Source organism: Balaenoptera musculus, chromosome 21 (assembly GCF_009873245.2).
Source record: "Balaenoptera musculus isolate JJ_BM4_2016_0621 chromosome 21, mBalMus1.pri.v3, whole genome shotgun sequence".
NCBI lineage: Eukaryota > Metazoa > Chordata > Mammalia > Artiodactyla > Balaenopteridae > Balaenoptera > Balaenoptera musculus.
Window position 1 is genome coordinate 33,514,031 of NC_045805.1, and position 240,343 is coordinate 33,754,373.

At 51.9% G+C, this 240,343-nt stretch overlaps 2 protein-coding genes and 1 long non-coding RNA gene across 13 annotated transcripts; 1 reads left to right on the forward strand and 2 right to left on the reverse strand.

Moving 5' to 3' along the window:
- Nucleotides 1-3,497: 3,497 nt before the first annotated feature.
- NKX6-3 (NK6 homeobox 3) lies at nt 3,498-7,376 on the reverse strand. The gene is made up of 3 exons (XM_036838638.1): nt 6,995-7,376; nt 5,010-5,179; nt 3,498-3,719 (listed from the first exon to the last, which is right to left on the reverse strand). The coding sequence occupies exons 1-3, from the start codon at nt 7,374-7,376 to the stop codon at nt 3,498-3,500; spliced, it is 774 nt and encodes a 257-aa protein (XP_036694533.1).
- Nucleotides 7,377-11,894: 4,518 nt separating this feature from the next.
- ANK1 (ankyrin 1) lies at nt 11,895-220,689 on the reverse strand. Of its 10 annotated transcripts, none has more exons than XM_036838538.1 (44): nt 220,390-220,683; nt 102,871-102,972; nt 82,875-82,973; nt 78,805-78,903; nt 78,165-78,263; nt 76,994-77,179; nt 75,833-75,931; nt 75,360-75,458; nt 74,986-75,084; nt 72,568-72,765; nt 71,052-71,150; nt 70,524-70,622; nt 69,935-70,033; nt 68,383-68,580; nt 67,738-67,836; nt 66,967-67,065; nt 62,985-63,182; nt 60,501-60,599; nt 58,582-58,680; nt 58,264-58,362; nt 57,160-57,252; nt 56,631-56,703; nt 55,859-55,882; nt 54,907-55,003; nt 53,648-53,726; nt 51,548-51,645; nt 51,242-51,466; nt 50,141-50,295; nt 49,618-49,829; nt 48,928-49,132; nt 48,543-48,639; nt 48,101-48,332; nt 46,208-46,333; nt 45,962-46,081; nt 44,861-44,939; nt 44,535-44,609; nt 42,794-42,925; nt 41,362-41,508; nt 27,037-27,595; nt 23,819-24,077; nt 19,744-19,827; nt 18,644-18,784; nt 18,275-18,412; nt 11,895-12,324 (listed from the first exon to the last, which is right to left on the reverse strand). In XM_036838538.1, the coding sequence occupies exons 1-43, from the start codon at nt 220,513-220,515 to the stop codon at nt 18,311-18,313; spliced, it is 5,808 nt and encodes a 1,935-aa protein (XP_036694433.1). In that variant the 5' UTR covers nt 220,516-220,683; the 3' UTR covers nt 11,895-12,324; nt 18,275-18,310. The 10 variants fall into 10 exon arrangements, 9 of the variants coding, with proteins under 9 accessions (XP_036694433.1, XP_036694432.1, XP_036694434.1 ...); XM_036838537.1 differs by having other exon boundaries at nt 18,719-18,784; nt 220,390-220,559; XM_036838539.1 differs by lacking the exon at nt 18,275-18,412 and having other exon boundaries at nt 18,719-18,784; nt 220,390-220,689.
- On the forward strand, nt 109,580-114,670 carry LOC118887779. Of its 2 annotated transcripts, none has more exons than XR_005018154.1 (3): nt 109,580-109,677; nt 113,721-113,835; nt 113,924-114,622. It is a non-coding gene; the product is annotated as an uncharacterized LOC118887779 (long non-coding RNA). The 2 variants fall into 2 exon arrangements; XR_005018153.1 differs by lacking the exon at nt 109,580-109,677 and adding an exon at nt 109,829-110,021 and having other exon boundaries at nt 113,924-114,670.
- Nucleotides 220,690-240,343: the final 19,654 nt, after the last annotated feature.

Here is a 240,343-nt window from a genome sequence, read left to right on the forward strand (position 1 = left end):
GAAATAACATAGCAGATACTGTTGGGTGTCTGTATATGCCACGCACGCTCGTGAGTTCTGATCTTACAGAGACCGTGCGAGGTATGTATAATTACTCCCATCTTACAGATGAGTAAACTGAGGCTCAGAGGTTAAGTCACTCGCCCAGTGACACAGAGAGAGGTGGCGCCAGTGTTCGAGCCCAACTCTAACCAAACCCAGTCCCCTCTGCCATGCTCAGGCAAAGACTCGGGCTGGCTGGTATCTAGGCTCAAATCCTGGGGGTGGCTGAGAAGGAGGAGGGATTGCCAGCAGTGCGATTTCAGTCCCCAGTCTTTTGATTGTTGCCATCGGGATATGGCCATTTGGAACCTGCTAAGACACTGTCATCCCTAGCTTCAGCCCCGCCCTGCTCGGGACACGTCAGATCTTTCCTACACTGGAAGCCGCAAGCGGGAGGGCTGTGGACGGGGCAGAATCTTGCCTGCCTTGGGAGCCTCCTGGGCTGCTGGCAGGGCAGGACTCGGTCGCTCTCGGGAGCCCAGGGCTGAGCGTCTTTCTCTTTGTTCATCCCTGAAAAGTTTCTCCTGTGGTCAGAGGGAAGTTGCCAGAAACATGAATATTCTTAAAGTTGTGTAGTTTTGTTTAACTCAGCATATACAAGAAGGCCCTTTGTGACCTGGAATGGAGAAGGAGAAGGGAGGTGCTATGGCTTATGATTTCTTTATGATGGATGAAGTGAAATAGTCCTGAGTTCCTCCCAGCTACACACACACACACACACAACACACGAGTGTGCACGCATCCGCAGAGGGCAAAACTTATCCCAAATTACCCTCGGGCATCTGGGCCATTCACCTTTGGCTCTTCTCCTCCTTCAAACTGGGAATCTGGTCCCTTGATGAGGCCTGAGCAGTGCCTCTTCCTCGCTTGGCCCCGTACTTGGGAGCAGGGGTGAGGGAGGGGGACTCCAGGAAGGCTGGAGTCCTTGACCCAGAGGTTCCAGTGGCAGGTGTCCCAGAACTTGGACATTGGAGGAGGTTTTGTTTAGCTCAGCAAATGTTTCCTCGGCGGAAAAAATTTTCCCTCCACTTGATATAATACTGACCCCAAAAAATGGGAATCAGACATGCAAGAATTATAGCTATAATAGAGTGTTAGGATTGTAATACACTTACGAAGAAGGCAAACGAGCCCAGTTTTCTTGTTCCTGGCTTCTCCCCACACCTGCCTCATGACTTTGCACCTGCATTATGTTGAAAGCCTCCTCTGGCCAGCAGGTCCCAGACTCTCCTCAAAGTGCTCAGGAAATCCTGGGCCCCGCCTGGCTCGCAGAGTTCTTCTTCTCTGTGGCTGTACCCGGAGGGTCCTTGGGTCCTCTCAGGTGGCCGTCCGGCCTGCTGCAGCTCAGGACCCCCGTGTCAGCTTGTGGCCAGGAGCACACAGGGCAGGTGCTTGCTTATTATTTCCTTCCCACCTTACGTGGAGAGAGACCGAGTGTGGGCCTCGCTGTGGAATAGGGATCACAGCTCAAAAGCATCCTACATCTTCTTGTTATGGCCCTCCATCCTCTGGGTCCAGTGGGGTTATGATGAAGGCTTGGTGCCTCCGTTTCCAAGAGGCCCCGAGCTGGGGTCTCCCTCCCACCCTCTTTCCCGCTCCAGGCGGACTCCACCAGCCCAATTCTCCCACCCTTTGGGGCCCAAGGGACCACAGAAGGACTTGCTGGGACAGCAGAGGGGGCAGGCTGCTCACAGCTTGGAGGCCTTGCTGGAGCTGGCGTCGATGGTTACAGCTGGAAGGTCCTGAGAGCACAGCTCATCCCAGCCTCTGGTTTTACAGGAGAGGCCTGTAAAAGGCGCTGCCCCTCGCGGTAGACGTGAGGGCCTGGGCGTCAGCTCCGGTGGCCTCATCCCACTTCTGGAACTTGGTGTAGGTACCTTCTGGGCCTGTGTTCTCTCATCCATGCAAGAGGGACAATCCCTCCTCCCGGGTTTCTGGTGGGGTCACGTGACATAGTCGGGCCTTCCACGTGGGAAGAGTTAGTAGGTGTTCAGTCGTTGTCATTGCTGCTCTTCTCTGCCCCGGGATCTTTTCCTTACGGTACCGAATTCCCCACAGATAATTTCCCCCACGAGGCTGTGAGCGCCTACAGGTCAAGGACCCCGCTGAACGCCTCTGGGTTTCTGTACTATGGCGCTGCCTGGCGCATACCACCGAGACTTGAGACTGACCGATGCCTGCAGGTTTCCTGATTCCCAGAGCCCTGTCCCCTGTGGGCAGAGACGCTGCCCTCCGGAGGGCCCCCCCGGCAGCTGGCACGCGTGGGACCCCACAGACAGTTTTTCGGAAACACATGAGCCATGGGGAGGTTTCTGGGACTTTTATTTTTACCCTTTATTTTTTAAAAGCCAGTGAAGATGGGCAACCGCTTGGTGCCTTTTGTGCTGCATTCCTCTAGGGCCACCCCACTCACCCACCCCCGCCTGCTGCAGCCCGTCCTTCCCACCGGCTGGGCAGCGCCCTCCGCAGCACCAGCTCCAAGGCCAGGCTGCAGGGCGCCCCAGGGAAGGGAGGCTCGTGGGTTCCATGTGAGCCCCTCCTGCCAGGTCCTCTCCTCTCCTGCGGGGGTACCGCGTTGGAGGAACAGGGTGTTCTGAGGTCCCTTCCTGCCCCGAGTCCCTCCCCGGCGGGAGGCTCCCTTCTCTCTGGGGGGTCCTGTCCTTGCACCGGCAGGTACCGAGGGGAGCCCAGGTGGGAGGCTCTGGGGTGCAGCATGGATGCCAGCGTTTCTCACCTTCTCTCTGCTTCTTCCCCCAGTGGGCACTTCTAATCTCTTCCCGTCCTGGGTTGGGGGATCCCCTCTGAGGGCAGAGTGGAGAAGGGATCACAGGAGGACAGCTCCCCCCAGGGGCACGATCCTTGAGTTGGGGTGTCAGGGGTATTCCTTCTTTGCTGGGACCCATTTCCCCTCCCTGGGGTGGGTTTCCTCCCACCTGGGTTAGGTTTTGGGCTCTGGCCCCTCAAGTGGGGTCCTTCCTGTGCCAGGGTCTGAGGAGGGTCCCTGGACATGCCAGCTCTCCTTCTGCAGTCAGCCCACAGGGAGACCCTTGCCGGAGCCAACGGTTTCCCTGGGGGAAGACTCCCCCCTCGCAGCTATCACGGTGGCGTGTCTGGGACCCCACGGCCAGTGTCCTGGCCGCAGAGCCCGATCGCTTTTCATCTACCTGTGTACTTAGAATCTGCAGAGCTGGCAGGGCCAGGCCTGGGCCCACAGAGGTGCAAGACGGCGGAAGGGGTGCCCGGCCTCAGGACAAGTTCACGTCTCCCCCTTTGCCCCCTCTTCCCTTAGGAGACTGGCCTCCTCCCCCCCTCTTCTCCTCCATCTCCTGCTCCTCCCATTCCTCCTCGTCTCCCTCCATCGTCCATCCTCCCTCTCCTTCCTCCCCCCTCCCCCCTCCTCCTCCGCAGCCCCCGTTAGCCTTTTGGGAACCGCGGGGACGCGGAGGCCGGCGGGGTCAGCCGTGCGCGCCCAGGCTGAGCACCGAGAAGGCGGCGCGGTGCTTGCGGAGCAGCAGCCGGATCTTCTCGTCGTCCGAGTCGGGGTCCAGCGGCTTGTTGTACTCGTCGTCATCATTCTCCGAGGCCGCGCGGTCCCCGCCCGAGGCCCGGGGCGTGGAGGACGAGGGTTCCAGGGCACTCTTCTTCCGCCACTTGGTCCTCCGGTTCTGGAACCACACCTGGGAGGAGAAGGGCCCTGAGGATCACGCTGGCGTGCGGCGCACACAGGGCCCCTTTGGGGAGGGCGGCTCCACTGGGTGGCAATTATCCCCCCAACCTCATCTTTATCGTAAAATAAATGGTTCAGCAATGGACTAGGCAGTCATAGTCACACTACTTTTTTTTTTTGAGGGGGGCAATAAAATAAAAATAAATGTGAGTGCAGCAGCCCTTTCGTCTTAGCTGTAACCCTCCCTGCGGTGTATCTGCCTCTCCTTTGCCATCTGGGTACTTGGGTGGAAGGGGCTGACATGCTTTTAACCTCACAGACCTTCACTGAGCTTCATGAATCATTGCCCCCCAACTGTGAAAATAACACACGCTCATTACTGGAGACAGGAGCGTGCAGAAAGGACCCAAAGAAGCGGAGTGATACGGAAAGGCCTTCCTCTTAGACTCGGCGCTTCCTCTCCTTCGGAGTTAACATTGGGCGGAGGGAGCTGCCCGGGTGGGTGGCCGGCTGGAGGTGCAGGGCCCTGAGGGAGCCCAGGCCCGGGTCCCCAGCTGCCCTTGTGCTTCCTTCTCCCCTGAAGCCCGTCGCCTTATCACAGTGCCGGGTAGTTACAGCATAGCCCAGAGCTGGCTTCTTGGGTGCCCACCCCAGAGCCCCTCAGGGAACAGTGAGCCTCAGAGTTGCCAGAGGTCCCCCTGGGAGCCTGAGGGGACAGAAGCTGCCTTACCCGCCGAGTTCAGGCCCGAGGTGTGCAGTTTGAGAGAGAGCCTTGCCCCGAGCTGAGCAAAGAGACTCAGACTTCACGGGCAGGCGTGGGGAGGAGTTATCTTCACTTTCGAGTTTGGTGAACCAAGGCGGGCTTGTTTGCCTGGCTAACGGAACAAGCCTGAAGCCAGTTCTGATCCGGCCCAGCGGCTGCCATCAGCTCTTGAAACTTTTAGCCTCGACCGTGCAGAGGAGGGGAAGGCATGAGGTTAGAACCCTATAATCCAGGGTACTCACTTAGCAGCCGGTGACCTGGAGCAAGAGGCTCAGCTGAGATTGTTTCTTCTCCTGTAAGATGGGTAATAAGGCCCACCGCCAGGTTGCTGTGAGGTTTAAATGGGCTGCTACAAATAAGGCTCTCAGAATAGGGCTCAGGAGATGACAGCCATTTGGCGTTAGGGTCATATTACCATCTCCAGGGTTAGGTGGGCAGGCGGTGCCCAAACACCAGGACGGCCTCCCACTGAGCTGCATTTGCCAGCTGAGGCTCCTCGCTGCCAGGCAGACACCTTCTTGTCCCTCACACACTCACCTTGACCTGCGACTCGGTCATCCCCAGCGAGTATGCCAGCCGCGCCCTCTCGGGACCCGCCAAGTACTTGGTCTGCTCGAAGGTCTTCTCCAGGGCAAAGATCTGGTGCCCCGTGAAGGTGGGCCGGGTGTGCTTTTTCTTGTGGATGCTGTCGCTCAGGGGGTCCGGGGCTGGTGGGAGGAAGGAAGTGTGCGGTTCGCGGGGTTGGGGGGTGCCAGCCCTGCCCCGCCTCTCCCACAGGGTGAGCGCCCGTACGGAGAAGCCGCTGAGGTTGCAGGGGCACGGTGGCACCTCTCACCCAAGCAGCATACCTCTGCCGTGTCTGGGTGGGCGGGGACCCCGAGGGCGCCTGCCCCAGGTTTCAGCTAATTAGGGCCAGAGGATGCTTAGAACTGGGTCTCCTTGTGTAACGCCCTCCCTACGCAGTGATGCAGCCGCACCCCGAAGGGCGGGAGGAGTTTCCTCTGGGTCTCAGGGACGTTCTTGCAGGTCACCGAGAAACGGATTTAGCACCTTCCACCAACCGTCAGCGTCCCAGGGGCCCGGGAGTTCCTCCACTTCCTTGCTCTTGAGATCCCATTTTCCAGGTTTCTGGGAAACCAGAACCCTAAGCTCCAAGTTACTGCTCTCCCCTGTCACCAGGCCTGGGAGTCATGTGGCTTCAACCCCATGGAGAGTCCGGACGCGGAGCCTCAAGAACTGACCCCTGCCCCGCCAGGGCAGCCTCTCAGGAGCTCGGCGGGGGGGTGGGCGGGGGGCGGATGGGGACCAGGGGAAGCAGAATGCCCACGTGCAGGGCCTCGTGCAGTGCAGCTGACCCTCACATCCCATGTCCTCACTTTACAGGTGAGGAAGCCGAGGCACAGAAAGGAGGCGAGACCTTCTGAGAGGCTGTCACCCTCAGTCCCCTCCCCTTGTGTTAATCCAGCCACTGACTCAGATACTTCCCTGTGTGTATACGTGCATTCGGGGTTGAAGAGCAGGGGTGTGGAAATGGGGTGCGTGTGGGTAGGGAGGCATGGAAGGGAGAGACAGGGATAGCTCAGGCCTAAAGCACCCGCAAACCAGGTTATAGCATAGCTTCCAAGAGATGAGGTCTCGGCCCCCTGTGGGACTCGCCGTGTTTCAGGCTGACGAGGGGTGTGAGGGTCCCGAGCAGCACAGCGGGCGGAAGGCAGGTGTGCTTTGGGCTTTCCTGGGCCGCCCCAAGCCCCTGTGCCAGTGCAGGAGCCCCCAGGTGGGACAGAAGTGGAGGTCCCTCTGCCCCTGCCTGATCCGGGCCCAGGGGTGGTTCCTGCAGCCACTGTCACTCCCCCTGCCTCCCGGCTGACGCTCCCCTGCCTGTGCACGACCTGCCACCTCCTCCAGGCCTGACTGGCATCCTGGGGGCCCCGGACCAACTCTCTGAAAACCACAGTTTGGGGATGGGTGGGTGAGGTCCCCCGACAGCGAGGGCCCAGTGGGGCTGGACTCAGCAGCTGCTCCCAGAGGCTGGGTGGTACGGGTGCTGCTGTTGACATAAACCCCGAGGAGGGAAGCAGGCCCCCTTGATTGCAGCGGGACCGAGGTGGGTTCAGGGTACATTCTGTGTCCCTGAGTGCTGCCGGCGCACGCGCGGGGGGCTCTTTGGGAAGGTGATGCAGTGGCAGATTCTCACTGGGGACGGCATTTGCCTGCTTGGACGAAGTGGTGACACGGGCTCTGGGCGGGAGAAGGAAGGTGAGCAGGACCGTACACAGGATGGGGTTGAGCCGTGTGGTCTCCCGGGACCCCAGCTTCCCCAGGAGGGCCACTGGTGACGAGTGAGGGCGGGGGTCAAGACGCCCATCCGAGCGAAGCCGGGGTGGGAGGGGGAGGGGAGAAGCCCGTGCTGCACCAGGTGGAGGGCCGGACCCTGGGGTCTGCCCCAGGCTGTCGGATGGTGGCCGAGGACCCCTGTGAGCGTCCGTTCCCGTCCCCCGTCCCCCCCTCCTCCCCATACTCACTGTTGCCGCATGGCCGCCCGCCTCGCCAGTCCTGGCCCGTGTCCGCCCAGCAGTTCCGGGTCCGGGTGGGGTACTCGTTCCCTGCCTTGGAGAAATTCCCCACCTGGGGACCGTAGTAGACCCCCTGGGAGCCGAGCCCACCGAAGCCGGCCACGTGGGGGTAGCCGGAGAGCAGGCAGCTGTTCGGCGCGGCCACGGGCCTGCTGAGGATGTCCGAGATGCCATGTGGGGTCCCGGCGGGCGGCTGGGGCCCCAGCCCCTGGGGGCTGAGCTTGTAGAAGGCATTCTGCACAGAGTACTGGCACACAGGGGCCTTCATCTCCGAGAACTGAGCCAGCGGCGCGTTGTTCAGCAGGAACGGGCCCTGCAGGTTGGACTCCATGGCCCCCCAAAGGGCCAAGGGGAGGTGGGAAGCCCAAATCCAGGCCCCTAGAGCCCCCGAGCTGCGGCCCAGATTCTCATGGCAGCTCTGGAGGGTCAAAGCTGCCAGAGCCCCAGGCCGCCCTCCCACCCAGGCACCCGGCCCAGCCCTTGCCCGGGGCCGGGACCACGTCAGCCGCGGGAAGTCAGGTGCTCCCAGGGCAGGTGCGAGCCCTCCCAGTGCCCCTGCCCTCTGTCCCTGCCCGGCCTGGGGAGAGGTGGCTCCCCCCACCTCAGCTCAGGCCCCTTCTCTGCCTCAGAGTCTGGGGACCCTCCATGAGAAGTTTCAAGTTCAGAGAAGCAACATTTCCCTGATAAAGATGGGGCCCATTAGAATACAGACCCGAGACTGGCTGAGCTGCTCGAGCCGCGTCGCCATTGGTGGAAACCCTCACGGGCCTCACATTGGCTTTTCCTAGACAAATTGCACTTTGAAAGATTGACTGTAAAATCAGCCAGCGTGAGTGTGTGTGTGTGTGTGTGTGCATGCGCGCGTCAGAGAGAGAGAGAGAGAGAGATAGGGGGGTGGGGAGAGAGAGAGAGGGGGAGAAAGAAAAGAGAGGGTGCTCTGGAACCTATGTTCATTCTCAGAGGGTCCACCAGCTCCTGGTCCCCCAAGTGAGCATCTAGGAAAAAGCGCCCTGGGGGGCCCCTGGGGCAGCTGGAGGGCACAGTTCCTCCAGCTGCCCCCCCTGCGGGCTCAGGGGATGCTGTCCTGAGGTGTCCAGGCCCCTTCCTGTGCACATGCCCAAGCCTCTGGGGGAGTGTGCGGTCTGGACACAGATGCTTCGCTTCCCTCCTCCCTGCTGGGACGGGTAAGTGGGGAGGCTGGACTTTGGGGCCTGAGAGCCTGGGGGTGGGAATCTGCCAGGCAGCCTGGGGCAGGGGGTGGGAGTGGGGCATCTCTGGGAGTGCTGGCTGTGGGTCCTTCCTGGCTCTGCCTCTGCCTCTGGGCAACCTTCCCTGATCCCCCTGTCCTCCCTTCCTCCTCCTCCAAGGACTCATTTGTGCCTCTGTCATGTTCTGCCTGGCTGGGCACCTGGGATGGAAACCTTTGATGGCTGAGATGGCCGTTGATTCAGTGGCGGTGCCTGTGCCGGGCTCTTGGTTGGCGCTCAGTAAATATTTGACGGATGAGACTAGGTTGAATCGCCGAGCACCCATATGCCTTTCTTTTCCTAATGAATTTTTACAACATACAAGGCTCTACTGGGGTCTCTCTCCTGTTTTACCAACAGGGAAAATGCGGTAAATAACTTTGGTCATTTCTGCACGGAACAGCATCCTTTCCTGCAGTTTTAAAAAAAATGGCAATCAGCATGTCGCTGGTCTGGACATGCAAAATGACAGGAAATACAGTGGCTGCCTGACAGATGGACTTCTGTCCCTCCTCTGCCTGGCAGTCCCAAAGCCATTTCTGACCAGCCCATGGTCGCCCTTTGGCAGGTGGAGACAAGCCTGCTTCTGGGTTTCCTGCAGGAGGCCAAGGGCCCAGGCTGCGGGGAGGCTCCCCTCTCACAGAGAGCCGGCTCTCCCCATGCTGCTGTTATCTGCTCGGGCTGGAATTGGCCATGACCCTGTAGCGTAGATGACGTAGGTTAACACAAGAAAGACCTCACCAAGGCTGTGGACCTTGTTTTTCTGGAAATTTGGATTAAAAATGAGAAAAGTTCTTATCGGTCTGAATTGGCTGTGCTCCAGAGCTGCCCATCACAACCATTTGGGAAACTGAACTCCAGTTCCCAGTGTTGCTGCAGGAATCACCTAGGAAGTTGTGATTCTGAGCCTGTGCTTTACAAAACCCTCTGGGCGAGGCCGGTGCACAGCCATGGCTGGTTCCTTGGCCTGGATGTCTTTTCTGATGCTGAGAGAGAAACTTCACAATCAGAGTGAGTGCGGGGAGTGCTCCTAGGACCCTGTGACTGTGATTTGGCCATCCCCCGACCCCCACCAATGATGGGAACTTGTGAGGAGGAAAATCTGCAGTAAATAACTTGATTCTTATTTATCGCCAAGCTTGACAAAGGCATTTGTGTTCAGGACTCCCAGGATGACAAACTGAAGAGACTTTTGCAATCGCTTAATCCCTTCGCCCATTTGACAGATGAGGAAACTGAGGCCAGCTTGGTGACCAGCCTTGCAGGAAATGTTAGGAACTAGTTAGGAACAGCGCGATTTTCTTGGAAGTTCTTGAACTCTGAGTGGCATTGCCTGCAGGGGCTAGATGCCTTCACAGGGAGCACTGGGGGGGAGGGTCCCCCTTGGTGTATGCCCACTGTGGGCTCAGCCACGTACCCTGGTGTTTGTGGCGCGCCCGCCTCCCAACACCTTGGACTTGCCCCCATCACATGGTCCTCAGGTGGGACAGAAATCTGCTCTACCATCTGCGGGGTGGGGAGTGCCTCTCCTAGAGTGGGTGGTCCTGATTAAGGGGATGTCCAGGTTTCCAGAGAAGGTGGGCGCCTCCCTGGGGCGCAGGCCTTCCTGCAGACTGATCACCCCCAGACTCCCCCAGCGCCCCCTCTCCACACTCCCCAAAGATGCGCCGGGAAGGAGAGATGGAGGCCGGGGCCGTGAGTCGAGTTCTTTATTAATTTTGACATTTGTTCAGCTGGTGTAGGGAGAATGGTCTGTACATCAGAGTGGAGTGGGGTGCGCGGTGGGAAGTCCCTCCCAAGAACAGAGCGTGTGAGAGTCAAGAAAAGAATCATTTTCATAACAATTTAAAAAATCAAGGTGATTCCAAAACTTCTAAACAGCGTCTAAGGTGCAGATTGCAGCATTCTCTAGGCATTGTGTGGCGACCCCAAACGTCTCCCCTACAGCTCCTACTAGCAGCGGACGCAGCATGCCGCCGGGGGCCGGGGGCCGGCGGGCCAAGCAGCCAAGCCAGACAGAGCGAGGAGCCAAAGCGCAACCGGGGCCTGGGCCGCGGCCCTACAGGAGCTACTGGGTCGGGGGCGGCGGCGCCCGGGGGAGGCGGCGGCAGATCGCGGCGGGAGGCGGCCCTGCGCCTGTCTTCCTCGGCCTTCACTGAGTCCGGCCGGCCACGGCGGGGCGGAGGGACCGGCCGGCGGGGATGCTCTGCGCGCGGCCCCCGCAGGGGCTGGGTCTGGGGCTCGCGGACCGACGCGCGCCCTCGGGCTCCCACTCCCCGCCCGCCCCTCGGGGAGCCCGGCCAGCCCCGCCCGGACCCACCGGAACACTTGTGCGCCGGGGCCAGCCGGGGCCTCAGGGGCTCTGACACCGAGGGAGCTTCTGTGCTACTTGGAAGGTTCGGATGTGTTCTGAGGACATCTCGGCAGAGAGGCAGGGAGGAAGGTGACCGGACATCCCCACACAGTGGCCCTTGGGCGGGCGAGAAGAGCCTGCAGTCTCTCTCCTGGCCCGGAGGGCGCCGCGCGGGGCGGGCGCGTTGTGCTGATTCGGGCCTCCCTCTGCCGGGGGCTCTGGTGTAACTTAAGGCTCTTCCCCGATGGCACCGAGGCGAGGAACAGCCGGCCGCCGTCTCCGTCCTGCCCTGACGGGGCCCTGGCACAGGAGGGTCTCCTTCCAGGCTGGGGCCTCCTGGTGGTCAGCCATTTCTCCCCCTGCGCTGCCTCTCCAGGGGGTTCGGGGTGGGGCGTTGGTCAGATGGGGGCACTGAGGCTGCCCAGCCCAGGCCGCCCATCCCGCGGCTGCCTGGACTTAGAGCACCAAGTTCGCTCTGGGAGACCTCGGGGTGGCGGCTGACCTAAGAACGGGCAGGTGCAATCCCTAGCCCTACTCCCTTCTTTCCTCTTTCACTGAAAGACAGGCTGTAGCTCCTTCTCCCGCAGCCTGGAGAAGTCCTCAGGAGCTGAGCTATTAGTGCTTTGTACATACTGCTAAAGTGTTTCTATTGGTTTGCATAGTATTTATTGTTTTTCATATACACAAGGCTGATTACTGTACAGTTGACACTTTGAACACGGACTATGATATAAGTGCTTGAAGATATAGAAAACCTCTTCTCTATTGAACATGCTGGTGCAATCCTGGGACAGCCACCGGCCTTCCCCCAGCTGAGAGTGAAGACCCTTTCGGATGGGCACTGGCTCCCTCGGAGCCCTACAGCTAAGCCTGGGGGTCCTCGCCTCAGAGTCTTAAGTCCCTAACACGAGGAACCCCGAATGCACTCTGAAGGTAATGATTTTCCATTGGAAGATGATTAAAACTGAAACTGGCAGAGAGAGCGACAACATAAAAAAAATTCCAGTTTATCCACAGGAGAGTCTATACAACTCTGGATGTCACAGTAAAATCTGTGTGTATACTGAGCAGAGGGGAGAGGGGTGTGTGTGTGTGTATGCATGTGTGTGTCCTGATGCCATGTAGAGCGTTCTGGAAGGTTCCGTCCACGGGGGAGTGGCAGGGCTGGTCACACATGGAGCGTGGAGGTGTGGGGAAGGCTGGCGGATGAGGGTAAGGGATTAAGGTGTGGAACTGATTTCATGTCTAGTTTTCTTTTTCCTTTCCAGGAAGCTCACATGGATTTCTTACAGATGAGGTTGAAAAAAAAGTACCCTGTAACAAGTCGAAATTGAAATGATTTTAAAAAATATCTCATCCCAGCCACAAAAGAGCCCTTGTTTGCTGTTGCGTTCGGTGCTCTCCTGCGCTTGTTTTACGTCCCCCCTCTCTCTCCCCCCTCTTGCTGTTTCCGTCCAGACTCCCGAAAGAGATCCACCGTCGCTAGAGGCAGGATAGAGGACTGTAGGTCATGCGTCTACAGTCGGTCGTTCATGCGAACAGGTGACTAAAGGACGTCCCTTACAGAGGTCATGCCGTAAGCCTCCAGGGACGTGTGCGCGGCTTCCGGGGCCTCGGTCCAGCTCTCGGGTGCGTGGCGGAGTGTGTGGAGTTCAAGGGTTGGGTGTCGAGGTGTGATCCTGAGGGACACACAGAGAGGAGTCACTTAGAATTTAGAAGCGCAACTCCCAGCCAAAACCCACTGTCCGGAGTTTTGTGCTGGCGGCTCGGGCAGGGGTGAGTCAGGAAAAGCAGCCTCCCCAAGCCAGGCAGGAGCTGAAAGGCGCTGAGCTCGGCCCGGACCTTCCTGAAACACCAGCCATCCTTATCGCACTGCCCGACGCAGAGGCTGCCACTAGCTCCATGCCCATCGATGAGCTCCCCGGGAGACCCTCCTGTGGGGTACTCTGTGCCCGCACGGTCACCTGGGGAGAGGTCCCCATGTACCCAGCACCTAGGAGAGGGGCCATGTGCTCGAGCCCAGAAAGGGCCAGGCTAGGTGGTGGCAGCACCCTGGCTTGTTTGGTTTGGTTCAGCCAACATGCATTGATGTCTCCTGTGTGCCAGCCTGGGGACCCGGGGACGGAGCAGACATGGCCTCGGGAGCTCATGGCCTCAAGGGACCTCAGCGCCTCTTCGGCTCTGGTCCACACCCCTTACTGTCGGGGCCTCGGGCTCCTCTCCCCATGCCCTTTGGATGGACAACCTCTCTTGGGGCAAAGAGATCTTTGAAAAACAGATGGCTTCTCCCCAGGGGACTATGTATGTTAGGCTGGAAGACAGCAGCTTTGCCAGAGTGAAGTTCAACTCTGCAGCCTGGGAATCACAGCGACACGGGGCTCCTGCCACCCCGTGGGGCCTGCTCTTCCAGCCTGGGGGGACAACTCCATCTCCAAGACCAGCCACCCAGGGTTCTGTCTGCAGGGACTTAACATTAAGAGGAGCTGACAGTCTCCTGGGTGGGGTGGGAAGTGACACAGAAAGGTGGAAGCTCACTTGAGGCACAGCTGTCCCCGGACAGGGAGCTTGTCGTGGCTGCTACAGGTGCCGGGGCTGGGGAGGAGGCTGGAGGTGATCAAGGGGAACTCAACCCTGAGTGGTTCCCCAGGGATGGAGGGTGGGGCTAAGCTCCTCCCCAGAGCGAAAGGCCGGGCCTTCTACTGCCATGGCCTGAGCGAGCTGTTGCCCTGGAGGGGACTCTCCCATCACTGCCAGCCAAGCCTCCTCCTCCAAGTCCAAACCCGCACGCCCGCCGCTGCCTGCCTTTGTCCTCGGCTCCCCCGTCAAGGACACCATCCGGTCTCCACTTGGCTGAGGTTCTGCCCACCACCCTTCAGACCTCTCCTCCACAAGGCCTTCCTGAAGACTTCAGCTTCCCCTTATCTGTCCTCTCCTGTTGCTGCCTTACATGCAGAGTAATCTCAGAGTGCAGTTAAGAGTATGAACTCTGAAGCCGGTCTGCCTGCGTTCATATCCTGTCTCTGCCAATTTCCTGCTGTGTGGCCTCGGTCAAATTACTTACACTCTCTGGGACTCAGTTTCCTCTGCTGTAAGACGAGGGCAGTAGCAGGATGTACCTCGTTTGATTGTTGTGATGTTGGAGAGCTAACGACCTAGGAAGCGCTCAGGACACTGAGCAGTATTGGATGCCGCCGTGCTTGGGCTCCAGAAATGCCCTGTCCTGTCTGTCCTCTCTCGTCTGCTTACTTCCCTGGCTAGAGTATAAACACTCTGAGGGCACGAGCAAAGCCCTTACCCTTTCTACCAGTCCCAGAGCGCCTACCCCAGCGCTAAATAAGCACGCCTCACATAGGAGATGTTATGAAAGCTTGAGCCTGGGGGAGACAGGCTACCATCTCCCTCCCACTCTTCTGCCCGGACACAGAGCAGAGGAGAAAGTTCAAGGCTGAGAGATCATTCTAGCGTAACCATTCTTCCTATCTCTGGGTGAGCTGAGGCTCCAGGAGGCGCAGGGACGGGCCCGGCGGGAGCATCGGGGCAGCAGCAGGGGTGGGAATAAAGTGCGTCTCTATTAGACTCTAATAGAGCCACAATCTCCAGCTGCGTCCAGTACTCTTGCCACCGCCCTGGGTGCCCCTGGACACGGTCTCACGCTATAAACACTTAGAAAATAGCCTCCTGCCGCTTCTAGTGGCTGTGCCGGTCGGGCTTTTTTCCTCGTGTCATCTCTCTGTGCTGTGCCACCTGCCCCCTCCCCCACCAGCGTCTGCGGCTCTCGCCTCTCTCCTCTCTCCTGCAGCCCCAGACTCTGATACACCTGCCGGGGCTGGCGAGTGAGGGTGGACTGTCGCTTAAAAGAGCAAAGTAAAACACGACCCCTGGCCTCCTTGCCTCCTCCTATTGAGATTACTAATAGACTAATTTTCAAGTTTACTAAAATACTCTATTTAGTCAGAGCCAACACAGGTCTTGCAACCACAGTGCCTAAATGGAAAGTGTCTCTTAAAAAGCAAAACAAGAAAACAACAAGAGCCGTCTCATGGCTGGTGCCACCCAGCGCCCGGCCGGGTGCCTCTAATCCAAGGACACAGGCTGCCTGCTGCCCGCTGTCCTCTGGCAGCGCTGACACCCTGGTTCTTGGACCTACGTACTTGGGCACAGAGCAAAACCCACCAGCTGCTACTGTCTGCTGCACACCATCAGGCTTGACTCCACAGCTATTTTCTAACTGCTTAAGTACAACCAGAAAGCACCCCTCACCCACACACGGGGCCTCCTGCAAAATCCTTTCCAAGGTTGGGCGTGACTGCAGGGGAATCGGAACAGGCGCCTAGGATTGGGGTGTTCGGCCCTTTGGGGCGTTCCAGGGCTTTGAACACTGTCGCCATCACTCATCTCTGCTCACCCTTTAGGTGTAAATCCTACAACTGTGCCACGGCACCTCCGGGAGGTTTGGGAAGGAAAACCAGAATTGGTCCTGATAACCCACTCTTCGATCTGCATCAAAATCACTCGAGCTTGCGGCCAAATCCTGAGTTCCAGAATTGTCATTCGGTAGGTGTGGGTCAGGGGCCAGGAGTCGGCATCCTAAGCAGACTCTCGGGTGACTGTGATGTGGATGGCACTTTGAGAACTGGTGGATTAGGACTTGACAATTCAGAAAGCCTCTCACGAACAGAAACCCATCGATCGCCGTACAAAGGGAATATCGGCGTTATTGCCACTTTACAGCTGGGGCGCCTGAGGCTTGGAGAGGTCAACTGACCCGCCCCGGGTCACGCTACACGTAAGACCTGCAACTGGTTGAGCGCCAGAATACACCGTTCTCCTTACTCCTCACAGCCAACCTCACAGTTACCCTGGTTATTTTCAAGCCTTTTTACACCAGTGTGACACACAGAGGGACTAATTTCATCCTCCCTCGAGGAGAGGGAAGCTTAGGGAGTGAAACAACATGTAAGGTAACCTGGAAACTGGAGGAGCCAGGCCTGGACCCTGGGCCCCAACCCACTTTCACTCTCTCTGAAACAGTCAATTCCCCTTGTTCACAGGAGGCATGTTCTCTCAGGTCGCCAGGAGCCCTGAATTAACCAATACTGGGACCACTGCTCCCGAGGAAAGTACAGTGCAGGGTTCCTGCCAGCCTCTGGTCACAACAGTTTTGTCAACCAATGAACACACAACCTTGTGTGTCTCTCTTTAAAGACAACATATTTCATGTACAATTGACCCTTGAACAATGTGGGTTTGAATTGCACGGGTCCACTTATACATTGGTTTTTCCCAATAAATACAGTATCTGCATTTTCATTTTACAGATCTTTAAATGAACTAAGTGTGGGGAAAAGTTTGTATTGGATTACAGATCACAACACGTAGAAATAAAAGAACTAGAGTTTGAGCCCAGGATTCTATCCAAGCTGTTTCAGCTTCCCACCCCGGGGGTGAGTCATTCATCAATTCCTTCACTTTTGAGGCAGAGAGAGCAGTGCTGGGATTTTCAACTGCCTAGGGGTTGGCGCCCCTAACCCCCGAGTTGTTCAAGGGTCAACTGTATACCGTTGCTTTAGTAACACTGAACTCATGTCCGACAGAGCTATAACTCGTGCCTGAACGAAGCTCCTCTCAACACGGACTTCCCACGCACGGCCCATCACAGCCCTGCTGCTCTTAGGAACACTAGACAGCAGGGCCATTTCAAACAGCGAAATCACCAACAAACAGCACAAAAATGCAAAAAAAAAACACCCCGTGACACTGAATAGACCGCAAAAAGGGCAATTGTTCAGAGTGTGAACTGAAACGGGGACAGAGAGAAGGGCTCCTTGTTTGACCTCAGCTGGGAACAGGCACGCAGGGCATTCGGTGCTTCACCACTGGGTGCGCGTCCCTGCAAGGCCACGGGCGGGAAGTGCTGGGGGTGCTGCGTTTGGGGTTGCAATAAACTGTAGCTAGTAGGCGAATTCGCACGTTTGCAGTCATTCGGAATCCGTCAACGCTGGGGACCGTGCATGCTTGCGAGTGGCAGGCAGTACGTACGGAGGACCAGAGAGCCCTCAGCGGTCTTTGTCTTGCTCGGAGGGTAGAGCATGGCAGGCCGTCCCCCGGGCTGTCCCTCCCGAACACTGGCTTCCGCACCGCTGTCCCCACTGCACGCTCCCCCGGCCTCTTCCTGGCGGAGGCCCCGGCCCTGTGCTGCAGCCCGGATGCCCTGCTCTGCGTCCCTGACACCCACGCCCGGTGGTCTGGAGCCACATTCCCTGGGGGGGGTTCAGCCACTTTGCAGATCACCTACAGAAACATTTTTTGCAAAATGTCTAGGCTCCTCCCTTCCCCTCGCCTGGCTTCTGGGCTGCCTCTCTCCTGTTCGGGAACGTCAGCAGAACCTGAGCCAAACAGAAGCTGGAATTTAAAGCTTCTGTCTCTGCCCTAAGAAGAATAAGGCCCAAGAGTGTACTTTTCACTCCACTCTCCGGATTTTCGAATTACTTGCACCTTTGGACTATTTCCAGGACTGATCACAGCTGATGTCCTAAACCAGCAGCCCGGCGGACCCCTGGCAGTGCGGGGGTTAACACTGTGACCTCCTTAAGCTGCTGAGAAGTCACGTCTAATTTTATCCTATAACTGGATCGGCCAGACCTTTTTCTTTTGCCCAAGTGCTGAGGGAAGCCCCGAGTCAGCACTTCTGGGGGCTCGGGAGGCGGCGGCCCTGCTTTTTGCCGAATGCGGAAGGGGAGGCTGCTGGCCGCGGGCCCAGAGCCAGGCCCTGGGGGTGTAGGTGACAACAACCCGGTGCCAGCGGGAGCTGGGGCCACGTGCTTCCTGCTTCCGGCCGACTCCCACCCCGACGCGCCCGGTACTGAGCTGGCCCGAGCTGGGCACAGCGAAGGGCCTCGGGGCAGCTCAGTACAGGACCCCTCAGGGAGGACGGAGGTCCGAGCTGGCCCCGAAGCCCCCAGCACTGCTCAGCCCGCTGGAGAGCCTTTGCCGCGTCTTCTCGGCCTCCCTCCCTCCCTCACTGCACATCACGCCCCTGCCCCCCAGCCATCAGTGCTCCCACAGCCTCCTGTTAACTTCGCCTCTTCCTAGAAAGCAAGGGCGCGACATGCTTCAGGAAATACCAAGGAGGATGGGAGCCTTGGGTTCAAGGTTCAAGGCACAGCTGGGCTCCAGGCCTCTCCCTGTTCAGCTCTTCCTGGCCACGTGCACGGAAACAGCACAGCCTAGCAGACCCCACTGCACCCTCCGGGGCCCCGCCCCTCCTCCTCCAGACCCCCTTGCTGGGCTTCCAGGATAACGTTCCTACTGAGATGTACCGAGTGCTTCGCACTCATGGAAGAACTTTTTCAAATCTGTATGTTTGCGCTTGCCGAGGAGCAGGTCAGCAGACGCTGCTGTTTTCTCTCGGAGGCAATGGAGCTCAGAGGCGCCGTTAGCAGGTGGGAGTCTGTGCTTGGAGCCCACAGCAGTGCCTGGTCCTCCCGTGTCATGCTGGGCAGCGGGGAGGGGCTGGGAGGGGAGGGAGTTCCAGGAGGAGGCGGGTAGGGGTGCGCAAGTCCACAGCCTCTCAGCGGGGCGTCGTGGGGGACCAGGCCATGCAGAGAAGATGGAGAACGACGGCATTACCTCCAAAGAGGCCATTCCACAGGGAGGGGCTCGAGATCACTGTTTCCCCCTTTTGAGGCTGGCCCGCTTCACTATCTGAGCCCCCTTCCTGCCCTCTATCAGGTCCGGCTGCAGGCTACTGTACCCTCTCAGCTCCACCTGGAGACAGCAGTGCAGACACAAGGCAGGACAGATCACACACAGAGATGGCAAGAGAACACAGGCGCCCCTACGGAGGTGGTGGGAACAGTGCCACCAGGGGCAGGAGGCTCGAGGGGGAGCAGAGAAGTGAGAGGTGAACCCCAAGGGGGCTGGTGCAGAGGGCAGCAGAAGTCACGGGCCGGCCCCTCGGAAGAGCGAGGGCCTGGGAGGCTGCAGCTCGGGCAGTACCTTGGTGTGAGTCATAAAGTAATCAATATCGGCCTCCATCTCACTAGGGTCCTCCAGGGGCCCCTCAGAAATCACCTCCTCGTGCTCCTGGGTGTCATCGGCTCCGGATGGGTCGATGTGGAGGACAACTTTGCGAATGACCTGCAGCAGAGAGGGAGGGGAGAAGGGGCTGGGGAAGCCGGCCAGACAGAGCTTGGAAAGAGCAGGTCGCGGAACGAGGCAGGGGGTCAGAAGCAGCCTTTGTCCCCAGGTGCCCTTCCCTGCGCGGCCAAGATCAGGGACGGCCTCTCACCCCCCATCGGGTGGGGAGTTCGCACTGGGCAGCCTCAGAGGGGCTGGAATTTGCGGGGGGTTCTTAGCGAGGCTCATGGATGATCAGGGTCTCACCAGCCCCCCCCCCCCCCACCGCTCCCCGACTTCTATCTCTAGCCCAGGGCGGTCCATCCTGCCTCCTGGTGTGCTGGAAGTTTACGCCCTCTGTCTTCCCCTTAGGACTGTGAGCCCCTGAAGGGCAGGGCGTTCCTGTCCCTTGGGTCCACCTGTTCCCTATTCACGCATCCAAATATTCCAAGGACGGTCTGCTCTGCACCTACTGCGTGCGAGCAGTGGGAGGTGAGAACGCAAACAAGCACGAAGCTCCCCGTGCAGGAGGGAAGACGGAGTCCTGCTCTGACCTAGCATGAGCCCCGGAGCAACACAGGTCTGCCTTCTGCCTACACCTAGCACCGTGCCCAGCACCTGTTAGGCACAATCACGTCTCCTGGTGTAAACCTACTGCCAACCCCATGCATTCCCACGTCCTTTTATCTCAGGGGGCCCACAGGGACCCCCGTACTGCTGTCGTACAGCTGTTTTCAGGGCCAGGCATCACAGGACTAGGTTTGGGGTGTTCCACGGGGCCCGGTCCTTCTGGAACCCAGTAGGAGGAGCTGAATTCAGGCTGAATCAGGCCAAGTGGCTGTAAGGAATGTCACGTCTGGACTGCGGCAGGTGTCTACCCCTCTGTTAGGGCAGCAGCCAGAAGCTGGGGGCGAGTCCACCGCCTTTTCAAGCTTCTAGCCCGCCTGCCTCTGCCCAGCTCCGGGGGACTCTGCACCCACCTTCTTGGTGACGACGTTGCCCTGCTCATCTGTGAAATGCTCCTCTGTCACCTGCTCCCCTGGAATATCCTGAAGCTCATCCCCCTGGAATTAGAGGAAGGGAGAAAACTCGAGATTGATAAGCGGGCATTTGGGAATAAGGACAGAGGATGAAGAAATAAAGTAGCGCCAGCAGTAGCCACAGTCCCACGAGTCCCCACCCTGGCAGGAAACTGCAACTCGGCCGCCAAACCGGGCTGTGCGTGACGGGCACCCCGGGGGGTCCTGGGCCCGAGGACCGGAGGGAGCCCTGGGCTCCCAGGAGCGCTGCCACAGCAGCGGGGGTGGGCAAAACAGGGGTGATTATGCGGGCTTTACGGAGAGGGAGGGAGGCCCCCGATTTCTACTCCAACGGCACTTGACAGGGAAGAACCCCCTGCCCCAGACGCCTTCGCCCCGAGGGTGACTTGCTGCCTCACTGAGCTGGCTGGGGACAGAAGCAGGAGGGGGCCGGCTTCCCAAGTCCCAGAGCTGAGCCTTCTCTGCCGTGTCGGGGAGTCGGGGGTGGGCCGGGCAGTGAGTGCCGCCCAGCTCTGGCCCCGCACGTTCCACCCGAGGCCCGCCTGGCCTTCTCTTCCAGCAGGCGTCCTACACATCCCAGCGCGGCGTCCGCAGCCCCGGCCTGCCCCCTCCTGGGTTACCTTCAGGAGGACCCGGCGCCGGACCACCCTGGTGGAGATGGTCTCGTCGTCGTCGCTCAGGCCCTCGTTCTCCCCCAGCTCCTTGTCCAGCTCCTGGTGGACGTGCTTCAGCACAAAGCACAGGGAGCCCCGGACGATGTGCATCACGTTCTGGCAGCTGACCAGGAAGAAGCCCAGCAGCACCAGGGTGACCAGGAGCTGGGTGATGAAGGCCCACATCCTCACCTCCTCACCAGTCTGGCCCTCCAGGGCCTGCGCAGCCAGGGGGCCACCAGGCAGGGGTCCAGCCTCTCATTCTCCTCTGGGACTCCGGAGGCCCCCTGGGACACCCTCCATTTTCTCCCCACGAGGGAGGCTGCGGGGCCCCTAGTGGAACTGCCGCCAGAGTGCCCTCCTGCTGAGAGCCCAGCTCTGCCCTCGGCCTGGGTGACGTCAGGCTCCAGTAATTTTAGCTCCCAAGCCAGCTGCCGGGCTGTCCGGCGGGGCTAGAAGGAAGCAGGCAGGTGTGCGTGTCCTGGGCGCTGGAGGCGCGTGTTAAAAGTCACCGGTTGCGACACCAGCCCTGAGAGCTTGCAGGGGCCGGTGGCCCTGTGACAGCTAGAGGCAGCTCTGTCCAGGAAAACTGCCCCATTCGGACTTGGGAAAGTAAGATGTCTGCAGAACGTGGCTACTTGTGTGTGTCCCTGGGCTGCTACTGCCATGATCAGAATGATATCCCGCTCGCTCATGGCATGGGGCCGGCTAACACCCTGGAGGGTGCAGGGTTTGTTTCAAAAATAGCCCCGGGTGAGTGACTTGCTCAGGCCCAGCCCTGGGAGTGCAGGCGTCCAGGGAGGGCCCTGGGAGCCCGTGCAACTCCATTAGCCCCTCTGGCCTCGGTCCCCGCTTACGCGGCACAGCAACCCCAAATGCAAGCGTGTCACTGGTGTGTCTATTTAAGGCCTGTCCTTAAAGGCTCTTCCCAGGCTGGGCTGTCAACACCAGGGCAGGAACCATGCGCATTAAACTCGCCTTTGCAGAGCTGAGTCCCTAATGCAGCCCAGCAGCTGCGGCTGAAAGGAATTCCCCTCTCGGGATCAGGCCGTTCCTCTCTGGGCTGCAGCCGGCGTGGCAGAAAGAGCCAGGATCTGGACCCGGCACACTGACCCTGCGGCTTCCCGCTGTGGGGCTCAGGGAAGCGGGGCGCCTTCTCTGGGCCTCGGTTTCCCCGGCGGTCAAACAGGGGCGGCGGGTTCAGGAGCTCTCCTCCCGTTCTGAGAGTGCCGGGAGGTCGCACGGTTTGTGAGCCCACCGCTAGGGGTGGTGACAGCAAACACCCCACGCAGCCCGCTGCCCAGGAGGGGCTCTGTGTGCGTTTCACACACTAACTCGGTTACGCCTGCAGCACCCCGCATCGCGTCTCTGATTTTCCCATCTCACACAAAGGAAACGGAGGCACAGAGAGCTTGATAACTTGCTATGTGAAAGAGTAAGGAAACGAGGGTCAGATTTCCAGCTCCGACTCCGGCACAATCCTACCTCATCTCCACAAGAGAGCACCTGGGACACAGAAGCCACACGTGCAAAGGGGCACGAGAGCCCTGGGTCTGAGCCCCGCCTAGGAGTTCAAGGTCAGATGCTGCCCACGGGGGCCGCAGAGAGGGACTGGCTGCCTTGCAGGTTCAGGCCCCCCGTTATACCCCACTCCCCGACCCTGTGTTTTTTGAGACTCACTGGAAATACTAGCAAATAGGCGCTTTGCAAACTGTCACCTTAAACAGGGCTCATCATCATCCCCTGGAGCCCCGGCAGATGATTAGGAAACAGCTCACCTACCCTCCCATCCGCCCTAGACAGGAAGGTGCCGGCTCACTGGGACTGGGGATCAGGAGGTCCCAGACTCCCTGGGCCTGACGTCGGCCTTCTGGGCCTCAGTTTCCTCATCTGTAAATGAGGCAGTTCGGCCAAATGACCTAGAGGGTTTCTCTCGTGGTCCCCCGGGGTGGTCCTGCTTCCTCTCCAGGCCTCCACTCACCAAAGCCAACTGCAGAGACGCTCCTTCCCCAGGACTCCGGGGGTGGGGCACAGGCCCGGAGGCGGGCCATCTGTGCTCTGGGACAAGCGCTCGACACTGGGAGCAGCAGCAGAGGGGCCCGCAGAACAGCCCCACGGCCAAGAACACACGGGGTGGCCTGGGGTTAAAAAATGGGTGCAGCTGCCCAGCCGTCGGTGGTGCGGACTCGGCAGGGACGCCTTCTAAATACTACCCTGTTTAATTCCTGGCAGCACTTGGCAGCCAGCAGCCCAGGTCATTGTGGAGCCCGCCTGGTCCTGGGGTCCTCAGAGGTGCCTTCGAGGCTCGGGCTCGGAAAGGAGCGAGGGGAGGGGAGGAGAGGGCAACGGAGGGGAGGGAGGATGAGGAACCAATGCTGACCGAAGAGAAGAAACCAGGGAGGCGAGGAGCACATTGTTACGCACGTGTTAAAACCACACGTGCACAGAGCAGCGACGCGAACTTTACAAAAACGCGCGAATTAAAAAGACACATTCAAAAAAAAAAGACACATTCGTAAGATGTCTGGGATTAACGTCAAGATAACGTGGGGGGACCCCTCGGGGGTGGGGGGCGATGAAACCAGGGGGGCCGCCAGCAGGCAGTGGCAGCGCCTGGGCGCTGGGTGTGCGCAAAGGTGACAGACTGTTCTGTCTGGTTTGGTATCTATTTGCAATTTTTCATAATAAAACTGTTTCCAAAACCACATTAAAATGATGTCTATGGGAACGGGGAGTGAAGATAAAAGCAAATAAATAAACTAAATAAGTAGGGAGGACTGAAGGGAGGCCGGGAGGGCGGATGGTGCAGGCAGCCGGAGCCTGTGCTGGGATTGCGCCCTCGGTCCCAGCCTGTTCCACCCGGGGAGCCCACCCGCACAGGCAAGGAGTCCCCAGTGAACCCTGGCGACAATCGTTTCTCTACCTCGTTTACACGAGGGAACCCGGGGCGGGGAGAGTGGCTGGTCCTCGGCCCTACAGACACGATGGGACCTGAATTAGCCTGGCCTCCAGGTCTCTGGTGCTAAGCCCTTCTTCCTAAACCACAACGGAAAAAGAAAGCAAACAAAACTATGGCTTTGGCGCCAGCCCTGCAAAGCCGACCTCTGACCCTGTGACGTTGGGCATCTGGAGGGCAGTGGAGGGGAGATGCCTGGAAGTCTCTGGAGCTCCATCAAGCTGAGCCCCTCCCCTCCCTCTCAGGGATCAAGGAGGCAGACATGTGGAAAGAGAAAAAGAGAAGCCACTGCCACAATTTTTAAAGCCGGAAAACATGCCCGGCTAGGGGCCTGAGCAAGTGAGCAGCTGCCCCAGGCCCGGCCCTCTGGCTGGAGCATTAGTGGCGGCTCCCCGGGGGCGCTCACCTTTACCTGGCGGGAGAAGGTGCTGACAGCCTCCTGCATCCACTCCCTGGGGCCCTGTGGTCTCCGGTCCCTGTCGGCCTCGGGCTGCTCCGTATGTGCGCGCTCCGGTGCAGAGCCCAGGACCTCCTCATGCTCCCAAGACCTGCTGATGGTCCTCTGGAAGGAGTGTGGGCCTTGCGGGGCCTCCTCCCCCCAGGAGCCTCGTGTGGCCTCTTGCAGATAGGAGACGATGGAGTCTTCTGCATCCCAGTCCTGCAGTCTGGGGCCCAGGAAGAGACCGAGGACACCAGTCACCCCCAGTCTCCGCTCTCAGAGACCCTCCCCCTCCAGAGCCCTGGCCCATCCAGGACGGATCCTGTACTGCCCACTGGAGGTCGGGAGAGCGTGAGCTATCGCACAGCGACTGCCCTGTCCAGAGGGGCCCGCGTGGGCCATCCTTGCTATCCCGGTGGAGAGGGCCACGGACACCAGTGGCGCCGGGCCCCGCCCTGTGAATGGACGGCTCCACGCTCTGGGCTCCCGAGGCACGTGGCTCACGGTCCGGTCATCGGGGTCCCCACACCCGTCATCCCACCCACCACCCTCCAGCCCCTCAGGTCACTCCCACCGCACGGTCCTCACGCCTGGGCTCAGCTGGCAAAATGATCACCCCTCCCCCTTGAAGCAGGCTCTTCCACGGCCTCCGGGACACATTTGCCTGCTTTTCCCTCCCTCTCTGGCCGTTCCTTCTCAGCATCCTTTGCGGGATCCTCCTAATTTCCCTGGCTTCTGACCCTGGAAGGCCCCAGACTCAGTTCTTCTCTGTCTACGCCCACGTTCTCCGCAAGCTCATTCAACCCGTGGCCTTAATCCCAGATGTGAGTCCCCAGCAACTCTTCCTTGAACTGCAGGTGTGCGTGTCCAACTGCCTCCTCGACGTCTGTCCTTGGGGTTTCTGATGGGCATCGCATGGGCAGCCCGGCCAAGTCCACACTTAGGGTCTTCTCCCCGGACCTGTTCCAGCCGTCCTCCCACTGCAGATGGCAACCTCGTCCCTCCAGGTGTCAGGTCAAGGACACGCGTGTTGTCTTGGACGTCCCTCTTTCTCTCACACTCTGCATCTTATTTGCCAGGAAACCTTTTTGGTTCAACTTTCAAAAACACACCCTGAACACGACCACTCCTGGCCACCAAACTGCCACCATCTTGGTCCACGTCACCATCGACTCTTGCTTCCAGCTCATCTTCCTGCCTCTACCCTTGGCTGTGGCCGTGGCCAGATCACCTCGCTCCTCTGCTCAAAACCCTCCAATGGTTCTCCATCCCACCCAGGAAATGCCAATCTTTCCAGGACCCCAAGGCCTGACATGTCCGGCCCCATCACTTCCCTGACCTCATCTCCCGTGATCACCCTGCTCTAGGCACAGGCACCTTCTCGCCGCCCCTCAAATGTGCGGGTCGCACTCTGCTCCGAGGCCTCTGCCCTGGCTGGGCCTTCTGCTGGCTCCGCTCAGGCGTTCACATCATTCATCACCTGAATTCCTTTATGTCTTTCCTGTGAGTCACTCTCAGGTGTCCCTGCCCGCCCCGTCTATGATTTCAACCACCCCCTTCCCTGCTTTATTCTTCTGTTTAGCACTTAGCATTAATTAGCATCTCTCTTTTAATTACTTTTAATTCCATTTACTTTATCTGCTTTTATTGTCAGTTTCCCCACTAGAACATAAACGTCTTGCAGGTAGAGACTATCTGCTTTGCTCAATGCCACACCCAGGCTCCGAGGCACTTCATGCAGGGGCCTGGCACACAGTAGGCATTCAATACACACTGTTGAGTGAGTGAATGAAATTCATCTGTCCCCACGGGAGGGCTGACCCAGGTCACAGAGCCATCCTGTAACGTTCCGAGGCCTGGCCCCCAGGCCTCTGGTCCCTGTCTAGGGACCCTGCTGTCACAGTGGTGCAGTGGGCGGCACACAGGGGCATCCAATCAGTGCTTGTTGAGTGAACGGCACTCGCCAGTGGTTGGAAGGTCGGATTTCACTTTGAATCCTCACAGCTCAGTGTGCCCAATTTTCCCGACGCGTCGAAGGATTCGTTTGGGACACTGAATGAATCCTTGCTGTCTTGTCTCCTAAGCGACTTTGCTTTCCCTCCTGCTGGGGGATGCGGGCCACACTGCGTGGAGCCTGGGGAAGGGCCGTCTGCCCGGGCTTCTGGGAGGAGGATGCGGGTGGGAAGAGGAAATGAGAATAGATTTCCCACGGCCTGGCCGGATCTGAGCTCCCTGGGTGGCCACAGCCTTCTGGGAGCACAGGAACTATCTCCTTGCTTTAGGGAAATTCAGGCAGCAAAGCAACACGGAGGAAAGGGCCTTTGCCACTCCCTTCCTGTGCCAGCCCCAGAGGCCAAGGCCATACCTGTCACTGTCTGTCTCTCTCGCTCCACGCCCCCCCTCTGCAGTCAGCCCAGCGCTGGAGTGTGGCCCACGTCCACTGCATGCACGTGGCCTGGGGACTCTGTGTCCCAGAGGGGCATCAGGCCATCTGCCTGCACTGCCAACGGGCATCCTGCTGCTGGACCTGTCATCACAGGCCTTCTCATCGCAGGAAGTGTGGTAAGGCGCTACCCAGGAGAATAACCATCTTCAACAGCTGAAGCTCCGTCCTGCCCCTGATAAGCCTGCCGGCCTCACTCCTTCAAAAGGGTGTAAGTAGAAAGGGCAGCCTTATCAGCTCTGTCACACGCAGGCTGTGTGACTGCACACATAGTTTCCCTGGGCCCTGGTGCTTCTAGGTTTCCAAATATGGTTTGATTTCAGCAATCAACACACAACAGCGACGGGGGCCCAGAGCACCCAGCTCAGCTGTACTTCAGGGACGTGGCTTCTTCCAGCCTTACAATCTCTCTCCCAAGGATGCTCTCCCCTCTCCCAACACCCTCAGCCTCTCTCCTGCTGGTTGAAAGATGGGGTTGGCGAGGTGGGGGGCGGGGTGTGGGTCTCGGGGAGGGACTGGCCTTTGCAGACAGCTCCACTCTCACAAGACAGAGGCCTGAGCACGGGCTGGGTGGCTTCAGAGGCGAGCTGGCGCCTTACTGAATTTATTTGCTCCAGTGTGTTTAGAACACAGGGTCGGGGGACAGCGGCGTCCGAGTTCCCTCTGGACTCGCTGCCAGGCACAGTATCCCCCGGAAGCCCAGGACGGTGAAAAGCATCCCGCACGGCGGCCCAGCCCTTACCTGTCCTGGCTGGAGTCCATCACCCGACTCACGGTGTGGGATTCTGTGATGTGGGCTTGTACCCTCTGCTGGCCTGAAACAAGAGACACTTCATTCCCTGAGCCCTGCCCTGCACCTGTCGAGTCCTCCTGCCTCTCATGACCTGGCAGCTTCTCTTCTGACCTCTGACCTTCCTCCTGGTCAAGCAAATCGATAAGGCCATTTGTGGCATCTGAATCCACTGTGTCGTCCTCCACGAGGTCCAGAGAGCCCAGCGTGGGGCCCTGGGGTCCCTCGGAGAGCGCCCCCTCCAGCTTCCACTCGTGGCCAGTGGCGTCCGAGTCCTCGGCCTTGCTGCACTCCAGAGAGGAGTCCTCAGCAGTGACCAACGAGGGCGTGAGGCCCGCGGACCACACCTGCATGTCAGACATCTCCAGCATGGCGTCATGCTCCGTGCCCGCCAAGGGGATGGCGTCTAGGACGGCCACCTCGTTCCAGTACTGGTCTGCGCGCAGCGGAGAGGGGAGCGCATAGTGCAGGGAGGCGGGGGACAGCAGCTCGTCCTGCAGCGAGGAGTAACCTGGATGGGCAGACAGAGGGCGACATGCTCCAGCTGCGACCTTCCATCACTCGCGCTCACGTGCAGGTCACGCGCGCACAGGCACGGCCACTGACGCGCATGCGCATTCCGGCGGTGCGGGCCTTCCCAAGCCTTGTGGCTTCTGCCCAGGCACCCGGGCAAGAGAACAAGGCTCTGGGGGCTGAGGAAGAGGGGGTAGCCAGGGGTGAGGGCGGGGAGGGGGCTCCTTTGCTGGACGCAAAGAGAAGAGGTTGGAATGCTTTCTCTTCCAGTCCAGAGCGGGGATCAAGACGTCTTGATCCAGAGGCTGGAGCTCGAGCCGTCCGCAGTCAGGTGAAAGCGCCACTGCTCAGCGGCCGCGCGGAAGGCAGGGCTGCTCTCGCTTTGCACCAGCGTCCCTTGGGCACAGCCCCTGGGGGCTCTGTTAGGAATGCACCTCCAAGGGAGGGGGCAGCCCCGGAGCCAGGGTCGGTGACCGAGCCCTGGGGGGGGGGGCTGGCGAGCACACCGAGCACCCACAGACCTCGGCGCGGTGGTCCAACGGGAAACCGCTAGGTTTGGGATGAAGTCACTTATCCGCAAGCGGGGTATGGGTTCCAGGAACCGTGAATGAGCCAAAGTGGCACAAGGGAGGGTCCTCAGGGCTCACAGCAGGAGGCCAGGTCAGAGGGCGCACGAGGTCCCAGGCATAATGCTGTTTCCTCAGAACTCTGCCTGCCGATCCCGCCAGGTCAGCTGTGACCCGGGGGAAGGGAGCCAGTGGGCCCAGGCCCCTACCGCGCAGCCGTGTGGTCAGCAAAGCCTGTTCCCAAGCCTGCTCCCTGGGGACGGGCTCGGACACAAAGTCCCTGATAGTCTCCTGGTTGGGTCTGGCGTGCAGACCAGGATGCTGAGGGGGCAGCAGGTTTAAGTGTGGGATCAGTGTGCGTGCTATGGACGGGGTTCCCTTGGGTGGTGCCTCTGCTCTCCTCCAGCTTGGGGGGGGGGGCGGTCCCTGCAGCAGGGGAAGAGGGCCTCTGCCTCCCCTTCGGAGCAGGTGCCAGTCTGAGGGGGGCCTAGAAGGCAAGATTCTCCACTTGGCCCAGCCTGTCTGGGGACCCGGGAGCAGGTGTGTGCCCACAACCTCTGAAGATCCAGCAGAGCCGAAGGGGACCCTGGGCATGGGTAGGGCTGCCCCTGCAGGGTCTCTAGGGACCTTCCTGCCACGTCCCAAGAGGCCCCTAACCCAGTGTCCGCAATCTTCATCCTGCCATTCAGCCCTCACTGCTCCCCACCCCTGTGTCCGGCTTAACCTCTCTCCTGGCTAGACGGGCCCTCCTCACTCCCAGCTGGGCCTCAGCTCCTGTCCTCCAGCTTCTCTGCTTCTGACAGAACTCAGCTGTCCTCCTTCGCTCACTTCTTCAACCAGAAAATATTAACTGAGGTCTGCTTCCATGCCAGGTACCATACATGCTAAAGGGTTGGGGATTATAAACACACGCAGACACACACACACACACAGACATACACACACACACACGACAGTTTCTCTTTGTCCTCTTTCTTTCACGATGTTTTCCCAACGACTCCAGCTCACCTTGGACTCCCCCATCTTTGAGCCCGTCCTGGTTCGCATGACTCTCAACTCCAAGAACAGGGAACCTGTCTATGCTGTCCCAGTGCAGAGCTTTCAGATGTGACGGGGACACAGGAGCCAGAACCGATGACCTAGCCCATATGCAGTGAAACCGAAATTGCTAACGATTACAGGTGTTCAAGGTGCCGGCAACCAGGCCACGTGCTTGACATTCATTCTCCCTTGTAATCCTTCCGGAGAGTTTTCCTCCTGACTGATCTCTACAAGTCTACGTGGTTCCAGATTCCAAACTTAGGAGAACGAGAAACAGACCATGGTGGGGGGGGAGGGGGGGTTGGCTGGGGGTAGGGCTGTGCAGTGACAGGGACAAAGGGACCCCTCCAGCTCTGGCCAAACTAGGAGGGACAAAGAGGAGGAGGGTGGTGGGGGAAATGGGTGGGTCAGATCTTCCCACGACAGTAACACCAAGTCACTGCACGTGAAACTGTGACCTAACTCGGAAACCAGGGCAAAGGCCTTCCAACCCTCTACAGAAATCTCTCCAGATATCTGCGAGCAGAACATTTAATAATCACATAATTTTTTTTCTTCTTGAAAGCATTATTCTATTATTACCATTACTAATTGAGCTCTCTTTCATATGACGTATATCCAACATGTTATTTTTAATTGTCACGACAACATTGTTCCTGCTTTATAGATTAGGAAACTAGAGATTTAGCAACTTGCTTAAGGAACACAGTGAGAGTGGTCCTTTCACTAGATTTTGCCATTAATATATTTTAAAGATAGCTTCATGGAGGTATAGTTGGCATACAATAAATCCACATATTTAAAGTAGATAATCTGATCATTTCTGATACAAGGAAACACCCATGAAACCATCACCACAGTGAAGAGAGGGCCATTCATCATCCCTGAAAGGTTTCCTCAGGATTCTTTGTAATCCTTCATTCTGACACCCCACTCCCAGGTAACCACTAATCTGCTTTCTGTCACCATACATTAGTTGCATTTGCCAGAATTTTATATAAATGGAACTATACAGTGTGGAATCATTTTTGTCTGTTTTTTTTTTTTGACTCAGCCTAATTTCATCCATGTTGTTGCATATATTGATAATTCATCCATTGTTATTGCTGAATGTCTAGATCACACTGTAGGTATATGTTTAACTTTTTAAGAAACAACCAAAGTTTTTTCCAAAGTGATTGTCCCATTTACATCCCCACGAGCAGCGCATGGGCTCCCAGTTCCTCCACATCCTCCTCAACACTTGGTATGTTTTTCGTTTTTTTTGTTTTTTATTCTAGCTCTTCTTATAGATGTGTAGCGTTATCTACTTATAGTTTTAATTTGTATTTCTCTGATGACTAATGATGCTGAGCATCTTTTTGTGTGCTTATTTGCTATTTGTCTATCTTCTGGGTTAAGTTCAAATCTTTTGCTCACTCTAAAACTTGGGTTGTTTTCTTATTATTGAGTTTTGAGAGCTCTTTATGTATTGTGGATACAAGTCCTATATCAGATGACTATTTGCCAATACTTTCTCCCTATCAGTAGCTTGTTCTTTTTTTTCTTCATTTTTTTAAACAGTGCATTTTAAAGTGTAGAAGTTTTAAATTTTGATGAAGTCCAAATTATCCATTTGTTCTTTTATGGGTTGTACTTTTGGTGTTGCACCTAAGAAATATTTGCCTTATCCAAGATCTCTAAGGTTTTCTCTTATGTTTAACCAAGAATTTTTATAGTCACAGGTTTTACATTTAATCTATGATCCATTCTGAGGTAATTTTTCTATGTGATGTAAGGTGTGAATCCCAGTTCATTTCTGCATATGAATATCCAAGTGTTCCAGCACCCATGCTGTAAAGATTATCCACTGAATTGCCTTTGAACCTTTGCTGAAGATGAGTTGTTCCTATATGTGTGGTTTTATTATTTCTGGATTCTATTGTGTTCCACTGACCTATCTGTCTTTATGGCAATACCACACCGTATTGATCACTGTAGCTTTGTAATAAATTTTGAAGTCAGTGTAAGTCCTCCAACTTTGTTCTTTTTCAAAGCTGTTTTGGATGTTCTAGGTCTTTTCCATATGAATTTTAGAACTACTTTGTCACTTTCCACAGGAAAGCCTACTGGGATTTTGACTGGGGTTGCATCAAATATATAGATTGTTTCAGGGAGAACTGACAAAGTATCGAGTCTTCTGACCCATGAACAGGGGTGTATCTCTACATTTATTTAGGTCTTTTAAAATTCCTCTGGGCAACGTTTTGTAGTTTTCAATGTGTGTCTTTCACATCTTTTATCAGATTCAGCTCCAAGTGTTTCAGTTTTTTTCAATGCTATCATAAAGGGTATTCTTTTTTCAATTTCAATTTCCACTTGTTCATTCCTAGTATATAGAGTTCAATTGATTTTTTTTATGTACTGAAATTGTATCCTGCAACCTTACCAAACTCATTTGTTAGATTCCATTGGATTTTTGTCTATATCATGTTGTCTGTGAACAAAGACAGTTTACTTCTTCCTCTCCAATCTGGCTGCCTTTTATTTCTCTTACTTGCCTTATTGTACCGGCAGCACCTTTAGGACAAGGTTGAACAGAAGCCGGGGGAGCAGACATCACTGGCTTGTTACTGCACTTAGAGGGAAAGCACTCAGTCTTTCACCATTAAGTGTAATGCTAGCTTCAGGTCTTTTCTCCAATTTGGGGGACAGCAATTTGCCCTAAGTCCTCACTTCTCTTACAGACCCTGGAAGAGTTACTGATTTTCCAAACCGTGTAGCTTTTTACTTGTTGTTACCGTGGAGTGGTGACAGCCAAGCTCCTTACATGCAGAACCAGATGCTGATTTATTTTAGAATATTCAACCATTTTGCATTCCTTGGATAAACCCCACTTGGTCATGATGCACTATCCTTTTATATAGTGTTGGATTTGATTTGCTAAAATTTAGTTTAGATTTTTTTGCATAAATGTTCATGAAGGATATTGGTCTGTAGTTTTCCTGTAATGGCTTTCTTTTTTTTGACCAAAAATGTAATGCTGGCCTCATAGAATGAGTTGGGAAGCATTATGTCCTTTACAATTTTCTTAATGAGTTATTTCTTCCTTAAATGTCTGGTAGCATTCACCACTTAAGTCCTCTAGGCTTGGAGTTTTCTTGGTGGGAATATTGGTTTTTTAAAAAATTTATTTTATTGAAGTATAGTTGATTTACAATGTAGTGTTAATTTCTACTGTACAGCAAAGCGATTCAGTTATACATAAATATACATTCTTTTTCATAGTTTTTTTCTATCATGGTTTATCACAGGATATTGAATATAGTTCCCTGTGCTATACAGTAGGACCTTGTTGTTTATCCATTCTATACATAATAGTTTGCATCTACTAATCCCAGCCTCCCATCCACCCTTCCCCCACCCTCCCTCCCCCTTGGCAACCACAAGTTTGTTCTCTATGTCTGTGAATCTGTTTGTTTCATAGATACGTTCATTTGTGTCATATTTTAGATTCCACATATAAGTCATATCATATGGTATTTGTCTTTCTCTTTCTTTTTTAATAAATTTATTTAGTTATTTATTTATTGGCTGCATTGGGTCTTCGTTGCTGTGCGCGGGCTTTCTCTAGTTGCGGTCAGTGGGGGCTACTCTCCGTTGCCGTACGCGGGCTTCTCATTGCAGTGGCTTCTCTTGTTGCAGAGCACGGGCTCTAGGCGCCTGGGCTTCAGTAGTTGTGGTGCGCGGACTCAGTAGTTGTGGCTCGCGGGCTCTAGAGCGCAGTCTCAGTAGTTGTGGTGCATGGGCTTCGTTGCTCCACGGCATGTGGGATCTTCCCGGACCAGGGCTCGAACCCGTGTCCCCTGCATTGGCAGGTGGATTCTTAACCAATGTGCCACCAAGGAAGCCCCCTGTCTTTCTCTTTCTGACTTACTTCACTTAGTATGATAATCTCTAGGTCCATCCATGTTGCTGCAAATGGCATTATTTCATTTTTTTATGGCTGAGTAATATTCTATTGTATATATGTACCACATCTTCCTTATCCATTCATCTGTCAATGCACACTTAGGTTGCTTCCATGTCTTGGCTATTGTGAATAGTGCTGCAATGAACATTGGGGTGCATGTATCTTTTCGAATTATAGTTTTCTTCAGATATATGCCCAGGAGTGGGGTTGCAGGATCATATGGCAACTCTGTTTTTAGTTTTTTGAGGAACCTCCATACTGTTTTCCATAGTGGCTGCATCAATTTACATTTTGGTGGGAATGTTTTAAATTATATATTTAATTTCTTTCATATATTCAGAGTGTTCATTTCTTCCTACATGAGCTTTGATAGTTTGTGTTTTCCAAAGAATTTGTCAGTTTCACTTATGCTTTCAAATTTGTTGGAATAACATTGTCATAATATTCTCTTATTATCCTTTTGCTACCTATAGAGTCTTTAGTGATGTTGCCTCTCTCAGTCTGGCTGTATGCTTATCAATTTATTGATCATTTCAAAGAACCAGCTTTTGGTTTTATTGATTTTCCCTAGTGTTTTCTGGTTTCAACTTCATTGATTTCCACTCTGATCTTTATTATCTCCCTTCTGCTTACTTTGGGTTTAATTTGCTCTTCTTTTTCAAATATCTTAAGATATTATAAAGCTGAGGTCACTGACTTGAGAACTGTTCTCTTTTTTAATGTGGACATTTTAGTGCTATAAATTTCTCCCTAATACTGCTTTACTGGCATACCATACATTTTGATATCCTGATTCAAAATACTTTCTAATTTCCCTTTTGCTCTCTTCTTTGACCCATGGGTTATTTAGAAGTGTATGATTTAGTTTCCATATGTTTGAGATTTCCCATGTAGCTTTCAGTTATTGACTTGTAATTTAATTTCACTGTGGTCAGAGAACATACTTTGAATGACTTGAATTCTTTTATATTTATTGAGACTTTATAGTCTACAACATGGTCTATATTGGTTTGTTCTAGGTGCAATTGCAAAGAATGTGTATTCTGTTGTTATTGGGTGGAATGTTCTACACATTCCAATCCCTAATGTCAATTGGGTCAAGATGAATGACAGTGTTGTCAAATCTTCTATATGGTTACTCATTTTTCTACTTGCTCTATCAATTATCAAGATGGGGTATTGAAATCTCCCACTGTAACTGTGGTTTTGTCTATTTCTCATTGCCCTTTTCTGTTTTTGTTTCATGTATTTATAGCTATATTACTGGTGCATAAACATTTAAAGATTGTGATGCCCTCTTGATTAACTACTTATTATTATGAAATTATTTTCTTTATCCCTGGTAATATTCTTTGTTCTGAAATCTACTTGTCTGATATTAATATAGCCACTTCAGTTTTCTTTTGATTAGTATTAGCAGTTTATATTTACTCATCTTTTTACTTTTAAGGAATTTGTGTTTTTATATTCAAAAGGCATTACTTATAGGCAGTATATATTTGAAATTTACCTTTATATCCAGTCTGACTATCTCTGCCTTTTTTTCTTTAATTAATTAATTAATTAATTTTGGCTGCATTTGGCTCTTCATTGCTGTGCTCAGGCTTTCTCTAGTTGCAGTGAGCAGGGGCTACTCTTCGTTGCTTTGCGCGGGCTTCTCATCGCGGTGGCTTCTCTTGCTGTGGCGCGTGGGCTCTAGGTGCACGGGCTTCAGTAGTTGTGGCACACGGGCTCAGTTGTTGTGGTTCATGGGCTTAGTTGCTCCGTGGCATATGGGATCTTCCCGGACCACAGATCGAACCCGTGTCCCCTGCACTGGCAGGAGGATTCTTAACCACTGTGCCACCAGGGAAGTCCCTATCTCTGCCTTTTAATGTGGGTTACTTAGGTTATTTACATTTAATGAGATTATTAATATGGTTAGGTTTAAACCTGTCATTTGCTAATTTCTACTTTCGTCCCATCTGTTTTCTTTTTCCTCTTTTGGATTAATTGAAATTTTCCATTTTATCTATTTTGATTGCTTATTAGCTATAATTCTTTGATTATTTTAGTAGTTGCTTTAGGGCTTTTAGTATACATCTTTAAACTATCACAGTCTACTTTTAAGTGATGTTATATAACGCTTGGCATATTGTATAAGAACCTTACAATAATATACTTCCATATTTCTCTCTCAAATTTTTTGACTTTTGTACCATTGTTGTAATATATTTTACTTTTATACATGTTATAAACCCAACATTATATTGTTATTTTTGTTATCTTTTAAAGAGATTTAAATAACAAGAAAATTATGTATTTATTTTTATAGTTAACATTTTTGGCAGTTCATTCCTTCACGTAGATCCGTGTTTCTGTATGGTATCGTTTTTCTTTGGCCTGAAGGATTTTGTTTTTAAACTTTGCTTGTAGCAGGCACCTCCTGGTGATGATTTTCAGGTTTTGTGTGTATGGGAAAGTCTTTATTTGCCTTCGTTTTTGGAAGTTAGTTTTGCTGGGTATAGAAGTCTACATTACTTTAGAGATGTGATTCTTTCAAGATGTGTTCTACTTTAAAGATATTGTTCCACTGTCTTACTTCCATTGTTCCTATGAGAAATCTTATGTAATCCTTATCTTTATCCCCTTGTATATAACGGGTCTTGCTTTTTTCCTTTGGCTACTTTTAAACCTTTCTCTATCACGGGTTCTGACCAATTTGTTTAAAATGTGCCTTGGCATAGTAGCTTCCATGTTTCATGTGGTTAACTGAACTTCTTGGATCTGTGTATTTACAGTTTTTATCAAACTGGAAAATTCTGGGCCATTAACTCTTCAAATACGTTTTCAGCCCCCTTCTCTGCTGGAAACTCTAATTTCACAAATATTAGGTCACTTGATTTCCCCACAGTTCACTGATGCTTTTTTTTTTCTTCCTGTGTTTCATTTTGGAGTTTCTATTGCTATCTTGCCAAGTTCCCTTCTTCTTCTGTAATGTCTAATCCCATTCAGTGTACTTCATTCATCCTATACCTTACAGTTTCATCTCTAGGAGATTGGTTTGGGTCTTTAAAAAATATCTTCCAGGGCTTCCCTGGTGGCACAGTGGTTAAGAATCCGCCTGCCAATGCAGGGGACACGGGTTCGAGCCCTGGTCCGGGAAGATCCCATATGCCATGGAGCAACTAAGCCCGTGCACCACAACTACTGAGCCTGCACTCTAGAGCCCGTGAGCCACAACTACTGAGCCCACGTGTCACAACTACTGAAGCCCGCGTGCCTAGACCCCGTGCTCCACATCAAGAGAAGCCACCACAATAAGCCTGCGCACTGCAACAAAGGGTAGCCCCTGCTTGCCGCAACTAGAGAAAGCCCGCACGCAGCAACGAAGACCCAACGCAGTCCAAACAACAAAAAAAATCTTCCAAGTCTCTACTTGACTTTTTTTTTTTTGACTTTTTAAACATCTGAAATAGTTATAACTGTTTTACCATTCTTGTCTGCTAATTCTAATATCTGCGTCAGTTTCAGTTGATTGATTTTTCTCCTTATTATGGGTTATGTTTCCCTGCCTCTTTGTATGTATGTCTGGTAATCTTTAATTGGATGTTGTGACTTTTATCTAGTTGGGCGCTGGGTATTTTTGTATTCCTATAACAATTCTTGAACTTTGTTCTGTTATGTAGTTGAGTTCCTTGGAAACAGTTCGATCCTTCTGAGTTTTTCTTTCAAGGTTTATTAGGTGGGAGCATTGATCAATCTAGGGCTAATCACTCTCCATTTTTGAGACAGGACCATTCTGTGTTCCCTATGCAGTTTCTGTGAACGATCAGTCTGACTGTTGGGAATAGATGATTAATATTCAACCAAAACTTGCGGGGGACCTTCTGAAGGTCTCCAGAGCTCTCTCTCTGTGCAGCTGTCTCTCTAGGGAACTCTAGCTGCCCTGGTCTCCTTGGACTCCCAGCGACTTCTCCTTAACCAGGGAGTCTTCTTGGATTTCTCTTCCTTCTGCCATGACTTAGAAACTCTTTCGAGGCAGTGATCTAGGCAACTGTAGGGTTCGCTTCATTTATTTTCCATGTCTCATAGATCACTGTCCTTTGCTGCCTGATGTCCAATGTCTCGAAAACTGTTGTTTCATATAATTTGTCCATTTTTTGCTTGTTTCAAGCAGGAGCGTATATTCAGTCCCTGTTGCCTCATCTTGGCCAGAAGTGGAATGCATCTCAGACAGCCCCTCAGATACGGCCGGATAAACATTTTCACTCCTGGGAATCTCAGTAAGACTTGATAAAGGCTGGGAGAGGGTAACTCTGCTGGTCACAGAACACCCGAGGCTCATTCTTGGTGACTGTTCCACCTTGAAACTTCCTGGGGTTCATGAGAATGGAATTTCACCCAAGCAAAAATGTGTCCATGAAGAGAACTTCTGCAACCCTCCCCCAGGACTTCTTTCTCCCTTGTGTTTTGTCCTGGAGGCCCTCCCCCGGTCGCAGTGTTTAGGGGCTATGCCCCCCTGCTCCCTCTCAGTCTCCAGAAGACCCCCGCTGACCCCACTCTCACCCCCGCAAGTGTGGATCTGGGGCTGTAGGTGTCCATACTCAGTGGAGCGGGGATTACTACTGATAGGGGCCATGCTCGGCGAGGACCATCTCACACGGTCTGGGGTGGACCACAGCACAGGAAGGTTTGCTGAGTCCCCTGGGTTGAGCTCCAGAAGTGCCTGTCTCTCTGGCAGTCTCACGTGGCCCTGCCATACCTGGGTCACCAGCCCATCCCTCAGTCTAGAGCTCTCCCCTCTGGGGTTGCCTTTTGGGGAAATCAGGTAACAGGCAACCAGACACACAGCTTTGGAGCAGAGCCGTCCAGCAGTGGCCCGCCCCCCAGCCTCCCCTCATCTGGGCTGTCACACTGGGTCTCTGTTAACCTAGGCCTAACGCTGCCCCCACTAGTTTGATGTCAGCAGCAAACCAGACAAGGGTGGACAGACAACCCTAACTCAGGCAGGAGCTGCACTTCACTAGCTGTGTTCACTAAGAGTCCGTAGAAATGAGACATATTGTATTTCCAAGTAGACATTATGTCCAACTCATCAAACCAAATGGAGTTTACCAAACAGGATGTGAGATGTCCATTTTTTCCTTTCACATGAGAAATCTGTTTTATTTTTAGGAACATGCTTTTTTTTCGCTCCACGGGCAATTTTTTTTTTCACGTTTATTCCAAGGGCCTGGGGTAGTTCCCTCCTGTGCAAGAGAAGCAAACTGGCTTTTTGACTTAAAGCCCCTTCTACTCTGGCCAGTCCAGGCAAACACAGCAAGAAGAGCCGCGAAGGAAAGACAAGAGACCTCAGCTTCCTATCTTCCTGACACCACAGAGCAACCAATCCCTGCCCTGAGTGCCCACAGGGAGGCTGAGACGAGCAGAGAACGAGGTAGAGCACAGAGGAGGCCAGGTACCGCCATGGCCATCGGTGCAGAGGCCTGGGCTGGCCCAGGACAGAGAGCCAGAGGAAGCACAGGAGGCTGCTGTCCCCCTTTCCTTCCACCTCCGATCCCTCCTGCTCCTTCTCTCCGGGCCAGAAGGGCACCCAGATGTGGGATGGTCTTCCTGGGACTGGAAAGAAGGCAGGAAAGATACACAGAAGCCAGCTCTGGTGCCCAGAAAGGCAGGATGGACCAAGCGGGCGTCTGTTTCTGAGTGTCTGCTCCGGCCTGGGGGAGCGTGCACACAGGGCACATGGCCTGCGTTTGCCGGGACACCTGCTGGACGAGGGGGTTCAGGAGGGCTGACAGGCGACAGAGCAGCCAGGAAGCACAGAAGCATTCAGAGTGTGACGTCTGCAACCAAAGCAGGGGAGGATCCCTTGTAAACTTGTTCCATCTTGTGACCCCTCTGCTCCAAACCTACAGCGGCTCTCCATCACCCTCCCAGTAAAACCAGTGTCCTCAGGATGGCCTGGAGGAGCCGCCCTCCTGCTGCCCCTGCCCTTTCTTCCTCCCCTCTGGCCCCTCACTGTTCTGTGGATGCACCAAGCACGCCCGTTCAGGGCCACTGCCCGGGATGCTTGTCTTGGTGCTCTCTCCCGAGTTTACACACCCACTCCCTCCTCTCCCTCCAGCCTTTGTTCAGATGCTACCCACTCCCACCCCACTATTTAATCCCCCAAGCCCAGCACTCTGATCCCCCTTGCTTGAGTCTGTTTTTTTCCACCATCTACTTGCTAGCACATTATACAATTCACTTACATACTATATTTTTGTTTGCCTCTCTACACAAAAGGTAAGCTCCATGAAGGCAGAGTTTGGGACTTTTCTTTCTTTTTTTTTTTTTTTTTTTTTGTCTGTTTGAGAACTGACTTATCTGCCCTGCTTAGAACAGCCCCTGGCATGTGGCAGGTGTTCAGAAAATATTTGCCAAATAAGCTGACCAACTGCACAGCCTTTCCACAGTCACGGAGCACAGGACCCAGCCCCACGGGGGTTCGAACTCTGCTCAGGCGTTAGATGAGAGTCTCCAGGCCCAACTGGAATCCTGAGGCCAGTGGAGACATTCATGAACACCTGGGTCCCTAACTGCCCTTTTAAACAGTTTTTTTTATTGTGATAAGAACACTTGACATGGGATCTATCCTCTTGACAGATTTTTAATTGTTGTAACTGCCTTGTTTATACTCATGTAATTTTATGGGCCTAGTGTCCATAGAATTGGGGCACAAAACCCCCAAAACTTGAGTTGACTTGATTGAAACAGCTCTGGGGATGTTAAGAAACCCAACCAAGTCACCAGTTATCACGTAAAAAAGGGAGAAGTGTTTTGTCACTTGATTTCCCCCAGTTTGCAGCACTCAGCCCCCTTCCCTCGGTCCTCGTGAAAGGGAGTTGGTCACTTAGCAGTCCCTGCTGTGTCCAGCTAGTCCCCCAAGAGCGGGGAGAGGGCCAGCCTGGGAGCCCTCAATGCTGGGTCTGAGGGCCAAGCCTCCTCCATGGGAACAGCCCCGAGGGCACACAGGCCCCAGCAGGCAGAGAGGACGCCCCAGCGTCAGGCCGGGGGCCCTTGGTGACATGCATCAGTGGAGGCTGAGGGCCCCTGAACACCTGGCCCAGGTGAGACAGTGGAGACAGGCAGTGGGGGAGAGAGCAGACTTGCAGGCCAGGTGAGGTCAGAGGCAGAAGAGAAAGGCCACAGGACGCGGTCAACAGATGAGCCCTGTGCCCAGGGGCCCTGGATGGCATGTTTCAGGAGACACAGGATGTGGGAGAGTCACCCGTGTCAGGGACGCGGCATCCCCCTGGGCAGGGCCCCTGTCCCCACCCTCCACTCACAAGCCCCGGCCACAGGGGCTCACACGGCGCACGCACGTGCGCGTGGCCGGGAAGGCTGGTGACCTAGGAGCTAGGGGCGGACAGCGACGCAGCTGCGGGATGGGGCGTGTGCCGGCCTCATGGAAGCCGGTTCACAGAACCATACTGTTTTTCAAGGCCTGTGAGGAGCCTCAGGTCTCTAATCCAACTTGCTGATTTTAGAGAAGAGGCTGATGCCTCAGCAGTGGAGTCAGGAGGAAAGAAGGGACTAGAAGCCGGCCTCCCGTCTCCCACCGCAGGGTAGGGCCTCCGCCCTGCTTCTGCGCCCCTGGTCAGCGACAGAGATGGAGGGGCAAGGGGGGTCCCGGCCCTGCTCCTCACTCGGCCGCTTCCCCTGCTAAAAGGAAGGTGTCCTCAAAGGCCGCGGGGGGGGGTGCTGGGGGCAAAGGTCAGGGCCCCCCGGGGCCCGGTCACATGGGGGCTTCTTGGCATGCCGAACCACATCAAAACGAGTCAGGGGAAAGAGATGGGGCGAGATAAAAGGGAGAGAAAAGCAGAGACCGGCCTGAAGAAAAGATCCCGCTTAGTCTCAGAGAAGGGGCGGCAATAGGGCTTCAGGACGCCCCCTGGCTGGTCCCCACGGGACCTGCGCCAGAACCTAGCGCCCCTGCGTCTCCCCACCGACTGGGCCGCCGATGGGTCCGCGCATGCGCAGAGCTGGGGGGCGTGCGGCACGCGGGGCCGCCGAGCGGGGCCTCGGCTCCTCCCGTCCTGCCCGGGCCTCGGGCGCCCCCCCATCACCTCTGCGTTCACCACCGCCCGTCCAGAGAAAGACTGACCTCCGGCCACCGGGAGAGAAGGTTCCAGGGAGGGTCAGGAGGCGGCGGCTCGGCCCCTTCGTCCAGGAGACACTCACCATTCATCTGGGAGGGGGACGACGAGTAATCCCGGTCCGCGGGCCGGCGGTCAGGCTTCAGGTTGCGGCCCTGCCTGCCCGAGCCCTCCAGCATGTTCACGATCTCGCCGCGGTCGATGTTCCGCAGGGCCGCGTACAGGTTCTCCACTGCGGGCAGAGGGGAGGAAGGAGGGCGCTGGGGGAACCGCTACCCATCGCAGGGCGCGCGGGACGCCCGGCTCTGAACTCTGGCGGGGTGGGGGTAAGACTGCGAGGAGGGGGATTGCAGGCCTCCGCTTTTGTCAAAGTCAAAGCAAACTGCCTCTTCGGAGAAGACGGCAGACCTGGGGACACTGCGGTTGCCGTCCAGCCCACGCAATAAAGCCAAAATCGCGGTAAAGCGAGAACATGAATGTTGTTTTCCCAGTGCATATAAAAGTTATGTTTACACTACACTCTAGTCTATTAAGTGTGCAATAGCATTCTGTCTAGAAAGACAAGGCATCTACCTTACCTTTAAAATATTTTATGGCTAAAAAACGCTAACTGTCCTCTGAGCCTTCAGTGAGTCTTAATAGTCACATAAGAATCACTGATAACAGATCAGCGTAACAAATGCAATCATAATGAGAAATTTTGAAATATTGAGAGAATTACCCAAATGTGACAGACACGAAGTCAGCAAATGCTGTTGGAAATTGGCGCCAAAAGACCTGCTGAATTTGATTGGGAAAAAAACACAATATCTGCGAAGCGCCATAAAGTGAGGTAGGCCTGTGTTTCGTTATCCTTTAACAGATCTTTTCCAGACCCTAACAGTGGCGAATTTCAAGGCATGGGAAGTGTTTTTTTGTAACCTAAGAGGAATACTACAAGAAGATGAGAGTGAGAATAATTGGATTCTATCTTCTGGAAATCCTTGGTCCTTGCCAGTTGATTTGCCATGCAAACGTAAACACTGAATTTCCTCTTAGTGCTTTGTGCTAGGGAATGGGGTGGAGGAGGGGCTGAAAAGAGTGAGACAAATCTTCCCTCCCGTTGGAGAAAATCCTGGAAGAAGAACTCCATCAGAGGGGGAACTCCTCACTGGGCTCTGTCCCGAGGGGACAGTCCTCATTTGTTTGAGAAATTCAACCGGAAGGCACACACCCTACACAGATGCCGTCTTCTAAGGGTCCTGGTGCGATTGTGAACTCATTCTGAGGATGGGAAGAGATCACGGCCAAGATTCTCTGAAATTCCCTCCTGGCAGGCTTGCCCAGAAGACCAGGGATCCTGAGAGGTGCATGTGTGCGTGAGTGTGCGTGTATGTATGTGTGAGACAGAGTGTGCAGAAGAGATTGGTTCCAAAGGCCAACACCACCCAGGGAATTTGGAGGGAGAACTACTTGGTGAGAAGAGGTCCTGGCACAGGCTTTGGGGAGAGAAGGCTCCCCAGCCCATCGGTACTGACTCTTTGCATCTTGGCCTTCACGGATGACCCAGAGGTTCAACAAGGCCACGCTCTGCTCCAGCAAGGAGTTGGGGTTCTCCACGCGGATCCTGTTGATGTCATCCACGCTGAACTGCAGCTCGCGGGCCAGCTCTGCACACAAAGAACCAAGAGCGGGTGTGAGCCCAGCCGGAGCCCAGCCCCGGCCCCCGAGCCCGCCGCGCATGGAGTGGGGCGCCGGCAGGGACCGGTGATAAAGAGCAATCTCCCTCTGGATTCAGTATTCCTTCTTCCCAAGGAAATACCTAGTGAAATGCTGACACTCACACTGTTGTATCCCCAGGGAATGAGCCCGGAGGAGGCATGTGCCCAGGAGAGTAAATAGGTATTGAATGAATGAGACTGAGCCACTTATCCAAGGTCACAGGACAGGCTGGGGCCACAGCGGGAGAGGGACCAACCCGCTGACTCCCTCGGTGCTGCACTGCATGCCACCGCCTTTCCCGGGAGAAGCAGTTATAATGGAAATGTATTTCTGTGTTTATGTTTCTTCCCGGAAAGGCGCTGTTCACATTTAAAATGAAAATACAATTTCCCATCTAAATGCAAGGCAATAACACAGAATGCTAGCTCTTCCCCTCCCGTGATTTTTATTGTTATTTCTCACAGGTGCTTTAGATGAGAGAACAGCATCGGAGTCTCATTTCAAGGATGAGGAAGACAGGAGGGGAAAGTGATGGTGAGAATCAGCATATGCATGTACCCCCTCCACACACACACACACCACACATACACTCACACCACACATACACTCACACACACCATATACAAACCACACGCATCACATACGCACACCCACACACAACACACAAGTCACACACACATACACACCACACATACCACATCTCTCACACACACCACATACAAACCACACACACACAACACACACAAACACACACAAAACCAAGAAGCAGCAGCAGATGTGCTTTTTTGGCTTAAAGAAGGAACAGTCTCTGAACTTCTGTTGTGAGCTCCGTCACACCGCCTTCCAAGAAGTTACTGCTAAGGTTTCTGAGCTTGTCTGAAGCCCCCTCTGCAGGTGGCTGAGTGAAGGGGGTCTGTTCATACAGAATCTCACAGGAAAGGGGGGATTAAGTCATAGGGCCTGCGACTGAGTACAACGCAGTCTGAGCTGTCACTGCCTCAGTTGAGTCAGGTCTCCCCTCATGGTGGACGGGACTTGTGTATGACTTCAGCTACGGCCAGAGATGACAAATGAAAAACGTCCAGACTTGTCCTTCTTCCCTCCCTTCCCTCAACAATGCCAGCCTGTAGGACCGGCGACGTGTACGGTGCAGCGAGCGGTGGGCAGGCAGTCGGGACGCACATTTTTTGTTCGCTTGTGTGTTTGTTCTTGGTTTGCTGGCTTTTCAGGGCTCTGTCACTAGCTCACTGCACAACTAAAGTCACCCCAGTTAGCTAGATCTCAGCCTCCCCATCTGTAAAATGGGCAGCCTGGATCCATTCTAAGCTCTCCTGTAACGTCCAAAGTTGAGTTTCTAAAAAGGAAAACCAGAGAGAAGTGGGGGAGGGAGGGAGCCCCCCCTCTATTGGTACCCATGGCGACAATCCCAGGTCAGGTGTGCACCGGTGGTGGGAAGAGGTTTAGAAACGCCTTCATCAGCTGCCCTTTAGCGGAGAGGACGTGTAGAGGTAGGTGTAGACAGGCAAAGTGCTCTTCTGCCCCAACTCCCCGACTCACCGGCCCAACTGAGGCCCAGGTGCTCTGATATAATAGCCATCTTCATGTCCGCCCGGTCTGCGCCGCTGAGGAAACCTGGGGGAAGCATCGCATTCCATTTAGTAGCCTTGGCGGGACACGGAACCGACAAGCGTGGGCGAGGGACCTCAGAGGGTGCTCAGGGCACGCTCCGTGTCCACCCGATTGGTGGCTGAGCCTGAGAGGGTCAGTGGAGACCCCAGCCAAGGGCTGAGCCAGTGGCGTCAGCTCGGAGCTCCCGTCGGGGTGAGGGGACGCCGCCTCCCTCACCACCCCCGGGAAGGGGGTGAGCACAGAGAGGTTGGTACCCAGTGCGGACTCGCTGAGAACGCTGTATCTCAGGGCCAGCGGCGTCGGGGTCCTCCTCCGGTCATCGGCTCCACTGCCCTGCAGGACAGAGACCAGGAGAGGGCGCTGTGGGTGCAGGCGGGGAGGACGCCCGGCCTGGCAGACGATGGGCAGCTGCACTTCCTGGAGCCTCGAGGCACAGGGTAGAAGAGTGGGCAGAGGGGGGGCGAGAGGGAGTCTCACGTACTTTATTATTATTATTAATAAGGATAAGCTCACACGGCCCTTATCACGTGCCAGGCCCTGCTTGATGGACACAACCCCCTATGAGGTAGGTACCATCATTCCTCCCATCTCACCGGGGAGGGGGAAACTGAGACCCAGAGGGCGGACTAACCCGCCCAAGGTAACTCAGCCAGTAAGCGGGTGGAGCTGGAGTTTGAATTTTAAAAAAAGTTTTTCTTTTTGGATTCCTTTCTGCTCAAAAGACCCGTTTTTGATGCCCAAGCCTTCGCACGCTGTGGCAAAGCACCGGGATGCTTGTTCAAGGCTGTGGGAAACCCGCCTGTGAAAGAGAAGTCGGTTCTCCCTAGTCCTCAGACAGAAAGGAGAAAACGAGCCTCGGATGTCTGGATGTGACCTTGTTTGTCTAGTCTGGCATGAAAGGCTGATGACAAAAATGACAGGACGACACCAACCAAAGAGACGCCCCGCCTCCAGTGCAGCGGAGACCCAGCTGCTCCCAGGCACCAGTGATGCTGGGTGCTCACGCCTCTGCTGGGCTCGGAGCCCTGGGCGAGCGCAGGGCTGAGACACCAGGCTTCCCTTCTCTGAGGGCCTGGGCAAGACAAGCAAGTACAGGAAAAAGAGGCTCCGAAAAAGCCCAGACGTGGCTGGGACACCTTGAGCCACCGGCCACCCGGTTGTCAGGCCTCGCCTTCCAATGTCCTGGAAAGGGCGTCCTGGGGAGCTCGGGGCCTCGGTGTGAGCACGCGTGTCGCCCTCACACCCTGACATTTGCTCCCGAGCTTTGCGGGAAGGGCTGGGCCACAGCCCGTGTCGGGGGAGAGCCCAGGGCCTTTCTCCACCTGTTCGGCTGAGAGTCCTGGCAGGGCGCGCACCTTGGTGCAGGGTGGCATGCTGATGTTCAGGTGGCAGAGGATGTGCTGTGTGTCCTCGTACTTCATCGCCTTGCGCAGGAATGACAAGGACCCTGCTGGATCTCGACTGCTATCCCTCACCTAGACTCAGTCACACAAAAGGGAGAGTCAGGGCCCACCCCACTGGCCACCAGTCCAGCTGGCTCAGAGCTCTCCGCCTCCCGGACTTCTAGACCCGGGCGAGGGGTGGGCGAGAGGAGGCCGCACCTTGACGGGAATGGCCAACCGGTTCTCCCGGAAAGATTGGAAGAGGAAACTCCGCTGCTGGGCGGCCTTCTTGACGGGCACCAGGTTCCCAGAGAGCTCTGCGAAGAGGGGCATTCCTTCCAAAACCTGCAGGAAAGGGAAAGCAAATGCAGCTGGTCAGGAGCAATGCCCAGATGCTCGGTCCCGCCTGTCAGCTCCCGTCTCTGCTTCCCCACGAGCCCCCAGGAGCCGTGCTCTGGGAAGCCCCACTGAGTGTTTCGGAAAGGTTACGGCGGATGCTTCCTTACTTCAGAGGATTTTCTAATGAGCAGGAATCTTCGTACATCCCTGCGTGGTTGATCAACATTGCCATCAGAGTACTCTAGAACTCCACCAGGAAATCATAATACGGCTTCCAAAAGACATTTATCTCTTTTAACACCATCCAGCAATGTTTACTTTATATGAGTGCCAGAAGGACCATGTTGTGTTTTAATCTCACCCAGAATATAATGATCCCTATTGTGTATATAATGCTTTCAGCTGAGAAGTTATCGTGAACCCATTAGACAGCTGAAGAAACTGAGGCCCAAAGAGACTGGTTAGTGCCCAAAACAGCATTAGAGGCAGGTCCCAGCCCTGTGCTCCTTCTTCTGGGCCCTCAGAGCCCCCAGAAGGCTCAGCACAGCCTCTGAGGCCAGATCTTCAGAAAGTTCCTGCTTTGTCACATATCTTAACCTGAGTGAGGACCCTGGGATGGGTAACAGGTTCAAACCTAGTCCCCGTTCTTTACTGCTCCCCCATCTGCCCAGCCTCTCCCCTGCTTCCTCATCTGGGTGCTGCCAAACCCCTGGCGTGGCAGGGAAAGTGGGCTCTGCGGTCGGACTCCTGGGACAAATCCTTTCTCTGCCATTTACTCAGCTGTGTGACCTTGGGCAAGTTGCTTAACCTCCCTCAGTCTCGTTTTCCTCATCTGTAAATGGGGGATAACAAAAGGACACACAGTTATGAGAATCAGGGGAGATGGGGAGATGATGCCACTCAAACACTTTTTGCTTTTGGGCCACACGGTGCGGCACGCGGGATCTTAGTTCCCCAACCAGGGATTGAACCCGTGCCCCTGCAGTGGAAGCGTGGAGTCTTAACCAGGGGACGGCCAGGGAAGTCCCACTCAAGCACTTTTAAAAGTACCTGGGGTGTAAGAACTTTAATAAATGTCAGCTCCTAGCACCACAAATCACTGGGCTGACAGCCTGCTGTCTCCTTGACCCACATGGTGTCCCTCGGCTCTGGGGAAGCTTCCCATTGACGCTTCTTAAAGGGACACGGCCCAGGAGCCCCTCTGCAGAGGCTGCCCTCCTGACAGCCCTGGGTCCCAGAAGCAACGGCTGCCCACGAGGTGGGAGCCCAGCGGGGTCAGGCCCCTACCTCTGTGTACCTGCTCTGGGCCACGAGGCGGGAGCCCAGGGGGCCAGGCCCTACCTCTATGTCCCTGCTCCGGGCCACGAGGCGGGAGCCCAGGGGGCCAGGCCCTACCTCTATGTCCCGGCTCCGCGCCACGAGGCGGGAGCCCAGGGGGCCAGGCCCTACCTCTATGTCCCTGCTCTGGGCCACGAGGCGGGAGCCCAGGGGGCCAGGCCCTACCTCTATGTCCCTGCTCCGGGCCACGAGGCGGGAGCCCAGGGGGCCAGGCCCTACCTCTATGTCCCTGCTCCGGGCCACGAGGCGGGAGCCCAGGGGGCCAGGCCCTACCTCTATGTCCCCGCTCCGGGCCACGAGGCGGGAGCCCGGGGGGCCAGGCCCTACCTCTATGTCCCCGCTCCGGGCCACGAGGCGGGAGCCCGGGGGGCCAGGCCCTACCTCTATGTCCCCGCTCCGGGCCACGAGGCGGGAGCCCAGGGGGCCAGGCCCTACCTCTATGTCCCGGCTCCGCGCCACCTCCACGAAGTTCTCGTGCTGCTCCAGTGTCTTGTCCACCTTGTCGTCCGTCGTCATGCAGTAGCAGCGCAGTCGCCCTTCTCGCGGATCGTTCATCTTGGCGAAAATGACAAACTTGGCCATGTAGGGCACCACGGTGAGCTCCTTGTACAGCAGGGTGGCGAAGTTCACAGCTTCAGCCGTCCGAGGACAGTCCGACAGCCAGAACCTGAAAAGAGGGCAGCCGTGAGCCTGTCCCTAAATGCCTGAGGGGGAGCGTCTCCGCCATCCAGTGGCCTGTAAGCCGAGCGGTGGCCTCTCTGACAGCCCCGGTGGTGGGGTGGGCAGGTGACGGCCTAAGCATGGCCACCCATGGGGACAGCGCTGCCCCCTCGTGCAGGGCCTGGGGACCCGTGGGGCTGGGCAGGCGGGGTGTCACCTGGCAGAGACGTTGGTGGTGAAGGTGGCGCACTCGTTGGCGTACATGAGCTTGGTGGTCCCTGTGATGTCTTCCCACTGGGCCTGGTCTGTCCCTCCTGTGACAGCAGTAGAAGGGGCTTGGGGGACCGTCTCCAGAGGCCAACGCGGGACGTGCACAGCTGGCTGTGGCCCCGAGAGCACACCAGCCCCTCCGCCCCTCCCCTCAGAGCAGCCCTCCTCTGGGGTCAGAGGGCTCTTCGGGGACGAGGCAGCTCTACTCAGACGCAGCTCCTCATCCCTGCACGGAGCCCATCACTCCCTAGCTCTGTGTCCTCCCGTCTCCCCAGGTGTGCGTGGAAGGAGCTGCTGCCCAGAAGGCAGGGCAGGGCGGGGGCACCGCTCACCAATGACGCTGCAGAGCAGCCGCAGGCTGGTGGTGTCTCCCTCCCCGCTGTCCCGCGGGTTATCCGTCCAGGAGGGAGGGAGTGGGATCCGAAGCCCGATGGGGCGGTGGAACTTGCGGCGCCTCGGCTCCACGGTGACAATGGGGCTGAACGTGGCCTGGTTGCCCAGGAGTTTGGTGACCAGCTCATCGGGTACAGGCTGGGCCTGCGAAGTGCCCAGGGGGTACACTCAGCCCCGGAGCAGCAGAGGGGCTCATGGACGGAGGAAGAGAGCGGCTGTCCGGGCAGGTGTGAAGGCTCCCGGGCGGTGGGGTCCCGCTCCTTCTGACAGCCAGCCCGGCTCTCCTCTCTGAGCCCCCGTCCCCATTTCCTTGCTGCTCCCCACTCCTGGGGGCCTTGCTCAGCATCAGGCACCTCTCCAGGAAGCCAAGTGGCTTCCCCTCACGCTAAGCCTGTGATTTAACACGTTATCTAGGGTTTTCTGCAACTTACTTGAGCGTCTGCCCTATCCCACCCACCCAACCTTCTTCTGAGCTTTAAGGTCAGGGCTCTAATGGGACTTTTCAGGCCCTGGACCAACGGGTGGAGATGTCCTGGGGAGGAGGGTCATCTCTGAGCGCCTTGACGCCTTCCATCCCTGAACCTGGTCCAGGTGATGGGGCCCCAGCAGGTAAGGAGGGGCTGTGTCACCTGCAGGGCCAGCTTCACTTTCTTGGTGACAGCATTTTCTGGGAAGGTGGCCTGCACCAGGGGGACGAGCTTGCTTTTCAGGGAGCCCCCCTCGGGGCCGATGGTGTCATAGTCCTGGTAGAGCCTTGACATGATCACGAAGTACAAGGGGAAGTCGGTGGTAACAATGCGGCAGACCCTCTTCTTCTCCAGCTCCTCCAGGCTCCCCAGCTCTGCAACCACAGGCCCGTGCCCGCCCGTCACCACGGTGGCTTCCCAGGGCCCCTGATCCCCACTCTGGCGCCCCCTCCCCAGGCCCCGCCAGGGGCAGCAGGCTGGGCCACCTGGAAGGAGAAAGGTCCTGGCCCAGGGGGTCCTGCACAGGAGACCAGGCTGCAGGGGCCCGGGTGCCGGAGCTGGGCCGTCTCTGGCCTCTCAGGGGGTCCCACACTCCGGGAGGCCCCGACAGCCCACCCCAAAGTGCAACCCCAAGCCCCATCCTCCAGGAGGAGGGCCGTGCTCCGGATCCCTGGGGCTCGCGCACCTTCATCCATCCCGTTGAGGATCTGATCCAGGTAGCTTTCTCCGTAGCGGTTCTTGTGTTCCTTCCACACGGAGCCGTTTTCACTCCGCAGCACCACGAGCTCGCGGTCCCCACGGCCTTGGGAGGCGAAGTGGGGGACCTCCACGATGACAGGGCTGGGGGGACAGGGGACAGTGGGGAGGGGCCTGGACGCAGGTGTGCGTGCCGTGTGGGCGGCAGCAACGGGCTCAGTAGGGAAGAGCAGCTGGGTCCTGCCTGGAAAGCGTCCGTCCCATCTGCAGGCTGGTCCTCACAGACAGACAGACCTGCCTCAGGTTCCCAAGACACCTCCAGGACCCTCTCGCTCCCCACCAGGCCCCAACCTCAGTTCACAGGGGGCTCTCCTGCCATGGCCACCCGGCCAAGGCTCAGCAGAATAAAGCTGCCATTGGACCTGACCCCGAGAGCCTGCCTGACGTCCTAGACCCACCCCCTCTGAGCCTCAGCTTCCTCCTGTCAGCGTGTGAGAGGACACTTCCTTGGGAGGACGGCTTTGAGGACTGCATGTAAAGGGGAAGTCACCGTGAAAGCGTTTTACAGCTGTTTTACAATCGGTGGATGAAAGCTTGGAAGCGGGGACAGGCCGTGGACGGAGACGGGAGGGCGGGGCCTCCTGGGCAAGACCTGTTCCAACATAGAGCCCGCGGCGCCTGAGGGACGCAGAGCTCCAAGGAGAAGCCCTTTTGCTGCGGGAAAGGTGAGGACCGAGCCTCTGAAACCATCAGTCTTGTCCTTGGGGGCCATGCTGCAGGGCCGCCTTCTAGGAAGACCATTTCAGAGCTTAAATAATCAAACCCTGGGGGCCCCGAAAGTGGCCATCTTCACCCCCCCTCTAGCGTCACACAGGAGCTGAGGGCGTTAAGCTCCCCCTGGGGAAGAGACTCCTACGTGTACCTAGAACAGGCCATGGAAGGAACACCGGGCCTCCTGGTTCTGACCGGTCAGGACACAGAGAGCACGGGTGTGGGCTCCAGGCTCGCCTCCCCGCTGCCCGGGCTGGGCTGGGGCTGGGTGGTCGCAGTGCGGCAGGGACAGGTCGGGGGCATGGGAGTGACCTCTCACCTCAGGAACTGGACTCCCGTGGGGCCCAGGGCGATGACCCTGCTGGCCAGGCCCTCCTCCTCGGCCAGCGGGGGCGGCGTGGGCAGCTTGTGGGGCTTCACCAGGCGGCAGGTGATGCGAGTGGGTGCTGCGCACGTCCGGGGCGGGACCACCACCCTCAGGCCGTTGTGCCTGCTGCCCCGCATGGAGCCCCCGCGGGCATCCACCATGAAGCTCACCAGGAACCTAGGGCACAGCGGGTCTGTGTTGACTTCTCCTGGGTGGGCGAGCAGGGCCAGAGCTGCCAGCCCCTCCCAGGCCACTCACCCTGTGTGCACAGGGCTGGCCACCGGGCTGATGTTGTCTGAGGTCTCTGTGGCTGGGCTGCTGGGGATCAGTGAGTCTTCATCATACTCCTTAGATGCCTGCAGAGGGGAGAAAGGCCAGCTGTCCTATCACCCCTGGGCCACGGCTGATGGTCTCGGCCAAGGTCGGGGAGGCTCAGCCATGAACCAAGGGGCCCAGCGTAGGAGGCGCTCCCCACTCCCCACCGACCCGTTGGGACAGAGCTCACCCGTAGTCTAAAAGGAAGCACGGGCTTCCTCGTACCGGCACGGACGGCCTCTCCTTGGCTCAGGACCCTGGGCCAGAGCTTCGGACGATGGAGCGAGTCCTCCCTCCCGTCCGGCCTCGGTCTCAGCTCCTGCACCACGTGCGCTCCTGACCTGCCCGCGTCCTCTAGCTCCTCCCCACCGCTCCGCCCCTGACGCGAACCCTCCGCTCTACACAGCTCGGTTTCACACTAGAGCTGGCGTTGCTTCCCCACACCGTCGCCTATGAGCTGTTTGGCTCTGGGCAAGCCACGTGTCCTGGGGCATCGAGAGGCACGAGAGAAACAGACCCTCGTCCCGGGGGCTTCCCTCTTCCTCATCTGCAGATGGGACAGCCCCTTCCTTGCAGTGCTGTTGTGACTTGGGGACCACAGGGCTGCCTCGCCCCAGGCCTCGTACGTGGCGAGGACTCACGAAGCCAGCAGGTCCCCTCCAGGTTTCTTCTCAACTCTGCCCTCGCTCTCGCTTCCCCGTCGGTCCAGACACCCACGTCCCTCTCCTTCGCTGGACGCCCCTGTTCGTTTTTCGCCTCTCGCCTCCTGTGTGAAGCCTTCCCCTTGACTCCGATCTGGAAGGGCTCCCGCCACACAGCTGGGCCCTGCGGTAGTCACCCTCCCTGCGTTCTGAGCCCCTCCCCAGCTGGACCATCTCCTCCCACATCCTCCCAGCCCACACGGGGCACAGCAGGACGCCAGGAGACACCTGCCGCCTTGGGTTCATGACTTAGGCAAGGACTCAGAGGGCACGGTTGGCCAGGGAAGAGCAAGACCCGGGTCCGCTCGGATCCTTCTCATTGTCGTCTTCGGCGGCCCCCGGGGAACGTGCCACAGCAGCCCCAGGGCCATGTTTGACCGGATCTCCCAAATGCCACCCGGGGCGTGACACCAAGGTCACACCACTGTGATGTGCCCGAGGGTGGAACAGCGGATTGGACGGCATCTCAGCCGCCTCCTCCTGGCGCCACTTTCAGGTCGAGGGGACACGCATGCCTTCAGTGGCAGGGGAAGAGACCAGCCTCAGCTGGAAAACGGACAAGCCCAGCTCAGTGATCGGGCCTCAGGGTGGCCAGTCCCAACCTTCAAATACCACACTGCTTTCTTTTTATCCTAGAAAACCCCTTTGCCCAGGTGAAAAAGTGCCAAATGGCCTAAAATTAAACCAAGAGGAATTACATTGTTTTAAACCATCCCACCGATCTTGGAGACAAATTCAGGTGGCATCCAGGGAAGCCACAAAATAGGGTATTGTAATGAGTAACAGCCCACGCTGGGAACAGCTCTCCTTGACATCCTCTTTCCATCTGTATTGGTATTTTAAGCTCCCAGTAATCCCTTGAGGAAGGTGAGGCAGAAACTGTCCCCTTTTTTTTTAATGGATGTGAAAGAAAAAAAGTTCAGAGCTCCAGAGTCGCCCGCAGCTTCATAGAAGTGCAGATGCAGCCTCAGGCTCCGTCTCTGGCGCCGGGACCCTTGGCCCCAACAGGTGCATAAGGCGTGTGCTCAGGGGCTGTGGCCCCGAGAACATGGGCTTTGAAGCCAAAACTTCTGGAGTCGGTTCTCAGCCCCACTGAGACCAGCGTGAGGGTGTCCCACACGCCCTTGGGCTCTCGGAGACCCAGATCATCAATAGCTAGGACAAGAGCACTGACAGCACAAGTGCTACCAAGAACACGTGGAGTCTGGGATCTGCAGGGCTTGGTAAATGCTGCCAGCTTTCAGCTATGAGTTCCTATCGTCCTGCAGGTCATCTCAAAACAGTCACCGTCCAGGGGACCTGCTCACTGCCAAGGGGAAGTAAGAGAAAGGATGCTTCTTACCTGTTCTGCCTCTTCAGATCTGATCACCACCGTCTCAGGTGTGACGCAAGGAATCCGAGGGATGGCTGGGGACTCCACCCTGTGTGCCGAGAACATTGGGACATCAAGGGATGATCCTTATGAGTAGCCCCATCTTCCACGGAAGGCCTTAGTGAAACACTTCTGTACCCCCAGGATGACCTATCCGATCCGACCGCTCGCCACGACCTGAACCCCACTGGCACATGTGGTACATCCTGGTCTTTACACACTGACCAGCCTCCTCCCTCTGCCTCCATGCCTGTCCCCAGAGCCCGACTGTCCTGGCTGAGCGAAGGACCTGCCTCCTCCAGGAAGTCTTCCTGCATGCACCACCCCCGTTCTGCAGCCTTCCACCCCTTGGTGAGGGAACCCTCGCTCTGGCCATTACGTCTTATTCTGCATCACGATCTGTCCACTGGGTGTGTGTTTTGATTCTACCAAATACATCTGTAGGTTCTCCATGGTCAGGGTCCGAGTCTCATGTTTCTTTCTAAACGAAGTTCAGTAAATACTAATCATAGTTTTCCTTCTCCTTGGTCCATTGCCCTATTTTGTATAAGCCCTGGGACCAAGCTGACACACGTCTGTCTTTTCAGAAAATACCGAGGGCTCAGTGCTTCTAGAAAGCTGTCACTTTTAGATTCCTTCACAAAGTCCCCGGGTGTGGCGATGCACCCACATCGCAGTAGCACAGCATCTCAGGGAGGAATGAGAAACACAGGCAGACACAAACCCTCCGTGGGTCTTCCCTAATGGACAGGCCGACGGAGGGACGTGGCCGGCCTCTGAGGCCAGCTTGGCAAAAGTTCCTTTCTTTTTTTTATTATTTAAATTCTTTTAATTGAATGAAAGATTTAAAAAATTCTGTAGTGCTTTGCAATTTTCAAAAGTTTCACACACATGATTTCATATAATCCCATAATAATCCCCCCACCCCCTTTTTGGCAATGGTTTCTAATGGCAATCTCCCTTAGTGGATTTTTTCTGGGGGGAAGCTGAGTGTGTGAGAGGGGGAAGGGTATGGATAGGAGACTGAGCGAGGAGAGGAGGAACAGTGGGGGGGCAGGGACCCCAGAGAGGGTGGCTCGCAGTAGGAGAGACCTCTGCCCCCGCCTGGCACCGTGCTGGACCAGCGCTCTGTCCAGGCCCGGCCTTCCTGGAACCGTCCCGCTCTGGAATCCTCCTACTCTGCGTCCCCGGGGTGGACCTGGACCTGCCCCGGCGCGAGCATTTCTTACACTTGGTCCAGCTTCGGCACAAAATCCAGCAGCTCTTTCTCTTCATCTATATCCCTGGAATCCTGCTTCTCAGCCTTGAAGCCAACAAGTTCTTCCCCTGAAACCACACAAGTTTAAGTGAGTGACAGGACGGAAATTCCCTCTTTTCTTTTTCAAAAGAAAAGAGGGAATCTGCTGCTCCTCCTCTCAACGCTCGCCCCCGAGGAGTGGGGGAAGGTCTCAGATGCTCCAAGGGGACCATAGCAATGTCTTCGACCAGCCCTGACCCTGTTCCTCCAGCCCTGGTACCTGGAGCCGGGCAGCCAGCCCCTAATATCTTAATCTGCACCAGGCTTTGGAGAAGAAAACAGTTCCATCAGAAAGAACTTTTTTGGCCTGACAAGTTCCACTTCAAAACAGCCCTTGTGGTGTGTGCAGTGACACCAAAGAAAGAGGTGCTTCTGTTCTTTTCCACACCACATGCGACAGAAGAATAAACGACCGTGGAACCAAACCCATCCATTTTGAGAGGCTCTAGGAACTTTAATAACCATGGCGGCTGAACCCTCATTATTTCCTAAGTGCATCACCAGGAGGTTCAAAGTCTGCCTGCAAACCAGACTCTGCCTCTTTGTTTCTCTCGCCTCCTTGCACTGGAGTTGGAGCCCTGGACCTTGAAGGGTCCTTTACTGCCCCTCAGCAGTGTGTGTCCTGGCGTTGTGATCTGGAGCCGACAGAATGGAATCACAGCAGCTCATGCAGTTATGATCACAGACACAGTGGCATGGGCACAGACACAGACATGGACAGGCCAGAGCCGCCGCCAGGGCACGGATCTTACGGGTGGAAATTTCCTGTTTTAGTCAAGCTCTGATTGTTATGAAAACCAGGGATGGATTAATGAGATCTTGGATTGCTTAGGGTGAAATGCGCTTGTGAGAAAGGACCACAGGGAACAGAAAGTGTTTCATACCCATTATAGTTATATGAGCAGTTCCTGGAAAGCAAAGAAGAGCCAAGTTTAAGGATGGATAGGATTGAAGTCAGTTAAATTAAGAGGCAAATCATCAAAGGGGATACAGGAGAGCTTTCATCACCTAGTTGACAAAACTACATGACCCCTGGGTTACTGATATATGCAAGGGGCCAGAGAGCAATCTGATCCAGCCCCACCCTTTTTTTATCACGATCTTTCTCTTCCAAGTTAAGTGGGAAGACAGGCTTGCCTGGGGCAGGAAAAATGCCACAAGTACCCATGGCCACAGAAGTTGAAACTATAGTCATTTCATAATGACTGACTGTCGACCCAGTGCGTGGTCAGAAGAGCAGCTTATGAAAAGCAATTCTTCCAGATTTTAAATGAAACAGCTTTGTTCAAAGCACAAGGAACGCACCAAGTGGAATTTTATGACAGTTCCTTACAGCTCTGAGAGTTGACTGAGTTGAATCAAAGTCCTTGTATGATATAGGCAGACACACATGTATTTGTGAAACTTTGTGGGATTTTATATTTTAATCCCTGCGATGTAGATTTCCTTCTCCTAAAATCACATTAAAGGAGTCTTTTGGATAACGGACAGCATCTTTAGAGCTTGGTTCTGTCCAGTTCCGACTCGGACGGCAGAGGCGGGCATGCTGTGAGGTGCCCCGGGGCGGCAGCAGGGGGCCCCCCCGGAGTGTTCAGAGCCCCGAGCACCCCTTTCAGCCTGACTTGACCCGGACGCGGTGTTGATCCCAGCCTGTACCTTCATCTTCAGAGACGTCCAGGATCTCATCCACCGTCTCGGGGAAGCTCATTCGGTGCTTGTCGCTGACCAACTAAAAACGAGAAAAAGCAAAGACGTCAACCCAAACACAGCAGTGGGCCCTTTCACCCATTCAGCAGTTACCTGGTTGTGAGTGTGGAGACAGGAAGGAGATGGCAAAGGAGGTTTGTCCAAAATGAAGAAAATGACAGCTAAGAGGGTCTCTGGGGTCTGGCAGGAACCGCAGAGGTATGAACGGAACCCCAGCTTCCCGGCGCCTGGTCCCTGCCCCCAGTCCCATCCAGGGCTGCCCGCTCCGGTCTGGTGGCGGCACCTACTCCTCCGGCCGCTAGGTGGCAGTAAAGACCCGCCTGATGAAGGAGGAGCCCCGCCCCCAATTCTTTTGGCTCTGAGCTTCCCGCGGGAATCCTAGGACCCCTAGGCTCCCTTTCCCGGGGTACCCCAAGGGGCACCCTGCGGCCAGGCTGTGTGTGTCCAGGGTAGGGGTGCCGGGGAGGAGCAGACGTACCGCGACACTGGTTTCATCGGTGACAACCTTGAGCACGTCTGTTACAGAAATGTAGCCCAGGCGCTTGGCTATGGCCAGAGGTGTGGTTCCATTCTGGGGAGAACAGCAGAGGGAGGGCGAGATCAGACCGAGCTCACGCCCCAATCGTTCATACCCAGAGCAAGACCCCTGCACACGCGTGGGCCCAGATGTGTGTCGCCGACGTCTGCAGCGACGGGTGCAGGCGAGAGGAGGCCACGGTATTTGCATCTGCAGCCCTGGGTGCGCGAGCCTTGAATGGGAGCAGGGGAGATCTTACCACCAAAGTCAAGGGTGGCCAAGAGGAGAGCCAGCGGGAAGGTCAGGGTCAGGGGGGCACCAGATGCAGTTGTAGGAATAGGAGGGCACAGGGCAGTACTGCCCAGGGCTCCCAAGGCCGGTTCTTTGGGTGTCAGTTACTGAGCATTCAAATAGTTAAAGTAATCCACATACTTCAAATGAGCTCTTTTCAGGCCAATCAGAAATCACAAGTCACCAGAAACAGGGGAGGGGTCTATTTCTACTCTGACTTTAAAAGGCAGAGCTAAGTGACACTAAACAGATATTGAGGCTTTCTTTTCTTCTAAGTTCTCTGGTCCCAGGGCATGCCCCGCTCCGATTCAGCCCCATCCACAGTTACCGTTTCAGCAACCCCACCTACAATCAAAGGCCTGCACGCTTGCTGAGCTGGAAGCGGCTGCGGATATAACCTAGTGAAGCTGACAATCGCGTCATCTAGGGGAGGAAGTTCACCCTGAACGGTGGCCACGGACATGGCTGAAGACCCCGAGGCCCCCAGACATCACAAACCACTCAAGACATTTGGCTTTGTTCACTGCCACAGATTTCAGAAAGGGTTTTGACAATATTTAAAACAAAATAAAAAGGGGGGAGGGGAAACAGTGCTACCAGGATAACCTTCTGTCTTCCAGAAGGAGGCACTAATCCCAACAGCCCACGTCCTGGGGAGCCCATCCAGGCCCGAGACGCGCAGGAGGATGACCCGAGCTTCCCTGGTGAAGGGATATCGCATGGGGCCGCCCGTGAGAGCAGGTCTCTGAAATCAGGAACCGGGTGGGTACTTACCGAGCTGACCTCGTTTGGGGAAGCACCATTTTTGAGAAGCAGTGTCACGATGTCTGTATGGCCTTGTTGAGCTGCCTGGTGCAGGGGACTGTATCCGAGCTGTAAAGCAGGCAGACGTTTGGCAGGATGAGCTAGCTACGAGAGAAAGCACTGCCCACCTGCCACAGAGCATGTGCGTCTTCTGTGTGCAACAGAGAAAGGCATTTCCCCCATTTCCTCCTCCAGCGTCAAAGCTGAAAGTTGTGGTGGAGCCCCAAGTGTGCCCGGAGTGACCCTGGCTGCATCTGAATTTGGCACTGCTCTCAGGCATCCCAGTACCTTAGTCTTGGCATTGACGTCTGCCTGGTGCTGTAGCAGGAACTTCACCAGCTTGATATTCCCATAATGGCTGGCCACGTGGAGTGGAGTGTAACCCATCTGGAAAGCAAGAGAGGAGAGAGGGTGACCAGCAAGGCTTCGGGGGACACCACGAGCCGTTCTGAGCTGGACGGGAATGCAAGTCTCACGACAACGGTGACTGAAAGAGAGGATGGACGAGGAGGCCCTTTGCAAGGTCGGCAGTGGGATACCACGGGCCTGGGAGGAACAGGGCTCGGTGTCAGTCAAGTGCAGTGTGAGATGACTAGGAGAGACCCAAGCGGAGAGGTTAAGTAGGTGATTGGAAACCTGACACTGAGCCCCAGGGAAGAGGGCAAGGCAAGGAGGCACCTGAGGGGAGTTGAAAGTCTTGGAGGTGAGAGAGGTCCCCCAGGATGAGTGTGGAGAGAAAAAGTGGGGCCCACGGACTGAGGCAGTACTTACAGGGAGCTCAGAAAAGAGGACGGGGAGGGAGCAGCAAAGAGGAGGGAGGAAAGCCAGGAGAGACCCGTGTTGCAGAAGCCAAAAGGGGTCATCCCCAGAAGGAGGGAACCGCCAGCAGACCCTGGGAGGGCAGCAGACTCAGATGTCAGCAGCAGCACAGACGGCAGCGCAGAGATCACTGCCGACCCAGACAAGACCTGCCTTGCACACTTATTTCCACTAGAAAGGTGAAATCCCACTGAAAAACTCCCCAGAAGGCTGTCTAGGTTACAGAGTTGTACCCTAGTGGAATTTATAGGAACTGGCCATGGCTTGAAATCAGTGGCTTTGGGCATTGATTCATTTGAGTTTTGTCTGCAAAGGAGGTAATTGTCAAGAAAGCCGTTCTGCTGAATATTTTAATGCTCCCTCCAAACGCCAACAAGCCAAGGCTCTCTGGGCTCCTAAGTGTCCCTGGGGAGCCCGGTCCCAGAGATGACCCGGACCCAGACCCTGCAGGCTGGACCTGGAGTGATGGGGTGGCTTTGGGACCCCCAAGATCTAACCCACAACATAGGATCTCTCAGGGCAGGACCCCAAAAGACTAAACCAGGCCCACAAAAGAAGCCTCAAAGATCCAGAACATTCTTGGGTTTAAAGCAGGTTCCTTTTGAAGCTATAGGCAGTTGGGGATAAAATATGTCTCTGGATTTTTCTCAGGGAGGCTTCAATGTCACACTGCTGACCGATGTGCCTGAGGAACGCTGGAGGGGGCTGGAGCTACAGGGGTGTCACTTTGTCCCTTCCTTTTAATACCATTGCCTTTCGGTGAAAAGGAACAAAATGCCACTTCTTCCAGGAAGCCTCTTCCTTCCACCAAATGGAAACACCCTCTCCTCCCTCTGTGCTCCGTGTGGTTCACGAGAACACCCCTTGCACCGCATATCACACTGGCTGTCCCTTCCTGCCTCTTATGTCGTCTGCAGATGCCTTGAGGCAGATTGCACTGTGTGCTGGGCACCGGGTCATCCTCCACCCCCCCCCACCCCCCCAGAGCTCCCTGCACACACAGAGGCTCAAAGAATGCTGACCTGCTTTTAGCCAAATGCCGGAGTAGAAGGGGCGGAATTTTCCAGTGCATCCTGGGAAGCCTGACATTTTGACACCTTGCTCATGTAAGACAGGGCTTGGAATCATGATTAAACGTTCCTTTCACTACAGAGGATCAAAGGTCTAGCCAACTTTTTAGACTCCCCACTGGAAAGTGAGCCCATTGGCCTGGGGTCCTCAAACTCCACTGCCGCCCCTAGGAAGTGGCAGACAGGAATGGGCCACTGGGTCCTCGGGGTATCAAAGCTCCTCAGATGGACCAGTGAGGGAGGCCGGAGTGGGTAGGCCTGTGGGTGCAGGGGGAAGAGGGGAGTCCCTGTGGACAGAGCGCCGGCTGCTGGCCTTACCCGGGTGGTGGCGTCCACCGTGACACCATGTTTGATCAGCACGTCTGCCACTGGAATGTGACCTTCTTGTGCGACCAGATGAAGGGGAGTGAGTCCACTCTGGAAAGGAAAAGCAGTTCATCAGCTTGGAGCCAGGAAAGAATTCCAGGCTACACTGAAAGAGCACTGAGGTTTGGGAGTCGAACTTGGCTTTGCACGCTCCAACCGGTTGTTTGACCTTAGGCAAGCTCTTCTAGGCTCCCCCCGCCCCCATCCTTATCTAAAATATGAGGTGGTTAGACTGAATCAGAGGTCAGCAACAGTTTCTGTTAAGGGCCAGATGGTCAGTATTTTAGGCTTGTGTCTCTCTTGCAACTACCCAGCTCCGCCAGTTATAGTGAGAAAGCAGCTATGCCAACACGTAACTGAATGGGCATGGCTGGGTTCCAATAAAACTTTATTTGTACAAACAAGTGGTGGGCCGGATTTGGACCCCAGGTCGTAGTTTGCTGATTTCTGAACTAGAGGAACTTTATGATCCTTTCCAGTGGTAACATTTCCTATTTCCATGACTCGAGATGAGCTTCGAAGCCTTAGTTTGCTTATCGAGAAAATCGGGATTATAACTGACGAATCTCAAGGGCAAAGGAAGGCTCACTTGAGAAAAGAGACGAAAATGCGTTGTAAACCACGACGTGACATTTAAATGCAGCCTGGGATCAGCACATCCCAGCCAGTAAACAGGGTGGAGGATCCTGCTGGGACCGAAAACCCCAGATTCTTGGAGTTTTCATCACAGCTTTCACATGAGGATGGTGATGCCCCAGCGATCTTGACTGACATGTGCGCATTCACGCAAAAATGCCAGGAAAGGCTTCCCTCCCCCGGAGCCCGCTCAATACGCCTTACTAACCGTGGGGCAAACAGGGCTGCAGCTCCTCTGTCATCGGAGCCAGTGGGCAGGGCCTGTCCCCTCTCCAGAGACTCCACTCGCCCTCCCCTGCCATCTGCACTTCCCCCCAGGCTGATGGGTGGCCCAGCGGTGCTCCTCCCCAGCTGAAGCCTGCGCAGGCAGGCGGGGCTGCCCACATAAGAACAGGTCCTGGGTCGGTCACAAGCGTCCGGGTGCCTTGCCTGATCCTTGGGATAACACCGTAACCTGACTGGTGAGTGTGGATGTGGACGAGTGGGGATGTCTCAGGGCAGGGCATACTGGCTCACATAAATGGCGCCAGCAAGAAACCAAGAGTCCTGTCCAACATAATGGTCCTGCCCTAACAGTTCCCTCCTGGGGGTCACCTGTCCAAAGCTGTCCAGATAAAGCCAATGGATCCACACGCTTTGAAGAAATCTTAAGTTACCCTCAAAATGCTTGCCTTTCTGAAACTGTATTATGTTCATTTATCGTCTAAAGAAGTGACTCTTCATATCGTATGATTCCATTTGTAAGAAATGTCCAGAACAGGCAAATTCATAGTGACAGAGAGTAGATGAGTTGCCAGGGGATGGGGGTTTGAGGGAAATGGGATGCGGCTGCTAATGGGTCTGAGGCTTCCTTTGGGGGTGATGGAAAGGTTCTACAGTTAGACAGTGGTGGTGTTCGTCCAATTCTGCAAATATACCAAAAAAACCACCAAATAGTACAGTTCAAAAGAGTGAATTTTATGGTACGTGAGTTATATTTCAGTAAAATTGTTGTTTAACAAAAGAAGTGACTCTTAGTCTTTCTTGGGTCATGCGTTCTTTTGAGAAGCTGATGAAAACCATGAGGATGTCACCGGGGAACAGCTCCCATGCCCATCCTCCCACGTGCCAGGTACACCATAGAGAGGGTTTCCTGCTCACACATCAACAGTCCCTGGACTGAACTCCATTTAAGGCACAGGTTGGCACTGAAAACACAATATCTTCCTCACAGAAAAAGAATATTTAGTCCCAGCTTACTTAGTACATTCCTGAATGTAGACGCTGGCCTATATTTGGAAAAGCATGCAGTGGATTTCAATAGTGATCTTTTTGTAGATTCTTGAGTCAACCTCTTTAGAAAGGACCAGCCAAAGCTTTGGCATCAGGTAGGCTTGGGGTCCTGCAATCTTGGAATAAGCAACCTTTCTGAACCTGTTTATTCATTTACAAAACTGAGATAAAACCTACACAGGGGGACTTCCCTGGTGGTCCAGTGGTTAGGAATCCGCCTTCCAGTGCAGGGGACGCAGGTTTGATCCCCGGTCAGGGAACTAAGATCCCACATGCCACGGGGCAACTAAAGCCCGCGAGCCGCAACTACTGAGCCCATGCGCCACAACTAGAGAGAAGCCCACACGCTGCAACGAAGAACACACACACACACACACGCGCGCGCGCGCGCGCATGCAGGTGTGCGTGCGCATCACCTGATTCAGAACCCAGGCACACAGCAGGTGCTCGATCCTGAGATGCAGTGTGCCGTCAGCTGACCCCCTAATGTGATTGAGTCTACAGGGATATCTGCAGACGCGTGTTTACCTTGTTGCCCAGGTTGCCGTTGGCCTGTTTGGAGAGCAGGAGAGCCACCATGTCCGCGTGACCCTCCTGGGCCGCCAGGTGGAGGGGGGTCACGCCTTGCACGGACTCTGCGTTCGCCGAGCCCCCGTACCGCAGCAGGCTGTGGGCCACCTCCAGCTGGTTCTGCTTGGCGGCGATGTGCAGAGGGGTGTAGCCGTTCTGAAACAGAAGGGGCCGCCGGAGCCTGGTTCCAGGAGTGCTGAGTTGACAAGCTTAGCGCATGCCTTACGTTTTAGATCCTCTGAGGAGGGGTCAGGAGGCCTGGTTCAGGGCTGGTGTCACCCGGGAGGGCCACTTCAGTAAACAAACCAACCAACCGAGGCCATTTGGTTTGGAGAGGCTCCCAGAGCCAGCAAATGCCCTACCCGTTCTCTCCATCTATCTTCTGTGCACAAGGTGCTCTGTCCCCAACAGATGCTAGGATTCAACCAGGCGGCAGGCCTACAGAACACCCAGCAAGCTAGGCACACAAGTAAAGGAAAGGCTTCCATGCCCTCTCTCCTGCAGTAAGAAACATGCCCCCCAAAGACAGTTCATAGAGGAAAAGGAACAGAGCCCTTCTCTCCTCGTGACGTTGGGCCAAGAGCTCCCCCTGGGCCTGGTGGCTTCAGGCAGGTGGCGTTAAGAGTACATGTCCCCAGCAAGGGACCTGGGGGTGTGGAGTCAGTCCTTGGTCCACTTTAACCGGCCATGTGACTAGGGGCAAGATCGTCAACTAGACTTCCTTTTGTATTTTTTAAGCCATTGAAAGTGGATAGTAACATCTACCTTGTTCTTAAAGTTGTTGAATGGATCAAATATGATAATATATGTGAAGGTGCTTTCCAAAATTGAGATAGAAAATTAATAAACCTTTGTATGGTTTTGCAGTGCTCTGGTTCACAAATCTGTTAAGTCCGTTATGAGACGAGGAGATTGGTCCCACAGTAAATCAGCTACGTCACTGTGCACCCTCTATTCAGCTGGCTTTCCTTTCCCCTTTGTCTTGGGAGGAAGACTTTCTCAATGAAGGAAGCAGTGCATGGGAGCAAACTCCATACCCCACTGCAGGCAGCCTACTTTGATCATCACTGTTGGAAACCACTTCCACCTACATTATCCTTTTCGAGCTTCACTGCAACCCACGTACAGCAAGTAAGACAGGCATTTTTATTACTACCCTGCTTTGTGGATAAAGAAGCCAGTTCTCGGAGAGGCTAAATGCCTTTTCTAGTGTCACATAGTAAGTGAAACAACAGAGAACCCAAGTCTGGTCTTGTGACTCCAGATTCCAGGTTCTTTCAACTGGAGCCAAGATTCCACTTGGAATCTCCGTAAAATGCAGATTCTGACTCAGACGGTATAGGGAGGCCCTGGACTCTGCATTTCCAACAAGCGTCTGGGTAAGGCTGATGTTGTTGGCCACAAAGCATTCAGGGCTAAGGGGGATGCCAGGCCTGAGGACCTCCGAGCAGGACCCAGGACTTTCTAAGCATATGCCCACCCAGTCCCAGAGCAGATGGCATAAGGCATATGGTCTCCTGCCACGGCCAGCATCCTTCTGGCCATCCCACAGAACTGAACCTCCTTTGCCAGCCACTGCCTTATTGTGGAAATCGACATTTCTGATTCTGCCAGGATCCACTGATCAGGGAAGAGAAACAGAAAAAAAGGGGCTGACCAGTACAGTAAAATCCCAGTTTAAAGCACTGGGGGACAGGGTGAGATCAGCCTATCTGCAAAGTAGATTTTGGGGAAAGGAAAGTTGTCATTTACCCAAAGAATTAAATTGAATAATAAAAATCCTTCTCTCTGAGTAATTATGTAAGATGATTCATCCTACTGTTCCTCCTTTTAAATTTGATTATGTTATGAGAAAACATTCAATTCTCTGTAGGTTGTGTTCCCCTGACAAGATTGGCATTTTGACTGTAATAAAATTCATTAAACAAAACGAGGTTTGTACTGTATCAAAAGGGAGCAAAGAAAAGAGGTGCGGTTCCGTGGATCAGACCTGAGATTTGGAGTCATCCCCAAATGGAGATCCTTCTCTCTGAGTATCAGAGAATCTTCCGACTCCAGAGCCCAGGTCTTTTAGCTGGAGCCGTGCTTCTCAAACTTGAATGTGTATGAAATCACTTGGGATCTTGGTAAAGTGCAGATTCTGACTGGGGGGCCCCAGATTCTGCATTCGTAACAAGCTCCCAAGTCAGGATGAAATGGGGTGAGGTCGCTGCTCACCTACGGTGCCTGACTGCAGCTTGCCTTCCATTCCCTGCATGGAAGCAAGGATTATTAGGACCTCTTTTACTGAACAAAGGACAGGAACTTGAGTACTTATTCACGTTCGTATAATCAGGAGTCCAGGCCACTTGGGCAATGGAGGATGTCTGCACTGGGAGAACGGCATCCCGTCCAGGTCAGGCTGCCAGGTGACCCCCAGTTAAAACCAAGATACAAGAACAACCGTCGGTCTCAGATCAGGGACCAATCCCTGTGAGCTTTCTCCAAGCTGGGACTACAGGGAACGAATGACCTTCTGTAGGTGACAAGGACGAGGGGCAGGGAGGCAGGAGAGTCGGGGGAAAGATTCAGGAACGGTGTGAGCCAGTAAAAGGTTCCTCTTTCCCAAGGAAATGAGCTCGTCCAAAGGAATGCGCACCCTAGAGAGAGATCTGCCTAAACATTAAAACAACATTAGCATCAAAATTAGAAAGGGGTGGGTTTGGTTTGGGTGCAGAGAGACTTGCATGCGAAATTCTACAAAATTGCCAGACTGCTTTGGAAACTATTTTTTGCCATGGAAACAAAACCCATCTGTGCAGGGTTTGTGCTTGGATAAAGCTCCCTTTAAATACCATGAGCCTGGCTCTGATTTCTTTTATATAAGGAGCGGTGCAAGGAGGAGGGGAGTCCAGCGTTTTATTTTTAGAAGCAGGAGTAAGTCACGTCCCAGCAGGGCTGCGCGCTGTCTACACAGTGATGTGGGCTCTGCTACAACAGCGCGGGACCAGAGCCCAGGGAGACGGGGTGTCTGGGAGACGCTGTGTCTGCAGGAAAGTGAGGCTGTAAAATTCAGATGAGCATCCATTCTGAGAGGGGAAGGCAAGCTGAAGCCCGGCCCTGACTTTCCCTGCGTCCCCACGGAAGTCAGCAGGTGTCGGCTGGAATCACACTCTGACCCACCCATGGCTCCCTCCTGCCGCAGGGCTGAGCACTGTGGTGAGCTCAGGGACCGCGACTGTCCTTTGCACCCGAGCCCTGCCCCCTCTCCTCGCCCCTCATCTGCGGGGCCACCAGCCCCCTCGGCCCCCCTCCCCTCACAGACCCTGCACACCTTCTCATCCCACAGGGGACGGCCTGTCCCCCCAAAATGATCCTCGCGTCCAGCTTTATCCCTGTACCTCGTACAGCGCCCCCTCAGTCCACTCCTACATAAGCCCCATCCGCTCCCTACACTCAGGGTCCCTCGGGGCGATGCACCCATGGCTCTGAGCATCTCAGGGGCTGGTGTGAGGGTGCACGCCAGCCACACCTCAACGTGTAACGTATGTACAGAAACGGCACCATCTCAGAGCCGGAACTCCAGAGAGAAACAGATTTGGGGGAGACTATTCGCATTCAAGACAGGTTCCTCGCTCCAAGGTTCTGGTGAGTTCGCCCCCAGCCCTGAATATTCTCCAAGTGTGGCCCTGGTCCCGGAATCCACGAACACGCTGTACATGCCGACCTCTGACGCCAGTTTGGGGTACACATTAGTTGTGTGAAACGAGCTCCACGTCTGCGAGGTGACCTGTGGCTGAGAAGTGCTCCCCAGTTCCCGGCCCGCTGCGGTCCCCAGTCAGCAGCCGTCGCACTGCAGGTAATCGGGTTGCTTCTGCACGGCCCTCCCTGAGGGGTGGCGGCCGCCTACTGTCCCCGGGTGGGGACAGGGTGAGGACGGGGTGGGCACCAGGAGGCTTACCCAGGCCAGGCTGTGCGGGGAGCCGCCCCGGGGCAGCAGCAGCTTGACGACGTCCAGGTGGTTGTGGTGCACGGCGACGTGCAGGGGCGTCAGGCCACTCTGCGGGGAGATGGACACGGAACAGCCTTCACTCAGGGGACGTCCCACTGGCCATGCCTGTGGCTCCAGGCAGCACCACGTGGGGATCCGTATTCACTTTCCTGTTACACAGGAAATCTGCTTGACACCATTTCAGAGCCAGTCTTGAGCTGAAGTCACTAAAGAACACAAGCAGCTGGACCTGGGCCACCTCCTCATTCCTGGGGGGTCACCTCCTCAGTCCTGGGGGTCACCGCCTCATTCCTGGGGTCACCATCTCAGTCCTGGGGGTGTCACCTCCTCAGTCCTGGGGGGTCACCTCCTCAGTCCTGGGGGTCACCACCTCATTCCTGGGGTCACTGCCTCATTCCTGGGGTCACCATCTCAGTCCTGGGGGGATCACCTCCTCCTCAGTCCTGGGGGGTCACCTCCTCAGTCCTGGGGGTCACCTCCTCATTCCTGGGGGTCCTAGGGGCTGATGGGGCAGTACAGCACCCTCGCTCAGAGGGGCCACCGGGTCTTTCTAGAAGGGCAAGGTCTCTGTCAGAAAGATCTATCTCCCCAGAGGCCATTCTTCCTGGACGGCTGCCCATTCGCAAGGGGGACGCAGTGGGCTCAGGCAGAGACGACCACCCGGGCGCAGCTGCCCCTCTGCCCCGGCTCCACCCTGGCAGGAGGGAAGGTCAAGCTCACCTTCCCGGCGGCGTCTGGGTGCGCGCCATGCTCCAGCAGCAGCTGTGCCACGCGCACCTTCCCGTACTTGGCCGCCACGTGGAGAGGGGTAAATCCTTTCTGAGGAGAAACACAGGCCGTCGGAACCATGGGGAGGCCCGCCATCCTCCCTGGAGAAAGGGCCCGCGGCGAAGGAGGTGTCCCACCCCGACTGGCGTGGAGACGCCGGTAGAATAAAGGGCACAGAAGGTGTGATCCCGCTGAGACTCCCAGAGCCCAGGGGGCTGCCACCTGCCCCTCTTGCGACGGAGTCCAAACCACTGGTGCTGTTATTTGACAGCCAGCTAGCTGAGGGCGGGGGCTGGGCCGCCAGCCTTGTCGCATCCCAGAGCCTGTCTGGTCTGGCCAGAGCAGGTCCTGAGCCATTCATTCCATGATAAACAGACGAGGGCTGGTGGCTGGACGAGAAACTACAGTTCACCTTCCTGGGGAAGGACGGGACACATCCGGCTCACAGGTGGCGGCCAGTCCTGTGGGTCCATTCCTCCCAGCAGCCCTCAGCACAGTCAAGGCCATACAGAGGACCAGGTGGGAACGCCCTCCCCTGCCCCAGGCCCAGCTGGGACCAGCCTGCCGCTCTGGAGAACGGGAGGAGGAATGCTGTACCTTGGTCATGCACGCCTGGGACGCCTCCTTTTCCAGAAGGGCCAGGGCCGTTTCCACGTGGCCCTCTCGGGCCGCGATGTGCAGGGGGGTGTGCCCGGCAGTGGTGGCCAGGTTGGGGTTGGCGTTATTTTCTAGCAGGAGCTTCACCATGTTTGTGTGGCCAATGCGAGCTGCACAGTGAAGTGGGGTCTGGTCATCCTGGAACCCAAAGCAAAAGCAAAGAACACGGAACGCTAAGGTTACCTAACCCAACTCTTCATTTTATAAAGAAGGCAGGTGAGGCCCAGAGAGGTTAAGTGACTTTCTCAAGGCCACACAGCTAGTAAGAGGAAGAGCTGAGATTCAAATCTCTGAGTTATGGGAACGAATATGTTTTATATTATTTAATCCTTATAACAACCTTTCAAGTTAGTTGTTACTCCTACTTAATTGCCCAAAGGCTCAGCCTTCCCATCTGTAAAATGGGAATAATGGTATTGACCTCATAGGGCTATGGTTAGGATCAAGCAGACAGCGTGTATAAGATGTTTCACACCACGTTTGGCACAAACTATACATTGTGGTTGCTCTTACAGGCAGACCTCGGAGACACTGTGGGCTCAGCTCCAGACCACCGCAATAAATTGGGTAACACGGTAAAGCGAGTCACATGAATCTTTTTGGCTTCCCTGTGCATATAAAAGTTATTTACATGCCATTACACTCCATTATGTGTGCAATAGGATTATGTCTAAAAAATACACTTACCTTAATTAAAAAATACTTTACTGCTAGAAAAATGCTATCCACCTGACAACGCGGGGTTGCCACAGAACTTCAAATTCTAAAAAACACATTATCTGCAAAGCATACTAAAGCGAAGGGCAATCAAACGAGGTGAACCGTACTGTCTCCTGAGTCCTGTCTAAGCGTCCACTTGTCTTTCTGTCTGAAGGCTACCCTGGTTTTCTCTAAGCCAGGGGTGATGGGAGGGTCAGACCTGGGGAAAGATGACTTTTCATCCCAGCTCCCGCCCCCTGCCCCTTCCAGTTTCCTCCGGAAGCTGAGGGGGTCAGTGGGCAGGGTCTCTGTGTTACTGGGCCCAGCTGGGGGCCTCCCTCACGTGGCTCAAACCCAAACCACAGTCCTGACACTAAACAGAGGCTCTGTGGTCTGTGCGGTAGGAAAGCCTGATCCTGGCCAAAGCCAAACTGCAAACTCAGCAGGTCTTCTTACCCTTTGCTCACTCAGTCCCTCAGAGATGCCTTTTACATCGCGGGGGCACCTTGATTTTCACCGGCAACCCTTTCTTCAAAAAGTTGCTTCTCTACTGATACTGTGACTGTAACCCACACGCAACCTTTCAGCCCCCTGCCCCAATACTGTTTCTTGGCCTTTTGTTGATGCCAACACGTCTCTGGCCTTCTCAGAACCCTTGCAAAGCAGAACCAAGCAGGTGTGACAAGGAATCCCGGCGCCCCGAGCCCTGCAGCCTGGTCTCCGATCAGGGAGGATGGCTCCTCCTGCGCTTGAATTGCTTCCGTCTGGGATCCCTCCCATCTCCAGAACTCACCTTGGCCTTGGCATTGACTTTGGCTTTGTTCTGGAGCAAATATTTGGCCACTTCCATGTGCCCTGCTCTGGCTGCCATGTGTAGCGGGGTCTCCACTTTCTGTAAGATAACAAAATTATGGAAGTGTTAACACCTGCTGGGTTTCCAAAAGGGCACACACAGAGCTCCGCAGTGCCAGCCTGGAGTAGCTTGGCGGGCATTCATCCAAGAGGTGGAGTTGCCCCAGCAAGCAACTTCAGCCTTTAGTCTGCTGATGCCCGGTGTGTGTGTGTGTGTGTGTGTATGTGTAAGATACACTTAAAAGTAAATCCCAGAGCTAAGGAATGTTTAGAAACATACATGTATTCCCAGATAACACTCACAGAAGTTCCCAAATGACCGTCCAAAATAAAACCCCCAAGACTTACAGATGGGTGACACGTTTAACTGGGAAAGCGTCAGTACATACAGTCTTCCTCCCCGAGTCCGAGGCCCCTGCTATTCTGAGAATTCTACCTCTGTCCTCGAGAGGAGAGCTTGGGATCGCTGGCAAACGCTCGCCTCTGAGCCCTCCGTCCACAGGAAGGGCCTGCTCTCCCCACGGACTCACCACATTGGACACGTTGGGCGATGCTTCCCGCTGCACCAGGCTCTTCACGATGGGCAGGTGCCCCATGAAGGAGGCCACGTGGAGAGGTGTCAGGCCGGACTGGAACAGACCAGACAGGAGTGAGACGGGGGAGCCTTTCCCGCTCCTCCAGAGACACAGCCAGATGGAGCTTAAGCTTTCCTGCCTCTAGGGGTTCCAGAACAGTCTTCCAAGGAAAGGGAGCTCTATGAAATGGGTCTGCTTCCAGGCAAATGGCCGGAGGGGGGAAAAAAACACTGCAGGGTGATTCCACCCACATGTACAACTCAAAACATTTTGCATCTGACCTTGGACAGCTCCCTGAGATCTGACACCAGCTCCCGGTCTTAGCGACCCCTGATGTATTCCTCTGAGAGTTCTAGACTAGCACACACACACACACACACACACACACACACACACACACGCAGCCACAAAGAACAACTCTCAAGATGGCTATTGGAAGAAGACTCGTGGAGACCGTCCACTCGCCTGCGGAGTCTCTCCTACCTCAGTGACAGCATCGATGGAGGCCCCGGTCTTCAGCAGCAACTCCATGACGCGGATATGGTTCTTCTTGCAGGCGATGTGTAAGGGGGTAAAGCCATTCTGCAGCCCCACACAAAGGGAGACAGGCAAGCAGGGGCTCACACTCAAGCCCAAGGAACACCCAGACCACCCTGCTGATGAAAAGGCAGCCCTTGCCCAGCCTAAACGTCAATCACTGTGGATCACGGAAGAGGCGGGCGGCTCTCACTGTACCAGGCGAGGTCCTGGATACGTTGTCTGTAAAACCTTCTTCCAGATTTAGTCATATTTTTGGACACACTGAAAGTGCCTGCCGTTTAAAGTTTCCTTAAGGGGAAATTTACGATAAAGAGAACTGCTGTGAAGCACAGCACGTTCCCTGAAACCGCCGTGCGTTTCTAGTCAAATGGATTTCTGTACCTCAGCCCTGCTCGAACATGATACGCTAGGATGTAAACCCCACCAGGGCAGGGATTTCTGTTTGTTCGCTGGGTTTTGTCTGTCTGCTTGTTTTTTCAGTGCTTTATCCCCTAGGGCAGTGGCTCTCAATGTGAGGGGAGGGGATTTTGTCTCACCACCCATCCCCCGCCCCGGGGACACTTGGCGATGTCTAGAGACGTTTTTGATTGTCACAACGAGGGGAGGAGTGCTATTAGCGCCTAGTGGGCGGAGGCCAGGGGCGCTGCTAAACATCTATTCATGGGTCAGTCTCCCCACAACAAAGAATATCGGGCCCCAAATGTCAGTAGTGCTGAGGTTGAGAAACCCCGACTACCCCAGACGGTGCCTGGCAAGTGGGGACTGCTCGGTGAAAGCTTTCTGAACAAATGAATGAATAAATGAATGAACGAGCCATCCTTGCGGCCTGGAGGCTGTCCGGGCTTCCAAATTCTCCTCCTCTGGGAATGGGCAGAGGGGAGATGGGGGTGTGGGCAGCCTCCGTGCAGCGCTCCGGCCCCGCCAGCAACTTCCCTGGGAGCCCCCGGCCTGGGGCGAGCGAAAGGAACCACAGTCCCAGGAGGGAACTTGCGTTAGGCCTGAACTCACCTCTGCTCAAGCACCATGACCACTGTGAGCCCCTCTGCAGAGGAAGGATGCTTAGCTGAGCCCATTTCACTCACCCCCAAAGCAGATCAAAAACCCAGGCAGTCGCTAGAAATCACCATCCCTCAGCTCTGGGCACGGACGGGAGTGACCTCCCGCATACCTACCGCACGCACTGCTTGTGAGTCAGGTGTCCTGGGCCCAAACCCATCCGGACCTCAGCCTGTTACGGGGGCTCGGTCATTATGTGTGGGATGCGGCAGGGAGTAAGGTCACATCCGCCTGTGCGCTGCCACGCCCCACGGGCCTCAGCACCCCCCTCCCACCCCGACACTGTCCCCGCCCTGAATCTCCAGGGCAGCTCCAGGCACCATTGGGTACCTCCCTGGGGGGCTCAGCCATGCAGCTCTGGCCCTAGCCCCTCTGGCACCTTCTCCGATAGCCTCCCACTCACCAGGGCTCTGGAGTTTGGTTTGGCCCCTTTATCCAAAAGGACCTTGGCCACCCTGTGGTGGCCGCAGTGGGCGGCCACGTGGAGCGGGGTCAGGTGGTCCAGTGTGATGTCGTCTATCTCTGCATTGTATTGCAGCAGGAGTCGGACACAGTCGAGGTGGTCCCCCTGAGCCGCCATGTGGATTGGGGACAAGCCATTCTGGTGAAGAGGGAAAACAACCAGTCGCAAAGGAATCGAACACGGAAATTCAAGGCAGGCAATGATTCCAACCTCACTTGCCACCTCCTCCCTACACAGGGCTTCCACGTGGCTCCCGGGTGAGCCTGGTTCATTCCGGCCTCCGCGTTCCTGCTGGTCTCTGATTGCAAACCTTCTTCTCACCCCGCCAAATCCTCCAGGCCAGCTCTAGCCAGGCCCACCTCTTCCACGAAGCCTCCCCTGGCCACCTTTGATTCCTGTGGGCTTTTCTCATCTGCACCCCTCACTCGGACCGTACTTATATACTTGCTGAATTGTTTTCATAATTAACTTTTCAGGTGTATGTATCTTCTCTCCTTCCTTAGAAGCTTCTTAAGATCAGTGACTGTGCCTAGTATCTCTTACACGCCCCACGGACGCATGAAACACACACAGTGGTCCTTAATCAATGTGGTCTTGAACGAATGAATGATGCTAAAATGGAATTTGGATCTAAAACCCTCCGTTCTTTGTCCCTGACAAGTGCACATCACTTTAAGAAACTGTTAAGGATCCTCACTGTTTCTTAAATAGCAATTTATTTCAAAAAACTAAAGACAGAGAAGACTCACTCACTCATTCATTCAGACATTAATCCAGCAAATATTAAGTGATCAAAGTGCACCAGGTATGGGATCAGCTCTGGGGAAACAGAACAGACAGAATTCCAGGCCAAGGAAGCTGGCAGACTAGTAGGTTAAAGATGGGGAAAGAGGTACGTTGTTGCCACTCCGTGTGGTGACATCAGGAAGGCGTGATAAAGCACAGAGGAGCAGGGGAGGGTGGAGTCATGATGGGGTCGGGGGGACATGGGGAGAGAAGGCTTCCCGGGGAGGTGATCCCTGAGCTAGGACCTCGCCAGGGAGAAGACACAGGAAGAGCATCCCCGAGAAGGGAATGGCGTGTGCAGTGCTCCAGAGGGAGCCGCCCTGGGACCCAGGGAGCTCCATGCAGGTAAACACGCGGGAGGCCACGGGCGTAGAGCTGGACTCCAGGGGCAGGCGGGAGCTGCATCATGAAAGCCCCTGAGCGAGGAAACTGGGACGTTAGGTTTTAGCAAGAGACAACTGAAAGAAGGATTTTCAGCGAGGGAGAAACACAATCAAGCTGCATGATGGCTATTGTTAGTGTTTGAATTGAACTGTGTCCCTCAAAATTCACATGTTGAAGTCCTAAAGCCCAGGACCTCGTGATGTGGCCTCATTTGGAAATAGGATCATTGCAGATGTAGTTAGTTAAGATGAGGTCACTGGTGTAGACCTTAATCCAATATGACTGCTGTCCTTATAAAAAGGGGAAATGTACACACACACACACACACACACACACACACAGGACAGCCTGGGCCGTGAACATGACCCAGATTTCAGAGAGCTCCATTGAACACTCACATGATCCTCGGTCAGGGAATAAATTGCTTTTATGGTGTAGAATCTTATGGCAGGTAGCTGCACACAGAAAACCTCAGGAGTGACCATGGGTGGGTCTGGTTTCTGCCTTGCTCTGTTCTGACCACCTTCTAAATTCACCCCAAGAACGAGGCAGTGGGCCTGGAGGCGGTGTAGGCAACACCAGGTAGTCTGACAGCTTTAGCCCCAGTAAGACTCAAGACCTCATATTAGAACTGAGGGCCGGGCTTTTGCTCTGGCCCCGAAAGGACCTTGAGAAGAACCGTTTTGTTTTCTTTTCAACATCATCCAGTCTGGCCCAGGCTCTGAAGACTCCCCGAGTGCTTAGTTCCTGTCTTTTCTGGAGCCAGGGTAAAAGAGATGAGGCCTGATCTAGAGCTGTACAGACAAATGACAGCCCATGGGTCAAATCCAGCCTGCTGTCTGTGCTTGGCAATAAAGTTTTATTAGAACAGGGCTGCTAGTTTGCACATTATCCACGGCTGTTGCCCCACAACAGTGGTAGACTTGAATTGTTGTGACATTGACCAGGGCCTGCAAAGTCTAAAAATATTTACTATCTGGCCCTTTAGAGAGAAAGGGTGCCAACCTTGATCTAGATAATAATTAGAGCTGAGTGCCTCCTGTGTGACAGACATTGGGGTCAACGTCACACACACTGGCTGAGTTAGTAGAATTAGCATCTCTGTTTCTCAGAAATGGGATTCGCCCCGGGTCGGCCTGACCAGGAGCCCTGCCTAAGAGATGCTCCTCGCAGAAAAGAAGCTCGCACCTTGGTTTTGGCTTGGATGGGCGCCCCGTGGTCCAGCAGGATCTCTGAGATTCGCAGGTGCCCATTCCGAGCTGCACAGTGGAGAGGTGTCAATTCATCCTTTAAAAGACAGTCAAAAAGAGAAAGCCCCAGAGGCACCCATCAGAGGTCGCTGGAGAGAAGGCACCTGTGGCATCATTCCAGCCGGAGAGGCACGAGAAGGCTTCCTTAAGGGCCAGCTCGGTGGAGCAGTCTGGTCTCCAGCTGCCCCTGTGGGCTGTTCTAGAGGCTGGACGCCCTTCCCTAGCTGGTCATGGGGAGCCCACTACCTGGGTGGGGCCCTGGCAGGCAGCACTCCCTCCCCTGGCCTTGCCGGGCAGCTTGCTGGCACCCACCTTGGTCCTTGTTTCTATCTGGGCGCCGCGGTCCAGCAGAAGCCGCACCATGATCACGTTTCCCCTGCGGGAAGCGATGTGCAGCGGCGTGATGCCGTTCTGGAGGGGAGGAAGGGACTGGTCAGGGCGTGCATCCTTGTCTGGGAGGCAGCTGCTCTGCGCCCTGCTCCCCTGTGGCCCTGCCCCAGCCCAAGGCAAGCGGCCACTCTGAGCCCACTGTTAGGACTCTTCTCGCCTGAGAAAGATTTCAAAGCCTCTAAGGACACGCCAGCCTCTTGGTTCATCACAGCAAGCTGGCTGAGCCCAGGTCCCCCAGAATCAAAAACACAGGCTGCAATTTCTTAGAAACCCATCCAGGGCTGTCTCGCCCGCAGGCATGTCTGCAGTGCGGGGATGTCCTTGGTGCCACGAGAGGGGGACACTGGGTTCCCCCCGTCCCTGCACGCACGGGCGGCCTCACCAAAGGGCCTCACCTGGGGCGTGAAGTTGACACTGGCTCCCCGGTTGAGGAGCAGCTGGGCCACGTTGAGGTTCTCGTAATGAGCTGCGATGTGGAGGGGGGTGAATCCCGTCTGGCACACAACAAAGGGGGACAAGGCGTCACAGGCCACATACTGGCATTTCTACCTGAGAATCAGCCTGGGGTTCTGAAAAGCCGGCAGGACCAGCCGACCTCACACGGCAGGCAGATTCGGACGGAAGGGGTCAAGAGATGTCCCACGGGAAGTTACATCCAAAAGTGAGGTGCTACCTCTGGGGACACCCAGTCTCCGTGGTTCACGTGGACAAATCGTGGACCAGGGTCGCCTCCCACTCTGCAGGCAGGGCCTGTTCCTCTGAACGGTTACTTCTGAAGAGATTTTAATGAATGAGTGAGAAGTGTTATGGGGTCCATGACCTTAATCCTCGGGACGGTTTCAGCCCCTATAGGGGTGCGGTGGCCCCTGGGTGGCCAGCTGGGTGGCCAGGGTGGCCCTTTGACCCTCGGTGGGTCCCTTGTCATCCTTCTGTTCCTAACCCCCGGCCACGCCTAACAATCCAGGCAGCGGTTTTCCAGGCGGAACCCCGTGACCATGGGGCAGGGGCCTGTGTGACTGACTCAGTGCAAGTTCATTCCCAGCGGGAGGGAGACGTTAAGATTAGACGTTAAGTCTAAATTTACAGGTAGTGAAAACATCGGACAGCGTGTGCAGACGGCGGGCTGTCCAGGCCCCTGGGAGGCCCCTCCCCGGTCCCATCTCCATGTGGGGACCCTTCCCTCCCTCCCTCCAACCGGGGGGAAGCTGGGGAAAGAGCTGGAATAAACTTCTAGAACACCACCTGGGTGGGGGGGATGGATTGCAAAGTCCTCCTCTGGCCAGAGGCCCCTCCTGCCCCGCTTGGACGCTGTTCTGAGTGACCTGGAGCCACACCGAGCACATGTCCTTCAGCGTTGCCTGGGGATTTAAAGGGGGCGTCCCCTGTGGCGCTCAGCTGGCTGGTGGAACGGCGGGCGCAGCGGGGCGGGCGCTTGGGGCGCACGCCGGAGCTTCTGTGGTCTGGGCTGGTTCCGAGTAACTGCCGGGAATCGGTGGAGACCCCGAGGGCCCCCGGTCCGGGCCCCGGCATGATCCCGGCCCCGCCGGCCGCCTCACCTTGGAAAGCACGTCGGGGTTGGGGTCGTTCTGCAGCAGCACCGCGGCCGTCCGCGTGTCATCGTTGCGGGCCGCGATGTGCAGGGCCGGCAGGCGCACCTTCCCCTTCGTCCCGTAGTTGATGAGGTGCGCCACCACGTTCTCGTGGCCCTGCTGCAGGGCCACGGCCAGAGGGGTGAAGCCGTCCTGACCGGGGGGAGAGGAGAGACCATTTGCTCTGACCGTCCTGACCGCTCGGTCCTCGGGCAGGACACGCGCTTTCAAGCTCAGGGCTCTTGCCCTCTGCCCGAGAGGACCTCCCTCCTCCACAGCCTGCAAGCTGGGCTTAGATGCCACCTCCCCCCTGACGCCGCTCTTGGCCCTGCTTTCGTTCCCTGCCGTCTCACAGCACCTCCAGTAATTTCCCTCTGGCGCGTATTTAACTTTTCCTTTATGACGTGCTCCTAGTCTGAGTGTTGATGAGAGCTTTTACTGCCCGGTCTCTTTGCCTCCCTCTCACCCCGTCACCCGATGTCAGGACAGTGCCGTGAACTGACGGCCGACCATCGTTCCTTCATTCATCTCACAAATATTATTGAACGCCTACCAAACGCTGGAAACCACACCAGGCACCAAGGTTTCAATTGTGAGCTACTGTTATTAATCTCCTCAGTGTGTACCAGGGGCACAGGGCCCCCTGAACTGGCAAAGCAGATGTCATCTGATGCTAAGAGTCAAGAGAAGCTTTGGTTCCACCTAGTCCGATTTCATCATTTCACCAGTGACAAAACTCAGGGTCGAGTGACTTGTCCAAGAGTGTACGTGGGTTCCCGGCAAGAGCCTTCCTCATGAAGGTCCGAGGCAGACCTGTCACCCACACGCGCGCACACGCACACACACACACACACACACACACGTGCACGCACGCCCCCCACCCCAGCCTGGCCTCCAGTGTTTGTCACAGTGGGAATGACAGGCTCACCCCTGCTGTCACTTCTCTGGCACGTGTCTGGGCATCCCTCAACGGCCATAACTTTTGTTTCTAACCCCCTTGCAAGGTCCGACGGCACCCAGGACATTGATCATGGCAGAGGATGCATCCCGAGCCGTGTCCCAGGAACACGCTCCCCTGGGACCGTGCCCTCCCCCCGAGAGACATTCAGCCATGAGGCCGCATCCCCAAGGTACTTACTTCTGTGGCTACATTCTGATTAGCTCCGTTTTCCAGCAAAAACTTAACCACCTCCAAGTGATTCTCTTGTGCTGCCATGTACAGGGGTGTAAAGCCTTTCTGTAAGCCAAGAGAAAAAGCCATTGGAATTCACCCACGTTAGTGACAGGTGCTAAAACCGATGCAAAATCCTCCAAACTCGCGGACAGCTCTCCCTGCATCCTGTTTCCACCCAGCCCTTGTGGCAACGTCCCCACCTGTGTCTCCAGCTATAAAAACACATGGACACTGCAATGGCATAGTGGGGTTACTGCAAAAGGCCACCAGGTGGGGTGATCCTCCCCGGAAGTCTGCTTCTGCCCCTCCCAGAATGGTCAGCCTCTTCTGCACACCCACCCCCCGCTAATTTCACTCCCTTCCTCATCCCCCCTCATGTCCCCCCCATACACAGATGAGCCACAACTAAATATATTATTCAGCTAAAGGAACAGAGATGGGGTCCACAATGACCCACCCCATCGTGCTTAGAATGTCCACTGTGAAGCAGGAAAAAGCAAGAAGGTGCTTGGAGACATTTGAATACATTTGGACTCGGCCACACAGCGCGTCCACCCGGGTGAAGGGGACGGGCAGCCCCACGGCCCGGGGCCCTGAGCATCACCTGTGACTGGGCGTTGACGTTGGCGCCATAGTTGACGAGCTCCCGCACCACCTGGTCCTGACCCGCCAGGGCAGCGATGTGCAGCGCCGTGTTCCCCTTCTGAAACACGGGGAGGGAAGACAGGAGGTTCCCAGGGGCCCGTCACAGGTACAGGGCTGTCACAGGTGCGGGATAAGGGTGTCGTCTGCGGGGAGGCAGCGGGCTTCCTTTATGGCCCCAAGGGGCGGACCACACACACTTGTGTGCCTGACCCATCAGACATCATGAACAGCCCTGGCAGCCCAGGGAGGGAAGTTCTTCCCGTTCTCCTGAAAAAAGAATGCCCCAGAACAAGAAAGCCAACTTCTCAGCACGGATCTGCTGCACTTGGGCTCGGCGTCCTGACATCGGCCGACGGGCAGTCAGAATTCCCCAGGACACCTGTGGAAGGGCTGCCAGGCAAGCTGGTTCCTTGGACGTCCGGCTCCTCCCAGGCTGTGGCCCTGCAGGACGGGGCGGAGGCCCCGAGCTCCAGGGAAAAGGAGGCCACAGATCCCACGGGCCCAGCTCCCTCGTGCCATTACAGCAACACGCACCGGCCAAAGGCTGGACCAAAGGGGTCACGGGGTGAGGGGTAGTCAATCATCAGATAGAAGCGGGAAGGGCAGAAATAGGTAAAAGAGTTGGGGAGGGGGGTTAGTAAAAGGAACTATATAATGTACGCAGAAGAAAAGAAAAATATGAAACTAAGTGCGGAAAAATAAATAGAATAGAACCTGGCAGAGGAAAACACAAAGGAAGAACGTGAATAAGTAAAATACAGTCAGTCAGAGTTCACCAAGTCAGAGAGGAGAGAAGAAACGCTAGAAGCAAATGAGATTCACAGCTGTTTTAAGGTAAACTTTTCAAAAGCTGAGAACTGGTAACAGAGACTAAGACGCCAGGCAGGCTCTGAAGGTGGTGGTAGTGGCGGGGACGTGTGAGGTTTCTTGTCTGCATCCATCCTGGGCATTTAACAGCACTTCCTGGACGGGCGGGCTCAGGTCCAGCAGGCGGCTTCCGTTTCCGGGATGCGCCTCCCTGCCAGGCTCCTTCCTGCCTCCCTCCCAAGTCCCTCTTCCCCCACGTGACCCCACGGGCATCCCTGCTCCGGGAGGGGCAGGCGGGGCAGGCCCACTTGACAACGTCCGTCAAACAGGGGCCACAGCTGGACCCATCTGTCCCTCTGCTACTTACGGAGCACAGATCTCACACGACCTCACGTTTTCTAGTTCAGACGGCATATAGTTTTTAACTAAACTACATGAACACTTGCCAATCCATCTCAGGAAACCCACCAAACAGGGACTTCAAATCTAGTCTGTGCGCTGGGGCCACCGGCCACTGGGAGCCAGGCGCCTCCCCCAGGGGGTCTGAGCATCACAGGGTCTGGGCATCACAGGGCCACCCGGCGGCGCCCCAGGGCTCATGTTTCTGTCTCTAAAGCGCGGCCTGTCTCAGGCAGGAGGGTCCTCTCGTTACCTCCCAAATGTGTCTTTCTGATTTCTCCTTAAGTCCCATTTGATAAGCAGAAGGGTCCTTCCTCAAATATCCATCAGAGAATAAGTGCCAGAAATGAGTATATAGATGCTAAGTAATCTTTTTTTCTTCGAAGTCTGAAGAGCCTCCACTTAGACACCTTGGCACCTGGGTCCGACTCACTCGCTGTACCGAGAGGAACAGGGCTGCTGGCACCAGAACCTTCTCTAGGAATCAGGACTCAGACCTCCACGCCTCCCCACCTAGAAGGGGGCGTGCCGTGTCCATTCATCCATTCACCACACGCTGAGCACGTGTGTGTCAGGCACTGGGCCAGCTCAAGAAGGGAATTTCGAACATTTCTTTCCGTCTGCCCCTTCCTGCCTGAAATCCCACGACGACAGGGCTCACCCCATATAAACCCACGCGGAGGGAAGCTGGACGGGGAGAGATGTGGAGGCCCGGCCGTGGGACTCGGCCCGTGACATCTTCAGAACCTGGGCTGAGAGCAGCCCTGGTGAGGAATGGTGCCCCCCTCCACACACACATGCACACGCCGCAAGGCTCAAGAAGACCCCCAGCCTCAGGTCCGGAGTCACAGGGAGATGGGGTTTTTTCTGCCCCTCCCTCAGCATGAAGGAACGTGCCCTCAAAGAAGCAGGAAAAATTACTTAGCTATATTTGGATCCACAAAGACCCAATTTCTCCATTTCCAGGGAGTCCCAGAGCTCACGGCAGGGTGGGTGGCCGCAGTGGGTGCTGAGTGAGTGCCCGGGCTGGGGAGGGGTGGGCTGACGTGGCTCTGATCCCCACCAGCTTGGATGCTGAGCTGGCCTCTGGGGGGTGCAGGGGGAGGCAAAGAATACATTTGTTTCACGCTTTTAAATTTTCTAAGCACAGTTTAGGAACCTATATTGGTTTTGGCTTTTTAGTCTTTTCTTTTTTTAATCTCGCTCCTGCTTGCGAGACCCATTACAATTCCCCAATCTGTTGTGACTCTTGCTTTGCCCACGGTTTCAGCTGCACCCTTTTTTTCCTCCCTCTGTTGGGCCCTCAGAAACCACGCTGGCTTATACAATTTCTATAAATAACAGAGACACACCAAGCGTTCGCTTGCAAAATACCGATCCAAGGGGGAAATTCGGAGAGAGTAAAACGTGCTGAAGCGTAGTGTTTCTGCAGCTCTTGTGGGGATGCCAGGGGGAGGACAGCCCTCTGGCCACCACAGCCGGTCAGATGGCACCATGCTTGCGGCCAGGCAGCTGACGGCATCAGATGAGAAATAGCCACATCCCTTTCATCCACAGAAGAAGCCGGGTGGAAACAATTGGTATTTGTCATGGGGTTAGAAAAAAAATGCCCTGTACACGTTCAGAAAGAGCAAGTCAGTCTATTTCATCCGTGAGATCTCTTCACCTTTGGGAAATGACATGAAAATTACAGAATTTTACCTCGAGAGATGAGTCTACCTTCATAATATTTTGGTAGTTCACTTCATAACCATAAATTATATCTGTTCTCTACCTGTTGCTCTTCTGGTTCTCTGCTCGCGAGGCGGTAAAACGTTTGCTGCGTGGAACTGAAATCAGGGCTGTGCATGAGACCACGCTGAATAAACAGCAAATGGAAAATAAGAGGTTGCCGGGAGCAGCCCAGGAAGAAAACCATGGGATGTAAGAAAGGAGGGGGAGAAGAGGAAACAGCACTTGACACAGTAAACAGAGGTGATTTTTTTGGTTTAATTTTGTTTGTTTTTAAATGCTGGCTGCTTGTTGCTTAGTAAACAAATAAGATGCATAAGAAATGAAACTGATTTTGCAACATGTAGATGCGTCAATTTCATGACTGCAGTTTCTGGACTTAAGTCACTGGTGTTTATAATCTACTGCTTTGGGGAGAAACGTCCTGCTGTGAGAGGTGTGACATCACACAAATGCTTGGAGTAAAGAGAACACTCTTCACTGTTCAAGGGACCCAGTAAGGAGATGAAATGGGTTTGGGGCTGACCAAGGAAGACTCGCTGGAGAAGGATGAATGAGAGGGATGTGGGCTCTTCCACAGCCCTCATGAACGACACAGTCACCAATATTTATTGATTTCTTCCTAAATAGGCATTATATATTCACTACCACATTTGATTTTCATACCAATCCTGCAACTACCTATTATAATCTCCATTTTAAAGATGAGTAAACTGAGGCTTCTCACTGGCTGAGTAACTTGCTTCAGGTCACAGAGTATGAAACAACTCAGCGAGGATTTGGACCCAAGGCACCTGCCTGTGGACCTCTTAGCTTGGGAAAGCATGAAGCCACTGGGCAAAGGGTTTTATTTTTAGATTTACAGTTGAGTGATCAGGATAAAGGCCCCCTGAATCCTTGTGGAAACGGGGTCCTGTGTTTTTCGGGTGACTTCAGGGGCTCACAGGACTAGGAACTGACTGCAAGGATGAGAGAAGTTCAGAAGCGGGCTTGGGTTTCTGTCAGGAAGGGCTGGTTTCTATGTCTTTAGGGTTTGGGACAATATGTGAATTTTGATGGAAACCTCCCGCCCCCCCCCGCCAAGAGACGTACCTTGGTTGTCGTTTCCAGGATGATCTCTTTGTGCAGAAGTTCGACCACCATCTTCACGTGGCCTTCTTTAGAGGCCAGATGCAAGCCGTTCAGCCCATTCTGTGAAGAGCAGAGAGGCAGGGACGGTGGGGTTAGAGGGCCCGTGCATCTTGCTGGTCCAGGCGGCTGGACCGAGGTCCCTGACCGCGAGGGGCCGTGCGAAGGGCCTGAAGGGGAGACCCCGAGTCGTGTCGACATAGGCGCAGGGCAGAGCCAGCCTGTGACCAAAGCTTGTCTGACGGTTAAATTTTAGGGGAAGAAAAACAAACATTTTCCAGGGCCAACCATCAAGTCCACAAAAGCAGAACTCTCACTGGGTAGTTAAAGTTCCAGCCGCCCGGGCTCTAAAGAAAGCAGCCAGCGCAAGCCTCACTGGTCCCCTCCTGCTTCGGACCCTTCTGACCCTTGCACTTAGATGTCTTGAAACTTTCTGGCAAAAGCTGCCTTCAAAGAGAGCTACTCAGAACACAAATAACTGACTACACAATGGAACTAGCTTTCAGTTCCAATGGAGAAGTAGATCTTGGCTCCACACAGAGAATGATTTTCATCGGTCAGTGATCTCCACCCCTCTCCTTCCCCACCAGCAATCTCCCCTCTTCCCGTCTCCTCCTTCCCGTCTCCTCTGCTGGTCAACTCTGTTCTCCCATGTCCCATTTCAGGGGGTGCCCCAGGGCCACTGTGGGCTCTGGCTGATAAGAAAGACCCTCATCACCAAGATGGAGGGGTTGGCTCCTGATGGTGTGAATGGAGGGGTCCCTGGCTCACCCATCTTCAAATATCTCTGCAGCCCCACCATGGGGTCCTGAAACTCCCACTCTCCCTTTGTATCAGGGCATCATTTTCAGGAGATTCCAATTAAAACACAAATATTCTGCCTGGGAGTGCTAGTGCATTAATCCATTAACAGATCAGTCCTATTGCTTTGCTAAAACCAGCACTGGAAAGTACTGAGTGATTACTGCCGTAATGCGACACAGGTGCCTCATGATGGGAGAATGGAACGTGTATAAGACCCTCTTTACGTCGGGGCCTTGGACGGGGCAAACATAACAGGTGCCTTGGGTGTCAGAGAACATCCCAGAGTAGGCTTGAAGGGAACTTTACCTACTTCCTATTTAGATCAGACCCGCCCTGCGCCCCAAACACACAGAGTACGGTTGGCCAAATCTTTGCCCATCAGCACAGCCAGCCTTGCCAGGGTGGGTGTATGTGGAGGGGATGGGAGAGCCCGTTGCAATATTTCCTCTTGCCAATGCCTGAAAATCTCCGTTAGATTTCTTCCTCTTGCAGATTTTGGACACTATGAAAATGTAGGGTCCAAAGCGGTGTTAAGGGGCTTCCCTGGTGGCGCAGTGGTTGAGAGTCCGCCTGCCAATGCAGGGGACACGGGTTCGAGCCCTGGTCCGGGAAGATCCCACATGCCATGGAGCAACTAAGCCCGTGCACCACAACTACTGAGCCTGTGCTCTGGAGCCCACGAGCCACAACTACAGAAGCCCTCGTGCCACAACTACTGAAGCCCGCGCGCCTAGAGCCCGTGCTCCGCAACAAGAGAAGCCACCGCAATGAGAAGCCCTCGCACCGCAACGAAGAGTAGCCCCCCCGCTCACCGCAACTAGAGAAAGACCGTGTGCAGCAATGAAGACTCAACGCAGCCAAAAATAAATAGATAGATAAATAAATAAATAAATTTATAAAAAAAAAAAAAGCGGTGTTAATAATTCACACCCCAGTGTGAATGAGTTTATCAGATAAAGGCTAGGTCAGAGCCCGTTTTGATAACAGAAAGGGAGAAAGTGGTTTAAGGCAAGACAGCAGGTCTTTGACTGCAGGAATCTGAGGGAGGGGGAGGAGCTTGGGGCTGAAGTACGCCAGTTCCCCTCAAATCATTCTGCAAAACACAAACTTGCAGAAAAGCCTTTGTCAGGTGACCCGCTCGGGGCGCCTGGAGCCACTCTCTCCAGCTTTGCGTCCTGACTCTACCCCGGGGAAGGGTCTGCACCGGAGGGAGCCCCTCCTTCTCCAGCGCTGCGATCTGCAATCCCCTCTTCACACCCAGCAGTGCCTTGTCTGGAAGGTTCCGGGCGCTGAGCGCAGGCACCCTGTGGTCACATGGGAATCCGGGGTGGGCGTACCACCGTGGGAGTCACAGTCTGCTCACTGCAGGGGACTCGGCTGGGGCTTCGAGCGTGGCGTGCGTGTGCTGACTGCGGGGCTTTCAGCGCTGCCGGGGGGGTGCAGTCACTTTCCAGGAGCAGTCACTGGTCCTGAATGCCTCAAAGCTGGGGAAGTGGCCAGTCTACAAGGAAAACGCTAATGTTCGCTGCTAACACCCCAGGGGTGGCTGGCCCTGCTCTTTGGAGCCAGAGTCAGGATCTCAATCCACAGGATTCTAGACACACAGTCTGTCCAGAGGATGCTGGCGTCCAAAGGGTTATTGGAGATCCCTGAATGCTGAGGAAACCAAAGCCCAGAGAAGTCAAATGATTGGCTCAGGTCACACAGCCTTTCTAGGTCACAGCCACATATAGAACCAACCTGGATGCCCCAGGAAGAAAGAGTTTGGGGCTCTTTTTTAACCCGAGGAACTAGTATGTTTCTTTTCATCAGCTGCTGAAAGCACAGGTTCCCTTTGTGATTACCAGGCAGCTTAGAGGGACTGCTCAGTCACCATAACCATCCGTGTGGGTCTGGTCACTACCGCTGTAGGTGGTCCCCAGGATTTTACTCGCTGCCCTGGTCCCTAGGAAGCCCCTCTGCTTCCCTCCCTGGGTCACATACCCCCCTCCCAAAGCTGAACTCTGGCAGAAGGCAAGGGACCGTCTAAATATCAATAGATCTGTATCTCTAATAGTTTTACTCAGCTTCCACCTCGGATCCTGGTTCAAAGATCTCTTTCTTTTTTATGACTTGATTTTTCTCACTTTATTTTTGATTTGTTTCCAACACAGTCACACTAAGTTACTTCCAAGTCCATTACTGTGATGATCTGAATCCAGCACCCTCACCAGGGCCACAGAACAAGCCCATGTGGCACAGCTATGACAGGTGTGCAAGAAGACCCAGGAATCTAGTGCAGAGCGAAATCACACGGGGGCACGGCTATGACAAACTCTTGTCCCAACTACGGTTACCTCACGCCGAGCATGCACTTAATCTGCTTCAGCTAACATTTACTGAGAAGTTATCTGTGCCTGGCACTACGCTAAGGATGCCTAAAACACAAACCCTGACCCTCGAAGAACTCAGTTTAGGACAGAAAGGAGATGCATAAAAATAAATGCAAAATCACGTGAAAAATGCCCAAAATGCAGGTATAAGACTGAAAGTAGCACAGAGGAGAAAGGAGCTGCTTGGTTAAGGGGTCAGGAAAGCTTCGCAGAGGGCTTTTCAGGGCAGTCTGCACACAGCCAGGGGTGCAAGTCCATTAACAATGGCAACGTGAGTTTAAACGTGTCTGAGTTTAAATTCTAAACCCATGAGCTCAGATTTTAGAAACTATGCTCCCGGCCATTCTCACCAAGTGCCCTCCTCTTTCTTCCATGAAGCACCTGGATTCCAGGAACGTACAAACATCCAGACCCACTGCAGCAAGTTTTCTCCAGCAACTGACCTCAGCAGATGGGTGGATGGCCATATCCAGCAGCTGAAGTCGCTGAAAGCCTGAAAACAAGTTTAGGGCATATGTACCCAAAGGAGCTTGTACAACTGTCTTATCAGAGGCATAACTAATCTATGCAGGAGACCACTTCCAGTATTTCAAAAGAGCGTTTCATGGATAAATACTACATTTCATGCTTTCTTTTTCTTTAAGCAGACTTGTTATTGCTCAAAACTGAAGGGGGGAGGGGTGCAAATTCTGGGAGCTACTTGTTCTTAACCAAAACTATGGACAGAGACAAACTGCAATCGACCACCTCTTTAAAATCAGGATCCGTGTGTTGTATTTGAGTCAAATCAAGTTTAAGTTACTGGCTAAGAGTAAAAGGCAGGCTGCTGAATCTTCCTCGCACCTTTTCAGCTACTCCAGCTAACTTGACAGCCACTCCACTCCACGCTGAATGGCAGACAGAATACTGAGGGGGATTACAGGGAGAAATCACATATTTCTTCCCCCAAATAACTGGGTGTAGAAGATAAACAAGAAGGAGGTGGAGGGATATTAGAGGAACTTCTTCAGCTAAATTAGAAGCTAGGGAACAAAGCAGTAGCTACTTGTGGGCATTTTTTTAACCACACACTTTTCTCAGGAATATGCCAGCTTGCCAAATTCTTCTTCCCGAAGACATCTGCTTCTGGGTCTCAGGTTACGCACATGTTAGACTAACTGATTTTGTTCCACAGCCCTTGACTGCTCTTTCTGTTTTTCTTTCATTACTCTTTTTCTATTTTTTGTTTCAATTTTGATCATTTCTACCGACATGTCTTCACGTTCTTTGATTCTTTCCTCAGCTGTGTCCAGTCTACTCTTGAGCCTGTTGAAGAAATTCCTCATTGCCATGAAAGTTTTAAAAAATTTCTAGCATTCATTGGGCTCTTTCTTACAGTCGCCATCCCTCTGCTGAAATCCCCTATCTGTCCATGAAGGGTGTCCACTTTTCCTACTAGATCCTTTAACATATTAAGCATAGTTATTTCAAAGTCCATCTGATAGTTCCAATATCCAGGTCATCTCTAAGTATGGTTCTGTTGATTGCTTTGTCTATTGACAATGCTTTGTTGTTGTTTTTTTCTTACTGTGTGTACTGTAATTTTTAATTGAATGCCAGACACTATATATAGAAGAGCAGTAGAGACTGAAATAATTTGTGCCTGGAAATGGACATGCTTCTGCTTCTGTGAAGCTGTTAGCACAGGGCTGGGGACGGGGGCTGAGTCAATCTAGTCAGGAGTTGACCTGCATCTGGGTTTTGTTGTTACCACTGGTGCACACAGCCTTCAGATTATTCCAGAGGTAGGTTGCTGTCACCCGGAGCTCAGAGTAGGAGCTAAGGTGCCAGAGGGTTGTTCTGTGTTCCTGATTGCCGCTCAGCTTCCAGCCATCCTTTAGTGCCTGTGCCTCAGTCGGGGTCTTTCTCCACGCTCTTGCCCCCTCCCAGCAGTCCTATGCTCTTCCTTGTTACAAGGTAGGAGCAGAGCTTCTCTTTTGTCCTGCTCCAGCTTTAGTCTTAGGCAGGCTTTGCTCCTGGACCTCAAAGGTGGGATTTTTTTTTCATCATTTTTCCCCTCTTCTCTGCAGCAGCAAAACCTGCCTTGTCTCTATACTTGGTGCTGAGTGAGATTCCCTTGCTCCTCCCCCAGTGGTAGCAGACCTCTGCTTTTTATTGGTATAAGGCAGTTATTGGCCCCAAATGGTTTCCCGCCCTCCCTAGGAGTACAGGGGTTGTGCCTCCGCCTTTCCTGAAGCAGCGCTGGGTCTCTGCCTGTGTCCTGGAGCTGGAAGGTTTCCTACCCTCCTCAGGGCAAGAGGGAGTTTGCCACTACTCCCCCCTCTGGAGAAGGGATTTTGCCTGAGGTCTGAAGGGGAGAGGGTCTGTTTTGGCTTCACACAAGGGGAGAGTCTGGGGCCACCCCCCAACCCCACAGTCACAAGCACCACCTGCTCTCCTGTGCTGCCCATGGGTGTCCTCTGGTCTCCTGATTTACCCCACTATTTCTCAGGAGCACCTGGTGGAGGCCTGGGGCTCCAGACACACTCAAGCCACACTGGCCTGCAAGAGTCTGTTAAGACCTTGGCTTGCATGGCAACTGCTTTTCTCTCCTGCATCTGCCAAAGCTGAAACGGTGGCCCTCTCCTGGGAGGGCTCATCCCTTTTTGGAATTCAGCTAAAAGTCCATTGCCCTGTGGCCTCAGCCCTCTGATGGGCTCAGGGAAGACTGTAATTCTGTAGATTATCCAAGCTTTTCTCTCTGTTAGGGTGGGAGCAATGTTCTTTGAGGCTTTTTACATCCTAGAAACTCCCTATCCTGAGCCTCTGAGGCCACCTGGTCCCATATGATCTCATCCCACACGGTCTTAACACGGCAGACAACCATTTTAGGATCTTTTGGGCAAAAATATTCATGCCAAACATGCACACCTGGAGTTTCTCATCTGCCTTTGCTCTGTTTTTTTCAGGTAAAATGTCAATCTAGAGGATCCTTCTGAGCAGCAATCTGTCTGATGGGAGGGGAGGAGATCTCAGCCAGGCTGTGTTTCTTTTAACATTTTTAAGAAGAAGAAGAAGAAGAAAAATAAAGTCTCATTCAGCCTGAATGATTTAATTTGGAGTATTTTCTTGTACCAACTGTGAGAAATTCCACTGGCAAAATAGACAATTCCAGACATTTGTTCTCAGTAAATGATCCCTCTGTTTCACGTCTCTGATTGCCCCAATTACACTAATTGATTCCTCAATGTACAAATCCAGTAGATGTGTCACAGGAAATTAAACTCTCACCCTGTCCAGAGCAGAGGACGATTTCAAACCGAGAGGCCTTGGTGTCCGGAGATCCTCTGCCTCTTTGAAAACTCCAAGAATACCTCCGAGGCTGCTGCTGGCGTTCGCGTGTGGACACGCTCTGTTCCACTCCTTTTCTCACACCCGGTGATTTCACGCACACACACAGCTGGCCCTGGAGCAGCCTCAGGCTGTGTCCTGAGGACCCTCCTGCCCACCTGCCCCTGCCACCCCACAGCCCCTGAACCTCATGATTCCAGCCCCTACGCCCTTCTTTGAGCTAAGCAGTGTGTGCTCCTGTAGCAGCTGGGAAGCATGGCCTTTTTATTCAGAAGCACTTACTACCCTGTTATTGGCTCTGCTTAGCAGATTAATTGGCTGCCCTATTATCAGAGGCTATGGAGCCTTGGGCAGGGGAAGCTTCGATGGGGAAGGAAAGGAGTGGAGTCCTGGAAGAATAAGCCAGAGCAGTGGCAGAGAAGGCCAAGAAACCGAGGGCCCCAGAGGGGAACAAGATGCAGCGAGGGAGGAGTTTCTAGGTAACTTGCCTTCAGGCCACACCCACTTTACCCAGGCAGTCAGCCAGGAGTGAAGGTCTCACCCATAAAGGACAAGGTTGTATACACAGAGGATCATGCACCTAGTTCTTATACTTTATATGCTACTTTCCCATCCAGGCTGGATCCTCTATCAGCTTGTTATATCTGTCCAGGGAAGATAAGTATAATACTCTATGTTACAGAAGCTTAATTCCCCGAATAACAACCCGCCTGTACATTTGTGACCTCTAGCTTTGCTCTATTATTGGTTCCTATTTGTGGGGCACGATCACTGACATTACATATTTCCAGGTCTGCAGCCCTGAAACAGAGTAGGAAATAAGAATCTAAACAGGGCTATGGAGAGAGAAAAGGATTGAAATGGTTGCCATCCCTACTCCGAATCCTGAAATTGATGAGAAAGAGAGAAAGAGTGAGGGAAGAAGGAAAGGCAGAGACCATGGAAACCAAAGACAGAGGGGAGGATGAGAAACAAGAGGTGATGGGAAAAGAAAGATGGAGTGACTGTCACTCTGGGCTCAACGAGATGAGGGCATGAATTAAGCTGCTGGCAAAGAAATTGCTACAACAATATAAATCTTGGGTCCTGTCCTCAAATTGCCTGCATTAAATTTTCAGCCCAAACAGAAATGAAATCAAAAGGGAACAGGGGTTTTCCCATCTTCCCTTCTCTTCCTGTTCCCTCCCCTCACCTCCCAGCTGGAGGATGCCGGCATCTGAGGAAGGAGGACAGTGAACCCGAGGGGTGCCCTGCAGAGGCATCTGAGAGGGAGGAGGGGGCCGCTCTGGAGTGCTTAGGAGGTTGGCACATCGAGCGAATAAACAAACATGTTAAGCATGATGCGAATCCGTGGGAGTCAGATTTCTCACTGTCTGAAGGGATTTAAAACCTGGAAAAAGGGAAGGCTAGGAAGAACCCTGAGGTCTTGGACCAGGATTACAAGTATTGGCTTGACCTCATGGGTTTTTAAAAATACACATACACAGATAGATGTAGAAATAGTTACAGATGTGTGTACACACATGACAAGCAGTAGCAGTGGGCACACCGAGTGATCAGATTTTGGTGTCTACATACCAGCCTCCACTAAAAGGAAACAGGGGGCCTTGGAAAAGTGGCTGATCCAGGGCTGGGGCAGGGCAAGTACAAAATGACGCTGGGATAACTTATGCCAGAAAGTAAGGAAATCAAGAATGATGCAAACACGTCACATAACACAGAAGCCCGCTTATTGAAAGGGCTCCCAATGGCCCGGTTTAGATCTGAACATCAAAATAAGTCATGAGAGTATCAGATTACAGCCCATCAAATAAAACAGGAACCCATGAGTCTGAACAGACTCATTATAAATAAATAATGAAAAAAAACAAATGAATGAGGGAGAAGGGAAAGCTTATCCTTCAGTGGAATGCCAGCTAGTAAACGCAGAAGAAATGATGGAGAATCACTCCTTGGAACCACCACAGTGGTAGTGATGGAGGCAGAAGTCATCAGTCTATGCCACGAATGGTGGCTGGGAGTTTGATGAGGAACAGGATATTGGCATCATATCGGAATATTCCTCCCCAAGAAAATACTGATCAACTACAAAGGGAAGAATTGATGATTTCACAGTAGAAAAACTTGGCAGACACCAACTTCAGCAGGTGATCAAGGTTAACATCCTTGGAGTGGAAAGGGAGCATGATTTCTACGGGCTCCTGCTAAGCATGCACCGCCTCAGCCTGGTCACCAGGAAACATCAGCAGACACAGTTGAGGTTCAAACTACAGAACGGAAGACGGTCAAAAAGAGGAGACACAGGCCAAGACCGAGGAAGCATTCCAGGTTGAAGGAGGCCGATAAGCCATGACAAGTGATCCCAGAGGGTGTTCCTGGAGAGACTCTGTGTCATGCGGGAAAGTGTCCTGACTTCTGGGTGGTACTCACCGGCTGTTTAGGGGTGACAGGGAATTACATCATCTGTAGGTCGCAGAGAATCTGGGTGAGGGAGATGTGGGGATTTCTTGTATGGTTCTTGCCAATTTTCTATAGGTTTGAAATGCTACAATTTTAAAAAAGAAAGTGGGGGGTAGGAAGGAGCCGCGTGGGAGGGGTAGAAGAGGTTGTCAGAGAAGTGGACGCAGAGCTCTGCGTTACTCTGGGCTCTGGCTCTGGCGGGAGAGGATGGGCAGCCCGTTGGGGTTCCCGCGCGGGTAAGGATCAAAGCCAGAGTGACAGGCTGAGCACGCACGTCCCTCCTAATTTTACAGGCCCCGCGAGGGGTGACCTTTACCGGAGTTGAGAAGACCATTCTAGGCTGGAAGCCCCGGAGAGCAGCCGAAGCCCCGCGTGGGAACCAGCTGACAGGAGGGCAGGGCAGGGCCCCGCACATGGCACCGCAGCCTCCTTCTGACCCGGCTATCGCGTGGCTCCCTGGAGACCGCTTGGTGGGAAAGGTCTGCTAAAAATACATGACCCTGGATCTAACACATCGGAAGCCAGAAAGAACTGAAGCGACTGCTGTCACCCTGGCGGGAAATCACCCCTCGTCTCCTCTGCCATCCTGTCTCCGGTCCAGGGCCGGGGAAGGTAAAAGAAGCTCAGAAACTGAGAGGAAGGCGTACAGTCAGAGGGAAAGGCACAGGACCAGCTCTGCGCGTGCCCCTGCTCTGCTTTATTACAATCGAAGTTTACCTCCTTACCCAGGCAGCGCTTATGATGTAGAGGTTACTGGATATTCACAAGGAGAAAAACACTTGAATGCTTTCATTATCTTAAGAAAAAAAAAAAAAGAAAGAAAAAACCAGAAACCCACACCTCTTTGGGAGCTCCGCGAGGAGATGCCTCGACCCGGTCCCCTTCCCTCTCCTCTCCGTACACACCTGGGCAGCCTCCTGTGCTCAGCAGTCCAGCGGCCGCAGGGGCTGGAGGCCCTTGGGGACACTGAGGAAGGTGTGAGCTCAGGTTAATGAGACAACGGGACTAACGGGACTCTGAAATTCAGCTCAGCAGCTAAGAATATCTCCTATGCACTAGAAAGGGTATCCACGTCCGAGATCTCAGCATTCCTTTTACAGGATAAAAAGAACCAGCTCTTCAGAAGCAGGGCAGTGGGGTTTAGAGGCAAGAACGTCGGACACGGGACGAGGGCCTCTAAACTGTCCTCCTGAGGTCTAGACGTGTCACTTCACCTGCCAGGCCTCAGCCTGTGAATCTTCAAAATGACAGGCCTGCTTCTCTTAATTCCACAATTCCAGAATCAGTGTAGGCGCTCTCAGAAAACAACTAAGATAGGGGAGGGTGGGACGAATTGGGAGATGAGGTTTGACAGAAATACACTACCATGTGTAAAATAGATGGCTACTGGGAACCTGCTGTATAGCACAGGGAGCTCAGCTCGGTGCTCTGTGACGACCTAGAGGGGTGGGATGGGGGGTGGGAGGGAGGTCCAAGAGGGAGGGGATATAGGTATACATAGAGCTGATTCGCTTCACTGTACAGCAGAAACTAACACAACGTTGTAAAGCAATTTTACTCCAATAAAAAAAAAATACGTGTTTTTGCACATAGAGGTGCAGAAACACATATGACAAGACTCATGCCAAACTGTTCACAGTGATCTGGGGGGAGGGGGAGTAGAAGGGGAGACTTACAGAAGACTGACTTTCTGTATTTCTGTAAAGTGTGAAATTTTCAACAACTACCCTGCATTCGTTTCGTTGTTAAATGAAAAATCTCAAAACACACTCAGGGACATGGTTGTCACAAATGACAAAAACGGGCCTGGCACACACCGTGTGTTCCCTAAGAGTTGACGGAACTGAATTCACACACATGCAACCTGACACACACACACAGCTATCTTTCTTCTTAGCCTCCTGAGACTAAGAATGCCACATCTAGTCTTCACATTGTAAAGTCACAGCAATCAAACCATAAAGTGGACTTTGGAGGGTGTGCTTTCCTTGGAGTACGTTCCAGATCCTTCCTGACGATGCTATCACCCTTTTTAGTCCCTCGGATCCCAGAGATGTCCCCGTTGTTGCTACAAGTGGACATCTTTATATACGTGAAGCAGTCAGTTAACTCTCCCTTCACCAAGAGGGGAGGGAAATGAAAATAAAACCAGTCAGCCTGCCCGTGGGGTTCGGTGCACAGAGGCCAGGCTGGGGGTTGGGGGACCCCGGCTCCAGCTCAGGAAGACTCTTTGCCTCTTCACCGACCTCACTTATCGAGCACCTGCTCTAACCACTCCACAGGGGTGATGTGAGCCTTCAAAGCGGCCGTGCCTGGAAGGGCTTGGGAAAGCAGAAACACCAGAGAACTGAAATCTGTGATTCTTAGAACACCGTGGGTCACTCTGATTCATGTCAAGCAATCAACTTCCTTTCAAACTATAAATTAGCCGCTGTAATTAGCAAGATGAACACCAAATAGCTCATTTCTGCCGCGATGCAGAAGTAATTCACCTATTTAAAATAATTCAGGGGAAGGAGGTTTTCAGGTTCTGTCTTTTTCACTAGTACCTTTTCTAGCAGGAACCGGAGCTCCAGAAGAGTCCCTGGAACCAGGCGCTGGGGCGACTAGTGTTCCCCTTGTACACCTGTACACCCCGGACCACCACTCTCCCACATGGGGGCTGCAATCACACACCCTTCCCCCTCCTTCTTCACTATTCCAGAGCTGCAACAAACAGCACATTTCCAGAAGGCTTAATGTTACCATGTGATCGTATGGAGAGGCTTTCTGTGTGAGTTGGGGGGTGCAGGTAGAATTAGGGAACAATGTAGTTGAACATGATCTCTACGCCTGTCAGCAGTTCCTAAGCAAAAGATGATGCCAGAGGGGACTTCCCCGGTGGTCCAGTGGTTAAGACTCCGCACTTCCACTGCGGGGGGCCTGGGAACGAAGATCCCGCATGCTGAGCAGTGCGGCCGGAAAAAAAAAAAAAAGATGATGCCAGAGGAGAGTAACAGGCTGCATATTGGCCCTGATCCAGATGTACCCTCCTTAGCCTGATCACCCCATCCTCCCCTCTTACATTTCATGTACCCCAAGCTCACCCACCTCCCTGCTGCCTGTGCCCTGCGCCACCCCTGCCTCTGCAGAGTCTGCTCCTTCCCGCTGCAGTTCCCCGTTCCCAATTTCCCTGGCAAACTCCCACTCTTCCTTCCAGGGCTTTCTCTGACTCACTCCAGCCACCACCCCCAGACTAGAAGCGATGGGGGAGCGCTCACTTTTGAGTGGCGAGCACGTGGCTTAGTAGAGCAGCTCAAGAAATGTGTTGAGTGAATGAATAAGTGAGTGAGAACAGCCTCTGTGCTCATTCTGGATGGCGCTGGATTTGTAACCTTCTATTTACAAGCTGGACTTCTTTACTGGCCTCCAAGTTCTTTGAGAGCAGGGCATGGATGAACTTAGTGTTTACCAAGGTCCTGGGGGTGTTCTAAGTGCTCAATACATGTTTGTAGAACTAGGGTATAGAGAACGGGTAAGCAACAAGGTCCTGCTGTGGAGCACAGGGAACTATATTCAATATCCTGTGATGAACCAGAATGGAAACGAATCTGAAAAAGAATATATATATGTGTATAACTAAGTCACTTGGCTGGACAGCAGAAATTAACACAACATTGTAAATCAACTATACTTCAATAAAATAAAATGCATTTTAAAAAAGGAAAAAAGTGAATTAAAAGAAAAATGTAAACATATATGTTTGTTGAGTACATGAATGAGCAGAGAAACTTCAGGGGGTCTTTGCCAGCCCACCTCTCCAAATCCAAAGTTATAAAGCTCAGAAGATATTCAGAAGTAACCTCTAGACCTCAGCTTTCCGAGCTATAAAGTGACACAGAGTTGAATGCCAAGATCTCCTCTAAGTTCTAAGACTATAATTTGGAAAGGTAGCAATTATCACAAATCCTGATCAAAACACTTGGCATTTGGCTGCTGTAGAAAAGATTATTCTGTAGCTCTTGTTCAGGTGCTCCATTTATTTGAAATGCTGAAAACCCTTCACCTTCAAGATAAACAAGTACCCAGCAGTGCTGGGTGCATGTGGAAGGCACATGTGGAAATTTAGGGAACATCAATGGAACTAGCATGGTTTCACACGCTCTCCTGGGCTGTGTCGGGAATTGTTTATGTTTTTGTGATGGCTCAGATGGTCGAGCTTCTGGATACGGCAGCAAACACTGCCACATATTTGATGAGTGTGGCTGGTGCCAGAACTACCATCATGCAGGAGAGTCATTATCCTAAGAGGGACTATTTCACGCTGCTCTTAAAAGTGGCACTGCTTACGACGACATGGATGGACCTAGACATGATCATACTAAGTGAAGTAAGCCAGACAGAGAAAGGCAAATACCATATGATATCACTTATATGTGGAATCTAAAAAAAAGATACAAATGAACTCACTTACAAAACAGAAATAGACTCACAGACATAGAAAACAAACTTATGGTTACCAAAGCAGAAGGCAAACTTATGGTTACCAAAGCAGAAGGGAGGGATAAATTAGGAGTTGGGGATTAAAATATACACACTACTGTATACAAAAGAGACAACCACCAAGGACCTACTGTATAGCACAGGGGACTATACTCAATATCTTATAATAAACTATCATGGAAGAGAGTGTAAAAAAAGAATATATATATATGTATAACTAAATCACTTTGCTGTACACCTGAAACAAACACAACATTGTAAATCAACTATATTTCAATAAAAATTTAAAAATAAATAAATAAAATTTAAAAACTCAAAAAGAAAAAGTGGCAGTGCTTAGATGGAGTTCCTACATGGGCTAAGCGTCAAATAAATAAGGTTTCATCATTAGTGGTTACAGCAGACTAGAGAGCTACCTACTGATTTTATGAGCACCTACTATGTGCAAGGCAGAATCCTGACAAGAAGGGCTGAATAAAGCAAAGTCCTCTCCCTTCGAGGTGCCTCCACTGTAGCAGGGAAGACAGAGAGTAATGAGGAGAGACACAGACGCATAGCAAGTCAGGCAGCAGTAAGTACCACGGAGAAGAATAAGACAGGCTAAGGGGATGGAGGTTGCCTGGGATGCTCCCGAAAACCCTTCTTCTAACTCTCTGCCTTATGCCAGCGCTGCAGACGACAAGGCCTCTGCTGTTGGAGTGAAATTTCCTTTATTCTCATCAGGAGGGGCAATGAGCCAGGGCTTGTGAGCGTCATAAGAACAGAGCAGAAACCTGAAACAGTGAGGCTTTTCGCCCCTGGAGTTAGAGCTGGCCGTTCCCAGTGGAGCCCCACGTAGACCCGGCAATTCTAGGAATTCGGGAGAACAGAGGCTCTTGACTTGCTGTCCTCTCGTTCTCTTTTTATTGGGCTGACTGCTAAGCACGTAAGGTCGATTAGTGCATCCCAGAAAGTATGTTTTTTTCTTGCTATGGCCTCCATAATAAACTATTTTAATTTGATATAAGTAATCTAGCAATAATTCTGGAAATTGGACACATGAGGCTGCTGTTAGTATGTGTCTAATTATGGAGCCATTTATTCAAGCCAGTATCGACCATATGACACGTCGTGTGCCGGGTGCTGAGGGGCAGAGCCAGTCATGGGCTTCGCCACCAGGTCGCTTAGCATCTACTAGGACAGATAAGACGACTTTGCTATGCTCTACGGTCGGGCACGGCTGAGCTGTGAGAGGATCGGGGTGACGACAGCGGACATTGCTTCAGGCCCTGGGGACAACTGTGTCTTCGCAATGGCTTTTGAGCTGAGACGCGACCCAACCAGCCCACTGCCGTGTGCGAGAACGACACGGTCCCGGGCTGAGTCAGGGCCCCTGGCCCACAGGTGCCCTGTGCCATGTGTGCTGAGACCACCACAGCCAGGGCGACAACCCTGCGAGCCTGGGGGCGCTAGTCCCTGGGCTTCGCTCCCGACCTTCTCCCCCCTTATTCAGAGCCCCTCGGGATTCTGCCTGGTCCCCTGCCTCAGCTTCCCCCCACCCCAGTCTCCCCGCTTCTGTCCCTGTGCCCCAAGTCGATTCTCCACACGGCAGCCAGGGTGATCTCTTAAATACCTAAGTTAGATGGAGCACCTTCCAAAGGCGTCCCATCACCCTTGAAGCAAAATCCAGATCCTCACTGTGGCCTGAAAGCCCTTCAAGATTCCACCCCAGCAATTTCTCCCACCTCCCCGTCTACCATGCCTCCCTTCCATCCTTCCACTGCAGCCACGCTGTTCTTGCTCTTCCGCAAACAAACCAAGCTCACCCCTGCCCCAGGACCTTAGCACATGCCCTCCTCCAGGAACGCTCACCTCCAGAAACCACCTGGTTCTCCCTTACTTCTTTTTAAATCATCCCCTTAGAGAGGCCTGCCTTAACTACCCTCTAGATTAGGCCGCTTTCCCTCCCTCCTTCATGGGATGTCTCATTAGCTGATGTTATATATTTGTTCATTTTCTTGCTAACTGTCTGTCTTCTTCACCAGCTATAAATGTCACGAGAGCACAGACTTTGTCTCTTTCGTCTATCTTGCTCAGTGCCTAATACCTGGCACAAACAAGGTGTTTAATATATACGTGTGAAATGACCCCCACGAAGACACTGGGGGATTAGATTCAACACACCTCTCGGCCCTGTTCTCACCAGCCAATGCCAGCGTTCCACTTCCTTGAGTGCTGAATGGCTTCCAAATATCTATCTTTGGGTTGGACCTCTTATCTGAGTTCCAGGCTCAAATATCCAATTGCTTACTGTATATTTCACTGGATTCCTCAAAGACGCCCTAAGAGGATGCCCGCCCAGCCCTGCTCTCTCCTTCTCACCCCGTTTCCACACTCCGAGGCTGCTCCCGGTTCTTCTGTCCGTGAGCGGTGCCACCCTCCACAGCCCGCACAGGCCAGACATCTGAGGGTCCCTGCTGAAGTCTCCTTCCCCTGTCCCACCCCCATCCAACTCATCCATCCCCATGGCCACGACCCTGATCCAGGCCTCCGACGTGTCTCTCCTGGACTACTGCTGTCATCTTATAACCCAGGGGTCCCCCACCCCCCGGGCGCAGACCACTACTGGTCCACGGCCTGTTAGGAACTGGGCTGCCCAGCCGCTCCCCACCCCCATTACCGCCTGAACCGCCATCCGTGGAAAAACTGTCTTCCACGAAACCGGTCCCTGGTGCCAAAAAGGTTGGGGACTGCTGTTATAACTGGCTTCCCTGTCTCCGCCTGTGGGCCCTTCCACCTGTCGTGTTCACAGTGGGCACCTGTGCCTGAATCTGTGGTCGCTCCCCTCGGCTCTTAGGATAAAGATCAGAATCCTTAACCGGGTCTACAAGCCGGGTGGATGCTCTACCAGGACAGGCGGATGCAGCTGTGCAGGTGGTCAGAGGCTGAAATCCCTCCATCCTTCTCGGTCAGTCCCTCTACTCCTGCCGTTCTGGTCCCTCCCCAAGACCCTTCTCCTCACTCGACAACGTGCGGCGCAGCAGGAAACGCTGGCGCACACGTGCCCACACTCGTGATGCACACACACGGCTCTGGCCCTGGGGCACGCTGACCCAGTTGTTGGCTGCTGTGACCTTTGCCCCTGCCTCTCGGGTCCAGCACAGCCCTGAGGTCACCTCTCCGGCCTCATCTGGTCCCTGTTCTCTCCGCCTGCAGCCGTTCTGGCCGCCACTAAGCTCTCCAGGCTTTTCTCTGCCTCTGGAATGTTCTTCCCTCCCCTCCCTCATTAACCCCATCTCACCCCTCAGCTCAATATCTCTTCCTCTAGGAGTCTTCTCTGACCTCCAGCCCTATCCTACGTCTTTCTTACACATTCTCCTAACACCCTCTGCCTTTCCTCATGGCTCCTAACGTAGTTTGGTCTGCAGATCCATTTGCGTGATTATTTGACTTAACAGCTCTCACAGCCAGTAGACTATAGTTCAGAGACGATGAGGATGACGGCTTTTTTCTTTTTTTAACCACTAAATTCCTAAAGTCCAGCTCTACACGTGAGGAGGTATCCAGGAAGACACTGGCTACCGGATCTGAAGCTTGAAAAATGCTTGGATAAGTGAAAGACGTGGGTATTCATGGAAAGATACTGGCGTAGGCACATGCAGACATGTGTCCTTGCGTGTGGACTTGTTCTTTTCTATAACTATAATCATGGGGATCAAAATCAGTAGACATAATCTATGCAACAAGAAAGCTGCCCTGAATATTCAGATGTCTCTTAAATAAGCCTCTTCTCACACTACTTAGCGTAATTATTTCTGAGTATGGCAAACAACTCCCATTCTTTCCACGAAACATACTCTTTGAAAGCGTGTTGCTTATATGAGGATCAGCATTTGCCGTATTACTGCTATCATGGTCCACTGGCTCCAAAGATTCGAGCAAAAGCAAATTCTCGAGCCGTGACCCCAGGACAAGAGCCTGTTTTTATCTTCTCAAAACAGTGAATGCGCGCTTTAAAGAGAAGAAGCTCTCATCCCATAAGGAGGACGGGTCTGCGCGCGTCACAGGGCAAGGGCGTTGCCCGGATGGTGCGCTGAGGTTAACCCGAGGTTCGAGTTCTAGCCCCGCTGCGCCCCACCGTTCAGTCCTCTCCCCCCTTCCCCGCCCCGCCCAACACGCTCCACTCAGAGCAAAAGCCAACTCGCCCGCTAACACCAGAAGGAGGCTCCAGCCACGCTGGCACTCCTGGGCGGGTCTGCAGCTTTGCCCCTGCGGCAGCACAAGACAAAGAGCACCAGCGCCCAGATCTGGGGGAGGGGGTGAAGGAGCCGCGGGGCTAGACCAGCAGGAGGGGCTGTGCACCTTGGGGAGCCCTCCTTTCACACACCCGCCCTCCACATTATTTCCTCGCCTGCAGCAGTTAGCAGTTTCCTCTGGCGCTAAGCCCATGGGAAAGCGTGTCCCTAAAGAGCAAATATTGCCTCATGCTCGTGGAGCCTGAGATGAACCGAGGAGGTGCCTTAGAGGAGCGACAGCAGAGGGACAGGCCATTCACACGCCGGGGCCTCACCAGCAGGAGCCCGATCCGGACCGAGCCCCTCCCGGTGTCATCAGAATCTTCCAATTTCACACGGAAAATCAGCTCTGGCTCAGGGCTTAGGGACATGCAGTTGCCCCCATTTCTGCTAAGTGGCTCCTTTGAGAGCTGGCGTCTTAACCCTTGGAAGGCCTCTGAGGGGCTGGTGCGTCTCAGGCGGGCGCACTGCGGACACTCAGCTGGGTTTCTGGGCCTGAACAAAGGAAGCCAGAACTCGCATCGCTGCCGCCCAGGAATGCATCCGCGGGTGTCCCCACGGGGCTGGGGGGTGGTTGGCGACACCACGACAGCTCACGCAGCCCCTCTCCTGAGCGCTCTGATCCCAGGGCTCTCCCTTGGCCCCCAGACTTTGCTCCTACTGTGTCCTTCCCCATGAAAGAAGTGGGTCCAGAGTGTCAATCTCTCCAAAGGCGACCTTTAGGGCTGTACATTTACTGAGAATCCCCTCGAATGTCCTCAGGCCTGTGGACACGCGCAGGCTGGGATATCTGGGTGGAGGGATGACAGAAGGGGGGCTTGCTTCTCCCCATCTAGTTTGCACCCCCAAGTCCGTCCACACGCCTGTCTCCCCTCTGAAGTTCACAGCCATGGCTGCTGCTTCATATCACACACCTACTTGTTTCCCATCACACCCCCCCCCCCGCCCCATCCTCTCTGATCTTCCAGCTGTGGATTTAGACCACAGAAGACCAGTTGGATCCAAAAGGGGTCTTGGCACAGGGTACTGTCCATCTTAAGTAGGATGAGGGCCGGAGGCACGCCGCCAGTGGAAAAATTAAGCTGCATTCCTGGTATTTCCCCTGCTGGCTTGTAAAAGTCATCCAGTCCAGCACTACACGGATGGACCCTGAGGACACCGTGCTCCGTGAAATAAGCCAGTCAAAGACATACACTGCATGAGTCCACTGATATGCATGAGGTACCTGGAGCAGTCAGATTCCTAGAGGCAGACAGGAGGTTGGCGGTCGCCAGGGGCTGGAGAGGAGGGAAGGGCGAGTTGCTGTTTAATGGGTGCAGAGATTCAGTTTTACGAGAGGAAAAGAGCCCTGGGGATGACATCCATGGATGTACTTAAGGCCACTGAACTGTACACTTACAAACGTTTAAGATGGTCGATTCTATGTTATGTGCCTTTCACCACAATTAAAAACAATTTTTTTAATGGTTAAGATGATTTTTTAAAAAGTCACAATCGGTAACTTTCTTCTCAATCAGAAACGGAATCAGCTGTGTACCTGAACAACTGGCAGAAACAAACAAACACAACAGAAGTCATCCGATCCACGGCCCTGGACACACTCCTGTCCTCCTTCTTGGGAGTAAGATCCTCTCTATTCAGTCAGTGCCTAGATTTCTGGCCCCAAACCTGACTCTGTCTTCCAATCCATCCTGCACACTTTCAGTCCCCTCCCCCTCCCTAAACCAATCCCTGTCACTCAGCACCAGAAACATCCAGAGAAGCCCTTTCAGCCTCGCTAGTTCTCAGTCTCTGTCAACATACGACAGAGCAAGTCCTCAGCACTGTTTCCTTCTCAGCCCAGCAGCGCACCCACAAAGGCCGCTGGTGGACAAAGGAGATGAATGTCACCACTGACACAGCATCCTTCAAAGGCCCTTCCTCTAGCCCACTTTCAAAGGCCACAAATTCTAAGACCGCAGCAGGGACCAGCCGAGACTTCTAAGGGGAGAGGCCGCAGGGGATGGAGCCGGGTGCAGCCCACACTGTTCGGGCACCAGAGCTTCTCTATGGGACCCTGGGCCGCTGCAGGGCCACAAACACCAGGGTTAGGGCCTTCAGCGGGCGGGAGCCCTGAGGGATATTTGAGGCCACTGGGAAAAGGTGAATAGAGGCAGATTCAAGCCTTCAGGAAAGGGCACCAGGCAAGAGCCGCTCTTCAGAGACCACATGCCTGCCTGCACCCTGCATCTCACTTACCTGGTTACAGGTGTTAACGTCTACCCCGTTCCGCAGGTGGTCCAAAGCTTTGTCCAAGTTACCTGATCTTGCTGCCCTCAGGAAGCTGGTAGCAGCATCGGCCTGTGAGGAGAGACAGCGGCTGTGAGTGGGTCTGTGTGACGAAGATGTCACGATCCGTTCAAGCCCAGAGCTGTGCAAAAGGGCCAAGTTCACGGCGGCAGCCGGCACACCCTCCTGCCCAGGTGCCCACCATGGTCCCCAGGCGTGTACGGGCCTGGAGCCCCTGGACAGACCGCTCTCGGCCCACGTGCGGGGCGGCCTTCAGAGCCCAGCCTCCCTTCCTTTTGGTGTCTTTATGAGCAAGCGGTCTTGGCTAGGACCCGGGAGGGGCCGGCCTTCGAGAGGGTTCCCGTTCCACCAGTGACCGCTCAGCAGGCCTGGCGTCTCACTGCCTCCATGCTCCCACGGGCTCCGCCTTCCTACTGAGAAGCCCAAATCACACTGGCTGGCCCCACCCACTGAGTCACAGACGGAGGCACCACAGGAGCCAGACGCAAGCTCTTTGGTGCTCTTTTGTGGTTTTGTTTTTAAGTAAACAGCACGTAGCACTTACTCCGCGCCCAGAACCATTATCGGCACTTGACATATAACATGTATCCACACACACACACAGAGATGCATTTCGTCATTTCAAATATCCCCAAGAGGTAAATACTATTGCCGTCCCCATTTTACAGATGAGGGAACGGAGGCCCAGAGAGCCCAAGTGACTTGTGCAGGTTCACACAGCAGGGAAGAGGCACAGCAGGCAGTCTGGCTCTGCCACCTGACCTGGCAGGTGGCCCTCGCCAGTTTTCCTGAATGACAATAAAGCACTTGGGGTCTGTATGCTGAGGCTCAACCACCTACAGGCACATCCAGATCCTGCCCAGGACATTGGTTTGTATTAGAGATGAATGATGGCCAGAGAGTGAGAGCTGGGGGGACGGCAGACAACTGCAGGGGCTCCGAGTAGCTCCCCTGCGTCTAGGGGGGCCCTACAGTCTGCAGGTACCTCTGCTCCTGTGTTCTTATCTGTAAGCCAGGGAGGGAGGGGGGCAAGGCCTTTCCCACACCCTGGCTGTGAAGCTGAAAGGAAATATTACACATGATTATAATTATTACATCAGCACAAGCCCTGAGCACGGTGCTTGCACACGGTGTGCACTCTGGGTGAGTTTAACAGGTGAGAGCTGTCACGTGAAAAGCCACGTGTGAAGTGGGGGGAGGTTAGGGTTGGGGGGCTTATGATGTTCCTCCAGAAGATCCACCCAGGGGTGCTCTGTCTCCTTCCATGCTCCCCTCCTCCAAGAACATGCTGTAGCGGGCTGAACCGTGGCCCCCCAAGATACGCCTGCACCCTAACCCCTGGAGCCTCTGAATGTGACCTTACTTGCAAACAAAGTCTTTGCAGATTTAAGTATTATGGGGCTTGAGATGAGATTGTCCTAGATTACCTAGGTTGGCCCTAAATCCAGTGATAAGTGTCCTTATAAAAGACAGAACACACACACACACACACACACACACACACACACACACACACGAGATGTAGGCAGAGGTCGGAGTGACGCGGCCACAAGCCAAGGAAGCTGGCAACCAGCAGAAGCTAGAAGCGGTCAAGAACAGTCGCCCCTGGAGCCTCCAGAGGGAGCGAGGCCCTGCCAACACCCTGATTCAGACCTCTGGCCTCCAGACTGTGAGAGAAGATATTTCTCCTGCTTTAAGCCACCAAGTTTGTGGTACTTTGTTAGAGCAGTCACAGGGATGATGGTCCCTAAACATGGAAGATTCAAAATCTACAGCCAACAATCTCAGTGTCCTGCAATTAAACCAAAGCAGGGCTGCACACCTTCACCAATTAAACAGTTAATCCAGGGCAGGAAAGATTCTCCAGCCTTACAGATCTTCACACTGGAGGGCTGCCCCGTGCCCCCGTCCCTGCCACCTCAGGCCTCTAGAGCTGCTCTAGAACTCCTGGTCGACCCCTCGCTGACCTTCCTAAACTCCTGATGTCCTGCCAGCCCTCCCCGACTCCAGGCCCGCAAGGGTCCTGCTATAACCCAAGCTCAGACCCAAGCTCTGAGTCTGCTGGTTCACGACACACGTGGATCTCCATGCCGCCAGCAGGGCGGGAGGGCCCCTTCCTCCTCCCTCCTCCCTCCCTGTCCCCGCCACGGCATTCCCACGCTCTGTCTCCCACCAGGCCCACACCCTCACTATCCGGGGGTCCTGACGTCCTCTCACTTGTTATGCCCGATCTTGTCTTTCTTCCTAGTCCACTCAGCCCCTATGTCCTCTATGATGCTAACCTTGGATACTCAATACTTACCATCTTTAAATCTAGGAACAGGAGCCTGATTTTTTAAAAAAATACATTTTAAATACACCTTCCTCTAGTTCTTATATTTATACAAGGCTTGTCTCCCCCCACCAATTGTTGGCTTCTCAGGGCAGGGACCAAATCTTCTATCACTTTTGAATCCTTCAAAGCACGAAGCATCTGCTAGGCCAAGACCTCCCCTGGCCTAAAACACAGGGCACCTAACATCCCCAGGCTCCTTGCCAGGGCATCTGTAGAGAAGGAATTATTTCAGAAATGAGGATTAATCTGTTGGTTCCTCATGAGCTGGATTCCCAGAAAAATCAGGCTCAAGGTTCAGTCCCTCCGAAAATGTCTGTCTGTGCCTGCTGGTTCAGAAAACCTGTCTGGACTCAGCTGTTTGGAAAAAAATAGTACATTCTTTCCCCAAAATGAGAGTATTAGAGAGAGACACATCTCCCACTTGTCCAAACTATCTTCTGCAGCACAATCATAGGATTTGGGATGAAAACCTAAGCATGGTGGATACAAATAGATATAACACCAACTAATGACACTGTCACTATTCAAAGCATTGAATCTAGGAAGCAAAGGAGAATATTTATGACAGACAGACAAGCAGATAAACAGAGGGCTGGGGAAGCCCAATCTGGATGAGACTGAAGAAGGCTCAATAGTTTCTGCTGTGTGTCTAACTGAACCATGAAATTATAATACTAATGTCAATCAATTCTATCTTTCAATCCTGATCACAACCTGTGAGGCAGGTATAATTATTATGTCCATTTTAGAGGTGACAAAACTGAGGTTTGGGGAGGTTAATAACTTGCCCAAGTTCTGTGTTAGTTAACACTCAGGGATTCAGCCCAGGACTCCCTGAATCAAGCCAAAACCTTCCTACTGCCTTTGACCCTGAGGTGCATTCTCAGCGATTTCAAACCTGAGGGTGACCAGAAAGCCATGACAGGTGTAGGGGCTGGGAGGGCCCCCATGCCTTTCCCAATTAAACAGTGAATCTATGGCAGAGAAAGGGTTCCCGGCAGGTCCCGGCTCGGACCCTGACCTGCTGCGTTGAGGCCAAGACAGGCCTCTAGGAAGGAATCATCTAGCCCCAGTCCGTCCCTTCCCTGATGATAAAACTGATGGTAAAAATAAAGTGACCGGCTAAGGTCACCTAGATAGTTAGAGGTGAAGTTCAATTGCTAAGGCGTTTTCATTTTCTTTTTAGTCTTCTCTGGGCATAGAGTCGTCAGGACCCAGGTAGGATCCTCAGGGTATCTTACAGGTGGATTGTAGGTAATAATGGTGTCATTCCACTGTGTATCCCCCAGTTTAATTCTACAACTTATTTCCTGAGGTCCTGTTTCAAGTCCAGAATCCTGCCAGGGCAAAGAGAGAGAGTAAAAATTCTGAATATTGGTCTCTGCCCTGGTGATTTGAAAAACAAAGTGACAGAGTTAGAAAGTGATCCATTCCACAGGCACGCAGTGGGCACCTCCTAGGTGCCGGAGAATATTTCAGCTGCAGAGCAAATGGCGCTCTTTGGAATATGAGACCCACTCTTGCCATCTTGTTCTGCTGAACCTCTAACTCAATTTCCTGCAACTTAATGATCTGCCCTAGGTGCCATTTCCTGGCGCGTCTAGGAACAGTCTGTAACCCAGTAGGGCAGAAAGAGAGTCAAAAGAATCCAATATGCTCCATTTAGAATATCTACCTGAGTAAATACCAACCAGAAAAACAACAATAATGACAAAATACGAACCAGACTATCTCAGCGCTAGGATAAATTGGAGCAGAGCCCCTGGCCCTCCCTGAGTGCCCCGTCCCTGCAGGGCAGCCTCAGAGAGGCCTCCCTGTGTGGAGAGACCAGAGGAGCTAAAGAAGGCTGCTCGTTGCATCCAGAAAAATCAGTCCACGATGGCCCTAAACCCTGTACCACCACCGAGAGCTGTCACCCCTCTGAGCGCCCACACCAAGGCTGCCCACTTGCGCCTTCGCCCCTTCCTCATCTTGAGCTTTATTTTAACCTAATTTTACCCGTGAGAAAACTGCCAGCATTGAGGGGAGGGGGGGCACACACATCTCATTGCATACCCGGCCCACATCCCTGCAGATTAACCCATGTGATGTCCCCGAACTTCTTTTCACAATGAAACAAGTTACCTTCATAAAGCCCTTCCTATGTGTTAAGCCCTCTGCACCAACGACTTCATTGGTTCCTCTCAATAATCTCCAGAGGCAGGTACTTTCATTGTCTCCTCTTCACAGATGAGGCAAATGAGTCACAGAGACGTTAAGCATCTTGTCCAAGGTCACACAGCGCATCCTGGCTGGGCAGGAGTCAAGCAGTGCTTCCTCACTAGCCATGTTCTAGTGCCCAGAGATTCCACTCCAGTTCAGCTCAGGCTGGAGAGAGCCTTCCGCCTGCACTCAGAGGCTGTGCCCACTTCAGCCCTCGCTTCAGGAGGAAGGAAGCAGAGGGGAAAGGAAGGGAATGGAATTCCTCTTGGGACTCAAGTTCTCATCAGGGCTGCTCGTCAGAAAAGGGAGGTGAACCCTTGGTTACCTGAGACGCCCGACTATTATTAAACTTGCACTTCCTAAGTGGGGCAATACGAATATAGCAATAGATAAGTAGCAGAGGGGACTCCAGTGTCCGGGGAGGGAGAGCCGGAAGCAGGCAGCTAAATGTCAGCAAGCCTGCGCCCGGGGGCAGGGGAGGCTGCCGAAACACCGGAGCCAGGTGGAGTCTAGGTTTAGACCAGGTGGGAGAACCCAGGGCCTCCTCACGCCTTCTCTGGGGCTTGAGATGGCCTGAGTTTTCCCAGGACAAATCATGACTGACTTTTTCACGGTCTCCCAGTGCAAAATCTCATCTAAAAAGATGAATGGAAACTGAGCTCTCATTAATTTCTGTAAACAGTGATAAGACAGTATCTCCTTCCCAAAGGGTCTTGCTTGGGCAAAAGGCAGAGTCACTGTCACAACTCCCAGTAGAGGTTCTGGACCTTTCCCTGAGGGGCTGCAGCACATCCAGAAGACCAAGTACAGCAGGCGGTGTTCGGGCTGTATATGGGGGTTGCCCTTCACATCTGAGAGTCCCTTCATGCTCAGCGCCCGGGTGTTCCTTGGAGCCCAGGTCGGGCCTCCAAGAGAGAACAGGCAGCACCCACCTGCACACACCTGTGTGGCCCCTGCATTAGGCTACTGATGACAGAGAAGCAGAAGTGAACCCTGGGCCCCAGGGTGCGTTTTCATTAGGTTTCTTTCATTTTTCTTTCCAGAAAGTTGTGCTATTAAAGGTGTCACTGAGGAAACGAGGTGTGTAAGCCAGAGTCCCGGGTCCTCTTATGGCCTCTCCGCGCAAGTACAAGGCCTTGGGGAAAACCCCGTCCATCCCTGCGCTCGTCCAGCTTCATGCTGGGAGGCTGGGTGATGCAGGATGTGAGAAAAGCCACAGTGGACCCTGACGTTGGACAGACCTGGCGTGAAGCCCCGCTCCGCCACTTGATGCTGTGCCTCGCACAAGTTCCCAGACCTCAATTCCATTGCTAAAATGGGGACAGTGCACAGCTCGCCGGGGGGGCCCCGGCTCCCTCTCACCCCCATTCATTTCCCGCTGACTCTGGACCTCCGGGCGCGGGCGCTCGTGTTTCTAAGGTCTAGGGCTCAGGCGTGCCGCGGGCGCCCGAGGCGGCCCTTCTCCGGCCAAGGCCAAGGCCGGGGCATCCCCGCGGGTCCGAGTTGGTCCCCGCGAGGGGCGGCCGGTCGCCCCCCACCGCAGAGTCAGCCCGGCGGGACTGTCCTCCGGGCACCTCCGCGCGCCCGCCCGGCCGCCCGGCCACGGGTCCGGCCGCCTCCCGGCACCAGCCCCTCCGCGGCGGCGGCCTCCGGGCCAGAGGAATTTTCCTCTGGATCCCGCTAGAAGCCTCGGCGCCCGCGGACGTGAGGCAACAGAAGGGCGGCCGGCGCGCGTCCCCGCCCGCGCCCGCGCCGGGAAAGTTGGCGGCCGGCGAGCCCGCGGCGGGGGGCGCGGCGGCGGGGACCCCGCCCGGCGCGGGCCGGCCTGGCACTCACCGCGGCGTCTGGACCCGACCTGCGCGGTCGCGCTGCCATCGTCCGGCGCCCGCGCGGAAATCCGAGCCCGCGGCCGGCTCCCCTCCCCCGTTATCTGCTCGGCGGCGCGCGGAGCGCCAGCAAGTTAAGCGGCATCAGGCTAAAAATACAGGCGCCCGCCGCTCGCCTCGGCTCGGCTGGGCTCCGGCGCGCGGACCCCGGCGCCCGCCCGCCGCCAGCCGCTAATGGGGCCTCTTCATTTCCTCCCCATCCTCGCGTCTGACGCGAAAGGCAACGCGGAGCGATCTCCGGAGACGAGGCCCCTGCGGCCGAGCCCCGCGGCGCGGGCGCGTGGAGGGCCGCGTCCTGCGGCTGCAGGCGGGAGGCGCACACGTCCAGGCGAGGTGAGGAGCCCCACGCTGCATGGCGCTCCCGCCCTGCCTCTTGCCTCCCCGACCGCCCGAGTGAGTGGGCCCCGGGGCCGGCGGAGACGGCCAGGGCGAGCTCAGCAGAGGCTATTTATGCCCCATCACCGATCTGCATGTTTCCAGCTCTTGCAGCGTGTCCTGAGATGCCAGCTCATCAGCCTCTTCCAGCTGCTGCCGGGAGCCGCGCGGCGGAGTGAAGCTGAGACGCGGATCTGTTACTACGTCTCCCTCATCCCTCCAGTCTGACCGTGTTTTAGGGAATGTCACCCAAGGCCGGAGGAAGCTCCCAGATTCTGCTCCGGGACCATCCTCACCTTTTTGTGCGGTCATTTCGGGGACAGATGTCAAGAGCATGTAGTGGGGGGGGGGGGGTGACACCAGGGATTACGCTGAGTGATGAGCAATGGCCAGTAGAAGCAGTGACAGGGATTGTCACAGCCACTGGCGATACTGCTTGTCCCATCATTGATGTTCTGTATCATGAGCCCAGCTTCATGCTCTCTTCAAATAGCAGTCTAGACACGACACCAAATGCTCTTTTCCCACCCCTCCTGCCCCGAAGCATGGGGGGCACCGGACGCCTGTGTGTTTGGGAAGAATTAACCCACTGAGTACCTATTAGGTGAAGGACATATTGCGTTACCTCATTTAACCGTCGCAGGCGCCTCTTGAGGTAGAAGATGCTATTGTAGTTGTGTGGGTGGAGAAGCTGAGCCCAGGGAGGTTAAGGTCAGGACCAAGGTTACTACCAGTAAACAGAGGGTCCAGCTGACCCAAAGCCCTTCCATTAGCAACACTGGCAAGATCCCCAGCCCAAGTGTGCCCAGTGCCAGGAGGGGACAACGCGCGGGATACCCTGAGGTTAGAAAAAACTGAGTGTTTTCCACGGTAAGGTGCTCTTGTAAATTGGTGGAGCCACTGTGGAAAACAGTATGGAGGTTCCTCAGAAAACTAAAAATAGAACTACCATATGATCCAGCAATTTCACTCCTGGCTATTTATCCGAAGAAAACAAAAACACCAATTTGCATGCACCTCAGTATTCACTGCAGCTCTATTTACAATAGCCAGGACATGGAAGCAACCTAAGTGTCCATCAACAGACGAATGGATACAAAAGATGTGGTACATATATACAATGGAATATTACTCGGCCATGAAAAAGAATGAAATTTTGCCATTGGCAACAACATGGATGGACCTGGAGGGTATTATGCTTAGTGAAACTGAGTCAGACAGAGAAGGACAAACACTATGCTTTTTCACTTATATGTGGAAACGGAACCATAAAACAAATGAATATAACAAAACAGAAATAGATTTACAGATACAGAAAACTAGTGCTTACCAGTGGGGAGAGGGGTGAGGGAAGGGCAAGATAGGGGAAGGGAATTAAGAGGTACAAACTACTGGGTATAATATAAATAAGACATGAGGATGTAATGTACAGCACAGGGAATATAGCCAATATTTTATAATAACTTTAAATGGAGTATAATCTATAAAAATATTAAATCACTATGCTGTACACCTGAAACTAAAAACGAATATAATATTATAAACTACCTCTACTTCAAGTAAAAGAAAAAAAGTAAGGTGCTCTTCAAATCCATTCGACAATTAGGAGAACGTCCCAAATAAATGGAATAAACAAAGATCAAGAGAGAAGGACAGGATGTTGCCGAAAAAGAGTGATCTGAAGTGTATAATGCAACTAACCGCTCCCATGTGGATGAAAACACTGGAATTTGAAGACAGCGGCACCAGAATTTTCCAGGCCTGAGACCCTCAACACCATCAGAGGACAGGCAACCTCTGAAAGGTGGAAAATGCCACACCCCTGTACCAAAGGCAGATGTCTGGCTGGGGGAGTCACCACGGCCCCTTCTCCGAGCACAAAAATGCACACATTTTAAAGACACGGGTTACCCTACAGGTCTCTTGCTCTGTGCTTCTTAAAACTGCCTCTCAGATTTGCTAAAAGCCTCTACATAGAGAGCTTCAATTAATAAATTATGGTTACTGGAACAGCCCTGATCATAGCCCAGTGCAATATCTCAAGGGATTCCAAAGCACTGTTCCAACATTAATATTTAGAGAGAGAGAAATGCCCTACTCAAATGGCAGATGAACAATATGAACAATATAACAGTTTCAAAAGCACTAATTCAATTGACTCACACGATGAACTGAAAAACAGACCATTTTTAACAGCTGTATTGAAGTGTAACCGACACACTATAAACTGCATATTTAAAAGTACCATTTAGTAAGTTTTTATATATATATATAACCCTATAAAACCATCACTACAATCAAGACAATGTACCTCCAAAATCACCTCCAAAAGTTTCCTTCTTCCCCTTTGTAGCCCCTCCCGTTGGTCCCTACCCTTGCCAACACTTGGTATGGTTAGCCTTAATTTAGACATTCTAATAGATGTGTAGTAGTATTTCATTGTGGTTTTGATTTGCATTGCCTAATAACTAATGAGGCTAAACATCTTTTCAGGGGCCTACTTGCCATCCACATAGCTTCTTTGGTGATGTATCTTTTCAAATCTTTTGCCGATTTTTAAATTGGGTTGTTTGTTTTCTGATTACTGAATTTTGAGAGTTCTTTCTAGACAGCACATCTGTTTTAAAGGTGAGATGAACTGAGATCTTACACGTAAAGTGAAATGTTCAAAGTTAAATAGCAAAAATTCCCAACCCAATTCTGATACCCAGGTAGTATAACTCCTAAGCCCAGGGTTCTTTATACCATAATTGCTATGGGTTATATACAATCACAAAGAAAAAAGATGAACTAGTTATAGTGGACCAGAAGCTGAATACAACCCATGGTATTGTTGAGAGAATGGGAAAGGGACTGAGGTATTATCAGAGGACTTGAGTACTCAGGACTGCCAAAAATTCTGTTTGCTTTTTTTTTTTTTTGGCTGCGCTGGGTCTCGGTTGCTGCATGCAGGCTTTCTCTAGTTGCGGCGAGCGGGGGCTACTCTTCATTGCGGTGCACGGGCTTCTCATTGCAGTGGTTTCTCTTGTTGCGGAGCACGGGCTCTAGGCACGCGGGCTTCAGTAGTTGTGAAACGCGGTCTCAGTAGTTGCGACACGCGGGCTCAGTAGTTGCGGCTCGCAGGCTCTATAGTGCAGGCTCACTAGTTGTGGTGCAAGGGCTCAGTTGCTCCGCAAGGACGGCCAAGAATTCTTGACTTTGGTTGTGACCTCAGTAGGGTTGAGGTTTTGCAACTTAGATATGTAGAGTTGGACAAAGCCCAAGAGCAGAAGAAGGAAACAACTTCAGGCACGTTACCCAATAAGGCCTGAGGTTAACGGACCTGGGATGATCGACATTAAAGAAGAGAAAGCTCAAGGAGATAGCCCTTAAGGTGTAAACCCCTCCAGCACTAGACCTTGGATCTCAGATTGGGACTACTTCTACGGTACCCCTTTCCAGGTGCCATAACCACCATGATTCAATTCTAAGCTTCCTACAGGTAGAGGCAGCTTGGTTCACGTGTCCCGTATTCCCAGTCCCTCTCCTTCACTTTTCCCACCTGTTCCCCTATGTGACTAGCACAGACCTGGGCAGTGGTGCTGACTGCTGTATGAACATTTCCTCAGGTCATAAGGAAACTGTAAATCATGGGGTTAAATTGATGTGGAGAAGGTTTAGATCAGACAGAAAGAATTTTTCCAGTGGTAAGGGATGTGACTTAACAGAACTCATTATTCAGAAAGAGCTGAATCTTTGCTGGGGATCTTCGGGGTAGCAGAGAAACATAACTCATCCTTTGATATGGTGTAGAGAAGCGCAGGATAAACTAGATGACTTGGAAGGGTTTCTTTGGGACCTAGGGATTCAGAAAGATAAGCCCTTATTTTTTTTTTTACCATTAATTGACTGTCCCTCCTCAACCCTCCATCACTCCCATACCCTTCGACAACAAAGAATCATCCTGCTCCTTGCCTGTTTCCTAATTTTTTTCATACCTTAGGGCTGCGCTTTTATTACAGGTATTTAGTGTACCCGGGAGATTTGCCTGTGAGAATCACTGAAACCAAAGCAAACAACCAAGGCAAAGGACCAGAAAGGAATTGATGGGCTAAAGAAAAAGACGAGGGGAGCTTGGTAAGGACCTCTTGTTCTATCTTCCAGGTTCATGGCGTGTGCAGTTTTTTTCCAGTCGTGCTAAATATTTTACCAGCTGTCTCTGCAGTTCCTCACAGACAAGCGTAACGAGATGCTGGAGGCTTTGGCCGTGGAGTTCTGTCCTCCAGGCCACATCAGCTACGTCAGGAGGAGACAGTGTGGGGAGAAGAAAGGGATGCAGCATGCAGAACCGCTGGATAGAGTGGGAGACTGGCACGGCTCCGGGGCCCCCCTGCCACGAACTCCCCCATGAATCTTTAGTTCTTCCAGAAACTGGGAGGATGCTTCTTCTAGCTCAAAAGCCTGAAGCAAAGGATCCCAGGTGCGCGGGGCTCCCGGATGAACCCCAGGATGCTTTGGGGGAACAGAGCTTCAGGCGGCAGCCAGCCTGGACCCAGGCTGGCTCCTCTCTACAGGGACGTCAAAGCTGAGATTCAGGGCAGACCCGGGATTCCAGAGACGGGCCACCTGGCACCTCATGCCCCGAGCAGTGACCACTTCTCTCCCCCTGCAGGTCACTGGAGGGCAGAGGGCCTCCTGCTCCTCTCATTTTAATCCTCTGCAGTCAAGTCAGACTTGGTCCTCACTGAATTGCAACGTCATCATTTGCTTTTCCGGGCAGCCTTAAAATACTCAAAATTAGCAGGCCGCCGACAGTCGAGCTGTGTAACTTCTGATAAAGGGAAGTAACTTTTCTGAGCATGGGTTTCCTCATCAGTGACATAAAAATAACCTTCCCCTGTCCCCCACCCCTAGGTATTGTGAGAATTATGTAAAAATGCCCAGCACCACTGCAGGCACGTAGTAGGTCTTCAGTAAACGACAGGGATGCTCTTTTTTCCTCCGCCCCTCCCTTCCTTCACCAAAGCTTGGGTCAAAGGTCAACTCCCGCCTCCCGCTCCGAGGTAGGGGGTGTGACTGATTTTGCTTCTACGCTGGAAAATTAGGGCCCCGTCACCGCTTCTGCAAGGTCAGAACACCCACGGCGGGATACAGGCCCCCAGGCATCCCCAGCACGCTGCTGGAGCCACTGGACCTCTTGGGCTTTCTTTCACTGCATCATTTTCAATTTCCATTGTCTCTGCAGTGGAGAACCAATTCTCAGGGTGCGTGTACAGCTGAAGCCTTGCTCGCCAGCCCAGCCCGGGTCCACAGCTCCTCCCCTGCTGACAAGGCTCGCTTTGCCCCCCGCCATTCTTCTATCTGCGTCGCCCCGCACGCGCTCAGGGAGTTGCCCCGGCCCCCCGAGTCTCTCTGTACGAGGCCGATAAGGGCGCGCGCCAGGAGCCCCGCCCTTTACTGAGAAAGGCAGGCTGGCTATCACCACCTGGGTCAGCGGTCAACCACCCGGGGAGTCTGTGAACCACCTAGAGCGTCGCTGCCGGGGGTGGGGGTTGGGGGGAATGTCTTTCGTCGTGTGCGCACTATTGCACCCTCCTGCCCTAACCCCCTCCGCAGTTAATTAGGAAGGAACTGCACAGAATAGATGCTCCAGCTGGCGTGTTGAATGGACCAAGAAATCCAGTGTGACTCCTTCAGACCTTTGGTGGTGAGAGAGGAGAGAGAGGCAGGAAAGAGAGCCTGGCTTGTTTTTCCATTTAACTCTGTGTGGTGAGCTCCGCGCGGCCAATTCAGCTGGCTCAAGGATCCCGGGTGCGGCGCCTATTTAGGGAAGTGATCGGAGCCGGGTATCAGGTGCCACGGTGCTGGCACTGGGCTCTATCGTGTTCCTTTTAAGAGGGTTCGCAGGCCCGGAGTCTATTTTTAAACCTATGAGAAGGTGCTACATGGATTCCACGGAAGGCCAACGTTAAACCCGAGATCACACCGGGGAGGTGGGGAGAGTGCAGTTGAATCTAGGATTTTCTCTTCACGTACACACAGGGCTTCCCCTCAGCCCTGGGACCAGATACTGACGGTCCATCGAAAGGATCTCTTTAGTTGCAGGCCCCTCTTGGACATGACCTTGTGGAATTTGACTCCTGACCATGAACGCTTGAGCTACCCGCTGGGACTATGTTTCAGTATTGAGATTTTAAAAATATACCCGCCCCCCCCGCCCGCCCTGTGAAAAATCAACATGCCTTTTTATATGTCTGTCATCTCTCTTCTGATTTTCAAATCAGGAACAGAAACCCGCACATTCTGCCCACCCCCCAGCACTGCACGCCCACAGTCAAGTTTGCCAAGGAGAGGATGCAAGCAAAGCCTGACCTCTGCAGGGGTCTCTGTGCCCACACCCCGCCCTGGAAATCTCGTCCCTGTGCTGGAGAGAAGGGTGGGAAGAGGGCTCGAGGGGCGAGTCTGCAGGGCACGGGATTATTCTCCCAGTAGTGAGAAGCCAACAGGCACCAGACATCAGCTTCTCATCAAATAACCAGATGAAGAGAACACAATGTTTTATGTACAATAACAAGTTTCAGCTTCAGTATCCATTTCTCTTTTTGGATAAGAAATAGACCTGGAACTCCTAAAGAACGAACTGCCCTGAGACCAAGCAAGTGCTTCTGCTGAGCAGTTCTGGGACCACCCAGGACCACCAGACAGGGCAGTAAGGATGCGACGAGGCACCTTCTCCTGTGCATCTCAGACTCCCCATGCCCAGCACAGAAGCCACTCTCAATAAGCGTCTCAGCTGAATGGGAGCTTCAGCCAGGCCGGGTCAAAACGAGTGTTAGCACGATCCTGGCCACACACCAGAGGCTCAGTAAACGTTAGCCAAATTGGAATCTGAATTGATCGATTCCGATTTGTAACTGTCACATCAGTGAAAAAAAAAATCAGATGTCCAGGGCTGTTTGACAAACTGTTCATTTCCCCGTAAGCCATGATGGTCCCTGTGGATATAGCCTTGGAACCACTGTCGTTTCCTAGGTGGAGAGGTTATGATCCTAGGTGAACTGCGCCGCAGGCAAGGATCCCAGACCGCAGCCCGTACCTCCCAGCTCTTACCCCCAGTCTCCATCAGCACCAAATTGCCAGTCCAGGCCCCACAGAGCAGCTCCGTCTCCTCACTCCCAGGACAACGAGGCAGACAGGTCTGCAGAGGCTGGGAAAGTGGTGAGATTTCATGAGAGGCATCAGTATCCTGCCAAGAGCATCCCCCATCGTCAGGTGCACTGGTCCACATCGGACCATCATGCTTCGCTTTCCCCACAGTGTGAGGCTCTGGCTACGTTCAGAACTGACGCTTCAGAACATGTTGCCTGACTGCTGATTGCGGAGCCCAGACGCGGGGCGGTAATTACACACATTTTGGAAAACATGTGTGAGACGCTATGCGCCGCCGGGATGGTCCCGTTGACTGAACTGTGCCCACCCAGTGCTTCCACACCTCACGGAACCTGCCCCTGTAGCCTGCTGGCACGGGAAGAAGCATGTGATAACTGGAGAGAATGCACAACTACACTCACTTCTCACTTGCACGTGCTAAGATGGAAACCCCTTTTTTTCTTTCAAATTGCCCAGTGGGCTGGCGTATCGGCAATGAAACCCATGGTTCCAGAGTTTCTGAAGGATACTCAAGTGTCAGTTCAGACAGCCCTGCATGGCCACCCAGTAGATCCTTTGTTTGAACAGTTCTCCCTAAAGGGACAGAGCCAGGATGGGTGGTGGCCCATCGCCAGCCACCTGGAGACTTTCCTGAAGAATTCCAGAAGGGCCCCAAGTTTGTCCAGCCTGTGTAGCAAGGCTTTTCCAGATTGACAGAGGTGGCCTTGGGACATCCACTAGGAACTGGGGCCTGGGAAGATGATGCTGGGTGACCCCTTCCATGCCCTGTGTGACCTATAATACTTTACTGTAGTGACAATGCAATACAGATGAAAGGGCAGGAGAAGGAAACGATTTGAAAATAATAATAGCTGAAATTTGCAAGCCAGGCGCCATTCGAAGCAATTTAGATGTCTTAACACCTTTAGTCCTCCGCAACCACCCTATGAGGTAGCTTACTGTCCCCACTTTACAGAAGACAAAGTGAAGGCACAAAGACATTAAATAATTTACCCAAAGTCACCAAAGAGTAATAGGATGCTTGGGGTGGTGTGTGGAGCAGAGTGAAGGTAGTTGCTCTGGCTTTTGCTTGATTACATGAGCCTAAGGTATTTTTAGGGTATGTGAGAAACGTGAATTTCAATATTCTCCAGAAAGAATTGCTCAGCCTTGGAAATTTGAGTGCAACTAGGGCCTCTCTATTAATTTGGCCATTCTCTCTAGTCAGAAAAGACCCCAGCCACTGCTCCAAGGCATGTTCAATGCAGAAATGTTAGACCACTGTTTCTATGAACCCAGGCCTTAAAGGGTTATTTGTTTTGTTTTGTTTTTAACTGAAATATAGTTGATTTACTGTATTATATTAGTTTCAGGTGTATAATGTAGTGATTCAATATTTTTATAGATTATACTCCATTGAGAGTTATTATGACATTTAGCTATATTTCCCTGTGCTGTACAATATATCCTTGTATTTATTTTATACATAGTAGTTTGTGTCTCTTAATCCCCTACCCCTCCTGGTAACCACTAGTTTGTTCTCTGTATCTGTGTCTGTTTCTCTTTTGTTATATTAAAGGTTTAATTAGAGATGATTGAAACTGTCCTTCCCAGAGGGTTGGGAAAATGGAGAGTCTTGAAACTGTAAGGTTGACCTTAATCTCAGGCTACCCCAGTTGAGTTCTCTAGAATCATAACCGTGACTTCAGTACCAACCCCTTCTGAACCAGGCGAGGAAATGTCCAAGAAGCAGGTGCTAAGCCTGCCCAGCTGCCCTGGGTGCTCAACCCCAAGGCAGTGGAACCCTTAGGGACCCTCTGCAGTGGAACCAACTTCTCTCCCCTTTCATTCGGGCCTCGACGGTCAAGGGTGGACCCAGCTGGCCAATTGCTGACTGAAGAGGTTTCTTCTCTCTTCCCGGAGCCAAAACATTTCAAGGCAATCAAACCCAATTAAGCTACCACCCAGCCTACCTACGGTCCCCTGAAGTTTGCCATTTTTCACAACTTGACAACAGGAAGGCAGGCTCTTTCCTTCGAGATGCTCTTAAGCTCCTTTCAACAGGGTACTTAGTGGCCACCACAGAAAAGCACCTTGGCATCTGCCTTCTACTTCTTGGTCCTATTCTCTTTACTGCCAAGGCAACAGGACAGATGCCACACATAATATCTCACACAGGGCTCATCATAGTATTCTTAATAATTGAATAGAGACCATTATCTTTCTATTTAATCCTCTTGTGAATTCTGGCTGGCTTCTCTTTCGAATATCTTTTCATGCAGTATATTTATCACCCCTTTTATAATTATTTAAATGAAAAAAGGTGAGGAAATAAGCTATAAATCATCAGCCTGATCTACCTTTCTCTACATCCTGCTTCATCTGCAGAAAACCCCACCTACCACAGGTGAATCCTGAGGTATGTTTCTCATTTGGACATTTCAAATCTAGACAATGATGAAGCATGACTAGACGGTCCCTCTCTGAAACCTTGGCTTCATATCTTTTGAAAGAAATAAAATGTTATAGATGTATTGATGTTCTTTCCATCTCCAAAATGTTATGACTTTATGAAGACCTCATTTTTACTCTAAAATCACCCTTGACAACCACCCCCATGAGCTACTTTTCAACATGACTTTTCTTAGCACCCCGACTTTGAACTCCTAAATAAAGGAAGGATAAGTATTAGAGAAAGAAAGTGGGAAAAGGGCAGTGAATCAATTATCACTAACACAACCATTATTGTTTCTGTAATGACTGAGCTAGTTCTTAGCCTTCAGAGAAAGACATTTCCAGGATTTCTGAAATCAGATACCTAGAGGCCAATCAACATTTCCAAAGGAAAATCATTGTCAATATTCACATCAACCTTTAGTTCCACAAGCGCTTTTAGGATGGGGGTAGTGGAGGTAAATTATCGACACTGCAGGACTTTTAGTGGTACTGATAGGTCTGCTTCTCCTCATTCATTTACCCTTCCAGTCAAACTGCCGAATTGCCATGCACAATCCGAGAACACGATGGCAGACGCAAATAAGCATATTCTGTGGTTCCTAGCCTTGGGAAGATTGCAAACTAGTAGAGGTGAAAGATATAGCTATATGGAAAATACATAGAACAATAAACGGGTTAAAGATTCAGTAAGACAATAGCTCAAGAGATACTCCATGAGTGTATGATTAAAAGGAAATGAGGGACTTCCCTGGTGGCTCAGGGGTTAAGAATCCACCTGCTAATGCAGGGGACAGGGGTTCAAGCCCTGGTCCGGGAAGATCCCACATGCCACGGAGAAACTAAGCCCATGTGCCACAACTACTGAGCCCGCGTACCGCAACTACTGAAGCCCTCGCACCTAGAGCCCGTGCTCTGCAACATGAGAAGCCACCGCAATGAGAAGCCTGCGCACCTCAACGAAGAGTAGCCCCCGCTCACCGCAACTAGAGAAAGCCTGCGCGCAGCAGCAAAGACCCAATGCAGCCAAAAATAAAAATTAATTAATTAATTAATAAAAATGGAGGAAATGAGAATGTCCATCGACAGAGGAATGGATAAAGAAGATGTGGTACATATATACAATTGAATATTACTCAGCCATAAAAAAGAAGAAAATAATGCCATTTGTAGCAACATGGATGGACCTAGAGATTATCATACTAAGTGAAGTAAGTCAGGCAAAGAAAGACAAATATCATATGATATCACTCATATGTGGAATCTAATTTATAAAATGATACAAATGAACTTATAGAAACAGACTTAACAGATATCAAAAACAAACTTATGGTTACCAAAGGGGAAATGTCGGGGGGAGGGATAAATCAGGAGCTTGGGGTTAACATATATACACTACTATATATAAAATAGATAACAAACAAGGACCTACTGTATAGCACAGGGAACTCTACCCAATATGTTGTGATAACAACCTATATGAGAAAAGAATCTGAAAAAGAGTAGATATATGTATATATATAACTGAATCACTTTGCTGTACGCCTGAAACTAAGACAACATTGTAAATCAACTAGCCTCCAGTAAAATTCTTTAAAAAAAGGAAATGAGAGGTTCGAACAAGAAGTTCCAGGAATTCAAAGGAAGGGGAATATGGCACTCGGAGGAATCTTTTATTGAGCAGTGAGATTTGAACCAAGCCTTAAGGGCTGCCAGTTTTTAGGGAGTCACCGGGATCAATTTCAATGCCACGGATGCTTATTTGGAGCCCCCTGTGTTCTAGGTGTTTGGTTCTAGAAGATAAAGGGAATGCATTCTTCCAACAGAAGGTGGGGATCCAGAAACAAACACTTGTCAATTAAAAATATGTATGTTAGTCAACAAAATAAATATGCCTACTCTAGGAAATGGTGTGAAAATTACGTACAAGAATAATTTATTTCTAACGATAGTACAGCCTTTAAAGTTTGAAATGTCTCCCATCATGAGGTTGAAGGGAGTTTCCATCCCTCACAAAGATGGTTATGCAAAGAGGAAGATGAGATGATAGTTGTTAGATTCATTTGTTTCTTTAACAAATATTTGTGTGCCTGCTAGGTGCTGGGACTGTTGAGGACCCAGCACGTCCACAGACAGACAACCTGCTCTCACAGAGCTTGCCTTCTGATGGGAGAAGGGAAGTGGTTAGGGCAGTAAGACACAGGTACACGTCTCCTATGGGGAAGTGATAACTGCCAAGCAAGGAAAGGGATGGAGAGCCATGTGGGATGCAGCCCTAGACACACGTGGCCTCTCTGAGGAGGTGACACTGGAGCAGAGGCCTGACTGCAGGCAGGGATGGACATTGTGTGTCTGGAAATGCAAAGTTCGTGAGAGGTAAGCTTGATGCAGGCAAGAAACACTCTAATGCCCTCCCCAGCCCTCTCCCATCACAGGATACACCTCTTGCTGGGTCTGGAATGCCCTCCCCTACACCCACAGATTCTGTGCATCTTTTGATGCTTATGGGACCAGAAGAGGCGCTGGTAGAGAAACCAAAAGAAAGAAAAAGAAGTAACATTTCGGGGGTGCTTACTGCGTGCTAGGCACTGTTCTAAGCATTTTACAAGCGTCAACTCATTCAATCCTCACAGCCACATCGGAAGGTAGATGCTCTAATTGTCCTTATTTTCCAAGCGGAAAGCGGGGGCGCAGAGACGTTAAGAAACTTGCCCAAAGTCACACAGCATATAAGGGGTAGAGTCAGGATTTGAACTCTGCAATCTGGAGCCAAGCCCACTGCTGTAAACATTGTGCTCTAGGGGACGATGAGACTAGAAGCATAGAAACCCCGGGGAACTTGGAGAAAGCAATAAATAAGAGATGGCAGGTCTGGCTGGGAAAGAGGAGAGAAAGCCTGGGAAGGTCTCTGTTCTCTAAGGGCAGCTTGGTGTGTTCTATGGCCGTGCAGATTCCAGGCACTTGCTCTAGTGATCATCTCTCATTTGCTAAGTGCCGACCCTGTCCAGAGCCCATCAGGGAGGCTGAAGTCACAGACCTTCCTGGGTCTTCCCGGGACCTCACTTGGAATGCAGCTGGCTAATCAGACCAGCTTGGAGGCCCCAGTTCACCTCCTCTTCATTTTGAACCAGTATCTTTCCATGATTTCCTCTTGGACTGAGTTCATAAATAGCATGAACATTTTTCAAGTGTCTGCAGGAGTTTGTTGAGTTAACCTGCGTGACTCATTACTAAAGCATCCAGCTTCTTCTCCTCCCCGGGATGGGATGACACATCCTCCTGCATCCCAACACCCCACCCGGGGGCAGGGGGCTGGAGCAGGCTCTTCTCTTCTACTAGATCCTTCTCACCCATGTGATTGATGCTTCCCGGGCCACAGGTGGTGGTTTTCCCAGACTCCAAGGCCGGAGTGGCTCCCATACTTGCCCAGTGAATGGGTGTGCATCTGTGTGTGTGTGTATGCACGCGTGCACACGCGCGTGTGTGTGTGACTGTGTGTGGACCATCACTGTCGGGGCAACCTCGGACGTGGAGACAAACAGTGGGTCAGAGGGCGTTAGACTCCGGGGCTGGGGGCTGGGTGGGGGGAGGGTGCTGAGGAGGGCAGTAGCCTGCTGGGTTCACCATCTTTTCTGTGGGTGGATGTGTTACGGTTTTGCTAGAGAGGTTACTCAAAGGGGGTAAAGGCAGGTGGGGTGGGGCTACACCACATACACACAAAAAATCAGGAGTGTTTTTGGCATTTAACATCTCACCATGCCTCACTAGAAAACGGGTAAAATCCCTAACCAGCAATGCTAAAGAGAAATGTCTCTGCCCTGTGCTTCTACATTTGTAGGAAGTCTCCCTCTCTGGGGAAAAAAAAAAAGTCATCCTTTTATGTTTTAACTGGGGGGACTCCGTTTGGAAGGCTCGAGAGAGGAGAAGAAAGTCATTCAGAGGTTGTGATGGGGAGTGGGATTCATGTGTGCCCCTCGCCCCCAAGCCTCCTCGGCACCTCCACCTTCCCTGCCCTCTGCAGTTTTCCTAGACGGTCAGCAAGCTTTGGATCGTCCACAAACATTTAGGGGTGCTTCCCTAATTGCTTTGGAATCCCCCTAATTTTTGTGTGATCCGAGAGATCCCTTTCAGGCCGGGGACCACAAGGAGCATCCCCTCCCAGGAGTGGTGCCGCCTGCCTTCTGCTTGGGACCACACCCCAGGGATCCCAGCAAGACCACCTTCCCAGGCTCCCTGACCCCAGTGCTCAGGCTCTGCTCTCGCCACCTTCCCTCCCCGCCCTCTTTTTATTTCCACCACACACACTGCTCTTGCCTTCTGCAGAGGAGTAGCCTGCAGTCGTTCCTAATCCCAACCAGAGTGGAAATCAAAAACCAAATTTGGAGTCGCACTCTCTGGGTGCAGATGGAAAGGCACAGATCTTGGGACCCGGGAACAACCCTTCAACTCTAGGTCTGGAAAGATGAAGTGATTGGCTCAAGGTCACAGGTCACGGTGGAAGTAGGACCAGAAACCAAGTCGCCCGTCCTCTGGTCCAGCACGTTCCACACCCCTGGATGGCCACACTCCTTCTCCCTGCCCTTCCTGGGTTAGAGTGTGTGCTCAGGACATAGAGCTAGAACCAACGGGCCCAGGAGAGGGGAGCAGGGGAGGGGAGGCACAAGGTCCCCAAGGCCCAGAGGGTCAAGTTCAGGTCCCATCCGAGTCCAGGGCTCGGCAGGAGAGAGCAAGTGCTGGGAGTAAGGAGCAGATTGAGGGGCGGCTGGGGGCCCATGGCTGTTCCCAACTCACTTGCATGAGCAGCTGGGGTGGCCCCCCTAAATGAAGGCCAAGGACAGAGCAGTCAGAGACAGCTCTGGCCAAATGGGGAATGGAGCTCAGCAATCCAAGGATGTAAATCATTGGTACAAAACAGGAGCTCAGCCAGTATATGCTGAGTCCTTGGTTTAGAGACAGTAGACCCTTCATATGCCGGATACCAGCTTCTTTAAGGGTGCCAGGAGCCCTCCAGCACAGGGATGTGCCTGCCACGCCCTCATTCCAGATAGGAAGTCATCCCCCAGCCCACCCCAGTTCCGGGAGGTCTACCCCTGCTCTGAGGCTGCCTGATGGAAGAAGGAATATTTCCTGGGGGGCTGTTAAACTGAACATGCATGCTCTCAAGCCAAATACAGAGCCAGAACAAACAGAGTATGTTGTAGAAATGCACATCGGTGTTGATGAGGATATGCCTGGTGCTCCCTGGTGGGTATTTCAAACTGGGAGAGCAAAAAGCTGCCATCCTTCAGGCTTCCTAATATCACCCCCTGCATGTCTCCCTGGATCTGTTTGCCAGCAAGCAAGTCACCCAACCATTCCGCTCCTCTGTCTCCACCTCTGCGAGATGAGATCTTATTTCCCAGCGGGAGTGGCATACCGAGTGAGTCACTTCTGCGTCCTGCAGGCCTGTCCCTAAATATCCGTACCGTCCTCCCACCCCCCACCCCCTGGGTATTTCCTAACGCCCATGGGGGGAAGGTGCTGCCTGCTGAGAAGATCTCAGGGGGCATCTCTTGGATCCTTAGTGAACCAAAATCTGAGCATTTTATCTGAATCAAAAGATAGCACATCGCAAAAATTAATTTTTATTTCATCTTACATGTTTGGAATTAGGACCTCTCTATCTCTAATCACCTATGCAAATCTAAGTGAATAAGATGTAACTCTGGATCCCAAATTAGATGAAAGAATTCCATCCTATTCAGCTTATAAAATTTCAAGGATTTCATCGACTTGATCATTAGACACCAGCTAATCAGAACATCCAAAGATTTTTAACTGCCGTATATACTAAATGGTAGAGGCATTCCTAAAATACCCACACTGGAAAAAGCTCCTTTTCTCATCCCAAATCCATTTCCCCTGATTGAATGATTTTCTCATTTCCACAGAGAGCTGTTAAACCAGCCATGCGAGTATCAAGGCCCCACAGACCCAGCAGGAGAAAGAAATTAGAGAAAGAAATTAGATGACGTTTAGATAAGTCAACCCCCTAACAAAGTAACTGTGCACCGAAGTGAACGCAGCACATGGGGTGTTTGTTAACCGAACCCTGCTTCCCGGCTGAGTCATGTATCTTACCATCACATCATTCAGGGTTATCATTTCCATGGTCATCTAAGTCTTCGTCCCGGTCCACCTAGCTCCTCTCCCTGACCTTCTTAACAGGCCTCTGATCAAATCCTTCCCTCTTTGGAGAGTTCTAACCGTTGGAAAGTTCTTTCTCATTCAAAATCGGGACCCTACATAGGTACTCCAGCGATCAACGTCTGCCCTGAAATGAAAATCTGAACACCATCCTCTCCATGGAAACTGAGACTCCATTTCCCAAAGTGTGTTCCCAGGAACACCAGCCTTGTGCAATGTCACCCACTGCACCCCAAAGGTGCGCAGGCCAGGTAAGCGTGGGAAATGCAAACTTTATCCTTAGAGATTCAAAAACAAGGGAGCATATTAAGGCTCTGAGCCTTCTTGGGGAAACCCTGATCAGGGGTGTTTAAGCCCATGTACCCCCATGGCATTTGACTCTACTTATTTTCGCCCACGTGAGGAAAGGCTGGTCATTTCACTCTCTGACTGATGTCCAGCTAGTTAAACCTTATAATACTTCATTGCTCTGTCGCCCTAACCTCCCCGCTTGCCCCCAATCTCCTCGGCCCCCATGAACTAATAACATAAAAACAAGAAGTGCAATAGCAAACTATATTTAGTGGATTCCTTCCTAAAGCAAAACATCCCTTGGGGATATAATTAATCAATTCCATAATTCTCCTGTTTGGGACATGTGAACTCGATTACATCTTCAGTTCTTCAGCAAGACCTGTAAAACAATTCAGTGCTACCACATGGATACTTTTTTAAGGTGATTGATGTTTGTCATTAAATTCACTGACAAATATGAAAGGCAAGGAGAAAATTGGAAACGTTTTTAGGTACTTTCAGCATGTACAGTATATCTGAGTCTATTCAGTTAAAGCTTTTTTTTCTTTTTTTTTTTTTTTTTGCCTTCCATGGAAGTTTTTATATATTATAATATTCCTATGCACTTGGGAGCTAGCTACTTAAAGAAACCCCACGGTGAAGCTTTTGCAAATTAAGTAAACATCCTGCCACACATCTGGTTCTTGAGTTCAGATGGGTACCCGCTTACTGAGGTGGTTCTGCTTTGGTTTATAGAGCACAGGGGGCCCAATAAGCCTCGGCTGAAGGAATGAGTAGAGGGGGTGATGCGAAGGGTCCAAAAGCCAAACCTGCAGGATCCCGCCACAGAGCCGCACACTGGCACCCTGGAGTCAAGCATTCAGCCAATGGGCTCGAGAGTTCCACATGAAATGCCACCACAGGACCCGGCAAGATGGATGCCAGCCGTCCCCAGCCCCTGCCTCTCCTTTTGAGCCTCCTGCTTCTGCAGGTCGCATGAAAGCAGAATAAGGTACTGGCTCAGAAGCCAGGCTCTGGGGCCAGCTTTCCTGGCCACTCATCCTAGTCCCACTGCATACTTGCTGTTGTGGCCGTGGGCAGATTCATCTCTCTGTGCCTCTGTGTCCTCAGCGTCACACGCAATGACCTCACAGAGCCGTGGCTGGGGTCCTGTCTATCCTGAGAATAGAGCCTGCACTCAGGAAGTGTCAGCGATAGTTCCCTTCCTCAGCTCCATCATCACTCGCATCCACTGCTTTCCATGTCACACCGTGGATCAGGGCTTCATCACTTCTCACCTGGACCACTCAGCAGCCATCTCCCAAGTACCCCCTCCTCCTGGCTCCTGAACCTCAACCAGGATCCTGCTCCTTCCCCGCTCAGAACTCCTCCGTCGTTCCTCAATGCTTTCCAGGTCCTTTGGACACCCTGGCAGGTCATCCCCAGGCCCTTCCTGGTCCCCTTTCCGGCTAAGCTTCCAACCTGACCTCATACCTCCGTTCCTGTCCTGCCCCGAACCGATTGAATATGAGCTGACCACTCAGGGCTGTCCGCACACTCTGTTCCCTCCCTTGGGACACCCTTCCGTGCTCTCCTCTCCCTCCACCCTCGACTGTCTGCACCAAACCTGTCCCTTACAGCCAACTTGTACTATCTCTGTGGAACTTCCCTTGATTTGCTCTGCTCGCAGGATTCTCTCTCTTCTGAATTTCCAAAGCCTTTTATCCCTTGTGGCAGATTCCTTCCTTCTTTGGAATCGTGTGGTTTCTGTAACTGCCTCCTCTTCCCTTTCCGGCTGCAAGTGCTTTTTTTTTTTTTTTTTTTTAAATAAATTTACTTATTTTTGGCTGCATCAGGTCTTTGCTGCTGCGCACGGGCTTTCTCTAGTTGCGGCGAGTGGGGGCTACTCTTCGTTGTGGCACGTGGGCTTCTCATTGCGCGGGCTTCTCTTGTTGCAGAGCATGGGCTCTAGGTGTGCAGGCTTCAGTAGCTGTGGCACGTGGGCTCAGTAGTTGTGGCATGCGGGCTCTAGGGCTCCGGCTCAGTAGTTGTGGTGCACGGGCTTAGTTGCTCCGTGGCATGTGGGATCTTCCCGTACCAGAGCTCGAACCAGTGTCCCTTGCATTGGCAGGCAGATTCTTAACCACTGCGCTACCAGGGAAGCCCCTGCAAGTGCTTTAAGAGTGGCCACCCCAGGCTTAATGTCTGCAGCCCCCCAGGACTTTGCCCATCTCAGGAGCTCAGTAATCACTCACCAGCTTGGGAAATGATCGAGAATAAGACTCTGAAGGAACAGGAGCGAGGGCAAGGCTTGCTGGGGATGAGGGAAGGAGGAAATTTCAGAGGAAGGTCTCCATGTGGGAAAGGCATGATGGAAGGGAGTCTCCAGACAGCTCTGCATGTCACCCTGGGCCCCGGCACAGCTGCCTCAACAGGGGACCCACTAGATCGTGGGGGACCCCAGAGACAGACTCCCCAGCTCAGCCATCAGCAATTTCTCTAAGCAGGGCACACCTGCATTGTTACACAAACAAAATGAGACACCTAGACACCAAAAAGCAAAGCAAAGACTTTGTTGACTTTCAATCAACAACTTAAGGCTGAAGACATGGAAACAACCTAAATGTCCATTGACAGATGAATGGATAAAGAAGATGTGGTACATATATACAATGGAATATTACTCAGCCATAAAAAAGAATGAAATCATGCCATTTACAGCAACATGGAGGGACCTAGAGATGATCATACTAAGTGAAGTAAGTCAGCAAGAGAAAGACAAATACCATATGATATCACTTATATGTGGAATCTAAAGTATGACACAAATGCACCCATCTCCAAAACAGAAACAGACTCACGGACATAGAGAACAGACTGGTGATTGCCATGGGGGAGGGGTTTGGGGGAGGGATGGAGTGGGAGGCTGGGGTCAGCAGATGTAAGCTATTACATAGAGAATGGATAAACAACAAGGTTCTACTGTATAGCACAGGGAACTATATTCAATATCCTGTAATAAACCATAATGGAAAAGAATATTAAAAAGAGTGTATATATTACATGTAGAACTGAATCACTTTGCTGTACAACTGATTGTAAATCAACTATACTTCAATTAAAAAAAAAACCAAACCTTAATGCTGCCCTATGCACTACACACTCCAAATATATCCCATTTATTCAACGGCTGGAGACGAAGTTCCCAGTGGCCACTTCGGCGATGAATGGGGTACAGAGAAAGGGCTCGGACAAGGATTCTAATCCCAGAGCATCTATTTGAGCACCACTGCGTGCCCGAGACGTACAGGACAACCTGCTAACATGAACTCAGTGCCTGACACCAAACTCCTTCGTGGTCCTCGGTACCAAGTGCATGTTTTCAGATGGAGAAACAAGCACTTTCAAAATGAAGTGATTTTTCAAAACACTACAGGAAGACAGTTTAGATGGAGACTGAAAACCCAAACCTCCCAGCTTGTCAGTTCACCACTCCATCTGCAAATGTTTTTTAACCAAATCTGAGAAAGGCTGCAATTCTCCTTAAAGGCTATTTCAGCGAGGGAGGGGTCCATAAGGAGAAGAACAAAGGCAGCGGTGGAACATGTGCCGCTGACTTGTCATTCAGTGCAACAAACTCCACACATTGTCACATTTCACACACACACACACACACACACACACACAGAGGTCAGAGGTGGTGTTCAATGGTTATTCACTTTTTTCACACCGTAAATATTTATTTATTTGGTCCAGAGCCATCCCAATGCAGAGATGCATCGCCTGCTAGATGAGGACACAGCCTGGGGAGGACAGGAGGGCGGTGGGGTCATGGGAGCTGGGGAGGGGGGACTGTGGGACCCTCTCCGGCCCAAAGGAGGGTGGCATTTGGATGGGCACAGAGAGATGGGGGTGGAGGCAGGCCCGGCCCAGAGGCCAACAGTCCTGCTTTGTTGGTGATTCTATCAAAACTTTGGTTGGGGAAGTTGGGTTGGAAAGCTCCATTCTAACAGGGACATGAGTGGCAACTCACACATGTGTGGGGAGGAGGCAGCCTCCACTGCCATCGCTTCAGTGCCAGGGGGCAGTGGGCTCCATGTCCCCGCAGACTGGGGTCTGCGCGTGGACCCTGCCACTTCCTGGCTCTCTGACCTGAACTTAACCCCTGAACCTGACAGTGGCAGCCAGGAAAGACATGTGCTATAATCTCACCTTCTGAGAGGTAACCAGCAAAATCAATACCCAATGCACAGCGCTGGTTCGCTTCAGACGTCTCCGTGACAGATTGGATGTCTCTCAAATAAATAGCAGTCAGAACAGGGCTCATCTGAATACGGCTCAAACAAAGAAGAAGAACAGAGAGAAGAAAAAAACAACGATGGCCAGAAATGGCTGCTATTAACACTCCAACCCTCCCCCACCTGGCGCCCCGGAAGACGTTGCTAATTTATCACACATGCTTTCCCACGCGCCTGAAAGTGGCTCCAGAATGTCTCATCACAGCACCCCAGGCAGCCGCTACCAATCGGATCGGTGTTGACACAGGCAATAAGGCCCATTTTCTATTCCAGTGTTGTTTAACAATTTGTAACGAGTGTGATGCTCTCGGCTGTGGGGCAAGAGTAGGTCATCAGGCCTCACCACGGTCTTGACGACATGTTCTTCAAGATGATTTGGCCCCTGTTCCTCTGATTGCACGCTCACCAGACACTGCTATAACTCACTGGCCATTTAGATTCTCTTAAAGGGACGAATGCACTGACCGGAGAACACAACAAGACAGCAGGACACCAGAGGGCCAGAAAAGCCATACTTCTCCTTGTGAAGTTGGTGAGCAAGTGTCCACACCAGACTCCTGTGGGTTGGATTAGCATCAAGTCACTTCCCAAACCTGCTTGTCCTCTGGTTGTGCCTCCAAGTCAAGTTGCTGAGACTGCAAACTGAGGACCGGATCCCAGACCACAGGGGCACCCTTATGATGCCCCAGACAGCAACCTTATTTCCTCGCCCTTCCTGGCTGCAGCAAGACCTGGTTTCCTCGTCGGTAATGCGGGTAGTGATTCCTGGTGGGGCTGCTGTGAGCACTGGATGAGCTGAGGTGTGTGACTTGCACAGCACGGTGGCTGGTACCCTCAACAATGTCAACCGTCCGCCATCCTCTTAATTAGGACCTCATCCAGTGTCTCCTGGAGAGGGCAACGTTTTCCTAACTGGTTTCCACTCCCCACCACTCCAATGGCCCCTCTTCCTCTCCCGGCCAGAGCCAGCGTTCCAGGCGTGACACTGTCCTACCCAAAGCCCTTTGCTGGCTTCCCAGCAGCTGTAGAAGAAAGCCCAGAGTCTGAAGCTGCCGCTCAGAAACGTTCACCCTCCAGCCTCTACCATCCTCTTCATCCTCATCCCCCACCACGGTCCACTACCTGCCCATACCTGAGCACCGGGCCCCTGCCCTGGCCTCGCTCATGACCATGCTTCCTCCGATGCCCGTGCCTTCCCAGTCTCTGTGAAATTCTACTGGTTCTGCCAGGCCCGTGCAAAGCCCTCTTCCTTTGCGACGTTTCCCTGACCGACTCCCTTGTTCTCCCGACAAGCGGACCTCATTCTGCCTCATCCCAGTCCCCCAGTAATGGCTCACTTACCACTTCTTGAGGGTTTTTTAATCTTGTTTCCTACTCAGCAGACTCTGTTGACCTGAATTGAAGATACATTGAAGGTAGAAAGTTTTTTTTTTTTTAATTCCCAAAGTTCTTAGCATGTTGGAAGTTATGGGTCCAGAGCCGAATGTGTGATTCCAAAAAAATCGTAATAACCAACATTTTCTGGTATGCCAGGCTCCAATCTCATGTACGACTCCAGGACAACCACCATTGTCTCCAATTTACAGATGAGAATATAGAGGTACAGGGGGAGGGTTTATAGCAATTTGGGTATATAAACAATTTGGTTGTTTCACCAAATTGCTGGTTAAACAACACTGGAATAGAAAACGGGTCTCAATGCCTGTGTCAACGCCGATCCGGTTGGTAGCAGCTGTCTGGGATGCTGTGCTGAGGATTCTGGAGCCGCTATCCAGCTCGTGGGAAAGCGCGTGTGATAAATTAGCAGCGTCTTCTGGGCGCCAGGTTGGGGAGGGTTGGGGTGTTAGTGGGAGGGTCACAGCAGCCATTTCTGGCCATTGTTGCTTTTCTTTTTCTTATCTCTGTCTTTTTCTTCTTCCATTGAGCCGTAATCAGATGAGCCCTGTTCTGACTGCTATTTATCTGAGAGACATCCAATCTGTCACGGAGACGTCTGAAGTGAACTAGTTCCAGGGTGCCATCTCGAAAGTGGCAGAGCAGGAATTCTAACCCAGGTAGTCAGGCTGCAGAGCTCAGAGGCTGGACCACTGTGGTCACAGCATCAGCCTTTAGTGATGCTCGTGTGAGACCCCCTGCCCTGTACAGCGTGGGCACTGGGGTGCTAGACCAGTGGGGAGATGGGCACATAAAATAATGATTTCAGCATGACCAGTGCGTGAGATGAGGAAGATTCGCACCCGTGAGCATCGTCTATAGGGTGTTAGGAGACAGACAAGAGCCGGGAACCTGGCTGTGGGACTTGGGCCAGTCAGCCTCTGCTTCCTCATCTGGAAAGTGGGGATAATAATACCCACCTCACGGGGTGGTCTCAAGATCACATTCAGATGAAGTATACAAAGCAAGTGCTACATTACTCTATGTAGATTAATGTAATAATGCAACACTACATTATTCCGCACAGCGTTTGAAAGTCTAGTGGAGGGTAAGAGATAAAACCCTGGGCACTGGGGCCGAGAAGCCCAGCTGACTCCTGGGCTGACAGCACGGCCACGTGGATGGCATGTGCACGAGGAGGGGATTCAAAATCCGAGTAACTCCACCATTGGTCCCTACTTCCACTTTTAGTCCAACATCGTTTATCAAACTCCACACTGTGACAGGAACACAGACCGCCTGGAACCCACATCCTGGGACGTGCGAATACCTAGAAGGAGTCTTGGGCCCAGTTGCTGTCCTAAGCAAGGGGTGAACTTTTCCTCCCTTTAGCCCCTCTATCCTCACCTCATCCCTCTCCATCCCATTCCATGAACCTGCCCTAAATTCCACTCCTCCCTTTTGCCTAATCCTCGGCTAATCCCACAAGATAAGAATTAGATCCTTGCATCTGCACAATTCGAGATCCTATTGGAAAGACTTAAGTGTATGCAATGAATGGAAGACTTTCAGAGATGAAAATCCCTTTAAGAACCTATGGGATGCTTTCTAACGGTGGAACTTCAGGCTTCACAGCCGAAGGGTACCTTTAAATCACACCACTTAGACAGACATGTCAGCCAGCCCCGGGGCGGGGGGGCGACATACAGATGACACCCCCCCAGCTATTCCCTTCCTTTGGAGAAAAAGAAAACTACAGGTACACACCGTGACCCAGCCCACCGGGAGGAGAGGTTGCCACAGTGGAAAAGAGAGTGGAGCCCAGAATGGGTTTTCAGAGCAGCTGGAATTTGTTCTGATGTTTGCAAATCATCATCCCCCTCCATCAATGGCTGGACCAAAGCCAGCTTCTTTTCAGCTTTTAGAGGCATGAGTTTTCCAAAGGAAACTGAAACTGGGAACTCTTCCTTACAAATTATGCGGCTTCACAATCCATCCATCCTGGAAAGGCAGAGCGGTATTCTGACCAATACGGTCTTGGGGAGGGGGGCAAGACAGGCCTCCCGCTGCCCCCTCTGTATCCTGGCAACTCTGGTGCCTGCAGCTTCCTTGGGACGGAACCGAGTTCCAGCCACCGCCCCCGGGCAGGAGAGAAGGGCTGGGGGCAGGGGGCTGTTTGCTTGTTTTGCTTTCACTCATCTCTCCATAAGCGAGTTTCCCGTCAAGCCATCCAGGCCGCCTCCATCCTGCCCGCCTTCCCCTGCCGGCTGACAGATTTCAGCACAGGCTGCTCAGGCCCATGAGCCGTGGGACCGCTTCCTCCCTGAATGCGCCTTCCTTCCTGGGCCGTGACAGTAAATTCAGGAGATAAATCAGCCTGGACTCGGAGAGCAAGCCGCAGAGGGACGGTGGTGGTCAGGGGTGAGCAGGAGGCAAGGGAGAACGCAATTCAGTTTCTCACTAGAGCTCTAATTGGTTGTCACTGCCTGTCGGGGAATGATGACAAACTTCGAGCCTGCCCTGGCCAACTCACATGGACCTCCATCCACGCCGGGCATCTCAGAGAACCCGGGCTGTATGGCCGGCTGGGCACCGGGCTGTGACTGCGGCTTCTGCATGGGGTCTGCAGGAGATTGATTTTCCAAATAAACGCCCCGATATATTCCTAACACTCAGTCAGGGCTCACAGTGTGGGTAAGTGAAGGAGAAGCCAAAGCTCAGGCTCATTCATTGGTTTTAAATGACTTCATTGAACAAATATGCTTTTTTTCAGCCCCATGTTCAAGACCTGGGTTGGTACCTGGGAACATAAAGTGACTCAGACATGAGTCAGCTGGGCTGTTCCCTCCTCCTGTCGCCCTCGCCTGCGGGAGATGACACCCGTGTAAATAAATGAAAGACATCAAAAATGACAAGTGCCTCAAGGGAGGTTCCAATAAAATGCAAGGAGGCTTCAGAGAAAGGAGAAACTATCTTGTGGGTTAAAAAAAAAAAATCCCAAGAGCAGAGCATCTAAAAAGTCACACACACAAACCACTAGAGCTCGGACTGCAGGTCTGTGACCAAACTAGTGAGCAGCAATCAGTCGTGAGGTGCTTTTTGCAAGTAATTTTTTGTTCATTCACGCATGCAACGGTATTTCGTGAGCACCTGCTACGTGCTGGGCACTGTGCTACGTGCCAAGGAAACAATAGTGAACAAAGCAAGCACAAGACCCCACGTGTGAAGTTTACAAATGCCACAGAACAATTTCCAAGTTTGGAGGAGTTGACAGTTCTGGCAGCGCAGAGTAGGAAGCAGGGCAGGGAAAGATGGGCTGGCAGGGCGGGAGGGGTCCCAGGAAGGAGTTTGGACTCCATCCTAAGAACAAGGTGGAGCCATAGAAGATTCACAGCAGGGCAGTGACAGGGTGGACGGGCTCGCTACAGAATCACCTTGGTCGTGTGTAAAGAATGGATCCCGGGGGCTTCCCTGGTGGCGCAGTGGTTGAGAATCTGCCTGCCAATGCAGGGGACACAGGTTCGAGCCCTGGTCTGGGAAGATCCCACATGCCGCGGAGCAACTGGGCCCGTGAGCCACAACTACTGAGCCTGTGCTCCGCAACAAGAGAGGCCGCGATAGTGAGAGGCCCACGCACCGCGATGAAGAGTGGCCCCCACTTGCCACAACTAGAGAAAGCCCTGGCACAGAAACGAAGACCCAACACAGCCATAAATAAATAAATAAATAATTTAAAAATGGTCCACATCAAAAAAAAAAAAAAATCTTTAAAAAAAAAAAAAGAATGGATTCTGGGGACTTCCCTGGTGGCTCAGTGGTTAAGAATCCGCCTGCCAATGCAGGGGACACGGGTTCGATCCCTGGTCTGGGAAGATCCCACATGCCACGGAGCAACTAAGCCCGTGTGCCACAACTAATGAAGCCAGTGAGCCACAACTACTGAAGCCAGCAAGCCACAACTACTGAAGCCCGCGCGCCTAGAGCCCGTGCTCTGCAACAAGAGAAGCCACCGCAATGAGAAGCCCGTGTGCAGCAACAAAGACCCAATGCAGCCAAAAATAAATCAGTAAATAAATTTATTTTTTTTAAAAAAAGAAGAATGGATCCCAGGGAGCAAGGCTTTCTATAGGAAGACCATTACTACTTTTCAAAACTTAGAGCAAATTCAAGCTTCCGCCTCTGGCAGCTCGGCTTCCTCATGCTAACCCAGTAAGCTTTCTGCACAGCCAGCGTTCCAGAACCTCAGCCTGCTCCATCCACACAGAGGTCCCGAGAAAACAACAAAGGACCAGCGGCAGCTGGGATTGTGACCTGCTGTACTGCGTGTGAACTGTGGTTTTACAGTGGCTTCTGTTTCCTTTTCAATTTTACCCATGGCAAGTTTTTAAGTAAAGAGCATCTGTGGCACTATTTGTTTTCTCATTAAATTGCAGAGTGTAAGGGAGAGGGGGTTACCAATACCCGGGGGGTGGCCGTGAAATCGGTCATCCGCAACTATGTCAGCAGTCAGCCCTGTGCGTCTCAGAGGAAAAAAAAAGGCTGAGAACAATTGCACGAGAGGTCAGAGATAACTCCGTCCCTCGGAGTTTGGTTTCAAAGGCATTAGAAGGTCATGGGTCTAGGGATAAGTCAAATCATACCATCTGTCCAATCCCAAGACTGTCTAGCGCCTCTTATCTTGCTCAGGGTAAAAGTAATGTCCTTCTGACGGTGCACAAGGCCTCATGTGTTCTGTACCACTGCCCCTGCCCCTGCCCCATCCTCCCCTTCTGCCACCGCTGCGACCCCACTCCCTCTTACTCCGCCCTCCTCCTGCTCCAGTCACGCCTGCCGCAGGGCCTTGGCATCTGTCATTTTATTTTTTTAAATATTTATTTATTTATGGCTGCGTTGGGTCTTCATTGCTGCGCGAGGGCTTTTCTCTAGTTGCAGCGAGCAGGGGCTACTCTTTATTGCTGTGTGTGGGCTTCTCATTGCGGTGGCTTCTCTTGTTGCGGAGCATGGGGCTCTAGGCGTACGGGCTCAGTAGTTGTGGCGCATGGGCTTAGTTGCTCCGCGGCATGTGGGATCTTCCCGGATCAGGGATCGAACCCGTGTCCCTGCATTGGCAGGCAGATCCTTAACCACTGCGCCACCAGGGAAGCCCGGCATCTGCCATTTTTTCCAGAGCCCTGCAGGACCTCCCTCACCTCCTTCAAGTCTTTGCTCAGCGGTTTTTTGTTTTTTTTTTTAATAGGAGGTGTAAAAAATAATATTCTTTGTCCTTAAGAATATTCCTAACCAAGATCATTATGTTTGTCGGTGCCCATAACACATTTAACTAGCCACGCTATACAAGTTCCCCACCTCCCCAAATCACAATGGGCAAATACAATCATCAGCAGTTTGACATGAGAAATCCTGGCAACCCAGAGGCAAGAGGCCTAAAATGTCATCCATGCAGCTGGACCAGCCAGAAAGGCGCGCATCCAGCCTGGGACCACCGGAGCCCCACAGGACAGCGTATGCAAGCACCACAAATTCTGCTGGATTCTAAGGGGACCTGTCTCAACAGTGATGATGTAACTGAGAAATCTGTAGCTTCTGCCAATCAACACAGTCTGATATTTAAGATTCTGGACAGCAAATTACAATCCTTTATTAATAGTCCTGTGGAATCCAGCTTTGAAACACAACAGCCAAAGTCAACCTCCCTGAGGCCTGCTGAGTGCCTATTTTAACGGCCTAAGTCCCCACGCATCTTAGCCCCTACCTGCTCTCCGCCTCACAGCAACTCTCATCTTTTAATAAATGAGGACTCATTTATTTTGTTTTTAGTCTGCCTCCATGTCCTGCTGGACCGTCAGTTCCACAGGGCAGGGATGCGTGTGTTTTGTTCGCGGCCGCGTCCCCAGAGCCACACCAGGAGTGACGCAGCAATACGCGAGGAAGACTGCTTAAATGCTGAACAGACTCTGAAGACAGCGATTTTCTGTTACTTTCCCTTTGTCTTTGCCTCTCTTATCTTTCTTACTTTCTCTCTTTTATTTTTTTGGCAACAGCAACAATGAAAAGCCTGCCTTTCTCAACATGTTCCGCTTACCTGAACCTCAAGATAAGTCAGCTGATTTTGCAAAGACACTGGGGGGTGAGGGGTGGCAACCTGGGTTTAGAAGCTCGTAATCGTTGACCCCTGAAGTCAGGGGTCAGCTGAGTTTAGACAACCCTGCTTATGGAAACCACCCTCAAGACTTATTTCCTTTCTTAAGGTTTTCACATTCAGCTTCAGAGCAGACCCAGTTTCCAGAGAGAGAAAGAAACACACAGAAAACAGTGACTAGCCCAAGGCAATTTGGTCGATGAAGGTAATCACGCTGATTTTAAACATGTCGTTCATAAGCCATTCCTCATTCATTCCTGCAAAACGTCGGGCGTGTATTTGGCTCTGGAGACAGTCCCTGTGTCCTACGTGCCATCCACAGCCACTTCCCTGCGTCCTGAGGTCTGGAGTGAGCAGACCTCCAAGACTCAATGCGAACCTGAGGCCCAGGTGACCAAGTGAAAGGAAAAGACTCCGATGACCTTAACCTGACTCGTGCTGCTGAAGAGACTAAAACGGGGTCCCTGGCTTCCTCCACAGACCCTCCCCCTTCCTGGGGGGGGAAAAGATCAATCATCAGAAAAGCAAACCGTGAAGATGCCAAACCACTAAAAAGAAATTCCCACGAAGTATCGTTTCCCCCGCACCCAAAGACTTTCAGACGAGGGGAAGGGCAGATGTCCTTCCTGAAGGCTACTCCAGGGTCCCTCTCACCCTGTGGCCTGGGGTCCATCTCTGGCCTGAATCCACCACCAAAACCAAAGAACCTCACCCTGACCCAGGACACCTTACAAACGGCACAGCTGGAGGTACTGTGACACGGTGATACGTCCTATCGTCACTGGGAGAATCAGGGGTGGGGTGACCCCTGTAACGCTCTGTGGCCGCTTTAAGAACACCCTCAGACCTTCTATCCCAGAGCCACCTTCAGCCCTTCTTTCTTAGACATTTTCCCTCTCCTTAGTCAGCAACATGAATCCAAAGTTCAGTGTTTCAACAACGGAGCGGTCATGACAATGAGGTGACTGGCTTTTGTGGGTCTTTGAGGAAACAAGCCCCTTCCAGACAGGGGTGACCTGGCCCCCCTCAGAGCCCCCCCGACAGGTGCCCTTATGCTCCCTCAGGGCCACAGGCCTGTGACCACACACCTGGAAAACGCATGGCTCAGTAGCATCAAAGGAAAGCTTCTAGAATCTCCACAGACAGACTGAAGAAATAGAACCCAAAGATTCTTCTTCCCAACCCCTAATGCAGAGAGAACATAATTCAGAGACCCAGGTAGGCGGAACGCAATGTGACAGCAAATTTCGGGCTGTAAAAACTATGAACTGGATTAACTGAGTCAAGCAGAGGCCACGTGCTACCTTCGGCAACGGAGAGGATGAGTGATGATGTGATCGTAAAGCTCAGAGCCCAGGGATGCGTGCCCTGGGTGAACACACAGGTCCGCTCCTTCCCACCCACGCCTGCTTCCTCATCTTTCCCGAGCACCCGCTCCAGTACTCACTTTGCTGAAGCCCGGGAAGTGCATCCCTACCAGGATCTCTGAGATGGGTCACCGCTGGCTGCGGGAACAGCTGGGGTTGCTGCAGCCACGACACCTCTGTGGGGCCTGGTAGGCTGGAGCCTGGGGACTTTATCAGCAGCAGAGGCGCTATCGGGCCCCGGAGCTGAGCAGAGGGGAGGCGCCCGCCTGGGGCGTGCAGATTGCAGGGGTGCCCTCGCCCGCGCGCTCAGCCTGGAGGCCTGACCCCACTCCCCCAGGCCCCTCGGGCTGTGAGCAGAACGGGCAGCTCCTCCAAGAGCTGGGAGCAAGGGGACCCCCTGCCCACCTCCCCCTGGTTTGGGTGCAGGAGTCCTGCAGGGACGGGGCTGCCTGGAGGAGGCGTCTGGAGAGGACAAGGTCCCCAAGTGAGGGTGGCACCCCTTCCACGGGCAGAGGGCTCTCCGGGAGCCGCTTAACCAGCCCTGGGGCTGAAGGGACACGAGGTCTAGGTTTTCACCTGCTTTCACTGGGGGTCCCTGTGTTTCTTCACTGCTGATTTGCAGGGAATCTGGGCCCGATCTTAATAACACTGGGGTCCAAAATAACCATGTTCCTGGGAACCAGAGGTGAGTCACCACAAACAGCGGCTGCGAGGGAAGGGGACCAGGAGTCGGGGCTGCCCCGCGGGTCCAGCCACGGCCATGCTCCCGAGGCCTGGCTTGGAGGGCTTCTTTTGCAAAACCTGTCCATTGCCCGATGGGATGAGGGGGCACCTGCTCGGAGTGGCTTTATCCGGTGAGGACACGGTGGCCTGGAATCGCAGTCAGTGGCCGAGGGTGAGGACGAAATGGGAGGCCTGGCGGGTGGCGGCTCCCGTGGGCCTGGGGGTGGCCTGCCCTGTGTGTGGGCTGCCACTTAGGTGTTCCACATCCGTGTTTTTGCTTCTCCAGGTGTATGGACACTGCTGGGTTCGGTCCTGCCTGAGAAGGGTCTCTCCAGCCTCCCTCCTGTGCCCCTCGGCCTCCCTCTGGGCTGAGGCTGGTCCAGGTCCCCCAGTGGGCAGCCATCTGGCCTCCGAGCTTTTCTGCAGATCCACACGGGCCCTGCTGTGTGGCCACAGCTGCCGTGAGAAACGCCACCAAAGGCTGCTCTGTGACCCACTGTTTCCACAGCAGCTGGAAGGCCCCCAGTGGAGGCCGGGCCATCCCCCAGCAAACCAGCAGCTGACATGGCTATGGAGGGCAAAGCAGGCTCCAGGCCACATTTAGACTAAAAATACCCACCACAGTCATTATAGCATAGAATTCAAAACAATAGCTGTTTTTTTTTTGAGGGGCGAGAAAGGTAAAAAATGTAACAGAAGCAGGTCATGTGAGGCTTGCCTTCAAGCAAGTCGAACACAGGACAAACGGTCTTATATGGTGACAATGGTTGGGCTAGGCTGGCTCATGGTGGCAGGGCCCTGCCCACACCCGCTGGGCGTGGGAGGACTTTGCAGTCGTAGGAATTGGCACAGAAGTGCTCAGTGGAGGTTCTGGACGGATCTATGGTTGTCACCAGCAGGGTGATGAGACCAAGAAACCGTTTCCCCATCCGGCGGAGAGGAGAAACTGTTTTCCTCTTCAGAGTCCCTGAGCTCTGAGGAGAACACGCCAGCAACACCTAAACGCAGAGCGTAACAATGACTTAGAAAACGCCTGTAGTAGAAACTGTAACTTCAGATCTTTGGCAAGGGGACTGTCAGGCAGGCTGGATTCTGCGAGGCCCTTGGGTGGTGCTTGCAGCAACAAGATGGGCCTCACAGGCCCCTGAGCCTTGAACCTGCAGCAGCTCTGGGTCCCCGGGACCCAGGGTGCCTTGGAATTTACCCCAGAACCAGCCTGCGGGCAACGCAAGGCTCTTCTCCCATGGATCCACCAAGAGGGAAAGACCAGGCGCACACAGGGTAAACCCAACAACCAGGCTCCGCTGGGTTCCAAAGAGCCGGCCTCACAACGCATTGAGGTCCCGCTTCTTCCCTGGAGCTGCGTTTCCGTGACAACCAGGCTAAGGGTGGGTGCGCTGTGTGATGGGGGATGAAGTGACATTGTCACCCCTGGTCAGCAGACTGCTCCCAACAGCTTTCACAAGTTTTCTGCCTTTCTTTTTTCTTAATCTCTTAAAGGGAGCCACAGAAGCTGTCCCACCCCGTGAAGTGCAAGGCCTGGTTATGTCAGGATCGCCAGGATCCCCTCAAAATTCAGCACTGCCCCCTTCCCAAGCCCCTCCTCCTTTGTTCCACTGACTTATTAATGCACAAGCTTATACCTGGGGCTTTCTATGTGCCAGACTGTTCTAAGCATATAACATTCACGCATATAATCCTTATACTTACCTGTAAGGTATTCATAGCCTTACACCCAGTTTACAGAAGAGGTCAATGAGGCACAGAAAGAACGAGAAACCTACTCAAGAAACAGAGCCAGTTTCCAGCCCCAGCAGTCTGCACCCAGGGCCTGGAGGCCAAGTCGCCATCTTGCTTTGGGATGAACACTAATTCCATTCAAACAGTTGGCCAGTCTGTTTTCCTTAAAAAGCATGGAACTCAACAACTGTCTGAATGCTTCAAGGGTTCTTATCTTGGTGTTCCATTTTTAGAAGATGATAAATAAGTTGATGGAAGAGGTTTTTAATAGATTTTTAATTATAAAGGTAATGACTCCTCATTGAAAATTTTTTGAAAAATGCAGGGTATCACCTATAATCTTAGCCCCTGCACCCCCCAACACGACCACACCCAGATTTTGATGTATTTCCCTCCAGACTCTCTTTCTACATGTTTCTTCATATATATAAATTTAATTAATTTATTTTATTTTTATTTATTTTTGGCTGTGTTGGGTCTTTGTTGCCGCAGGCGGGCTTTTCTCTAGTTGCGGCAAGCGGGGGCTACTCTTCGTTGCGGTGCGTGGGCTTCCCATTGTGGTGGCTTCTCTTGTTGCGGAGCATGGGCTCTAGGCACGGGGGCTTCTGTAGTTGTGGCGCATGGGCTCAGTAGTTGTGGCTCGTGGGCTCTAGAGCGCAGGCTCAGTAGTTGTGGCGCACGGGCTTAGTTGCTCCGCAGCATGTGGGATCTTCCCGGACCAGGGCTCGAACCCGTGTCCCCTACATTGGCAGGCAGATTCTTAACCACTGTGCCACCAGGAAGCCCCCTGCACATGTTTCTTTTCCTTTAATATTTTTATTAGGAAATATTTCAAACAAAAAGAAAATTACAGAGAATGTCTATACAAATACTCCTGTGCCCATTTCCCAGCTTCATCAGAATTTTGCCACGTGTCAGGTTTTCTAAAGAAATAAAACATAATTGATACTTTTTTTTGTTTTTTGTTTTTTTATGGAATATCATCTCTTGCTCAGTGGATCTGATGGGGTTTACATCTATTCTTTCCTATTAGATTGTGAGGAAGAGCGATTTCACGTGCTACTGATATGTTCTCACAAATATATATATATATATATTTTTTCAACTTTTTATTTTACATTGGAGTATAGTTGATTTACAATGTTGTGTTCGTTTCAGTTGTACAACAAAGTGATTCAGTTATACCTATACATGTATCTATTCTCCTTCAAATTCTTTTCCCAATTAGGTTGCTACATAATATTGAGCAGAGTTCCCTGTGCTCTACTGTTAAAGGCCCAGTGCAATGCCCCTCAATCCCATCCCCTTCTTGCTTAGAGGTAACAACTAACCAGACTTTGGTGTTTATCAGTCCCATGAATTTTCAATACAAAAAAACCCTATTCCATGTGGAAGGCATAAAGAAAGATATTCAAATGAACACCAAGTACCCTGACCCAGCTAATGAAGAGAAGGTTATAGGTGCCCACGCCCACGTCTTCCATCTGATTCCTTCTACCTTATGCCCTCATCCCGCCCCCCAGATGCAAACACTATCCTAAATTTTGCGTTTATCATTCCCTTGCCTCCTATGGTTTTACCACTTCCGGATGTAACCCTCAAAAATATATTGTTTAGTTTTGCATGTTTTCTAACTTTGCGTAAGTAGAATTATGCTGTACAGATTCTTCTACTGCTTGCATTTTTTATGCAACATAATTCCTGAGATTCAGCTGGAGTAATTTATTCCTTTCCACTGTTGGTAGGTGTTCTGTGGGACGCGAATATCACAAATTATTTATCCATTTTGCAGATAATGGAATTTGATTGGTCTTCAGGTTTTTGCTATTTACTGTTATGAATGTTCTTATAAACACTTCCTGCTGCAAGTGTGCAAGATCCATCTGGCGTGTGTGCCGGCGGGAGAGAAATCACGGGATTGTAATTTGCACACTCTAGCTCTCAGACCCCTCTGAGCTGTGTGTGAAACTCCCAAGATCAGAAAATACAGTTTCTCCCCAGTCTTATCAGCACTTGCTACTGTCAGACTTTTACACTTTTGTCAGCTGGGTGGGTGTAAGATGGTCCGATGTCATGGTTTTAATTTGCATTTCCTGAATTACTAATGAGGTTGGGCATCTTTTCACATGTTTCTTGGCCATTTATTTCTTGTCTCCGGTGAAATGATTGTGAAGCTCTTTGCCTGTTTTTCTGTTCTGTTGTTTGTCTTTTTCTTAGTGAGGTGTAGGAGCTCTTGACATAGTCTGGATACCAATCGTCTCTCAGTTACACGCATTATAAATAGCTTCTCCCAGGATGGGGCTCAGTTTTTCACTTTTTAAAATAGTGCCTTTTCATAGAGTACACTTGTGGTTGCCAAAGGGGTGGGGGGTAGGGGAGGGATGGAGTGGGAGTTTGGGGTTAGCAGGTGCAAACTAGTGTATATAGGATGGATAAACAACACGGTCCTACTGTATAGCACAGGGAACTATATTCAATATCATGTGATGAACCAGAATGGAAACGAATAAGAAAAAGAATATATATATGTATAACTGAATCATCTTGCTGTACAGCAGAAATGAACACAACATTGTAAATCAACTACACTTCAAAAAAATAAATTTTTTAAAAAAATAGTGTCTTTGAATGAACAGAAGTTGTAAATTGTAATGTAGTTGAATGAATCCATCTTTTCCTATTTAGTTTGTTCTTTTTCTGTTCTGTTAAGAACTCCATCCCTACTCGGAGCTCATAAACCCATTTTCCTGTATTATAAGTATTTTCTAGTTTTGGATTTCATATTTAGGGGTTTAAATCCACCTGACTCATGTTGGTGTGAGCTAAGAGTTCTCATTTTTTTCCATATAGATGGGCAGTTATCCCAGCACCATTTTCTGAAGAGTCCATCCTTTCTGCCCTGGACTGCAATTCCTCCAACATCATTTGTTAAGTCTCTGTGTACGTAGGTCTGTGGCAGCTCCCTCCCATCACCCACTGGCCTGTGCATCTATCTCAGCGCCAATATCACAGTCTTCACTGCTATTGCTTCATCATGAGTTCAGTGTCATTTGTGATAAGCCTTAGTATCAGTGAGGTAAGTCTCTTGGCCTCATCCCTCTTTAAAAGTGTCACAGCTTCTCTTGGACCTTTGCTTTTCCATGTACATTTGGAAAAAACTCTGTAGGGATTTTTACTGCAATGCCATAAACTTGTTTACCAATTTCAAGAGAATTGACAACTTTATTATACTTTGATATATATACAAGGTACAGTGTATCTCTCTTCAGGTCTTCTACAATGTTTTATAATTTCATGATTTTCTCCATCAAAGATCTTGTCCATTTTTATTAGGTTGGGTAAGACATCCAATACACTATTGAACGGAAGCTGTGATATCAGCCTATTTATCTAGTTGCTGACTTAAATGGGGCTGCTTTTAAAGCTTCACCATTAAGTGTGATGCTTGTGTAGGTAACCATTTATCAGTTAAGAAAGTTACCTTCTGGGCTTCCCTGGTGGCGCAGTGGTTGAGAGTCTGCCTGCCAATGCAGGGGACACGGGTTCGAGCCCTGGTCTGGGAGGATCCCACATGCCGCGGAGCAACTAGGCCCGTGAGCCACAATTGCTGAGCCTGCGCGTCTGGAGCCTGTGCTCCGCAACAAGAGAGGCCGCGATAGTGAGAGGCCCGCGCACCGCGATGAAGAGTGGCCCCCGCTCGCCGCAACTGGAGAAAGCCCTCGCACAGAAACGAAGACCCAACACAGCCAAAAATTAAAAAAAAAAAAAAAAAAAAGAAAGTTACCTTCTAATCTCAGTTTATTAAAAGTTTTTAACCATGCATAAATGCTGAAATTAAAGTTTTTGTTCTCCTTTCTGTGAAGGTAGTGCATTGCATTAACAGATTTTTCTAAAGCTAAACTATCCTTGCATTCCTGGGTTAAAACTTTCTTGGCTATAATGTATTATTTTTAATCTAGCACCACTGAATTAGAGTTGTGAGGTTTTATATAGAGTTTTTGCATTCATAAGTTATATTGGTTGTATTAGTTTGCTACTGCCACATAACAAATTACTCCAAAATTTTAGTGATTTAAAATATACACAAATTTATTACTTCATGGTTTCTCTGGGTCAAGAATTCATGGGCAGTACTATATATAAAGCAGATAATCAACAAGGACCTATTGTATAGCACAGGGAGCTCTACTCAATATTCTGTAATAACCTAAATGGGAAAAGAATCTGAAAAAGCATATATATATATATATATATATATATATATATATATATATATATATATATGTATAACTGAACCACTTTGCTGTATACCTGAAACTGCACAACATTGTAAATCAACTATATTCTGGTATAAAATAAAAATTAAAAAAAAAAAAAGAATTCAAGAGCAGCTTATCTGGGTGATCAAACTCAGGGTCTTTCATGAAATTGCAGTCAAGGTGTCAACTAGGGCTGCAGTCACCCGATGGCTCAACTCAGGCTGAAGGCTCTGCTTCCAAGGCTCTGCTTCTCAGGTGGGTCACTCAAATGGCTTTTGGCAGAAGGCTTCAATTCCTCACCGCATGGACCTCTCCATAGGGCTGCTTGAGTGTCCTCATAACATGGCGGCTGGCTGCCCCCAGGACACAAGAGAGCAAGGCAGAAGCCACAAGCCTCTTATGACCTAGTCTGGACATCATACATCATCACTTCTACCAGATTCTATTTGCTAGAAACATGTCACTAAATCCAGCCCACACCCAAGGGCAAGAGTATTGTCAAAGGGAAGTGTAACAGAGAGTTTGTGGACATATTTTAAACCACCACATTGGTCTACTATTTTCTTTTCTTACATTGTCTTCAGTTTTCTTATCATGCTGTACTAAACTCACAAAATGAGTCGGATAGCTTTTCTTCCTTTTCTGCAATGGTTTGTCTATGAGAGGGGTTAATTGTCTGCAAAATCATCTCGTCCTTTGTCTTTTTCAAAGCGAGGGTGACTATTGGAAGGGAGAATAATGACTTGTTTTATTTAATGTTATACATGTATTCAGGCTACAAGTTTGACAAGAGATCAATATATTTTTTTTTAAATTTATAGCAAAGTATGTACTATATTTTTATTTTTATTTTTATTTTATTTATTTATTTATTTATTTTTGGCTGTGCTGGGTCTTCGGTTCGTGCGAGGGCTCTCTCCAGTTGCGGCAAGTGGGGGCCACTCTTCATCGCGGTGCGGGGACCACTCTTCATCGCGGTGCGTGGGCCTCTCACTATCGCGGCCCCTCCCGCTGCGGGGCACAGGCTCCAGACGCGCAGGCTCAGTAGTTGTGGCTCACGGGCCCAGCCGCTCCGTGGCATGTGGGATCCTCCCAGACCAGGGCTCGAACCCGTGTCCCCTGCATTAGCAGGCAGACTCTCAACCACTGCGCCACCAGGGAAGCCCGAGATCAATATTTTTATATCAATATTTTATCAACATATTCCAGACTCTGAAAACTTTACTCCCATTTTCTTAAACCTTATACATCTTTGTCTGCTCAGCACTGGCCTAGTGTTGCTGCAAAATTCTTACATTCAGGTGAAACACTAAAACAGAGAAGTGACCTCACTCACTTAAAAAAGTATTTCAGCATGAAGAGTTGGGGAAAGTAACAGGTTAAAGAGGTTAAATAATAGACACTTAGTTAATAACAAGTTATCCAATGGTAGACTGTCACTCATTCTGGTAAATTTAGGATAGTGACTCTCCAAATTTTTGGTCTCAGGACTGCTTTATCTTTTAAAATAATTGAGGACCCCGTAGAGCTTTATCTTAAGTGTGGGTTTTATCTATCGATATTTACTGTATTAGCAATTAAATCTGAGAGTCTTTCTAAACTAGTGTTTACTAATTCACTTGAACATGGCCTAATAAGCCCATTTCACATTAACATAGGTAACATTTCTATGAAAAATAACTATATATTTTTAAAACGTCAGAAGAGGGTCATTGCTATTTTTGCCGATCTGTCTGATGTCTGGCTTAAAAGAAAAGGCAGCTGAATTCTCATCTGCCTTGGCATTCAGTTGTTGTAATATGTTGTTTTGGTTGAGGTACATGGAGATCTGGCCTCACTCAGGTGTGTAGGTGGGAAAGGGAAGAGTATTTCACAGCCTTTTAAGTTAATCATATAAATTCTAGTTTCAACCTTGGACACACCCCCCCATCTCCCACTCCTGCTGAAAGCGCCTGGTAGACTCCCTAAAACTTTCAAAACTGCAGATACGGGCACTCAGATATTCTCTAACGCTGAGCTATTAAAGAATAATTGCGGAACCGGAGCATGAGAGACTGATCACGACTCAGAGAGCAGCCACGCCTGTGTCCTCTCTGTGAAAACGAAATTGCAGCCCAGGAGATAGGGTGACTTGTTCACGGCTTTGGCAGAGCCAAATCCTGAGTCCTCTACTTTTCCCGCTCCTGGGTGAAAAAAAAGAGGAGGAAGATGGAGAAAAGAAAGACGAAGAGGGGCTTTCCTGGTGGTGCTGTGGTTAAGAATCTACCTGCCAATGCAAGGGACACGGGTTCGAGCCCTGGTCCGGGAAGATCCCACATGCCGCGGAGCACCTAAGCCCGTGCGCCACAACTACTGAGCCCGTGAGCCACAACTACTGAGCCCGTGTGCCACGACTACGGAAGCCCGTGAGCCTAGAGCCCATGCTCCGCAACAAGAGAAGCCACTGCAATGAGAAGCCCGTAAACCGCAACGAAGAGTAGCCCCCGCTCGCCGCAACTAGAGAAAGCCCGCGCGCAGCAACGAAGACCCTACACAGCTAAAAATAAATAAATAAATTTAAAAAAAAAGAAGAGGAAGAGGATAGTACAGCAGCAACACAATGTTCTAAGATAGCCAACTGCAACAGACCCCTCTCATACTGTTTTACGCGCTGGTTTTCCAACAGATGGCTTTTTCAGGCCCTTCTCTTCCTCAGAAATCCCTTGTTAATGCTGCATCGGACCATTCTCTTATTTTGAACAGTTTCACCATCAGTAGTCAACAGAAAAACAGGTAATCACATTCAAATCGACAGAACTGTACTTCTTATCCCTTTAAGAAGAGGGGTGGAAGAATTAAATTCTTGACAATAATAATAATAGCCTTTATTAAGCTCTTATCATGAGCTTGTTCATTCATTTATTCATTCATTCACTTTTCTTTCCTCCCCCTTCCCTTTCTCGCCTCCTTCTTTCTATCTTTCAATATTTACCAAGCAAATATTACATGCCACACATGGAACCAGGGACACAATGGTAAAGAAAACAGACACAGTCTAAATGCTTTGCATCCATCAAATTACGCCATCAATTTGATGGGGTAGATGCTGTGATAACCCCCATTTTCGTGATGAAGTAACCAAGGCAGGAAAGGTGCTTACCAAGGCCATGGAGCTAGTGAAGGAATGCATGTCTTACTCTGGAGCGGTTTCCCTTCACCACAACGGTGCATTGTCTGCAAATGGCTCTGTGCCATTTGCAGTTCACTTATCTGAATCTATACCCCCCTGAAGTCCAGTGTGGAAAATAGAGTCACTGTTGGCCCACCCCTTTCAACCCTCTCACCTTCTTTCTCTGAGTGTCTAACCCAACATTGTGACCTTATATCCAAGAGTATGACGTTGCTGCTGCAACTTGACAGGAGATGGAGCTTAAGAGACGGCTGTGTGCTGCGCCATGATGGACCTCATGGTGATGGTGGTGATGGTGATGATGACAGTGATGGGGCAGGGCGGTACCCAAAACCTTCGGCCATCTCTAAGACGTCCTGAGATAATCGTTAAAAATCTAAGGACATTAAGTTCCTCTCTTTTATTTTTAAATTGGAGAATAAAACACTGGTCTTCAAGGGGCCTTAGTTGAAGAAGGTCAGATTCACGTCAGTGAAACTTCCTTTTCTACAAGTGTCTACAAGAAGGAGAAGAAAGGGGAGTGTTGGGTTTCTCTGTAGGAGAAGGGGGAGTGTGGAAGAGGAGGAGGAGGGGGAGGAGGAGGGGGAGGAGGTGAGGGAGGAGGTGGGGCGGAGGTGGGGGAGAAGGGGAAGGAGGAGAGGGAGGAGGGGGAGGAGGTGGTGGAGAAGAGGAAGGAGGAGGGGGAGGAGGGGAAGGCGGAGAGTACCTTTCTGGAGAAAGAGCCTGTCTGGCCCATCTCCAGGTCAGCAACTCTCTGCTCTGAGCCGAACCCAAAAAGTGTCCTCGTGGATGGAATCAGGGCACGACCTCCTCGGGGGCACAAGGCTTTGCTTTCTGCTGCACTGACTCAGACATCCCTGCTGCAGACCCACCACCCAACTTCAGTCCAACCCAAACTCCCATAGATGTGTTTCCACCCCAGAACAACTCTTCCTGAAAGAAACACTGGACTAGGAATCAGAGGGTCTCAGTTTTAATGGAGCTTTCGTTACTTCGGGCCATGGAGCCTGGGACAGGCCACTCACCGTTTCTGAGCCTCAGTGTTCCTCATCTACAAAGTGGGTATAAAAATACCTTCCCTGCCTGCTTCATGGGATTGTTATGAGAACGACAAGTGCTTTATTATGATCCACTGAACAATGTCATGCTCCAGGGTTATGTATTCCCCTGTTCCTACAATTCAATAAGCTAGGGCCATATTCAAAATGCCAGTAGTGGGCTTCCTTGGTGGCGCAGTGGTTAAGAATCTACCTGCCAATGCAGGGGACACGGGTTAGAGCCCTGGTCCGGGAAGATCCCACATGCCTCGGAGCAACTAAGCCCGTGCGCCTCAACTACTGAGCCTGCGCTCTAGAGCCAAACTACCGAGCCTGCGCACCACAACTACTGAAGCCTGCACGTAACTAGAGTCCGTGCTCTGCAACAAGAGAAGCCACCGCAATGAGAAGCCCGCGCACCGCAATGAAGAGTAGCCCCTGCTCGCCGCAACTAGAGAAAGCCCGCGTGCAGCAACGAAGACCCAATGCAGCCAAAAATAAATAAATAAATAAATAAATTTATTTTTAAAAAAAATGCCAGTAGCCTCTGGTACCCAATCATTCCCTGTGTTGACTTCCCCATCTGACCCAATCGGGAGGAACACGCTTATTTTTTAAATACACATGCAATGAGAATTTATCATCAGATAAATGTTTTTAAAAAACCAAGTAGTTTAGAAAAATAATAAAAGTAACTCATAATCTCACGGTTCGAATAGTACTACTGAGAGGAAGGTTGTATCAAAACAGGGTTGTCAACCCCAGCTTTGGAGTCAGATGGACCTGGTTCTGCCCCTTAGCAGCTGCACAAGCTTGGGCTCCTTACCAACTGCTCTCAGCCCCTGAATCACCTCCCACTGTGGGATAAGAACACACCTGCTTGCTTCGGGGGTCGGTGAGAGGTCTACATTGGATAACGCATGCGCGGAGCCTGCCCCGTAGCCAGTGTTCCAGAAGCGTTAGGGGGTATTATTATTCACGTGACTGCACCCCAGACCTCTAAAAATGCACACATAGCACATACGAACATACATGTGGCTCCAAAAATAGGATTCATGGTGCTTTACATCCTGCTTTTGTTAACAACGTATTTCATATTTTTCAATATGAAATATTATTTCATGTTAAGATATTCAGATGTGAGAAAAATACAGATCTGCTTATCTTTTATTAGCTGCAGAGTAAGGGTTCCTAAGAAGGTTTGCTATTTCACTTAACCCATCCCCTATTGCTGAATACTTAGGTTCTTCCTAAAATATTTTGCCAGTTTAAACAATGTTACAGTTAATACCTTTGTGTTCTTGAATGTGATGATTTCTTTAAGATCGTTCCTGGGTATTTTCCTAGGCTGGCTGGAGTCAAAGGTTATAAACATTTCTGGGGCTTTGATGGGCATTGTCAATTTTCCTCCAGAAAATGGGTGCAACTGTTTCCCGGCACCCAGCTGGCAATGGGGATTTATTATTCCTTTTAAACTCTTTGAAAAGTGAAGTTCTTCCAGTAGGATTATCACCCCGCGCCACTCACCCAGCTGCGTGCCAGCCCTGCGAGTTGTGGTCTGGCCCGGGGGCCTGACGCGGACAGCCAGACTCACTACGCCGTTGGGGCTCCACCCAGGGCCTGCGCGCCCTCAGGGACGGCTTTCGAGAACCGTCCTTATCTGGGGAGCAGCGCCACCTCCCCACTGTGCTCGCCTTCCTTACTGCTCCTCTGTGTCCACATTACAAGGTAAGGCCATGCCCACCTTGGGCAGTTACACATCCTGGCTTAGCAGAGATTTATTTACGTAATTATCCCACCCCTTGAGGAGCCATAAAACAAAACCTGCATTTACAGCAAATACGCACCTCTGTAAAAAACCTCCAAAGCAGCGGGAGGTTTCCATCTTATAATAGTCATGGTAATAATGTACATTTGCAGAGCAGTTTGCAAACGCATCGGCTTACAGTGTGATGTGTAATACACAGGACAATCCCGGATTTTTTATTATCATTAAGAGTGATGATTATTATTTGCTTTACAAGGTGGGGAATGGAAACACAGAAAATCAAGCTGAGTCGCCTTGGTCCTGCAGCTAATTAGTGACTGAGGCTGGAATCCATCCTTCCGACTAAATCCCAGACTCACACTGGACGGCTTCCCCTACTTTGTGAAAGTAAAACGATCATGTTGTTGGGGGTTAACTGATCACAGGTGCTTTTTCATCATGATTTTAGAGTGAACCATAGGTATCTGATGGATGGGGGTGGTGGTGTGTACGTTAGGGGTGAGGAGAGAAGCAAAGGGGGAGGGAGGGAAAGAAAGAGAGAGAGAGAGAGAATTTCCCTCCGGATCCCCCTCAGTTCCATCTTTACCCTTGATCTAACGATAATAACGTTTGAAGTGTGGAATGTTCTGTCTCTCAGTCATTTTCCAACCAGGAGGGCATTTAGACGTGTCAATTCTTCAGCTCATGCTTTCTGATACGGCGCAGTTTGATTATTTATAGTCTGGCATTTCCTACATCTAGGCAGTGTCTGGGGAGAGAGTCAGCCACACTGACAAATGCTGACGGTTCAAAATTCAGCTGAATGATCAGTGGATCTAAAGTTTCATGTTAGAAGCTATCAAGGTTGAAGACTGATTTTTATTCCTCCCCCAAAAGGCGAATCTCAGGTAACAGCAACTCATGCTGGTTCCCTCCGCCCCTCAGGCCATGGATCCGGCCTCTCTGGAAAGGAGCTGCTTTCCACAGGGAAGCCATCTGTGGTTCTTCCACGGAGGTTGCGCAGAGCCAGATCAATGACTCTTTTAAGGGTGGCAAACCCGCTGTGTACACAGGCACTGCGGGTCCAATGTTTCACACGCACCATGGAACTCAAAGTGGTAACAGACCCTAAAGGCCCTCTAGTGCCAGAATCCCTCTTCTGATGGGGAGTAGGGCCACCTCCCCTTGACCATCCAGGATGACTGCTCCAGAGGTTCAGAAGGTCCTGCCTACACACCGGGGCTGCCACCCTGTACCTGCTCGCTTTGGCTCCACCTCCGCAGGCCACCTTGCCTCTCGGCCACAGCTCTAGGTCCTTGCCCCAGCCCTGGGCAGCCGGGCAGGCTTGGGTACCCTCCCTAAACCTCAGCGTGTCCAGCTGTCTGGTGGGAATGAGCATAGTGGCCACTTGCAGGGCTTCTGTGAGGACTCGCGAGATCATGTGTGTACAAGCTCACCATGCACGTAGTGTGTGCTCAGGAAACACTGCTATTATTATTATCATTACCTTTATTTCCTCCACACTTCCTTCTAGTCCGCCTGTGTGTCTCCAAGTCTTTCATCTGGAGAGCCTGATGAAATATTCCAGCACGTTCCAGCGCAGGACAGAGGGCAATCACAGTCTCCATTCACATCAACGCATGCAGCGCTCTCCTTCCCCCAGACTTAGGCGAATACGTTTGCTACGTCTGCAGGCAAACTTGGGGGTTAACTAGTGCCCACCAAGGATGGGACCTAGTGCACATCACCAAAGCCCTCTCCTGGGGCTGGTAAAGGTCCACCAAGTAATCCACTTTGGGTATGGTTGTTCAGCTAGTTTCAAGTCACCTAACTATTATCACCCAACCCAAACTGTCTTCAGTTTTCTTCATTTTGTCCACAAAGACATCATGTGCAGCTCTGCCAATATAAAACACATACAAAATGGAAAATTGGAATATGATATTTAAAAATAAATATTTTAGAAGTTCTAGTGTTTTCCTTCCTCCCTGAAATGGGTGGCCCTGCTGTCAGGATCACTGCCCTAGAGTATCCTCCTGATGCCGAATCCTGGTCACATTTGTTTATAATAGAACCACTTTGCTTATAATAGAACCGCTATGTGGCACCCAAGAAATACTCTATTTTATTAGAGGTATTTGTGCACATGTTGGTCTCCTTTATTAAAAGGAAAGCTCTTTGGGGGCAGATATTCCAACATATTCATCATTAGATGTTATCCAAGCATGAGATCTTAAGCATAATAGATGCTCACAAATTATCTGTCAAGTGGACCATGAATTGTATGCATGCATGAAAAAATGAATGAACGAACAATTTCTCCCAATAAACCATTGTCGAGTATTAAGAAGCAAAGGAATTCAGTTGGGTGGATTCATTCCTGCTAAACCCATGCCAGCTGCCAGAGACAGTGATTTCCCCTAACTGGTCATAAACCATCTGCTTAATAATCCATGCTAAATTTTTTTTCCAGGAATGTGGCACTGTGAAATCTGCTTTCTTGAAAAGTGAGACATCTACCCGCCTCCACTTTTCCTCTCCAACTTTTCAGGATTCCACCGACATTCCCCAGAGTGTCTCTGTGACCTCACATCCAATGTTCTCAGCACCAGGGAGAACATGTGTCTGGACAAGAAGACTTGGGCTCATGTCACACGCGTGTGCTAACACAGTGGCTGATTGGAAACAAGATGGATCAGTGCAGTTGAGTAGACTTTGCGAAGCCTCCAAACTTTTTCAATTGCACACTCCTATTAATACAAGTATTTTTGAGCATATACCTTCAATATCTGGCTAATTATTTACCCATAAATCATACACGTGTACTACTGTACCAATGCATTATGTACATTATAAAGCACACAATGAGATAGAAACTGTTAAAGGATAGATATCTTCTTCCTGCATCTTCTTGCACACCGATGGGGATACATGGACCCCAGTTTGGAGACCACAGGACTGTCAGGTTCATGAGCCAATTCTGCTGCAGGCCAGAGAGATTCACTGCCCTGCACAGCCACCTAGCTTGTATTCTTAACCCTCTAAGCATCTCCCAAATGGGAGCCACTGGTCACAAGGTGGAAAGCCCCAAAACGCGGCGGGATCTGCACCCCTTTATGGGGAGCACAGCTCGAGAACACGGGCAGCCAAGGCCAATTTGGGTGTGAGCCCCAATGAGCCACAGACTGTGACTGGGGACCGCCCAGGGGTGATGTATCCTGGGCAAGCTGCTGAGGACCACCAAGCTCCATCCCTCATCTATAAAGTAGGAGAGCTAATACCTACGTCTCAGGCTGTTATGAGGATTAAATGAGGTAACAGGTGCCATGTGGGCACAGAACTGGTGCCCAGCCAACAATGTCTGTCCCCTGTCACATACAACGCATGGTCTTTTTATTTAGAAGGTGGTGTCTGGAAGAAACGAAGCCGCTCAGATCACATCAAGAGCCCCCATCTTGATGCATGGAAGTATTTTTCTTCTAGCCGGTGGTTGAAGATATAATAACTTAGAAACGCTGGAAGGGACAATCTAGGGAGAGAGAGGTGGTTGGTGTAGATAAGGAAGGGAGTGGGACTAGGAGAGACTTGAGAAAAAAAGCGCCCAACTTTGGCGAGAAACAGACATATTTACTCAACCTTCCCGCCCTCCACTTTTTCTCCAGTGAAGCAATCTTTATGTTAGAGATATCTTTTACCTGTAGTTTTATTTATATTTAAAATGTATCCTACAACACTGAAGACATACCAAAAGAGGATACAGAAAACTATGATACACAGCTATATATCCAATACTCAGCTCAAGAAATAAAACATTGGAAACAGTTAAATGCAACTTCCTCCCAACCCAATCATGTTAATTTGGTATTTATCACTCCACACACGTCTATACATCTTTATAACATATGTATGTATCCCTAAGCAGCGTCTAGCATTTTACTAGTGAAGCAGTGAAGTATTTTTAAACTTAAAAAATGTCTTATTATTACATCATTTTGATCACGGTACTTCATTAACTCATCCACACAACAGATATCTATAAAGCGCCTACTATGCTCTCTGTGCCACGATGAATTATACTATAAAGGGAAATCCCTTCGCTTCCCCAGAAAGATGTCAGTACCAACTACGTGAAAAATGATTCCTTTACAAAATCATTTTCAGACTTTGCAAATTCCTATTCCTTCTATTTCACTGTCTCTAGAGAGAACCCATTGCTCTATTATTAGGCAGAGCAATGAGGGATACTGTGCTTTGAGAAATGAGGCATAAAAACATGTCACAGATGCCTAAACGGGTTCTCCCCTAGAAGGCCGGCTTGGTGTCCAGGACGGGGGGGTTCCGCCTCGAACCCCCCCTCCACAAGGCTTCAGCTCTAGACCACGGAGTTCAGAACAGAGCGGGATTCTCCTGAATCGCATCCCAGAGAGTTTAGTTGTGGAGGCATCTGTGTAGGAGTTTATGCGAAAGACCCTACTGACCCTCCCAGCTCCATCCACAGGTAGCTGTGTGTGCAGAGGGCTGGCTACAGACCTGCTGTGAGGCCTGGGACCGTGTGCCCCTCACAGGCTCCAGCCATGCGTCTCCTAGGGGTGAACACCTCAAGGCCCAGCTTCTTGCCTCCCGCTGGTCACCAGTGGGCAGGGCGAGAAAGTGCGGTCAATTTCACCAATCCCCAGCAGAGTAGCTGGGGTGACCGCTGCAGCCAGTCTGGTTCTCTGTTCCACGGGCTTCTGGAGTTCACGGCGCTCTTGTCCTTGGGACGAGATACATAGAAATCCTTCTATGAACGTAAGTGATCAACACGCTATTCATCTTTCATTGCAATTGTTTGTAAGTTGCAAAACTCGTCCAGCCTCTGTCCCCCCAGAATTGACCTTGGGGGTCATGTTTTTGGTTAATCACACTCACACAGAGGTGTTCACTGACTGCACCCCTTATTCTGGGTGGGAAAACCACCTCCAGCCCCCAACGGACGGAAGTCAGTGACGTTTACCAGGGAAAATCTAGTGTTTCTCGGGTCTCTGGATGGGTGAGTCCCGGTTAGGTGAGCAGTGGCATTAGCGCTGATTCCGTCCTAAGCAAAATGCGGTTGCTCTTCCGCACCTGGAAATGGCCATGCAACGCCCCAGGGCCCTCCTGATGTGCCCCCCACACTCAGGGCCACCTGTGTGGTCAAAGCTGTCCCGCTGGCCAAGCGGAGGTTCCCGGAGTCCTAGGCAGGTGCTCGGCACCAGGGAACCACCACCTTTCCCGGCAGGCCTTTGGAACAGAGTGATGGGATCTCACCCCAATCCTGCCTGCAGCGATCATGGATCCATCGGCCCCAATCCAAAGACGCCCGGAAACTTGGGAACTCTCACCACTTGCTGATGGAGGTTTTGGGGCTCAGGGCAGCCCCAAAATACGCCTCCATGGCATATTGGTTACTTTGAATTAAAGTTACCTGAGAAATGCAAGAGGGACACGCTGACCCTCCTCTCTGTTTCCCCGAAAGCAGGACATAAATCTTCTATGTGAAAGGTGCCCTCCCCACATCTGGAGGTAGAAGGACACCCTTGTCGCCAATGTTGGGGAACTGGGGCCGAGAATCCTGTATAAACAAACCCTGGTACCTCTTTAAGTGACGACCCTGAGGCCAGTGAAGAACTCTGATTCTTTACTAATTGAGCCCCCAAACCCTAAGTTTCTTTGTCTTGTCAATTCCTCACAATTTTAACGTTTCCTTGTCTAAAAAGCATAAAAGCTTCCTGCTTTGGTCACTTCTTAGGTTCCATTTCTATGAGACCTCTGTGGGCACGAGCTGAGATTTGTTTCTTTTTTCTCCTGTTAGTCCGTCTTGTGTCAAATTTATTATTAGTCCAGCCACAAGAACTCAAGATGAGTAGTGGGGGATTTTCCCTCCCCAACGGAGGGCATCCAATCCTAGGGATGGAAAAGGTCATCTCAGGGCCTCTCAGTGCTCCGGACAGCCCACTGTTAGATGCTCTATCCTCCATTTCTCATCTGTACAATTGCCCTGTTTTTCTAGAAAAGGTTTTCTCTGGCCCAGCCAGTTTTCTCACTGTCCATGACACACGGGGGCCGAGGCTCTCGTTCCCTTGGTTCTGAATCATTCACTGTAACCGCCTCTGAGCTGGTCCTCCCCAGTCACCCCCGCCTCCCCCCACTGCTGGGCAGGAGGCAAATGCAGCCTGCAGGGCACCGCCCTCTCCACACCACCCACTGGCCCTCACCTCCCCGCCGCTGGGGCCAGGCTCTCCACGCACACATCTGCCCAGTGCTGGTCTGCGTGATCTCAGGCACACCCTCCCTGGGCGGCCAGGTGTTGGCCACAGGTACATGAGTACATCCCTCTCTTAATAAGGAAGACTGCGTTTTGTTTCTTTTTTCTGGCTATAAGACTAAATCATTTCATTATAAATAAAAAAATACCAAGAAGTAAAAAAGGGAAACTAAAAATCACCCATCATCCCTCCATCACGTGACAAGCATTGTTTATATTTTGATACATTTGCTTGCAGTTTTTTCTTGCATATGAATTAAACATATTTTTTCAAAATTGGATTTATACCATGTATAATAGTTTGTACCCTGCGATTTTTTTTTTCCAGCCTCACTCCCACAATAAACACATCACTCTTATTCTTGCCTCTGTATCTCAGGCGTACTATTCTCAAATTCCCCTCCCCTCCCCTCCATCCATCTAAATTTCCCCCTACCTTTAATTCCTGGTCCTGCAAAGCCTTGCCTGATAATCCCAGTCTGTATTAATTTCGTTTCAGTCAATATGTTCTGCCTTTGTTATACAGATTGCATAATTCAGTGCTTCATCTAGCTTCTTGTCTTTTCTAGTTGAATTGGTCTTATGTCCCTGGAATTAATATAAGCCCCTAAAGGTCAGCAACTGTGCCTCACTCATAGTAGATGCTGAATAAGTATTTGCTGATTTTCAGACAGCTTCGTATTTTGCGAATTCCATTACTCCCCTGCCCTCTGTTGTTTGTACACAAAAGTGGAAATTCTCAGAGAAGCCACCAGAAGTCGGGAATAAACACCAATCTCACGGTAAAAACACTTCTGTCAAGTTGATCCTAGAAAAGTATGGGGCTCACATCTTGTATTTTCCTAATTCAGCCCTTCCCTTGGCCAGTGGAGGAGACATAACATGGTTCGATAACAAGAACCATCCTGGATCTTTCTGAGCTGGAGTTTCCCAAGGGTGGACCATCCCAGAGCTGGACCGGTTCAAGCATCAAGCAAAGAAATAATGGGGTGCAAGCTCTCCTTCTCATACTCTCTTCAAAACTTAAAAATGAATAAAATAAAAAGGTCGTCAAAAGAAAATTTAGGCTCAGTGGGATTGCAAATTAAGAGTCATTTGCTAACATTGAAGTAGCATTTTTCTGACCTTATTTTGCAAAGGCTATTCCCTCCCACTCCCACACACAGATTCCTCCCCCACCCCCAGCTGGAGCAAGAAAGAGCCAGGGCCCCGCTTTCTGCAACTCACCTATTAGTGATAATGGACCAAGATCATTCGTGAGTCCAGTGCTGTCCCAGGGCCGCAGAAACTAAATGGAACACTTCCTCCCTAGCTCACCAGGGGAGGGGTGGGGTGGATTTTAACTCGAGACCTCGGCATCCACTTGGAGTTATCAGTTTTCCATCCATTGATGTTTAATGCTCATTTTCACATTAAAGGCTGTGTGCTGGGTGACAAAGAAACAGGAAGTCTGGGTGCTCCCCCCTTCCCCCCAGACCCTCTGCCATTCCTCCCCGTGCTCCCCACCCCTGACCCTGCACTTGCTTAGTTAGCTGTGTGACTTGGACAAATCACTTTACCTCTCTGAGCTACTTTTCCTTTTTCATACATGCATGGCAGCCTCCTTCCAACATTCTGTGGAATACCTTCTCCACCTTCCCCATCTCACGTTCCAGATTTCAAAGTGCTGTCCGAGGGGTGTGATGGGGCGACAGAGGTGCAGGCTGCATCTGAGGACACCAGCCTCTAAGTCCTGCCCGACTCCCCTTCCCTGAAACAGCCACCCCGGCACACCCCAGATGTCACCTCCTCCAGGAAGCCTTTCTTTCCTTGTGATTAACATTCCCCCCACCACCAGATGGAATGAACCCGCTCTGTGCTCCAAGTGCGTTTTGTTTGTTCCTCTGTGGTGAGTCTTATACCCACGCTCTCTGTCCTGCAAACAGGGCCACTGAAATGCCCTTGGGTGCAACTGTTATTGGATTAGTCCTGCTCCCAGGGCTGGGGAGAGGGCACTTGTAACAAAAATAGGCGTTGTTTCTCACGCGTGCTCCGCAGCCCTTGACATTTTGGTGAGACAGTTACTTTTCATTTCCCTTTAAATGTTCCACGCAAAGCTGGAGACTTTGGGGGCAGGAGTTTTGCAAAATGGGCGGGGAGGGGGGAGGTGCTGGAGGGCTGCCCCTCCTCCTGGAGAACCTCGAAAACGGCAGGGGGAGGAGCGGTTCCCCATCACTTGGCCGCCCGCGGAGACCCAGGCCCTCCCGTCTCCGCTCCGGTCCAGCAGCGCCCCTCCGCCCGGCGCCGGCCTCCCCGCAGCGCCCCCTGGCGGCCGCTGGGCCGTCTGGGTCCCACCGGCCGCAAGCAGAGGACAGGCTCACTGCTTAAGATCAAATGAAATTAATCCTATCTTGACCGGACTTTAGAACCGTTAGTGGGGGGCTCTGGGGGGAAGGTCCCCCGCTCACTGCACAGCCTGCCACCATCTCGCTGATGTCCCCTCCCGGCCTCCTCCGCCTCCTGTGGGGACCACTGTTTACACAGCTGGGGCATTTGGGGGAAGCACCTTCCCAGATCTGTGAGCTGCTTTTCAGAAGCTTCCCTCACAAGGCTTCAAGGGAAAACCTCAACTGCGGCCTCTCCCAGAAAAAAAACATCTACGGTTTCTTCCTGTGGCTTCATGATCTTAGACGGTGTTTCTGAGGATTGCAGAACAATCCTCATGAGGCGGCGCCATCACTACCCCCATTTTGCAGGTGCAGAAGTTGAGGCTCAGAGAGGCTAAGTGCTCGAGGCTCTGCAAGCAGTGAATGGAGCTGGCTTTGAACACAGGCAGTCCGACTCCAGAGTCCCAATCCTCGCCCTAGGCTCTGCTTTCTCCTGGTCTAACCCACTCTCCAAGATCTGGCATTTAGAGTTCCCTAGCATAGCGTAAATCGTCTTCCAAAATTCAGATTCTCTTTTTGATTCTCCATTTGAAGTGCACTAGGGGACCTCACTGTTTAAAGGACTGCCATCCCCCAAACTGGAGTTTTACAAAGAAAAACATGACCTGGCAAGTCATTTTGTTTTTTATAAGTGAGGTTCCCATACCTTTGCCCATATATTCCTCAGATAATATAAATGAAAGTACCTAGCAGGTTTTGCCTGGCACGCAGCGGGTACTCAATATTTGTTGAATCTAATTTTGTGCCTTCATGAATGCAACTGGAAACATCCACTCGGCCATCACCTGACTTCTCGGCTTGAGGGACACCGTGGGTCCCTATGCAGAAGCAAGTGTGTCAAGCTGGGACAGTCAGTACACACCCCGATGCGAGGCTGGCAGAGCACATCTCCTTTCCTTCAAAATGCACACATTTCTTCAAGGTACACAGACTACCAGATAAGCAAGCAGTTGCTCTCTGGGGTCATCTGTTCCTAATGAGAATTATTGAAATAGGAAACTATTTTTAAGCTAAATCATCAATCAAAAAGTACTCTCCATTCTGGCATGGCTGATTTCCACAGATAATAAAATCCCATCAACTGCTCCAAAGAAAAAATGACCTACATAACAATGACAGTGAGAATAACAATTAATCCTCCAAGGAAATGTTCAAAAGCTGGGATTGTAGTCAAGGCAAGATTCCCAGGGAGTATCAGGACCTGCTGTCTGGATTCTAAACTTGGAGCAGGTAAAGGAAGTGCTGCCTGGGACTCGAACTTGCAGCGACAGGACGCAAGTCCCAGATGACAGCCAGGCGCTGGGGTACAATGTAGTCAGAACTGAACAAGACAAAGCAAACGTAACCAGTGGCCAAGGGAAAACACGGAAAACCGGTTCTGTGTGGATTCCGCTTGAGAAGATCTCAGAAGAATCATTTAGTAGATGAATCACAGAAGAATTCTTTTGTAGGTGACTCCATCATTGCCAACCAGCCAGGGCAAGGGCTGTGTCTGTGGTCCCCTCATAACCCTTGAAGAGCAATTCCACTCATTGATGTGGCCGTGTTTACACAACCACTTGGCTTTCTCCACCAAATGGATTAATCCTTAATCCTTAGTCACGTTCCTTATCAATGGATGTTGAAGCTCCATGGTGGTTGGCAGGTGTGTCCCCCAAGGGCCTCCCATGAGAATGAAGTCACAGCTGAAGCTGACGAAGGGGGGTGTAAGACACAGCAGAAAGGTGACCCGGGAGGGGGACACCCAGGCTCTGGCCTGGCCCCTGATGCAATCAGCCCTAAAACTCTGCAGTAGTCACTTGACCTTCTGGGTCTCCATCTCCCCCTCTGGAAAAATGCCATACGGCGATACGGTGCCATTGACCGAAAAGTGCGGGAGACTGTGAGTAGCCACCAGGTTCCCCATAACCAGCAGGCCCGAGAGCTTCTTATAACATCAGACATAGACTCAGCATGTGCTAGCAAGCCCACTGGTGGGTATGTGTCCAAGGTAAGTGAAAACCTATGTTCACACAAAAAACCCATACGTGAATGTTTATGGCGGCTTTATTTATAATGGCCCCAAACTGGACTCAACCCAGATGCCCTTGGCGGGCGAGTGGATGAACGCTGGCACATCCATACAGCGGATCACTACTCAGGAGTGAACCACTGATACAGCCAATGACACCGATGCCTTTCAGATGCACTGGGCACGATCCTGGTTATAGGCCGTTCAGAAAAAGGCGAAACCAGGCGCGGAGAACAGCACTGTGGGTATGGGGCGGGGAGGATCTGACTAGTAAGGGGCAGCGTGAAGGAATTTGGGGAGCGATGGAATTGTTCTGATCTTCACTGGGACGGCACAAGACTCCGTGCATTTGTCCCAACTCACAGGACTGAACCAAAAGAGAGGTGGATTTTACCGTTACTGAATTTTTTTTGAAAGTAAAAGTTATTTTAAAACTCAAGCCCAGATCTTCCAAGACTGAAAAGAGACGAGGGCTCCCCACTGGGAGGAGAGAGGCAGGCAAAGAGAAGTGGTTCCCAAGTGAACTCGGTTCCCTGGGACCCACTTCCCACACCCACCTGCGGGCCTCCATGGGTACTGCTGCCCCTTGAGGACCACACCCTGCCCCTCCCCCGATGCTCTCAGCCCTCAGACTAAAGGCTTGGGGCCAACAAGGGGGAAGGAAACCCAGAGGTTAACACCCAGCTCATGGGCTCCCTGCCTAGCTCTGCTCGGCATCAATGGGACAGAGGCCACTTCTCCTACCACCAGGCTGGCCAAAGACCCAAAACCCCAAGAGAGCAAAGCCAAGAGGAGTGACCTTGGTACCTGGGCCCAGCTTCCCAATCCCCTTCTCCTGAATGAGGACCTGCTTCGGATTGATTGACACCGGAAAGGCCCACCCCCTTCAAGGGAGCCGTCTCCACCAGGACTGCCAGAGAAAATACAGGAAGCCTCATAAATTTGAATTTCAGATAAATAACGAGTAACGTTTTGGTGTCAGTATGTCCCGTGCAATATTCGCATGTGTTTTTATTTGCTAGATCTGGCAACCCTATCCTTCCCCCTCCCGACCTCCTCGGTGTGGCCCCTCCTACCACACGTCAGAAGGTAGTTCATTACATCTCCATCAGTCCAGATCCACGCCCTCACGTTTCCTGCCTCCTGGTGCATCCCCTGGGGATTACACACCCGGGTCTGTTAGGAAAACCTCTCTACAAACCCGGCCCCAAAGCAGACTGGGGCCCTGGGGAAGGGGGAGAAAAGGCCGGGCAAAGGGCACACCCTCTTCAACTTCTACTCCCCAGCAGAAGCTGGACTCCAAGGCCAAGTGTGGGCAGGTAGGTGGGTGCGTGGGGAAGGGAAACCCAGCCTGAGACTCTGCTCACAAGCAGGCTGGGGCAAAGGCCGCCCTGCCCATCCTGGGCCCCCCCTCCAGGATGCATCAGACCCTAGCGATATCAGGGGTCACCTTAGGGACACCCCCCCCAGATGGACTCTGCCACCAGCCCACCTCCTGGGTCCTCCCCCGTCACCCCTGGGGGACTCACACTTTCTGAGGCCCTGTGATTATAACAGGTGTCTGGGGGAGGTGCCATCCACAGGCCCCCGCCATGTAGGGAAGGAGGTGCCGCTTCCTTTCTGGGGCTTTTTATTTAGCCATTAACAGAGGGAAAATCTGTCCATAATTTATATTAAAACTCCAGCAGACGCGAAGCAGCTGCTCTCCATCTGTAGGGCTGATGGAACAAGGTTAAACTGAAGCGCCAGAGATTTTGGTTCGATTAGATCTCGGGAAGCAGTGGTGAAAAGAAAGACAGTCAAAGGTAGGAATGGTCCCTGCTTACAATCGGTCATCTCTGCTCCTGGGTTCCCCAAACGTGGGTGAGAGTTGCCTGGCGGAGGGTCAGACAGTGTCTCAACCTCATCCTGTCCTACCATTCACCTGTTTCCTGACCACGCATCTCCTGGGCGCCTCTGTGTTCCTGACGCTGTGTTAGTGCTGTGGTTACACAGCCATGTCCAGTGTGCTGCCACTCAAGGAGATCACATTCTGGGGACCACCAGCACCCAACGGGCCATGCTGATAACAGAGCTGGGAGCACAGCGGGGGCTGAAGCAGGAGAGTTGGCCGGGTTTCCTGGAGGCCATGTCTGAGCTGAGTCTGAAAGGACAAGCAGAGGTGAGCCAGGAGGAGGTGGGGCTGGAGACTGGAGGAGGATGGCGCTCCAGGCAGGGGACCCCGCTCGGCCAGAGGCACAGAGGCGAGAAAAGCGGAGAGTGTCCAGGAAACAGTGTGGCCGGAGCAGAAAATCGGAGCGTGGCAAGAGATGGGAGTGGAGGGCCTGGTGGGCTTGGCATGACAGGTTAAGGGGTCTGACTGGATCCTGAGAGCATGAGGGTTTTTAGCAGGTCAAAGTACCAAGCCCAAGTGCATCTCAGGACGGGTGCTCGGCGGCAGAGGAGCGGGGCTGGTCTAGGGTTAGGATGCCGAGGTCTTGAGTAGCAGACTGGTTTGAAAAGCACTTGGGAGGCGATACAGCAGACCTGGGGATGAACTGGATGTGGGAGGAGAGGCAGAGGTGGGGAAGGTGAGCACCAGCTTTCTAGAATCCATGGCCCTTCAGGCTTTGAACACCAGTCAGCTAGCGGGGATGATATAAATGGAGTGGCTCTGATGTCAGGGGGCAGTAGTGGGGTTTCATTCTTGCAAAGTCCGGCAGCACCCCAAGCACCTGCCCGGCCGCTCAAACCCATCCCCAGCCAGACAGCAAAGTCCGCTCTGCAGAGTCTCCAGCCTGGCCCAGCCCCACCCCTATCGTTGCAGCATTGGTGCACAGGTGCAGCTGGACCTGCATCTGCAGAGAGGTGATCAGGGTCCAGAATGGACTTTTAGTGGTCACCACGGGGATGTCCTGAAGGCATCAAAGAGGTCCCACAAAGTACAAGAATATGGCCCAATCTTGGTGGAAGCAATGTGGCGGATGGAACCCCAGGTGAGGATTCTGGAGCACCTGCCCCCACTCTGGAGCTGGACATCCTTGTCTGCCCAGTGAGGAGTATGCAAAGGCCACAGTCCTGGGGGGTCCAAGGATCCTGCTGAGGGTGAAAATGAATGCAGGCAGCTCAGTGCTGCCGCCTACTGCTCTCCTCCTGCCATTGCATACACTCAGCATCACTGACCTCCCACTCCCCAGATGCACTTCCCTGGGCAGGGCTCTGACTGGGATGGTCACCGAGCGCCAGGGCCGGGCTAATTCCCAGTAACTGAACTTCTGAACCGAAGGCAGGGAGAAGGCGGGCGTAGCTGGAAGGAGGGAGGTTTCCCAGAGACCAGTGAGCCTTTTCACATCCATTCGCAGGAGTGATGGGTGACCACTGCTGGGAAGACATTCAGGCCGGGGCTGGACAAACACCTGGTCATGGGGGCGGTGTGGGGGGGAGGGGGTGGGTGCTTCAGGAGGCAGGAGAAGGAACATGGACCAGATCGGGGTTGGCTAACTTTGGCCCCCAGGCCAAATCCAGCCACTGGCTGTTTTTGTACAGCTCACTAGCTAAGAAGGTCTTTTACATTTTTAAATGGTTGAAAAAAATCAATCAAGAATAACAGTTGTGACAGAAACTGCATGGTCTGCAAAATCTAGGGTATTTGCTGTCTGGCCTTTTACAGAAGTTTCCCGACTCCTGGCCTAGGGGGCAGCTGAGGTCTCTCCCATCTGAGATGTTGACCGGGGCCAGGCTGCCCTGGAGCACCGTCACCCAGAGGTCCTGGTTCCTCCAGCAGACAGGCCCCACCCGCCCCAGACCCTCACATGCAGCATCTAGCCTGGCCAGTCTCCTGCGAGCCCCGACCAGGGAAAGGGGAGAGGAGCCGAGGGCAGGGAGGGCGGAAAGAGCTGGAAGGGAGCAGCCCGGGTCCACGTGCTGCCCCCCAGGGCCCTCTGCACCCAGCACAGCTGCTCCAGTGCAGGAAGGGGTGATGCTTCCCCCTTGGACTCTGTCAGGGATGACACAGCTCTCTGAGGCCTCAGAAAAATACTTCAGCAGTTCTGGTGGGCCCAGATTCGCCAGAAAGTTCCCCTGTGCCCAGCACAACTCACAGGACTTGTCAAGATGACCTCCTTTCATGCTGCAAATCCCTCCTCGACGAGGAAAACCTGCTGATGATTCAGTTCCTTTGTTAACAACCTCAATTTTTTTAAAAAAAGAAGGAAGAAAACCTCAGTTCTTGCTCTTTCGGAGGGGAGAGGAAGTCATCTGTAACATAAATAAATGAGGCAAGGTTTTCACCCTCCAGTGATTCTTGCTCTGTCTCCTGTCTGCAATGGCAGGAACCATCTGATTAAAGCACAAGCGCCCGATGACGGGTCCTAGTGCTGTGAGGACAGCCCACGTGCCGGACGCCGTGCCAGGCCCTTTACTGACAATACTGTCCCAGCAGTGCTGGCCGGGCTCCTGCCTTCCCCCCGGGGGTGGTGTTAGGGTGGTGAGTATCATGGGATCCTAGGCCAAGTTCCATTTCTCAGCGCCCCAGCTTCTAATGGCAGCAGCTCAGCCTGGGCTAAGGGCCGTGAGAGCAGGGACCTCTGGAAAGGAGGGCAAGGGGAAGTGGGGCAGCACATGGGCCTGGCCGTTGTCCTGGCTCTGCAGTCTGCAGCTGGGGACACCTCCTCAGAGACTACTTGCATGGATTAAACAAGGTTACACCCGCAAAACGTCCCCCTGCAGAAGACCCCAGGTAAGTGTTAATTCTCCATACATTTCCTTGACCCCAAAGCTGTAGATCACATCATCAACCCCTTTCCCACAGCGTGGTTCTGAGGCTGGGGTGAGACGAAGGAAGCGATAGAGCTATAAACTACAAATCTCGACAGTTGTGTATTCACTCAGCAAACACTGATTAAACACTTAATTCGGTGCCACTTCTTGGACTAAGGTCAGGGATGAAGGTAACAAGACAGAAACAGCCCTTGCTCTGGCAGAAATGTAAGTCTACTTTTCATAATAAGGATGCTGTGCTTTTAATTACTGGAGCACATGATCTTTGTGGTCAACCGTTGGGGAGCAAATGCACGGACCCGTGGACACACATTGTCAATGGTCTTGTGACATGTGGATGGATATGTGAGCCTTTGTTGCTCTACCTGTAAAATGGGATAATGTTTGTGAAAATTAAGTTGAAATAATATACATGAAAGCATGGAGCATAGTGTGTGGCACAGGGCAGAACTTTAAAAAAAACGTTACCTTAATTGGATGACACCCCAATAAACAATATAGGGGAGCAGAAGCATATTCACCTTCAAGACTGAGGCTGTGGGGAAAGCTCGGGTAACCTGAGTCCCCAGCGGAGGGGGGACTGCACCTCAGAGGCCACCTCCTGCACACTTCCACGCCTCCCCACTGGTGATCTCTCCTGAGCCCCTGATCAACACCTTCCACAAAGGTCGTGCCCACAGATGTGTTAATGACACCAATCACTCCTGTTTATTGAGCACTTACTATATGCCACACCTGTCATCTCATTTAATCCTCACAACAATACTCCAAGAAAGTGGCACTGTTATCCCCATTTTACAGATGGGGAAAGTGAGGCACAGAAAGTTTTGGTAAATTACCTGAGATCACACAGCTGGTGGTGAGAGTGTTACCGACCAGGGTTCTTGGCCTTCCCTAATCAATAGAAATTGATAAGAGGCCAGGCAAGGAATTTGGACAAGGCTTTATTGGGGCCCCTGCTGCAGCAGGGGGGAGTGAGAACAAGTAACATCTTCCCTTGCTCACTCCCCAAGGTGCGGGGAGCTAGTTCCTTACATGAGGTCAGGGTAGGGGTGTGTCCAGGGGTCAGGCCTGAAGGGTGGCTTAGGTGCTCTGCCCACCCCTTTGGTGGTGTTGTGTGCAGGGGGCATGTGTAGTACCTGCTTTTGCTCCCAACACCCTGTTTTTGTTCCCGGCTCTTCATAAGTGACAGTTGGGTTTTGGTCTTTTTGTATTTTGTCTTTCATAATTTGCCCCAGCTGTGCATGCACGCAGTTATTTTTAGTCCCTTATCGTTTCTTTGTATTTTGTTGCTGGAGGAGACATCTAGCCCTACAGCAGAGGGTTCCTGGTCCCAGCCTGTCTCAAGAGCAGCCAGGATTTGAAATCTCATCCATCTGACCTCAGAGCCCATGGGTTATCCATGGGGCTATAGGACAGGAATCACCTGGGAGGGTCAGGGGGCCGGCAATGAGCCCAGGTGCCTGTGAAACATACTATCCTAATGATAGCTGAGGTTTGTGAAGAATTTACTATGTGCCACACACTCTTGTACTGTGTCTTAAAGAGATCTTAAAAGTATAAGAACAACCATACCACCTGCACCAGTTAGGAACGGTGTCGCAGAAGAGAACTCACCTGTCTCCTCTGTGTGTCAATGATTTCCAGTCACAACTGGTGCTTGTATATCAGAACAACAGTGGTGACTTGGTGCCAGGCGCGTCCAAGCTCTCTACACAAACTGACTAAGATGGGTGCTGCTGTCACCCTCCTGTCGACCGAGGTGAAGATGCCGAGTCACGTGGCAGGGGGTATGGGCTTCAGGGGCACAGCTGGATGCATACCCAGGCGGTGGGGCTCCAGAGCCGCCCAGCACCCCTCCCTGAGCCTCACAGGCTTGGCCTCCCCTGGCCCTGGACGCGGCTTCCATCTCTGGCTCGCCCAGATGGGTGGGATGAGAATTCCTCTGATTGAAATTTTGCCCAGGAAATTGGTGTATTTAGCTCCAAATCCTCACCCACTGCAGGAACTCCCCAACATAAGGCTTGGACAGCGTCAGTTGGGGGCCTCGCCCTCACCAATGACTGAAAACAAACAATCAGCCAAAATGACATCCTAGAAAACCAGTGGCCACCAGTGCTCCCCAAATGTCAGCGTCATCAAAAACAAGGACAGTCTGAGACACTGCACAGCCAAGAGGAGCCTAAGGACACACGATCCCTGTAGTGTGGCATCAGGGATGATATCCTGGAACAGAAAAAGGACGTGAGGAAAGGACTAAGAAAATCTGAATAAAGTGGACTTTTAGTGAATAAAACTGTATCAGCTTTGGGTCATTAACTGTAACAAATATACCACACGAATGTAAGATGCTAATAATAGGGGAAACTGGGTGCAGTGCATATGGGAACTCTCTATATGTGCAATTTTCTGTAAATCTAAAATTGTTCTAAAAATAAAGTGTATTATAAAAAATGCACACTCGTTAATGATACTACTTAAATTTACAGCTATGTCCACTTTTCATATTTCAATTTGTCTTAGTCAACTTGGGCTGCTATAACAAAATACCATAGACTGGGTGGCTTAAAAACAGACACTAATTTCTCACAGTTCTAGATGCTGGAAGTCCAAGGTCAAGGTGCTGGCCGACTCAGATCTTGGTGAGGACCCTCTTCCTGGATGGCACACGGCTACTTTCTGGCTGTGTCCTCACATAGCTGAAGTTCTGCTGTCTCTTCCTCTTCTTATAAGGGCACTAACCCTATCATGAGGGCCTCACCCTCATGACCTCATCTAACCCTAACCACCTCCCCAAAGGACTCACCTCCTAACACTATCACACTGGGGGTTAGAGCTTCGACATACAAATCTGGGGAGAAAGCACTCAGTCCATAACACAATTGACTTTAATAACAGTATATGAATGCCAAAAAAGAAAAAAGTGGTCCATTCAAAATGAAAGTGATCCTTCCTACTGCCGCACACTTGTCAGGGTGGCTGTTATCAAAAGGGATAACAAGTGTTGGCGAGGATGTGGAGAAACTGGAACACTTGTGCACTGTTGCTGGGCAAGTAAGATGGTGTGGCTGCTTTTGAAAGCAGCATGGAGGTTCCTAAAAAAAATTAAAAACAGGACTACCTTGTAATCCAGCAATCCCACGTTGGGGTGTGTATCCAAAAGAACTGAAATCAGGATCTCAAAGAGATATTAGCATTGCCATATTCATTGCAGCTTTTTTCAAAATAGTATGGAAACCACTCAATACCCATCGACAGATGAATGGATAAAGAAAATGTGGTGAATACACATATAATCACTATTACTCAGCCTTAAAAAAGGAAGGGAACCTTGCCATTTGTGACAACATGGATGGACCTAGAAGACATTATGCTGAATGAAATAAGTCAGACACAGAGGGACAAACACTGCCTGACTTCACTTGCACAAGGGACCCAGAGTAGTGAAACTTACAGACACAGACAGTGGGATGGTGGTTATCAGGGGCTGCCGGAGGGGAAATGCAGCCACTGTTCAGTGGGTACAATGTTACAATTATACAAGATGAGGAAGTTCCAGAGATCTGCTGTACAACTTTGTGCCAATAGTTAACAATACGGTATTGTGCACTTAAAAACTTAAGAGGGTAGATCTCATGTTGTGTTCTTACACACACACACACAAAACCCTAAAACTATAAGAACAAAACAAAGGGACACAAGGAAACTTCTGGAAGTGATGGACATGTTTATTACCATGATTGTGGTAATGGTATCATGGGTGTACGCATATGCCCAAATTCATCAGATTACATACATCTAACATGCAGCTTTTTAATATATCAATCATACCTCAATAAAGCTGAATGGAAGGAAGGGAGGGAGGGAGGGAAGAAAGAAAGAAAAGAAAAAGAGAAAGAAGGGGCTTCCCTGGTGGCACGATGGTTGAGAATCCGCCTGCCAATGCAGGGGACACGGGTTCAGTCCCTGGTCCGGGAAGATCCCACATGCCGCGGAGCAGCTAGGCCCGTGCACCACAACTACTGAGCCTGCGCTCCGGAGCCCATGAGCCACAACTACTGAGCCCATGCGCCTAGAGCCCGTGCTCCGCAACGGGAGAGGCCACTGCAATGAGAAGTCCGTGCACCACAGGGAAGAGTGGCCCTCGCTCACCTCAAATAATGAAAGCCCACGCACAGCAGCGAAGACCCAACGCAGCCAAAAATGAATAAATTAAAATAAAATAAATTTTAAAAAAAAGAGAAAGAAAAGAAAGAAGAGGAAGAAAGAAAAACAAAAAAGAGAGAAAGAAAGGAAAAGAGAAAAGAAAGAAAAAGAGACAGGAGAGGACAGGAGAGAAAGAAAGGAAGAAAGGAAGAAAGAAAGAAGGAAGGAAGGAATAAAGAAAGAAAGAAAGGGAGGGAGGGAGAGAGAGAGAGAGGGAGGGAGGGAGGAAAAGTGATGCTTCCCGCCACTCATCAGGGCCCGTTCCTTCTGGGGGGCGTGCTTTGGCAGGTCCTGCAGGACGGGAGCAACACACATCCCTCAGCCACCAGCTCTGTCTACTGGGATCATCACTTCCAGAAAAAACAGCCTGCTGATCCTAGAGATGGGGTGACAGCCATGCTTAGAGCTGGGGGGAAGCTAGAGGGCGCTGTACCAATCACTAGCCCGGCTGCCCTGGAGCCGGAGAAGGACACGGGGCGGCAAGAGGGCCAGGACTCAGCGGGTCCCGGGCAGAAAGAGGGGATGCAGAGGGTGGCTTCTTGGAGGCGCTGTAGGCTTCAGGTGAAGGTGTGGCAGCGGCCCTTGGCTTAGTCATGTCCCAGCTCAGCGACCCCAGGCAAACCACGTGTCTCCTTTAAGACTCAGTCTCCTCATCTGTTAAGTGGAGACACTCAGAGCAGCTGCCTCTCGCGGTGGAGATTAACCGAGAGCGTGTGTTAATATTGAGATAGGAGGTCCGAAGACCTAAGCGGAGAAGCAGTTAAAGCTGCTTTGCTGGGCATCTGGGCCAGGTTGGAGGGGATAGGGGAGGGGCTGTTGCTTTCAATGAACCACGTGCATCCATTATTTGGATAAAGTTACTTGGAAAGCATGTTTAAGGGTGAGATTGTGCACGTAAAGCTCAGCCCGGTGTCAGCACACAGAGCCAGCGCTCGGCACTGGTGCAAATCGGGTGGCCAGGGTCGGAAGATTCCTTCTGTCACACGAGGCAATCCCTGGGGCTTCCTGGGGAGGCCAAAGGGATGACGGTGATGGGAGTCTGGGCAATCTCAAGGAGGGGGACCTGGGGATGCTAACTTGTTTACCAAACCCCGGAACGCACAGCAAGCTGATCTCTCTTGAAGTTTGAAGGTGGTGATTTGGGAATGAATTTACAGCAGCTTATAAATGCATGGAGTTTGTTAACCCCAGATACACTGCGGCCTGAAAATCAGAGAGAAGGAGGTTGGGAGGGCTTCCAGAAATCTCCAGAAATCTTCCAGAAATCATGAAACCATACATTTGTCACTGAGGAGGCCAGCAGGCGTGGCAGTGTCGCTGGTCTTCTGAAGTTGATGTCTCAGAAACCAACTGTGCCCGGCCCCATCCAACCCTCTACCTGCCAGACCCTGGTACCCTCCCTGGGACGTCCACAGGCAAACTGTGGGTGTGCCCTGGTCTAATAAGGACGGCCGGACACAGGTGCAACGTCGGAGCTGTGGGCGTCCAGGCAGACCCGGGTCATGAAGGGGGATGGACAGGGCCCTGAGCCCCTGCACCTGCTGACCCAGGACAAGCCAGCACACATGACAGCCTCCCCGACCTCCATCACCCCTGCACACCCCCTACCTCACCCCTACGCACACAGGCACACACCAGACACAGCACACACACACGCTGCCGTGGAGGGGTGAGCACAGGATACAGAGTCGGGCTGTACTGGTCCCCGGCACGTCATTTAATCTCCCCACAACTCTGGGTACAGACCTACCACCAAAGAGACTTGATAAAGAACAAACAGGAAAAGAAAAGTCTGTGAAAGAGCTGTGTAAATTGTAAATCAGATTATAAATGTAGGCTGTTGCTGTTATTAAGCGGTCGGCTCTGTTCTCGAGCATATCAAGTGAGGCCTAAGAGCAGGGGCGGGGCGGAGGTGCAGGAAGGGCTGGGGAGGGCGGGTCGGAAGCAGCAGCCTGGAAGGCGCCCTTGGGACCACCTTTCTGGACCCACCTGCACCTCCACGGGCCAGAGACCGGCCCTGCGCCAGCCACAGGATCGCAGGGAAGGAAAAAAAGCATCCTTACTCAGCTAATCCACCGGTTCATTTTTATTCTGAAAGAGACACTCCACCCCCCAAAACAGCAGGGCAGCCAATCTCATCACGCAAAGATGGGAATTTCTGAGCTGATGGATGCTTCATTCAGCTCTCATCCTGCAGTGGCCCCCTGGCTGGGGTTTTGCCACAGGGGCTGCTCCCTAGAATGCCTAAGGGACCCCCAGTGGGAAGGGGGCGAGGGGGGTGAGACTTGGGGGGGGTGTTGATTGTGAAACGGTGAGTCACTCCCTTCCTGCCGCAGTTCCCCGCACTCCGTGGGGGGGAAAGGAGGAACGATTAACACTAGGAAAGCGGATCATTTGCCAAGAGGAATGTAAACGGTGCCTTCCTACAAAATAATCCGCCCAGAGCCCAGGCGAAAGGAAATGAGCCTTCCTGCTCCTCTTCACCGTCTGTTTTTCTCCCTCCCCTCCCACAACTTTCTCAAATATCCCAACACGATCTTAAGCTTCCACATGCAAAAAGTACATGTCACTGCATATATCCCAGAGATTTGCGGAATGTTTATACACTGGGGTCACCAACAAGTCCCACTTTCTTCCATCTTTTCCCCCCGCCTCATCCCCAAACTCATCTCTGCTATCTTGTCTGCAAAAGGGGATGCTTCAGATTTCCGTGTTCATTGTTCACAGCACCTGAGAATTCTTGAGCTATGGGGTGTGTAGTAATGAACCAGACCGGATGCTCCAGAGGGAGTCTGTGCCGTACTGTCTCCCTGGGTCTAAAATTGGACAAACAAGTCCCCCTTGACCATCGTAGAGACGAGAAACAGGCCCAGAGCATGGCTGTGGCCAGGTTCACACAGCCTGCTGTTGACACTTCCACGCTGACCCGTCATACTGGCAAGCTGGTCCACTGGGCTGACTCATCTTCCTGCCCTAAAGACCCCTTTCCAGCAGTACTCACCCACAGATCAGGAGTGCCAGATGAGCCAGGCCTGGAGCTAGGACACAGCTCTGCCGAGGCCCACGTGGGCCGCAGCACATGCAGGCGCGTGTCACCTGTCCCCATCTGAGCCGGCTCCGGAGACCAGCAGCTCTGAAGGCTCGCAGGGCCTGGCATTCATCCCAGGAACAGGGGCCAAGGGCAAATCGCTTCTTAATTACTGCTTACGGTGCAAGTTTTTGCTTTGGCCTGGGCAACGGCTAACCCCGCACAGCACATCGAGTCTCTTATCAGCCTGCAGTGAATTGATCCTGGGAACTGAGCCTTGCCTGATTCATGGGTTCTACTGTAACTGGAAAAGCGGCAGCAACCATCTCCAGACACAGGCTCCTCCCTGCAGCTGGCGGATGACTGAAAGCCCTCTTCCTGAGCCCCTCTCTCCCACCCCACCCTCCCGGGCCCTTCAGACAGTCTGAGGCCATGCCTTCCTTCTCAGGAGCCTCACCGCTCAGCCTGGCCTGTACCACGTGGGCCCCTTCACAGCCACAGAGCAGTTTCACAATCATCTCCTATTGGGTTTTCACAGACAACCCTCCAAGGATTTAGGAGGAGATATATTAGGGTGATTATCACATCAGCATTGCCAACAAACAACCCCCAAATGTCAATAGCTCAACACAAATATGTCCGCTTCTTGCTTATGTCACTGTCTACTGTGCGCTGGGTGGCTTTCCAGGTGGCTGTCCTCCAAGAGACCTCTATCTCTAATGTTCACCTGGGGAGGTAACCGTGAGGAGGACGGCGCAGGTGGATTTGTGGCGAGAACACGTGTACAGCACTTCTGCTCACAATTCATTGGCCAGAACTAGTCATGTGACTGCTAAATGCAAGGGAGGCTGGGAAATGTAGTCTTCCTGTGGGACCAGGAAGAGAAAATGGACAGGTGAGCATCTAATCACTCTGCTCCAGAGGGATGATGACACTTTTCTTGATGGAGTTCTCTGTGCCACGCCTTGTGCGGGCAGGTACATAAACATCATCTCATTCAACCCCCGTGACAGCTCACCGAAGATTATTCATCTTCGTTTACACATGAGGCAACTCAGAGAATCCAGGGCTCTGACTCCAAATCCCCTGCTCTGACACATGAACATAGTCTCCCTGGACAAAACTGAAACAGTGTAGAGAAGACTAGAATCCTTTTTGGCCATCCTACCTTCCATCCCAGATTCCTCCCAAATTCACCGTTGTTATCAGTTTGACGTGTGTCTTCATGGATCTTTGTGTACATGCATTTATAGTGCATGAATGTACTCACAGTGATTATCCAATTGATTTGTCATTTTCTTTAAAAAATAGACCTGTACTACATACATTATTTTGTAACAAAATCTAATGCACACCTCCTTATAAGTAGCCAGTGTTTTATCACCAGATCACCCAACCTCCCAGATTTCAACCAAGGAGTAATTCTTTGGGCCTAAGGTACCATCTCCATAAGGTCTTGGCTAAAATGCAAATACCTCCCAAGAGAAATGTAGAGCATGAAGCACAAATAGTCATTCACACCTTAGCTCAACATCATTTGCCTCTGTAGAGCCAGACCCAGGAGGACAGGGCCAATGTCTTCTCTCGCCAGCAGCCGGCCCTTGGCCCATTGCCTGGTTTGGGGACACTCACATCTGTACCTGAGACTCTGTCCTATGTCGACTATCTTTTAAACCACCCAGGATATTGGGGGCTGGGAAAAATGGGTCCCTGAGGGTGAAGGAAAAACTCACCCTTTTGGAAAGTGGGATTAGACGAAACCAATTTGAAAACAGTGCGAGTCTGGACAGCTGAGTATACTGTGCCCTCAAGCTACCTCGTAATCTTCACAATAATCCCTGCTATGCAGAGGGTTTGGTTACCCCCATTTTACAGCTGGAACCGCCAAGTCCAAGCGGGGAGGCGGACCGCCCAAGGCTGGCTGCACAGTCATTCCCCCACCTGCACGTGATGCTGCCTCCCCAGGCCTGGGGCCAGCAGCCCACCCTGAAGCTTTATTTAATGGGCTTCTACTCTCCAGTGCCAGACAGGGCCCCAGGGATTTGAACCAAACCTAAAAATGATCTGAAAAGTGCTAAACTGTATGAACTTTGAACCAAGTTTCGACATCATTTCATTGACCTCTGAACCATATTAGGAGGGATTACTCTCTCTCCCGCCCATCCTTGAAGACCTAACAGAAACCCAGAAACCCGTCTTCCAGATAAGGCTGCCCTGATGGCTCTGCATGAAGGGATCTGTTCTCCTCTGAACTCAGGAGTACATAATGTCTGCAGAATTAACGGGCCGATTAATCCACTTCACCTTGTGTCAGCTCTTTTTCAGTGCTGGGCTGCTATTTAAATAATTTGTTGTCATAATTTATCAGGAGCTTTTGTTGTGTCTCCCCAAATAGAGGATAATCTCCTCTAAGGCAAAGGCAAACACCTGACCTTGACCGTGAGCCCCCAGAACGCAGCCAGATGCCTTGCATGTGGAAGGTCCTCAACACACACTAGGGGTTTTACATCATTTCAGCATTTTAATACTTTCATATGTAATACTTTATATTATTTCCATGTAACAGGATAATGCCTTTTCTAAATGATCTCTTTAGCTCCTTTCATCAGCTCATGTCAATCACAATTTTTTCTCTTTTATCCTTTTAACTCTTTTTTACCAACCATGTTTAAATTTGAGAACATGTATTCACCACCACCATAATAATCATCATCACCACCATCATCATTACCATCATCATCATCATCGCCATTATCATCACCATCACCATTATCACTATCATCACTATCATCATCCTCACCACCACCATCATCACCACCATAATCACCATTACCATCACCATCATTATCATCACCTTCATCATCATCATCACCATTATCATGATCATCACCAACATCACCATCATCACCATCATCACCGTCATTACCACCACCACTATCATCATCACCACCACCACCATCATCATCACCATCACCATTATCACCATCATCCCTATCATCATCATCACCACCATAAGCATCGTCAACACCATCACCATCATCATCATCACCATTATCACCACCACCATCGTCATCTTCTTCATCATTATTCTCACCTATTGAGGGTCTGCTATTGGTCAGGCACTTGCTGTAAGCAGCCAGCATCACAACAATGATCCCAATGTTCCCTTGTCCCACTGTTACTATCCCTTCACCATCACTCAGACATCTTTCACTGAGTCCTCCCAGTAGCCCTATGTTCGCTCACGTGTGTGAGGTCCTCTCCACCCTGCATTCAGGGCCCTAAGCACAGGACATGAAGCACAGCATTTAATCCTCTGTACTGCCCTCTAAGGTAAGTGCATTTTCCCCCCATTTTGCAGATGAAGAAACTGAGGCTTAGAGGGGCTCAAATCCCTGGGGCACTGGAGACACTTCAGGTCTCACTTTGGGTCTCAGAGCAACTTCTTTAGCATGCGTTACAGTGCCCCGTAATGAGTGGGGATTTAGTGAAAACTCTTCTTCTGTGTATATTTGACATTCTTCATAATAAAATTTAAAATAAAAAGTTATCTTTCCAAGCAAGAGAAAAAAAGAATGTTATTAAAACAGGTATCAGACCTAACACCTTCACTGGTGTCTTCCAAGTATCCAGTATATAGTAGATGCTCAATAAATAGTTATTGAATGGAAAACAAATGAATGAAAAGCTTGCGCAATGTGCTAGGAAAGGAAGCAGCTGAGCCGGAGCCAAACCCCGGTGGGCTTCACCCCAAAGCCCACTTGCCCATCCCCACGCCAAGGGGATGAATCGCCACCACAAGGAAGTCCTTCGAAGAGATTCCAGCAGTTCTGGAAAGGAAGGTCCCTCCACAGCAATCTTACCTGTGTCCCCTCGCTCAAAATGCGCTCCAGCACCAGAGCTGGCTGGCGCGCCCGCCTTCTGACAGTAAGATGCCTTCCTATTCGATTTTAGCGCTTAGGGATCAACAGCGGCGCTGCAGAGTTCACAGAAGGAAATCGATTGCATCTGGATCAATATTAACAGCACGGCATGGTCATCAGCTTCCTCCGCTCTCCTCACTCTGCCTTCCTCTCCCTCTCTCTTCTTTCTCTTTCTCTCTCAAAGGCTACTCCAGGCCCGAGAACAGCACAGAACTTGGGAGACATGGCTGTTACAGGGTCAGCCGGAAGGCCAGGGCCCACCTTGCCACCAACTAGACCTAAATCTCCTAGATCTAGACCCAGGGGACCCAGAAGCGCAGAGAGGGTTCTCACGAGGCTAAACCAACACCAGGGCCTGGCACAGGGCCTGGCACAGAGCCTGGCACAGAGCGGGCTCTCAGCCGCGCTCCTCCCCTCCCTCCCGCCTGCCTGCGGCCCTCGCTCCTCAGCGTCTCTGCCTCTGGGGATGACTCCTTCGCGTCCAAGTATTGAAGGCTTCCGCCGAATGCAAATATGTTTGCCGGCTCAGCTTAAAACCGCTCAAAACAATAACCAGGATCGGGGCTCTCAGCACGTGATCCTCGGTCTTCAGGACCTTATCAGTCAGGCACCATCACCCCGTTCTGCAGCTTCAGGATGAAGGCTGGTGGACCAAGATCACGGTAGGTGGTTGAGCCCTGGCCACCTACCTGAGAGGGAGAATTCAAGTGGAGGGAAGGAGAGCAGAGTTTGGGATGCTGAGCCTTGAAGGGGAGGCCGGAGGGCACAAGGATGCCTTGGGAAGGCGTCTAGGATGGGAGGCAGGTGTACAGAGAGTCGGGGCTGTTCGAAGTCATTAGCCATGAAACAGAGAGTGGGTCAGTAAGAGCGAGGGGTGCACCCGCTCGCTCTGGGCCCTGAATGCAGGGTGGAGAGGACCTCACACACGTGAGCGAACATAGGGCTACTGGGAGGACTCAGTGAAAGACATCTGAGGGATGGTGAAGGGATAGTAACAGTGGGACAAGGGAACGTTGGGATCATTGTTGTGACGCTGGCTGCTTACAGCAAGTGCCTGACCAATAGCAGACCCTCAATAGGTGAGAATAACGATGAAGAAGATGACAATGGTGGTGGTGATAATGGTGATGATGATGATGGTGATGGTGGTGATTCTGCCCTGGGTGCCTGGGGCGGGGAACGTGAGGGCAGCAGCTCGGTATGAAAACTAGATGGCGCCTGTGACGTTCCGGTGTCCCCGCACTTGTGAGAGATTCTGCTGGTGGATCTTGGCCCTCCCCACACAGATCACAGGGAGAAATACCACCTTTAGGAGACGGTAAGAACAGCCAAAGTAGGGGCACGAATGGGAGAAGTGGGGAAAACACAGGATATCCCAGTTGGGTCAAGGGGCTCTGCACCAAAACACCCCGGGGCTCTCCCTAAATGTGGCTACCCGGCTTACAGAGCATCTGCTGCTTGCCTGGCGCAGTCCTGGTTCATCCTGCAGCACTTTCTAAGGGCAACAGCCTCAGCACAGAGTTGAGGAATTGCAGGCACTGAGGTTGGACGAGTTTTCTAGGACACAGCTGGTGGCTGATGGAACCAGGAGCCAAAGCCAGTTTGGCCTGGCCCCCTCCTGGTACCCTCACCACTTAGGATGTGGATTCGTCCGGCTCCTAAAGGCCTTCCGTGAAGAAGGCTGCTCTAAGGCATCCCTGCAGCTGGCCTGACTCTCTGAAAGGGTCTCCCAGCCTGAACCCTGAAGACTGCGATTGGGACAGATTATTCCTCCATCCCGTCTCTTTATCTACAGGTGGTCCCTGCTCTGAGCAGACAAAATATACAAAAATCCAAACCTAGAAAAACAATTTTAATTGCAAAACAAGAGAGAGAGAGAAAGTATTCATTTAACCAAATGGCTTCTTTGTTTTTACGGGATTCCCCTAGTGCATTCAAAAATAAGACTCAATTTACAAAATTCATTTGACACTCCACTTTTCAGGAACAGGACTATCATCAATTTACAAGAGAACAAAACTGTTCTCTTTCCTGGCTTTCCTCCTGATACCTACATGCCAAAGAGAGTCAGGGTTTGCTGAAAAATGGTTTGCTCTACAAAAATGTTCTGGCAGCTTTGCTTACAATGTCTCTTTAGTGCAGTGTTCAAATAAACTTCTGGAATTTCTGCATTGCGAAAACCAGCAAACTTGAAAATGCTCTAATGAGGTCAATGAAATATATTTTAGATTCTTCCTTCTTCTGGGGTCTGAACACTTCATGTTTTTCTTCCTCTGGGTAATTTTTCAACTTGAGATTTTATTATTGATTTTGCTCTAGGCGATACTGATGTACCGCTCCTTTTAAAAATCACATTTATTTTAATTCTTATACCTTAAAGACGGTGAAAGGATGAGACCAGAATAAACTGCTTCTTGTCTTCCCTGAGTTCAATCCCCTCACATCCCCACCACCTTGCAACAGACAGAGGATGGGCGTTCCTGAAACACAAGGTCACCTCCCCTTGGGTTAACGCTGTATCGGTTAAGAAAGGTGTGCCACCGGCTCAACCTAGGCATAGGATACAACATACCCATCTCCCCATGCAGGACAGGAATACTCTCTCCTTATCAGCCTCACTTTTAGTCTAGTATTTATTCACTAAATAATCTTGGATTAAATATTTGGCTATGTATTACGGCTGCCAATCTTGCCAATCAGTTAAATGGCAAAATCACATCTTTCTGCAGCAGGTCACTGCTCCTCACTGGGTGGTACTGGGTCCCGTGGGTGGCACAGGTCCTGTGTAACCTCAGGAGAAAGAGAACGTTCTTCACAGAAAAGCTCACGTGAGATGGAGGGGGGGGAAGCAGGAAGAGGGGACTTAGTGTATGTGACCACCTGGTCTTTTTTTTTTTTTTTATGGAAGTCTAGTTGATCTACAATATTGTTTTAGTTTCAGGTGTACAGCACAGTGATTCAGTTATATATATATATATATATTCATCAAAGTTAGTGGCCTATAATTCTCTTTTTTGGTAATGTCTTTGTCTGGTTTTGCTATCAGGGTGATGGTGGCTTCATTGAATGACTTTGGGAGTGTTCCTTCCTCTTCAGTCTTTTGGAAGAGTTTGAGAAGGATTGGTATAAGTTCTTCTTTGTACGTTTGGTAGAATTCCCCTGTGAAGCCATATATATATATATGTATACATACATACACACACACATACATATATACACACACATATATATTCTTTTCCACATTCTTTGGGATTAACATTACACACTACTGTATATAAAATAGATAACCAACAAGGACCTACTGCATAGCACAGGGAACTCTACTCAATATTTTGTTATAACCTATAAGGGAAAAGAATGTGAAAAAGAACCTGATCTAACTTTGAACCAAGATTAAAACTTGCATCTTCTGGCATCCACATACCCCAGCTTGGCCTCAGTTCCACTGAGTCAACCAGGAGGCCAATAACACCTCCAGCAGAGCCATCCACATCACCTAACTGTCTGAAGACCCAGAAGGGATTCTCGTAAGAACAAACATCCTATTTGACAAGTACCTTCTGCTTTTCAAAAGTGCCTCCATATACACCAACCCACTGGATCCTCACAATGGCGCTGAGAAGACGGGGGCCGGGGGTGGGGGGCACATCAAGGGCCTCAGAGCCACCTGCTCCCAGGCCAGGAGCGTCAGCACCACCTGCGAGCATTTTAAAAACACAGAACTCCAGGTCCAGGCCTACAACTCAGAATCTGCCTTTTAACGGGATTCCTGGGGATTTGTCTGCACACTGACGTTGAGAAGCGCTGCTCTAGTATTTAGACCTCAGAGACTATGTTTTATTCATCTTTGTGCTCCGGACTGCGGTGTTGGTTAATAGCTGATACTCAAGAAATGTTAGCTGAACAGATGATAAGTGATAGATAGATAGATAGATAGATAGATAGATAGATAGATAGATAGATAGATAGATAGACAGATAGGCCAATGCATGGACAATTGTACAAATAAACAAGATACGCTGTGATGGGACACAGAAAATGTCAGGTGATCAAAGCCACAGAGGTGTGGACCAAGTAGAATCCAGGTCATCTCTAGGCTCATTCTCTTTCCATTTTTTATTTCAAGGTGAAGAAAGTGGGCTGCACGGCCTGGCAGGAGCCTGCCCTTTAGAACATGCCTGGGCGGAGGAAGATGTACGATGAACCGTACTGCACAGACGCCATCCATCCTCCCTTGGTCAACATTTCAGATCACTGGGTCATGTTTAGAGAGAATTTTTCACAGTCCAATTCAATGAAAGAAGCCACTTGATGTATGGAGAAACGCACAGAGTCCCTGTGATGTGTTTGTTTTTCAGCCACGTTGGAAATCGAATTATTCTGAGTAAAGGAAGTCAGGAGGAAGGGCTCTGCCTACCCAAGATAACCGACTCTATTTTTATAAAAGTGAACACCATGACGACACTGGATTATCTGGATCCGGACGTGGCTCTGAGCGTGTCCTACAGCCTGGACACACTCTTCCCCTCCGCTCGCCTGGCATCAGCAAGATCGCCGGAATACATTAACCAGAGAGGGCACAGCCTCCCTCGGAACCTGCCCCTGCCAAGTGGAAAATCCTGCAGCTCCTGGCTCCCTACCATCCACCTTCTGTCACATCCAATTCATCACCCAGCGTAGGATGGGCCTGGAGACTGCAGTCGCCGTGGATTTAGAGCCAGGACATCCCGAATCCTGAACTTCAAAGGGGCTTTGAGAGACCTTCTGACTCTGATTCCCTCCTGAGTACACGTGAAATTCTGCCAACGACCCATCAGAAGTCCACAGATGAAATGTCCTTTGGGAATATGTCTTCTGTCCCTCTAAACTGGAAAACTTTAACCTTTTTTTGAGTCATGGAACCTGTGAGAAACTGGCCTGTGGAAGGCTCCTCTCCCTCTTCCAGGGAAAATGCACATAAACACACTTTTTGCTTTTAATTTTAAGGGAACTTCTTGAGAGCTATTCACAGAATCTCTAGGGTCCAGAAATTCTAGGTTAATAATCCCTGATAGAAATGCAAGCTTGAAGCCTTTTGCTCTGGTTTTTTAAACATGACTGGACCTCATCAAATGTTGACACCAACAAGAATTGATTTAAATCTTTGGCCTAAAGCTTACTTAGGAATTAGAGAGAAGAGGTTTTGCCCAGGGTGGGAACTATATGGATTCTCATCAGAGAAACCTGGGTTTGAGTCTCAGTTCTTCATTTAACAGCTCTGTGTATTGGCAAAGTCACTTCGTCTCTCCGAGTCTCATTTTCTCATCTGAAAAGCAGGAATAGTAATACTACCTCGTAGTTTTCAGACAATGCATGAAAAGTGACTACTATGTATTACACTTTGATGCTTAATACATATTATTCCACAGTCCCTCCCTCTCTTTTCCTTTTCCTTAATGAGAACTGACAGACCCCCCCCAAGAAAGCTTCTTCCCCTAAAATACCTTGAACCCCCTCTTTGACTCATCCCTTTGTGCTAAGACATTGATTGATGGGCTCTGTTAAAAATCCACCTTGGATAAGGGGGTAATGCCCACAAATGTCGAGAAACATTTGTTTAACACTTCTTTCCACGTGAGTCACCAGGGGAGGTAGCATGGGATGGTCCTCAGATTGTAAGTTGAAAAGAGCATAACCCATCCAAAAAGACCATGTGACACAGGTCGTGGCTACCAAGTGCCAGGTGAGCCATTCAGACAGTGAGTGCAGACACTGAGGGGCACCTGAGGGCCTGGTGATCAGAGCCTGGGCTCAGAGGGCAGGCAGACCTCAGTCTGAAGGCTGGCCCCCCGACTTACCACCTATAAAATACAGAGCAAGGTCATTTTAGTCTCCTGGTCTGAAAAAACAAACAACAGAAAAAGGCAACAGTAAAACCTACTTCGCAGGGTTGTGCATGGATTAGATGACTTGCTTACATAAACGCCGAGCCTGGGATGCCACTTAGGGCATTGAATACATCAAGGCCGTGCTCACGCCTGTGTGGGGTGAGGGTGACGGAGGAGGCTTTGGGGGAGGGTGGATAATGCACACTGAAGAGCAGAGAGGATTCAGAGCAGGCAGAGGCGGGGAGAGTGAGGGCAGAAATGGGAGCAGGGGGTCTCCCATACACCTTGCCACAGTCGTCAGAGACGGTGCCCTGGGGAAGAAGGATGCTGAACAGGGGACCAATGCCATCAGATCCTGGGGGTTACCCATCCGAAAAGGGCAGGCCTGGGTGGCCCCATGGGGGTTTCTGAGGCCCCGAGGTGCTCCACGAGAGCCTAAGGCCAGGCCACAGGCGTGGGCACAACGGGACAGCAGGTGGTTCCCCAGGGCTGGGAGGGCAGGAGGCCGGTGTGGCCCATCAGCACCTACAGGAATGTTCCCGGGGCTTGGCTCTCTCACAGGAGCTGAGTCTCTTAAATCCAGATTGCTTCAGTGGCTACCTTTTTTGACAGTTACAGACTACGTGCTCAATAAATACTTACGGATTGATTGATTTCTTCCTTGGCTACTGTTGCCAGGAATGAAACTATCTGTGCAGTGTCTCAGGCACAGGGTTATGAGCGTGACAGGGCCAGCAGGGGTTGGCCGGGCCGCAACAACAAAGGGCAGCTTGACCGGTGAGTCTGGCCCCAGTCAACTGGCAGAATCAATGTGTCCACAGACCAGATTCCCTAGAAAATTGCCAGTGCCCCAATTGACCTCTGCCACCAAGGCCTCCCTCGCAGTAAAGAAGGGAAAATGAGGAGGCGGACACGGTCAGAGAGAAGGGTCTGGAACAAGGACCCACCCTCCTGACGCCTAAATCAACAAACAAGACAGATATAGACAGAACCTGCTCAAACATTTATGACACAGAAGGGGGCGGAGCCAAGCGGGGCAGGGCCTGTGCTCTCCATGGATTCTTTAAAATAAGTCTCCAAGGCCTGGAGGCGCCAGGTCATTAAAATCTTGTCTCTTCAGGCCAAGAATAGCTCAAGATTTATGCCCCACGTTGGAGAGTCCTGCTCGGCCTGGGTGCTGCCTCTGGGTAAGAGGAGAAACCTTGCTGTGGCTTTGACCAGCTCCAAGGCTGAGGCTCACAGGCCAGGCCGCCCAGTCTATAAAGGAGCGAGAGCCTCCGCAGCCGAGGAGACGGGGCAGTCAACAAACAGTCACGGCCAAACCTAACACCCTTAGTGAAAACGTGGCCAGGACAAGACAGTGACCCCTGTGAAAGCACTCAGGAGACACCCAGATGGTGAGGGCTGCGCTCAAGGCCGTGAGTTGTGGTGGAAACGTTAGCTGTGTGACGTGGGCAGGTCACTTAGCCTCTCTGAACCTCAGGTTCCGCATCTGCAAGACGGGAGTAATAAAAGTCCCCACCTCATAGGACTGTTGTGAGGCTCAATACAGGCAATGCCTGGAACCAAGTAAGCAATCAACAGGAATCGTTGTTTTTGTTTTTTTTTTTTTCCATGTGAGGGCTTTCTCTAGTTGCGGCAGGCGGGGGCCACTCTTCATCGCGGTGCGCGGGCCTCTCACTGTCGCGGCCTCTCTTGTTGCGGAGCACAGGCTCCAGACGCGCAGGCTCAGTAGCTGTGGCTCACGGGCCCAGTTGCTCCACGGTATGTGGGATCTTCCCAGACCAGGGCTCGAACCCGTGTCCCCTGCATTGGCAGGCAGACTCTCAACCACTGCACCACCAGGGAAGCCCAGAATCGTTGTTTTTAATGTCGGCATCTCTCCTGAATTCGGGGAAAATAAATAAGCGAAGGAGTGTCCGGGTGACTGAGAACATCCTCCAGGAGGTGGTCCTCCTAGGGCACCGTGGGAGCCAAATGAGAAACAGAACGGGGTGAGGCAGGTCCTTGGAGCACCGCCCCTGTGTGCCCAGAGCAACGTCCAAGGTCCAATAAACTTTCCCACAACCAGGCTGCAACGCTGCCAACAGAAACAACGGGGACGGGTCACATATTCTCAACGGCTGCTTCCAGAACACCCCTCTGTCCTCGTAACAACCTCAGAAATGCTGCATCCTAGAAACACTGGGACGAGGGGTTGAAATACTAGCCGGGTCCCTGGAACCACGACTTCACGGGACAATCAACAGGAGCTAAGGTCTCCGCGCGTGGCCGAGGAGGAAGGCTGTCTGGGCGAGATGTTCTTGGAAGAGAGACCGACAAACACCAACCTCGGGTGGAATTAACTCTCAAGAAGCACAGCAACGATGTGCACTGGATACAGCAAAGCTCTCCTTCCGATGAGGCGGGAGCTGACGGGCATGGCTTACGGGGTGCAGACTTTGACAGTCCTCACAGTATCCCCGGGAGCGGCACTTCCCAGGGTAGTCTGTGGAAACCATCCTAGAACGTGCTCCATTTTTAAAGGGGTCCGTGGTCAGAAGCGTTTGGGAAACCCTGCCGAAGGGAACCCCCCTCGTCCATTTGCAATGCAAGGGAAAGGCACCAAGGGCCCCTGCGGTTCATCTGAGCCTGGAAGTGTGTTTGGTTTGCGGTAGAACCCACGGAACCCACTTTGGGGGTGCCGCGGTGGAGCTCTGTTATGGAAGAAAAGCCGGGCTGGGGGTCCCCACTCTGCAGCTAAGTCAGCTGTCACCTCCTGTCCCCAGGACCCTTCACTCATGATCCACCAGCCCCCAGCAAGCCCGCCAGGGACAGCTAGGCCTAACGACCTTGCGACACTGCAGCAGAAATGAACACGGGGGGACCCCAGGGTTGGGGGGCGTGGTGTGCAGCCGCTCTCTGGATTCCTGCTTCCCTTGCTAAGTCTTAAGAGAGACTTGTATTTTACTTTATTAGCATGCCTTCTTAGAAAAAGCATTATAATCTCACCGGCTAAGGGTAATTTCCAAACTGTGTACAACTTGATGACTGTCCTGGCAGGCACTTTGGGTTTGCAAATATTTATTTTCTGACCAGAATGACATCATACAACATCTACTGCTTGGTAATTTGCTTTTTTTCCTGAATGCACATTAATACATGCATTTTATTATGCACATCCATACATAATAAATAAAAATACATTGTTTGCTTTTGATAACGGTCACAGAATCTTAGCTTTGGGCACGAAGGCCCTGGATGGATTAGTTGAAAAGTCTTCCGAATAGCACCCTTGTCAGAGAAGTGTTATTAATTCACCCCATTTTGTGGATGAAGCGACTGAGGCCCAGAACGGTGCCTTAGGAAGGTCAGACAAGCTGTAAGAGGTGGACTGGGGCCCAGAGCTGAGGCCTCTTGCCTTCTAGAACGGCAAATAGTCTTCCTTTTCAGGCTGTTCTTAAGAGTCTTGGGACTGAAAAAGTGCCAGAGGTCAGTTCATATTTGTTCTTATTATATAACATTAGGTACAAAGAATGAGTCAGCTTTGTATTAAGCACTTTCTTTAACCATTTCCTCCAAAAGTCAACTGGAATATTATTTCTCCCATTGCATTACATACGAAAAAGCCGACATGAAGATTTCCTTATTTGAACCCCCAGGATAATTGTCAGTGGCTACAGGGGCCGTGGACAACTGGTCCTGCAGAGGCGAGGTGCTGGCGTGTGTGCCCGGCTGTGAAGGAACCATCTAAACATGCAGGCCCTCCCTCCCTACCCGGGGCTCCTCCTTCCGTGGAAAACGGCCTCACATCAGAGCGCAGGATTTATTGTCTGGTAACCATGCTGGGCTGCGTCGTAAACAACAGCAAACCACAAACACTAGTTCATCATCAGTAAAATAAACGGAAGAATTTAAGGAAAATTAAGCCCTTCAGGGAGATTAGCATGGAGAGGGTGAAGCAGAAGGGGGAAATGATCACTCAGGCCTCCCCATCACCATCGCCATGGGGGTCATTGAACCTGTGGATGGTGTGCTGAGCGGTCCAGGACCCCAGCCGACACGATCCCCCCACTCCCTCTTCCAGGCGTCCCGATCCAAGCTGTGAGCACATGAAGCTAAATGCCTGGGTTTGCGTGAACTGTTTCCTACTAAACCTTCCGCAGCCCAAGCAACTCAGCTCTCCGACCCCCTCAGGAAAGGTGTGTCTCTGGCTGGAATGTGGACCAGCCTGATCACAAGCTGACAAGAGGGCAGTCGGGGTAACTTTCCTTCAGGAAGCCTTAGAGCCCCCACGGACCCAGGATACGGTGCCCATTCCTGCCATCCACTTGTGGCCCGGCTGTGAGCTCTGGGCACGGGCCCGGCTGCAGACACCATCTGGCTCTGTGTCTCAGATCCTCTGTCTCCAAAGACTCCACGAGCTTCGGATCTATGGGCACAAACCGCCTGCTGCACCCAGTTTGGACTCAGGAACACAGATGCCTGAGCTAGCATCAGCAGGGGCAAACCTTCTGTTTCAGTCTTAGCAAAAAACAACAGAACTCACAAGGCCGCTGACGGCTGCGCGGGTGAGGGCTAGCAAATTTCACTCCCATAGATTCAAACGTTAAAAACTTGGCCACACATCCCGTGGAATTTTACTCTTTTATAGGAACAATATCGCATATTATGAAGGAGCCGCTACGTGAGTTACTATAAACTCCACACTTTCAGGGGTGGTGTTAACTCCGCAGGTGCCGCGGGCCCCGGCGTCCAGTGAGTCTGAGGAGGGGCTTTAAACCACCATCTAAAGATGGTGGTCTCGGGACTTCCCTGGTGGTGCAGTGGTTAAGAATCCGCCTGCCAACACAGGGGACACAGGTTCGGGCCCTGGTCCGGGAGGAACTCACATGCTGCGGAGCAACTAAGCCCATGCACCACAACTACTGAGCCTGTGCTCTAGAGCCCATGAGCCACAACTACTGAGGCCCACGCGCCTAGAGCCCGTGCTCCGCAACAAGAGAAGCCACCGCAATGAGAAGCCCACGCTCCGCAACGAAGAGTAGCCCCCGCTGGCCACAACTAGAGAAGGCCCGTGCACGGCAACGAAGACCCAACACAACCAAAAATAAATAAATAAATATATTTTAAGAATTTAAAAAAATAAAGATGACGGTCTCCTTGGAGCAGCAGGGCCTGCTCTGGGCTGAGCTGGGCCTTCCCCTATCTGTATTCCTAGCAAAGGGCCCGGTCCATACACGATGCTCGGCCCATCTTCCCTGAGCACGTAACCAAGGGAACGTTTGTCCCCCGCTATGCCCAGCACGGTGTTTGACTCCAAGCTGGACTCAGTGGACACCGGCTGGTTGAGTAAGTGAATGGCTTCCTCACTGATCCAGCTGGACCTGTGCCGCGCCTTCTCCCAAGTCTATGTCTCTGTTCCAGCCCTTCCTCCTTTATGCCAAATCCATGCCCCCCAATGGCTACCCGAGCAGATGACCCAGGGGCACCTCAGGCTCCCACCTCCTCAGCTCCCCTCCTCCCCACCTAGGGCCTTAGAAACAGTTCCTCTCCATCCTCCACTGCTTCCCTCAGGCTTCCATCACCTTCCAGCTGGACCACTGTGTCACCTCCTAATTGCCCCCAGACTCTTCCTCAGCACCATCACTCCCCTGTCCCTGCACCGTCCCCCAGAGCCGTGGTCCACAGCGATCCCAGAAAGTCTTCCTAAAATGCCAGTGTGACAGGGCCACTCCACGGGTCTCCAACACCCCTGGTGTACAAGCCGATTCACGCCCAGCCACCACCAGCCTCTCTGCCCTCTCTCTCCTCCCTGCCACTGGCTTCCATTGCACTTGGAGGGACTCTGCAGACACCCCTTCAGTGGAGGGGCTGGCCACCCCCTCCTTTTTTATGTTTCCTTTTCAAATACACAGGACCACCCAGTGGTAGCCTGTATTCTCTTTTGTTCTCTGCCTTCACCTTTCCCCAAATCGAATTTCCTTTTTTTTTTTTTAAATTGGGTGAAATATATGTAACGTAAAATTTACCATTTTAGCCACTTTGAAGGGTACAGTTCAGTGGCATTAAGTACGTTCATATTGTTGTGCATCCGTCACCTCCATCCATCCCCAGAACTCTCTTCACCTCGCAAAACTGCAACTGCGCCCCATTAGACTGTAGCTCCCCATTCCTGCCTCCCCGCTGCCCCTGGTGACCACCTTCCTGCTTTCTGTTGTGATGAATTTGACTCCTCTGGGACCTAATTTGAATGGAACCATCCAGTACTTGTCCTTCTGTGACTGGCTTATTTCACTCAGCATAGTGTCCTCAAGGTTCATCCATGCTGTAGCATGTGTCAGAATCTCCTTCCTTTTTAAGGCTAAAAATAATATTCCGTTGTATGTATTACTACATTCTCCTTCTCCGTTCATCCATCGACGGACACTTGAGTTGCTTCCACGTTTTGACTATTGTGAACGGTGCTGCTGTGAATGTGGGTGGACAGATATCTATTTGAGTCCCCGCTTTCTATTCTTCTGGGGCATATATACCTAGATGTAGAATAGTTGGATCAGATGGTCATTCTGTTTAATTTTTTGAGGAACCACCAGACTCTTTTCCATCCAAACGTCATTTTTTCCATCCATCTCACCTACTGATTCTGAATGCGGGGCGGACAGACTCCAACCCCTGGAGAAGCAGCCAAGGTGCAAGATGCTAAACGTTCCTTAGGAAGCCTTAGAGTGAGACCTCTCAGGTCAAGAGTCTTTGTGAGAAAGGTGAGGGTCAGGCTAGCCCCACAGCTCTGATAACTCTCCTCTCCCCTCGTCTTACGATGGGCTTGTTCCAGGGTCGAAGGGGGCGAGAGCCGGGAGGCAGCCGTGAAGGTCTGCGGAGGGAAGAACTGTCTTCTCGGAAATAAGCCACTCGAGGGCCACGCGGAGATGCTCGTGCCCTGTTTCCCACGGTGTCCAGCTGATATCATGAGACCAGTAAAAATCTCTGAAAATGCTGTCAGCCAGGCCTCAGGAGCAGCGCTTCTGAAAGGGGGGATTCTGGTCTGGGCAGCCCACCCCTCCCCGACTCAGGTGCCCTCCATTCCGGCCACAGCCAACGACAGGCCCTCCGGGTCTCGGCAAGTGGGTTCACTCCACCCGGAGCAGCTGCCCTCCCCCTCCAGCCTCCCGCCAGTCTCTTATTTACACTCCAGGATCTCATTCAAGCACCACCTTCCCAGGAGAGCCTTCCCAGCCGGCCCCGCAGGCTAGCTATGCCCGCCTCTGTGCTCCAAGCCACTCGGTACATCGCCATCAGCCGGCTTCTGGTTTTCTTTCCATCACTCCCACGAAACCGTGTTCCTTTGTTGAAAAGACCTCTCTGTATCCCCCAAACCTAGCACAGTTGAAGCTCTCTATATATTTTTGGACAGGCGAAGGATATTTCTCAGGCAGGTCTTGAGGCCAAGAACATTGGTATGAAGTGAGATAGGGCCTCTCTTGACCTCGGCACTATTGACGCGAGGGCTGGAGAATTCTTTGCTGGGGCGGAGGGGGCTGTCCTTGTGCATTGTGGGATGTTTAGCAGCAGCCCTGGCCTTGACCTGCCCACTTGCAACAACTGAAATGTTTCTGGACTTTGCCAAATGTCCCCGGGGGATGGGGGGTTGGCGGGGGAACCACGCCCAGGCAGAACCGCAGCACGGAGAGGATGTAGGTTTCGGGCAGGATCCCCTTGGGAACCTTTTAAAAGTGCACGGCCTGGATACAGATTCCAACGTATGAGATCTCATCAGAAATATTCACCACATTCATTATCATCTCGTGAATGATGTATAACTTTATATATCTTGTGAATACTTAAGAAAGGTGCCTGGGAACCTCTTCCAACAGATCGTCTGATAGGAATCTTCAATCATTCGCCATAAGATCTTGACCCCGGTCTGATTCATTATTTACAAACTTCACTAAAGCCTGGGCTGAGGAAATGCTGCATCAAAGCGGTTCCCTTCCAAATCTTTTTAAAAGAACTTAGAAAATTTGAGGGGGGTGGTGAGGGGAGCAAAGCCCCTGGAACAAAAGCTTATAAAGGCCCAAACTTTCAGATGGAAGAAATTTCATACAAGGTCTATTTAACAGAAGAGGATGAGGCTTGGGGAGGGAGGAAGAGTAGGAACCCCCAGGGTTTTAGCACCAGGTGAAGCGTGTCCTAATCAGAAAGGGGCAGGAGGAATATTGGCTAAACACGTTTCATAGTCTCGAGTTCCATATACACTGATTTCCTTTGGGGACCTTCCTGTGCCGAGAGGGGAAAGTCACAGGCCCAGAGCAGGGAGAGACCAGAAAATGGCCGCCTTCTCATCTCAAAATCTGTGCGCCTGGACAAGCTTGGTCTCCAGTAGCTCCCAGCTCTCAGGACTAGCAGGTCCCCCTCTACTTCATGCCATCTTTAAGGTCCCAGGCAGGGAGGCGAAAGCTGTGATTCTGGAACGTTCCCAAGCAGAAGAGCCATCAGGGATCTTGCTGAAAATGCAGACTTGGGGACCGCATCCTTGGAGATAGTCGTTCAGTCATTCTGAGGCAGGACCCAGATGCTGCGTTTTTGCAACAGGCTCTGCACCCTGACCCGGGTGAGACCAGCACCGCCCTAAGACAGAAAGCAGCCCAAGGACTTGCAGGGGCTGCACCCCTGGGGGCCTGGGGACGCTTTCCAACACCCGGATGCTCTGTAGCTGCGGTCAACTGACGCAAGATTTTAAAATGCGGTGACACCCTGCACAGTAAAAGTGGATGTCAGTCAAATGGTAACTAGGAGTTACATGTATTTTCAGTTTTGCCACAAATTCAAACGTTCAATCATTTAGCAATAATGTTGGTCTCTCAAACTTTAGCATACAGAGACTTACCTAAGAAGAAAGATCCAAAATACAGATTCTTGAGATCTACCCCAGAGAATCCAATTCAGTAGACTGAGGAGGGCAGGACTCTGGGATTTTTTTTTGTTTGTTTTTTTTATGGCTGCGTTGGGCCTTCGTTGCTGCCCGCGGGCTTTCTCTAAGTTGCAGCGAGCGGGGGCTACTCTTTCGTTGCGGTGCACAGGCTTCTCATTGTGGTGGCTTCTCTTGTTGCGGAGCACGGGCTTCAATAGTTGTGGCATGCGGGCTCAGTAGTTGTGGCTCGCAGGCTCTAGAGTGCAGTCTCAGTAGCTGTGGCGCACGGGCTTCGTTGCTCCGTGGCATGTGGAATCTTCCCGGACCAGGGTTCGAACCTATGTCCCCTGCATTGGCAGGCCGATTCTTAACCACTGTGCCAGCAGGGAAGCCCAGGACTCTGGGATTTTAACAGGCTCTGTGGACAACTGGGATTCAGGTGGTGGCAGGACCACACCGCAGGGAGCCCAAGTACAGCTGCCAGGGGCCTCTCGTTAACCCCTAGCTCCACGGGTCACAGATCAGCAAGGCTGCCAGGGGCCCACAAAACAGGCGGCCGTGGGCAAGAGCATCGCTAAGAGGCTCAATTCTTGGGACGATGAGCAGAGACGAGTTCTGGAGAGCCAATGAAATCGATTCTGAGTCTGTGCAGGGGCAAGCTGGGAGAGGCTGGCGGGAGGGGCGGGCGCAGCACACAGCAGCCGGGCCCCGTGGCTTCCGCAGCGGCAGCCCAAGCTCGCACCCACAGAGCTCTTGGTCCTGCTGGTGCTGCTTTGCAGGGCACCTGGGTTCTGCCTCCCAGGGGCGCACAGGGCAAGGGGCACCACTGCGGAGAGTGGGCCGCTGCCTCCGCCTGGTAAAAAGCTCTACCCAGAATCCAGGACAAGCACGTGGCCTGTCTGTCCCTTCCCGTCCTTTTCTTTCCTTGTCCTCCAAACTCATGTCCAGCAGTCACTGTCACTCAAGAAGTGCCCTCTCTACAGCCTCCATGCCCAGAGCAAGTCCCCCTGTCTCCTCCCAGACCACACCCACCCACCCAGGCCAGCCCCTTCCACCAGGCAGGCCCGTTACCCAGTCCCCTGGAGCTTCGGCAGAGGCCACGGCTTGTCTACTCAGACCAATGTAGACCATAACATAGCTCTTGTATCAGCCTCCAACTTCTTTCTTTCTTTCTTTCTTTTTCTTAATTTTTATTGGAGCATAGTGGATTTACAATGTTGTGTTACTTTCTGCTGTACAGCAAAGTGAATCAGTTATACATAGACACATATCCACTCTTTTCTAGATTCTTTTCCCATGTAGGTCATTACAGAGTATTGAGTAGAGTTCCCTGTGCTATACAGTAGGTCCTTATTAGTTACCTATTTTATATGTAGTAGTGTGTAGATGTCAATCCCAATTCTGATTCATCTCTGAGTCTGAATCTTCTCTCCCCAGCCGGACTCGAAGCCACTGGAAGATAGGGCTCTGGATATGCCCGCCTAATTTCCCCACAATCCTGGGCAGGGGCTGGGTCCACAGTGGGTGCTTCAACAAATCCGTACTGAATAGACTCGCCCCCTTCCCCCTCTTTCCCACCAATCATTAGATCCAAGCGTCACTTCTAAGGCAGCACACAGTGGAAAATGGAAAGAGGGGGAACTTCGCTGTGGACCAACTGGATCCTAATTCCAGGTCCACCACTACCCATGCAATGCAATCTTTGGCCAGTTACCTAACTTCTCCGAGCCTTGATTTTCTCATCCTTAACACAGGGGTGGAAACTCAACAATAACAACAGAAAAAAAAAAATCTGATTCAAAAATGGGCAAAGGACTTGAGTAGACATTTCTCCAGAGAAGATATACGAATATGGCCAATGAGCACATGAAAAGATGCTCAACATCACTAATCATTAGAGAAATGCAAATCAAAACCACAATGAGATACCACCTCACACCTATTAGGATGGCTACTATCAGAAAAGCGGAAAACAATAAGTGTTAGTGAGGATGTGGAGAAACTGGAACTCCCAAACAGATGTTTGTGTACCATGTTCATAGCAGCACTAGTCACAATAGCCAAAACGTGGAAGTAACCCAAATGTCCATCGACAGATGGATGAATAAGCAAGATGTCGTATATATATATATATATATATATACATATATATACACATACATATATATATATGTATAATGGAATATTATTCAGCCTTAAATAGGAGAGAAAATGCTGCAATATGTTGCAACATGGATTAATCTTGAAGACATTATGCTAAATGAAATAATCCAGTCACAAAAGACAAACACTGTATAAGTCCACTTACACGAGGTACTTAGAACGGTCAAATTCATGGAGACAGACAGGAGGATGGTGGTTGCCAAGGGCTGGGGGAGGGGAGAATGGGGAGTTACTGTTTAATGGGCACAGAGTTTCAGATCTGTGAGATGAAAAGCGCTCCGTGGACGCATGGCAGTGGTGGTGGCACAGCAATGTGACGGTACTTATTGCCACTGAACTTAAACATGGCTAAGATGGTAAATTTCAGGTTATATGTATTTTGCCACAATAAAAGAAAGGAAAAATGGGGAAGGTCATATCCAGCGTCGATATTCTCATAAAAGTCAAACGAGGTGTGAAAGCATCTGGCGCCCCCTAAGTGTTTCCTCCCCTCCCTCTCCCCACCAGTCATGGAAACACATGCCCTGGACCCAACAGTTCCAGCAAAGGGGGCGCGGAGTGAGGTGACAAGCCCACCGGCCTGGGGTCCAGGCAGCCGGCGTTCTGCCTCGGGGGCTCCCCCTTTCAGAGCCTATTCCTCGTCAGTAAATGAGGGGGTCCCCACCGGCTCTGAGACCCCAGAGATTCCAGGGTCCAGAGCCCCTCTCCAGGGACGGTCAAGGGTTTCTGTGTGACACTGTCCACAGCTTGTGACCCCAGGCACACAAGTTCAGCATAGGCTCACCCACGTGTTATGGGCTGAATTACATTCCCCCCACAGCACCCCCCAAAAGAAACAACGATACATTGAAGTCCTAACCCCCAGTACCTCGGAATGTGACCTTATTTGGAAATAAGGTCTTTACAGAAGTAATCAAGTTAAAATGAGGTCGATATGACTGGCGTCTTATCAAAGGGGGAAACGTGGACACAGAGACAGACACGCACATGGGGAGAAGGCCAGGCGAACATGAAGGCAGAGATGGGGGTGATTGTCTACAAGCCACGGAACACGAAAGGTTTGCAGCAAACCACCAGCAGCCAGGAGAGAGGCCTGGAACACTTCCCCGTCACAGCCTCAGAAGGAACCAAGCCTGCTGACACCTTGATCTTGGACTTCCAGCCTCCAGAACTGCGAAAGAGTAATATTCTGTGGTTTAAGCCACCCAGTTGGCAGTACTTTGTTATGTCTGCTGCCCTAGCAAGCAAACACACCATGTATGTAAAAGCCCCGCTAGACAGCGTGTGTTTGGAGCCTGGGAGGAGGCACACAGCCGTGGTAGCCGCCTTGGAGCAGAGGGCAGGGGCTGCGCCTGCCATGGAGCTGTGCATCGTGAAAAGCCCCTCCCGAGGGCCCCGGCTTGGGAGGAGAGCCCCTTGGGGTGGGGGAGGGCCAGGCCCAGGAGAGGCACCCACACTCTGGAGGACAGGGCCTCAGCAGCCCCAGGTGGTTTATTATTTATAAGCCACTGTCATCGCTCTGCTCTAACTCACTTCAGAGGGTTTTTAATATTTCAGAAACAGATGAGTCTAGCATCGCCCAAGCTGATTCATACTCTTAGTCATACAAATCACTTCCTCCAAAGGGATGCAGCAAGATGACTTCAAGTTCAACATCTCAGAGGTTCTGCAGAGGGAAGAAGCCGGAACACAGCCGCCAGGAGCGCCTGGCCACACTGAGCCCAGCTTGCCCTTCCGTCCGTCCCCCGCCTCCCTGCCTGCCACCGTCCGGCTCCATCTGCCGGGCACCGGGCCAGGCTCTCTGTGCATACCATCCCAGGGACCCCTCCAATGCCACTATTCCCCCATTTCAGAGAAAAAGAAACTCAGGTCCAAAGAAGTTCAAAAACACGCCAGACGCCCCCCTGGTGGTGATCTGAAGCCAGGATTCTAATCTAGCTCTAAAGCCCGAACTCCCAGGTTTTCCTCCTAACTGCGCCATCCTTCCGGAAGGGCATTCCGGGCGAAGGTGACAGTGAGAGCAAAGACCCAGAGTCAGACCCTGAGAGCCATGGGGACACGTCCAGCCGTGGGTGTCTGATCAGCGCAGCTGGGGCAAGTGCCAAACGGGGTGGGCAGCCCTCGCTTCATCCTCAGCCTGGATCATAAAAGGAATTGAAGATTTTGTTTTTGAAGGTGAAGCACCTGCAGAAAGGCTTCACAAAGCCTTGGAAAGAAGGGAGGTTTGCCCAGGTCTCTCCCTGGAATGATCTTTAAGGGATTTGCTGGTGTCCCCCTTCCCACATGGCTACCCACTGCCCTGACCCCAAGTCTCAGAGCCCATCCTCCCCTCCATCCCCTGCAGTAGCCGAGGCGGCAGAAGGCCCACATCCCTGGGGACAGAGGCAGAGGATCTGTGGCAGAACCACCAGCAACGTGGACACATAACAGGGATGGGTGGCGCCCAGCTTTTCGGACCTCCCGGGGTTGGGGGAGGGCAGCTGTGCTCTCGGGTGGACGAGGCAGTGGAAGCGCCCCTTGGGCATCGAGGGGATGCCCTCATTGGGCCGCAGCGACTGGGGCCACTGCCACTTATCAAGGGCCCACAGAAATTTGGAAATGCCTCTATTTCAGACCCTGTTTTTTCTCATATCCATCATAATTGGTTTCTACTAAATTAAATGAAATTTGAAAGGTTGCCCTGGGCCCAGGAGAAGGACAATGAGTTAGGCTAAGAATTGGGTAGCAAAGGAGCAGTTTCCTGAGGTCGACCCGCCCATCTTCACCGCCCCCGGGTCACGTGCCCGTAGGCCCTTGGACAGGCCCGAGGTGCTGGATAAACACCCAGCTCTCGGAGCACCCTGGAGGGGGCACGAGCAACCCCCGAGTTCCCTCTGCCTCTCTTTTTATCTCCCCAGGCATGGTGTCCTAATGAGGAGGTGACAACAAATGCCCTTGGTGCTCCCTGACTGGTCTATAACCAAGAAGGCCCCGGCGGTCCTCCCTGACGGCTGCCCCACTCTCCACATCCGTCCGCAAGGACAAAATTCACCCCCGAGGGCTTTGCTTCTGGCTCTGGCCTCAGCTCACTCTGCCTTCCCTACAGTGTCACGACTTCCTGCGTTTCTCCGGGATGACAGGCCCTCCAGGGGCTGCTCCTCCAGGCACTGGCCCTTTCACCATGGATGTCCAACTAGGAGATGAAAAGTATCATCCCAGCTGCCAGGCTCTTGGGACACAGAGGGGTAGGAGACCGCAGTGGTCCAGGGGGCAGGCCTCTTTCATGCCCGAGGGGGACCCTCAGGACAATCTACTCCAGTCCACTTATGGAGCCTGGGGTGGCAGGTGGGTGGGCACAGAACCGGGCTGGAAGGGGCGGGGATGACCAGGTTCCCCTCTTCCTGCCCCCTCTCTCCCCTCTCCTCAACGCCAAGCCCTCCTGCCTGTTCCTCCAGGCCCTGGAGGCCAGCAGCTGGGTGTCTGCGGCCCGCTGGCACACGGCACCAGGGTCCCCGCACGCAGAGGCTGGCGGCAGCAGTCGTGGCTTAGGAATCTGGGTGGAGAGCAGGGAGGGGACGATGCACAGAATGGGTCTGCGTCAGATGCTCGGCCTCAGGGCTGACACTGGACAACTAACAAGGTGAGAACCTCAGGGCTGACACTGGACAACTAACAAGGTGAGAAGAGAAAAGCGCCACGTGGCCCGGGTGGGTGGAGCCTAGACTTGACCCCAGATCACCCGACCCCCAAATCCCGGCTCTCTCCAACGGGCCACCCAGCGTCAGGGCCAAGTCAGTGCCACGGTCAGACACGTGCACACATAGTAGGTGGACCCTTGCACCGTCCTGCTCACTCCGTCTGCTGTGCCAGGTCCCCGGTAACTGCTGCCAGAACGACTGTCAGCCCACGGGTCTCTCCTCCTAAGCGCATGGAGCGCGCGGCCACTTACAGGAAAGCGTAGGCTCTCCAGTGCGGAACGGATTCCCGCCCTTCACCAGAGCGCCGTGGCACCCCTCTCTCCCACAGGGATTGCAGCTTCTCTGTTCTTTTTGCTGTGTTTTCAGGTGATCTAATGCAGCAAGTGCCGGGGCTGGGGGGCAGCCGGGCGGGAGAGGAGGGCCCAAGGACACCTCCTCCGCTTTCATCAGCGGGTTGCCTCTGAGGCGCCCCTCGGGCCCAGCGCATGCCTGGCGCGGCCTGGGGTGGCACCTTTCCACCAGGACAGGAGCCCCTTCGCCATCTACCTGCGCTCGCCTTGCTGCCCAAACACAGAAGCCGATCTCCTTTCCCGCAGGCTGTGGGCAGCCCACGCCCACTGGCCGTCCTATCCTCACGCCTGTGCTCCCACTGCACCCATCCCCCGACCCCACCTGGAAAAGGGCTGACCTTGAGCTTGCGCCTGAGTCGGGGGAGGGGTGCATTTAACATTTTCTTTAACCTCCAAGCCACGCAGAGGGGTTGAGGAGGGACGGATGACCTATTTTACAAGTAAGAAAACTGAGGCTCAGATGAGCTAAAAAAGCATGTGGTGTAGCTCAGATTGAGGGGAGATCTGTCCAACCCCAGAACCTGTGTGCTCTCCTTTTACACTGACCACTAAAAGGTTCGACTTCCAACCTGAACGCTGAAGAATGTAAAAAGAAATCTCCAAAATCCCTTTACCTGGTCCTCACTGGACTGATTGATTTTATTAAGAAACCAAGATTTGTTGGGTATCCCTCACATTTCTGTACCACTTCTAACTCTTCCGAGCAGTTTTGCGTCCATTATCACTTGTTTACGGGATGATCCCTCAGGGTTCAGGCAGGTTTTGTGCAATTTTTTATTTTCAGAAAAGGCCACTTGATCAATATAAAACTAGTGTAGGGTTTCCCTGGTGGCGCAGTGGTCGAGAATCTGCCTGCCAATGCAGGGGACATGGGTTCGAGCCCTGGTCTGGGAAGATCCTACATGCCGCGGAGCAACTGGGCCCGTGAGCCACAATTACTGAGCCTGCGCGTCTGGAGCCTGTGCTCCGCAACAAGAGAGGCCGCTACGGTGAGAGGCCCGCGCACTGCGATGAAGAGTGGCCCCCGCTTGCCACAGCTAGAGAAAGCCCTCGCACAGAAACAAAGACCCAACACAGCCATAAATAAATAAATAAATAAATTAAAAAAAAAAAAAAAAACTAGTGTAAGATGTAAAACTAAATGTGATTTAGTGGAAAGACTCATTTCAAAATTTGCAAATCAAAATCATTTCTGTGTCCAATATTTTTGAAAAACAAAAATATTTTATGGAACTTCCACACTGTCATAGAAGGACCCCAGGAAAGGAATCACCAGGCACAGCACAGGTCAGAAAAGCAAGGCCCCTGGACTTCCCTGGTGGCACAGTGGTTGAGAATCTACCTGCCAATGCAGGGGACACGGGTTCGAGCCCTGGTCTGGGAAGATCCCACATGCCGCGGAGCAACTGGGCCCGTGAGCCACAATTACTGAGCCTGCGCGTCTGGAGCCTGTGCTCCGCAACAAGAGAGGCCGCTACGGTGAGAGGCCCGCGCACCGCGATGAAGAGTGGTCCCCGCTTGCCACAACTAGAGAAAGCCCTCGCACAGAAACGAAGACCCAACACAGCCATAAATAAATAAATAAATAAATTAAAAAAAAAAAAAAACTAGTGTAAGATGTAAAACTAAATGTGATTTAGTGGAAAGACTCATTTCAAAATTTGCAAATCAAAATCATTTCTGTGTCCAATATTTTTGAAAAACAAAAATATTTTATGGAACTTCCACACTGTCATAGAAGGACCCCAGGAAAGGAATCACCAGGCACAGCACAGGTCAGAAAAGCAAGGCCCCTGGACTTCCCTGGTGGCACAGTGGTTAAGAATCTGCCTGCCAATGCAGGGGACACAGGTTCGAGCCCTGGCCCGGGAGGATCCCAAATGCCACGGAGCAACTAAGCCCGTGCGCCACAACTACTGAGCGCGCGCTCTAGAGCCTGCGAGCCACAACTACTGAAGCCCACGTGCCACAATTACTGAAGCCCATGCACTCCGCAACAAGAGAAGCCACCGCAGTGAGAAGCCCGCGCATCGCAACAAAGAATAGCCCCTGCTTGCCGCAACTAGAGAAAGCCTGCACACAGCAACGAAGATCCAACACAGCCAAAAATAATTAATTAATTAATTAATTAATTAATTTAAAAAAAAAGAAAAGAAAAGAAAAGTGAGACCCCAGCTGCAGAAGTACACACACGCTCCTGACGTGAACTCCAGGCTGGGTCGGGGGCCGGGTCTTTGGCGATGCGGCACACCTGTGCCTCTGGTGGCACACCTGGGCTGTGGAGCCCGCAATATCCCTCCTCTCTAAGCTGTGGGACCTTGGGCCGGTTTCTGAATTGCTCTAGGGTCTCAGTCTCCCCATCTATAAGAGGAGGCTGATGGTACCTAATTTACAGGAGGGTAGGGAGGATACATCACTTCGTTCAATAAATACTTATTAAGCGCCTACTGTGTGCCACACACTCTTCAAGACTCTGGAAATAGAGTAGTGAATGAGACAGACAAGGTCCCTTGTCTCAGAAAATGTATTTTTTAATGCAGGGAGGGGGAGGCAGATAAAAAACCAGAGACAGGATGATTCCAGATAATGAAGAAAATTAAACAGAATGATGTGATGGGGGATGGATGGTCGGTGGGGGGTTGAGTTGGGACTTCAGAGTAGTCTTTTCTAAGGAAGTGACATTTGCACTGAGACAGACAAAAAGGAGCCAGGGAGCTCCGGGAGGACAGTGACACAGACAATGTCAAGTGCCAAGGCCCTGGGCAGGGCGGGGCGGGGCGGGGCAGGTGCACCCGGGGAGCGGATCACAGGCCAGCGTGTGAGGGAGAGGCTGGGGCTTGGCTGTCACACCTGGTACCCAGCCGGGGTCAGCGACCTGCGTCCGTGCTCACTCCTGGCAGAACATAGCCCACTAGAAGCACAGGCACCGATATTCTAGAAGGTGGCAGGTCCAGCAGCAGTCCCGGACACCCCCGGACACCCACTCCCCTCAAGCCCATTCTGAGACCTATGAAATCATCCCAAATGCCATCTGCAACAGTGACAAAAACTAATAGAGAGCTTCATCTGCACCAGACCCGGAGAGCAGGGATGGCTCTGAATAGTGGAGCCCGCTGGGAAGACAGCACCCAAAGATTCATCGTGCACGCAGCCGGGTGCCACAGTCATAGGCAGCGGAGGGCACTTCTTTGCATCTTCAACTTCACCTCTGACGGGAGAATGGGAGAATCGTCCCCTGCACACACGGGGACACACACCTGCCCCGTGGTCCAGGGCAAAGAATGTGGAAGGGGGAGGAGCTGGGGGCTGACCGGCTGGCCTTCTCGCCAGAAGCCACGCAGGAATCTCACCTTGAGCCAGGGTCGGGGAACTTGTTTATAAAAAGATGCTCCTCTGAACATCCCAGCTGCCACGGCCAAGGTCAGATCACACCCAAGGTTAACCAGATAGAAATATACAAGTGCTGGACTTCCCTGGCGGCGCAGTGGTTAAGAATCCGCCTGCCAGGGCAGGGAACATGGGTTCGAGCCCTGGTCCGGGAAGATCCCACATGCTGCGGAGCAACTAAGCCCGTGCGCCACAACTACGGAGCCTGCGCTCTAGAGCTCGTGAGCCACAACTACTGAGCCCGAGTGCCACAACTACTGAAGCCCATGTGCCTAAAGCCCGTGCTCTGCAACAAGAGAAGCCACCCAATAAGAAGCCCGCGAACAGCAACGAACTGTAGCCCCCACTCGCCGCAACTAGAGAAAGCCCGCGCACAGCAACAAAGACCCAAGGCAGCCAAAAAAATAAATTAATTAATTAAAAAAAAAAAAAAAGAAATATACAAGTGCCGTGGCCCACGAAGACAATCTCATGGCCAGGGCTGGCTGCATACTTTGTGTGGCCCAGTGCAAAATGAAAATGCAGTGTTAAAAAATGAGGAATAATTCAGAATAACCATAGCAGAGCATGAAAGCAAGCACAGGACTTATCAAAGGGCAGGACCCGCTGCAATTTCAGGGGTTCCCAGCCTTGCTCACAGCTCAAAAAACGAGGCACAAAGTTTTCAAACTCCAGCACTAGTGAGACAGAAGCCACCTAGGACTCAGACCCGTGTGACCTGGTAACTAACGCCCCCGGTCCCCTGGGGATGGGGTCCTCTGGGCCGAGTTTGCTATGAGCGATCAGATCAGATAATGAAGGTGGAAGGGCCGGGGCGGCAAGCGCTACACAAACAGAAGGGATTACTATTATTCACCCAGACCTGCGGAGCGCCTGGATTTCTGAGGAACGTTGACATCCCCCAGCAATTAAGTCAAATCAGCATAATTCCAACAAAACATCTAATTTTAGCTAGGTGTGACAATTCCCCCTCAGCAGAACAGACACTGCTGTCTCTTATCAGAGGCGCGGGAAGGAAACCTAGGCGCTGTGACACAGGCCTTCCCCCCAGGAAGGCACCAGATTGTTTCTATTTTCACAACCGAAAGACACGCTCCTGGACGGCTGCTCCCACACCCCACAGCCCAGCCATCCTGCTGGCACGGCTCCTCCAAGCTTCCCCAGCGACTGAGGGGACTCAGCACCCAGAGCAGCAGCACCCCTGCTGGAGGTGAGGCCCTGAGGCTCTTCCATGGACCAGTCCTCCAGCCTCAGTTTTCCTGTCTGTGAAATAGGGGCAATAATGCCCCTCACATCTCCATCCCTCAAAGGATCCTTTAAGAAGTTAATCATTATCATTCTCTATCTGCACGTGTGTTGAAAGTAAATCACTAGATTCATTCATTCAGCCAGCAGGTTCTGGGGACGCAGAGATGACCACGGCACAGCCTCTGTGCAAGGTGTAACAAGGAAACAGCATTTAACCTGCGGCTTGGCAAGCTGTTACCTAAGGGCCAGATCCAGCTTTTTGGCAGTTCTTGTACAGCCCACAAGCTAAGAATGGCTTTCACATTTTTAAATGGTAGGAGGAAAAAAAAGAATAACATTTCGTAACACGTGAAAATGAGCTGAAATCCAAATTTCAGTGTCCATAAATAAAGTTTTATTGGCACCCAGCCATGCTCATTCATTTGCATACTGTCTATGGCTGCTTTTGTGCCAGAATGGCAGAGTTGAATACTTCCAACAGAGACTAAGAAAATATTTACTATCCGGCCTTTTAAAAGTTCGCCCTCCTCTGGTTGAAACAAACAAAACAATGACTGCTGTGATAGTGAGATTAGCAGGGCTGATGGAACATAAAAGAGGAGGCAATTATTTCTGCTTAGTAGTCAGGGAAGGCTTCCCGGAAGAGGTGGTAGTTTTTCTGGATTTGAAAGATGAATAGGAGTTCATTGGGAGGCCAAGGGGAGGAGGGTTTCGAATTTTGTGTGCAGCATCATGTGTATGAATAAGGCCTGGGTGGGGGGGGGGGGGTATGGCAGCATGTAGGCAACGGCCCTGCACGTATTTAGAGATTAAGAGTGGGAAGGCAGGGGAGAAGCTAAAGCTGGAAAGATGGGCTCAGACCAAGTATGAAGAACACAGTGTGCCTGCAAGGGAGCTTTTCTTATTTCCTCTTTCCCCAAGAAAGAGCACAATAAAATAGTAGGTAACTAAGATAGATAGATAGATAGATAGATAGATAGATAGATAGATAGATAGATAGGTAGATAGATAGATAGATAGATAGATATAGATAGATAGACACGTTTGGTAACTCAAGGGGCAACCAGACCTTCCCTCCAAACAGTACTCAGAAGGCCCAGGTTCAGGCCCCGCGCAGCCGTGCTCCTGGGAGAGGTGAACCCACCCCAACCCAGGCCTCAGTTCCCGTGTGTAGAATGAGGAGTTGTACTTGACGAGGGTGCCCCTGAGGCCACAGATGCACGGAACAAACTCAGTGTCCACAGCAGGCCGTGGCTGGCAGCGTACCAGGCCCTGAATGCGCCCCGAGCTGCACGTGGCACCGAAGCGCACTAATGAGGGCAGTGGGATGAAGGCCTGTTGGAACAACCTATCCAGGGCACGTTTCCTTCCACCAGGCCCAGAGAGGGCTGAGGCTTCTGTGCCCAAACCCAGCTCTCTGGCCCCTGGCAGCCTCCTCCCTGCCGGGGGCGCCCGGCGGGCCCTGAATGATGCCCCCAGCCCCTCCACCCGCAGTGCGGAGGGAAACATCCCATCTCTGCAGGCTCTTCCATTGGCTGCCTGACCTTGGTGGGGCTGTTTCCACGCAGAACCAAAGAACCAGAGTCCCTCATCCCTTCTCTGAGTTCCTCCTACCATGTTGTTCTCAACGAATCACAGCTTGTAAGGGCTGAGGCTTCTCACCAGAGCACACAAGAGCCGAGCCTGGAGGCCTGGCTCTAGTATTTGCTTGGCCACAAAGAATAGCTATGTGATCTGGACAAGTCATTTCCTTTCTCTGGACTGCAGTTTCCCCACGAAGAAGCGGGGGTGTGAGATGCTATGTCAGCTAGCCTACTCCAGGCCCGCTATGCTGCAGGTGAGAAAACAGAGGCCCAGAGAGGTGAAGTGATGTTCCCAAAGTCACCCAGCCACTTCCTGAGAGGCAGAGTCAGGACCAGCTTCTTTAGTTCCTAATGCTCCCATTACAAGAAACGGGTCAGGTACTGCCTTGTATCTGTCTGTATCCATCTCCAAGTCTCTGTCTATCTTGGCTCCTCTGGGGGAATGTATGCCTTCTCTTCCCCAGTGGTTTGGAGGCCCACACAAGGTGGGATGTATTTCATCCTGCAGAGTCAAGGAACTGACCTGTGGAGTTCGCATCTGTCTCTAGGCTCTGTGTCAAGTGCTTGTAAAATGTTCTCCATTTTTGGCCTCTCATCTTTCTGTCCTTAGGAATATACTTCGTTCTGTCTAATCCTCATCACAGCCCGAGAGGCAGTAAAGGTGAAGGTTTTCACATCAGGCAGCTGGTGTGAAACCCAGCCCTGGCTCTGATCAGGTGTGTGACCTTCGGCCGGTTACGTAACCTTCCTGAGCCCTCCAATGTCCTGTAAAATGGGCCATTCAGACAGCCCCTCGGGTTGAGTGGGCTCAGATGAGTCATGTGCCCCTCAGGGGGTCCCCTGCTGTCCCTTCTGTCCTTCATGGCGAGAACACTGGCCACCAATGGCCAGGTCTCGCTGTGTTCCTGCGGGTGGCAGCTGATGGTTTCAGAAAACAGAAAACGACATGAATTTCAATCCACAACACCCTGCATCTGCTACTGCCTGCTTGTTACAAAAATCCAGGACTTCAGAGAGAGACAGCCCAAGGTTGCAGCCACAGGACAGGCACGTCCCGATGGTGTGAACCGCACTTAGTCTTCCCAGTCTTACTGTCCTCCCCCGTGAGATGGACCTGGTACCCGCCTCTCTGCAGCGCCGCTGAGAGCAGAGGAAAGTAACGCACGGGCTGCGCTGGCCACCCGTCCAGCTCTGTGTGACGATGGCCACTGTCCACGGGGCTATTTGAGGCCTGAGACCCGGGCACTCATCTCCCAGGAGATGCAACCACTGGAGAAGGTTCCGGACGTGGAGACCCCCTTCCTGGGACGTTTCTCCTTCCCCTCCCAGCCCCAGCTGAGCAGCCCCTGGAGAAAACTGGACTGGTTTTCAGTCCCCTGGGGCACTGTATTCCTGGGAGAAGGAAAGGGCGACAGGGGCAGAGACTGAAATCAAAAAAGAGCTTCAGTTGGGGCTAAATTGCGGGACTGTCCTCTCCTGAAAATACTGGCTCCTTGGAATCTCAGTGAGTGACGAAGCAGGGATTTTCCAAAATTACGCGATTCATCTCTAAAAGCAGTGTCTCTGAAAAGCCAGGACTGTCTGACAAACCGCATGGCGTACCCCACAGCGCATCCCCTGTTCTTTGGGCTGGGGGTTTGCTGAGTCTGCTTTCCAGGAAAACGCAAGCAGCAAGGGCCGCTTGATCCCCTTCCCCCATCAGAGTCACGGCTTCCTGGGCTCCTCCAAACTCACAGAGGACGCTGGCTTTGCTCATGACCTTGAAAGCAGGTGACAGACCCAGTCGCCGTGCACTGAAAATAGAAGGTGCCTGCGTCTTGCATCCTCCATTCACCTGTGCAGGCGCCCTCCGCCCTCCCAGACGCTGCTCTTTGTGACAGATGTAGGAGGTGGCACCGAATTGGCTGCAGCAGGAAGTCTGAAGAGTCACGGGGTTGCCTGATCACACGGGCTCTCCAGGGCCACGCACCCAGGGGACCAGATCTGTTGACCTTGAGCACGGCCACCTTCCAGCAGCCCGTGTGACCCTGGCCCTTTGCAGCACACCCTCCTCTCCCTGGCCTGCCCGTGACAGCGCCAGCCTCATGGAGATGACACATCGGGGGGGGGGGTGGTGAGTGTCCACGCGCTGAACCAGCGCCCCGGGCTATGCGGTCTTTCACAGTTGCCAACATCCCTATGCCCTGGGGTCTGGTATCCATCAGAGCTGGACCTCGACACCTGACAGCCTCCTCCATCCAGACGTCCCGCCCAGCACACCAGAGGCCAGGGCAAGCTAGCTGGCCTCTGGGAACCATTCTGCTCTGGCCTTGGAAATTCACATATTCACGGAATTACCAGCACCCCCAGAAGAGTCTTAGAAGCTCGCTAAACCAATCCCCTTGCTTTAGAGGCATGGAAACCGAGGCTCGGAGAAGTATCCAAAGCTACGCTTTGAGAGAGTGGAAAGAACCAGAACGCATGGCCACCTCTCCTGACTCCCCGGCCTGCTCTTCTCATCCACAAGCATGCGTAGCTGATGCTCGCACATCTGGGGGTGATTCTCATCCACAAGCATGCGTAGCTAATGCTCGCACATCTGGGGGTGATTCTCATCCACAACCATGCGTAGCTAATGCTCGCACATCTGGGGGTGATTCTCATCCACAAGCATGCGTAGCTAATGCTCGCACATCTGGGGGTGATCGGAGAGGAAGGGGAGGTCCGTACAACCCACACCACGCACGGGCGTCATTAGCTGAGAAATGCAAGGTAACGGGCCCATGCTCCTGTGTTGTCCTAGGACTTGGTTGAAAGCGCCATTATCTGTGAAAGACGGCCGAGCGGGAAGGGGTCCTGGACACGGCCTCACCGACCTCCCTTCTTCTATGGCATCTCTGACCCAGACTCAGGAGAGATTCTTGGAGGAGGTGAAGCTGGGCGTGGGGGGTGGGGGGCGGGGGGGTGGTGGCAGGGCGGCACCACAAACCCGGGGGGCACGGTGGGGGGATGGGGTAAGCCCCCAGTGGTAGGCAGGGCGCCCACGGCCTCGGAAGCCATGGGAAAGAGTCTGACTTTATCCTAAAGGTGATGGGAGGGAAGTGGAGGGTCTCACGAAGGGGAGTGGCACCATGGCGGTTGCAGCAGGATGAAGGCTGGACCGGAAAAGCGACCAGGGGAGGCTCAGGCAGGAGCAGCGGAGGTGCAAGCCAAGTGGAAGAAGCTGCGTGCATGGGCGGGAGCCTACACGCTCTTCCGGAAGGATCTAACGATACTGTAGCGCCTACCTCAGTACCGAATCATGAAGGATGTTCTTTCCACCTGCCTCTTCTAAGGCCTGTCGCGTGGGTGGCAACATTGACAAGTGGGTTAAAGTGCCAAGAGTCAACCATGCGGCTTGTAGCCCAGATGTCCTTCAGGTGCATATCTGCTCAAGAACGAGGTCCACGTGCTGTGACACACGCGAGAAGCCAGAAGGCAGCGTTAAAAGAAAGACCAACCGTCGGACTGCGGTTTGCTCCACCTGCAGCAGAAAGCGAGGCCCAGCTGCAGCATCGTGGCTCCCAGGACACTGCTCCACGTCTACAGAGGCACTGGGTCCCGAGCAGTGGCCGCACCACGTAAGCTGGGATCAGCACGCCAGACTTCCCGCTTCCCAGGTGGCAGAGACCAAAGCAGCTCTTTCCAGGGGAATTAAAATGAATCTGCCAAGCCTCCACGCCACAGGAGAATGTAACATCTCCAGAGATTCAATACAGCTCCACCGACATTTCAGACTTTGACATTTTTCTGACTTGGGCTGTTTCCCCGATTCTTCGCTTTCACTGGCATTTGAGATCACATTTCTCCAGGTTTCCCTAATTCATTTAAGACATTGGCAGTGATGCTAGATGAGCACTACCAACCTTGGGATGAATCCTTAATGGCCGTCTCTGGAAAGGAACTCACAGCCTGCCAAGGGTCACACCTTGGATTTCATTGATTGCTCCCACTGGGGGCGGGGGGGTGGGCAGGGATGGGTATGAGTGGGAACTAAGGCGTCATCGGAACCGGACCTGGCACGTATTGAGTGCTTACTGTATCCCAGGTGCTTTACCATCCTTCCACCAACCCTGCATGGTTGTCCAGTAGGTATTATTCCCTCCGCCCTACAACTGGCAAAGCCAAGACTCAGAGAGGAAAACTGAGCACTCTGCCCAGAGTCGCCCAGTTAGTAAACATCCAGGGCACGAGCCCTGGACCATCTGACTCCATCTAAAGCCACTGCCGGCATCTCTTCTCCGCTGCTCTGACATCTCGATCAAAGACGCCCTCCTGGCACACACGGACGTCCATGCAATCTCCTGGTTGCCTTACGGGGCAGTGTAGCCTAACCTCATCTAGCACCTGGGAGGCAAGGTTTAAACTGAATTCTGACAGAGGAGCTGGCGTTAGTGTTTGAGGCCAAAGATTCAGCCGACAGAAGATCTGAAGACAGAGAATGCGCGTGTATCCTACATCCTAGAAGAAGTTCGGAGCACAGCTGAGTGCAGCCTGCAGGAGAGATAGACGATTCAGGAACGGCAGCTACGGGCTCCCTGGGGGGCCTTGGACGCTGGAGTAACCCGCCAGGACTTTATTCTAAGGGCAGTTCGGAAGCCACCGAAGGACTCAAAAGGCAGGAGTGTCAGGATCTGATCTGCATTTTTGGAAGGTCACTCTGGCTGCGGAGTGGAGTATTCCACCCAACACACACACATTTTCAAGCTGGTTTACAATGGGTGGCTTCCCACGCCAAGACCCAGCTGCTCAGACTCTCAGGACCGCACTCCAGCTCCACTTGGAGTCAGAACATTCCGTTACCTACTGGGCTCTAGTCCACATCACCTTGGAATTCTCTCCTGGGGTGTGAGGTCATCCATCCATCCCAGCTTGTGTCTGCAGGAGACACGCAGGCGGAGAAGGCCTGGCTCCCCTCCTTGGCAAGCAAGGCATCCTCCATCTTTCCTTTTAATTACATCACATTACATTTTTTAATGACATTACAGCTGAAGCATATTCCTGCATTTTTATTAGAAGCATAGTCTTAAAAACCTATTCTTTTAAGCATCGCTTTGAGTGAATGCATAGCATTTCACCGTTTGGGTGATGGCACCAAAGTCACATGTTTAAGAGTGGCGAGGGAAGTTCCTGGTGGCCCAGTGGTCAGGACTCGGCGCTCTCCCTGCCAAGGGCCCGGGTTCCACCCCCGGCTGGGGAACTAAGATCGCGAGCCCTGCCTTCCTGCAGCCCACGTGTGGCCTCAGGGCCCTGCTTTCCCTGCCATCGTCAGTAGCCACCAGTCAGATGCCTTAGCTCCCGCCAGGCCTCGCAGGCTTTGTCACGTGCACGCGCCCTATTTAAGGCAACCTCTCAGAAGACCTGCAGGCCAGGGCTTCGCTGGTGAGCTCGGACTTGGACAGACGGCCTTTCCTTTCCATGGAGCCTCACAGCTTCCCGCACTGTGAAGGACACTTTCTATTAGCTCTCCCGCCATCACAGGAGAGCCCCAGGAAGCTACCTAACAGCATATTCCATAAAAAGGACTTGTCATTTTCCTCCTAACCTGTTCCCAGCTCAACGAAAGGCACCACCAACGAACTACCCCAACACCAAGTCAGATATGAGGCCCTGCTGACATTTAATTCACACACACACACACACGCACACGCACACGTGCACACGCACACGCACACGTGCACACGCACGCGCGCGCACGTATGTTAACATATGTCAAGAAGAAACCCACAGCAGCATTGCTGATTACTTACGCCCACTTCGTTACTCACAAAGACCAACTTCCTCCACCGCCCAGATGCCTCCAGTCTGTCACATGCTCCATCCCCACTGGCCAACCTAGCACAAGACACCCTATCCCTCCGCTGGACCATTCCTCCGCGTTCTAGATGCCCTGCTTATCATGAAGCCGCACGGTCCCATTTCTGCACTGAAGGCACAGTAGCCTTTCAGACTCCTGCCTGGAGTGCCTCGGGCTTCCTCTGTGCTCTGGACCCAGGCTGGCCCCATCTCAGCTTCCTCTCCGGCTCACCCTGACCTCCCCAGCCCGCTCTTTTGGCTCCTGCTATTGGGCCCACAGGTCCTGGGCCACCTCCTCCTCCAGACCCCACTCGCTCACGTTCCACCCATGCTACTGCCTCAGCTGAATGTCCTGCCCCCATTCACCAGGCTGACCCCTAACAGTCCATGAAGACCCAGCCTCTCCCTCCAGGATGCTGCCCCAGGCCCTGGTCCTGGCCAGGATCACCTCTCCCATAGGACTGGCCACGGTGCTCAAGTCAACTCTTTCCTTGCCCACTTCCTTTGGGAAAGTGGATACAGAATAAATAATAAGTAAATACAAATCCCCTACCAGCTCCCCTCTTTCCTTCATCTCCTGGCTTGATTGTCCCTTAGTTTTACCACCACCCATCAACTGGCTCCTGTCCATCTGCTAGAACAGAGGCTCCACTCTGCTCTGTGCGAGCTCCACCCGAGGGGACCTTGCTGGACATGTGGGTACCTGGCCCCATAGTGCCCAGCATCTGATTCTGCAGGTGGGCAGTGGGGCAGGTCTGCATGTAATAAGCCCTGTCCCCAAGGTGGTTCTGACATCAGCAAAGTTGAGGGGTCTCTGGGACCATTTCTCCCCTTCCTCTTTCCCTGTGGGTCTCACCGTGAGTATTTGGGGCCATCCCTCCAACCTCAGAATTGGGTTTAGGAGTCATAGCTCTGGCCAGTCCGTAATTAAGCACCTCCTTTCCTCTCCTGTGATGCTTCCTCTGACTCCATCCTGACACTCCCAATTCTACTTTTACACTAGTCTGTGCCTTTTAAGCTCCCAGGCCTGTTTTCTCCCTGACTGCACTCCTCTTCGTGGGCATCACTTAGCCCGCTTGACTTCTTAGGGGCAGGAAAAGAAACCACGGAAATCCAAGGGAGGGACGTGAGAGGTCTGGGCAACAGCCGGGCCGTGCTCGTTTCCGTTCCCACCCATCCAAGTCGGGCCCCTGGTAAGTGTTTCTCATGCAGGCCCAGGACCTCAGAGGCCCTCTACACATCCACAAAAGAAGCAGAAGTCCCAGAAAGTAAGGAAAAATAGATGAAAACGGCAGACACGTTATCACTCTGTAACTCCATGTAGAAGCAGGTTATTAAACGATCATGTGGAGAAGATGCCAGCTCTGTGGTAGGAAGAGAAATCTCCAAAACAGAAAGTAAAGGGGGAAATAACCATTTCGTGAGGCGGACGAGACAGAAGCAGAGCAGGTGAGCCCTAGGAGTCACTTGTCATCTGGCCTCTTGCCTTAACCCAAGGCCTGAAGAGGGGCTTCACCATCACGCGGGCTGCTGCAGAGACGCTCAGAGGAGCCCAGGGACAGATGCCACGCTCCGCCTGCAATCTGGACACTAGCCCTTCTGTCCTGAGCCCAGACCACCTGCCTCCATTCTCTGCCTCAGGTTACTTCCCGCTCTGGCAGCTTTCCCACTAATTGCAAGTCCTGCACGAGAAGGCAGGAAAGATACCCTCAGTTCTGACTCCCCTCCCAGGGCCCACATAGCCTTGAGCATCCTGAGGATGTAACAAACACGGAAGAAGGCAGCCTAGTGCAGAGGCCTGTGAACAAGCTTTGGAGCCAGGCCCCGGCTCTGCGGTCACCGGCTGTTGCAGGATCCAGTGAGACAATGCCCATAGGACACGTAGCCTCTCAATAAAGACAGGCCCTCCTTGGATAAGCAAAGGTTGTTTGTAGCTATCATTGGCGACAGTGCTCTGAAATGGATAAAAAATGTATTAACCCACACTGAAAAAGTATTATCACCTTAGCAAAAACACAGAACACTTTTCTTCGAGGGGAAGCATCCAGTCGCACGGGAAGCAAAGGAAAAAAGAAAGGTTTTTTTGTTCAAAATTGGCTGGCCATTCAATCTTCTCTATTTTACCTTTGAGGGTTCATAATGCAAGTTCTCCTTTCTTGGAGGATGTGCTATGCTTACACTCCTAAGATGTACAGAGTCTCCCTGGAGGAGTCTGGTCTACCCATAACAACACGTGTTCCATTGTCTGTGATATTCCACACCCCAGATTTATCAGCCCGGGCCCTAACAGGGATGGCATTCTCAGAAAGTTCAGGAACCACTTTTATGTTCCCCTTTTGATATACAGCTATAATTGCCATGCAGGGCTTTAATAAAGTCCATCTCAAAGTTGTAGACTGCCCCCATGGAGATAACTAAGTCTGCAATAATAAATCTTGTCAAAATAGGAAATTCATTTCTTTCCTGAAAATGAAATGAAGAAAATGATTTAAAGTGTCCTTTTCTCATTTACCAGCACTGAAATAATAATGTGCTGGCCTTCCCAAGCAAACGTCAAGACTCCATGCAACCTCTGGAAGGCGGGGCCGGAGCTTTGGATTTATTAGAAAGAATAATTTAATTAACAGTCATTATTATGTTATAACTGTAACCTCTTAAATATACGGGAGTTTTAAATTTTACAAAGCACACTCTCCTTTGATTCTCATCCCAATTTTACAGATGAGGAAACTGAGGCTCATAGAAATTCGGCAGCTTATTCATGCCCAGGTAGCTAATAAGTACAAGAGCTGAAACTGGAATCCAGGCATCTGACTCCCAGCCCAGCGCTCTGCACAAGGTAGATGTCTGAGCTGCTTTTCAAGAACCGGGAATGGATAGATGGAGCCAAGCAAAGCTTATTTGCTTTTCCCAAAAACCAAACACTGATGGCAGCAGCCTTTGCTTTAGTCAGAATAATTCAGGGAAAAAAACAGATTTACTTGGTTCCACTTCTATAGCGCCAGCTCTACCAACATCAAATAGAAAGACCAAGAAAAAAAAAATCTGAACCAGGGCTTCCCTGGTGGTGCAGTGGTTGAGAATCCGTCTGCCAATGCGGGAGACACGGGTTCGAGCCCTGGTCCGGGAGGATCCCGCATGCTGTGCAGCAGCTGGGCCCGTGAGCCACAACTACTGAGCCTGCACTCTAGAGCCTGTGAGCCACAACTGGTGAGCCTGCGTGCCGCAGCTGCTAAAGCCCACGCGCCTGGAGCCCGTGCTCCACAATGGGAGAGGCCGCCGCAGTGGAAGGCCTGTGCACCGCGACGGGGAGTGGCCCCTGCTCGCCGCAACTAGAGAGGGCCCGCGCGCAGCAGCAAAGACCCAACGCAGCCAAAAATAAATAAATAAATAATTTTTAAAAAAATCTGAACCAGTTAAATGTAGCTTCTGAGTCATTTCAAGCCATAAATATTTATTGAGTGGTTATGTGCAAAGACTCTGGCTTTGGCTTCAAGGAGCTTACAATTTAGTAGAAGGGATAAAACAAGAACACGTGTCTCACACACATGCACACACGCCAGAACAAAGGCTGGAGCAACACAGAGTGCAGAGAAAGAGTGATGGGGGGCATTCAGGAAAGGTTTCTCGAAGAAGAGTGTGATGGGCTTTGACAGTGAAGGTGGAAGAAATGACTGATGGATCCACTTATAGAGGCAAAGGCCGGGAATGAGCCAACACACAGGAAAATTGCCTGGCACGTGGTCCCCACTCACTAAAGCTTGCTCGTTTTTAGAGAAAGAAGGCAGAAGCGTCCTTAGACTGAAGTTAAAATAAAAGTTCTTCCATACTGCGAGGAGAAAGCAGAACTGGTGAGCAAGAGAAGGGTCCCAGGACTGGCTCCGGCTCCCTTTCACAGGGAGGGCCCTCGCCTCAGGCTCCAAATTTCAGCTGCCGCCCGACCTCCTTGGAGCCATGGCTGTGAGGCGCCAAGCACACAGTGCTGGCTGCATCTGAGGGTGTAACATCTCCTCTGCCCACAACATCCTGCTCTCTTGGTCTAGTGGACGGTTGCGGGGGACCGTAGCTCCCAGGGAACAGCCCCACCACTACTGTAGCACGGAGGGAGGCGCTGGATTGGAAGATGGATAGACAGGGAGTTGGGAGAGTTCCCACATCTTCAGCCAGTGCCCGAGAGGAGGAGGGCCACTTGCATTATTTGAGGCTCCCCAGGTACTGAAATAAGAAGAGGTACCACAGGGCGGGTACCCAAGTTGTGGTGTATTTTAAAGGCTCAGAACTAAATAAATTAACACGTTTAATAATTAACATGCAATGAGACATCCTTATGCTCTTCAGCATCCAAACAGAGACTTTATATACAGATATCAGTTCATACCGCAACAGTTATACTAGGGCTGTGGTTCCGCAGCAGGACCTAGGTTTAAGGATGCGTGAGGAACATGATTCTTTTTGATCCTGTACATTGTTTCTTGGATTGAATATATAGACTCATTTGGAGATAGCAACAGAAGTTTACATTTGAGACCCTCTACGAATGGGAGACGCGGGCCCCCATGACCCTCCCTCCTGCCTAATCTCCTGCCCTTCATCCCACTCTTATTCACCGCCCCACTCCCCATCCTAACCCACCTCCCGGGGGTAAGCCCTGGCCACAGTCTCGGCTCATGCCTGTGATTCTGGTCACTGGATCAACCAAAGACGTCTCCGCAGTCCAGGAGCAGGGCCTGGTCCGGCTATGTGAGGAAGGCCGAGGGCCCTCCGGGGATGCTGCAGAGGCTGGTAGGGCTGACAGCGCTGCCTGCACGGCTAAGTGGGGATGGCCACTTTCCGTGCCCGGGCTTGCTTTTTTTCTTCCTGCACCCTCCTCTGCTCGGCTCCTTGGGGTCCGGTGCAAACACTGCTGTTCCCAATGGCTAAAAGCACTTGTCACTTAGTGCAGCAGAGACCCTGCAAGGAACTAACTACAGGCTCGGTGGTAGAATTCACTGCACCAAAAAATTAGATGGTTCCTCCACTGCCTGCCTACAAATCTCTGTTGGTTTGCAAATGATTCAAAGAGAAAGAAGTGTCAGGCTTTCTTCAGATGCCCCCCAAAAAGAGTGCATTGTTCATCTGGACACAAGCCGACGACCAAGAAACCTCTAGGTGAACAGAGACAGACATACGACCCCACTCATTCAAGCACTCGCCCCCCGCGTTCATGGCATGCCCGCTGTGTGTCAGGTGCTGAGCTAGGTATTGGGTAGACAGCTATGTACAGGGCCTGGTCCCCTCCTTCACCAGCATCAGAGGATGAAGGAGGTGGACAGAACAAGAGAAAAGGAGAGAGCTCAGTCAACGCTACCCCAGGGAACTTACTGGCACTGCAGGCTGAGTGTCACCACTTAAAGCAGGGCTGACATGTCAGCCCCCTTCTCTCCCTGTCTGCTTCCCTCACCCCTCCTCCTCTCCTCCTTTCTTTAACTCTGTCCCTCTTCTTCCTCATCCATCCTCGGCCTCACCTTTTCTCCAACCTCCCCACCCTCCTCTCCCAACCTCAAGCTCTGAGTAAACAGAAAAAGCGCACACATCCTTATGCCCAAGGCCTCCTCAGCCCTAGAAAGCAGCCGTTCTTAATGCAAATGCCTGCTTGACACATGCTTTGCAATTTATTTACTTCCAACCCCATCTTCAGAAGCAGGGGACTTATCAGTCAGTGTCATAAATACTGGCTCTTTTTTTTTTTTTTCCCAAAAAACTGCAGCTCCAACAGCAAGCATCTGACGAGGACGTGTGCTGCACAAGCAGAAAACTGAATGAAGCCCCAGAAGGATGCAGGCCTTTCTCGAGCTCCAGAGCTTTAGCTCGATTGCCTGAGTCGAGGTGGTTTCTATCTGTGTCAGTCAGTGCGTCACAACATCAGCCTCCAGCCCCGCTGCACAGCACCGTCAGCCAGCACCTTCCCACACAATACCACCAACTGTAAAGGCTGCAACCACCGTTGAAGTTACAACCGCGATGATTTCTACAAATGGGGAGGGATGCGGTTCTGTTCAGTTAGTCCCCTGTGATAGGTAGGTTGCCCGTGGGACAAACACCTTTCCTTTTAGTAAATCCAGAATACCCTTGCTCAGCTACACGTTCACCCAAATCACCAATCACTGGCATCAAATGTCTATCTGCACGTGTGAAGTTCTTTCTTCCTGCTGAAATGCGCGTGGTTCCACAGCAACCCCAAGTCTGGGGTGACCAGGGTAGAGTCCTCAGCTGCTTGATCTTAATATACTTTGCCTTAAGAAAATGACTTCATTTGTGGAAAACGGGTCTTCATTAGACCTCACCTTATATGAACCTTCACTCTGGCCCCCAGCCCCACCTTGGCCATCTGTTCAACCAGCTCCTACACGAGTGCCCTCTGCCCTCTCTAAAGAGGCTTTCCGCATTGCCCTACCTCCCGTACCTTTCTCCTGAGGGCCTTCCACTTTCTTGTGATTTTGTATTTTGCTATAAATTTTAACTCTGCTAAGATGGCTCTCAAGACCCGGCCGATGGTGAAAAGAGCTCACCATCATTACGACACACAAACCAAGCACCCGGACTTCCCTGGTGGCGCAGTGGTTAAGAATCTGCCTGCCAATGCAGGGGACATGGGTTCGAGCCCTGGTCCAGGAAGATCCCACATGCCGCGGAGCAACTAAGCCCCTGCACCACAACTACTGAGCCTGCGCTCTAGAGCCCGCGAGCCACAACTACTGAAGCCCGCATGCCTAGAGCCTGTGCTCTGCAACAAGAGAAGCCACCGCAATGAGAAGTCCGCGCTCTGCAACGAAGAGTAGCCCCCGTTCACCGCAACTAGAGAAAGCCCATGTGCAGCAACAAAGACCCAACACAGCCAAAAATAAATAAATAAAAATAAATAAATTTATTAAAAAAAAAAAAACAAGCACCCTCACACCTCACCCCATACCATATCGCCCCTCACCCGAAGAATTTAAGAGTTTACATCATCACTATCACTTTGAATTAAGATGTCCTTATTATTGTTGGATCCATCCTAGCACCCAGGACACTGCATAAAATAAGGAAAATCTGTACATGGCAGATTTTCAAATGCTTACTGACGCAGTATGCTATGACCAGCTAGTAAAACAAAATAACACAACTAGGGGGTGGGGAAGGGAATATATTATCATCCAGCACTCACCATGGAGATCAAGTTCACCAGGAATGTAAAGACTAAGATCAAGGAACAAAAAGAATACTGGAGTTGCCACTTTTCTATGTGTGTATTACGTGCAGTCAGGATTCAGAGTTCTACTGAAGGGAGTTACAGTGAATGGAAAGAATTCACAGAAGAGAAGAAAGGGAGAGTTTTGTTTTGACTATGGCTCCCCAAAAAAAAAAATTTATTTATAGTCTCAGGAGCATCAGGGAAGGAGCTGGGGAGCAAGAAGTGGGATAAAAACATAGAGTGAGCAGTTTGGGAGAGGATGGGCTTCGCTCCTAAAGCACTAGGCAGGGATGGAAATAGAGAGCACGCTTTCCTCTGAAGAAGTTTACATTCATGCCAAGAAAGTGGGTGAGCGCTGTCAGATGTAACCAGATTTCCCCCTGCCTGACTCACAAGATGGGCTCTGGTATTTCAGACCCAACAGAAGGACCTGATGGGACTCTCTCTCTCAGTGGCACCAACCCAAACTCCGATTCCCCGTGGGCCTGGGGAAGGCTTCTTTTTAGGTCCTGCTAAAGGGGTGGTGCCTTTGCAAAACTACTATTTACACACGAGACGGCAGTCCGGCGGGGGGGAGTCGGGGGGAGGGCCGCCTTTGGAAGGGGTACGGCGAAGCCTAGCACGCCGGTTATTCTGGGTACGGTTAGAGAACATCTCTGCCCCTGGGTCTCATCTCGAGGAACAGGCTGGATGTGGGTCCTGCTGACCAAGTGGTATGAGGAGCCTGACCCACAGGCAGCCTGTCCCCACTCTGCTGTCAACCAGAGGCTCCAAACTTCTTTCTCAGAGTGAGACAGTTTCAAGAAAAAATGTTTCCTTCTCAACGAGGAAGGCCTGCGTCTCAGCCCTGGAACCCCGGGGGCCCCATTCCCCAGTGAAGGGCTTGCAGGCCGTGCTCCGCCTTGACGTCCGCAGGTTGAAATGGTTCTGCGGGAGCTGAAGTTAGTTCAGCCCAATCTCCAATCCAAAGAACCGCATCCATGGACTCCCGGCCTCCTGCACAGGGGGCTCTGAAACAGCTCTGCTGGAGCCCTGGCCCAGTCAGCTAACGCCCTCCCTTCACAAGGGAAGGTGTCTCTCACCAAAGCTGTTTCTAAAGGCGCTTTGAGTTGGGGGTAGGAAGGCCCCAGACCCAGAAGGGAAGCGCTGAACACAGCAGCGGTTGCCCTGAGGGGTCTGGGCCTTTGCTGGGGGGTGTCTCGTGCCCCGACTCCTCGACAGAGAGGAGACCTGTTCTCTGAGCAGGCCCTCGGGCCAGGCTGGACAGCACCCGCGCCCGACTTCCAAAGGAACTTCCCCTCCTGGCCATCCGCCGCTCCTCTCGAGTGACAAGAACAGGAGACGTTGCCAAGTGACGCCGGGCGAGCCGTTCTTTCCCCGGGCACACAGGGTTGGGAAAGGCGCTGCCTGGGCTCGAGGAGGGTCGGGAGGGGTAGGGCAGAGCCCCGGGAACGAGGCCCTCCGCGCTCCGAGAGTGGGTCACCACCGGCGAGGCGCAGGGCAGAGCAGCCTCGGAGCCCGGAGCCGCGTTTCCCCAAACCGGCTTCCCTGCAAAGCCCGGCGAGGCCGCGCGCCGGAGCGGAGCAGCCCAGCATCCCGCCGCCGCCCGAGGCCGGAAAAGTTCCTCCGGGCGCGGCGCAGCGCGGGCCCGCCGGCGTCTGTCCAGGGTGCTGAAGGGGCTGCGCGGGCAGCGCGCGGGCCGGCTTCCGCGCGCTCTCAGCCTCCGGGCCGCCCGCTCTGCCCTTCCAGACTCCTGCCCTGTCCTCCTCCGGCCGCACCGAAGCCTCTTCCCCGCTCCCCTCCCGCCCCGCGCCCTCCACCCGGCGGCTCCGACTCGGCCGACCCCGGGGCCCCGCGCCCCTCCCCGCTCCCGGCTCTGCCGAGCCGCTTCTCCCCGCAGCCTCCTCCGGGCGCCTCTGCCGCCGGGCTGTCGCCGCCGCCCCCCTTACCTTCTTCTTTCGGTCACGGGAGCGGTTCCTCCGCTTCCTGTTGGATTCCTCCTTCTCCTTCTGCTCCTGGAGGGCCTGCGCCTCAATGTCTTTGATTTTCTTCAGCTGTTTGGCCGCTTGAGCCATGGCCGGCCACGGTGCCCCGCTCGGTCCCCGCCTCCCGGACCCCTCACACTTGGCGATCCAGGTGGCGACACCCTCCCGGGGAGGAAAAAAGGAGTCTGCGCGCCGGCGGAGTGGGGAGCGGCGTTCCCCGCCGCGGGAAGGCGGCTGCCGGGTCGGCGGGGGACGCGGCCGCGAGACGCGCGGAGGGCGAGGCGGCCCCCGGATGGCGCCTCCCGCCGCGGCCGGAGCTCCTCGCCGGCGCCCGGGACGGGCTCTGGGCTCGGCCCCGCCGCCGCCTCCCCCTCCCCTTCCCTTCCCCCTCCCTCCCCCCGTCCCCCTCCCTCTCCTGCGGCGGCTGCGGGGAGGCGGCTCGTACTGCGGCTAGCAGCGAACGGCGGGGAGGAGGCGGACTCCAGCAGTTAACGCAGGGCGGCGCGGGGGCAGCTGGCGGCCGGGGGGCTCGGCCAGCCCGACGAGGCTCGGCGCCCGCGCTCGGCGCCAGCGCTGGCGCATTGCGAGCGCCCGGCTGCGGGCGCGCGGGCCGGCCGGGCTCCGCCACTGCAGGGCCGCCGCCGCCACCGCCGCCGCCGCCGCCAGACGCACGGGCCCCCGCGCCGTCGGGTCGCGGCAACAAAGCCGCCGCGCTCCCCGGAGCTGCCGGGGCGCCGCGGAGGGCCCTCCTGCGGGCGGCCTCGTTGTGCCGGGGGCCGGGAGGACGCTGGGGCGGGCGACGGGCCCCGCGCCGAGGCCACCCCGTGGACCGGCGCGCCTGGAGGCGGCGGCGGAAGCGACCGCATCGCGGGGCGAGGAGGCCGCGGCGGGGGCGGCGGCCGCGGGGTGCGGGACGCAGCCCCCCGAGCCCGCCCTGCCGTCCGCCCCGGGCGCCCGCCGAGGGGCGCGGTGGCCAGGATCCCCGGGAAGCGCCCGTTCCCCCAGCCGCTCGCCTGGAGCTGGATTTGTCCCGTCAGACCATGGGGGCCTTTCATTTGCATATTTTCCCGGTACAGATAGAAAACGCGTCCGAGGTGAAGAGAGTTTTCCTTCGGTCGTCTTTTGTCGGGAGTGGAGCTGGTCTCAGCGCCGGGCACCGCCCACCCCCCATTCCCGGCCTCTCGCACCCGCGCTGGGCGACGCCGCCTGCGCCCGTGTGCAGCGGGAAAGGGCCGCACCCCTGGCCGTGCGGGTCACCGGCCACAGAGCCAGGCTGCGGGAGGGGAAGCGGCCTCGCGCTCATCCGCCCACGCCCTCGCGTGGCCGAGGCCCCGGCTGGCGAACCCCTGTCCCTCGGCCCCGTGCCGCTCCCGACCCACTCCTGGCCCGTCCGCGGGGACGGAGCTCCTGGTCCCCAGGGGGCTAGAGAGGGACTGGTGGAAGACAATATTCAGGACTGGATGAGAAGTTCTTGGGAAGCAGTCTGCTTCTTCGGGCCCTCCTAAGCTGAGGGCTTGATGCCGGCTACAGCCGGACTAGAGCCTGCGGAGGAGGCGTGGCTACACTGCGGCCGGGGAATGACGCTCAGAGGACTCCACGCTGGGCACCGGCCCCCGACAGCACGCACTTGGGGAGCGGCTGAGTCGGCCACCTCCTCTTCAGTTCCTTCTGGAACCTTCCGTCCCCAGCTCTCCCCACTCCCCTTCCATCTCCCTATTCCGGGCAACCCTCTCCACCTAGCTGCTTGCCAATAGTTTAAAAGTACCGGCTGAAAGCTTGCTTTGAACACCGTCCTTTCCCAGGGCTGGTCCAGGACCCTCTCCTCTCCTCACAGTAGCTCAGCGTTGTCCAGCTGAAACACAACGGGAGCCACAAACGCCAATCCCGTATGTAATTTAAATTTTCAAGGAGCCACGTTTTTTTAAAGTTCAAAGAAACTGGTAAAATTAATTTTAATAATATATTTTATTCAATTCAATGTATCTAAAATATTATCATTTAAACATGCAACCAATACAAAAGTATCAGTGAGATAGTTCACCTTGTTTTAGACTAAGGCTTCAAAATTCAGTGTGTATTTTACACTCAGCACATCTAAATTCAGAGGAGGCACGTGTTAGTCACTTAGGCACTGCATGTGACTCATGGTTACTGTACTGTACAAGGGGGCTCTAGACCCTCTCCCCAGGGCAGCCCACCCGTACCCCTGGCTGCAATCACCCGGCCAACAAAGCACATATTTTATCTCTGGCCCAGACCTCTAGGACGCTGGGGGGCACAGGGGCATGAGCCCATGCACCTGTGCCCCCCAGCCTCCTACCATTGCGCCTGCATCCGCTCTGGTCACCCACAATCCATGCCCCACACTGCAGTCACACTAATCTTTTCTTTTCTTTTGGCAGGGGGGAAGGGGGTGAAATAGAAAAGAATAGCTTTATTGCTTTGCCAAGCAAAGAGGGCCACAGCAGGCTAATGCCCTCAAAACTGTGTGTCCCGACCTGGATGGGGTAGTGAGGAGTTTTGGTATACTAATCTTTTCAAAACACAGATCTGATGGTTGTCACGTCTCAGCTCACCATCCTTCTCTTGCTCTGAGCATGAAGATGAAAATCTTTTTAAATTTCTTTTCTTTTCTTTTTTTGGCTGCACTGTGTCTTCGTTGCTGTGCGCAGGCTTTCTTTAGTTGCGGCGAGCGGAGGCTACTCTTCGTTGCGGTGTGCGGGCTTCTCATGGCAGTGGCTTCTCTTGTTGCGGAGCATGGGCTCTAGGCGCACGGGCTTCAGTAGTTGTGGCACACGGGCTCAGTAGTTGTGCCTCGTAGGCTCTAGAGCGCAGGCTCAGTAGTTGTGGCGCACGGGCTTAGTTGCTCCGCGGCATGTGGGAATCTTCCCAGACCAGGGCTCGAGCCCGTGTCCCCTGCATTGGCAGGCAGATTCTCAACCACTGCACCACCAGGGAAGTCCTGATGAAAATCTTTGATGTGGCCTGCAAGGCCCTGAATGATCGGGCTCTTCCTCCCACCTATGGGTCTTACCCCAGGTCTGCCCTGGTACCAGTGCTCCAGCCTCAGCAGTCTTTGAAAGGGTCAGTGCTGTCCTTCCACAGGGCCTTTGTCCTTGCTGCCCTCTGCTCAGACTGTTCTGTCTGACCACCCACACACACACACACACCCCCGCCATCCCCATGCTGGCTAAGTCCAGCTCACTCATCAGACATCAAGGTGGTCTTCACTTCCTCAAGGAAGCACTTCTGGACGGGCCCTTCTGGAGCCCCTGACCAACTCTACCTTCCCATTTGCACCGCACGGTGCCTCCTTCATGGCACCTGCCCTAGTACAATTGTACATGAGTGTGACTGTTTTGATTGATGCCCATCTTCCTCACTAGACGTTAAGCTCCACGAGGGAAGGAACAGTGTCTGGTTTTGCTCACCCTTGTATCGTCAGTACCTTGCATGGTGCCTGGCCCATAGTAGCGGTTCAATAAACGGGTGTTGAAGAAATCAACAAGTCTACTGTGTACTGGTTCAAGGAATACAGGCTACCTCGTATTATTGCATTTCGCTTTCTTGCACTTCCCAGATACATTTTTTACAAAGTGAAGGTTTGTGGCAACCCTGCGTTGTCAGATGATGGTTAGCATTTTGTAGCAAGAAAGTGTTTTTTAATTAAGGTATGCACATTTTAAAAGATGTAATGCTTTTGCACACCTAGTAGACCACAGTAGAGTGTACACATAACTTTTATTTGCACTGGGAAACCAAAAAAATTTGGATGACTCACTTTATTGACATATTTGCTTTACTGCGGTGGTCTGGAACAGAACCCACAGTATCTCCAAGGTCTGCCTGCAACAATAAAACTAGCGGACCTTCGTTCAGCCCCTCCACTGCACCGGGCATTACCGCCGTTTTACAGATGGGGACAAGGTCACACATCTAGTCAACAGTGGAGGCAGATTCTGAACCCTAGCAGTCTGGTTCCAGAGTGCATATTCTGGAACCAGACTGTGCTGCACTGAACTTCCATTTCTTAAAGGCAACGAGTTGGACAATTTGGTGTCCAAGGCCATTTTCAGCTCCAGAACCCTGATTTCTCTTATGTATCCATATCCTTATAGGAGCCTTTTGAAGATCAAAAGCAAAACAAAAACCCTCTGAGATGCAAAGGGGAAACATTGTCATTGATCAACAGTCGGTGTCATTGATCTGCTGCCTCGGTTCCCCCAAATCACCACTAGTGATGGCCCTGGATTTCCAAAATCTCAGTGGGGCAAGATGAAAGTCTGGTCCATTTCCAGGGGTCACTTGTAAGGTTGTTCCCTTGGATCTTATTCTATATTGAGAAGATTGCAAACTCAGAAGGAGAAAATGGGATTGTGCTGTCTGAAGGCATCTGTTCCAACAGGGTGATCTGGACACGGGCGGGGTGAAGAGGGGACTGCCGGGCTCTCGTTGAGTTCCGCCAGCAGATGAAGAGACCGGAGAAAACGGTGACGTCAGCCACCTTGGCCGCTGGAAGGGCTTCCTCCCTCCTGGTCAGAGGACAGACGGTGTCGGGCATCTATGGGGTACAGACGATAACCCTTCTAGACACTCCTATGTCAACAGACTATAGTGATAAGAGTCCCCATTTATGAATAGTTTGCTATGCCTGAGGCACTGATAGTCATTTGTGTAACATTTACTTCTCACAACAGCGTTTTTATCCCTGTTCCCCACATGAGGAAACTGAGGCCGAGCGTGTTTACCTAAGTTCCCCGAGGTCATACACCTCGTGGACAGAGTCAGAATTCAGACCCAAGCTCCCTAACTCCAAGGCTGACCTAAAGGAAGCCAGCAGGAGACTGGTTTGGCCAGTGACTCAGCAGGCCCCCGCAGTGCGGAAGTAGTAGTAATTACTTGAGTTAGACACATGTGATACTATCCCCAGGCAGGCAACCAAAGGGCCAGCCTATCCCTCTGAAGCTGTAGAAGCAGAACCCACAGAGCACAGCATCGCCAGGGGCCATCTCCCACATCTCTTGTCCAGCTGGCGGCGTTGGGCTGTGATCCCTCTTCGGGCTCTTCTTGCCTTTTCTCCTTGCTCCCCGGGGTCCTGCGTGCACCCACGGTCAGCGCGGGCTGTTCACTCAGATGTACAGGAGCGCGGCGTGAGACGCATGTTGAAACCCCAGCATGAGAGACAGTCCCTAGAAGCCCCTCTTTTTCTTTCTCCCCAGAGACAATTATTACTCAAGTAAATTCTGCATTTCAGTGGAGCCTTTGAATTTTGCTGTTAAGTGAAAGGAAAGGGATCCATTTTTAAATTTTTCCTTTCTTCCCTAAGATTTCCAACTGGTTCCCCCAACCCCATTCTGTTATTATGAGTGTATGCAACTGGACCGATTTGTGTTCTTAAAAGAAACATTGTAAAAAAAAAAAAAAAAGAAAGAAAAAGAAACATTGTCAATAATTAATAAAGCTTCCCAAGATAAAAGCTGCCTCCTGCGTTAAATAATATAAATAGCTAAAATATACTGAGTGCGCCAGGCATTCTTCTGAGCACATTTGACGCTAAGAACAACTCCATGTGGGGCGGTGCCATTTCACCATCACCATTTTACAGGTGAGGAGACTGAGGCACCGAGAATGAGTAACTTGTTCCAGATCGATGGCTGGTAAGTCACGGGACCTAGGGTTGAAACATAAAGTCAATCTTTAGAGTCTGTGTTTTTACTGCGGTGCTAGGGCTGACATCCTCGATGGAGAGTGGGTTTTGAAGGTCTCTTCTATTCTGTCCCTGCGCCCTAATCTCTTTTAGGAAAGAAGGTACCACCAAGCCTCTAGCAGCTCCTGAGCCCTCTGGAGACAGAGGCTGTCCCAACCATCCGACCAATGCCACCCCCTACAGGTGTGCAATTCAGGTTTGAGTCAGGAAAGGCCCAAAATCAGAATCTCAGAATTCGAAGGAATTGCCTTTCCATTTCCCAACCAACGTGAGGACTGGATTTCTCTGTTCACTCTCATGTTCCCAGGCCAAATCGCTCCCTGAACGGCCTACCCCAGAGGGCCGATCCTCTGTTCCACCTGAGTCCAAACCATCTCCCCGAGTGTGTGCACATCAGACCCTGCGCTGCCCTCTGGCCAGACACAGAGACTATTCAAACCCTCCTTCCATGTGATGTCCCTTCAAATATTTGAGGAGAGCTTTCACTTCTCTCCTATGCTTGTCCAAAATAATGTCAGAAGTTCATAGCAAAGGTGAATATTGAGCTCAAGAATTCCTCATTTCCTGCCCAAGGTTTACAAAGGAAGGCGACTTACCATTTTAATCACTGCATTTTCCAGAGTGAAATTTGAAGAGGTAAAACAGCATAAAGCCAAGGCATTCCGAAAATGCTGGAATAAAATTCATGTATTCACTCACCCTGCACTGGGCCCCCAGAGCCCGCAGAGATGCCATCTGCTACCCTCCTGTCTGCTCCTCTCCACCCCAAGCCTGCCCTCCCCTGTCACTCTCCACAGATGCCAGTGTCTTCTACTTCACAGAAGAAACAGAAACCTCCAGGTTGACCATCCTCAGCTTCCTCCCCATCCTCAGCATTTGTACTTGTCTAAACCCACCCCCTTGTCAATGCTCTTCCTTTGATTTATCCTCTGTATCTCATCCCTTCTCACCTCAGAAAACACGGCTTCAATCACCCCTTCCCTCAGCAGACATCCACAGCGTGCCTCTCCACAGGCTATACCCACCATCTCTTCCCTCCATGGCCAAGCTGCCCCAAAGCATGGTCACTGCATCCCCATCCCTTGTCCCTCACCCTGAATTCTGTCCTCGCACCGCGGAACCTACAGCCACAGTTCCATCTTGAAACTAACTTCCTGTTGGCATTTGGCCTGGTTGCAAACTTCCCTAGTTCCCAAGACCCTGCTCTCGCCTGGTTCCCCTCCTGTCTCCTGAATGCTCTTTTAAGGGCTCATTAATAAGAACTCCTGCCTGGCCCCTTTCAGTCTAGCGCTCCTCCCGCCATGATCCCAGTCTCCGTGTCAACCTGCACCCACTTTCCAACAACACTGGGTCTCTAACTCCAGCTTTGATCTCTCTCCTCGGGAGACAAGTAGTGGACCCAAGCCTTCTAAGCAGCATTGTCAGAGATCACATCCATCATCACCCCTCCTGGCATCTCAATTCCCAGGTAACAGCACCACCATTCACCTATCACTCAAGCTGGGAACCTGAGGTCCCATGGAGCTCCCCCCTTCCTCTCCTTTCCACCCCCAGTTCCATTGCCCACTAGATGCCAGAGTCTTTCTTCAAAACCTGTTCTCAAATTTGAATGCACATTCAAATCACCTAGGGATCTGTTAAAATGCAGGCTTGGAGGTGGCAAGTAGGGATGGATTGCAACAGCGGCCCCTATTCTCCGTCCCTCCCTTACACGACAATTTAATCCATCCACCCTGTGTAACACCACTCAGATCAAGCTAAGGAATGTTTCCAGCGTATATCAGGAGTGGGTTCTTTGCCATTACTGTGCAGTATATTCCACAGTGTGAGTGTACGACAGTTTACCCATTCTCATGCTGACAGACATGGGCTGTTTCTGCTTCGAGGCCGCTACAAATAAAGCTGCTATGGACACAGCACTCATGTATGTTCCTTTTGGTGGACAGAAGCACAGATATGCAGCTGTGCTGGGTGTGGACCCAGGAGTGAAATGGCTGGATCATTGGGCATACACGTATTTTGCTTTGGTGGGTACTGCCAAGCACTTTTCCGAAGTGGTTGTACCGACTTGCGTTCCCACCGGCAACGTAAGAGCATTCCGGGGCCTCCACATCCTCGCCAGCACTTGGTATCGTCCTTGGTTCTGAGTTCAGCCCTTCCAGTGAGCGAGCCGTGCTCACCTACTGTGGTTTTACTTTGCATTTTCTGATGACTAGAGAAGCTGTGCACACCTCTGTGTGTTTATCGTTCATTTTAATATTCCTCTTGACGGAAGCTTCGCCCACGTCGCTCCTCAGGCCGCGCTCACTCCTGGATGGACACCAGTCTCCGTCTGGATTTCTAACCGCCTCTCTAAGGCCAGGGGCTTCAACACACCCAACACCGAGCCCCTGGCGGTCCCCCACCCGGCTCCATCCCAGGTGCTGGCGGCTGCGTCCTTCCAGCCGCTCAGAACTAAAACACTGCAGAGCTCTCCACTCTTCTCTTTCTATCACATTCTACGTGAGATTCGTCAGCCAATCGTACCGGCTCTGCCTTCAAAATACAGCCAGAATCCAGCCACGTTTTATCAAACCCTCTGCCGCACCCTCGTGCAAGCTGCCATCATGTCTCATTGGAAGCTCTGAGCTGCCTCCTGAGTGGTGCTCCGGCTAACTCCCTCGCCGGTCTGACGTCTGTGCGCAAGTCAGCAGCCGGAACGCCTCTGTTAAAATGTAGGTCAGAGCATGTCTCACTTCTCTGTCCAAAACCCTCCAGCACTTTCCCATCGCGGAGTAAAAGCCAGAGCTCCCCCCGCTCCGCCACCCGCCTCCCCAGACCCCCTGCTACCTCTCTACCCACCCCCCTGCTGCTCTGTCCCGGCACACGGGGCATGTCCCTGCCTCAGGGCCTTTGTACTTGCTTGTCCACCTCCCCCCTCACCCCTGCTGGCTCGTCCCCTTGCTTTCTCAGTGAGGTCTTTGTATGAGTTCGCTAAGGCTGCCGTAACAAAGTACCACACACCGAGTGGCTTGAGAAACACAAACTGATGTCTTGCTGATCTGGAGGCTAGAAGTCTGAGACCAAGGTGTCGGCAGGGCTGGTTTCCTCTGAGGCCTCCCTCCTGGGCTTGTAGACGGTCATCTTCTCCCCGCGTCCTCACACAATCGTCCTTGTGTGCGTCTGTGTCCCAATCTTCTCTCCTTATTAGGTCACGAGTCACACTGGATCAGGGCCCACCCTAATGATCTCGTTTTAACTTAATTAGCTCTTTATAGGCCCTGTCTCCAAATACAGTCACATTGGGACGTGCTGGCAAGTTAGGATTTCAGCATATGAATCTGGGGAGACACAATTCAAGCCCATCCTAGTCTTCTTTAACCATTTTCCCTAAAATTTCATCCCCTCCACCCCACACACTTCATATCTCCCTTTCCTGCTTATATTTTGCTCCTTAGCCCTCATCACTTATTGGTCACACTGTGTGTTTTAAATCTGTATTTTATTTCTCATCTGTCTCCCCACTTGAATGTCAGCCCCGTGAGGGCGGAGTTTTGTCTCTTGTGTTCACTGCATTACCCCCATGCCTCTAACAGAGCCTGGGACACAGCAGACGCTAGGCTAATACAACATCATTAACATATATAATTCATACATGTTTAATTAATTAAAGACACAACTATTTTTACAAGGCCTCCAGAACACCCTGGTGCTCATATTTCTTTCTTTGGATATTTTTATTAAAGATTTTTTTTTAAATTTTTTTCTTCCTTATGATGAGAATTCTTTTTTTTTTTAAATTAATTAATTTATTTTATTTTTGCCTGTGTTGGGTCTTCGTTTCTGTGCGAGGGCCTTCTCTAGTTGCGGCGAGCGGGGGCCACTCCTCATCGCAGTGCACGGGCCCCTCACCGTCGCGGCCTCTCTTGTTTCGGAGCACAGGCTCCAGACGCGCAGGCTCAGTAGTTGTGGCTCACGGGCCCAGTTGCTCCGTGGCATGTGGGATCCTCCCAGACCAGGGCTCGAACCCGTGTCCCCTGCATTGGCAGGCAGATTCTCAACCATTGCGCCACCAGGGAAGCCCTAAAGATTTCTTTTAATGAACTTTGAAAATGGACTCATCGTCTAAAACATTTGCTGTCATCATAAGCGGCAGGCGTTGCTCATCTATTAGTGGACTGTTTTTTCCCTGGTACCTTTCCCTCAATCCAACTGTAAAAGGCCTTTTCGTTTCTTAATCTCTTTTTGGCACAAGAAGGCATGTAATTTTTTTCCCTCCTGCCCTTCTATTTGGTATTTAAAAACACACCCTGAGAGGCATAAATGCAGTCTTTTTCTCCCTCCAGTGAATTTTCTGTAATTGTGGGCCTTGCTTTAAGAAGACTCAATACATAAAAAGTTGAAAATGCCAAAAACATCAGCTAAAGGTAGGGGGCAAAAGGGAAGGGTGATTTCTTCAGTAAGATATTTTTTTAAAAAAATTATTAGCAATCTACAGATTCAATGCAATCCCTAGCAAACTACCACTGGCATTTTTCACAGAACTAGAACAAAACATTTCACAATTTGTATGGAAACACAAAAGACCCCGAATAGCCAAAGCAATCTTGAGAAAGAAAAACGGAGCTGGAGGGATCAGGCTCCCAGATTTCAGACTATACTACAAAGCTACAGTAATCGAGACAGTATGGTACTGGCACAAAAACAGAAATATAGATCAATGGAACAGGATAGAAAGCCCAGACATAAACCCATGCACATATGGTCAACTAATCTATGACAAAGGAGGCAAAGATATACAATGGAGAAAAGACAGCCTCTTCAATAAGTGGTGCTGGGAAAACTGGACAGCTACATGTAAAAGAATGAAATTAGAACACTTCCTAACACCATACACAAAAATAAACTAAAAATGGATTAAAGACCTAAATGTAAGGCCAGACACTATAAAACTCTTAGAGGAAAACATAGGCAGAACACGCTATGACATAAATCACAGCAAGATCCTTTTTGACCCACCTCGTAGAGAAATGGAAATAAAAACAAAAATAAACAAATGGGACCTAATGAAACTTAAAAGCTTTTGCACAGCAAAGGAAACCATAAACAAGATGAAAAGACAACCCTCAGAATGGGAGAAAATATTTGCAAATGAAGCAACTGACAAAGGATTAATCTCCAAAATTTACAAGCAGCTCATGCAGCTCAATATCAAAAAAACAAACAACCCAATCCAAAAATGGGCAGACGACCTAAGTAGACATTTCTCCAAAGAAGATATACAGATTGCCAACAAACACATGAAAGGATGCTCAACATCACTAATCATTAGAGAAATGCAAATCAAAACTACAATGAAGTATCTCCTCACACCACTCAGAATGGCCATCATCAAAAAATCTACAAACAATAAATGCTGGAGAGGGTGTGGAGAAAAGGGAACCCTCTTGCACTGTTGGTGGGAATGTAAATTGATACAGCCACTATGGAGAACAGTATGGAGGTTCCTTAAAAAACTAAAAATAGAACTACCATATGACCCAGCAATCCCACTACTGGGCATATACCCTGAGAAAACCATAATTCAAAAAGAGTCATGTACCACAATGTTCATTGCAGCACTATTTACAATAGCCAGGACATGGAAGCAACCTAAATGCTTATCGACAGACGAATGGATAAAGAAGATGTGGTACATATATACAATGGAATATTACTCAGCCATAAAAGGAAACGAAATTGAGTTATTTGTAGTGAAGTGGATGGACCTAGAGTCTGTCATACAGGGTGAAGTAAGTCAGAAAGAGAAAAACAAATACCGTATGCTAACACATATCTATGGAATCTAAAAAAAAAAAAAAAGTGGTCATGAAGAACCTAGGGACAGGACTGGAATAAAGACGCAGACATAGAGAATGGACTTGAGGACACGGGGAGGGGGAAGGGTAAGCTGGGACAAAGTGAGAGAGTGGCATGTACATATATACACTACCAAATGTAAAACCGATAGCCAGTGGGAAGCAGCCGCATAGCACAGGGAGATCAGCTCGGTGCTTTGTGACCACCTAGAGGGGTGGGATAGGGAGGGTGGAAGGGAGACGCAAGAGGGAGGAGATATGGGGATATATGTATATGTATAGCTGATCACTTTTTTATACAGCAGAAACTAACACACCATTGTAAAGCAATTATACTCCAATAAAGATGTTAAAAAAAAAAAAAGAAGATTCTGTAGAAATATATTTAATTGCATGGAATGGTGTTCTTACCGTACTAAGTGAATAAAATAAATTATAAATTAAAGAAAAATTATTAGTTTCTCTTTAATGATTAGGTGTGCATTTCCTTAATAGTGGTTTTCCTCTGGTGCTTTTAAAATGTGGACTGACATACGCATTTGCATTCATACAGTACTACACAGAGCACTCGTGCTGCATCAAGTTAGGTACAGCTGTCCTGGCATTTCTTTGGTAAAAGGTCTTTCCTTGACCTTTTCATCTTTTCGCCCTAGAATTTCTAAATGGCTGCCCTGGGCTCCCAATTTTGGAATCAAGAGCGTGTGTGGGCAGAGGGCGCGGGGTGGTGATTTGGGGTAACGGGGAGGGGTCGGGGAGGGAGGCCGGCCCACGCGCACCTCTGCTCCCCAGTGCCCGGGGGCGGGCGGATGGGGGCTTCCAGCTTCCTTTGACTTCACCTGTGACCAGGGACAAGCCACCTCTCAGCATGGGGCTTAGAAGATTTCACAGGCATCCCCCTCGCTCCTCAGGATATCAAGGCCACCAAGGAGGGCGGCCTCCAGGACCCAGGTTGCCGGCGGAATCCCCGATGTCGGAGCCAAAGGCTCGCCAAGATCTTCCGACCCTCCTCCTGCAGAGGAGAAACTGAGGTACAGCGTGGGGAGGGGGCGTGACTTGGAGGGGTCAGGAGAGAAGGCCAGGTCTCCCGAGACGTGCTGGGCCCGGGCTCAGGGACCCTGGAACCCACGGAGGGGTGCGAGGCCCGAGGCAAGAAGCACGGTGGGCCCGCCGGGTGCACGTGGCCCAGCGATCGCAGCCTGAGGTCGCACCTCAAACAGAGCGGCGCGGGCTGCAAGAAAGGCCAAAGGTGCCATCAACCAAGAGCCCCTCATCCCATGGGGCCCTGAGGGTAAGTACGGCGGGGGAGGGCAGGAGGGAGGGAAGGGGCCGCGGGGAGGGGGCAGACGATGCGGCCGTGCCTAGGCCATCCGGAGCCGAGTCCAGAGCGGGACAGGCCGTGTGGCCTCTTCCTAGCGGTGACCACCAGGATCCGCGCTGGGACAAGCGACACTGAGCCTCAGCAGGCGGTGGCGAGGCTCCTCTGGTCCCTCTGCCCCTTCACGGCTGTAGCTTCAGCCTCGTCCAGCCTCTGGCCGTGAATGCTTGTTGAGTGAATGAGCGAGACCCATTTCCATATCCACAGTCACACACAGCCTCAAAGTGACCATCACGTCGTGTGACCGCAGGCAGGCCGCCAGAGCCTCACCGCCCTGGGCCCGGCCCCTCATGTCTGCAAGGAGCTGCTCTGCAAGGCTCCGCCACCTGGATACGCCCACAGCCCGTGATGTACAAGTTAAAAATCTCAGCTACTAAGACCAAACACACTTTAAATGTAGACCTCTCCAGAAATATGCATATATCATCACGTTGGACCTTTGATTGTGGGTTTGGCTTTGTTCTAATCGAGCAGAAGGTGAAGGCCCTCTGGGTGGACGGGCCGCCTGGACGAGAGTAGAGGGTAAGGCTGTGAAGGTGGAGGTGTGTGGGGGGCCATCCCCCCAAAGGCAGCTCAGGAGGAAGGAAGCAAGAAGCCGGGTAGGAGGGAGGAAAGAAAATGAACAAGGAGGAAAAGCAAATGAGGAAGAGCGGAGCGGGAAAGGCTGTGCAGGGCAGAGAGGTTTCTAGGGCCAGAGGATGGACCAGGTTCCGCGTGATTCATTGCAGGGCTGACGGAGCACGTGGGCCACGCAGCCCTGTGCAGAGAAGACACCACGGGGCAGGGGCACCTGAGTACCAGCCAAGGCCACCAGGAGAGACCGCGCGGCCCCGGGGAGAAGTGGAAAGGGGTTTGCATTAGCCTATAACGAAACATTTCCCCGTGATGGAAAACCTGCAGCCTTTACAAAGAAAACGGCAATTCCATGTGTAGTGATGACTGCACAGCACCCCTCCGAAGAGGGAGCCAGGGATACAGAGAAGAGGAAGAACAGCGTTGCTGGTGGGCTTGCATCTGGGGAGTGAAACCGGAGAGCTACACACATGCTCTAAACAGAAGGTGTCTGGAAAGATCCAGGGAGATCTTAACGAGGCTGCCCCTGGGGGAGGGAACGGAGGAGACGGGAGGAGAGAGGAAGTAACTGTTCATTGCAAACATACACTTCTATGTGGTTTTACTTCTCTAACGCGTGTGTGTCTTACTTTACTTACTACTAATTACTAGTTAATTGCTCCCAGAAGCATCACTTTTCGTTCCCTCTTTGGTTGTTCTCTCCTGGACGGTTTCAGTTACCTCTTTGCAGGGCCCCGATAAAGGACTCATGTCTGAGCTGGCATAAGCCTAGATAAGACGGTTCTGGTTCTCTCCCTTGTGTTCCCTTCTTGTGGGCACTGTCAGCAGCTTTTCAGCTCTTCTCCCATCAGTGGTTTGAGCCGGCTGTGCCAGGTGTTGACCCCCCCGACCCCCGTCCTGCTGGCACATGGGCCTTTGAGACCCCCCAGACCTGCAGTCACGGCTCTCTCAGAAGACGTACAAAGAAAAAAATTGGTCCCTAGCTCCCCTTTATTGGGTCTTTTAAAAATTGTTGTAACATATATATAACATAAAGTTTAGCATTTTAAATGTACCATAGCATTAAGTATATCCACATTGTTGTGAAACCATCACCATCATTCCCCTCCAGAACTTTTTCATCTTCCCAAACTCTGAACCCATCAAACACTCCCCATCCCTCCCCACTCCCAGCCCCTGGTAACCACCATTCTACCTTCTCTCTACGAACTTAACTCCTCCAGGTACTTCATTTAAGTAGTATCGTTAGTGTTTGTCCTTTCGTGTCTGGCTTATTTCACTTAGCATAATGTCTTCAAGTGTCATCCACATTGTATGATAGCATGAGTCAGAATTTCCCTCCTTTCTAAGACTGAATAATATTCCATTGTATGTATAGTTCACATTTTGTTTATCTATTCATCCAGCAGTGGACACTTGGGTGGCTTCCACTTTGGGGCTATAATGCATAATGCAGCTGTGAACATGGGTGTACAACTATCTCCTGTTTTGTTTTGTTTTGAAATCAAATGTAATGAGGGATAATTGATATACAACAAAATTTACCCATTTTACGTGTACAGTTTGATTAGTGTTGACTAGATATAGGACATGTCCATCACCTCAAAAGTCCATTGTGCCTTTTCACAGTCAATCCCTCTCCCCACCCCTAGGCCACAACTGATCTGCTTTCTGTCACTAGAGATTAGTTTTGCCTTTTCTAGAATTTTATATAAATGGAATGATAGAGAAAGTACTCTTTTGAATCTGACTTCTGGTCCTCGGAATAGTGTTTGTTTTTTTTTTAATAAATTTTATTTATGTATTTATTTTTGGCTGTGTTGGGTCTTCGTTGCTGCGCACAGGCTTTCTCTAGTTACAGTGAGCGGGGGCTACTCTTTGTCGCAGTGCGTGGGCTTCTCACTGCGGTGGCTTCTCTTGTTGCGGAGCACGGGCTCGAGGCACAAGGGCTTCAGTAGTTGTGGCACACGGGCTCAGTAGTTGTGGCTCGCGGGCTCTAGAGCGCAGGCTCAGTAGTTGTGGCGCATGGGCTCAGTAGTTTTGGCTCGCAGGCTCTAGAGCACAGGCTCCGTAGTTGTGGTGCATGGGCTTAGTTGCTCAGCAGCATGTGAGATCTTCCTGGACCAGGGCTTGAACCCATGTCCCCTGCATTGGCAGGTGGATTCTTAACCACTGTGCCACCAGGGAAGTCCCAGCATAGTGTTTTTGAGATTCGTCTCTGCTGTTATATAGCTGTAGTTTTTCCTTTATCGCAGAATACGTTAGTCAATCGGATGGATAGACCACATTTGTTCATCCATTCAGCACTGGGTTCTTTCCAGGGTCGGGCATTTGTGAAACAAGCTGCTATGAGTATTTTCAGATCAGTCTTTGGGAAGATGTATGCTTCCATTGCTTTTGGGTAAAAACCAGGGAGTGGACGTGCAGTGAAGTATGTGGTCAGTTTATGTTTGACTTTATAAGAAACTGCCGAACTTTTGCAAAGTGGTGGTATCATGCACATTCCCACCAGTGCTATGTGAAAGTTCAGAGCGCTCCACATCCTTATCCACAGGTCATAAGGTCAGCCTTTTCCTTCCTAGTCGTGTGAAGTGATGTCTCATTGTGGTCTTAATTTACATTTTCTTGATGACTAACAATGTGAACATCTTTTCACACACTTATTGGTCGGTCATTCATACGTCATCTTGGGTGAGGTGTCTGTTTTTTTTTATTTGGATTGTTTATATCATTGAGTTGTAAGCACTCTTTATATATTTTGGGTGCAAGTCCTTTGTCAGATATACGTATTGCAAATATGTATAGCTCCCAGACTGTGGCCAAACTTTTCATCTTTTAATGGTGTCTTTTGAAGAGAAAATTTTTATTTTGATAAAATCCAGTTTGTCAATTGTTTCATTGTATGGTTCATGTATTTGATGTCCTCTGGATTCTTTTATATTTGGTTTCTTTTGCTCACTGTTATTCCTTAGATTCATTCATCGTGTGTACTCTAGTTCCTTCACTGTTACTGGTGTATGGAATTCCCTTGCATGTACAGACTGCACATTTATCCATTTTATTGGTGATGACGTGTGGGTTGCCTTCAGCCATTATAAATTTCACTGCTATGAACACACTTATACCCATATGCTGGGACATATGTGCACGTATTTCTCTAGGTTTGTAACAGAGTAGAATTGCTGGGTGAGTGATCGGACATGTATAACATCAACTGTACCAGATAATACCAGGAAGTTTCCAGAAGGAGGTGAACTAATTTACACTTCCGCCAGCAGTTTATAAGAGTTCCATTTGCTTCACATTCTCACCAATGTGAGAATGGTTTATATTTTTTATCCTTTTCACTTCTACTAATCTGCTGGGTACACAATGGCCGTTCATTTTTCACAATTTCTTTTTGAATATTTGTATTTCAATTAAGCCATAAATTTCTCTCTAAATATTTCTTTGGTTGCATCTCATGATTTTTAAAACCATTTTTATCAGGAAAAATTTTAATGTATTCAAAATTGGAGAAAATAGTATAATGAACTCTCTTGTTCTCATTAGGCACTTTCAACAATTATCAGCTCATCGCTAATATTATGTGATTTACACCAGTGCTGGGTTATTTTGAAGCAAGTCCCATTCACACATATCCTTTCATCTATATATGTATTTTGGCATTTAACTCTAAAAGAAAATGATCTTTTAAAAAAGAAACACAATATCATTATATTACACTTAAGGTGTAATATAACACACTTTATAACAAACCTTCGATAAGATCAAATATACAGTGTTCAAATTTCCCTGTATCATAAACATTTCTAAGTTAATTTCCTAGACTCAGGATTCAAACAAGCTCCCCACGTTGCATTTCATTCGTGTCTCTTAAATCTCTTAATTTGTAAGTTCCCATCACACTGCTGCTCTTCCCCCACCTCCTATCTTTTATTATTCTTTGCAATTCACCTGTTGAGGAAATTGAGTCATTTATCCCATAAAGTTTCTCATATTCTAGATTTTGTTGACTGCGTCCCTGTGGTGGTGTTTAGCATGTTCCACTGTCTCTTGTATTTCCTGTAAACGGATAGATTGAGGCTGATTCCAAATCAGGTTGATTTTCTGGCAAGAATATTTTCATAGATGGTGTGAAAAGCACATGTGTCCTGGATGTCTCTCTTATTGTGATGCTAGCAGCATTTGATGATCTTCCTTTAGATCCACTATTTCATATGGGTTGCAAATAATTTCAGCTCAAAATATTTTCTAATTTTTATTTTTCTTTGGACCATGAATTATCTCAAAGTGTATTTCTTAATTTCTACACATATGGAGATTTTCTAGTTATCTTTTTGTTACAGATTTCTAGCATTATCACAGAGTAGTCAGAAGACTTACTCTGTGTGATTTCAGTCCTTTAGTGTTTGTTGAAGCATGCTTAATTGCTTAGTATACAGTCAATTTTTAAAGACAATGCATATTCTGCTATTTTTGCATGCTGTATTTTATTTAATTTAATTAATTAATTAATTATTTTTGGCCGCGTTGTGTCTTTGTTGCTGCGCGCGAGCTTTCTCTAGTTGTGGCGAGCGGGGACTACTCTTTGTTGCGGTGCGCAGGCTTCTCATTGTGGTGGCTTCTCTTGTTGCGAAGCACGGGCTCTAGGCACGCAGGCTTCAGTAGCTGTGGCACATGGGCTCAGTAGTTGTGGCTCGTGGGCTCTAGAGCGCAGGCTCAGTAGTTGTGGCGCATGGGCTTAGTTGCTCCGCAGCATGTGGGATCTTCCCGGACCAGGGCTTGAACCCATGTCCCCTGCATTGGCAGGAGGATTCTTAACCACTGTGCCACCAGGGAAGCCCTGCATGCTATATTTTATATGTGTTCATTAGGACAGTTTTGTTACTCTTGTGCAATGACTTGTTACTCTTATATCATGACTGATAGAACTAGCCTGCTTAGTCATTTTTTTTTTTACTTAGAAAAGTCATTAAAATCTCCCACCCTTTTCTTCCACGTGTGTATAATCATTTAGATTTACCCATGTATTTTCCCAAATATTGGTTTAACATTAGAAAAGCAATCAACATTTTGGCCACGTTGACAGATTACAGGAGAAAAAAATTGAACCATTTCTCGATAGATGCAGAAAAAGCATTTGATAATATTCAATATACATTTATGATAAAATCCCTTAAAAAACTACGGACTGAATGAATCTTCTTTCATCTGATTAAGGGTATGCCTGCTCTTACCACTGCTATTCAACATTGTGCTGAAGGTCGAACACAGTGCTGTAAGGCCTGAAAAAGGAAAAAGGTATAAAAATTGGAAATAAGAAATAAAACTCTCATTTTTAGAGATGATATGACATATAGGTAAATAGTCCAAGAATCTGTAGATAAATTATGAGAATTACTAAGTGATTTTTGAAAGGTTACTGGATACAAGGGCAAAATACAAAAATCACTGAAATTTCTGTATACCAAAAATAAACAGAAAATAAAAATTTAAAAAGATATTTTAATAGCTTCAAAAATATTAAATATCCAAGAATAAAATAACAAAGCACAGAATCTCTATGCAAAAAATCAATAAATCTTCAGTAGAAATTGAAGAAGTCAAACAAATGCATCATGTTAAATGAATGGGAGAGTCAATACTGTTGTCAATTTTTGTCAAATTGATTTTAAGGATCAATGCAATCACCATAAAATGTCATTAGGACTTTTAAAGGAATCTGATAAGTTAATTCTAAAAATATATGGGCAGGAATTCCCTAGCAGTCCAGTGGCTAGGACTCCATGCTTCCACTGCACGGGTCACAGGTTTGATCCCTGGCTGGGGAACTAAAGTCCTGCAAGCTATGCTGCACGGCCAAAAAAATAAAAAATTAAAAAATATATATGTGGGCAGACAAAAGGCCTAGATGGGTCAATCATTCCTGAAGAAGAAAAACAACTTAGGAGGACTTGCTTTACTTAATATCAAGACTTATCATAAGGCTACAATAATTAAGCCAGGAAGGATATACAGATCAGTGGAACAGAATAAATAGTCCATACACAGATCTATGCATATGTGGACACTTGATTTAGAGAGGTGGCGAAAGATAGAGTGATGTTAAAACTGTATATCCATATGGGAAGAAAATGAAACTGGTCCCCTACCTTATGCTTTGAACAATAATCAATTCCAGATATATTAAAAAATTAACTATGTAAGCAAAACAATGAAGCTTTTGGAAATTACAGAGAATACTATTATAACTTCAGGGTAGGAAAAGATTTCTTAACACAGGCAGAAAAAGCACTACCCATAAAGGAAGAACTCTGTTCATCAAAAGACACAGTTAAGAAAGTGAAAGGGCAATGAGACTAGAAATCAACTACAAGAAAAAACTGCAAAAAGCACAAACATGTGGAGGCAAAACAAAATGCT

Coding starts and splice junctions, on each gene's coding strand:
- NKX6-3 (XM_036838638.1), bottom strand. CDS start 7,376: ATGGAGTCCAACCTGCAGGGCCCGTTCCTGCTGAACAACGCGCCGCTG. Junction 5,180..6,994: donor CGGGCGGCCATGCGGCAACA/GTGAGTATGGGG, acceptor TCCTCCCACCAG/CCCCGGACCCCCTGAGCGAC. Junction 3,720..5,009: donor TGACCGAGTCGCAGGTCAAG/GTGAGTGTGTGA, acceptor TTCTCCTCCCAG/GTGTGGTTCCAGAACCGGAG.
- ANK1 (XM_036838538.1), bottom strand. CDS start 220,515: ATGGCTCAAGCGGCCAAACAGCTGAAGAAAATCAAAGACATTGAGGCG. Junction 102,973..220,389: donor CCCGTGACCGAAAGAAGAAG/GTAAGGGGGGCG, acceptor CTCTCCTCACAG/GCCGATGCTGCTACCAGCTT. Junction 67,837..68,382: donor CCCAGGCGTGCATGACCAAG/GTACAGCATTCC, acceptor GTTTCTCCTCAG/AAAGGATTTACCCCTCTCCA.